General features: G+C 36.4%; 1 long non-coding RNA gene and 2 pseudogenes across 2 annotated transcripts; 1 reads left to right on the top strand and 2 right to left on the bottom strand.

Moving 5' to 3' along the window:
• Positions 1-1897: 1897 nt before the first annotated feature.
• LOC150015156 (uncharacterized) lies at positions 1898-154233 on the bottom strand. Of its 2 annotated transcripts, XR_016509963.1 has the most exons (5): positions 154165-154233; positions 153959-154026; positions 24791-24906; positions 2351-2422; positions 1898-2152 (listed from the first exon to the last, which is right to left on the bottom strand). It is a non-coding gene; the product is annotated as an uncharacterized LOC150015156 (long non-coding RNA). The 2 variants fall into 2 exon arrangements; XR_016509964.1 differs by lacking the exons at positions 1898-2152; positions 2351-2422 and adding an exon at positions 22067-22252.
• LOC150015157 (small nucleolar RNA U3) lies at positions 39251-39326 on the bottom strand (annotated as a pseudogene).
• A 64550-nt stretch (positions 154234-218783) lies between the features above and the next one.
• On the top strand, positions 218784-219274 carry LOC150015155 (small ribosomal subunit protein eS24 pseudogene; annotated as a pseudogene).
• The last annotated feature ends 24519 nt before the right edge of the window (positions 219275-243793 follow it).

The raw sequence follows: 243793 nt of genomic DNA, 5'->3' as shown, positions 1-243793 counted from the left end.
ATGAGTGATGGCAAGGAATTGAGGGGCAAGGGATCCGTGAAGCTATTGTATGATGACCAAGAACTGATGTTTCTATTAAAACTTTACTATTTCAGCTTTGTTTCCCGATGTTTTGATACAGTGAAATGTCTATATCACCTACCATCATGCAAACTACCAATGATAAAAATAAATCACTTAATATACCAATTTTATGTTCTTTTAATCTCCTTGCATTGCCTGCGCTACAAAGGCAAAGATATACTCCTTACAATTGGAAGGGAAAACAAGCACCATGGCCTTTAACAATAAAGCTTTTGTTATGCGGCTGTAAAAATTCAGCAACTGAAAAATAAAAGAGGGCCATAACCAAGGGAAAGGTCCGCAACCAACTAAGGTTATGCCCTGGGGTGCTGCTCAGTCCACATTTCAAAGGTAACATTAGGTTCCCAGGAAAAATAAGAGTGGGTAGAATTTTTTTGTTGTTCATTTTAGTTCCAATGACCCTGGCAAAGGGCCACTTACTGAGGTGTGTTTGTTTGTGGAGGTAATATTTTAGATTATGCTACAGAAATGGTGTATGCAATGGGAAACACCTTTTAAAGAAACATTGACATAGATCTGAGCTCCACTACCTTCCTGTTACAACAAAGAAGCCAAGTTTGTTCTTGAAAAGGAAAAGTTTCTCTGTGTTCATTATGTGCCCTTTATCCATAACATTTCTTGTAAATCTATGGTTGTTCCCATTCCAGATGCAGACCTAGTACTAAAAATCGAAACAGGAAATGAAAAACTAAGACTATTACCAAAAGCCAGGGGAGAAAGCTGCTTTGCTGGAGATGTGGGACATTTGCAATGAATAACCCAAGTGGGGATGGCCGGTGAGTGGTTCTATCTGTTATCTTTTCAACAGTCTCATAGGCTGGTGCTCAATGAACTTGCCCACAAAAATGAGTACCTGACCTCTTTGAAAACTCGAATTGGACACTAAGGAGTAGGCAGCTTCAGAGAGTAAGTGAAAGGGCTCACAGTGCTGAAGACTTGGAATTCGTACCTTAATAAAATAAAGAACATGCAATAGATCAGCCTTTAGGGATGAACAACCAGAGAGGTGCAATTTCTCTGAAAACTCCTCTACCCTCACTGAGATGAATGTGAAGAGACATGACCTGAAAAGAGAAATTGAGCCCAAATAGACAACATATGACCAGAGAGAGCCAGACTTTGCAAAATTCCAAATATCGTAGAGAAGCTCAGATGATTAGACCTGCCTCTTGTTTAGGGCAACGAGGCAGCCTCTTGGGTCCTGTGCTTGTCTGATGGAAGGGAGTGGGAGGGGGGGAAGCATCATACCTGATTCCTCTTTTCTGAGCTTCACTCAAATTTATTTCTAAAGTTTCTGTCAGAGAACACGTAGGAGTTGTTAGCAGTGCGGCTTCGTCCTCGCGTTCATGATTTACGGTGGGCCCTGACCTGGTTGAGATGCTTGGGCTTCAAATGCTTCTAGGGATGGCTTTGACTATGGCACCGGGGAATAAAGCAGACTCTGTTTTCAGCCTTGGCATTGGGTGGAAGTGGGGAAGTGTGAGGGATGTGTATGCAGTGACATAAGGCATGGGTCTGGGGGGATGATTGGTATTTGCAAGCTGAAGCTGTCTGTTTTGAAAGTCCCACCTTCATCAGCTGAAGGCATGCCTGCAATAAAACCACTCTCTGGGAAGCCATTTTGGGTATGGGAAAAGGAATTAAAGTGCAAGAAAACATAAGCTTTGGATTGCTTTCTCCTTGTCATTCCTCCCATTCTTCATATTTAGATGGGGTCTCAATCTAAAGATGTGTGTTGAAGAGATGAATGGAAAAGCAAAATCTAGGAACCAAGAAAAGAATGGTCTGTGATCTTTTGTGTCTTATGTTTACTGCTTTTTAATTTACAGCTATCTGCTTTTAGTGTTGCCTCCTGCAGTGGGAACCGCGTTTTCCCTTTCTGTACACACGCCATTCCAGAATGCCCATGAACCCTGGCTTTGACTTCCTGAAGAACTGGAATATAGTAGCACTGGAGGTGGAGTTGAGAGACGGAAAGGCAGGGGTGGCCTGGCTGCTGAAGAAGATGTGTGCGACTAACGTATGCATTTTCAGACTTCCATGAAAGATACCAGGACCACTGGCTTCCCTGTAAAGAGGAGATTTTGATGCCATGCAATCTGACTTTAGAAGCCCATTTCCCCAACACACACATAGACACACATTCCCCAATCACTTTACTACGGAATGAAGATATTGACTAGATCTATCCATTAGGACATTTGTATCAAAGAGCCCATTGACTTGCAGGTAACTTATCAAATCACATCTTTTTTGGACTCCATACCTGTGCCTTCATGAGGGATTGAATCAGGATGGTCAAGGCTCACAGGACCAAGCTGGAGAGCCCTGGTCTTAACTAGTTAAAGAGAAAACATTTGTTTATTTATCTTGTTCACAGACATGGACTAGAGCATATGAACGAAGTTTCTAGAAGTTTAGAGGTATTATGCCAATAACGATCAGCACATTGAACTAGGTGCAAGTGTTCGGGCGGGGGGGGCGGGGGAGAAGTGCCAGAGGCAGGGATGGGTCTGGTTTTATTTAGCGCATTTAATAATGATCTGGAAGAAGGAGAAGCACATTAAAATCACAGATTATACTAAATTGACAGGTGGTGTAAACACAAATGAGGGCAAACAAAGGGATAAAAAGAATTTAGAACATAAATGAGTTTCTGTCAGAAAAAAAAAAGTGCTCTCGCATCTGTGCAAAGTCTCTTAAATCAGTAATGGAAATTGTTTTAAAAGTCATTCAGCTCAGAAAATGTTCATAGGCATTGCTCACATTTATAAGTGCTAATCTCTCCCCACTCTGACTCTTTCTATTCCAGTGGAACATACTGTTTCTTCTTAGTGTTTAAAAATACAAATCTGCTCATGCTAGTCCTCTGCTTAACATCTTTGAAAAGTTCTGGGTTTCCTACAGGATGAGGTCCAAGGTCCTTAGTCCTGTAGAAGACACTTCCTTCACTATTTTTGTCCATCTTCCCAGCCTCTTTCTCATGTCTGTCTGCTCTGCACTCTTCATTGCTTCCAGGCTGAATTATCTGTAGCTCCCCGATTGCATCCCACTTTATTTCTAACTGCACCATCTGCTCAGCACTCCATTCCTTTTTCTTCTCTGGGTCATCTCCATTTGACCTTCAAGATTTAGTTCTGGCCTCACCTCCTTCACATGCTTTTGTAAAGAGAAGCCATACTCACCCCTGAGTTTGGTGTGGTGCTTTCCTTTCTATCACACCCATTGTCCACTTCTAATAAATATAATATGTTGATGATAATAGCTATGTTTATCGAGCACTTAATTATATTCCAGACTCTGTGCTATGTGTTTCACGCACTGTCTTTGTAATCATCACAACCACCATAGGAGGCAGGTATAGTAATGATCTCAGATCTATGTACAAGGAATTTTCATATTAAGTTAAGTCACTTGTCCAAGATTGCACAGCCAGGAAGTGGCAGAGCTGGGATTCAAACTGCTTCCAGGGTCCACTCTTTTTAAATTATACTGCTATAGTCATGTTTTCTTGTCTGTCTCCCCTACTTGTTTAAATTTCTTGAGGGCAGGAACCATGTTATGATCACCGAGTAGCTACAGTGTCTTGCATGGTATACATGGCTTAATAACAACAACAACAAAGATAATTAATATTTAACAACTACTAATCATGTGCTATGAAATATACATGTATTTTGTATATATTACTCATAAAACATTGCAGAGTAGATAGACTCATTTTTGTTTACACTGGAAAACGAGGCTTAGAGGCTGAGACACATTTTCAAGATTACATAGATCTCCCCCCAAAGCCCTCACTCTTTTTGTAATACATCATTTACATTCTCATATGACAGAAAATAGGCATAAAATATCTGTAGGATTTCACAACAAACAATTGCCAATGAACCCCCAATTTAATACATGGAAGAGACCAAGTACATGAAAAAGCATAGGCTCTCTGTTGAATTTTTGTGAGGCCTGTTGCTCTATTTTACATGAGCCCATTCCAGTTCACTTTAAGCTTTATTCTTAAGGGTACTTGCTTATTTTTGTGATGAAATTGAATGTGGATCCACATACTATTTTTTGCATAAAAGAAGCTTGGCTCTTACTATTGTTCCCTCTCAAGGTTTTATTACTGAGAAGGATCAGCAAGATCCAGGCCCTGGATGGTACCCATGAGATACAATGGAAGGCACGTTGGTCTAGATTGGAAAGAAGCACCCAGTTGTGCTATTGGGTTCATCACTTGTTTTTTTTTCTCGGCATTTCAGTTTTCTTTCCTAGAAACTAGCTTCACAGGCGCTGAACTGTGGGCCAACTACATCAACATCACCAGGGCAGTATTTGGTAAATATTGATTTTTTTGGGTCCCATTCACAGAGATTCAGATTCTGCAGGTTTAAGGCAAAGCGAGTGTTTTTAAAGTCTCCCCATGTGATTTTGCTTCAGTAAACTTTTTAAAAAAATTATTTGTTTGTTTATTTATTTTTACAGAGAGGGGAAAGGAGAAAGAGAGGGAGAGAAACATATCTGTGTGGTTGCCTCTCACTCACGCCCCCAACTGGGGACCTGACGTGCAACCTAGTCATGTGCCCTGACTGGGAATCAAACCAGCAACACCTGGCTCGCAGGCCGACGCTCAATCCACTGAGCCACAGCAGCCAGGGCTGCTTCAGTAAACTTTTGTATATCACTTGCCTAAATGACTTTTTGGCTAATAGATAGTGTCATTTATTAACCAGGTTCCCTTCTTGGAGGCTCAGGAGAATGTATTTTTGTTGAAATTTATAATTTATACATACCAAAGGCTTTTAAAATGAGGGCCTTGCATGTAGTAGGCTACATTCACAAATGAGGCCTGTGTTATCTAAGATTTTTAAAAATATTACTAGCAAAAGTAATGGCTAACATTACATAGAAGTTTAATATTTTTTGCACATACGTAACTCTATTCCACGCTCACTTCACAGATTATTTCCCTTTTACAAAGGAGAAAACCGAGGCTTTCAGACTTGTCTAAAGTCGTAGTGTGAATCAGGAGCACAGCCAAAATTTGATCTTTATCATCTGAATCCAAAAGCCCTGATGTATTCAGTTGCTCAGTAACAACCTTGTAGCCTATGACTCTTACAGCAGGGCTTCTAGTCTTTATATGAAAAGTAACTATATTTTATTTTCACAAAGTTTTGAGATTCTTAAGATAAGAAGAATAAGGGTTTTGATTGTAAGGCTCCTGAAAGGAATGGATGGCAAAATGCCACTGAAGGCTTTAGTATGCCTTTAGCAATTTCCACCAATTTAATTTAATTTTTTTTTTTTTTTTACACTGGCTTGTGAACCACTGACTTGTGGCCTTATGGGTATGTCCTGGATTATATGTGGAGGGCTCCCCACCAACTCACCAAGAGATTTTATTTCTCCCTCAGTCCAAACCCATTTCAATAAGTGGTACCACGAGCATCCTAGTCACCCAAACCCAGACTAAAGTTTTGATTCCTTTTAATGTCACTCTGCTTCCTAATTCCCATTCATCCATAATAAATCCATTTGACTCTATGTACAAATATATCATAACACTGTCCGTTTCTCTGCACCATGCTCTATCTTTCCTAATACCACCTTCAATTAGACTACCATAATCTCTTTTATAAACTGCAATGATCTCCTAAGTGGTCTCACAGATTCCTCTCTTGTGCCCCCTACAAACCATTCTCCTCACTCAGCAGAGAGATCTATTTCAAAAATTTCAAAATATAAAACCCTGTATTACTCCCACGCTTAAATCTCTTAGCAAATTTCCATGTCATTTGGAATGAAAACCAAACTCCCTAACATGGCCTCCCATGTTTGAGTTTCTCTCCATCCCTCTGTCTTCACCTTTCATTCTGAACAGTGTCTCATTGCGCTAGTCATGTAACTGTGGGGAGTGTTATCCACCCCACCATGCTTTTGACATTGTTCCTGTAAATGCTGACTGACTAATATGTAGCTTGTAGATCAACATTTGTTTAAGAATCCAAGGAACTAACCTCAAAAGATAGAGACTCCAACCTCTAGGCATCCCAGCTCCAGGAGATTTGTTGACCTTCAACCATGGAGTCGAATGATGTAAACAAGAGTGACTTAAACCAGGATGAGTCCCACTGGACCATCGCTTGTCTTCTTGGAAAGGGCTGTGCTCGTCTGCATGTAGAGAATTTTCAACCCCTCCCTTGATCTCTTTGTTCTGCTTCCACTCTCCCTCCTTACAAAAACCTCTGCCTGTACTGAGATAGAGAGATGGGCTTTGAGACAACAGCTCCCCATCCTCCAGGTGGCCGGCACCTGAAACAAAACCACTTTCCTTTACGTCAGTACCTGCCTCTTGAGTATTGGTTTTCGAAGCAGCAGGCAGCCAGACCTGCCTGCATTTGGTGACAGTCACACTAGACTTGTGTCGGCACTTTGAACACATCAAGCTTACTTTTGTATCAGAACCTTTGCATTTTCTTATACCTCTGCCTGGAAGGCAGTTCCCCAAGATGTTCTTAAGTCTAGCTGCTCTCTTCACTCAGATATTAGCCTGAATCTTTAGATATCCCTCTCCTTGTCCTAGAGACCTTCTCAGTAAACTCCTTGTCACTAACCTGTTTTGTTGTCTTTATGGAACTTAGAGAGGGCACACTATAATTTACATAAAATGTATTAGAGTAGATCTTGTAATCTAAGGACGAGTTAGTTGAAGTTACACCCAAATGCAGATAGCATTCTCATGAGGAATTCACTCCTCCACAGGACGGTGGGAGGAGGAGAGTTAGTTCATGATGCACAGGGAGGCCACTCTCCAGAGCACGTGACTACAAGTACTTCAACTATCTTTGTCTCGGATAAACATGTTACACTAATTAGCATAGTGAATGTCTTAAGTGGATTTTTATTGGTGAAATTAGTGCCTTGTTAATTAGCAGAATGAATGCTAGAGATGGACTCTAAAAATAATAAAATTAAAGGTGGATGTGTCTAAGACATTTTGGTTATATCTGGCATGAACAAGGTATGGAAAACTAGGAAACACTTTCTTTTTAGGATTAGAATACAAAGCTTGATTTCCATATTTCCCATGTCTAGCTATTGGTTTAGAAGACTTTGGATGGCCTGATGCTGAACCAGGAGGGTAGCAAAATACTTGTCACATCTGTCTGGTGGATGATGAAAAACAGGGTCTACCAAAAATAGCTTCACAGAATGATCTGATCATAAATTCCTAACTGGGCAAGTCACGGTGTGTAGTCCTACCCCAGACATACAACTTCATTAGTAAAAGGCTTACTTTTGTCATAAACAAGCCCTTCTCATGGTTTCTGTGCCTGTAGGTGAACATACCTTTGATATGTCTTTTTATGGCCCCTCCTTCTAAAGCATGACCACCCTCAAGGAAACACAGAATCTTACCTGTCCTGTAATCTGATACCTGTCTAACTTCCTCCCACCTTCCTGTGATCTTCCTTATGTTCCCCTCCTTGATTCTAAATGTATAAAAAATGCTCCAAACCGTCACTTATGGGAAGCATCTTTCTCGGTCTGTTGAGATCTTGCTTTCAGGTGTGTACTGTTTTTGGCTCAAATGAATTTTTATAAAAATTCTCTACAAGTTTGGACATTTTTACATCAATATCTTGGAGGAAACTTTTACCTAAGATGGTAGGAATACCTAAAAGAACAGAGAGATGGCACTCTGTCAAGCCACAGAACAAGTTTTAGTAACTGTGTTATACTTATTTGCTAATAAATTTTATTTAATAGAAGTTCATTATATGTGGTAGAATTTGGTATGAGTCTTAACTTTCATTTATAACCTAACAGCAAGGTTGCAGGGGGAGTAGTCCACTCTCACCTGTTTCAAAGATTGTGGTAGTATTCATTATCTGCCAAACCCCCCCAAACTTGTGCATACCAAATGCACTTGGGTTTACTTTACAAGAATTAGTAGGTAAAATTCAGTTGTGTATTTGTATACTTGTTTAGCATCTCTTGCTCACCCCACCCCACCACACCCCCACCTCACTGTAAATCTCCCAAGAGTAAAGGTTTTATGTAATCTCTTTCCATAACCTTGAGCAGAGCTAGACCTAGGAGGCACTATTTTAGTCACTTGATAGCTATTTTAAATTTCTAAAAGAGAATAAAGGGAGGGAGGGGAAAGAGGTAAGAAGAATAGAACAGAGAAATAGGGGTACGAAAAATTGGGGAGAAAAATAAAGAATCAGTACATGGAGGAAAAAGTCAACAACAGAAGGGCCCTTAGTTCTTTAGTTTTCAGTCTTCACCAGGGGATATGTTTTTAAAAAAATTAATTTTAGAGAGAGAAAGTGGGGGGAGAGAGAGAGAGAGAGAGAGAGAGAGAGAGAGAGAGAGAGAGAGAGAGAGAGATCAATTGGTTGCTTCCCAACTGAGATCAAACCTTCAATCCATGTACGTACCCTGACTGAAAATCGAACATGCAACCTGAGCCTGAGCCACCTGGCCCGGGTGACTCTTTAGTCCTTAACAGGCAATGAAGAACAGTAGTTGTGATTTCCAAAGTGTATTTCTTGAAACACTGGCCCAGTGTGATATTATTTAAAAATAAAAACATATTTAGTAGTTAAATAAGATTCATAAGAACTACATAAAACTCTCATCTAATATCCACAATGCACATGAGCATATTAAAGGCTCTGGGGGCATTTTAAGAAACACACAAAATACCAAATGCTTTGTTAACTTTGTTTTACCCAGTATTTTCTAAACTGATTTGGGTGAGCACGGGACTCTATTTTTTCTCTTTAATACTGTTTAACAAAGTCTGAAAAAGTTTGTTAGAGAAGCATAAAGGCTGAAGATAGGAAACTTGCAGAAAAAATAGCAGTGCTTTCTTTATCCTGTGGAGCTAGTTCTGGGGACACAGTCTAAGCTTCCTGTCCTGTGACCTCATGCATGAAGAGCATCTACAGCTGGGTCTGAAGCAGCCTGCTACCTTCGGACCCACCCTTCACCCAGAGAAAAAAACATGGATTGAACGGTTGAACCCTCCTGAAGCAGGAATACTGAGAGATATCTAGGAGCAATCATGCACTGAAAATCGGGTATGAATGTGCTACTCGGTGTAGCAGAAGAAATAAACTCATGAGAGATGCCAGTACAGTGAAACCCACTTACTACATCCTTTTAAACATCAGCCTAATGCTCACACACACTCAATGCTTTTTTTGTTGGCTCTGGGAGTAATATTATGAAGGTGTTTCACTTTAGTAAAGTTCACGAGTCTATGGCCTTGAGAATGCCCTTGAGACTAAACTCCAGGGGTGGAAAGAGAGGAAAAGAAAAGCTACTCTTAATGGATGTTGTCTCTATCTCCTTCCCATAATATTGCAGTTAAAACTTGAGAATTTGTTAGATTTTTCTAAACTCAGTAATCACCAAAGAGAGACGTTGGAGCAGTAGGCAAATGCATTTTGGAAGAAATTTCTAAAATATAAATACTTCAAAATATGGACACTAACATTGCTAAATGCTTGAGTAACATAAGAGACATAGGAATATAGGCAAAGGTAAAAAAAAAAATGAAGAGAATGTGTCTTTCCTACCCTTTGAACTTCACATGTGCTTTTCTTTCAACTTGGAACTCTTTGGTCTCATCCTTGCCTCTCTCATTTCCATTCATCCTTTATTCTCAGTTTAGATGACATTTGTTTTGGCAAATGTCTCCTGACTCACACGTGTAGTGTAGAAGAAACAAGTTAGGTACCCCCATTGTAACTTCCCTTACCACATTTGATTGTGTATTTAGTTGACCATTTACCATCAGATAATAAACTCCAGGATGGCAGGCACAACACATACTCATTCACTGGTTAGTTCTTAGTGCCTATCAAATTGCCTGGCAGAAAATCAATGCTTAATAAATTGGTTGGTTAATATAGTTCTGGTTTAACCAGAATATAATTTACATTTTGATATCCAAAATTGCATTTGGGGAGATTTACATCAGCATAAATATTAATTTCATGTTCTTATATATGCTAACAGTCATAGTCATGCAGAGAAAGGTATATTCCTGAGATTGGCTCCAGGGTGATTTAAGCAGAATTCAAAGAAAAAGCTTAGCTTAAGAATTATGGAAATTAGAAATTAAAGACTTAAGAGATGGAGTTTCTGAAGTAATCTTGAGTTTTGCAAGTTCATAGAAATGATTCAGTTCATGAAAGCATTGCTTTTGGTTATAAAGTCAAAGTTAGATGATTGAGAGGCATTTCATTGTTTAAGAAGTTTGATTTATGGAAATGCACAAGAGTTGCTTTCTGGTTTTCTAGTCACATGATTATAGAGGTCAAGTATTTACATGAAAGCCACAGATGAATAAACAAGTAGATGAAAGACTTAGTTTACACACACAGATGGATACACACACATACAAGGGTTTTTTTTTTTTTTGAGACACTCATTTGCATGTGTTTGTACAGTATGTTAGGATATATGTGTGTGAGAGACAGGGATGAGATGAAAGAGAAATGAAGGAAGGAAGAAAGAAAGGAAAAAAAAAGATCAACAGGCAGAATGAGAAGAAACAGCGTCCGTGGCCAAATTCTTAGTTTCTTACTATATATAAATTAACCATGGAAACCAAACAGATAGTTGATGGAGTTAAGCTAAACCGAAGTATGTGTGTGCATGTGTGTGTGTGTGTGTGTGTAAGAGTCATTTCTCGGTAGTCCACTGTGTTCATCAGCTTATGCAGAAGTTGTATTCGGTTACTGTGATCTTTGATGAAATTATCCTCTATACAGATAAAGTAAATACTAAAGCAAGTTGTTGACAAAAGTTTGGCCACACATTACAGAGAGAACAAGTGAAATGAAATAGTTAGGAATTTTTAGTGTAATTGGTTGCTATGGGGCAAATAAATTTTTACTGGTCAATAAAGATTATGCAGACTGGTTTTAAAATAGCAGAAACCAAAAGCTAAAACAAGGAAATTTGAGAGGTAGCCTCATATAGAATATGGGTGATGCTGGGACAAGAGAGAAGGAACATAAACTACACTGTGGGAGAGAATTTGATCAAGGGAATGGGGGAGAATATACATTTTTGAAAGTCAAGTCTCAAAATTTTCCATTTGAGTTCAGTACAAACTATCTTCACTTTATTCTAAAAAAAACTGCTTGAGCATTTGGAGAGGTACAAAGTAGGAACAGAAAGATAAAGGAGCTCATGACAAGCTATAAATCTCGATGCTTAAATTGAGTGGGGGGAGTTGAAACATTACGCACAGTGCAGTACATGTTAAAAAAAAGTGACAAATGATGTTTCCATTTGTGAAAGTCATTTACAATTGGCCATTAATAAAGGAGGTGGGATAGAGGGTGCCTTCTATGGAAGTTGCAAAATTTCAGTCATGAGATTTAGCTTATTTCATTTAATTTCATTTAACAGCTTAGAGTTGATTTTATTCAAACATGTATAAGGTCTCAAATGGAAAACATTTTGGTAATTTGCATGGCTATTTTCAAGACTGCAAAATCTAATCATCACAGACAATAGAACCAGACTGTCGGCAATGGAAATAAGGGACAAAAATGACTGATGTAAATCAGCCCTTGAGAAGTTAGGTCTCTCCTAAGACAATCCAAATCAATGCAATGTCCTTGCTTACATTGATGTTCACAGAAGTAGCTGAGGACATTCCCAGAGAGACTGCCAGTCCTGCCCTGGGCCATGGTCTACCCAGGACATACTCCCTAATGGTGCTGCCTTCTCCGGTGAGGAAATAAATCTTTTTATCTCGATGAAGAATGGTCCCAACTTGCTTTATTACTTGGGGCTTAATTTAAACTCCTTTCCCTTTAAGCGTCTTTGGAGTGACTGTTAGATTTCTTGCTCACCTGATATCCTGGAGATCCACTGGGTACTATAATTATTCTAATTGTGGGCTATAACTGCCTTGTTTTGGGGCCATCTGCACATCTCACTTGAATAATATAGTTTGTTGTTGGGCATACATAAATCACAGACAGGATAGTTTTTCCTCTTCCTGATCTGACAAACACCAAGCACATTAAGAATTCAGCCTTGTAATTAAGCAGGACCCAATCTCCACATGCAGGGCTGATACAGAAGGATTTGTGGCTTGGGGGAAGGGCTCTTTGTGCTGACCTTGCGGCAGGCATTACAGCATTCCAGGACACTGCTGCCTCTGTGCTCTCTTCGTTTGTGACGCTAAGACACACCCCCAGGTTATGTGGTTAGCAGACCACTGGGCACTAAATTTGGAGTGAAGAGACCTGAAGTTCAGTTTCATCTGTAAAATTTCTTATTTTGGAGGCTGAAATGAGATTATGTGCCGGTACTTAAGTTATCTATTCTATGAAAGAACTGATGGTAATAAAATAAAATTAAAAAATTGTCTTTCTCAAAGTGTGTGGGTGTGCCTTTGTAGACCTGCCCTCTGTGTTGTGGTTTTAAACAGGGGTACTTTTTCATTGTCTCCCCCTTTTCCCCTATCAAAGAACCCAGAGCTCTCCAAAGTCAACCACACTTGGCTCAGCGGAATCCTAATGTGCTATGTTCTCTCTGTGAAGATGTCATTGCTGCTACTACTCTCTCAGCATTGATAAACACGATTTGACTTGTTACCCGGACTCTCAATAGAGTGTCCCCTCAATGGGGTGACCAATCGTCTTGATTTGTTACTGTCCCAATTTCTGCGATGAAAAAATTTCATCCTTAAACCCGTCATCCTGGGCTTAACTGGTTCTCAGTTTCTAGTACTTGCTCATGAAAACTCAACAATGTGAGATGGTTGCTTGCACTTGGCACTGTTGCCTGTTGACCTGACAATTTGCTTTGACCTTAACTATTGATTTAGTTCTATTGGAATGCAGCTTGTGCTTACCTTTGTATTATGCTTTCACACAAGGGTTTTCAGGCTGTATCTCACTGAATTCCAAGACTCCATGGAGATTCCTGCATGGGAAATTGAGGACGGGGAGCTCCAGCTCTACTTTTACCATTTCAACTAAAATAGCTCCTCCACATTCTGTTTAAGATATTGGGTTCACCTTGGCCAGGTGGCTCAGTTGATTGGAATGGTATCCCGTACACCAAAACGCTGCGGGTTCGATTCCCAGTTCGGGTGTGTACAGGAGGCAACCGATTGATGTTTCTCTCTCACATCAATGTTTCTCTCTCTCCGCCTTCCTCTATCTCTAAAATCAATAAACATATCATCAGGTGAAGATTTTTAAAAAAGTATTGGGTTCTATGTAAGATTGACCAGTGAAAAGACGTTCCTTTGTTAAACAAAGTTCAAGAACCATTGCCCTAACCAAGTTAGTAATTTTATTTAGACTTTAAAAAATAAGCCAGACTGCATTTAAGAAAAGGGAAGGAGTAAGACTAGCCTTTGATAGAACAGTCTTTGCTTTCCCCCCTTCTTTTATTGGGGATAAAAAATACTGTACTAGTAGATGTATGTTGATAATTGTAAAATAGTTTTCCCAACTGTCCTTTCTTTCAGAGATTCTTTTCCATTCTCTCTGATAGAAAACTCTACCACACACTAGTCTACACATGAGCATTACTCACAATGCTGGGGCTGATTAATAGATGGCACTTTTAAATATAGAAAAACAATATTAAAAGCTTGCAGTTTCAAAATTTTTCTTAGTGTGTCAGAAATGTATGGTATCCTGTGGGTCAGCCTCAGCATTGGCATATACACCTGGTGCTATTACAGGTCAATTTAGTTATGAAAAGGATTTATTACATAGATATGCATCTACATTTTCTGAAAAAACAGTAATTATGTGTTGTAATATACATATCATTATGCACACACGCTCACACACATGCAGAAATCATCTTTGTAAAGAACCAAACCTTGAGCTAGAACCTGTAAAGGAAGCAGGACCATTGGGTGCCAAGTTTCAAGAACAAATAGCCAACTGAGATTGGTGAGAATTCCACGAGTTTGGTGATGTGAAGAAGGCCTACATTCACATTAAATTTGGAGGGAAAGCCCTGGCTGTGTGGCTCAGTGGATTGAGCATTGGCCTGAGAGCCAAGTGTCGCTGGTTTGATTCCCAGTCAGGGCACATTACTAGGTTGCACGTCAGGTCCCCAGTTAGGGGCACGAGTGAGAGGCGAACACACAGTAAAAAAAAACAAAAACAAAAAAAAAACACAAAGATTTGGAGGGAAGAACTAAATATTTCAGGCCACAGGAAAATGTTTTAATGAAAATTCAAAGAAGTAGGAATAGTCATTTGAAACATGAAAGAGGGACTTAGCTTTAAATAATTGGTTCTGCTCAGTTTTCTTTCACTCATTTGTTCCCTTCCACCATCATGTGATATGATATTAACACCAGCCTTCCTCACTTTACCACCAGATTTCTGAACTCTCTCATTTTGCTGGTTTCTCTCTATATCGGTCACTTCATTTTTAATCTCTGAAATTTACTGCCTCACATTTTTTCAATTAAAAATTTTAACTTAATTTAAATTCATGCTTTGAAACACAAAAGGAGGTACATCTTTATTTACATGTGCAGCTTCTCAAGTAACGTTAAAATTTGGGAATGGTGACTTCTTGATGCCCCCAGACTCTTCAGCCCTGTCACCCAGACACTCTCTTCTCACACAGCATCATCTGGAGTTTTCCCTCTTCCTTTTTCTCTCCTTCTACCTCTTTTTTCACTCTTATGTTCACTGGAATGTTGTATGGCTCTTTCCTTCCAGAGGGGGAACACAGGCAGGACATTGAGGACTTTCCCTTGAAATGTGAGAGAGCCACTATTGTCACATATTTGTGGAATGATGAGAAAACATCTGAGGGAATCTCTGGAGGATGTTATTAACTGGGAAGACATTGGCTGCACGCCCAGTTAAATCTAGAGTTTTTCGATGGCTTTCTGGTGTGGCATTCTGTTAGTTTTTAAACATTCTCTTTCATCTCTTTTTTTCCCCTTAGCAAACCTGAGGAATAGTCTTGGGCAAAGATAAAATGGCTTTTGTCACATTTTGCTTCCACAAGGACATGGGGGAGAATAGTTGTATGCGAATGTGCTAATATGATTCTAAGTGCTTTCCAAGTTTTGGGTTTAATTCTCTCTGTGGCATGTAATTCCTTAGAGCCATGTACCAAATTGATAAGCTCGGTGCTCAAGTGAACTCTCTCTTCTAGTCCCCAGGAGCTTCTGACTGACGGAAGTGTCAAAATACAATTGTGCACCAGCAGCATCGCCGTCCTGTGGAAGAAACACTTCAGCGCACTATTGACATCACAAGCAAATTAAAAGACTCACCAAAGTTAATATTCTCACATTATAACAACATCTCCTATAAATTATTAAAGCCCACACAATTTATTACTCATGATGGGGGGGGGGAAGCAAGTTGAATCATGAACCATGTTGCTTAATGATTTATGTTTTGGTCTTCAATGTGCTGAGGTTTATAAATCATCCTGCTCAACTCCACACTGCCATTGCTAGTCATGCCCTTCTCTCACCAGTAATCACCTAGACACAGGGTGGAAGATGGAAGCACACTCATTATTTTAGCATCTATCAGCAGCCTCGGTGTTTCAGATTGGCCGTGCCTTTTCATTTCTATACTGCTTAAGCATGGCATTAAATGAATATGTTTTAAGGCTTTAGATGATAGATCTAAGCCTTTTCAGAAATAAGTATTAACCTCATTATTTAGGCAAGGAGGGCAAACTTAGTTGTATGCTGTCTCAAGGCTTCTAAATAAATCAAGGTTTACTTAGAAATCTTGTGCTTCCCAGTCTGGCTTGCTGGCCTCACTACTAGTCTGTCCTGATTACGTTTCCTGTTTTTAAATAAACAAATATATTTTATTCCACTCCGAGTGGTATGTTTTATCCCTAACTTGGCCATTGACTTGGGCAAGTCAGTTAAGTTCTCAGAGATTTGTTTCCTATTCCTAGTCTATCCAATGAGTATATTTGTATGAAATAATCTAAATTTCTCTTCCAGATTTAAAATTCTGATGGTCATAGTGTGTAACTGCACATCGGGCAGTGGCGTCCTCTGCTGGTGCAGTTTCTGATGACCTGTGCTTTTGCCCCAAAATAGGTCTAAGGTGTGTGTGGGGGGTCTGTGTGGGGCCTGTCTGCCCCTTCTTGCCTGCGCTGCCCATTGAGCAGGAGAAAGATTTCAAGAGGACATTAGTTACACTTAAAAAGAATATGGTAGAGATGGGTTAAAACCAGAGATCCTTCTAGAACTGAGGAGCAACTGTAAAAACTCTAAACAGATCCTTTGGGGTTAGTTTATGTAATTCAAGGCCTGTGGTGACCATTTGGTCTGACTTCTTTGCTTGTTTGCACAAGAACCCTTAACGAGGAGCCTCCAGTCTTGGTACATTGGAGTTCCTGGCATACAAACACTGATCTGTGCTCGGGAGCAGCCACTAGCATGTCAGAGTTTGAAAACAGTGTCACGTTATATCACTGTCCTAAAGTTAGTGGTAAAATAAACACTCAAGTGAAAACTAAAGAGGCATGTAAATACAAGTTGTTTTAATACAGTTTCTCTTGTAAAGGCAATTTGATACACATACTTCTAGGAATTAAAATAATAGACATCAATAATGCATGGGCTACACATTTAATTTGCTTTGGAGAAGTAAATAAACATGCCTGGACTTTTTATATGGAGTCTCAAAACTTGGGAAATGCAGTTTGAACTTTTAAATGTGTTATTTTAGATTACATTTGATAAATTTGCACCAGTATCCCAGTTTCCAATGCCATCACCTGAATGGAATTCTGGTTTTCCTCCCACTTAAACATTCAACTTTGGGGACATCACTGAAGCTTGGCCATTCACAGGGTTGATGTGTGACTGAAAAAAGATCATGTATCTGTGAAAGTTCTTTTTAAAACAATATTCTGTATAGAAAGAAAAACTACTGTTTTAATTTTAGTTAATATGAATAATGGGTAAGCCCATTGGAATTCATTTCTAACCCAAGTAGAAAAGTGGAATTTTACTTATTTACTTTGTATACGTTCTTCACGTGACATTTACACATTCCTTTCTCTGTGAGATGGGTGGGGTGAAGGAGTGTATTCACCTTTACCTTTACTTTCCAGAAATTGTATGATGTTATAGAAATCTTAGAACACAGTGGCTAAGGCTGATAGTTTTGCAACTTGCTTGTTGATTAAATTCAGTAAGCATTTATTGGTTCCCAGCTATGCTAGGCCCCTGTTCATACCCTCAGATGGATGAGTGTAGGAAGAATTTACTACACAGAGGAAACTTATTTTCTTGTGTAGGTATCTTTTTTCCCAAAAGGATGTGGTGAGGAGGGGTATACTTGGGAAAGTTAAGTTCAGGAGTTATTACAATCGATGTTGGAGTTATTGTAGAAATTGAGGAATAATGCCCCATGGCAGAGCAAAGGCTTCAGCAGCCTTTGCTAAAATGTAAGGACCACGCTGCTGATTAGCTAGAATCATTGAACCTTATGCTACCCTATATATACAATGGAATCCATAAGCACCCTCCTAAGAGGGGAGGCATTTAGATGAGATCTTTAAGACTTAGGTATTGTGTACCATGAATGAACTTGAAAGGCTGGTTGGCATAAATAGCCATTCATTCTGTCAACAACATTAATTGAAAACTCAAGGGTGCATAAAGCCCCATTCTCATTTATTGAGTGAGCCACAGAATACCTTCACATCTGTATGCAAATACTTCACAACTGTGAAAACCTACTAATACTGATGATTGAGTGAAGCGGCTGTCAAGTGGTGACACATACACGCTGGCTGTGACTTTTGTTTATAATGGTTGCCTAACCACTTGTTTTTCATATTTTTCGGAAATGTACATGTCCTTTAAATGTATTATGGCACTTGTAAATACTAAAATTTGTTTCAGTGTCCTTGGCAAAATGCTTCCAATTGGACTGAAAAACTTTGGCAACATATTTTGGCAGGGAATTAGTGTGCTTGCTGTGTAAAGGACAATGTATTGATATGACTTCATATTCTGTAAAAGCTGTAAGTTTTGAATCATTTTATTATACACAGAGGGTGAATAAACCTTTAATTACCATAAGATCATTTCAAAGAATACTTTTTTTTTGTTTGAGTGTATTCTGTCTTCTCTAATCTCCCTCCTAATTTATACTTTGATCACAAGGAATAGCAACTAATTTTACCATAGCAAGGAATCTACCAAGCAGTCAAATGCCCTTCCTGACCTTGCCTACACTACCTGTAGGACTTTGCATTGAGAAATTGCCTATCCTTGCTGAGCTTGGTTAGCAGACTCTTCCTGCCCAGCCCATGATCCCTAAGTATTCACCTCTGACCCCTGAAGTTTGCTTACTGTGAACACCTGTGACTCTGGGACAGACGACTTTTTTTTTTTTTTTCCCCTGGCTTTGAGAAAATGCTCAGCTTACGAAAAAGGGAGTCCAAAGTACCCTAGAGTTGTTCCCCATGGAGGCTAGCTTCAAGCAAAGATGGATGGGGAGTTGGTAGATAAATACCCCAGCTTTTTTCACCCCTTGGCTGAGCTAATACTGAGTTGTGTTTTACAATACACCATCCTTCAGAGTTCCTCAGGAGGACTGAGCTCCAGTTGCCAAATTGGAAATGGCCTTGAAAATGCACTTTTTATTGGCTTTCTTCCATTCCTTGTCTCATTTCTCACTCCCTGTCAGTGTTTTCTGGGATCAGCTCCCATATAAATTAAATGCATTTGAGTCCTTGTCTTATAAGCTTCTGGGGAAACCCAATCAAAGCAGTTAGGCTTCTCTTGTGTAAAATAAAACTATAATACCTTTCCACATAGTTATTGTGAGTCTCAAATAAGATAATATGTACAAAGTGTTTAGAAATTTGTGAAACACTGAATTCACATATTTTAATCATTATTATATCTGCTGCTATTGTGTTTTTCAAACTTTAATTCAAGGTATACAATGTTTGCAAGTACAATTTTCTAGCTGTGAGCTAAAGAGAAACATATATGAAGGTAATAATGTAAGATAGGAAGTTATTGACAAAGGGTAGAGAATTGCACCACAGAATGAGGGGAACTTTTCAAGTACTAACGTAGTATCACCCAACACCCACATAACCCTCTCTCCCAAATGACAGACATCAAAGACAAAGAATTAGAAAGGAGACAACTAGTTTTTCCCTATTGTCACTACTTTTCTAAGGAAGAACATCTTTCCATCTCTTCTTTGTTTGAAAGGTGTTCTTTTATTATATTCTGAATTCACAGGGCAGGGACTGTATTTAAATCTTTGTGTGTCATAGAATGCTTTGGAAAGTTAATTATATTATTCAAATATTCAGAAAGATTAGGCAAAACCATCTTAGTGACCAAAAATAAACGGTTTAGGAAGAGACAGAGGGACGAGTGTAAGCAGCAGCAGTTTTGCACAGTCCATTCACCATCTGGAAGGCAAGCTGAATACTGAGGCAGTGAATTAAAGACAAATTAACCCTATGTGTTACCCCCCCCCCCCCATCAAAAGCAAATGTGTGGGAAAGTTTTCAAGGGAAAATAACTTGCCAAGCCAGAGGTTTTTGTTACTTTAACCACCTTACTCAGAAACCTGTCTAGGAAAAAAAAAAGTCTATGCATTGTGGAAGCAAAATGGGGGTGGAGATAATCGGTCAGATAAAGAACAGTGGTTGGTAGTATATTTAATAGCTTAAAGAGATATGAAAGCAAATCCAAAGCAATACATTCATATTGCAGTTTCATGTAATTATATCTTGCTGGCTAAATGACTTTTATTAACTAAATGAAGAGCTGAGCACTTCGGTTTTGTCACACCACAATTTTCTTAGATATTAATTGATTGTGACCACCTTTGCCTCAGAACTGAGCATGCCACAGTGTAAATTTAGATTTAGCATGTGGTTGATGATCACCCTGAAATAATGATTTTTTTGTAATTGTTAATGATTTTAGCAGTTACATGGATACTGTTGTAGAGAATGAGGCCTGTCATTAAAGTCACAACTTAGGTGCAATCAAAATATTCTGGAGATATTAAAATAGGCACGTTACTCACAAAATATTTTTCTATGTATTTTTACTCTTGTTTTTCCTGGGAAGTCACAGTTAAGAAATTTCCTGTTTATTTGCTCCCACAAAGGCTTTTGCTAATCTTAAAATTCATATACTGACTGATTCTTTGTGATCCTTGGGTCTTAAGAAATTCTTATTGCATTTCTAATTTCTAAACCATATTTGGACACTTTTTTTCTGCTCCCATAATACTTAGTTGATGCTGCTAGCACAGCATTTGTCATACTAGATTTTAGATAGTCGCCAAAGTGCCTGTCACCTACATTAGAGTATGGGTTCCCTGAAGGCAGTAACTACCATTTCATTTCTGCATTCTTAGCACCTGTCACAGACCCTGGCACTTAGTCAGTGCTCAATGTGTTTGGTGATTGAATCAAATAGACATAATGTAGTATGTTGATATTTAATGTGTTTTTTGATTCACATGACAGCAGTTGTTCTGTATTACATTATACCTAAGTCTTTAATAAAAGAATGAGGCATTTTTTTTAATGAGCTTTTAAATCAGAAAGGTATGGTCACATTTGGGTTAAAAATAATTTATTTCTCTAGTTTAATTAGCTTTCAATAAATAACAGTTTACTGATTTTAAATATTTTCTCTCTGAACAGGATTTCCAAAGAACTTTTAAATTTTAAAAACAGATTTTTACATTGCCAAGGAAAAGACATAGTAGATATAGTACATGAGAGTGATTTTTCAGTTGGTAAGTGTGAAAATTCCTACTATATTGTGATCTGTTCAATTCAAGCCACTGATTTCAAATAGGGAAAGAAATTGAATAAATGTTTTTAAAAGTCCCCACTGTTGAAAAGTTCTGTAATATAAAATAAATATACCAACTTAACTTCCCTTATAAAAAGGAAACTGGTAGGTTTAAAAACCATCTGCAGAATAAATATTTATGGAGCAGAATGACAATTTGACTTACCCAAAGCATTGGCATACATTTTCTTAGTTAATGCTTGATAAAGTGCTTCCACTTACAGTTCTTCAGTCAACTAAAAGAAGTTTGATTAACTAATTTTGAAAGAAAATGAGGCCATGATCCCTTTTCAGATGTTTCACTCCTTAAATAATTGTGATCTTCCCTCCGAATATCCCTGATTGTTTGGTTTCTGTTTTCTTGTTTATTGAGCAGTGATTTATAAAGATAAAGAGAAGCAGGTGTTTATAAAGATGAAGAGAAAAAGTAGAAAGACTGGACAGTTGACAGAAATCAGATATATTCTATGTGGGCACAAAGTATAAAATCTTGTACCCTGAGCATTATTATACATTCAAAAGTAATTTTATAGGTGGGAAAGCTGGAAACTTATTTCCTGAAGCATAGTATATAAATATACCATACAAACAATAATAATCTAATGAGATTCTATATACATAGCTGCAAATCTATGTATGAAAACTGCAGGATATTTTTGAACTCTCTAAAGGTTCTCGTTGATGGTCAGCCAAGCCACCAAAACTTCACAAAACTAAGGCATAATTTTACCTTACCAAAACTGGAGGCTAGCTTCGTGACAGCATGGATGGACCCGGAGAACATTATGCTAAGTGAAACAAGCCAGTCAGCAAAAGACAAATATATAATTTCACTCATATGTCAATCCAATGAACAAACTGAACTAACAAAGAGAATAGGGACAGACTCATAGATGGAAAGCAGGCTGACAGCTAGGGGGAGCGAGGTTAGGGGGTGGGGGTTTGAACAAAAAGGAAAAAGGATTCATGGGCATGCACAACAGTGTGGTGATTGTGGGGAGGGAGGCATGTAAGGAGTCCAAAGAGTAATGGAAAAAAACACAATTAAAACATTAATAAAATAAAAATTGAAGGCTCTTAAAATTTTATTACTAGAGGATTATTACCTCAGATGTAGACAGAGAAAAATTTTTTTCATGGATTTTGCTTAGAAGCACAGGTATACTTTCAACTCTTTCTTTACAGAAGAGGCTTGATAACACGTCTCTGCAGAATTTCCCTTGGGGTCTAGGAAAGTGACTTGGATTTTTGCTTGAGAGCAGACTAATCTAATTCTATTTTCAAGTATTCTGAAATGCAGGCCTAAGAGGAAATATAGCGGTAGCACAGTGCAATTAAGGATACATTGTAAAAGGTACAAATACATATAACAATAAAGATGTTGAATCACTATTTTGTACACCTGAAAATAATATAACCAATATACTATTGTATCCCAAGTATCCTTAAAATAAAACAAAAATAAATAAATACAAATTGTGTCTTGGTAAAAATTATAACAATGGATAAGCTAATGATCACAATAAATGTTACGCCCACAACAATAATAAAGCTAACATCGACTAAGTGTGTACTATGTACAAGTACTGTTGTAAACACTTGCATGTATTCATTTTACCTCACAATGATCTTCTGGAGCAGGTACTAGTATTAGCTCCATTTTACAGACAGGAAACTAAGATGCAAAACTTGAGATAACTTGTTTAGGTTTCCACAGCTAGAATGAGATAGAAATGGAAGCATCTGGGTTCATGGTATTTGCTATTATATTGTGGAATAGTGAACACTAGATGATATGAGAGCTGACTTTTTGCTTTGCATCTTGGTACTGCCCACATTTCCCTTAATTGCTCCCTAAACTGTCATTCAATTTTATCTGCTTTGACTATGTTAGTTCTAGTTATGACAAATGGGCTAAGGAAAATGATAATCAGCAGCAGCTATAAAGTATGTAAGAAAAACAAACAGAAACTATTTTGCACCATTTTTGGCATCATTAATATTCTTTGTATTTTAACCACCCCATTTCTATCCCTTAGATATTAATAAAAATGTTTCCAAGCTATTGACCAAAGTTTAACTGGGAAAGTTTAAGAGGGTTGCCCCAGGGTAGGAATAGGGAAGCACCCCTATCCCAGCTGCTGAGTGTGGGGTTAACTAGCAGCTGACCTCTGCTTCTGAGAAGGGGAACTACCGTGTTTGGAATGTTCTCCCCTCAGGACAGTCAACAACCAACCATTAACTGATAGGGATATAAATGTCTTCCCCCTCCAGGTTCCCCATTTTGCTGCAAGAATGAATTGAATTCTGGCGTTTCAGGAGCTTCCTGTGCAACCAGGCTCTCACCCTTTTCAGCTAAACACACATCCTTGCTTAGCTTCCTTCCCTGCCCTCTTCTTTCTCCTTCCACTTCTCCTAAGAGAACTCTCTCAATAAATTACTTTTGTAAAAATCTTTTTCTTAGCTTCTGCTTTTAGGGAACCCAGCCAAAATGGATGGTACTGCATGTGGACCTAGGAAGCAGAGTGTAAGGCGGGATTCTGGAGGCGAATGACAATGAGGCCCCTGTCACTGGTGATAGGTACAGAATTGTCAGGAGTATTGTTAGTCCCTGGCATTCCAGAGCAGTGTAATTGTTAAGATCAGAGGTCAGCAGACTAGGGCTGTGGGCCAAATCTAGCTCCCTGCTTTTTGTAAACAAGGTTTTTTGTTTTTTTTTTTAACTTTTATTTATTTATTTGTAGAGAGAGGGGAAGGGAGGGAGAAAGTGAGGGAGAGAAACATCAGCTGGTTGCCTCTCATGCACTCCCAAATGGGGACCTGGCCTGCAACCCAAGCATGTTGCCTTGACTGAGAATCGAACCCATGACCCTTCGGTTCTCAGGATGGCGCTCAATCCACTTAGCCACACCAGCCAGGACTAAATAAAGTTTAACTGGAACACGTTCATTTATGTATTGTCAGGCTCAGTATTTGAGACAGATAGTGTTTGGCCTGCAAAGTCTAAAATATTTATTTACGCAGCCTTTTACAGAAAAACTGCGAACTCTAGGCTAGAATGTTCACCCATGGTGGTCATATGGGTTGAGACACAGATAGAAAGGGATACCTTAGCTAGTGCAATGCTTCCAGCTTTGAGAGACTGGGGGGAATAGAAACTATAAGGACGGTGGATTTGGGTGATCATAACTAATTGTCATTGATGCATTGAAGAGAGAAAATAACACGCTCTATTAGTTACTACTGCTGTTTACTGAATGACTAAAAACTTAGCAGCTTAAAAAATGCACACTTACTGTCTTTCTGTTTCTTTAGGGAAGGAGTCGGTGGCTTAACTGGGTCCCCTGCTATAGGGTCTTTTAGAAGGCTGCAAGATAGGTGTCATCCAGCACTGGGCTCCCACCTAAAGGCCTGACTGGAGCAATAGCCACTTCCAAGCTCATGTGATTGTTGACAGAATTCAATTCCTTGAGAGCTGTTGGCTAACGGCCATCCTCAGCTCCTTGCCACATGGGCCTTTCTCCAGCATGGCCAGTCAATTCATCAAAGTCAATGAGAGAGGGATTCTGCTTGCCAGCAGAAAAGTGACAAACTTCTATAGCCTAATCATGAAAGTGACATCCCATCATTTTCGCAATATTCTGTTGGTTAAAAGCAAATCACAGAACCAGCCTATACTCAAGTGATGGATTATCCAATGGTGTGAATGTTCAGGGTCAGGGCTCACTGGGAGCCATCTTGGGGTCTGTCTGCCAGGTTGGCTCAGATCTATTATTCAGAATTTAAAGCAGTCAGTGGGAGTCAGGATGACTTATTAGAAGCATTTAAAGAGACACTCACCTGTTTTATCTAGAGGGAAGACAGATTTGGAGATCAGGTTCACATCATGATTGTAAAAGTGGCAGACCTTTTAAGAAGGCTAAATTCTCAGCCTACACAAGTCCAAATTCAGGGCCCTGGAAGAAAAGGAATAGGATCCTGAGATGTGGGATAGGGATATCCGGGTAGTTGAGAACCTTAAATCTGCGTATTCTTCTGAACACTTTTGGTGAGCAGCTGTGGTCAGGAAACCCCTTTTATCTCGTTGGAAAAGAGATGTTTTCTTGAAGAAGGTACAGAAGTCTCAGGTGTGGCAGGCTTCTTATAAGACTTTCCTCAGGTTCTGTCTGTATTTTCCCTCCTGGGAGTCAGACAGATAATTTGGGCCATATTTCATCCTATCCAAATTAGGAATATCATGGCCTACTAAAGGAGGAGACAAACAATATGCTGTCACATGCACATGTTGAAGGCAGAAAGCAGGTGACCCACTGGGACATATATTGTATTCTCATGCCTTATTTAATTAACTATAATGAGCAAGTGCAACAACCACAACCTGATTAGGACATGGTAATCAGGTGCTCAGATGCCTTAGCGATAATAGTTTGGTTTACCCATTTTGGGAATATACCTAGACCTGCAGAAGTACTGGCCCCTAAGGAGGAGCATCTAAAAGGGGGATGGAAGAGGGAGGTGATGGACTATGTTATGACCTTGGGACAAAGTGCAGCAGGGGAGGCTATCACTTGTTCTGCTAACTCTTCTCTTACATATTCTCTTATGTAAAGCCCAGAAATGTGACTGACCAGAATCTCAAAGCAGCTGTGCTGGATGTAGTAAAGTTAATATAAGAAGCGAGTGCGTCTTGGCATTGCCAGGGGTGGACTGAAGGGCTTGTTGTTGGCACCTCTCCCATACCCCAGCTCTGGTGAGTGTTTGGCTGCTACAGCTCATGGCTGCACACTTGCCAAAGATTTACCCTTAGCAGAACAGTTCACCTGCGAATTACCCTCCTTGGGGTAAGAGGGGCAGATCAGCCCAAGGGACCAGGCTAAGCTAAAGCTGGGGTTCCGCTGGGATCACATCCTTCTTGGCTGTCTTCTTTGTCTGATCATGCTTCCCTTGTCCCCCATCTCCTGAAAGCTCTCCCTTAATAAATCATTTTCAGAAAAAATTCAATCTCAGGTCCTGCTTTAGGAATTCCGACTTAAGAAAGTATCTTCTACTATTAACTATGCTGAAAAAATATTTTTCCCATTCATATCACTCTGACCCAAATCTGATAGTATGCACTTAAAAGTTATATAGATTGAGGTTGCCAATTAAAAAAAAAAATTACCTCCTAAAACCTCTCCCTAACTTATTACCATAGGCAAGGCTCTCAGTCATTTTCAATTCTCAGCTTCACTATAACGGATAACCATTATTCTATTCTGTTCCTTTCCAAGCCTTCCTCTATATTGATGCCAACTATCTTTTAAAATACAATTCTGATCATGTTACCCCTTAACTTAAACATTTTGGTGACTTTTCACTGTTTCCTAAAGTCTCAACTCTTTAGCATAACATACAAGGCTTTGTTTTAGGGGCTGCAATTTGAAACTGAATTACATTAGACACTTTCCCTACCATAAAGGCTATACACCATAAACTGCAGTCAGGTGCAATGACTTCACATTCCCTTAATAAGACATATTGTGGTTTGAATCCATGCTATTCTTTCTGCTTGAGATGGCCCCTCTTCTGCTTGTGAATACCTGCCTATACTTTAAGACACAGCTTATTTATTAACTCTTCTGTGAAACTGTTATCAACCAACCCAGCCCTTCTTTCCAGGCTCTGGGGAGAATTAACAGCACCCTTCTCTGTGCTTACAGTGCTAAGTACACACCTGTGTTATAACGTGTGCCATATTTTCTTGTGATGGTTTACTAACATATCTTCCTCCTTCACATAACTTTGGCATTCTCAAGGACCATGTGATTTGTTATTGTATCTGTAATAATTATCACATGACTTAGCATAATATAGTGAGATAGATGAACAGATCTTGGCTTATTTTCAGGTAGTTTCTCAGCCTGACCAGTTGGTCAGTGCTGTTTTAACTCCTGCATTCAATCATTTTCCTCTTGTTGGAAATTTGGGAAGCGAAGAGAGTCTTTGGACAATTGTCTGTTTGCCTATATCAAACGGCTGTCTGTGCCCTCAGCCCATCGTTGCATAAGTTTAAATAAATTTACCTCCTATGTATTAACATTCATTCATGTTCCCTGTGATTTATAACAAACAGGGGCTAAAAATAAATTTCCAAGTGGCAGTAGCAAGACTGACATTTAGCAAGGTGACATTAATACAAGCTTATATTTTCTCTGTCCTGCAAGGTGGTGGCAAGCATGGGAGAGCTGAGAGAAGAAACTGCTTTACAAGTAGTAGACCCCACTAACTACACCACTTCTCTGTATTGTAGTCACTCTGGAAGCCAGTTTAATTGGCCAGTGTTTCTGCCATCTAGACTTCCAGATTAGCAGAAAGCAATGCTTTTTTAGGTTTCCAGCTTTTTCTTGAAAATTATTTCTTTGTATTTTTGAGGGTTTCAGTTGTGGATCTGGCCTTAGGAAGTTCAAATAAATATACTTCAGAAAAATCCCCAGTATATTATGAGGAATTATATTAGTGATCTTGGAATAAAGCAGAAGAGAAAAACAATAATAAAGGCTATGTATTATAGGAACTCAGTGGTTAATGTGGCATAAAACCTGGTTATGAGAACCTGACCTGATAATAATATTCATTGTTTTTCTCCAGCCACATTCTCAGCCCTGGCTCCTCCAGCTCCCTCTGACTTCAAAGGGAACTCTGCATGAAGAGGGAGGGCACACAATAGAAGAACTGGGCTGATTATCCCTCCTTATTTGAAAATGGGTAAAGATTATAGATATGTTTTCTTCTTTCTGTGCTTTGGACTATATAATGTCAATTACCTCAAGCAAAACCCCCTACCTACACTAACGCACAGATTTGGATTACACCAAAATTGCATAAAATTGGAAACAAGATATTAATAATAATCCATAATGGTGTAACATAATGGAATACATGTTTATTTTCATTGGCTTTAGCTAGTACAATAAAAAAAGTAAATTAGCTTAGAGATTTAAAATTTATATTTATTATACGCTGACCTTTCATGCTCTTCCCTCACCACTTCATATTATGAATGAGGTAATTAAAGAGTCTATTTCTTCCCTGTTCTACTACAGCATATTATTGCCTCTTTAAATGTGTTTGTGAGTTTGTGAATGTGTGTGTATTGTGTGCCTTGATTATTTTAACCAATGTTTGAAAATAAAGTTGTAATGCTAAAGGCCAGAGGAATGAATTAGCCTGACCTTGTAATTAAAAGACCATACATGGAGTATTCACCAGAAACCACTGTTGGACTTTTCACCCTCAACCCAAAATGAAAAGGTAAGCATAATGATCCCACTTCACCTCTGAACATGATGTCAGAAAATGTTTTTTCAGAGTCAGCTACTGGGCAAGACTTACATCAAGTTAAACAAAATAATGAAGGATCAGGGATTCTGGAAGGGCCAAAAGTTCGAACAGGAGACCTTTAGCCCTTCTGCCTGCAATGCATAATAATACTTCCTGAAGCAAAAGCATTTGAAACTTCCATGTTAGGTACTAAATGCTCTGGTTCCACTCTTCCTTTTCAGGATTATTTCCCAGCGAAGTGAATCTATACAATTTGAATTACCAAATAAAAATAACACCAAAATCCCCAATAAAGTCTTTATTAAAGACTTAAAGCTGTGTTTATTAAGCTTCCAGCATATTTGAGATTGTTCAAACTACAAAAGAATTATATGAACTATGAATTTCACCATTATGAATTTGCTGTTTAGATGTCTTTAGTAAAGACTGCATTTCCCTTATGAGAGTCTAGATTGACTATGTGATTCCAAATTAATCAAATCTTTTAGCAATAACAATAACTGGAGATTTGACTATAAAAATGCTTTAGTTTTGAGCTATTCCTGCTCACAAATATAGAAGATTGCAGGTAAGTAACATTAAGGTGTTTTTTTCATAACAAAAATAGTTTAGAAATATATAAAATATAAAATAGATTTTAATTAATTGAATGATTTAGTAAGCCCCCAAATTTCGTGGTTTGCCATTTTTTTTAGCCAGCAAATTTTAGGCTTGACTTACCAATGCCCCAAGAAAAGAGATCAAAAAACTTGAACGAAAACCTTTCAAACAGGTAATGCTATAGTTTATAAATGGCAATGAATGATATTTCCTCAAGAAAATCTTGGAAATTACCAATGTCACACATTTTATTAATCCAGGTTTAACCCGAAGCCTAGAAACCAGCTCTCCTTCTTCCTTCCTGTCTTCAAAATTTCTATTACAAACTGTACTCTGCTGAAGTTTATATGACAGGCCATTTCAACACTTTTGTTTAGTTAAATGGAAGTGCATCACTTTTAAAGAAAAGTCCTGTTGCCAAAAAATATAAACAGCCCTAACTTTGATTAATATAAATATTTAAAAAGCAGAACATTCTGTTACGTCTTACAAAAACAGTTCTGATGTAGCTGATGGGAAAGAAAAAAGTGCTTTCATACATTAGACGAATCCAACAAAATACAGCTGCAGAACAAAATTTTAAGTAAATATGAACTGTTTGTCTTTTCGTAGGGCCAAGGTATTTACATAAATGGAGTTATTTTAGTACACTTTATGTTTCATTAGTAAAAATGAAAGAGTTTTCTTTACAGTTTTAGTTCTGCAGTATTTGATTTAAATTTCTAAGTCCTCTAATTAAAAAACACCATTAAAATTATTCCTCCTGCCCAGTTTAGGGTTTTGCTAATAAGCCACTGGACAAGAGATGTGTGAAATGAATGGATGAAGAAAACATTGACAGCAAAAGCAAGGTCTGGAAGGTGAAGTTAGTTTATTAGGCCCCGTTTGTCACGAATGGCCCTGCTGCACATATAAAAGCAAATCCCTCTACCTTAGAAGATTAATTCTGAAGGAGGCACTCTTGGGTCAAAGTATACATAAGCGTGTGCCTAATCTCAGAGAAATCAGGCTATTTTCTCACAGCAATTAAGCAGAGGTCTGGGGTTTCACCCACAGTGTATTTAAACACAGGATACAATTAAACCCCAAAGTATTAATATCTTTGCTCTGCAAAATTGCCCAGGAAATAGATTTTTCCCTATTCCAAATGAAAAGCAAGGCAAATTAAGAGAATAACTTGATTCTTAGCTAAGTTGCTTAAAATAAGAGTGTTGTATTTCCTTCTAATTACAAATGTCGTATGTACATAAAGACAGTTCTTACTTTACAGTAGGGTAAGAGTTATAAGCTTTCTATTCCTTTAACCTAAATAACGAATCTTAGAAGTTTGCCTGAAAACGTACTATAATTAAATTTCTTATTCCATCCATGTTAAACATTGACTCCTTAATAAAAATCTGAGAACTCACAGTTTACCAACAAAATGTCACCACTAGGAAGCTTTGCAACCTATGTGAAAAGTAAAAGAATAAATAAATAAAAATAAATCTTAAGACATCAGGTGTTCAGATGGATTGCTTTCCACAGAGGTTTTCCATTTTATTCTTATGTGCATTTCAAGCCAAGAGCTAGCTACTCTTCTAGAGAAAATTATTGTCAGTTTAAAACACTGTTTCAAAAATGTTAAATATTAAAAAAAAATAACTTTCATTTGTTCTGTATCAGTTCCCTATTGGCAAAATTTTAATATTACAAAAGTAATATTAAATAAACCACCACCTTTATACAGATCTTGCAAAAAACTTGTTATTTAAAACATTTGCTCATATTACAATTATTGTTACTTCTCTTTTTGTCTACATATCACATTAATATTCCATTTTATTGCCCAACCAAATTCTCTTTGGCTTTTGGGGGAAGAGTAGTGGAGGGGAGTTGATCTTAGAATTGAAAATAATAGAAATAAATTGTTTTTTAAAAGTTATATAACTGATTCAATATTTATTTCATTCATGTATGAGTTCCTAGCAAGATGGTTATAGCTATAGGATGCAGTGAGAAATCTTATAATCTATGACACATAGGTATGTTCTTAGAAATTAATAAAACTGAAAGGGTGAAGCAAAGCAGAATGAATCACATGTTGGGTGGAATGTATGTAAGTGTGTATACTAACATGTTTTCCTATCTAACACTCTACTGCTGGCTTTCAAGAGGAGCTGCGTGCTGAAGGTGCAGTGTACAAGGCAATGGCAACTTGAAGGCACTGTAAATAAAAAGCTTAGACACTTTTTTGATGTGTGCTGGGATATGTGAGAAGAAATGCAATCTCAATTTTATGAAGGGTTGTTTTAATAGGATCAATGACTTTAACAATACTTCTTGTTGCCATCACTGGCAAATCGGCTTACTCTGTAACCTTTAAAAGTGCAGCATATCCCAAAATGAGTTACTTATTAAACAAATGTTCTTTTTAATTTTTTCCAGTGTGACCGACCTTTAAATGATTATTTCTCAGCACTTGCAACGAAAAGAATCTCACCTATCACCTTTACACTTTTGCTGCTACAGAGAGTAGATCCATAGCCTTTTCACAACACTTAAAGTGACGCACAACATGGAATTACAAACGCTAATGAGCCCTTTTTCTTTTAAGGAGGAAGTCCTATTACTTTATGAAATTCCTGTAGTACACAGAACCTATGGAAAAATATAACAATAAATCGTTATTTTCACCAATCTGCAGTCATTTTAGAAAATAAAACTCCAAAGCATCAAAGAGTAATTTACTGCTAATGACAGTTTCTACTGAAATGTTACCCCCTCAACTTTTAAGGGTGTATATGTGTGTGTGTGTGTGTGTGTGTGTGTGTGTGTGTGTGTGTGTTGGTGGAGGGTGATTTAAAGCACTGTACTTGATTAGAAAAAGCATTGTCTTTCAGTTTGGGCACATACAACATTTGCAGTCAATTTGAGCTACACCTACACACATGTAGCCCTGTACCCCTTTTCATTAATTGGGAGAAAAAGATTTTGAAACTCCAGAAATATTGATGGAATATATATCCTGCAATGTTAGTGATTTTAAGATTGTGATTTCCTCAGAAACATCTTTGCTAGTAAAGGTGTAATGGATATAATCAAGTTGTGGTTTTCCTTAATTAAGTGGAGGTGGTAATTATAAACTTTATTCTCAGGAATCAAACCAAATTCAGCACATTGCTAGGAAGAGCTAATGTTTTCTGGGATCGCATTACTAATAAAAGGACATTCGTGTTACTTTAAGTCCCAATGGCTTTTCTTGAGCAGCTAACCTAGTTTACACTTTAGTAGAGCTACTGAATTTGATAAAAATTTCATTTGACTAAATATTTTCTCTATTATAGAAAAGCAATAAACCGATTTTGAAAAATTCCAAGAAACATTTCTTGATCTGAAGGATTCAAAGAAGCTAGTATACCCATACTTTGCATTAAGGTACAAATAACTGCTTATGTTTCAGAATAAACTTTTTTCTTGCAAAGCTGATCTTAATTATAAAATACTATTTTAGAAAGGTGTTGGACTCTTAAATTTTTTAAAAAATATCAGCCCTCCATAGAGTAAAAAATAATTTCTCACTTGTGTTTTCTCTCTCCTTTCCCCCCCACATCTCTTACAAAGTGAATATATTGGGATGAATTACCGAGAAATCTGAGAATTTTTCTAAATAACGAAAAATAATTCTTTTGAAATATTGTTCAGTTATAATTCTCTTTTTTGGCTTTGACTTGGTAATACCTTGTAAAGCATGAGGGCTAGCCCCATCCCATGCCTTCATCACAGAAATCAAAATTAATGTCCCTTGGAAACACTGGGCTCTAAAAGAAAAAACAACAGCAGAGATATGGCTTATTTGTCTCCCTTTAGTTTAATTTACAAAAAGGCAAATCAGTTATTTTATTGGCATGTAATCACAAAGAAAAATACACAGACTTAAGACAAAACCGACTCACTGTCAAGACTTCCTGGGTCTTATTCGTTAATTATCGTGGCTGCCGACAAACAACAGATGAAAATCAACAATGCTGAATAAAATAATCATCAAGGCCTTCTATGTCTGTAAACTATTTAAATTCTTGAAATTGAATATTTATGGTGAGTGATGCTCCTTTAATGCATACCATATTTCCGTGTGTTTCCAACTCTGACTGCCTTCAGAAACCCCGGTACTCCTGTCCTGTTTTCACACCCACCTTTCCCTTGGCTTCCTCATGGTGCCCCCTCTGCTAACATCATGCCTGTTAGAAGAAAATGGAACATCTAGTGTCACTTGCAGCTTCTTCAGTGCCCACTCATTTTTGTGATACCCCTTTCTGTTCTTAACAATGGTTCGGTTTCAAGACCTTATCTGCCTTTTTAAAGGCAGTCCCATGAAACAGTTGTGAAGTTTATTTTGCGCTTATCAATACAATGTAAACCAGTGTGGGCTTACCTCCTTGGGCATAGGAAACCCACGTTGTCTGTGAGCACAGACAACAGTACGGCCACAGATGTGACTGGTTAACTGTACAAGCAAGGAGGATAAATCCACATAACAATACTTCATTCACCAAGGAAATCTGCAGTGGATTACAGCTTCTCGATGGTTAAGTCTGGTCTTAATTTACTGCTTTTATTCAGTTTTCAACCACAAACGAGCCCCTTATGAGGCATTCACTATGCAGAATTGACAACTCTTTTTATCTACTTGAAAAATATTTTTGAATAATAATTTATGGTTACAAAATATTTTAAGCAGTTTGAGTAGTTATATTCTTTCAATGCTTAATGATGCAGGATCCCCTCTAAAAATGGAATGCCATGCAATCTGGTAATTTCACATACAGTATTCATAACAAGAGAGCAATTTGGCCATAGAGAAACACAAATTTTTAAAAAACCCTGCATATTACATAGCAAGTCTTTTAAAGACTTTTAAAAACTCTTAAAATGTATCTCAGGAGAAAGTCAGAGTTTAGAACTAAAGGTCCCATATATATGAAAAAATAATTTTGGAAAGCACTATATTTTATTTATGGATTATTATGTTTAAAATAGCATATTTTGAACAGCCTTCAGAAGGAAAAAGAAAAGCTGCAGGTCTGAGGACACAAGGGAGAGTTCGTATGCCATTTATATTTTATACATGAAACTGAAATGTGTGGGTAGGTTTGTACTTTTTCACCATCAAACATATTCTCTTAATTTATATTCTGAATTAATGCCATCTTCTTAAAAAATCCATCTGAAGGTGCTCATTATTATTGGGCAAAGAGTCGTTTTCAAGGACTGATTGCCAGTAACTGGAACTACTCTGAAAACCTCAAATAAGCTGGAAAACATCATATACTTTTAATAAATGGCAAGTGTCAGTAACAGAGTTCGTCATTTTAGATGCACATCCTCTCGCACTGGCAACCAGTGACCCTGTAACTGGAGACAGGACCCATGTAAATAAGATGGAATGTATTTTATAAACAGAGACAATGGAAGTAGTGTGGTTGATGTTCTTTGAGATAATCAGAGTTCCTTTGGCTTTGCTTTAGATCAATTTAAACTGCGGGCACACAAAGCTTTATAACTTTCCTCTTGGCAGAACTTGAGCACTTTCAGACTCATTGATACTCAGGGATTCTTCCCATTGCAGAATGAACTTCCTGTAGATAAACAAAGGGAAACATCCAACTGGGGTGCTTGCTGAGCTGTCCTCAGCAGTGGCTACACTGTCTTGAGCAGGGAATGAGTGTGTGGGGAGAAGCATCCTTAGCGTTAAAGAGGAAGGACATTGTCTTTACAAGGAAGAACACTTTATGAATTTCTAAAACTTCTCTCCTCGAGTGCAATATGTAAATCATATTAAAAAGAAACCCAAATTATGTGCGTGCTTCAGGAGAAAACCAAATAAACCTGCCATAGAAAAATAATGAATGGAATCACTTTGATTAGTTAAGCAGTTATTGCTTCTTTATAGATTCAAATGTTATTTGACTTTATCATAAGAACAGGTGAGTTTTGCTTTGCTCTGTTGCTGTTGTTGGTTTATAATTTTTGGTCAAGAGAATTCTTTATCTTATCATTCTTGTTCTTTTAAAACTTGTCCGACTCTGCCTTTAATCTGGTTGCTAGGCTTCACACCTTCATAGATGTTCTAATGAAGGTGTTAAGAAAAAAAAAAAAAAAGATTAGAAAGGTGATAAATTAGACAGAGAAACACCAGACTCAAATGCCACTTAATGTAATCCTTTACATTAGAATAACTTCATTATAGTTTCATTTATAATATTACAGCTATGTTCTGTTGTTTATCTCAAATATATTAACATAGAGATGAGAGCTGCTTCTGTAACAGAATAGAGTGATTTGGAATTATAACAGCAGAAATGTACTAGCCTCATTGTCCAGGCAAAAATACTAGTTTCTCATCATAGTCATGGGCCAATGAGCACAAAATTTGGGGAAGATTCGGTGCACCCTCTCTGATCCATGTGGCACACAGACCCATAATGTCCTACACCATGTACATTATTGCATCCTGTGTACCCGGATGCTAGTCTCATTTCTTCTTCCTCTTCCTGCCAAGCACTATATGTGAAGTGAGAGTAGGAGGGTCATTTAACAATGAATTTCCCCATTGTATAACATTACAAAGCTATCCAGCCTAAATAACTTGTTTTTTAAGTCACTGTGCACTTTCAAGGTTTTAATGGTCCTTAAAATATAATACCCTGTGTCATTTATTTCCTGAAATGAAAGCTAGTGCCAGCCTTTGAAATTCATGCAAAACAAGTGGTTCAATATGGTTTGAAGAGAGAATGAAAACTTGATAAGCAATTAATCTACCCTAAATGCATTCCTAATGGTTCACTCCTTTTTTTACTGATTAAAAAAATCAGATTTAATCAAAATAAAATCAAATAAAACATACATCCATCTTTTTATAGAGCATTTGTTAGTTTGAAACCCACACACACCGGGGCAAGAAAGGTTGAATGTTTCAATGCTTTAAAAGTAAAGGTGTTTCTGTTTGAATAGTAGAAATTTTCCCTTCTATGCCTCAAAGATATGAAAGGAGGGGAAAATATGAAATGGTAAACTGGATCAGTGAGCACAGAGAACAGACTAATTTCCTAACAGGATAATTCTTGCAAGTGACATGGGCTGGGGAGAAGTTGTAGATAACTGCTGATTTGCAGAGGCCCGGAGATGTCATTGACACTCAAGACTTAGCTACAAAACAGAGAGCTGAGTCTGGTTGATGTGTCTGCCAGCCAGTGCATTACCAAGGAACCTGGCAAGAACAAAGATAAGACTTGCCAGTAAAGTCATACTGTCTGAGAGATACTGTACAGGCAGGGGAGATCATTGTCAGAGGACCATGTGTAGCATGCATATTGAAGACCCAGGAGTTCAAGAGTAGAAGGGAATGTGTCTCAACGGTTAGTGGGTCCAGAGAACAAGTCAGGCACAAATTCGTGCAGGGTGTCAATATTCGAGAACTATAGATGAACATATTGTGGCTTTTTTCAATAAAAATTATGTGTTTCTCCCTTGGCAGAGTGGTGCAGGGCAGAAATAGCAATTCCAAAGATACAGAAATCAATGAAACATTGAAGAGTTACCAGAGCACAATGAACAGGACAGCAACAAAGTCAGAGAGAGCTTGCTTTTGAATAAATGCCAAAGGAATCTCAGGCGTTTTATTCACCAGGCTAGGATACTTCAACAGATATTCCTTGTAGGAAAAATGATGACCATGGCTGAGAGGACAAGCAAGATGATGTGCATGTCTAAGACTGGGACTGACACGGAGACCACACCTCCCTATTTGTTAGTAAGGAAGTACTGGAGGTTAAATAACTTTATAATATCACACTTACTGTATACGTATGATAATTGTATATACATACTTATATACATGAGGTCTGTCCAGAAGGTATCCAGCCATGTCCTATGAAAAATAGAGATATTTACCAAAGAAAATACAAGATACAAGCAGAAACATTCTGTATTGAACAATTATGCCATAGTCTCCTTCAAATTAGGCACTTTGGGACCTCACACAGTTCTTCAATTGCCATCAGCTGCTCCATCATATTTTCCTGATTCTCATTAGCAGTCTGAAATGCCTTCCATTTCAAGGTGGTTTTAGTTTTGGGAAAAGCCAGAAGTCACAGGACACCAAATCTGGGCCGCAGGGAGGCTGAGTCACCCAGGTAATTTGATGGTTGGCCAAAAAACTCTGCATAAGATGCGATGCATGATCAGGCACATTGTTTTGATGAAGCTGCCAATCACCAGTTGTTCATAGTTATGGCACTCTGAATCATCTGAATAGTTTCTGCAAAGGACTGTACAAGTTTAATGCAAAATTTGATGCAGATTCATTGCTCTATTTGCTCTATCATTTTGAATGTGAGGGCCACACAGTACTCATTGCTGTATACCACCCCCACTGACTATAAGTGAAGTCATCATTGTTCACACATGCGATTCTAGTCCACTCTGCTTGACTGCCAGGTTAATTGATGTCTTGCAAATTGTTCTTGTTTATTAACAATGGCTAGGCTTTTTCTGGACAGACTTCGTACATATACCTAAATTAATTGCTTGGTAAAACATATATAGCCTTTATCTAAATGGTTGAATTAATCAAGAACAAAAACACTAGTTGCCAAATACCAAGGAGTAGAACACTCATTCACATGCCAAGTAGAAACACCTGAAACATAGGTGTGCCGAACTAAGCATTCCATCATATTTTTGGCACCTATCTGACTGGCCTCCTTTGAACCTGCTGCACACTCTGTAACTGGATGAGCACACCATACCTATCATCTGAATGGGGTTAGCCTCTGATTGGAATATTGCCAAGTAACCCAATTTTAGAATAGCACAAGTTTTAATTATGTTTCATTTAACTGGCACCTGTCCTCAGAGGCTGTCATTAAAATCTAACAAGCTATGATGTGGGAACTATTATTACCTATGATTTTTAGAGAGACAAAAATAAATAAGGAGAGAAAGAAAGAAAGGCTGAGAGGTTTAGAGGAGTGGTAGAAGGAAGACTAAAGATCCTACCATATCAATCACCTAGAAAATGAAAACCCAGATCATTGAATTTCTGGTATTTGGGGTGTGATTTTACTAAATAATCACTTCATTCATAATCTCATGTTGTGGATATAGTACACCACTGTTTTCCTCAGTAAACTGAGAAAAATGCCTCCTAAGTAACATGCTTCATCCTGAAAACATGACAGTTAACCCCCCCCAAAAAAAACCTCTACCAATTTTTAAATTTTATACTGTGTGTCTTCTAAATTTAGTCTGCTCAAGAGAAAAGGTGTGGAGATCCTGGTCAAGATGGAGGTGTAGGTAGATATGCTGCATCTCCTTCTACCAGTAAGAAGGAATACAAGTACCTCAAAACTAGAGACAACCAGAAGTTCCAGAAATTCAAGCTGCATAGAAGTCCAACAAACAAAGATATAAAGAAGAAATACTCATCCACACAAGTAGGAGGAGTGGAGCCGGGGTGGAGTGAATTCAGTGTGGTGCTAGTGGTAGCAGCGGTGGCAGCAGCAGCAGCATCGGTGGTGGCAGTGGCAGGTCAGCGGAAAGCACTGTAACACATTTTAAAAAGTCGGGAGGGACACCTTGGGAGCACTCCCAGCACCAGGCCAGAACACGCACCTCATGGCTCTGGCACTAGGGAAAATAAAGCCTCGTTGCTTCTAACTGAAAACCAGTGGGGGTTGGGGTGGAGGAAGAAACTGCTGGTCTCTCAGAAGATTCCATTTGTTTAGAGGCCCCCATGGTCCTAAAACGCCCACAGACTCACCCACTCTGGGAACCACAGCAATAGCTAGAGAGGCACCCGTCCCATACAAGGAGCAGAAGTGCCTGGAAAAGGGGTGAGTGCTGAGCAAGTGGCATTGCCCCCACATACAGAGCCACAACGTGGTGAAACAGGTCTCCCTATACTTATGAATACCTAAGGCTCTGCTCCTTACAACATAACAGGTGTGACAGCTCTACCTAAGACACAGAGGCAAACACAGGAGCCCATCAAGTTGAGGAAATAGAGAAGTATGGCGTAAAAGAGGAAATGGATCAAGGTTGCCATGGGAGAACTAAGTGACAAGGAGATAGCCAACCTAACAGATGAGGAGATAGCCAACCTAATAGACACAAAGTTCAAAACACTTGTGATAAGGATCTCACACACTTGACAGATATGCTTGAGTACAGCAAACACAGAAGGGAAGAAGTGAAGTCTAAGCTAAGTGAACTGAAGAAAAATCCACACAAAACCAATGCTGAAGGGAAGGAAACTGCAACTGAAATCAATAATTTGGAACATAAGGAAGAAATAAATAGTCAATCAGCACAGAAGGAAGAACCAAGAATTAAAAAAAAAGTGAGGAGAGTCTTAGAAACCTCTGGGACAACTTTAGTAGCAAACTATAGAAATGATCTCTGAAAGTATAGTCTCTGGGACAACTTTAAATGTGCCCACATCTGAATCATAGGGGTGCCAGAGGGAGAAGAGGAAGAACAAGAAATTGAAAACTTGTGTGAGAAAATGATGAAGGAAAATTTCCCAAATTTTGTGAAGGAAATACAGTAGACATACAAGTCCAGGAAGCACAGAAAGTCCCAAAGAAGCTGGACCCGAAGAGTCCACACCGAGACACATAACTAAAATGCTAAAGATTAAAGATAAAGAGAGAATTAAAAGCAGCAAGAGAAAACAAGAGAGTTACCTACAAAGGGGTTCCTATAAGACTATCAGTGGATTTCTCAAAAGAAATATTGCAGGCAAGAAGGGACTGGTATTCAAAGTCATGAAAATCAAGGACCTACAACCAAGATTACTCTATCCAGCAAAGCTATCATTTAGAATGGAAGGGCAGATAAAATGCTTCCCAGCTAAGGTAAAGCTAAGGGAGTTCATCATTACCAAGCCATTATTACATGAAACGTTAAAGGGACTTAATTAAGAAAAAGAAGATAAAAACTATGCACACTAAAATGACAACAAACTCACAACTATCAACAACTGAATCTAAAAAATAAAAACAAAATCCAAATAAGCAAACCAGAATAGGAACATAATCATAGCTATGGGGATCATTTGGAGGGTTATCAGCTGGGAGGGGGAAGGGGGAAAATGGAGAAATGGTGCAGGGATGAAGAAACATAATTGTTTGGTACAAAATAGACAGGGGGAAATTAAGAATAATATAGGAAAGGGTGAAGCCGAAGAACTTAAATGCATGGCCCATGGATAGGAACTAAGTGGGAAGAGATGGGATTGCTGGGCAGAGGGGAGCAAAGGGAAAATGAATTGGGACTACTGGAACAGCATAATCAATAAAATATACTTTAAAAAATAGAGAGAAAAGGAGTGATGGGGGAAGGGGTTGGGATATAGATGAAATTGATAGATAATATGTTGATAATCACTGAATTTGGGTAGTGGGTATATGGGATTTTTTATACTATTCTGTTTACTTTAGTGTAAATTAGTAATTTTCTGTAATAAAAACTCAAAAGAAATTCAATTTGGGGAAACATTTAAATATTTGTACAATTTTTTATTTGGGCAAATTAATTCATTTTATATGGCAAAATCTGGCCAGAAACAGATCACTTCATATTAATTATAGTGTATTACTAGGCTTATGTTAATGATCCCACTGTAACTATACCAAGTCCTCCTAAAAGTGGAAAACCAAAAACCAAAACCAAAACAAAACAGACAAACAAACAAACAAAAACCACACAAAATAAACCTCTCTCTATATTTCTAATATCTGCAGTCACAAGAGATCTTTTTATAACAGCCCTAGGTTTTCCAGACTGAATGCCAAATGAGCTTCCCATTTATATCAAATTTAGCTTTAAAATAATTATCCCTTGGTCCTAATTCTAATGCAAATGTAAGACTTAAACTATTCAGTGATAGTAGCACTATTCGATGCTGCTGCTAACAGTGATCTTTATGAAATCATTAAACTCTTTCTATTATGGATACATTCAGAATTTGTCCTAAACCAAAGACAAAACAATAATAAGAACTACTGCCTTTTAACCTTTCCATGAATTTAAATAAAAAATGTGTACTGGAACTGCACATTAATAAGGCCTGTTAGCTTGGAAGAATATTTCATGTTCATCTGTAGTTCATCAGACAGGTTCATGACCTCAGTGGAATTGCTCTAGCGCCTGCAGTTCTTAAACCGGCATGGGGGAGGATGCAAAATACTATTTTATGATCAGAAAACTTTACTAGAATTGACAGAATCAAGGAAACACATTCTGATACTGAGTATATGCTCTGAAATTAACACATATAAAGCTAAAGCTCTTAAATGGTTTGACTTTTATTCCTTTAGGAATCTTACAAAAACAACCGAAGAGAGCTAAATATAACGCTGCAGTTTTATTCTTAATGTAGGAAATGTAAGGGTCAGCGTTTACTTTGTGTCCGGAGGTACACACAGAGGGGGACCACAAAGTTAAGACTTCATAATTTTCTATGTTATATGTTGAATACATATACCATATATATATGGTATCTGTTTTGGAAGCATCCTAGCATTTATTTTTTTCCTGCACCCCCAGCATTTTCTGTTTAAGGACATCGTGTGAAAGCCATTCCCCATTCCGGGTATTGCTGCTAGCAGAGGTCCCACTAAAGAGGTGAAGTCAGTCCATCCAGTTGCATCGCCATCACTCAGCCTGAGAAAATTTCATCCACACAGCTGATTCATGCTACTTCTCTGGCAGCACAATAAGGGATGAATGAAATAAGCACTCAGCAGCTGAATGCCCTTAAAGACCACTTGGGAACTTTATTTGGTGCCAAATAAAATGACCTGCCAGTGTCAGCTGCGGGAAGTATATTGTACTGGGCTCTGCGGTCTGTCCTGGTTGCCTATTCATTTCTAAGGAAATTTTCAGGTATTGAATTTTAATCCATGATGTCCAATTATAATTTGGGACCCTTTTACATTTGAGACTGGGCTTTACCCCATTTGGCAATTAAGTCAGAACTGCCTAATGCATGGTTTTAATTTCCGGAAAGCAGGTGCTTCCTTTGGTATCACCAATCTCTGATTTTGCTTCCTTCTGTAGCTAAAGCCATTTCATTTTCATACCTCGCCTTCCCTCCCCTCCCCCTCCCCCTCCACCTCCCCGTTCTGTAAGTATTCACTGCATATTAGATGACTTTAGGGCTTAAGCCGGTAGGGATTCCTATATGATTCTTTTAAAAGTACTTATAAATTTTAAAAATTTTCATTTTGTAGGTATCCGTTTGATCTCCACTTCGTAATATCTCACTATATAGTTTTTGAAAGTTATCTTAATAAGGGCTTGCTTACAACATTATCTAACACTTGCAATTATGAAGCAAGACACTCCAGAAATAATTATTGTCTGCATTAGGTTTCTTTGTCTCTTATTTTTACCAATTCAATTAGAGACTCCTCTAACAATTCAAAAATGATTGTTGTTTGAGTTTCTTTAAGGCTGTGTGCTTTCTCCAAACGGTACTTTATTGTTCAGAGTTAAGTATTAAGAGAACTTCTAAGTCAGATCCTATCTAAAAAGATGTGCCTCCCATGCACATGCTCTAGGATGGTGTCGTCTTCCCTTCACGCAGTACATTGTGCAAGACTGAGCCAAGGACAGAGCCGGCAGAAGAAAGGAGATTGTGAAATCAAACGTCAGTTTGTGCTGATGACAGCAGCTTCTTATCCATTCACCTGCTATGGATGTCGGCTCATTTCACTGTTTTCCCACAGCTGAATTATAAAATGCTGGTGAAATATTGTTGTTATGATGGTCATCAGTCAGGTTAAATTTAAACTTCTGGTGGCCATAAACAGACCTAAGTCATTGGTAAGGACCATGAGTAAAAGAGAGGGAAAGCAAAAACAAACAATGCCCCCTCCCCCCCCAAAAAAACCCTCAACCACCAGCAAAACCAGAGTAGAAATATGAAAGAATAAGAAGGGGAAAGAAGCTGGGGGAGGAAAAAAGAGACACTTAAGTTGGGAACACAATTGAGTGCTATCATCATTCAGCTTAAACCATTCATCCAAGGCTGTGCTCTGTAGACTGAGACCACAGATACCTCTGTTCCCTAGCAGGGCTCCCCTGAACAGTCACAGACTTAACTAGGACTAGCAAAATATGATAGTCTTTAATGGGGCCCCGGGCAAATGTTTCTTTTTTAAAAAAATTTTAAACTTATTGTTCTTTAAATATTTCTTTTTTTATTGCAGAGAAAGAGAGAGATAAACATTGATTTATTGTTCCATTTAATTATTCATTCATTGGTATGTGCCCTGACCAGAGATCATTAAACTCACAACATTGGCATATCACGGCAACACTCTAATTGAACTACCCAGCCAAAACCCAAATGTTTCTTTGAAAAAGAGCAAAGCAACCAAGTTCTGGATTTGAAAGATGCAAAACTAGAGAGTTTTGAAAAAAGAGCCAGTTGCCTAACAAAAGCATGTAATTAATATTTCAGTTAAAGAATTAGTTCTCCTAGAATATAATAAATATGGCTTGATTAAAATGTGAAATTATATGTGGTTGTGTTTCTAAAACTATATTCTAAGAAACATCTATGTTGTTCTAGATATTAATGAATGCTTTCTTTTAAAAAGCAGGCCCCTCAAATACATTTTAAGATACTAAACTATATTTGCCATGCTTATTACCATATTACAGGCACTGAGGAGTCCTGCAATGAAAAAAAAAACCTGTTTATATTAAACCCAAAATTTAAAAATAATTGGTTATGGAACTTTTTCACTTAAAATACTTTTAATAATTTGCATTTTATGAAGTATGGTTATAAAGCAATATATTCCAATATTAGTATTTATAATTTGTCATTGTTGCTTTTGTTTTGAAAGATAGAAATAGCTGAAGTACACAGTAGGTACTGTCACTGAAACCAGAATATTAAAGTTTAATATATCTGTTTAAATGCAGTTCATTGAGTTGGATAGGAAACTTATAGCTTATGACTGTGTTCATTTTTACCATGCCTGTTTACTTTTTTGTATCCTCATCAGCCTCTAAGAACATTAAGGGCAGGGTCCATGTTTTGTTTTCCATTGTATCTATGAGAACTTGCATAGTGCTTGATACATTTAAGTATTCAATAAATATTTGTTTGAATGAATGAATGAACACTGTAAGAAGTACCCTTTTAAGCTATAAATACAACCACATAATGTGGATTAAAAAAAAAAAATCGTTGGTCTCAGAATAAAAAAAAAACCTGAAATGAAGGTGAGAATGACTAAATTAAACTGGTATTTAATAGCTTTCTCAGAGGCCAATAAATTCCTCACCAAGTACTCTATTGTCTGATGCTTCATAGCTCCTGTTAGCGGGACTATTTGAAGTCAATGTTCATTCTATTCTATAATTTTCTAATTTGTTTTCAAGTCTTTGTATCTTTAGTTAACTTCCAATAGTTTTTTCTTACTTACTTTTCACTTTTTGTTGAATAACTTTTGAAAAGCAAAACTAATACTAAACATCATATGCTCTGACAAACTTACTGAAAAGACCAGAAGAAGCAGCAAAAGCCTATGGCTGAGGAGTGTGTGGTATAGAAGAGATAAGAGAAGTAAGATGTTTAATTCATTCAACAAACACACTGCATAAAGTTTAGATTATTCAAAGTCAACCAAAAATGTAAAATAATCAACAGACCGATATCAACAGAATTAAGAATTATCAAAATTTCATCCTTCCAAATCAGCTTATATTGTAGAATAAGTTGATATTTTTAGAGCAATGATTAATGTGTAAATTGTTAGTCTTATGTAATATTATGTTCTGTCTTTACAGAGGTTCATCTTTTCTTATCTCAACAATACTGCCAATTTTTCTAAAGTTGAACAATATTATATGGGCTAGGACAAAACCACATAATATGATGGTCACATAAAATTTAAAGTAATTTTAGTTACCTTAAATCAAAGTAATAATTTTTGAAAAGTCCATCCAAGAACGGTGTTGACCAAGGGTTGCCCTGTCTATGGGCCAAATCTGATTACCATGTGTTTTTGTAAATAAAGTCTTATTGGAACACAGTTTTGCCCATTTCCTTACATAATATGCATGACTGTTTTCATGTTCCCACAGTAAAGTGGAATAGTTGCAACAGAAACTGTATAGCCTCCAAAGCTGAAAATGTTTATTATCTGGCCCATTATAGACAAGGTAGCATTGACAACTTTGGTAATTCGGATTAGAGCAAAATGATAATTTGGGTGAGTGCAAAATGATGGATTAATAAAAAATCATTCAATATCTCCCTTTGGATATAATTGTGTTTTTATATTTGAATATGATATAAATATTATTCTGAAAAATTTTATACAATAAAACTAATATCCTCTCCATTAAAGACCTAAATCAGTAGCTACTGAAATTCCCTTTTAGTGCTGTTCTTTTGTTCAATATCTGTAAGTATAGATATTAAAACCCGGAATATCTGTAGTAACACATTCTAAGCTGGCAATATACAGCTTGTTTCAAGAGGTAGGATACTGTAGTGGCTATTTAGACTACAAGATAGTCTATTTTCTGATACTTACTTAGTGTAGTCTCGTCTTACACAGAATAGGGTTGATTTGTGTAATCAATAGGACAGTGCAGAAATTACGAAGTACAACTTCTGATTCTAGATCATAAAAGACATTGTAATTTCTGTCCTTTTTCTGAAAGAACCAGTTGCTATGTCGAGAAAGCACTCAAGCAGCTCTTTGGAAGGGTCTATGTGAAAAGAAACTGAGCCAACTGCTAATAGCCAAAGAGGAATACCCTGAAGCCCCAGTCAAGCCTTTAGATGATCGCAGCTCCTGCTATCTCTTAAAGACCACCTCCTAAGAGACCTGGAGCCTGAATCACCCAGCTAAGTCACTCCTGAATTCCTGACCTTCAGGATTTATGAGAAGATGAATATTCACTGTTTTAACCCACCCATTTTTAGGGCAATTTTTTGTGCAGCAATAGACAACTAATACAGTATATGAGAGAGAGTGTGGGCTCTCTTATCATACAAGGTGTTTGAATCCTGGATTTACCACTTGCTAGATGTGTGACTATGGGCTGATTACTTAACTATGTTACATTGTTTTCTCATCTGCAAAAATGGGGATGTAGTTGTCCACAGCTCAGAGAATTGTTGTGACGAATTCAATGAGATAATGCATTAAAAGACTGCCAGGCATGTAGTAATTGCTAAATAAACGTTAACAATTATTTGCTTTTAATTATTATTAGAACTGACTGAAAATATCCACCTAAAAATTCTTTCAAAACTCTTTTTGACAGCTAAGTAAATCCATAGAATTAAAAAATAATATCTAGAGTTTATACAAGTTTGAATACCTAAGGTGAATGTGGTAAGTCATTAAAGCAAGTAGTTTAGAGGAGAGGCTATTGTCAATGTACATGAAAACAGGATACATATTACTACTCCATAATATTACATGTGAACAATAGAGGATGAAGAACAGGCTGCTTCCCAAGAACATAGGTATATAGTGTAACCCCGGCCACAAATTTTAAAAAGCAAAATGACAAATGTAATTTTTGGTCTAATTTGCTAAAGCCTAAACCATACATATTGTTTTTTGGTAAAAATTAAAACTAAATCACAAATAATAAGATTCTTTGCAGATTGTTTGAATTATCTAACCCTTCTTTAATCCAAGGGATTATTGAATAAAAGCAATATTCATTCAGAAACACTTACAAAATCTGTTGTGGATTACCAATATCATCAGTTAAACCTGTTTCAAATTTATTGCTTTCATTCAGGTTAAATAAAAAAGTGTCCATTTGTCCCACTACATGTATATACATGAATTTAGCTTTCATCATTTTCTACAAGTTTAATCCAGTGATTTATGTTTTTTAATGTATATTCAGGGAATCTGTTGAAGAAACCCATCCAGATGGACAGAAGAGCTAGATAGGATTAATAGGATGCGAGAAGGATTTAAACTGGTTGATTCAGTTCAGAATAAGTTAAAAAGAGAAAAGGAATGTAACGCCATAACTCTCCTTTAGGTTCTAATCATTTTAATGACTTTAGCAAAAGAACAGCCGAAAGTCAAGGAAGTTCAGAGAGAATGATCCCAAGTTCTGGAAATATATTACATGGAAGAAAAGCCATTGCTTCTGATGATGGAAATGTACTAGCCCTCTGCTGCCCTAAACTGTAGACACCTGCTACGTGTGGCTGTTAAACACATGAACTGTGGTTAGTGCAACTGAGGTGCTGAACTTTTAATTTTACTTACTTTAATTTGTTTAAATTTAAGTTGCCACATGTTGCTTGTAGCTACCATATTGAACAGTGCAGGATTTGATAATTTATGGCCAGATCTTTGAAAAGACAGCTAATTTCACAACAATTTATTATCCTAATATCTACCTTCTGACACTCTCATTCTAATTCTAAAAATACCAATCTTTGGATTATTTTTAAATGCTATAGACTTAAACTTATTAGAGAAAGTCTGCCGTTAGAAATATTTTGCATATGTAGACGGTGTGAGATTTATTTAACTAATTTTTGTAAAAAGTTGTGTTGCTCATATGAAATTGACTTAAATTTAGTAGTTTCAAATTTATGATTTATTAATATAATGGACCTTCTTTGTTTCAATACAATGATTACTTTGAAATTTCTTCAAACAGGTTATTAAGGATTATTTTCAGAATAAAGGCTATCAGATTATGATTTTCTACCTATATGAAAAAGTAAAATATTTATCTCAGCTTTGTCTGAGGCAAAACATGCCTGGAGATATTAATTTAATATTATTTTAAATGTTGCTTACATGACGATTTCAGTTTAAGTAAATTTGTGGAGTTAAATGGCATAAAAATGCAAAATTTTCAACAGATATATTTTCATATTTGGCCGGGGTTTGACTTAATATGCTATTACACAATTATCCTTATTACTTTGGTTGTGAATTTTTTAAATCATCATTTTATCCTTTCCTAGCCTTACCATGATGTTATTGCAAGATTATGGGGAAATCATTTGGATATAGGTTTTTTGTTTTGTTTGTTTGTTTGAGTCCAGTTAAATGAGTAAGTCCATTATTATCTGCCAGTTATTTCAAAACCATGTAATTAACTAAAATTAATTGACAATAATCTAATGGCAATAAATACATATTTCGGGGAATAGGAATATTTTCTTTTAAAAAATATTTTATTATTTATGCTATGGAATAGGAATAGTTTCAGAGTTCATATAAACACTCTGAAATTTACTTCCTTCTATGACTGTATGCAAAATTCTTTTTTGTTTGTTTGAATTTATATACACTACCAAAACCACAGAGTATGCAGTATTTCAGTACTTTAAATTCATTATTTTCCTTTCTCAGTTTTTGTATTCTTCACAGATTAACTCTATCCATGTACCTCATAAAGAGGTTCACTTTAACTATTCCAGTCCCCAATCTCTTTTGCACTGCCTGTCAATCCCATCACCTTCCAAGGTACTTCACTGTACACAAATCACGTTTGAGTCAAGTCTACTTCTAATCAATAGAGCCTTATAGATTGTTTAGTGTACCTAAATCACTTCCCAGAAAATATCTTGCCATCTCATTTCTAATGGGAAAACATCAGATGAGATTTCAATCTAGGTCACTAAAGAAGAAAGGCTAATGTACTCTTCTGGTCCATCAGGGGCCTAAAGTCCACGTAGTTCTTACATGACATAGGAAAATGTTTTCTCTTAAGTCAGACACACACATTGGGAACATTTTAACTAGGGGCAGTGTGGAAAGAAGTAAAACTGAAGGAAGTGCATGCTGTCAGATTGTTTGAACACTGTAGGTAGCTTATGCAATGCCTTAAAACCTTTGCAGTGTGACCAAGGCACACAAGTTCTAAAAACCCAAGTGCCTCTTTGAAACAAACTGTGTGGGAATCTTTATTTTTTCTCTTTTGTAAAGATCATCAAATGTGGTACTTGGATTGGTGTAAAAACAGTCCATTTATTATCCATATTTCAAAACAGTTATTGTTCTAATAAGATAAATAATATGCTAAGCTGCTGTTCTTAAAATTTTATCCTGTTCTTTAGCTAAGGGGAATACGGGCAAAATTTGTAATTTTATGTTACATTAACTACAAAATATTATCACATAGATCACCTTAATCTTTATAGTAGCACTGTAAGATGAGGCTTGGATAAGTAAGGAGGTTGCCTGTGTTCAAATAGCTGGTATCTTTGAGATGTATCTTTAAACATGATCAGAGAATTCCAGACAGTTGCCTTCTTTTCAGTATATTATACAAAAATGGGTTACTTACATCTACCATTTTGCTTTCCCGATGTTTTAGATGACAATTTAGTTCTGAAAAGAAAGGAATTTTGGCCCAGGTGATTCCTGGGTAGATTCACACTGTCTCTCAAGTCATGCTGGGAGTTGGCAGGCTGCCCTCTGTGTAATGTGAAACTGCTGATTTATGATGAAGGCTACTGAAGGATGTTCACTCAGAGGTTTGCTAGAGATAGGTGTACACCAGGGCCAACTGAGCCTTCAGTCCTCAATATCCTCTGAGAACACATTCTTCCCCATGGTGGGCAGCTTCTAAGATAACTCTCAGTGGTCCCCTCCTTTTGATATTCATGTAAAATCCTCTCCGTTGAGTATTGGATGAACCTAATGACTTGCTTCTTAAGAAAAAAATATGGTGATTGAGATGGTGTATTACTACTGAGATTAGGTTACAAAAAGGCTCTGGTTTCCGTCTTGCACATACTCTGCTTCTCTCTTGCTTGCTTAAGCTGATGGCAACCAGCTGCCATTCTCTGTACTACCCTATGAAGAGGCCCATGTTGCAAAGAACTGAGGGAGACTCCAGCCAGCAGCTATGAGGAATGGAGGCCTTTGGTCCAACAACCCATGAGGAATTGAACCTGTCAATGACCATTTGAATGAACTTCAGAGTGCCTTCTCTTCCAGTCTAACCTTGAGATGACTGCAGCTCTGGTGGTCCCTTCAACTGAAGTCTTGTGAGGACCTGATCCAGAGGACCCAGTTAAGCTGTGCCCAAATTCCTGACCCACAGAAACTGTGAGAGAAAATAAATACTCGATGCCTTCAACTGCGGTTTTGGGAGTAATATGTTACACAGCAATATATAACTAATACGTTGACTTGAACATAATTTTTTTCCACTACCCTTTATGTATACAATGTCCTTTCCATTTTACAGGCTTACTTTTGGAAAAGGATTTGATGTCAATAACTATCAAAACTGCATGGTGGATAAGATCATTGCTTTGAGATTAGAAACATCTGGGCTGTGTCTGGATTTGCTGTTTATTAGCTCTTAGACACTGAGGATGTTATTTAATGTTTTGATTCCTCCTTTCCTCATCTATAAAACAATCTATCTACACTACCTACTTCATTGGTGTTTTCTTATTTTTTAGTGAGATCATGAAAATGAAACAATAACGTTTAGCATTTAGTAGGCACTCAGAAAGTGTGCACTATTTCATACAATTATTCCTTAATTTTAATTTATTAACTGCACCTATCATCTTTTGTTTGCATTCATAACATTCTTATTTCTATGGAAAAATTAATAATCAATGGCATTTTGTAAATATCAATGAACAAACATAAGCTATTCCTTTAGATAAGAGTATCTAAGGGAACACAAAGAGCAGGTGGGTGACTTCCCTTATTTTGATATTCCTCACTGATAAGAGATATGGTCAGGTTAGTAGTGATACCCTGGCTGGTTTGGCTCAGTGGATTGAGCGTCGGCCTGCGAGCTAAGTGTCGCTGGTTCGATCTTCCAGTCAGGGCAAATCAGAGAAGGAAAACTCTGACTCCAAAAACCCTCCGCTGCCTTGCGGCATACCTCTTCAGGGGAAAGGCCAAGGGAGTAAACCCCGACAGAAAATCCGGAGCCGGAGTCCCTAAGGCGGTTTGATGTTGTAGTCAACACCGGCAACTCCTGCGGCGCACCTGAAGCCAAGCTGTATTGACTCCGTCTTTCCCTTGGACCCTTCAGCTGCGAAGAGAGGGGGGGTCTGCTGCATGGGCAACAGCAGACCCTCCATATCACCCCGCCCAGGCTCTGTAGCTTCAGCTTCACTGGAGAGAACACTCCAGCGTCATCGCAAGATGTCGATTCAACACGGGAGGAGACAGATACCGTGTCACTCCTGAGTCGGACTGCACAACCATTCTCGGAGGTGCAGATAGACTCTTAAGAAGCTACACTATCGTCTCTCGAGACGGACGGCTGCCGACGACTAGTAGTGATAAAAAACTATATTATTTCTTTTGTCTTTCAGCTTGGAGGAGGCAAAGGTGTAACTTTCTTCGGTCATTCAGAATCCAGGTTCATCTGATACCAGTTGCCTCTACCATGCCACCGAAGTTCAACCCCAATGAGATCAAAGTCATATACCTGAAGTGCACTGGTGGGAAAGTCAGTGCCATATCTGCCCTTGCCCACAAGATTGGCCCCCTGGGCCTTTCTCCATAAAAGATTGGTGATGACATCACCAAAGCAACTGGTAATTGGAAGGGTCTGAGGATTATAGTGAAACTGATGGTTCAGAATAGGCCCAGATTTGAGGTAGTGCCTTCTGCCTCTGCCTGATTATCAAACCCCTCCACGAACTACCATGAGACAGATAGAAGAAAAAAATTAAGCACAATGGAAATAATCACTTTTGATACTTTTGATGAGATTGGGCACATTGTCTGACAGATGCAGCACTGATGTTTAGCTGCAGAACTCTCTGGAACCGTTAAAGAGATCCTGGAGACTGCCCAGTCCTGGGCTGCAATGTTAATGGCCCCGCCCTCATGACACCATGGATGGCATCAGCAGTGGTGCAGTGCAGTACCCGGCTAGTTAAGAACTACAAAGAAAAATATTTCAATTAAAGATCACTTGACAACTAAAAAAACAAAACAAAACAAAACAAAACAAAAACCCTATATTATTTCCCATACCTTAAACTCTGCTTTCTCTATTGTGACTATGGGTTTTTGGGCATAAATGCGATATTTGCATAAGAAAATATATTGCATGGGAAGAAGAAATGTGCTACCTATATTTATATATAACGTGCCTGTTTTGAGATTCAGCTTCTCTAAGGCAGCGCAAAGATTTATTACGAGATGTAGAAAAATGCTAGCATTAGAGTTAGGGACTTGAATTTTATTTTCTCTTTAGGACTTAGTTGCTTCATTGAAAGAAAAAGGGAGTTTTTAGCTGTAAAGCTCATTCTGTCTACATTGTGAGTCACCAAAATACATATAAAATAATGCCATCTACCTTATGCATGGCATCAACAAGACAAACAAAACAAGCCAATTGTATATTTCATTATTCCTTGAATGTCTCTCTTCTTTATCTCCTCTCTTCCTTTTTTATGTAATGCTTTCCAACAAGAGAAGTTGATTATTAAACTCAAATGATATTGTCCTAATCCCTAAGTAATCAAAGAACTCCCATTAAAAAAGGAAATAATAGTGACCTGAACACCAGGAGAATGAACAGCAATAAAATCCATTCTAAAATATTTTGCAAGACACAAAAATAATCTAAGTGCATGATAATAACTGGTGTGTAATGTCTTAAAATAAAAGCCAGGTTTCAATAATTTTCATTAGATGCTTCTCAAATCTTATGGGTGACATTAACACATTTCTTCTGTCATATTTCTGAAGAGATGATTGCAGGAAATATTGTAAGCAATTTAACATTCTCAGGTCATATTGAGAAATGTTTATAGATATTGACAGCTAAATACAATGTATACAGCACCAACACAATGTGGTATTCACCTAACAATGAGACTCAGCAAGTCAAAGTCAAAAAGTCAAGCTTTGCTTTAGTATTATACTAAAGAAATATAGAAACATTTGTTGAATAGGTAAATGAATGAACAAATGAATGAATAAAATACTTCCAAAATTATGTTTGTATGAAATATCACAGAAATAATATAAATAAAAATTAAATTTTATTTCATAATATTTAACTTTCTAGGCATTAACCACTTGGAATTAGAAGTTAATAATAGACCCAAATAGGAAAAGTGATTCTCTAGACTTTAATAGACAGATAGTAAATATAAAAAACAAATTTCCTAATAATCACAGAATGTTGGTATGAAATATTTTTTAAAGAACTGAAAAATTCATTTAGTTTACAAAAATATTAAATTTGCTTAAATTTTAAATAATAGAAATATCTACTAGAAAATAGCAGCAAATAAACTAAGTCTCTATATAAATTATATTTTATAGCTTAAAATGTACAATTTAATATTTGGGGCTAAGTGAAAACATAAAATGTCTTTATATTTATTGGGCATAAATGATATTTAAATGTAGATATAGAGAAATGCAGTTTGTATTAGGAAAAATGGGTTAATTTCTCTGCCTTTGTTTGTTAGTTATCAAGGACATTAAACGTACACCGTCTGGGTGTGATTACTTCTTACTTAGTTTTAAATGAAAACATGTGTGGATAAAGTGTGTGTGTATATATACATATATTTTTGAGAATTTATATACAGCACAAAGTTACTGCTGTTTCCAATTGAATTACTTTTCTTACCTGCCTAAGAGCCTCAAAAAAATTTAAATTACTGTGTATTTTATTACGTACTTTCCTCCTAAAGGGCCTCTTTTTTTTTTTTTTTTAATAATTTTGTTCCTCTCTTTATTCATGTTTCCCTACCATATATTCAATATTTATTAAATTGTACTTTTCTTTACAACCAGAAATACATATTAATGATTGTGAATGTTGAGTTGAGTTCCTTGGAAAGCCATTTATGCTTTATATGTATCTTAAAAATTAAAAATTTAAATATTTTAGCTTCTTCAAGGAGGATTTGAATCAGGGGCATTTTTATATAAATGATGCGAACATTTTAAATTTTGTAATTTGTCAGGAAAAAGCATGATTTTGGCTGAGCATAACAAAACAAAACAAAACAAGACAAAATCTTGTGCTTCTAAGCTCTGTATGGTCTTTGCTTATATTAGAACTAGGCCAGGATAGACAGTGTTAATTGTTTCATTAAAATCTTACAACCAAAGTAATACCAGTACAAAATGGAAAAAAAGATAATGGATTTAAACAGAAAGAAAGAACAATGCTAACAGAGAATGATTTTTTAAAAAATGAGAACTCTTACAACTAATATTTATTTAGCACCTACTCTGGGTCAGGTACTGTTCTAGGTCCTTGGGTTGTATCAGTGAACAAATCAACAAAAATCTCTACCTTCTTGAAGCTTACATTCTAGTTGGGGAAGGGGCACTTGGATGAAGGGAGAGAGACAGTAAATAACAAACATAACAAATAAACTATATAATAAGTTTGAAGGTAATGTGCAAAATTGAGAATGTATGGAGGTCGGATGAGTGTGTGGTTGACACATGTGGCATATGTAGGGGGGCAATGATATGTAGGTCTTACTCAGAAAGTGACATTTGAGCAAAGACTTGAAGAAAGTAAGGACATTATCCCAAGAAACACTTGAGGAAAAAACATTTGAGGCAGAAGGAATAACTTGCATAAAAGCCTTAAGTCAGAAGTGTGTCTGGTACATTCAAGTAACACCAAGAAGATAAATGTGGCTGAAACAGAGAAGGCAGAGGGTGGAAAGGGAGACAGGTTGGTGGGTAATGTGTCTGGGGCTGGGGTGCTTTTACAGATCATTTAGGGACTTTTAAGCCATTGTGAAGACTGACTTTTTTCCTTTTCTCTTCCTCCTGCTCCTCCCCGTCCTTTTCCTTCTTCTCTTCCTCCTCCCTTCCTCCTCCACTTACTCCTCCTCCTCCTTCTGCACTGTGGTCACCTTCACTAGCATATATTGAATAATTATCTTGGTGTGAATAATAATAAGATTCTAAAGTTTTAGGAGTATTTCCACAATTTTCTTATTCTTATCATTTCTATTCAGTCCAAAACTAGGTGTTTAATTGCTAATATGCACAAAACTATGTGTTAGGCACATTAAAAAAGTAGAGATTGTAGTCTATTGGACATTGCCTATAGAATATAATTCTCTAGACCTCTCTTGAATAGGACACAATACTAAATACTTCATATGCATTAACTCATTTGGCCCTACAAACAACTCTGCAAAATGGATGCTATTTTTTTCTCTTTTTTAAAGATGAGGAAAATGAAGCATAGGAAGGTTAAAAGGACTCATCCAAAATACACAGATAGTCAGCCACAGAATTAATACTTGAACTCAGGTATGTCTGACTCCAGAGTTGGTGTCCTTGGCCATTGACAGTACTGTTACAATCTTTTACTCCGTACTCTTTGAAATGTTTTGTTTATTCACTTGTTTGTTCACCAAGTATTTATTAACATCCTACTTTCTTCTCAGCACTGTCAGGCATTGTGGAGATAGGCAGCTGCAAGCCTCTATGGTGTCTTTGTGTGAATTTTTTAAAAAGTGTGTCTTCCTCAAGGCACTTTGCTTTCTTCTGTTAGAAAATTACTAGATAAGTCTGATCTTTTAAGAACAAGATATTTAATTGTCATTGCTGGAAAATTGTCATAATAAATATACATATTTATTTGCAGGTCCAAAAGTGAATGTATATGAAAGCCAAAACAGTAAAGGTGTTCATGATGTCAGCGATGCCCTTTAGATGCGATGGCCTTGAGAAGTGCACTGCCTGAAGTGCAGTCATGATGCCCTATATGAGCCAAATAGAAGAAAACAACACATTGCTCCCTAGACATAAAAAAATAAAACACCCATAGTAACTCATTTCTTTTCTACAAGATCTTTTGGGGCTTTACTGATAGACTCTTTAAAAATCTTCCTGTATAAACTCAGATAATGCAGCAATGTTGAAAATTATTATTTGAACAGTAGTAAGACAATAAAGATTTATGCATTCCTGCCATTTTGGGGGGATTGTCTCTTATTCTTGTCAATTTTATTTTGTTAAAAAATGCCTGTTGAATTCTGAACAAGTGCAAAACTGTGTGGTCTATATTTTAAAAATATGGACTATAGCATATGAGCACAGATCATATACTGTGATGTACTAGCAATGTTATTAAACTGTACATGATGCCAGTTCTTCCTAGTACTTTTGTACATCATAACTGACATTAACCAGTTACCTACATAGAAGACCTTTTCCTCTCATCAAGATTAGAGCATACCTCTGTCATTACTTTTATATTAATTAGCACTTATCCTTACGAGATTTTAAAGTATGACTGGTTGCTAATTAATCCCATCTTCACAAATAAAGGTTTGGAGGAGGCTAATGATGCAGCCAGGTTCGAACACAGGAATTTCTGACCCCAAAGCCCACCATGTTAGGCTGCCTTTCAGCATATGGTGGCGGAATGACCAACCCCCAAACCTCGTGCAGCCTGATAGAAAAATTGGAGGTGAATATTATGGAAGGAAGAGAGAGAACACAGCCAGAATGACTGACTAGTGAAGATACTACTTGTACCAGATTCCAGCCTGCTTACACCTACCCAGACCAGGTACAGTTCCTATTGTTTAGCAGCCAGTCCCCATGACTGAAATTAGAACTATAATTTCAAATCCATGTTAAGTAGTCTCAGAATTTTCTGCAAGGTTCATTATATCACTTTTCTTCTCCATCTGTACTTGCTTTATGGCTTAGATACAGTGCTTTTGAAAGGGTAATTTAAAGATATCATGGGGTATGAAATAAGAATAGCAAAGACATATTGAAAGTTTACCAGGAGCCAGGTACTATTGTAAGCACTTTATTATGTTAACTCCTTGAAGAAGTGAGAATCAGGCTTTTTATTTTTTACCAAGAAAACATTTTACCAGCTTAGGCCAAACTTGGAAATATATCTGGAGCTGAAATTGTGGGTAAAAGAATGAATATAAAGGAGTCTTTGCACCTCAAACTCTCCCATGTATCAACATGGCCCTGAAGGCATCGTCAACAAAGCAGTGGGGGAGACATTTCAGCCATGGGAATGAGTGAAAACATGCTATGAAAGGTGTTCTGACAATAGAATTCCCTCATTCAAATGGCCATTTATTTTTTACTTATTCGTGTAGTCTATAAATGACTGATTTGAGAAATAATCTTTTGGGGGGCATTATCAAAAAGAAAGTAAGATTTTCTTGAAGCTGATAAAAATAATTTCTATAATATTTTTCTTAGTTTCTCCTTTAAAAAGAAAATCAGTGTTTGTGCTCTGCTTCCATCGTAAGCCTTTCAAAAACAGGAGCTACATTTTATACCTCTCTGAGATTTTTATTGTTTACCATTCTACTAGGCACATTAAGATCTTATTTATTTATTGATGATTTTTTTCTGCACCTACTATGTGCAAGGGACTGGATTGGGTGAGGGAGTATGATGGCAAATAAAACACAGTTCCTACCTCAATTGTTGACGCCAATGAACAGGCAGTTTCATTAAGTATACATACCATGTAGGGTAATACAGGTGGTGCTCATCAGAGTAGAGGCGTAGAGAACATAATTTAAGTGATCAGGGAGGACTTCCTAGGGAAGGTGACAAATACTCTGAGATCGTAAAGAAAGTAATAGGAGGGGAAAGGGCAATACAGGTGAAGGAAACTATAGGAACCAAGGCCTTAAAGCCACCAGCAAGAGCCGTCTGTTGTGGGAACTTTAAATATTTCATTATGGTTAGAAGAATAGTGAGACTTGACTTGATGAGGCTTGAGAGGCATGCAGGAGACAGCTTATAAAGGGAACTCCACCAATATTTGTTTATGATGCTCCTGGGGCCCTTGGTAGGTGACATGATTACAGCTGAAATCCTTACAGGTGTGGCTGTGAGAAGGTGTCTACAGAGACCAGTCATTATGACAAATACCAAGTGCCTCTCACAAAGGTGAAAACAAAAGACATCAGGGTGTTCTCTTTACAAGTTAATCCAGGGATCAGTGAAAACTGGGTGATGAATCCAGATGTCATCTCTTTCTTGACTTTGCATGCTATAATTGTTAGAGTATTAGAAGGAAGGTGGAATCTGGTCAGTTGATGAATACTTTTCTTTTTTTTAAAGATTTTATTTATTCATTTTTAGAGAGAAGGAAAGGGAGGGAAAAAGAGAGGGTGAGAGACATCAATGTATGAGAGACACATCAGTTGGCTGCCTCTTGCTTGCCCCCAAGAGAGGACCTGGCCTGCAACTCAGGCCTGTGCCCTGACTGGGAATCAAACTGGGGACTTTTTGGTTCAGAGGCTGGCACTAAATCCACTGAACCACACCAGCCAGGGCTAAATGAATACTTTTCTTATCCTCCAAACTTGTTTGCATATTCCGGTGTCATCTGTTTCTTGACTTGTATGCAATAAGTATTAGAATATTGTGGAAGCTGGTCAGTAGATGAATACAGTTCTTATTCTCCAAACTTGTTTGGATATCATCTATGTGACCTTTAGATAAAGGTAACTTGAATTTTATAAACTAGCTACCTGTATAGAAGCAAAATAGTTTTTGTTCTATTTGCATTTTGCAAATTAAGGATCATCTGCATATCCCATTGCAAGCCGCTTTTGCTTCTCTCAACCTTTCCTGGACCACGAAGCCATTCTCCAGTACAGGCTAGGTACTAAACTTTGAAGAAGAGTCCACTGTAATAACAGTAAAGTTTAATGGTGCATAACTTTGAAAGACTGACAAATTTCCAGCCAAAGTATTGATTCTTCCAGAATTTATGAAGCGCATGCTGTATTCCGTGTCATTATGGTCCATTTTTGGCTGGGAGAATCATGTAAAATAGATTTTTAAATGAGTGGTAATAGCCAGACATAAAGAAGGTATTGATGTATGTCATGAAGGGTGAAACAGCATGCCAGATTAAAGCATATAACAAATCAAAAACAACAGCACCCTCTACTACTACAAACATAAATTTGCTTTTCCTTTTAATCACTCCTTCTATTTACCACTTTGCAAATTTACAATTTCCTTTCTTATGGACCACTTCTGAAAGCATTAAAAATGTGTGAAATTTTTGCATAGGTGCATTTACTGCTTTGGGGGATACAAAACATTGAGAAACTGGTTGCTTAAATTTGGCCAAGTCATTTACTCTTATATGTAAATAATGCCCTTTGTAAGTAATACTAAAAGCATATACTCTAATCTTTATTACCAACATATAAAGGACAGATGTAATGGATCAATGTTTAACTGTTTTTAAGAATTCAACAATTTTAAAGTAATACTGGAAATTTGTTTGTTTTCCGGAAGCATAAAAATTTGTTCTTCCTTTATAATTTCCAGCTAGCTCTTTTCTGTCCCCAAATGATCTCATGGAAGATGTTCTTACACTTAACTTGCTTTTTAGAAATATAGAATTTATTCCTCTGGTCCTCTGCTGCCTGTTTTTGCCATGTTCATCTTAATGCCTGTTATGAATTCATCTCTCAAGAAACAATTGAAATGCAAGTCTTTTTCTTTCCCCAGTCAACGTTTTGTTTTGACACACTGGGGGAAACATAGCTTTCAAAATAGTAATTTAAACTTTGATTTTATGCTTAACTTTAGAGTACATGTTTATTATTAAATGTGTATTTCACCCACAGAATAATCAATACAGATTCTGTAGTACATTATAAGAAAACCATGTTTGAGATTATTAGAAAAATGGAATGCTTTTTGTTTTGCTTACTTGAGCAATACGTGAAAATTAACAGTTTAAAACCCTTTCAGGCATCTTACTAGACTTATACTTAGTCAGAGTTCTGATTAGGCTATTTTTCCTCTCCTCCCTTTCCTCCCCCGCCCTCCCCTCCCCTCTTTCCTTCCTTCCCCTAGTCCTTTGTCCATTGTCTTCCCCTCCTCACTTCTTCCCTTTCGAAGGGAAGACCTTGATGGTCTTCCTTCTTCCTCTTCTCCCTCCCTCTCCCTCATACTCCCTCCCTTTCCCCCTTTTCTCCCAGGAAAGAACCATTTAGCCTATCTGGTTAGCATTCACATCAAATCACCTGAAATCCTAATTTTAAAAACTAACATTTATAGACAGATATTCTCGTTGGGATGGGAAATAAGAAGGAAAAGGAGTGGTGCTGCATCTCCATCAAATTTCAGACATGTTTTTAGAGCTAGAAAGAGAGGTAACTAAGCCTCACTGTGCCAGGGACAGAGGCATCCCAGGCACAAACATATCTCCCTCATATCCAGAAACTCCATGAGAATAAGTTAAGTCAATTTAGGAACAAGCGGCTTTTCAACAATTCAGGAGTCGATCAGCCTTTTAAAATACAAAAAGAAAAAACAACAACAACAAAAAAACAACCAAGCAAACAAACAAAAAAAAAACAAACAAAAAAACCCAAAAAAACTCGTCAGGAAGAAAAAGGCTGAGACTCTCAATAGACTCTTCTTGGGGCTTAGTGAAGCTTGAAGAACTCTTCAAGATCTTCATCAATAGTATACAGAGGAGTTTAAACTAGCTGAGAGACCAGAGGCCAATCTTTAACATTTTTTCCCCAGGCCAAATTCAGGCAAATTCAAATAAAGTAAGCCAAGTCCTAGGTAGAACATGAGAACAAAAGCTCAGGAAACAGGAAATGAGTCCTTATCTCCAATATACCTCAGGAGCAAGTGCCCATTGACACATTACAGTTAACCTGGGGACATTTTAATTCACAGTTTCTATTTTCATAGGTTTTTTATGGAGATTTTTTAAGAAAGATTTTTAGTTCTATTTATGTGTTAGAGGAACTAAAATTTTATAAAGATACAAACTTTGGAAGAATTAAAAACACGTGCCACACTCAAAGATACATGAAACGAAAAGGCTGTTATTCACATTTAGACCTTAATTTCCTTTTTTTTTTTTTCCTAATCAAACCAGTATTTGTTAGACACTGTAGAAAGACTATACACATATAGTGTGTACATAAATGTAACATTTGGTTGTGACAAACTAGTTTTACTAAAATGAAAGATTTAATAGATGAAATGAGGAAATATGTCAATGTAATAGCATATTAGATTTTGCAAATGAACCATTCCTAAGGCAACATGAATTGCTTTGCTTTTATATTTCCACAATCGTTTGTTCAGTTGACAACTAACATTCAGAATCCATCTTTGATCTTCGAGGACTCATACAAATCAAAGTATAATAAATACTTACACTTTGGAACTTAAAGTGATACTCAGATAAAAGACATAGTCTGACAGAGTCCTTTACCTGTTGGATACACAGACTCACCACAAGACCTGGTGTCAGGGTTAGCTTTAGGCAGGCTTCGGAAGAGAGCAAACTGCTTTCCCAGGCTTTCAACGTTGTTTTGTACCACATTTCCCACCAAGCCTCAGGGACCACCCCGCCTCTAAATTCTACTTACCATTTATTTATTAAGAATGATTATGTGCCATACTTTTACATGCACTATTTCTGTCCCTTCCATCAACTGTCAGGACCAGTGTTTATCCCCATGTCACAGATATGCAAATGAGGCTCATGGAGGCTGAGTACTTCCAAGGGGCAGAGCTGAGTTTCAATCTCAGGTCTGACTCCAAAGCCCATCCTCAACCTCATGACACCATTCATTATGTCTCATCATGAGACCCGAGGATTTTTGGATTCCTTGTGGAGGTCACACACAAACTTTTTCTTCCTATTTTGACTCGAGATTCTCTTTGGCTTTGAGGCTTTGGAATATAGGTAGTAGTAGGGGGAGAGCAGGTAGGGAAACGGAAGACATACATTCTTCTACTTTTATTACATTTATTTAATTTTTATTTTACTTAAAAAATTTTATCATTAGACTTCTATTTACTTTCTGACATGGATCTTTAGGAAATAATACCTGCACCCGGAGGAGTTGCACCCAACAGGATAAGTTTTAGCAGGCTGGCGTATTGTTGATTGGACAGACGACATAACTGCTCATTTAGAACACTGTTAATATTAGCCATTTTTGCTGGCGCGACACTGTTGTGGAAACTCCTATTAGCTTCTTGGAACCACAAAGCCTATGATGAGAAATTTTTCTTATTTTGCCATTTGATGTTCACTTTAAAACATAATCTGATATCTCTTGGGCTTGTAACAGAAATTTTTCATTGTGAATAGACCCCACAAAATGCACTTAATTGGTAGAGCAGCCCATTAATTGTTAAAACTCAGTAGAAATCGATATTTCCATTAAAAAATCCCCTCTCTGAAATTCACTGTGTAACTTGGGGCAAGCCACTTATCCTGCCTAAACCTTCAGATATAAAATGGCGATCATGAGGATCAAGTGAGATAATATCTAAACAAAAGGGCTTTACAAACTATTAAGTATTATACAACTGTAAGGGCATTTCTGGGCATCATTCTTACTCTGATTCATTCCTTTCTGAGAAGCAATCTTGCTATATAAGGCATTGGCCTGAGCCTTCCATCTGTGATATCCTTTTGGTCCCCTACCCTATAAAAGAAGAACTAAGATTCCTAGAATTCCCTCTGTAATTTACCTCTGCTCTGCCAATAATCAATAAGTTGTAAGCTCTCAATGTTTTCTCCTTGGATTTCCTAATCCTGACTGAATGGCAAATCCTAAAGTTATTAGGTAGCAAGGCCATTTATCAAGTCATTAGAAGGAAGCTTCTCTTTTTGGAATTTACCCCCTCTCCTTTCAGTTAATAGTTTATCTTTCCTAATCACTGATTGCTGTCTGGGCTATCTACTTAGATAGAAGACAGAGGAACACAACCATATGAGGAGTGATAAATGAAGATATCACTCTATTCCTTTCTTCCCATTTCCTCTTTCCATTTGGGGTAACAAGTACCTTTCCTGTCCCTTAATCTGAGTCTTCCTCTAAAAGTACCTCAGTGCCCCCTGCAGGTTATAGAAATTTCTCCTCCCACAATCTACAAGTTTTTTTTTAACCCTCTCCCCAGAAACCACTGGAACTAAGTTCTTCTCAAAGGCCCTGGAACCCAGAAGAACTGTTGATTTACAGTAGCCTCTGAAATGTGTAATCTAATGCAGGTGTTGAGGAAAATGACCCTGAAATGATGAGTCTGGTCTTATGTATGATTTAAGGGTAATAACTGATCCCAAATATTTGTCATAACTTTAGTAACTATGAGGTCATTCATATGTGATAAGCTTAGGAGATACTAGTAAGTGAGAAATATGAAGTTTAAAATGGCCAAGTAACTTTGTAAGGCTTCCAAAACATCTAGTGTTAGTTGCAGAACTAGAACTCAGGTCTCCAAGTACCTACTCAAGCACCTTCCCCTTTACTGTATTTTGAATAGTTTTTTTTTTCATATTTTAAAAAGTGTCTATTTTGTCCGCCAGTTGTGTACCTAGAAAACTTAACCCTACAAGCTACTAATATCATCCATTTGGCTTCAGTAGGTAACTAATGGATTAGGGCTTCCAGCATGCCAAAAGAATCTTCTTGGCAATACTAATCCAATTTGTAACCACAACCTGGTGCTGTTGCAAATGTCTCAGAGGTCAACGCTATAATTTAGTGAGAATGAGAAAGTGTACTAAACATGGGAGAGAGCTCATTTCTTAATTTACTTGAAAGTCGCCTAAAGCAAGGTACTTCAACATATTACTTTGTTATGATCCTTGGGCTGAAAAGTCAGAAATCTATTGGCTTTTTCTAGGTTCTTATGATCTTGAAAGTCTTGAACATTTTCTGAGCAACCCATTTCCTGAAATGTCACTTATCCCAAAATGTATTAATTGGCGCTATTAATCCTGAATTTATCTTGCTTATCCTAAGCACAGAGTATCCAGTGACTCAAATTCTTTATCGATCTAAGAATCTGGAGTTCAGGAGAGCCTTTCTCTTTTAAAACTAGGGATTGAAATACAATTTTGAAGGAAGCAATGCTGCATTTTAATCTCAATCTTTGGGAAAAAGTTAAAATTCTGAGATATAATTAAGTCCTGCAGATCAAAATTAATGGTGAACATATTTAGACATAAGTTCTCAGAGGCTACAGATTAAAGAAGACTGTGAAAATAGCAAGTCTTTAAACCACAGATCTATGTTTGTTCAGCTTCTGGATTTCCTCTTGATAAGTAGTGTTAAAGCTACTTAACAGTGTTAATTGACATTTTACTTACTATTTTACTTGCTTCAATCTTTCATACTCAAGCTCTCCAAATTGCAACTTGAACATGAAAAATTACCTTAGCCTTATTTTCAAATGGCTAAATAGTTTGATGTAATTTCTATTAGAATTTGGTGATTTTGATACTTCAGATACTGGTGCATGTTTTCCAGTTGTCAATCATGACCTTTTATTTAGTAGGCTGTGAAATCTATTTAGTTGGTTGTGACCAGCATTAAAAAAAAAAGAGAGAGAAAAGGAAATAAATAGAATTGCATGGAATATTGTTATGTGGAACTTCCTTTATTTATGTGTATATGTGGATTGTGACATAAATTTTATTTTTTACATGAACTATAGTCAAATTGAGAAACAATATTCTAGACTATAGTAGATAAGGGCAAGAACTTCATACCAACTTTGTGAATTATTCTAAGCCTTGGCTTTCTTCTATGAATATATGTATAATAAGACTTTAATAATTAGGTTGTTGTAAGACATGTAAAAAATAAAATAATGTTGGCACACAGTATCTGACCTACTAAAAGCCAAATTGTTATTTCAGTGGGAGTTATAATGAGAATTGTTTGAAATCATACTTGAAATAATATTTGAATCATTTGAAATAATAAATCAAAGCACTTACATTTCTCCCTTAAGTAAATTCCCTTGTAAACTTCTACCTCCTGAGCGTATAGCCCCAGGGAAGAAGTTGGGCATTCCTGAGGTTAAAACAAAGAAGCCATTGATCAGTTCTTGATCTCTTAAGCTGACTCTTTTGAGACAATACAGTAGTCATAAAATTTGGGCTGTAAGTAAGAAAAATATTTTCTAAACTCCTTTATTTCTTCTTTAACATATTGAGAAGCTGGTGAGACAAACAATACTAGAGAGCCTTATAAAGAGGAGGACAGGGTAGGTTAGGAAGAAGGTGGGCTGAGTTTCCACTGGATTCTGGGTAGAAGAAGAGAAAGGTAGGTGAGCTTCAGTTTCTCTTCTCTTTAAAAATTCCTGGAGGAGAGGGTTTGTGGAGAGCAGGATTTAACTAAGATAGCGTCGGTCATATCAAGTAAGATGGCATTAAGGGAAGTCATGTTTAGAGCATGCACAGTAGAGCGATGGCTCAGAGGGATGACATGACCCCTTGAACATGCGTAGTACAATGTGGTAGACAACATGTGCTATCTGAAGGTAACACTAACACCACCTTCTCAGAGCATGTGTAGTAGGGTGACATAATCAACATGTGCTTACTGAGGTGGCACAAAATAACATGTATTATATCAGAGACCAAGAGGAGCTGAGACGGCTGAGAGAGGCTCCCCTGATCCGATCAACCCTGCTCTAGCCGATGCTGAAGCCACAATAGACTCTGCCTTGCAAGATGCTGACTCGCTGCCTCCTGGATTGGACCTGATCTGGACTGTTGGGAATCGGGTTCCTTATCCTCCAATTTTCCTGTGTGATGTTATTAGTGATTGTTTCTGAGTAATTATTACTATTATTGGATTATTATAGGTTTGGGTTGAACCTGCATTAATAAAAGCTGAGTGAATAGCATAGTCACCTGTGTTGGTGGAGGTGTCACCTGTAGAGCTAGTTCCAGTCTGTGATAAAGGCTGGCAGCTGACTTATGGGAAAGACTATAGCTTGAAACATTCCCTCGTGACAGGGTTCAGGGGGAGAGAAATGTATGTAGAAGCACTGTTGTAAGGTTGATGGAGGTGCTGCCGAGTGGCTTCTGCTCTCCAAGGGGATATTGGAAGCTATTGCCTTACAGGCTTTTACTTAAACACAGGGGCTGTTACATCAAATTAAATTTAGTGACTTAACCTGATTTTGTTCAGAAAGGTCTGAGTTTAAGCCCCTGAGAATCTCCCTCACCTTCTGGGGTAGCTATCCAGAAGGTCCTGAGCATCCTGTGGAATAAGCCAGAAGGATCTGGCTGACTTGAAGGACCTGCCAGGCAACTTTGCCAAAGGACGCTGCCAAGGGAAAATGAAGCCATCTACCTTAAACCAAGGCCCAATAGTCTTGCTCATGTGTCAGGAGCTACATAATGTCAGCAAAAGTGGAGATGGGGACCAATCAGCCAGGGTTTTGAAATGATATCCCAGAGCATTGTCAGAGTTGAGTGAGCAAAATGTGAATGACAATCACTCAGTGCAGTTTTCTAGCAATGGGGGTGTTAGAATGTCCTGAATATGGATAAACCAATCCTGAGATGTTAAGAGCTCTGGGAGTGGGTCAAATCCAGAAAGCTTAGAGAACACTCATGTGATGCAGAACTCCAACTCCCCTAAGATTACATATACTTCACCAACCCACACATATCCAGTGGAGAGGGCAGAACTCTGACGAGCACATTTCTGACTTATCTAAGCAGAAACTGGGTTACCTAAAGAGATGCACTGTGTTACCAAATAAGACTGAATCAACAATTTAGCCTTGGCTGTGTAGCTCAGTTGGTTTGAGTGTCGTTCTGATACACCAATGTGGAGGATTTGATCCCTAGTCAGGGTACATATTGAGAAGCAACTAATGAATACATCAATAAATGGGACAATAAATCAATGTCTCTCTCTCTCCCTTTCTCTCTCTAAAATCAATAAATAAAAAACAAAATAAAAAATTTTTAACCACAATAACTTTTCTAAACTACCTGGGGGGTATGGGATTATGAAGAAGGTCTGATAAGTTAAAAGGAAATAAAGAAATCCTTCTTTATTATTATTCTTTGTACCTCTGAGCATAATGTAAATACATTTATAATATTTCTGAATTATCATTATAATTGTGCCATATCATCACATCTATGGGAATTAAATTTTTTGAAGTCTTTGTGCCAGTCATTATATCATGGGGTATTTTTAGTAAGTACTCCTTTGGTACAAATTAATATCTAAGTTAGATGCCTCTACTGAAAACCTCAAGTACAGAATCAACCTCAGGTGACTATTAAATAATGAAAAAAGGGAAAAGCCAGTCTCTGGTTTCCTAAATAAAATGCTCCCAGGCACCTGTGCAACCCACAGAACTGGGTAGGAAAACAATGGTAGAATTGTAAAGTTTAAAGAGGACTTTTCTGCTTCGATAGCGAGTTGAAATTCAACTATGATTTTGTATCTGAACCTTTAGAGTTTTTTCTCTTTTCCACAATTGTAGAGGAAGGTGGTGGTGGTGGAGGGGATATAAATTGTTAAAATGAAACAGGAAAAGAGAATGAAAAAAGACCTTCTATTTTCAGGGCCCTGATCTGTTTAGAGCTTTCCCTTCTCCCCCACAAACACTGGCAGGATAAATGGCTGCTGCGGGCATGTTGACAGCTGGGAGAGCAGAGGGCTCACTGACAACCAAGGCCGACAGACCACCTTGCACTGAGGGTCAAAGCCAGGCCAGCGTGTGTCTTTGTGGCTCTTGCCTTCCATGATACAGGATGCAAGATGACATATTGGAAAGCACTGGAGTCAGGGAGATAGATCAAGGCTATCTTTGAGCCTGTGCCTTTGTTGCATATCCAGATTGTCTTGGAGAATGAGCAGGTTTGAGATGTAAGTAGGTGGCCCGAAAGGAAGCCCATGAGAAACTGATGGCAAGAGCATCCCAGGAAGGGAAATCAAGAGTTAGTGCAGAATTAGGGACACGCATCACGCTGACCTCCAGGCCATTTGCTACATCCCTTTGTCAGAATTATCTTTCTAAATAATCTGTTCTTGATTAAAACAATGCAGTAGCTCACTATTGCCTCCTATAGCAAGTCTAATTACATCAGAGGCTACCTATGCCAAGGTTCTGGCCTCCTCTCCAAGATTATTACCAACCATGCCCCACCATGTACCCTTACTAGTGGGAAAGAAGGGATGGAAATTAATGAGGAAGTTATTCTTGAAATAGAGTAGGCAGGGATTGGCAACTTAGCAAAAAACTTAATTTTATATCGAAAAATGGGATGATGAAATTAGAGAAAGAAAAATCATTAATGATACTAAACTTTATTTTCTTACGAGATATTAAATTAACTTTGGAAGCAGTGAGTTCAGAAAAATTCAAGTGACCCCCTAATGTATATATTTCCTAGATTCTAATAATTGACCATATCATACATCATAGCTCCTGTTAAAGGAAAAAAGAAACATATTTATATGACACATTTTGAATTTAGAAACATATGAAAAATATTCTCTCTTTTTTATTCAGTCAACAAATACGTATTGAGAACCTAACATATTCCCAGCCCTGTTCTAGGAACTAGGGATGCATCAAAGAAAAATAAAAATTAATTTCTTCTTTAAGTTTACTTTCTAGTAGGAGTCAGAAAATAAACATAATAAATTACTTAATTTTGTAGATAATAAATACAATGGATAAAAGGTAAAGCAGAATAAAGGGAGTTAGGATTGCCAAATGGGTGAGGGTACAGGCTAGTATTTTAAACAGGTTAGTGAGGCTACCTACAGAGAAAGTGCCACTTGAGCAAATGACTTGTAGGAAATGACAGAGTGAGCCCTGTGGCTCTCAAAGGGAAACCTTCCAAGCAGAGAGAATAACCAGTGTAAATACATATCATTTATGTTATGGTACTATATGTTCCAGGGTCCTACAGTAACAAGATTTTAGGAAATAAAGTCCTACATTCTATACCCCTTTTCTTGGAGGTAAAATAAACATTAGAATATTAAGGCATCGTAAAACAAAGCAAAATGTTTTTTAACTTTATTCAATTCAGCATTACCAAACTTGTTAGATTGCATGATGGACATCTGTTAAAGTCTCCAAGGACACCAGTTTTTCATGGAACAGTGGAAGAAATCTTGAGTTAAGAAAATATGATTTCTATAACCAATGTTATTTGCTGAGAAACATCTACTGTAAATCTGAATAATCCATTGCTGAATTACAAACATCCTTTGTATTTCCTTTAATCTTTGGAGTATTATTACATGGTTATTAACTAGGCATTCAGTAGCAATTGTGTCATGATGCTATTTATTGAATTGATAATTAAAACAATAGGCCACTGCATTCTTGGATTTTATCCCTCTTCCATATATTGAATGTTATGCAAGTGTTATTGACCATACTATTCTGAAAATGTCTTGCAAGTTAGGGTCTAAATGTTTAAATTACATCCTAACCTTTATATAGATTTGAAAGTTGGCTCTCGATGAGAACATGCTTTTATTCGCTGCTGAAGCAACGTGCGCTGGTGATAATTGTGCCTCGCTGAACAGCGAAAGAATGTTCAGAAGCATGTCTGGCTAATTGAAACTACAGGGTGCATTTAAGTAGACAAAGTGTTATTACTCAGCTTAAAATGTGTCCTGGATATCAAAATTACCATTCCCACTCTTGCAAAAGGCACTCTGGGAATAGGAATCGCTCCAAGTGTCAGGTCTCTGGCTTCTTTTTTATTTTCCTGATTTCAGTTTTTCTTTACACACTCCGAGGACCATCCACATTACCTTGCACAAGAATTGGGGTTACTGGTACAAATATGAAGGCTGGTAGTTTTTAAACCTATAGTATGGAGCAAAAACCTTATGCCATTGACACAGGGTCATCCCAGGGAGTTCTCCAGTGTCAGTAATTAAAAAAAAATCCCCTCAAAGAGTAATTTAGGCAGCAAAGTATAGTCCCTTTCATCTGGGACCTTTAAGTCTGAGGGAAGTTACTCTCAGTGTATTCAAAGATATTGCTTTGAAAAGATATTTCTAATACAGTTCACTTATTATTTTAAATGAAATCACTTGCTGCATTTGATCTTTTATTTTTTGAATTTAAATCAGTACCTTATACTTTATAGAAAGCAAACAGCCCATGTTGGCCATCTGTGAGTTTGTCTCTAATTTAGGCAGAAGTGTTTGCAAATGTGGATCTGTGAAGAAGCCAGAGTTCAGGATCTCCATAGGCCGGTGTGAGTGAGAGCTGGGAATAGTCTGGCAAAGTCTAAATTGAGTATTTTTTAAATCTTCCCACCACCTGGTGCAATCTGGTACCTACCCCATGTCCAAGACCTGGTCTAAATAGGAAAAATATAATATGTGGAATAGAATGAAATACTTATTTGGACATTGCTCAGGTCCTGACTACTGGTACAGGAAAACCAGCTTATAAATATAACAAGAAACAGCAATGATATAAAAATATTATCCTCAGATTTCTACATATTTTCACTGTCTACCCAAAGAAATGATCACATAAGGTGTTGGGGAGGTTCAATGAGATTACTGATATGGTTTCCTATATGTTAGTTATTCCCTCTAATGAATTATAAATTCCTAGCAGTCAGAGACAATACATCATTCACCTTTCACTCTCATGCTGGACATAATGGCAGGACCAAAAATGTGATTGTTCACTGGTTGATTATATATAGTATTAGGTATAATTAAAACTTTTAAATTGCAATTTGCGAAGTATTTCTATTTTTTTCTTTTATTGCCACTCTTCTGTCTTAACTGCTAACATTTCTCCCTGGATTACTTACTGGTTTCTTGGCTTTCTCTTTTATTTCCTTCCACCAAAAACAAAAATTATGTTAAACTGAAATTGATTTATATAATTCTTCTGTTTGAACCACTGCACTGTCTTAACCTTTTCCTGAAAGTAAATTAGCATAAAATCCAGGACCTATCAGTATCTGCATGATCTGGTCCCTGTTTATTTTTCCATTCTCTTCCTGAGTCACTTTCCCTCTCCCTAACTTCACACTACTATATAGCTTCATTAGTCTTTCTTTTCCTACCTGCACCCCTTCACACTCAGGTCTTATGATCTTTCACCAGGCTGTTCACTCTTCCTGGAATGCTCTCTTTATCCCCACAATTTGCTCGACCATCTCATGCTCTTGTAAAAGTCTATGGTTTTAGTGACCATTCTATCTAAAGCTGGTCAATTCTGTTAGTCTCTTGTTTAGACGTTCATACATTTCTATCATTGTAATTGCTATAAATGCAATTATTTTCTTCCTACTTATCTGTATAAGGAAAGAAATTGTGCCAATATTACTTACCATTATATCTCCACTGTCTAATTAAATGTCTGGCTTGTGGTCAGTATTCAGTACATACTTGTTTAAAAGAATTATAACAAAACACAAACTTTTTTTTATTAAGCTTTGTGTTCTTCCCATTAAGCAACCCATGCATATATGGTCAATTAATTTATGACAAAAGAGACAAGAATATACAATGGAGAAAGGACAGTCTCTTCAATAAACAGTGTTTGGAAAACTAGACGGCCACAAACAAAAGAAAAAAACTGGAGGACTCTCTTACATCATACACAAAATTTAAGTCAGAATGGACTAAGACTTGAAAATAAAACTTGAAACTATAAAACACTTAGAAGCAAACCTAGGTAGTAAACTCCTTGACATAGGTCTTGGCAACGACACCAAAAGCAAAAGCAATTTCCCAAGTGGAACTATGTCAAACTCATAAGCTTCTGCACAGCAAAGGCAACCATCAACGAAATGAAAAGGCAACATACTAAATGGGAGAAAATACTTGCAAATCATATAACTGATATAGGGTTAATGTCCAAAATATGTAAATAACTCATACAACTCAATAGCAAAAAACCCCTAAACAATTTAATTTAAAAATGAGCAAAAGTTTGAATAAATATTTTTCCAAAGTAGACATACAGATGGACAACAGGTACATAAAAAGATGATCAATATTATTAACCATTAGTGAAATAAAAATTAAAACCACAATGAGATATAACCTCATACATGTTAGAATGGGTATTCTCAAAAAGACACAAAATGTCATGTTGGCAAGGATGTGGAGAAAAGTTAACTTGTGTGTTTTTGGTGGGAATGTAAATCGATGCAGCCCCTATGGAAAAACTATGAAGGGTACTCAAAAAAAAAAAAAAATTAAAGGTTGGTCAACTAATATTTGACAAAAGGGAAGGAATATAAAATGGAGTGAAAAGAGCCTCTTCAACAAATGGTATTGGGAGAACTGGACAGAAACATGCAAAAAATGAAACTAGACCACCAACTTACACCATACACCAGAATAAACTCAAAATGGATCAAAGACTTAAATGTAAGTCATGGCACCATAAAAGTCCTAGAGGAAAACACAGGCAGGAAACTTTCAGATATCCCACGTAGCAACATTTTCACTGATAGATCTCCTAAGGCAAGAGAAATAAAGGAAAGAATAAACAAATGGGACTACATCAAACTAAAGTGTTTCTGCTCAGAAAAAGAAAACATCAGCAAGATGCAAAAGGGAACCAACCATATGGGAAAATATATTTGCCAATGATACCTCAGACAAGGGATTGATCTCCAAAATATAAGAACTTATACAACTCAACACCAAGAAGACAGACAACCCAATTAAAAAATGGGCAAAGGACCTGAACACACACTTCTCCAAAGAGGACATACAGAGGGTCCATAGACATATGAAAGAATGCTCAACATCACTAGCCATCAGAGAGATGCAAATAAAAACCACAATGAGATACCACCTCACACCAGTCAGAATGGCCATCATCAACAAATCAACAACTTGTGCTGGTGAGAATGTGGAGAAAAGGGATCCCTGGTGCACAGCTGGTGGGAATGCAGACTGGTACAGCCACTATGGAAAAGAGTTTGCAATTTCCTCAAAAAACTAAAAATGGAACTGCCTTTTGAACCAGCAATTCCATTGCTAGGATTATATCCGAAAAATCCTGAAACCCCAATTCAAAAGAACTTATGCACCCCTATGTTCATAGCAGTGCTGTTTACAATAGCCAAGTGCTGTAAACAACCTAAGTAAACATCTGTAGATGAGTGGATCAAAAAACTGTGGTACATTTACACAATGGAGTTCTATGTAGCAGAAAGAAAGAAGGAACTTCTACCATTTGCAACAACATGATTGGAACTAGAGAGAATTATGCTTAGCAAAATAAGCCAGGCAACGAAAGAAAAATACCTTATGCTATCACCTATTACAGGAGACTAATGAACAACACAAACAAATGAGCAAAATTGAACCAGAGGTATGTAAACAAAGAATAAACTAACAGTAACAAAGGGGGAGAAGGGAGGGAGAGAAGGGGGTAAGAAGGGGAAGGGTCTAGTAAAAGAACATGTATAATGACCCAGGCACATGGACAACTGGGTGGGGACTGACTGTGGAAGAAGGGAGCAGGGAAAGCAACAGGGAAAAAAGTGGGACAACTGTAATAGGAAAACAAACAAAAATTTTTAGTGAGGGCAAAAAATGAAAGCAAAATAAATGAATAAATGAGCCAGCAAATCCCCACAAAATAAAAATATAAAATAAATTATAAAAAGAGAAATAAAAAAATAGATAGAACTATCATATGATCCAGCAATTCTATTTCTTAATATTTATCCAATGACAACAAAAAACACTAATTGAGAATATATATGCACCCCCATGTTCACTGGAGCATTATTTACAATAGCCAAGGTATGGAAACAATGCAAGTGTCTATTGATAGATGAATGAATAAAAAAATTTTGGTACATACACACACACACACGGAATATTATTCATCTACAAAAAAAGAATAAAATCTTGCCATTTGTGACAATGTGGATGGACCTTGAGGATATTATACTAAGTAAAATAAGTCAGAGAAAGATAAGTGATCTCTCTTATATGTGGGAAAAAAACAGCCCCAAACCCAAAACCCAAAACCCCAAACCAAGCTTATAAATATAGAAAACAAATTGGTTGCTGCCACAGGCCTGGGCAGGAGAAATAGGTGAAGGGGGTGAAGAAAAAGATCACATGGCTACTTTGTGGGTGTGAATTAGGGCCAGAGTAGGAGCAGGAAACCAAATAGGCAATTAATGCAATAGTGCAGGAAATAGACAGTGGTTATTACAACTTGCATAAAAATTGAGGAGAGAAGTGATTAGGTTTAGGAACAGGTGAAATCTAACAAATGAACCAAAAAAACAAAATGGCCCCCTATTGGAGACAGATGACAATAATATGATTCAAAGCTCTCATGATATGAAAGTATATTTAAGAAACCACTCCAGCATAGCACAGACCAATCAAAATGGACATGGCCAGTTGCTTTGAAAAGAAAAATTTGTGTTCCTAATATACTTTGTAAAACTGAAATGCTTTCTAAACATAAAAATCAATCATTTACAATTAACAGGCTAAAAATTTTTTTAGGAACAGAGGTTTTCAGATGAAGTATAGTCATAAAATGTCCTAGGCATTATCATATACTCTATGCTTTGGAAATCTGAAATAACCTATTACATTCCCCTTCTCTTATTTTGCAAATTTCTAGAATCTTAGAATTAAATTAAATGACTTGCCTGGGATCTTGAAGCTAGCTGGCAGCACAGCCAGAATTAAAATGTCTAGTTTGCGGTTTACTTCACTATGCCACCTATCTGGTAGAAAGATATCTACTATGGGCTTAGAGTTATCAACAATATGTAGTTTTAGAATTTCTAACATAAAAGCAGTAAGTTCTAGAGAAAACGATACATGGAGAAGTCTGTGTGGATTTTGGGATTTGCAGTTAAAGCAAAGGATTATGCTTTTTTTAAAAAATCTTTTCCCTTTTCACTGTTGAAATACAGCCATGATGGTCAGAGCTAAAGCAGCCATGTTGGATCCCTGAAATTATAAACCTGTATGTTGAGAATTGCAGGGCGAAGAGAGGAGCAACCAGGGTCCCCAAATGATCAATCTGCCATTTCAATCCTGGAATTCCTAGAAAAACTTATACATAAAAAGGAAATAAACATTAGGGTTCCTTTATATAGCAGTCTACATTTATAATCAGTATGTGATTTGGTACCTTTAAGTGATGCACTGACCTGAAAAAAAAAAGATACCTTGAATGTGTGAAGGATAGTAATGATGAAGATGTTCATGGTTAAAAATCTGATGACACTTCATTAGACCATTGCAAAATATTTGGTAAAATTCTTATCTGTGATATGTTGGAAGTTAGACCACGTGTCAACACGCTTTGTAGCTCTAGAGCTGTCTGTATGACTAGTACTGTCCCTCGGCAACATTTTGGAAATTTGTGGAACTATTTTTGATTGTCACAATATTAGAGGAGGGAATTTTGTGGTCAGGAACAGAGATGGTAAACGCCCTGCAAAAGGTAGAGGAAAGTCCCTAAGAACAAAATTTTTCTGAATCTCTCATGATTTTCAAACACCCCGTTAGACATTTCTATAAGTTAAAACCCTGTTTATAGTTATCTGAGTGGAGAACCTAATTATCTTTTACATCTACACAGTTTCTTATTTTATTTTTATTTTACATTGTTTTATCACATTGATTGTTCATTAATGCAATGACTATGTAAATCGAGGGAAGCTTTTATGTTGTCTTATTCAAAACTTCACTAAGAGCCGTGTACCACTAAATAAACTCACCCACTGTAATGCTTCTTTAAACACAACATGACAATTAAGTTCACAGAGATTCTGTGTGTATGTGCAAGCATCTCCCTATTTCATTTTCTTCTAGTGTGGTTGTACCTGAACATCTACTAAAATTATTTCAGAACTTATGTGTGAAAATTTCAGACATTGTGCTCTCAGAAGGAAGAAGCATGCCTTGCTCTACCTTCTTCTCTTTGGTTGGAGAGCAGACATGATGGCTGGAGCTGGAGCAACCCTATTGGGTCAGGAGACAGAATCCGTGGTTGAGGAAGGCAGACCAATCAGAGGGAGTCTGTGTCCCTAACATTGTACGGCTGCTGTACACTGACAGTCCTGCCCCTCTGAACCATGAGAGAAAATAAACATTTATCCTGTTTGAGCCTCTGTATTTCATTATAAGAACTTAACTAGATTCCTATCTAATATACATGTTAAGAGTAAAATATAAATAAAATCTGGCACAAGCCACAGAATTTGTTAAATAGCCAATCCAAAAAACATTTTCAATGATAAATCGAAAAACAGCATGAATATAAATCCAACAATTTTAAAAGGAGAGTTTCTTTATTAATTTATTTTATTTTTCACTATAACTCAGAAGATGGAACTGGCATAAAAAAGATTTGAGAACACACAAAAAATTGCAGGTTCACTCCTAATATAAGAATAAAATAATTTTAATTAGAAATAGTATTACTGTGAGTCATAATTCATAATTTAAAAAGCACAGATATACATGTTTTTGGAATAAACATAATGTTTGTTTTTCTATTTATATACATATGTAAACATACAAATAAGTGTATCAAATTTCCAAATGTATACAATACCGTGTCAAGTTCCCAAATGTTTATAGTGGACATATTCTACAAATGTAAAAACAGTAATTTGAAAACAGAATAAATACAAGTTAAGGGATTTGACATTGTTTATATGTTTAACAAGTATTTTTCAAAACTAAAGTTCTTTGTATTTAAAGTGTACAGCAATCTTTTAAAAAAATTAATTATCCTTAATTCGTATAGTATTGGCCTACTGAGAAGTTTATATTTTCACATAACGACAGTTTCATAATTATGTTATGATTGAAGGACCAAATATATTTACACTGTGCCTAACTCAGGGCCTTGTGTGCTGTAGGCTCTCACTAAACGGAAATTTTGGCAGCATGAATTGTGAACAATTATATTCCCGCATGGTTTACAATTGTATCGGCTCCCATTTTATCAATATGCTGTGTTTATAGCTCAGACCAATGAAAATATCCCAACAAAATAACTCAGAGAATTTTTTAGATAAGTTTGATCGTGTTTGTTCAAAACACAAAACAATGACCAAAATAAACAAAGAAGTAAAAACATAGGGGTCTTATTAATCAAATGGGTCTCTGAGAGTCAGAGCAAGTTCTGAAGGTAAAGACGAGAAGAGAAGTATGGCAGACGACTACCCTTTCAGCGCTTTGTTCTTGCTGACCGCACTTTCTCTCGGAGAAAGTCGGTGCACAGCGCAATTGGCAGTAGGCATCTCTGATAAATAAATAGCAGAAATCTTTCTTGTTTCAAGACATCACTGTAAGACAGTTGTCCACATAAAGAATTTGGTTTGTTTTTCTCAACGCCTCTTCAATTTTCTATATTGCCAATTTACAAAAAAGTAAAACATTCTCATACAATGAGCAAACACTAACTATAGCGATGAAATACAAAATGAAAGAATTATTTAGGAGATATTCACTGGAATATATCTTGACATATATTCAGAAACAACAAATGTTTGCATGTGTATTCAAACTTGTAATTTTGAACGGAATTTGGAAAGCATTAAACATGTAAGGGAGATGAGCCTCAAAAACGGCAATTTTCAGGTGGATGCCTATATTTAACAGCTAAACAAATCACCCCGAAATTGCACATCTGAGGTCCATGTGCTTACATCTGGGCACACATCAAATCTGTGTAAAATGACTCTATTTGCAGTGTTTGTATGTGCAGTTAAGAAATTTTACAAATTATGTCTGAAAGTACACTTTGAATGCCCATGATGACATTCTTACATGTGCAGAATGTTAGGCTTCTTCTGGATGTTTTATACTCTGTCTCTTTAATTTGTATTTAGATTTCAAACCTACTTTGCAGGAACTGTATCTAATTCAGAGTTCTTTGCACCATCAGTTATTCTATTTGTACTAAATAACTGTATATCATCATTGCAATCCTTAAAGTAAGCACAACACAATTTCATCTGCCAGAATCCTGCTATGCATTTATATGCTGCTTTTAAAAACACATAACCCCAAGTAAATCACTTAAACATGGTCTGCTGTACAATTTTTGTCTGCTGTCTGTTTTTTCTCTCTCATTATTTTTACAGTGTTACTTTTATTGTCATGTCCCCTCCATTTTTATTTCTAGATCAAGCCATTTTTACTACAAATTCAATTCTTTGAAAAGATAAGGAGTTCTTAGTCTGTGATAAACCTTTACCATTCAGAGAAAAGGCTAAAAGAAAGAAATGAACAACACTCTCACATACATCCACTCACAGAGAACAATAAAGAAGGGTCATATCATTACAGAGCAACATTCCAAAGATCGAGGCATTTAAGTATGGAATGGTTAACAACAGAACACTAATTTGGAAAAGATTGGAAAGCTGGAGATATTTAAAATATTTTAAAACCACTCTCACATCTTTCTTTGTTACTTCTTTTCACTTCTCTCAAAGAAACTTGACAGCTCTGAGAAAACAAAACCCTTTAACAATTCTTGAATCTTAGAGTCTCACTCTTCAGAGAAGCACTCTTTCTATGTTGTACGCACTTAGACCAGACTTGGACGAAAGTACTGAACAGCAGCTATTTCAAATCACTAAGATTCACTCGTGGATGCCAGAAAAGCTTAGAACCAGCAAGCCCTAATTGTGAGTTAAAAGAAGTGGGGGAGGAGGGAGAGAAAAGAAAGCTTCTTAAATGTATGCTATTGTCATCGAAATAAAAATATCACAATCTTCACCCAGTATCTGAATTAATAAAGCATCTTTTAAAATAACTTGCATTTGTTTCTGTAATCTTTGAAAAAACTTTAAAGAACGGTAGCATTTTTCTGCTTTTGCCAGACAACAAATATTCTGAGGGATTAAACCATGTAAAATGTCTCTAAGATAGAACATGATTCTTAGAATTTTATATTTATAGAATTGGGGTCAGTAGGTGTAGCCAGAAAATCAAGAGTTCAATAATGAGAAAACCTTGCTAGGCATCTGCCTCAAACACTAATTAAAACTAATTTAGAGAAGCTATTTAATCTCTAAGTTTCAATTCCCTTATCTGAAAAAGGGAAATATTATTTTTTTCTTTTAGCTACTTTTTTCCCTTTCCTTTATTGTTGCCACTGATACAGATGTCCCCATTCTCCCCCTCTTTGCTCACCTCCACTCTTCCCTTGGGACCCTTCCCTCTATCCATCACCACACTGTTGTCTCTGTCCGTGGGTAATACATGTATGTTTTCAGTTAAACCCTTCACCTTCTTTCATTGAGTTCCCCCCTCCTCCCTTTCCTCTGACACCTGTCAGTCTATTTCATGTCTCCATACTTCTGTTCCTATTCCTATTTTGTTCATCAGTTTATTTTGTTAATTAGCTTCCACATATAAGTGAGATAACATGGTATTTGTCTTTTTCTCAGTGGCTTATTTCACTTAGCATAATAATCTCCAGGTCCGTCCATGTTGCCGCAAAAGGTAAGATTTTATTCTTTTTTATGGCTGCATAGTATTCCATTGTGTAACCGTATCACAGCATTTTTATCCACTCATTTACTAATGGGCATTTGGGTTGTTTCCAGATCTTGGCTATAGTACATAATGCTGCTATGAACTGAGGGGTGCACATATTTTTCAGAACTGGTGTTTCAGGAATCTTAGGATATAGTCCTAAAAGTGGAATCATTGGGTCAAAAGGCAATTCCATTTTTAATTATTTGAGGAAACCCCATACTGTTTTCCACAGTGGCTACACCAGTCTTCACTCCCACCAAAGTGCACGAGGTTTCCCTTTCCTCCACATCTTCGCCTTCACTTGTTGTTTGTTGATTTACTGATGGTGGCCATTCTGGCAGATATGGAATAAATCTCATTGTGGTTTTAATTTGCATTTCTCTGATGATTAGTGACATTGAGCATTTTCCATATGTCTGCTGGCCATCTGTATGTCCTCTTTGGAGAACTGCCTATTGAGGTCCTTGCCCATTTTTTAATTGGATTGTCTTCTTGGTGTTGAATCCTATAAATTCTTTACATATTTTGGAAATTAACCCCTTATCAGATGTATCATTGGCAAGTATGTTCGCCATCATCAGCATATTCTGTTGTGCTCACCACTCCAAGTCAAACCTCCTTCCATCACCATTTACTTCCCCTTTACTCTCCTCTGCCTTCCCCCATCCTCTTTTCCTTCTGATTGTCTGACTGTGAGGTGTTTTGCTTTGTTTTGCTTAACTCACAGTTTGTTGGACACAGGACCAGGATTAGAGTGGGTTTACCATGGTCTGCAAAAGAAGACTTTTTTTCAGATTTTCATGAGGCCTGCAAGTGACTCCAGTGTTCCCCTTCTTTTCTGAATTATGTGGTGATTTTCTCTCAGGAGAGGGAGTCAAGACTCACAGAACGAGGAAGAAAAGACAGATTCTGCCTAACTTTGAAGTGCTTAAAACAACAATTCTTAGTTGGTGGTCCTTAGGTTTCTTGGGTGAAGTCAGAGTGGGAGGAGGGACTGGACAAGGAGATTTTTCCAGAAGAATGTACACCAACCTCTGTAATAGAATATATTATATAATTGTTTACACACAGTTGTATTACTATGCTTTCAGTATGTAGCTGCTATTAATATTTTTCAGATAAAATTCATCTGAAAGCATTATTGAATTAAAAGTAGCACTTTGTAGGGTTTTTTTATTAAGGGATACGAGGGGGACCCCCATAAAACCAGAATTATTTTCTGTAGGACAGGCCTCTTGTAGCACAGGCTTCCCCTGCTAGGTGAGTGTTTTAAGAACCCATCTGAATCAGTGTACTAACCGGTATTGTTGTGAGAGGCTATGTTCATATTCAGTGAATTTTTTTGAAGACTCAAGCACTTGCCCATTTCATGATGGGTGATTTACTAGCACATCTGCCCACACTGCACTGAGTGTTCAGCAGTTTTTGACTAAAAATGGCATGACCCCATGCCCGACCCTCTGTATTCACCTGATATTACCCCAAGTGACTTTTGTTTGTTTGTTTCCTCAGATGAAAAAAAGTTTTTAAAGGGAAATGGTATGCTGATGTGAAAGAGGTAAAACAAAAAAGGGCAGAAGCTCTAAAAGGCATCAAAATCAAAGAGTTCAAAAACTGTTTTGAGCAGTAGAAAAAAAATCTGAACAGGTGTATTGCATCAAACGGAGATTATTTTGAAGGTGACTGACGTTTAAACATGTAAGAATAAATACACAATTTTTTATTAAAAAATTGTTTATTTTTGCCCCCCCCCCATATTTTAAGTACATACAACTACTAGAAGAAAAATTGGGAAATTTTGGCCTAATCCATGTCTTCCTATACTGGAAAGGAAGTTGGAAATGATAACATATTAAAGAGCAAAAGTATGTGAGAGTATTCCTCCACCCCAAGTGCGTCACTCTCTATTTGTGATTGTTATAATAGAAATTATGCTATTTTCTTCATTAATTTTTCTAATTTATTCAGGTTTCCAGATGCTAAGAATGACCACTAAATTATTTTCTGAATTTAGTTATTTTTCAGCCTGAAAAATTACTTGGAATGACTTGGTGTGATGGTAATTATGGCAGTCCAAATTATTTTCATAAAATTTTAGTGCTTAAATTTAGGCTTTTTTTTGTGGTGTCTGAAGCTTATAAAAACGTAATAAATTAAAAATAAATTATATAGGGGTTTATATTATTGAGAGTTCATTGACCTTCCTAGTAAATTCATACTGGAGTTGGTTTCAGGAATCCAGCTAATACTTAACCCAGGCTCTTCATTTTAGACCTGGTCTAGCCCTAACTTTAAATTAAGATTGTCACTAGGCATTTATGTACTAGGCATTAAGGCAGTGATCCCCAAACTTTGCTTCCTTTTTATGCTCTAACTTAATAAAAGCTATAACAAAGTTCCTTCCATAACTGTGGTTCATTAAGACATGGATTATTAGCAGTAAATGCTGTAATCTGAGTTGAGACTCAGCTTCAGGATATGAAAGCCGGGTTTTCTTCTCAAAACTAATAGATTGTCTATTCGAAACCGTAATTACTTATTGTCTGTCCACTATGTATGAAGTATGCTGTTAGTTTCGGTATTACAACAGAGAATCAGAGATATAATTCCTACCCTAACAAAATTTCTAATTTTGGGGATTTCTGTTCTCATCTCAAGTAAACCTCATTGCAGATACACAGCTTTAAAAACTTGGAGTAGTCCATGACTTTTTTCTTTCCTTTCTCACATATCCAATTATTATTACGATTTTTTTTCTGTGAAATGTCTCTTGATTCATTCTTAATTCTCCTTTTATACCAGGACAAGTCCTCTTCTCAAACTTGGATTATTAGAATAACTTCTTTCAAGTTCCTTTCTTCTTTCAACAAATATTTATTGTATAGAGGTGTATATCCAAGAGTGAGCCAGGTACATAACCTTCTAAACTTTAACCCAACCTCTATACTAAAAATATTGCTCTGCTTCGGTCACACAGAGTCTCTAGAAGTTTTGTCCCAGTGTAGTAAGCTGAACTCTTTGAAGCTGAGTGTGATGAAGAAGACCCCAGGGATGCTTTTGAGTTCGTGCCATTTTGAAAAAGGAGCACTTGAATTGACCTGAAATAAGATGTATCCCTGCATGGATTGTATCCTGAACCTGTACTAAAATGAAGGAAAAGCTGAAGCCTGGAAAATATGAGAGAAAAGTCCATTCATCCTGAACTCCCAGGCCTGCAACTACTGTAAAAAATGATGGGTGATCATTAAGTATTAATTGATTGATTCCAATGTATATTGAGTCACAACTCTATTCCAGGCATTCAAAGTCCTGTAGCCATCATCTGTCCCAGGTTTGCATCTTCAACCCTCTTATCTTCATCACTCAGCCTCATGCTGATGTCCCCAACTTTCTGAGCACATTATACTTATTCTTCCCTGTGTAGTTGTCTATGAAACTTCTCTTGTAAGCCCCATCTCTTTCTTTCCTGCCTTAAAACAAAATCCATGCTACCACAAGTGTTGTTGCTCACTAATACTTAGCCTTTGGTCATCCATTGGTGACTTCCATCCATGTCAGTCATGTATTGTGTAGTGTTGAAACTGTGGGCTTTGTAGTTAGATGGCAGAATTTAGTACTGAATCTACTATTTACTCGCTTTGTTACATTGTGCAAATAAATTAACCACTGTAGTATTCAGTTTCTGTGTAAGTAAATGGAGGATAAATCGTAGTACTTTGCTCATAAAGTTGTTGTGAGGGTTAAATAGCACACTCTCTTTAATGTACCTGGTGCATACTATGTGCTTAATATCAATTGTCTTAGTATTCTTTATTTTAATCAGTATCTTGAGGACCTCTATGTCATTGGACTCACTTCCTCTCTATTCTCCATTGCACCTAGTACAGACTGGACAAAGAGTAAGCATTCAATAAATTCTTAATTGTATCTAATATATATCGGATGGTTTGTTGTAACAACGAATGCAATTATTCTCAGAAGGATGCCAACAGGGAACATCTGAAACATGCTATTCAGTCTCACTATGGTCTATTATTAGCAATGACTTTATCCTATTTTCTTGGCCCCTCATCCTCATGTTTCATACTGAAAGTCACTGAAATGCTCTGGATTCTTACTTTAGCATTTCTCCCAGATCTGTTCCTCCCTGTTGTTTCCATTGCCCTTCACCTCTACACCAGCTGTTTTGCTGCATCGACCTCCCCTTGTGGGGCTGCAGCTCAAACTTCCTTCCTTGGATTCTATTCCCCCCACTGCTGCCAGGTTAACTCCCTAAAACAGCATTTTTCATCATGTCTTTCCTCCACTGCTCATTTACTTACCTAATAAAGTCCACACTCCTCTGCTGGTTTTTAAGGCTCTTCATAAATCTTTTTTCACCTTTTTTAGCAACATTTAGATTTGCCTCCATGTGCTCTTAGTTTTAGTCTGGAAATCTTATTCATTGTCCTCTTAAAACACTCTTCTCATTTCCTCTCTGGAGTTTGACTTCTGCTATTTTCCCTACTTATAATATCCTTTCTCCTCATTCTCCTCATCAATACAAAGCCTGCTCATCCTTCAAGATGGACTTAAAATTTTATTTTATTCATAAGGTGTTCTTTCTATATCAGTCGATAAGAAAAGGCTGATCAGTCTAGCCCTGAAATGGATGTTTATGGAGTGTTCTCTTTAGGCCAAGCACTATGCTGGTGTTCAGATTACCACTATGAATAAGAGTCTGTTTACATTCTAAAGATCTCAGTTGCTCCCTGTCTAATTTCTGTAACACTCATTGGATCCCTAATTTTGGTACCAAATGCATATTGCTTATTTTAATCCCACTTACATCACTTTGAGATGAGAAAGCTGAGGTTTTGGAAAGCTGTATGACTTACTCAAATTCATACAGGCTGATAAATGATCTTCATGGTCTTTTAAATTCCTAAAGGGTAGATTCATGCTGGCATTATTTTAGTGATGCTTATGGTACCTAGCAGATTAAATGTTCAATTTGAATTTATTAAATAAAAACATTTTGATTTATATATATCAATTTGATTTTTTGCTTTTGCAACTTTTACTGCTAGAATGATTTGAAGACCATGGCCTTTGGATTGTTAATCCCCACCATGTCCATTAACCTGAGAGCCATAGAAGTGCCAGAGCCAGAGAGGTGTCAAAACGGTCAACGTCACTCTTTTACTTCAAGTAAATACTGCATGTGCATTACAGCAGTATAAGTAGGTGTGCTTGTCTTATGAAACTTACTTTAGAACTTTAATAACAAAAAATAAACAAAAATGTCTAATTTAGTTTTTATTTCTAAACATGGAGAGTCTATATTTGAAATAGACTTCCTTTTGAGCAGGACTGACAAAGGTAACAGCAAGGTACATGTATTTACTTAAAGGAGAAGCTGTTTCTGAAGCAAGAAAAATACAGACAGCCCCCTCAACATGTAATCTCCATTTTGAACATATACTTAGTTACTTCAGAGAAAAACCTCAATAGATGGGAGCTGTAATTGGGCCTTATAAAAGTTTAACACAAAATGCTGTTAAACATTACATTTCTTTGTTTACACCTTCAAAGTAATTTTCCTTTGAAGATGCATAGTGTTTTGCTTTTTCTTTCATTATATTTATTTTTAAAAGGTTAACTTTATTTTATGGCCGTATATCTATTTATAAGTAGTTTGCTACTTATTAAGCTATTATATCTACATGAATTTGTTGCAAAAATTCCATCTTAACAGAGTATTCTTGTAAAGAGAATTCCTATAGTACATAGTTAATGTGCAAAATAGCTGACTATGGCTTTTATTGTCATAACTCGTATCATTTCTGGACCACTTTCTCTAGACATTAATGCCCATAGTGTCAAAGTTATTCTGCATGCCTAAGTGTTGCAAAGTTCCTTTCAATTATTAATAAAACAAGCAAATATTAAATGAGATGCATTAGATGATACAAGGAAAAAAATAAGCTTGCAAATCTGCTTAGTTTTATTTCTCTACGTTTTATATAATTGTTTAAAAATGAGACAGAAAATGCAGCAAGTGGTGTCTCCATGCTCCTTCTTGTCAATGAATGCTATCTGTTGTACATCAAGATGAGGATATATTTTTAATTATTAGCACTCCACTTGCATCAAGCTTACCTACCCTATTACACAGCTCTCATCAGTTTCGCTGTCAGGTAAATGTCAACCCATATATTATGAAAGAATGTTAAAGGAATTTGAAAATCTCAAAGAAAATCATGGCAAGAGTTAGAACATTTGAGTTAGCACTGTGTTCCCCCTCCTCAACTCTAATGTGTAGCGTTGGATGATTTCCTTGGGGCAACTGCTCCCACCAGAGTGTCAATTTCAAATGAGTAATACAATGTTCCTGAATATAGAATTGGAAGGACATTTTACAAATTATGTCAGACAGTACACTTAGGACATCTATTTTGACATTTTTAGCTTTGTCAGAAGGTTAGGCTCATTGTGTGTGTGTGTGTGTGTGTGTGTGTGTGTGTGTGTTTTACCCTGCTTCTCTAAATTGCATTTAAATTTCAAGTCTTCTTGTTTGAGGGGAGCTGGCTCCAACACATCACTGAGTCATTCACCCTTTAATTAGAAAATATATGCCTGATACCAGTCAGATTTATGAAGTATGACTGTTAGTCACAAGCTCAGGTATTTAAAGTTTGATATTTTTAAATTTATTTTTTGAACATTAGTACACTCAAAAGATGCTAATATAAAAGATACAAAAAGTGTGAGAAATCTCCCATCCCCCTTGTATACTAGTCACAGTTTCTTGTGTATTTGTACAAAAATATTGTATGAAAATGTGTATATCCTATTGGTTAATGGACAGCTTTATGATGTATAACTTCTTATCCAAGAACATTGCATGTCTCTATAGCTAATCAGGTCATTTCTGTTTTTTAGTGACTTTTAAGTTTCATTGTATAGTGTTTTCTCAGTTTGGGGTAAGAGGTCAAATTTATTCCCATATAGTTTGTTTTTGCTGTTGCTATTGAGAAGCCAAAATTTTATTGTACTTCAGTGTGTAGTTCTTAAATGTTGAGAAGTTAAAAAGTAGGACATCTAAGGACATATTCAAAGATGAAATTTCTATTGAACCTTTAAGTGTAAATAGATTACTAGAAATGAGTCACAGACTTCTTTTTGAATAAGAGTAAAATTTATATACTCAATTTATTGGACTGGAAAACGAATACAAAATAAAAAAGAGTTATTTTTATTATCCTTACAATTTAAGAGATAAAATGTAGATTTTTATCTCCTATTATAATTACATGTTAATCCACTGGTTTAAATTATTTTACATATTAAGTTTTTCCCTTTTCTTTTAGAAAGTCAGCAAGCAAGCAAATATAAAAAGCACCAAAAGTATAGATTAAACTACATATAACTGTAAGTTCTTTTCTTTAAAGATTTTATTTATTTATTTTTAGAGAGAGGGGAAGAAAGGGAGAAAGAGATGGAAAGAAACATCTTGTGGGCCCCCAACTGGGGACCTGGTCCATAACTAAGGCATGTGCCCTGACTGACTGGAAATCAAACCAGCGACCCTTCGGTTCTCAGGCTGGCACTCAATCCACTGAGCCACACCAGCCAGAACTAATTTCTTAATTTATACCTCACTTATAGGACAATCCCAGAATTCTATTCCTTCTTTATATGTGCTGCTGGACACACTTGCTACCACTTAAACAACTTATGAGTACATATTCATTGAATTGTCATGATCCCGTGAACTGTCGTAACATGTTCATAATGACAGTCTAATCATGTTCTTCTCACCTCTAGCTCAACTTACTCCTTAATCACAATAAACCAGCAATTCTTTTTTCCCCTTTCTCAAGTGTCTTGGTACTTACCATTCCATCAATTTTTAGCATTGATTTTATTAAATCAGTACAGTTTTTAAAAAAATAAAGTATGTATATCATTTGGATGCCAATGACAATGTCTTCCCAACAGTGCCAACAGTAGACAGAAGTTAATGTCCCCAGGGGATGGACACTAAATCATACTGCACATTTTGTATGCTCAGCCAAGAGAAAGAATTTAATTCCTCCACATCATCTTTTCCCATGTCTCAATAGCCTGACACCTTCCTCACTTACCTACCTATTGTGCAGAAAGAATGAAAGCTCTCCGAGAAATCGGTGACCCAGGAAGTTACAGACCAAAAACTATGAAGCATCAAATGACATGCTATTTATCATTTTTCTTCTTCACAAAGTCCACCACTTACAAACTCTGCTTAGTGGCTCTACATAAAAAGGTTCCCTGTGTGGTTTATATGATTTTAATATGGTATATATACATACACATAAAATAATTTTATTATAAGATTATTACTTGCTTATTAACAAAGCCTTAGAAATAGAGAAATGTAGGAATAAATTCCTGATTCATTCATGTTCCTAAATTCAAACACAACCTCTCATTCAAATCTTATTAAAACACATTTTTACCCATATGTATTTTATATACAATTTTATCCTACATAGCATATTAAAAACATTTTTCTTTTTATAATATATTAAACTTATGAAATAGTTTTTAAATAAAGTATAGAAACATCATAAAAGACTTCTCCCATCAATACATAGCCTAACTATCTAGAAGAGACAGTGGAATATAACAGTAAGTTCCTGGCTTTGGAGTCAGACAGTGGTGGGTTCATCATCTGTATGTGTCTTCCTCTCCATGTTCTTTACTTTTTTTCCTGCTGATTGAATTGCTGATTTTTAGCTGAGAATATGACCTCCCAGAATGAAGATGACATTTTCTTGCCTTCTTGTGCCTAGCAGTTCTCTCCAATGTGATATGCATGAAAGGGTGCATTATCAAAGGGTGCATGAAATCGTCTGGCTTTATTTTAAAGTGAGGGGATCTGCTCTTTCTTGGCCCCTCCTCCTCTCGGCTGACTGGAATGCATTCTTGCAGGCTGGAGCTCATGCAGCCATCTTGATCCTAGCAGCACAGGCACGTTTCTGGGGGGAGCAATGGAAAACTGCAAAAGCTTGGTCTCTGAGGACTTTGTGAAATGCCGTATTTGCCCCAGACTGCCTATCATGGGCTTTTATAAGAGATATTCAGTTCTAAATCATTCACAGTTTTATCTAATTCTAACTAATACAATTGCTTTCAGTACCAAACAACAGATGAACAGTGATTTACACTAAAAGAATGTGGATTATTTCCATTAAAAAACAAACAAACAAACAAAACCCAAACCAAACAAACCCACAAGAGCAGGCAACCTCAGGGTACTTTGGCAACTCTCTACAACTGTCAGGGACCTAGATTATTTTCCTGTTTATTTCAGTATTATCTACTCACATAAAAATATTCAAAGGCAAAAATGGAGCAGAAAAAGAAAAGGGGAAAAAAGGTTGGGGAAAGCTATTTTTGAAAAGCCCCCAATAAGTTCATTGTCTCATTGATCAGAATTATATCAGGTGCCCATCCTTGGATTTACTACTTGCAAAGGAGACGGGAACTACTCTAATCAGTTTAAATTATTCTTGATTCACTTCTTGGGCTGTTTGCCTTTTTTTGTCAAACAAAACCAGTGCTTCATTAGCAATAAAGAAAAAAAAAAAAACAAGAATGGTCAAAGGATGTCGTTAGCTATAGCATTTTTCCCTAACCATATGACTTTGGCTTTATGGCATTATCTATATAATGGGGTGACAATGATGCCCACCTCTTAGGAAGTCAAAAGAGATGTTATTTAAAAGGAGCTAGTAAAATGCATTGCTCATAGTGGATACTCAATAAATACATATTAATTATTATAGATATCATGACTTCTTTGAATTGTCATATCTTAGGTTACTTAACTAATCATATGTCAAAATAGGTTATTTCTGCTTTTTGGCTATTATAATTACTGGGTCATTCAATATTAGGGAAATAAACTGTGCATAAATTACACTGAAGCCAGGAAGTCAAACATTCCTTATACTTTCCTAGGTAAGTATAGTGAATTACACATAAAGACTTGGCTTTTGGAAATCACGAGTACACACAGAATTAATCCTGAAATATTCATTTTACTGTGGTTTCAAACCTTTTTCTTCCAAATAGAAATCAATGTGACATAATAGAAAGTTCATTGAACTTGTCTTTCAGTTTCTGGGTTGAAATTTCTACTTTCCCACTATCTGTGTTATCCGGGGTATGAGCATAACCTCTCTAGTTCCATGCACTCATCTGTAAAATGGGGATAATGAAAATGACCTACCTACCTGAAATGAGTAAATACACAGGGGAACACTTTGGAAACTGTTAAGGACTATAGAAATATAGGTAATTATTACATAAGGAAAATATTTGAGATAGAATAAAAGTAATGCTTTTAACTTATTTGCTTTAGCAAATATTTCTGTGTTCCAGATATAATTCTTCGTACTTAAATTATATTCTCATTTACTCTTCACAGTAAATACTATTATTATGGTCACTTTAAGATGAAGAAACTGAGGTGCAAAGGAGTAAAATAACTTTCCCATAGTCACTGTAGATTTGAACCCAGGCAGTTCGGTTCCAGAAAAAGCCTACGTTGAATCATAACACTACCCTGTTCTTTCGTGTTAAGAAAAAGGTTAAGATGATGCCTCCTCCCTAATGCATCCCTTCACTTCCAGTGAGAAGACTTTCACCCGAGCAGCAGCCGATGTAGCCCACACTTCCCCTTCCTTTGGATAGTGGGTCCTGAGCAGAGCCACACTGGGCATCACTTAATATGGGATTTAAAGCAGGATCTAACAGGATATGAGACACAGGTTGAGCTAGTTCCTTTTCTTTTCTTTTTTCCTCTTCTTTTCTATTCTTTTCTTTTCTTCTCTTTTTTCAGTGTTTTGATTAGACATATTCACAAGTGTTAAGGACTAAAGAGAAAAGAGCAATCAAGCTATTCTTGGGACAAATTGTGAAGAAGGTGGCATTTGTTAATGATGTGCTTATCTAATATTTTATAACAGCTTCTACTCTCTTGTGTGTCTTCATGTTGCACTTCCTATTCTTCATTTCCTGCTGCCTACTTCTGTGCCCAGCTGGCTAATGCCTATCGTTCAGAACTGAGCTCTCCCTCCTATCTCACTAATAACCTAGTTTCATGTAAGTTCCTCTTCAAGAATCTAATAAATAAACTTACTGGTTATCTATGGTGTTAATAACAGAAATGAAGTGATAGGCTAACTTTCTTTCCCGAGATAAAGGCATTTCAACAACAAAAAAAAAGTTGGTCGCTTAATTTACTGATGATAAAGTTTTAGGTGGGTAAGGAAGAATTTTTGATGGGATTTGAAACACCCTTCAAATCATGCCAACTGAGCCTACTCCATCTCAGACAGGAAGCAGGTAAGAAAGAGTTATGTTAAGAGGAGGGGAAAAGGCATCCTTGGCAGGCTGATGATTGCTCTGGCTTTCCTTAGGAAATCAAGTGCCAGCTCTCCAAACCTCCTTTGCAGTGAGGAGAGGCCATAACCAATGAGACAGTCGCAGTCTGCTCTGGATTTCTCATGTGGATGCGTCATCTCCCTCCTGATCACTTCTTCCTTCCTCTTCCTAACATGAAGCCTTGGGTCTAAAGCAGCAGCAGCGGCGGCAGCAGCCGTCTGATGATGGCTGAGGGGAAAGGCTAAGTAATCCCAACCAGCTTGGTTCTGACATTCTTAAGCCACTAATTAACAACAACAAGGCCTACCTCTGCGTGTGGAATTCTGTGGAAAAAAGTCAGTCCCTTATTTGTTTAAGTTACTCTTTTTCTATTACTTGCAGCACAACACAATTCTGAATCAATAGGACCTCTGGCTGACATGCCTAGAGACACTTAAAATGACTTTCAGTGAGTACCCTGCATCTTCTCTGTCAAAACATATGTAGTGTATCTCCTATTTATTAAGCACCCATGGCACGCAAGATCCTTTGCCAGCACCACTGACTTCTTGTATGATGGAATGAAGATGATATTATTAGTGTTTGACAAGAGGATGCTGAAACTTTGACAGCATGAGTCATTTGCTTACAGTCACACAGTGAGGAAACGGAGGGTTAGGTATTAATATATATATATATATATATATATATATATATATATATATATATATATATATATATATATATATATTCACGTAATTCTCCTGCCTTGTTCCTAAGCAGGAATAGAGTGACTGCATTCTCTAATCACTTCAGTCCTATTTACTCACAGTGATATCACGGATAACTATGCCCCCAAATAGAAGTTGGTCATTGTTGGAATTACAAGAATTTTCATGAACATTGAAAAAAAAGTGGGGGCTCAGGAGCAGTCTTAAAGGGGCAGGTAATGACTTTGGAGGAGTGTAAAGGGTCTTAAGTAAGATGCAGGAAGGAAATACAGGAATCTAAATAGTGAGTGCGATGGAGTCTTGGAACACCACATGTATTTTAGCCTATTTGGACTCTCAGCCTAGTTTTCGTTTATAACCACCTACCTTATGGTGTTGCTATATCCCCAACCTCTGGCCTTGCAAAAGTGGGCGATTGGCCCTGACAAGGATCAGATAAAGCCATGGAGAGAGAGCCACACATCCATTCTCATTTTGAAAGAAAAAATGTAAAACACATGCTATTTTTGTAAATATGCTTTAAAAGCCTTAACATTTTGACTGTTCATTTTAGTTCTAGACACTTATCCTAAGTAAACAGTTATTGGTATGGGCAAAATTTTAAGGTAAAGATAATATTTGTAGTATTGCATATGTAACCAATACAATATATTGAAACAATCTGAAAATTACAATTTGGAATCATTAAATTTGAATACTTAAATTTGATTATTTGGATTATTAACTACTTCATTCCAATATTGGAATATCAGACATAGCTATTTGAAATGTAGCGTAATCTTATTTTCCTCTGCACTGCCAGTAAATAAGATAATATGTGCTGTATGATCTCATTTTTGCAAAAAAAAAAATAATAATACATGCATATTTATATATGGAAAGTACAATGGAGGGACATATATGTGACAAGTGTAAATGATAGTTATCTTTGAAAAGTGGGCTTTCAGGAATTTTAAATTTTCTTCTGCTTACCTACATTTCAAAAATATTTCTACATTGAAATACTACTTTTCTACATACCATTTTTGTTCTAAGAGAAGAAACATTGAAAGCAAAAAATAGTAAAAACTTTTAAAGAGGTTCCATATGCAAATCACATAACAAAGTCAGTGACCTGCTCTTACTCTGTCATAAAAATGCTAGAACATTGTTATTTATTTTGTACTAACAAAACTCTTTTTTTTTCTCCTGATGTGCTTTGCTCTTTAAGAATGAATTGTATCTCTCTGAACTAATTCTGGTTAGGAAGACCAATTGTCATGTTCTAAGCTGAGGAGCAACCACACTGTTAACCATAGATAAAGGGAAGTTGTCATGTTAGAATCCCTTAAAACAGTATTAATAGCAACAGATGCAGATTTTCTCATGCTACCTCATCTAAGTCACTAATGCTGTAGTTTAAACTATTTATTTTCACTCTTGCTTGTCCTCCTCCAGTGGCATGTGTCTGCATGGTGATGGGAGGGACACACTGGCCAGAAAATATATCATCTTCCGCACGCTGGCAGGAGATGAAGGGCTCAAGTGCCAGTCAGAGACTGAAGGATGGGAAAAAATTAGATGTAGGCTGTCACTGTACATTTCTTTTGCATTACATTATAAATAATATAGTGTTAATACTTAGGAAGGAAGACCAGAATTAAGAAAACATTTGACCCTGTTTCTTTGTATTGTCTTGCTTTCTCTTTACTATGTCAATATCGAAAGTATATCTATGTACTCCATATTGCCAGGAATATATGCATAGCTGCAAAAACACAACATTGTAGAGATGGCAAGACAAATGCTTTATTAAATTTTATGCCTGATGCAGAATTTTAAGTTTGTTGTCTTCAACCCAAATTTAATATATTGGGGTTTTGGTACATATAAGCTTGACAAATCAACTTTCTGTTCTTGAGTTAAAGGCAAATCAAAAGCATTCAGAAAACTTCATGAACATCAAATGTCAATTGCAACATAAGATTTTGATAAAACTCTAACTAAATCTGAAACATATGGATTGAATTTTTCTTGCAATATTCCAGTGTTTGGAAGGAAAATCTGTGCAAAAATGTGTTGTGGGTTTTCTGAAACCCCCAAAGTTGAAAAAACATTTTGATTCATTTAGATTTAGAAATGGGATAACCATTTTGCACCCTGGGAAACTTAATTAAGTACCAAATTCAGTTCAGCACTGCATGCACAGGGGCCTGAATGAGTGAATTTCTTTTCTCAGTTGTACTGAACCATTTTAATACATATGAATTACAGAACCTAATCAGTGGAGGAGCCAAAAGGTTTCTTTCTGGGGATCTAACTACTCCATATAATCTCTACCAGCTTCCCCTCAAGTCACTTCCAATAAACATATAATAAATAAACAGTAAACAAACACAATATGCAAACCCAAATAGCCATACCACCTAGGTAAAAACTGTGAGGTTGTTATACAAACTAATTCTCCAGACAAGTTTCTCCATCCTACAGAAATTCTTGTGTGTCCACAGAGTTAAGTACATAGAAACACTGCCGGACCTCCCTGATTGCTTTGTTATTTTGGATCTTATCTTATACTTTTGCCCTTTAGCTTGATTTGATTGGAATACTTCCCAACCTTCAGTAAAGTTCCATCAGGGAAACTCCCTTTCCAGCAGTTCACACCTGCCTTTAACTCTGCTGGGTTGTGGGCAGTCACAAAAAATGACTGGAAGGAGGAGGAATGGGCTAAAATAACCTTTAGAAGATAACCACTCACATTGCTATGGACCACTCTACCCTTAGCAGATTATGGTTGCTATCTACTGGGTGTCCTTCAGATTTGCAGCTGCACTTTAGAAATGTCTGCTCTCAGGGTTAGAAGTCTTTCCAAAATTGGAAATTCAGTAAATGGAATTGGTGTAGGACTTCCTTTTCTTGCTTTTCTAAAAATGTAAATTCATAACACATAAACACACACAGACACACACACACACACATACACACACACACACACAAAGTATAAGCTCTTGATTCGTCATGAATGACATGTTGGTTAGCAGATGTATGAACTGGAGTAAATACTTAAATTCTGAAACTCATTTTCCTCCTTTGCAAATATGGAGATACTAGTATTTCCCTAACTGAGCCATTTCAAAAATTAATGAAATAGATTCATTTATCTAGCAATTCTTTTGTACATAGTAGAAGCTCAATTAATGTTACTTTCTCCTCATTTCTTCTAATATCCTAATGACTATATTTTTTGTGTATTTTGGTTTAACTCATCAAACATTATTTGAAACAAATAAAATAAAAATCAAATTGTCAAAACAACATCCATTGTTTGTTATAAAATTCTCTAATTTTTGAAGCCCGGAAATACAGAGATATTACAAAACATCCACTCCAAAACCATTACCAATTTTATAAATTTGTCCTCACAAACTGAGAAACTGTTGAGGAATAATTGGAAAATGAAAAATTTATTTTCTTTTCAAAAACCAATAAACATTTAAAAATATAAATTCAGTTAGAAAAAAATTAAGAACACAGATATCTTAATTTTTCACACACTATGTATAAAAATATGCATTTCTCCTTAGATCACAAGAACATTACAAAATTTAAAGATTCATACTTTTTTCTCTAGCAGTTATCATATACTATCTTGAGAGGTATTTGTTATTAGCAGGCATTGGGGACTAGGTTAAAAAAAATTAGCTAAGAGAAAGCAATGATTCTGATTAAGTAAATTCCATTGAACTCTTTCTAGTAAGCATTATTCAGGTCATGAATGCTAATTTGTCCTGCAGGGGGCTGTGGGTAATTACCCAGAAAAACTATCAGCTTTATTGAGTTGCTACAAAACAGTATTACTGAACAGTACACTGTAAAGGAAGACAACCTTGCTATGTACTCACAGAAGAGGGTATTTTTTCCCCTATTGGGAAGATTTTATAGTCTAGATAGAAATAATAAATGGCATTTTGCTTTAGAAAAATAAAACCACATCAGTATCACTTCCTGTTTAATAGCCAAATAAAATTCCTGACATGCATAGACATGTATCTGAAAAATGCCACCAAAATACCCTAACAACTTTAGCTTTCTGCATATTTAAAATGGTGTGGAATCAGAACCATCTTAAAAAATGAAGCAAATATGGCACATTGGCCACATTCCAGCAACTACACAGAACTGCTGACATTACTAAAATCTAGATAATTTAGTCCCATATGGGAATCCATACCACAATTATATTGTCCTGCTCTGACACAGCCCTGATTTTGCACTTCTTTAAGCCTGGCTTTTTATAATTTTAATTCCCTTCACCAATAAAGCAATTTGCATTCACATAGGCTTTCCTGCTAAGAAAGAAAGAATTCTGTTACATGACTGGTCTCTTTACAGTTGATTACAAGGAAACAAACTCTTCAGCTAACCCATTCTCTCATCTTTTGTAAATTGATGTGAAACATCACACTGTAAACCACTGAAAACTATGCATAGCAGGCTGGAGGCTTGTATATAAAAATGTAGACACGTTCAAAATCACTTTGTTTGCTCATTTAGCACAATGAGGTAAAACCCATACTAAATTCACACAGATGTACATCATGGACAAACACTTAGATATTAAGAAGGAGCATTCCCATATGTAAAAAGCTATTGTAAAATGTTGAGACTTAAAGAGTTGCTTTTACAATTTCCTATCCCTTACTGAGATAATTTTTAAAACATGCTTGTTTGATTCACAAAGGTATCCTGACAATTCGTAAGTTTAACAAAAAAATTTTCGTTTCCACAACACTGTTTTCTCTATAATTTGTTTCAAATAGTGTAAAAGTCAAATATTCACATAAAATATGTTTTTCTTTTTGCCTTAAAAAGCAACAAAGGAGAACAGGGGAACACATAGAAAGTATAATCGTACCAGACAATTGAACTTTGATGTGAAAAGGGAGATCACTAATAAAAAAATCATTTGGCCACTTTCTTTACCATACACAAAGAAAATAAAGGTGCAAGTTATCCATAATTATTAATAGCAATAATTTTAGAGCACTGAAATATTAAAAAAGCAATCCTAAAGCTCCCTTGTCATCAGTGTATGGAAAAGCCTGCGGTCTTCTTTAGTTGTGGGTTTAGTTCAAAGTGATACAACATCCCTTTAGGTATCAGTGGCATTCTGATTGTCTAGGATGGTTGATTTTAGAAGAATTTTATGCCACGTTCAAAGAGGTCAAGTGACAGTATCTGGCTGTAGCTAACTGAGATAGTTCGTATTGCTTTAGATACAATACAAACTTTACTCTGAAGGGTGGGGATAGATTTTAGTTGTCAAAAAAAATTTGTCCAGGATCAAGAAACATCTGCACTTAGTCTCTGTTTACCACTCACACTTAACACTAAGATAGAGTTAAAATTTGAAGCTTTGATTGTATTCAGAGTATTAATGTGATTAAGCTTGCCGGGCATGCTCATCATTTACTTTCTTGTGAAAACTTGTGTGAACTTGTATAAACCCACACGTCAAACCGAGAAAGCTATTTTCTCCTTGTCAAATAGTTTTTTAAAAGGAGCCTGAAAAAGTCACGGACTATGAAAAAAGACAAGCCAATAATAGAGTTCAAACTGTTCATACGTACTAATAATGAAATACACCAAAGTATTTTTCATTCTTTCTCCACCTTGACAATGACAAAAAGGAGCCAACATCATTTCTCCCCCACAGGGGATTAAAAAGCAGCTCTCAGTTTTCACTGTAACTATAAACTAGGTCTAATAACAGCCTTTCAGTAGAATTTTGAAAAAAAAATCAATATTATCACCAATGCATATCTTCTCTGGTTCTGAGAATATAAAATTGTTTTTTATCATGGCTCATTTTAAGGGAAAATGAGTACCATATGTATTTCATACATAGTATTAAAGAGTTTGAATGAGTGTGTTTGTCAGGTTAACACTTCTGTTTCTAATAAGGAATTTTGTTTTTCAGCTCTCTTTTCATTACTCACCTAGGACCTAATCTACCATCCCTATTCTTAAAAAAGTTTCCTTCAGCCCTCACAATTAGGCCGCTGGGGTACTTGCATGTTCCTGTCAAATTTGCTTTAAACAGGAGGATATGCACCTGAGAAATATCATTATATCCAGCTTTCACATTATCATGATCACTTCTAACACAGCTCACTCTGTAAGTAATAATTATTAACATGAATGTTAGTTCAGTCGGATTTAGTTCATTAGCAGGGTACCTCCTTTGATTTCTAGAGAGGCATCATGACACTTTAATCAGTGGGTAGTAGCTGCTGTTTATTACCATCACTCATTTAACTTTTTCTCTTACCAGTGGTGTTCGTTGGGTGAGCAGAAACTGGATATATAACAAAGCTCCACAAGCTTTCTTTTCTGGACTTGACTGTGTGCCTTGAGAGACCAGAAACGTCCTTCATCTGTCACCCTGGAATTCCCTCTGTTGGGCAGACTTGCAAGGATTAAGAAAGCTGTCCTGAGCATGTATTTCACTAAGTTCTCACATACCATTCAGAGTGGCTGCTGCCTGAACAAGTTCCTCCTGTTTGCACACAAGAAATGGCTGGTACAAACAATTCAATAGAGAGCCTGCCTGGCAGCATGAGTCAGGGTGTCAGTTTAGCTTCGTGCCAGTTGTTAATCCATTTGCTTTACATAAAAAATGGAAAACAGGGTTTTGTTACTTGAGCTAGTTCTTCGGGCTCTGTGTAAAGAGGTCTTTTTTCCATTCATGTTTTTTTCTAACAGTTTCTAACATCATAATGTGTTTTGTTAGGATTCTGGTTAATATGATTTCTATCACAATACAGACAGGCATTAGGTTTACAGTAAATCTATATGAACTGTCTGTCAAAACTCTGTCCATTCCCCATCGGTTACAAAGCACATATAGAAATAGGGCAAAAGCTCCACTTAAATAAATTTTCTAAGTAATTTCCCGCGAAAGGAAGACCATGCAACTGGAGCAGAAAAAGGGCGATGTTGTCCCAAAGAGAAGCATAGGCCACCACACCCTAAGATGTAGGTAAGGGGGTGTCAGGCTTACTAGCACGCTTGTTGGCTTCATGCATTTTTGTGCATTGATCTGCAATTCATTCTGGCAGTTGAGGTACTCCATTACTCTAGATTTTAATCATTCTGAAAGGGATTTGCTACACGAGAAATGTGGTAATGTTTGAAAAAAAGAAGGAGCAATGGGCCACTTTAACACAATGTGATTTTAGCGCAAGAAGAGGGAAAGAGGAATGATGTTGTCTACACTGAAAGATGGTTGAACGGTTTCATCAGTGGATCCAGTTTCTAGAATTGAGCCTAAAGGAAAAGGGCACATGGGCTAGGAGCTTTTTTTGAGCTTAGTTGTTTAAACTAAGTCCTGAAGCTATTTTTAAATTAATATGTAATATATATTTGGGGGTATATTTCATCTTCTAAAGGTTACATTAGAGGTACATCTGGAAAATAAGTGAACAGCGCCTGTAACATTCCTTGTGAGATGGCAATACCCTCATGTGTGGTTCCCACATTGCCTACTGGTGTGCTCTGTATAAAGTGCGCAGGGCCAGCTTCATGGGTACACAACCTGAGCACAGGCCTCATGCCACTAGGGCACTTGCTTTCATGCTGTTCTGTAACACTCTTGAAATTCTTCTTTTTCTTCTTCTCCTCCTACTCCTTCTTTTTACTATTATAGGACATGCTTTATTATGTCCAGTATAACCAGATTGATATAATATAGCATTAGTTAGTGAATATCTTAATAGTTTGAAACAACTTGTGGAAATAGATTTTTACCTTCTTTTTTAATCTTATTTTTATGCTATTAACCAATTCTGTTATTTAAATAGATTATTAAGACTAATTAATTTATCAGAATATATTTCCTATTAATTGGGGTTTCTTTTTAACTTCCTTCTATAACCTTTATTTTTTTCTCAGTCCTATTGAGATAGAATTGGCATAGAGCATTGTTTAAGTTTAAAGTGTACAATGTGATGGTATGATACACATGCATATTGCAAAATGATAACCACAATAAGGTTAGTTAACACATCCATCATCTCCCATAACTACAGTTTTTTTTTTCATAAAGAGAACATTTTAGACCTAGTCTCTTAGCAACTTTCAAGTTCATAACACAGTGCTGTTAACTGCAGTCACCATCCTGAATATCAAGTCCCTGGGATTTATTCATCTTATAAGTAGAGGCTAAACCATTGACTGACATTTCTCCATATCCTCCAAATTCCAGTGTCTATCAACAGCCCCTCTACTGTCTATTACTGAAGTTGGCTTTTTTTAGATTATACATGTAAGTGAAATCATGCAGTATTTGTCTTGCTCTGCCTGACTTATTTCACTTAACACAATACTTTCAAGGTCTATCCATGTTATCATAAGTGGTAAGATTTCCTTATTTTTATGGCTGAATAATATTTCATTTTTTATATATATGTATAACACACACACACAAACACACATGATTGGTTTGGAAAAAGTCCAGCCATTGTTAATAAAACTAGAACAATTTCCACAACATTGATGTAACCTGGCAGTCAAGGAGAGTGGACTGGAATGCACATACATGAACAATGATGACTTCATTATACTACCTCCTTGGGGTGGTAGACGCTGTTGAGTGAGCATGTGTACTGTGTGGCCATCACATTTAAAATGACTGAGTGAGTAGAACAATGACTCTGGTTCAAATTTGCTTTAAGCTTGAACATTCCTCTGTGGAAACTATTCAGATGACTCAGAAGGCCACAGCTATGGGCAGCTGGTGACTGGCAGCTTCATCACAACAACGTGCCTGCTCATCCATTGTGTCTCATGCAGTTTTTTGGTGAAACGTCAAATGACCCAAGTGACTCAGTCCCCCTATAGCCCAGATTTGGCACCATGTGACTTCTGGCTTTTCCCAAAATTAAATTCACCTTTGAGAAGGAAGAGATTTCAGACCATTGATGAGATTCAGAAAAATACAATGAGTCAGCTGATAGCAATGGGGAGAACTGTGTGAGGTCCCAAGGTGCCGACTTTGAAGGAGACTGAAGTGTCATTGTCCTATGTACGATGTTTCTTGTATCTTGTATTTTTTCAATAAATGTCTCTATTTATCATATTATATTGGTAGATACCTTCTGGACAGACCTCTTACGTAACATATAAATACTATTATTCAGTCTCAAAAAATAATAAAATTCTTATACTTGCTACAATAGAGATGAAGCTTGAAGACATTATGCTAAGTGAAATAAGGCAGACACAAAAAGACAAATACTGTATGGTTCTACTTATATAAGGTACCTGAAATAGTCAAATCTATAAACACAAAAAGTAGAATAGAAGTTACCATGGACTTGAGAGAGGAGTGATTGAGGAATTACTTTTTAATGGCTACAGAGTTTCAATTCAGGATGGTGAAAAGCTTCTGGAAATGATTAGTGGTGATAGTTGCAAAACAATGTGAATGTACTTAATTCCACTGACCTGTATACTTAAAATAGTTAAAATAGTAAATGTTATGTCCGTCTCTTGAGACGGACGGCTGCCGATGATGATGATGACGATGACGATGATATATATATATATATTTACCACAATAAGAAAACAAGGTTATTAAAGAAAAACAGGGCCCCTCCCCCCAAATTATTTAACTATCTAAAGGGAACTAATATAATTTTAGAAACTTAAATTAAGATCAAATTTCAAGGTTGTGGATCTCAAATTGATGGTAATATGTTCAAGCTAGGTCAACAATTCATATGTGCTGGATTTACAACTCTTGTCTTAAAGAACACAAGTTTCATTAGAAACCTCTAGATTACAGTTTCATGGGCAATCACTGCTGTTGCAATGTTCTTTGTTTAAGGATAGATTTGATACCCACATTAGAGAAATGCACGTGTGAAAGTAATTTTCTTTGAAACTCATTCTGGTCTCTATTCCATGCAACATTTTAGCCCTCAAACTTTGAGTAAATGTTTATGGGTTTTACCAAGGACATCTGAAAATTTGTCCAGAGGAACCTCTCAATAACTTATAGGTATACTGTTCTGCAGTATTTCTGCTATGTGATTTTACCCATACTAGCTCTCTGGGTCAGCTTCAGTGTGTGTTGAGAGTTCAATGCAAGTTATTTCTGCTAGGACTGCTGGAACTTGAAAGCCTATTCTCGCAATAACTTAATACTCTGTTCTGAAAGTGTTCTGTATGCTTTATAAAGTTTGTATTTTGGCTCACCTATCAGGGTACAGAGCATGTCTCTTTGTTTCTACATTAAAATCAATTATAGTATCCAGGTTCTGAAACCTGGAACTGAGAAAAATCTGAGTTTTAATTTAATTTTGTCTTCATTTTCTTACGTCTACCTCAGTTTTTAATTCTTTAAAATGGGATTGATATCATCACACTATTCTCATTAACGTCACTTGAAAAACACCACATTGTGCATGAGATGGGCCTCAGTATTGTGCAAAGATCATCACATGCAGTCGGTTCCTTTTTTTTGTGTAGGAGGAGTTTCTGTTCCTATTCTGAGAGACTGGTGAGAATGCAGAATTATAGGAAATGCAGAGAACAAAAAGGCAGAGTAAACAAAACTGTGGGATTTGCATCAAATACAGGTCAAAAGTAAGCTTATTTTTGTGTGAAATTCAAGAATATGATGAGCCTGGAAATAGCTGGGCCTAGATGGAGGCCTCTTTCTCATCACCTTATGAAAGGCTGCCTCATAAAATATTAAGGACTTGAAGGGAAGGAGTGGATTTACTCTGATAAAAGGTTCATTTAAAATTCTGTGAGGTCAATAAATTACCACTTAAGATGACATTTCCCAAAATGTGTTCCAAGAAATACTTATTCTAAATGGGGGAAAAAAAGGTCCCATATTCCAAGCAGCTTTTTACAATTGGAGATTGACAATGCACATTGAGCTACCAAAGGCTCTGTTAAGTCCTGCAATAAAGAAGATAGTTGAGTTTTGTTTATTCCAGTATTTCTCAAACTTGCAGCATTAGGCAGTTCTAATAAGAGATTGATCTTATCAGTGTGAATAAGTAAATTGCACATCTTCTAAAAGCAAATTAAGTCTTTGGAAGCCTTAGGGTATTGTTCATTTACTAATTCCTTTACACATTGTTTGCTTCTTGGCTTCTCGTTAGTGACATTTCCTTGGTGACTGCACGTTTTGGAAGTGTGTTACTCTCAAGTGCTTCATTTCATGTTATATGGCGACTATTTATCTTGCTCTTTCGGAGGGAGGCAGCATGTGGGAGCAACCGGTCTTACATCATTTGTCATAACCAGAAAGATAGCCTTCAAGTTGTCGAGTGGAACAATGGAAGGGGGCTGACATGCTTGCTGCCTGAGTGGATTCTTGATACCATAAGAATGGGCTCTGATTACTATTGTTGTAATCAAGATTGAATAACACAGCTTCAAAGATAAAATAGCTTAGAAAGATGGGAAGTTTACCTCTTGTTATTTGGGGACACATAACATTTTCTATTTCCCTGGTAGAAATGTTTCCAACTTTTGGAGCCAGCTACATAGTTTGTGGGGTTCAGAGAAAAATTAAAATACGGGGCCTGTTGTTCAAAGAGCAGGGAAAACTATTTTTCTTTCCTCCATGGTCTCTTTCTCCTAACTTGTGCTAGTGTTTATTTGCTCCTTAGTTTCATTCTATTTAATGTTTTAAATTACTAGCATAAATTTTACCATTCAATTTTTTGTTGTGCAATAGAATTGCTGAAATTACACAATTCATATTGCGTAACTTGGATAGGTACATGCATTTCATTCTTATCAGGAAAGTGGAAACACTATGCAAAACTAACTCAACTCTTTTCTTTTACTTCTTGACACATGCGTGTTGTAGCATCACTCTTTACCTTACTGAAGAATAAGAAAGGTTTAAAAGGAAAAAGGGCTATGCGTTGTCCCATATCTCAGATCCCTTCTGTGTCATCATCAATACTACCTCAGTAACAAATGTTAAGAACATTTACACTATTAAGAACTTTACACATCGAACTAAAAAGCTTCTACACAGCAAAAGAAAAAAGAAAAGAAAAAAAGAAAAAATCAGAATGGAGAGGCAATCTACAGAATGGGAGAGAAAAAATATTTGCAAACCATATATCAGATAAGAGTTTAACATCCAAAATATATAAGGAACTCATACAACTTCACAGCAAAAAAATAAGTAATATGATTAAAAAATGGGCAGAGGACCTGACTAGATGTTTTCCCAAAGAAAGTATACAAATGCCCAGCAGGTACATAAAAAGATACTCAATATCACTAATCATCAGGGAAATGCAAATTAAAATCACAATGAGATATCACCTCACATTTGTTAGAATGGCTACTACTGAAAAGATAAGAGACAGCAAATGTTAGTGAGGATGTGAAGAAAAGGGACCCCCTTGTGCACTGTTAGGGGAACATAAACTGGTATATTCATTATGCAAAATAGTAACGAGGTTCCTCAAAAATTTCAAGTGGAGTTGTGATATGTTCAGGTAATTCCACTTCTGTGTATATATCCAAAGGAAATGAAATCACTCTCTCAATGAGATTTTTGCACCTTTATATCCATTGCAGCATTATTCATAATAAGCCAGGCATGGAAACAACCTAAGTGTGGATAAAGAAAATGTGATATACATATATACATATCTAGAAAGTTTCCAGCCATGTAATATAAAAAATAGAGACATTTATTGAAGAAGATACAAGAAACATTGCACATAACACAATGACACCTCAGTCCCCTTCAAAGTAGGCACTTTGGGACCTCACACAGTTCTCCCAATCTCCATCAACTGCCCCTTTGTATTTTCCTGAATCTCACTGATGGTCTGAAATCTCTTCCCTTTCAAAGGTGATTTTAGTTTTGGGAAAAGTTAGAAGTCACAAGGCACCAAATCCAGGCTGTAGAGGGGCTGAGTCACTTGCGTCATTTGATGTTTTGCCACAAAACTCTGCATGAAGCATGATGCATGAGTGTGTGTGTTGTCATGATGAAGCTGCCAATCACCAGTTGCCTATAGCTGCAGCCTTCCGAATCATCCGGATAGTTTCCTCAGAGGAATGTTCAAGCTTAATGCAAAATTTGATGTAGATTTGTTGCTGTACCCTCTCAGTTGTTTTGAATGCAATGGCCACACAGCACACATGCTCACTCAACAGCATCTACTGCCCCCACTGACTGGTACAGCGAAGTTGTCATTGTTCATGCATGTGCATTCCAGTCCACCCTCCTTGGCTGCCAGGTTACATCAATGTTGCGTAAACTGTTCTCTTTATATTAACAATGGCTGGACATTTTCCGGACATACTGTGTGTGTGTGTGTGTGTATGCGTGCACATGTGTGTGTAAAATGGAGTATTATAATATATAATATACCATCCATATATATAAAATGTGGTGTATATATATATGTGTATATATGTTTTGTTTACCCATTTATCCATGGATGAACATTTGGGTTGTTTAAACACTTTTGGCTACTATGAACACTGGTATACAAATATATGTTCAAGTGCCTACTTTCAATTCTTTTGAGTACCAATTAAGATGTGGAATTGCTGGATCATATGATAATTCCAAGTTCAATTTTTTGTGGACCACCATTCTGTTTCCATGGTACCTACGCTATCTTACATTTCTACAAGCCATGTGCAAGGTTCTAACTTCTTCCCATCTTCACCACGACATTTTTTATAGTAGTCATCCCAGTGGAAATACTTGCTTTATCTTTCATGTTTCATAAATATTTTTCCTCTTCATTTTGTTTAAAACCCTGATGATATAATTTCTAAGTGGTGACACTAGTTTAGATTTTTTTCATCCCAAAGAATAGTATATTCTTGGACTAAAAAAAAAAATCTATTAGTTTTGTTCAAGGACATAGTAATACTGTATTTATTTGTAATTAGAGGTTATGTATATATGCATGTATTCTTGTTCTAGAGCTATATCTGTATCATCTATCTATCTATCTATCTATTTGTTATTATCATTCTATTTGTTGTTGGTACATTATCAATACCTACTACCATAAGAATAATGAAAATGAACATAAAACTATCAGCACCAAAAAAGTTAGGTCAAATATTTCTTTTGACACCTCATCTTGTATGTATTTATAGAAGTGGTGAACTTTTGGTTTGGCACTTGCTAATGACAGAATCAATATATCTCGTTTTAACATTTTGCATCCAAGTTCACATCATGCTGCCTCACATAAGCTTTATAAATATGATGCTTCCTGCCTGCAAGGTTCTCACAGGGGTATAGATCCTAGGCTCCAATGATGAAACATTACCTTTGTTAGAACCAACATGAGTGAAGATGCTCCTATAAAATAAGACAAACTGGTGGCTCAATATTTTGTGATAATTTTCACAATCAGGTTCAAGTCCCATTCCCTCTTCTAAATTAGGTGCAAGGAGATCCATCACCTTGACCAATAACATCCATGGCAGGTTGTGCAGACCTCACCATATAGGCTCCTGAGATCATGTGTATGAATCATAGCGTTTATGCTGCCTAAGGCACCAGCCTAAGAAAGTGCAGCCTAGACCCAGCTGATTAAGCTGTAGCATAAAACAACACTTCAGTAGTCAGGAGCATGACAGCTCACAATGGTTTATTGGACCGAGGAGTATAACATTGTAATTTACTTCTCTAATACATGTCATGTTCTCTCTTATTGTTTCCCCTTATGGAGTGAAATATGTAGGTAAGAGATTGCTATACAAGCTTCATGTGTTATGCCCCTCCAAAATTAGAGGGTAACAAACTGTCTTTATTATCCTGTGCCTTTGTTAAGCTGCCACAAATCACAGAAACCACTGCAGGTAAGCATCTAGTGGTTTAAAAAGTCAAGGCAAACGAAAAGACTTCATGTCTCTGCCTGAAGCTATTTTTGAAATCCAGTACAGCTAGACACAATTATTATACTTCCTGGCCCTTACTTTTTATTGTATGTTCCTAACCATTTTTTTTTCTTTCTTATTGACAGGAAACCAGGATTTAAAAAGTCTGGCTCAATGCAAATATTTAAAGACTTATTATTTTTCCTCTCTCCAAAACATAACAATATATGTTGAATCATATTTTGGTGAGTTTATTTTTCTTTTAAAACTGGAATTCATGGCTGTTCAGCTGAAAATGGTACCGGTCACAGATAATTTAAAGAGAATAGCTTGCTTGTTTGTCAAGCAAACATGTGTAATCTGATGAAATTATTAATGTCATAGTGTTAACTCTCTTCTCATAAATACAGTTAACAGTGCTGACACTGCAATTATACTCAAATGTTCCGGCTCTGCTTATTCGCTCAATCTGTCAGTCCAGTATGTGGGAGACAAATTGTGGTGGGCACTTGACAATGCACAAAAGAGATATAAACCTCTTCTGATTAAACCTTGATGAAAGATTAAATGGTTTTGAATGCTTGCCAGATTCTTATGATATGACATTTTTAACCAGTGGTAATAAAAAGTTCTATTCAATAGAGGTTTTTGAGAAAAAGATGATAAAAGTGACACATATCTGTATAGATGCATATGGGTGGAGAGAGTAAGAAGGATCACAGTCACCTCTTTCTTACCTTGAATTCAAACTTCATAAATGAGACAGCATCAGTCGTGATACTGGCCAGAGTGGTGTTGTCATTTTTTCTAACTGAGAAAGAACAACACACACTTGAACATTACTGACATTATTGTCCTCTATTGTCTTTGGTCTCTCAGTGAAACAGTTGCTCATGGGATCCCATTTATAATGAGCAGTCACTACCTCCATTTTGTAAAATTCTGATTAGAAGTTTTACCGTATCTATTCTGTTAGTAGTCATGAAAGAGTAAAGATTTAGCGTATGCATTAATCTTTTCGTTGCTAAACTTAATTCACTTCTTTTTATTTTTGGCTTTAGATCAAATAAAAATAGACCAGTTAATAACAGTGGTTAACATTTACATAACACTTACTATGTCCCAGTAGTGTTCCAGGCACTTTATATACTTCAAATCATGTAATTCTTAAGTGGAGTAACTACTAATATTTCCCTCCTTTTGTAGATGACAAAACAGGCACAGAAATGTTAGACAACTTGTTTAAAGTTACACAGCTAATACCAACTGGAGTTAGGATTTGAATCTAGATATATTACTACATAAACTTGCAATAAACTAGTTGACTAAGAACCTTTAACTATTCTTATCTTCTTATAGTTATAGATTATTATAAAGCTTTCTGTTCCATAAGATTAAATTTAATTCCTCAAGTTTCCCAACCTGAACAAAGAAATCCTTGAATGAACATTAAAAAATAATTATAGTATATATATTTAAAACCCATAACATAATGGACTGGTAATCATTAGTGTTTGTATTAAGAACTACATTACATTGAAAAGGTTCTTTAAATAAAAAGGAAAGAAAGAAAGGAAGGGAGAAAGAAAGAAAGAAAGAAGAAAGAAAGAAAGAAAGAAAGAAAGAAGAAAGAAAGAAAGAAAGAAAGAAAGAAGAAAGAAAGAAAGAAAGAAAGAAAGAAAGAAAGAAAGAAAGAAAGAAAGAAAGAAAGAAAGGAAGGAAGAAAGAAAGAAAGAAAGGAAGAAAGAAAGAAAGAAGCTTCTTGCGTTTCAGTACTCTTAGCACAAATGCATCCATTAAATGAAAAGAAATGGGGAACCCAGACAAAGTGAACGTGGCTACCTACCTAGACCTTTTTATTGACTTACTTGGAGCAGATAAATTGAAATAATAAAGAAAACTGGCAGCTTTCTACACAGTGTTATTGCTGAAACCTTGTTACAGATTCAGAAGGAACCTATACAAGTCAGTCCTGGCCCTTTATATATTTGGTTACAGAAATTGTAGAGTTGTGTTCTTTCTTTTCTACTGTTAACATCTGTAAAACTTGAGTGGGCAAAGATTATTTTAGGAGAGTGGAGAGGGTTTAAAATAATAGAGGGAAAAATTATCAGGTAGAAAGGTGAGAACAAAGTAGATTTGCCAAGGGAAAAAAAAATCATTTTCTTTCTTAACTGTGTTAAAGAGTTGTTTCCCACTCTGAAAGTTCATTATATTTGTCATCAGGGTAATTGATCTACACTTGTTTCTAAGTCTGTTGTTTGCTTTCTGATGAACGGGATTCATTAAGTTCATTTTAGATCTCTGCCTTCTAAATTCAATAAGCACTATAAAATTTCTTTCCTTGTATGGGAATTCGAAGGTCTTTTTTTTTCCTCAACAGCTTGAATTCCTGTATTCTGATTAAGATAGATGAAGTATTTGCATTCAATCCATATTCATAATCCTTTTTCAGAGTCAACCTAAAATACCACATTTGTTGCACAGACAGACACAGGCAATGTGTTCAGATTCCTCTGAAGCTTTTTGTTTAGATGGATAAGGACCTATCCCTTTTCAAATTCAAGAGAAGAGATGGTCACTAGGTGAATTCATGCTGTTAAGAAATCAGAACAATCACTGTGTCTTTTGCACGTGACAGAAACTGTAATTAATGATTTCTCCCCTTTTTTTGCTAAAGAAAAAAAGAGAGATGTGCAGTTGACAGACATTTTATTAATAGTTTCTGCCAACTTGCCATGCATAAAAGGTTTTATTGGTTGCAATGCCAGTGTAAGAAAAAGTTCTTTTCGATGAAATGTTCAAGATGGTTGTTTTATGGATGAAAAATGAAGGCAATCTGTCTACCACCACTGAAAGTTTGGGTTTCAATAATAAGATTAAATCTATTGTGACATTTCCTTTTGTGTTATTTAGCCATCTGCCTCCTACTGTTTTAATCAGTGATGACATTACCTAGGTCTTCTCTATTTAACAATAAGTCCTGCCAATATTTTGTCTCATGGGTAATTTAGAAAGGAAACTTATTATTGATAAAAATCATATTTGGTGACTGCTGTTCCTCCTATAAAGGGGAAATCCTTTAGTCTCATGTCTGAGGGTTACATATTCAGCTTGACAAACAACAGTGGATATTTGTATCCCATAGAAATCTAGAAACTATGCAAGGAAGCAAAGACAAATGTATAGCAATGACAAGCTCTCATCAGAAGTGTAATATATAACTCTAAGTAAGCTTCTATTATTTCCCTGCTTAGCATTTAATTAAAAGCACATCTTACAAAATGTTTTATCAGTATTGGCATGATAAATTCATAGTTTCCGGAATTAGAATTTTTCCCTCTGTAAAATTGTTTTATGCAGGTTTTTCTTCAGAGTAGGTGTGTTGTTTTAATGATTTCTGCTCGTCAACTAAGAGAAAGAAACACATTTTACCGCATGGATTTGTGATAAAGCAGTGAAGGCACTTCACTGTAGCTTGCTTAATCCTACATTACAAAGGGGCGAGGAAAAAAAGGATAGTCAATATTTTAATACGTCTTTGGAATTTGTGGCAGCCTAAATGGAATTTAATTAAGGAATGTGAAACACAAGATATTATAGCACTGTAATCATTGACAAACTTGCAAATATACCTGCTTTATTTTGCTTAAAATCATCATCATTATTAATTTAAACAACCCTCAGTCTTTGCCCATATCTTTTACAAACTGAAATTTTTTAAACTCTTAAAGAGTTCACGTTTTGGGAGAAGGCAGGCAGCTGGAAATGTGCTCTCCGCACATTGATCTTCAAGCAGTCATTCATTTTCTCTGGGAATTTTTATGTAAGCTCCCTTATTGGGAATATGCTAATGGAACCGCCATGATTACTGATTTTCTTTGAATCATTATTCCTCTCTGGGCAACGCAATCAGAAAAAAGAGAACTGGAGATTTCCTCCTTGCTTGTGTGCCTTCTTCAACCATCTGCTCTATCCTGATTCATTTGAATAAGATCTGAAGTTTTTAGGTTCTTTACTCTGACATCATAAGGTACTCGAAAGCATAAATGGAGTTCATTGTTATCTATCTATGTCACAAATATAATTCTCTGGTGAGTTCTCAGTGCAAACCCTTTCCAGAGTTTACGTGGATAGATTAATTTTGTTAAGTAGAAAAATGGTAATGGAGGTTAGTGCTTCATTTTTTGGAATGAACATTTTTGCTATTAATGGCCTTGAGCACAGACATTGCAAGAAACAACAACAAAAAAGTACCTGCTGTATTTTAAAAAGTATTGCAAGAAAATAATTGTTGATTCTAAATCTCCGAAGGTGGATAAAAGTAAAACTGAAGAACTGGAGAGAGTGGGGAGAGAGGTGGAGGGGAAGGGATAGGGAGGGAGGGAGGGAGGGAGAAGGGGCAGAGAGAGAGAGAAGCTGATGTATAGTTTTTGGGGAACATTTGTAGGTATTCTGACAAGAATGCTTGACTGGGAATCAATACTTCTGGGTGCTAGCCCACAACCTGCCACCGAAGTGCTGCATACACTTAGGAAAGTTACTTAATTTCTCCGAGCTGCTGTTTCCTCCATGGTGACATAAAATGAATGTCAGAGGTGATATTAAAGGTTTTCTCCACCAGTAAAATTGTGTGATTGTGTTATTTATTCCCACGAAACACACTGCAGATGATGAAAAGTTACTTTATGGTTTACTTCAGCAGAGGCATTTGATCTTGCCCAGGGAAAAACCATTTCAAAATAAACTATCTACCTTCAGAAGGATTCAGAGCCTTCTGATTACACTTTTAAAAATGATGAGTATAGACTACATTTAAAAAATGGGACATCGTATCTTGCTTCAGTTTACAGAATGGATAAATTGCTAAGAATGTTGCTGATTGATAGAAGCACGTCTTCCACTTCAGTGAGTGGAAATCAGCAAGATTCTGACACTCTTAGCAAGACGGAGCTAACTTAATATGCAGAATTGGCATTTAGGCAAGAGCGTTTGCAAAACTTGGTGCTGTTAAGTCAGTGAACATTGTCAAAACATGAAGGAGACTTAAATTTGTGAATGTTAACACTCTTTAAGTATTCGGCTCATTTAAAAGCGAAGAGAAGTATTCATGTACAGTTGTTTTGGGAAGTGCCTTGATCTTGTCCTACGTACCCACCAACTCCTCTTATTTCTCCACATCAACAGTTGGAGAGAGAACAATCCAGCTGTCCCCGTGTTTTAAAGAGTTATGGGAGTTTTGAACAAGTGCATAGCATCTACTGACCTAAATATCTGATGGGTCTGCTGGCTTGTGCTGTGAATGACCAATGACCACTCCATCTGACCTTATAAATGTAATTCTTCTGTTGCTTCCTCTGGCAACCATTACTGATTGTGTCCTGATTTCTGTTTGATAGTTCTGACTTATTACAAACTAAGTGGCAAAGCCAAGACTTGAATAGAAATTACTTCACTGTTGTGTTTCAGCTGACCAAAGAAAAACTGGTGCCCAAAATAACCTCCACTCCCTTCCTTCCACATATCCTAACAAAGGGAAGAAACATAGAGCCACTCTGTTTTCTTTTCTAATGCAGTATACAAATAGAACACTTTTGAAAACTGGAACTAAAAATAGGAAAGCACAGCATATCTTAATGTCTTAATATTTCATGAGATGAAATTTCAAGGACCTGAAATTAAAGATAGGCAGTTAGCCAGCCATATGTGGAAAGAAATATTTATTGCACCCATTGGTTTGATGGACAGAAAATAGTTTTTCACTAGCAGTTTAGCTTTTGGCTACTGTAGTACACTGTTTTGTAATTAGACAGGCAGGGCAACCTGAGAGTGCACCTGCTCAGCCATCATGCTATTGCGTTTATTTTCTCAGAATTTTGAATTTTTGTTTGCTCCTGAAATATACTTCACAGATCTTCTTGAGGTTGAAAAACTCAGCCTCTTTTATAATGGTTAGAGTTGTATAATACTCAGATGTATTTTTCACTAGTACAGGACTGTATGTATATATATATATGTGTGTGTGTGTGTGTATTAATCCTTTTTTTTTTTTTTGCAGGTTTTAGGTATCACTTACATATACTTTTTGTTTCTGGGTTTAAAAATATACATTAGATATTTGATGTCAAAAGAAGTCATAATCCAAGTCATTTTATACTACTCACATACTCTTCTACCCCTCAAACAAATTAACTTCCTGTTCTGTTTGTGGATGGGAAAGAAATTCAGAGCAGAAGTCTATTAACCAGTCCCTATGTCAGCGAATTAGCGATCAGCGTCAGTAGCACACTGCATCAGCACGTCATAACAGTACCTGGACGGCAATATTAAATGCTTTGCTGTTCAAAACATCTTTCTGAACTCAGAATACTGAACATTCTATCCAATTTGAAGGGTGATTTTATTCACATGAAATCAGTTTTTCAAAGTTTAGAATAAAGTATTCTTAGTTTAAGTTTAAACATTGCACAGTGGTCATTTTCAACAATTAGAAACACATTTGTACTATAACACGTCTAGGCCCAAGTAGTTCTCATTTGCAGCCCATTGTTTTTCCTAACAGTAATCTAAGTATTTCTGTTTTATTACATTTCTTACTCTCATGTGATCTTGGTCAATAGACTGTTGTTATCAGAATAAAGTTCTTCCCATTTAACTGAATTTTGAGCTTATGAAACATATACAAATCTACTTGAAAACTGATATAGGAGTGAATAGAATTTAAAGTATTCTTCACTTCTTTGGTCATTTTACAAAAATATGTATATAAAAAGTCTTCTATGTATTTACCTCTCATTTTTCTTCTTTTTTTCTTAATTCAAACCACATATGCAAAGTCAAGAGAGTTTTCAAACATTTTTGGTAAAGATAATAAAAATATTAGATTGGGGAAAAGATGAAAGAAATATCATTAAAGATCAGCAGCTTTATTTACTACCAGAAACAAAAACGATTATAATTAATGCATGTATTCTTTACTAAACTATTTCAATGAACTGAATAAATCTATTAGCACCTGTAGCTAAGAAACCAGCAGGTTCTAAGAATTTGTGAAAACAATGTTGTTTAGACTGACATATGCATCTACAGCTCCTCTTCAGCCTGCTTGCTTCTCAAACTGTAGAACAGAAATTTCAACCAGTGTGCTGCAAGAATTTTTAAAAAAAATTATTCAGATGACACTGGTTAATAAAATAATATAGGTTTCGGGTGTACAATTCCACAACATATCATCTGCACACTGTAGTTTATGTTCACCACCCCAAGTCAACTCTCTGTCCATCACCATTTATCCACCCCCATACCACCCTCCACCTCCCTCCACCCTTCCAACACCCACAAGAGTTTTTAAAACATTCAATACCTGACTATGTAATCAGGGGCACTGACCTCTTTTCCCTTAGATTGCTAAATAAAAAACTGACAACAGCTAACATAACAATAGCCCTCCAGTGTGAATGAATCAAAATTATACCTATTTTTTGTCAAATCAGCAAAAAATATATTTTTGATGTACCGCAGAGTTTAAGTAACTAATTTATGTGTGCTATAACATGAAAAAGATTGAAAATTGCTGCTCTAGAGTATAACCTTGAAATGGTTATATGCATTCACAGTGTTATTGAATATACAATTTTAGCTCCTTTGTACTTTGGCAATATCCTTCCTTTTTGAAAATATGTTCAAATGGGTTTATATTGCTTAAATTTGAGGTGTGATTAGGCCTCTTTCATATTCCTTTGTTTTAATTCATATAACAATTAACCTGCCCATTATTTTCATCTAGTAGTCCTGCTTTATTTCTCAAGTCTTAGACACTTTCAAGCAGGTGTTGAAATTACTTTTTCCTTGTTGAATCAATAATACAAACTAGAATTAGAAATGAAAATACTCAGTCATTTGAAAATCAGAAAACATGAGGAAGGTTTTCTAACTCATATATACAAAACATGAGAAACACATATCCAAGTACTTGTCTGAATGTACAAAAGGCATGGGAGAAAATTTCCATAACTCTGGAAGCATGAGATAATTTCACAATCTGTCTATTGTACTCTGGGAGAAAAATAGGAATAATGATATAACTTGATGTGCATTTTAATGAATTCCCACCTAATTATTAGCACTAACATTTTATTAAAGTCATTAATTTGTAGAATATATTCTCAATTTATCTATAAATAATTGGATTTAGCTTTTAAAATCTCAGAATGTGTATTTTTTTCACTCAAGTAGATAACACTGATTACAGAAATGCTGATGTTTTACAACTCTCCCTTGAATTGCTTTCAGAGACAACTTATGACCACAGCTTTTCCAACCAATGGAGAATATGCTAGGAGTTGACATAGAAGGGTGACAATAGCTTAGTTCCTGTCCTTGAGGAGCTTCTGGGAGCGTGGGAAGATCAGCCTTATAAACATGATGTCAATGAAGTAAAGCAAGAGCTAGAGAGAAGGGTGCATACAAATGGGTTTTGACTACACATGCACTAACTGGCTTGTTTACTCATCTGATATGCTAAACAAGGCTACAAATAACTCTTGCCTGTTTTCAGAGCCAAACACCTCTCGGAAATTACAGTCTCCTAATGGTGATGTTCAAAGGAAAAAATTTAGCACATTTTTACAAGAAAGCCAACACAATGGTTTATCTATAGAAGGCATTTAAGAACTGTTGAAACTACATGCACAACAAAGCATGAGGAGGGTGTTGTACATAAAGCAGAAGGTCTTAGCTTGGTGGATGTCTAACCATGTGACAGTCAACCCTGACTCTTTACATTTACATGCTGATGACCTTTGATCTTCAGTCTTTCACTTGATTCATTGTTTATGCATGATTCCTTGATGGTTGCGTCAGGCTGGATTGCTCATCAATGTTTACTTGAATGGATATGATTCTTCTTTTCCCAAATGTTTGTGGAGTCAGGGTAACCTTCCTGATACAGAGGTCAAATACTCTGGCACCTGTTGATACCTGTGTGTACTCTACAGCAGTACTAAGAAATTATTATTCCACTAGGAGACCTCTTCATTGCTCTTGGGGCATCCTAGGAACAAATCTACAAAAGTAAACTATTGCATTTAAACCAAGGCATAGAAATGCCATTTAGACCATATAAGGGAACATTAAAAATTTTTATTATAACCGCCCCCCCCCGCAATCACCACACTATTGTCCAGGTCTATGAGTCTGTTTTCCTTTTTGTTCAGTCCTTCCATCCCCTAACCACCCCCTGATAGTTGTCGGCCTGCTCTCTATCTATGAGTCTGTCTCTAGTTTGCTTGTTAGTTCAGTTTGCTCATTATATTCCACATACAAGTGAAATCATGTGGTATTTTTCTTTCTCTGACTAGCTTATTTCACGTAGCATAATGTTCTCTGGGTTCATCCATGTTGTCACAAAGGGTAAATTTTTCTTCTTTTTTACAGCTGAGTAGTATTCCATTGAGCTCAACATCAAAACAAACAAACAAAAAACCCAAACAATCCAATTAAAAAATGGGCAAAGGACTTGAATAGACACTTCTCCAAAGAGGACACACAGATGTCCAACAGGAATATGAAAAGATGCGCAACATCACTAATCATCAGAGAAATGCAAATTAAAACCACAATGAGATATCACCCTTCATACCTGTCAGAATGGCCGTCATCAATAAATTAACAAACAACAAGTGCTAGAGAGGATATGGAGAAAGGGGAGCCCTAGTGCACTGTTGGTGGGAATTCAGACTGGTGCAGCCACTGTGGAAAGCAGTATGGAGATAACTCAAAAAATTAAAAATGGATCTGCCTTTTGACCTAGTGATTCCACTTCTGGGAATATATCTGAAGGAAACCAAAACACTAATTTGAAAGAACATAAGCACCCCTATGTTCAGTGCAGTATTATTTACAATTGCCAAGATATGGAAGCAGCCCTACTGTCCATCAATAGATGAGTGGATGAAACAACTATGGGACATTTACACGAGGGAATATTTTGATGTTCATGTTTTTATTCTGCTTCACTATCAAATAACTTCAAAGTTTACCATTTTAATATGTGACAGAAAACTTTTATCATAAACATATTCCTAAAATGTTTGATCTCGAAAACAGGACAATATGGAGATTCCAGGCTTTCTGCTTGAGTTAATTACTATTTGAGTTCATTAGACCTTTGCAGGCAAACTCCTCTTAGACTCTTTTACATTTTTCTCTCTGAATTCTTCTGATATTGAAAACCTCTTAGTGATTTTGATTTCTTTTCCAAGTTTCTGATTATTTTTTTATTTTCAGTCTTCAAGCACCTATTTTTTTCCTGTTTCCATTTCTTGGTTTTCTTCTTTAGACTCAATTTCCCAGTCTAGGCTAGACTAATAATGTTCTATTGAGGAACATTTGAAGATCATAGCATTCAAGACATATTATATATTTATCATCCTATGAAGCTTTTAGTTTTTTCTTTTAATTTGCCTTCTGAATTTGGTTTCTGGTTTAATTACTAAAACAAAACAGAAAAGAAGCAAAACAAAAATAAAACTAGCTTTTTCAGACATTTTATGAGTAGAACCCATCATCTACTTATACTAACTTCACTCAAACTTCCCTTAAGGGAAAGGTATCTGAGATATGCAAACCTTCTAGCTTTAGAAAAACAAATAAATAATATTTGGGTATTTCAAAATTGTTTTCTTAGCACAATGCATGGAAAGGTTTTAAAAAAGTCATTGTAGCAGAATACATTTTCCATTCTCAGATGGGTATTTATTTCCTTTTAAGAGGTGATGATTTGTGCCAAAGTGTCCTGTTCACAAAGCAAAGAACTAAAATGCCACCAACATTGTGTACAAGATAATCTATTACACATAGCTCATAACTGACATAAAACCGAACTACCTCATAGTCTAAGGAAGAAAACTACAAGTGGCTCTCCCTGCTACTGGTTTTACTCAGTAGTAACGAGAAATCCTTGCAAGTGTGGTTTACACAGTACAAAATCCTTGTAAAGTCATAGTGAAACGAGTCTGCTATCTGACCCAGCTATTTAGGGTTCCTTAAACACCTGTGGATTTATGGAATTCAGATGTCTACAAGGGTCTGTGTGGAAGTTCATGCAGAAACCTGGAGACCAATTAAAATGATCCATTGGTATGGGCAAATTGTTTTGTTTCTCTGTAGTCCAATCAAATTTTGAACTCGAAAAAGAGATTAAAACTTATGAGCGTACTTGCTAAATAATTAGATATTTAAAATAATAAATGCATTAGTCTTTTTAATTTAGTTGTGTGATTTTGATCAATTAATCTTTGAATGTTGTCCTTAAATTTAGATTTATAAAAACCATATCAATGGGGGATTGCTTTCCCCACATTAGGTGTGTGTAAGTAGTCTCCAGCAGATACACACATACATCTGGTGAGAGGAAATGGTCCTTTTATACTGAAGACTTACACAATTTAAAACATGAAAACTTATACTTTTTAGAAAACTTATAGCCTTTTAAAATGATCAAATATAGCCACAGACTTGTCTTAATTAACTTCATCACAATTCGTTCTTTTGAGGATTTGGTCTTTTGAAAATCAGAGACACCATGATTTAAAGAATGTTCAGTCTTAGTCTAGAGAGTTTCAAAGGAGCTTATCTTATAATTGCTAAACATGTGTCTTCCATTTCCATCTTCAAAGTTTTAGGAAAGGAAATATGCTTGAAAACACCTTGTTTAAGCTCAAACATCAAATCACATCCAATGTAAGAAATAACCTGGTCAACATCTCTTCTATTTTTATCCTGTAATCATTCTGTGACTGACAGTTTATGTAAAATATGGGTAAGACCTCATTATGCCTGGCTTCTTCTTGACTTCTTCATTCTGTTTACACATACAAATATATGTTTCTGAAAAAGATTATACATTCTTATATGGTTTTTGTTTTTATGTAGGGTTATCATTGAAATAATTCTCCTGAAATATAAATACAGTTTATCAGATGACTGGCTCATACATGCACTATTTTCCTGTCCCCTCCTTTTTTTTTTTTTTTTTAATTTACCCCAGTAAAATTCTGTTATTTGTCAATACACTTCTATGCTTCTAAATGCACAAATATGTGTGAGTTTTCAACTCAGCATCTTCATATTCCTTTTGACTGACTCATCTACTCTATCTTGTTATGATATAACAACCATGAATCTTTTTAAAATGAGTTAAGTAAGATGAAATAGAAAAGGCACTTATCACTCCTAACTTGAACTTACAGGTCTAAAGAATGTCCCATCAGATGCTGCATAAGACAGATATAGTTTTAGAAACAATTCTATGATATTCATATTAGGTTTGGCTTCAGGTTTTGTAAAATGCCTGATGGAGAGTTGTTTTATTGGTGAGTCCAGGTCCTGAGGATAACACTTTGTTCTGCTTTGTGGGGTCAACGTGGTACTCAACTCTCAATAATAAGTTTGGAAATGACTCAAATAAGAAAAATAACCCCCCAAACTTGGGTAACTCTTACAAAAATATATTGGCGAGAATAGGAGGAGTCAAGGTGGAGAAGGTGAAAAATTTAAATAAAGACAGAGCGGTGCATAATATAAAATGTAAGAATGCATAATACAGGTTGTAGATTTAAAATTATCATCTATAAGAAGAAAGTATTTATATAACATCTATAAATAGAACCCTAGCTAATGTCTACTGTGCTCATAAATATGAAGTAAAGAGGTATTCATTCTGCAATATACTTTAACAGTTTTATAATTACTATTACTCAACTAGCATTAAACACTGATAGTGATGAAAACATAAGTAAAAAGTAAAGAAAAATACTCAAGTGAAGTCTTATAATGAGAAGTGAAAAAATTGTTTTTTCTTTTTGGTTTTTCAGTTGCAGTTGTCCCATTTTTCCCCCATTTCTCTCCCCGACCCAGCCTGAGAAGTGAAAATTTATGGCAACTTGTATATATGGCTAACGTAGGCATTCTGACTTTAGCTTCAGAATCACACACACAAAGCAAGGTTATAAATGGTTATTTGCCTTATTTCTTTTTAATAATTTATACTTATGTGTTCAGAACAAAAATAGATAGTGATTATACATATTTATGAATTAAAAAAATTCTCTAATGTATTACTTGGGTAGTAAAAGAATTGTCGGCAGCCGTCCGTCTCGAGAGACGATGGTGTAGCTTCTTAAGAGTCTATCTGCACCGCCGAGAATGGCTGTGCAGTCCAACTCGGGAGTGACACGGTATCTGTCTCCTCCCGTGTTGAATCGACATCTTGTGATGACGCTGGAGTGTCCTCTCCAGTGAAGCTGAAGCTACAGAGCCTGGGCAGGGTGATATGGAGGGTCTGCTGTTGCCCATGCAGCAGACCCCCCCTCTCTTCACAGCTGAAGGGTCCAAGGGAAAGACGGAGTCAATACAGCTTGGCTTCAGGTGCGCCGCAGGAGTTGCCGGTGTTGACTACAACGTCAAACCGCCTTAAGGACTCCGGCTCCGGATTTTCTGTCGGGGTTTACTCCCTTAGCCTTTCCCCTGAAGAGGTATGCCGCAAGGCAGCGGAGGTTTTTTGGAGTCAGAGTTTTCCTTCTCTGATGTGCCCTGACTGGAAGATCGAACCAGCGACACTTAGCTCGCAGGCCGACGCTCAATCCACTGAGCCAAACCAGCCAGAGTAAAAGAATAATACACATTTTTAATGGGATAAAGAAAATTATCTCCCATTAGCACTCTTCCAAGGGGAAACAATGCAGAAACATACAATACTTTATTCAATCTTTTTTTCCCTATTCTTTATGTAAGACGTAACCAGTATCTGTTTCTCCTAATGTTCAAATAATTGGTTAATGCAGTCACAGCAGTACTAAAATAATGAACAGTTTGATATTTTAAAAATAATATAAGCAGTTGGTGGGTTGGATTTTTATTTTTCAAGGTGATGTTTAACTTTGTATAGTTTTTTTTTCTTTTGTTTCTAAATTATTCTACTATACATCCTTGTATAGTATTTTTTTTTCCAAGTTGAAACAGGGATTAGTGAGGCCTGTTAGGAGACAAAGAGCTGCAGAGAACTGAGGTTGTGGACACAGCATATCTGGAAACATCAATGGAACATGTAGCTGTGAGCCGGAAGGTCCTGAGGGTTTGCTGGTAATTGGCTTGAAAGATGGGAAGTGGATCTGGGAGAGATGGAGGAGAAGAAACAGGGAAGACTAAATATTTAGGAGGGTGGAGTTAAGGAGTAGGAAAACAAAGAATCTAGATCGATGTAGCTACAAAGTAGTTGGTTGTAATCTGCCATTTTCTAAGTGTTTTCTTACCATTTGTGAAAACCAGCCCACACTGTAAATGGGCCCAGAAGTGGGTTAGGGAACACTGTAACCTCATTTCACCTCATTTAGCTATGTGCCAGAGATCTCAGCAGGTAGTTCAATTAACTTTCGCTAGTTAAATGAGAAGAAAATGAGGTTACCCCAAAGAACAAAACACAGATCAGGGGAGGAAGGCTTCTGGCTGTTCTTAGCGGGCCCAGCCCCAGGCAACTGCCTGTCTGCCCAAAGGGCCATAGTTCCTGCTCAGCCTTACCCGAGACAGTGGCAACAACCTCAAAAGATGACTCAAACTTTCAAAGTGATGTTGAATGTTGCATTCTTCTAATTTATTTCTCTTTTTTTATGGAATTAATACATATCCCCAGAGGGGGGCGGGTAGTTCCCATGCGATTTTACATCTGAGAGAATTTGAACAGGAAAGTTTTGCTTCTTCTAAAGCTTGAATTTTGTGGAATTATATTCTTGTCATTTAATATAATTTATCGGGTGTACTAGTTTAGAATCTTAATTAGCTCCTCTACATTTTCCAAATAATTTTCTAATGTCTGCAGTTATTTTTAACATGTTTAAAATAATTGTCACTAGACACTGATATGAATAAATGGAAAACATTTAATGAACAAATATTTGTAGTGTTATCCAAAGTCCAAAGTAAACTTCTTTAATTTATATCTATTTTTTTAACTTTATGAGTAGTTTTATTGACAATGATTGATTTTAATAAGTAAAGAAACGACAGAGGCTAAAATATGTATGTGTTCTAATCTGGGATATAAAAGTTCAGGGCATCTCTTCAATGTACAATATACATGTTGATAAAGTTATTTTTACAAGTAGCAGTTAATTTATTTTAATGTATTATATTGTAATGATTGAACATGGGCGCTGCCATGAAACTGATTGGCATAAATTCCTACCCTGGATATCTTTGCCTTTTTGCGCCTCAGTTTCCTTATCTGCAAAACAGGTTTAATAAAAACTACACATCAGATGATTTTGTTATAAGGATAAAATAAGTTTATAAAAAACATGTAGTAGTTGAATAATGAATGTTGATTATTACTATTAGTCTATTATCATTATTATGAATCAAGTAAACTTAAAAACGTGTACTTCTTTGTCCTAATATGTTTACCTATACTTTCTGCTATATAAAAAACATTTACCCTCTGATTTATACTATAAGCTCTTGGAATAAAATATATTTGAACCATTGTTCTGCTTTAGGACAAATAGTGAAGATAAATTTCATATAATTCTAACTGACCAACTGAAAATATTTCAGTTTCATCTGGTAATACTAGATTAGCCACCTATTTTTTTTTCTTTTTGGATAAAAGAGAAATGAAGGTAACATTTACTGCTGTGTTAAATACTTAATATTATTCAGTCTTCAAAAACAGGCATGTGAGTTTTTTATGATTCTGTATATTTTACAAATGGAAACTAGGCTTTGAGAAGTGCAATTACTAGGGCTCAGTAACATGGTTAATAATGCCTGAGGCCCTTACAAATGCCTTAAGGCCTCCTAGTTGCTCCGGTTGATTGTTTAGGTAGTTCAGTCTAGAAGATGAGTTTCCAGCCTTGCACTCTATAACAGGGTCTAAGCCTGGGATCTGCCAACTTTGTCATCAGCTTGGTGATTCCAGCCCACTACTTAAGTTGTCTGAATTTCAGTTCCCTTATTATAAAATTCAGAATTGTAATGAGAACCAAATCAGATAATGTACAGAAAATACTTTGCATACAATTTAAGATATCATGATGACTTATAATGATAATTTTAAAAGAGTGAGCTTGAAGTTGTATGATCAAAAGAAGATATCTGGCAGGTTGCTTAGAATATTATATAAAAATGAAATAATTTTAATGCACTATTAATGTACTATTACCTGTCTCCAAATCTTATGTACCTGATGTTCCCTAGAGAGCATATTAAGGGGTTTAAGAAGAAATTTAAAACATGCAAATGTTTTAATCAATAACTGATCTTGGAGACAAAAGCTGAGACATACAAATTGATCATAAAATAGATAAAATGTTATTAATATGATAGCTTTCAAGCACAACACACATCAAGATAATTTATAAAGAAATGAGTTAAATACCAACAAACAAAAATTGTATAGAAAAACAGGAGACATTAGGCTCCTTCACGTAGTTCACTGTGCAGTCTTGGATATTAGTACCCATGTTATTGAAAAGCTGCAATAAAATGAAATGCATCTAGTAAGCACTCCATTCTGTGCCACTGAAACTAGAAGGAAACCGCAAATAAATGCACACAGATGCTGCTATTTTTCTCACAATCTGCACTGACCAGCAAGCACAACCAAACATGCTAAAAGCAATCAACACAAACTTGGAACTGCAGAGAAACAGGGATGCCTGTGCAGAGACTTCCTGGGGGTGCATTGCACGAAGGAGAATCCGGACGCTGCTACAATCAATAAGAGTACAAACTGTCGTCATCAAACCAGAAGGGGCCTTGAATGTATTTGTTGGGAATTGCTTAAGGTTTAAACACGCAGGACTTGAAACAAACTGTTCTCATCACCTTTCCCCAAACAGAGATTTAAATTTGCAATGAAAGTGACAGCACCAACTGTACTTAAAGAAAGCACCACCTCTCTCAACGAGATGGAAGGAAATGGAATCGAGCCCAGTTCCAGCCAGAGGTGTGGTCTTGCTCTAGCCAGTAGGGTGACACCAAGCTGAAAGCGATGAGGTGCTAATTAACGTGGATGAAAAGAGTCTCATTACTGGCTAGAGCCTTGGCCATCTCTTCTCTGGTGCCCCAGCTTTCAGATTTGCCCCATTATGGTTTTAGTTGGTGGTGACTCCTCTCATCGTTTGCACTGATTTACCAGTTCTCCTGAGGAATAATCATCACATGATGCAACGTGTTGAGCACACACCCTTTTTGAATGCAGGGATTAAAACAACAACAGCAGCAAAACAAAACAGACTAAAATCTAAATTTAAAAAAACAAATGAAAAACCAAGAGGTATAAAACACATATAAATTACACCTATGGGGAAAAAACAAAAGTCTCACACAAAAATACAAGAAATGTTCTCTTCAGTTTTATAAGTGTCAGATTTTTTTCCATTCACACTTTCCACTCCTCTTTCTATTGAAACCACACATGATGATGCTATAGTCAGAATGACATTATGGTGTGTGTGTGCAAAAAAGCCAGGGATTATCTTCTGGAGGGTGGGCCCCTTGTAGTATAGGCTTTCCCCACTAAGTGACTGTTCTAGGAACCCATCTGTATCAGTGTACCAGCTGGTGTTGTTGTGAGAGGCTGTGTTCAGCTCCAGTGAAATTTCTCTGAAGACTTTCAATGTGTCTGCCCATTTCATGATGGGTGATTTGTGGGCTCACCAGCCAACACCGCGCTGAGTGTTCAGCAGTTTTTTGACCAAAAACAGCATGCCCCCCATGCCCCATCCTTCCTATTTTTCTGGTCTCCCCTGCTGAGTGACTTTTTTTTCCCCCAGATGAAAAAGTCCTCAAAGGGAAATGTTTTGCCCATGTGGAAGAAGTGAAAAAAAAAAAAAAAAACCAGCAGAAGCGCTAAAAGGGATCAAAATCAATAAGTGGAAAAAGTCTCGATAGGTGTATTGCATCAAATGGAGAGTACTTTGAAGGTGACTGAAGTTTAAACATGTAAAAATAAATACACATTTTTATAAATAAATTTCTGGTTTTTTGGGGTCCCCTCTCGTGTATACTGATGGTTCACTTAGAAATATTTGCAGCCATAGTAGCTGCTTTCCCAAACAGATAACATGACATGACCTAATGTAGCTGGACCACCAAACCAAACCAAACCAAACAAAATAAAAACACTACACCTTTTTTTCTATTTAAAATGACTTTAGACTGTTTAATACACAGAACATTGACTATTCAATATGAAGTATATTTATTAAATGTTTCTGTGTACTTGTTTCATCTTTATATGATTAGTAAGCAGACTACTGAATTGATTATCCAAACGAGGCAGTGCTGAGAAATATTATCCTGTTGTGAAATTTAGGAGATTGTGTAGTCTAAATTTCTACTCCATCCAAAAGATTTTTCTGCAGTAGTCCTGAGTCTGAAGCCATTACTTTTCCAGGAGACTTGTGTCTTTGTTCTATAATACCACTTTTTAAGAAGTTCCTTGGTAAATTGACTGAAATCTATATTCACATAATTTCTGTTCATTGCTCCAGTTCTCCCCTCTGTAGAAACAGAATAAACTCACCTCATTCTGTATGTGTTTTCTTCAGGTTGACATAAAAATGTTATTGTCTCTCAGGATAGTCAGATGTCATAGCAATCTTAGGTCCACAAATTATTAGCCCAGTGTTCTTTTGGGCAAGTTACTTAACTCATTTAGGGCCTCTACTTCCTCATCTGTAAAATGGGCATCATAATCCATCTCAGAGGGTTGTTGGGCATATTATATGATATGGCACATGCAACCCATAGCAAAATGCATGTAGGTACAGAGTATTGGCTCAAGAGTAAGTCATCAGCAATGGTCAACCAATCTGGAGAAGAGAAGAAAAAGCAGCTTTGTGGAAGAGAAGATAACTTTTATTTTTGGCTAGTTGAACTGAGGAATGTGTAAGACAACCAGAAATATGTCTACTGGGCAGCTGGAACAAAGGCCCAACATTTAGAAAGCCTGGACTAGGCAGATAGACTGAGACCTCAGTGGTATAAATGAAAACTATTAGTCTGTGGTTGTTGCTAACATTTCCAGGGAAGACACTTGGAATGAGAAAGCTGAGGACAGAATCGAAGAGTATATGTATATTCAGAGTAGGAGGGGCCAGACGAGGAGCTTGAGAACAAGGTAGCACAACTACAGAAAGAACATATGTTCTCGTACATTAAAATCACACAATGATATTAAAAGAAGGTGTAAGAAAAGATGTTAATGATGCACTACAAATAGGGCATTTAGCAATTTTGGGGGTAGAAACTTTGTGAGATTCTATTGTAAGTTGAGAGGTCAATAAAAGAAGAAAAATGGAAGGTAACTAGGCATATCATTCTTACAATAAATCTGTCTGGTATGAAGAGAAAGAGGAAGAATTCTGGTGTGAGGAGAGGGAGCATAGGTGGAGGTTTTCACTGAGGAATGGAAGAAGGTCATTGTTTCCATGGTAAATACAATCCATTTTTCTCTCTTCTGTTTACACACTGGGAGAATATTTGCCTCAAACTTAGGCTTCTAGCACATTTTGTGCCCTTCATAATTGTAATTTTACTTGGAGTGGCCCAACAATCACCCATTTGAGTTCTCTCAGTAATCTGAGGTGTAATAATGAAGACCTCAAAAATGGCAGCTAGTCTGAAAAAGTCGATCTTATTCTCCTTTTTCCCCTCTCCTTTTGGTTTATGTTTTTTTCCAAACCACATATTTATTTTAAATGTAAAAGTTTAGTGTGAAGAGTTTTATTCTCAGTGAAAAAAAGTCAGAACTAGTTCTGCAGTGTTGACATAGGTAAGATTCTCTGACATAGGCGTGACTCTGGTTCCTTTGAACACCCACTGGCTCTCATTGTGGCAGAGAGCCTTACGTGCTAAAACAAAAATAGAAACACATGGCTTTTGTGACACACTTCCCCTTCCTTCTCTGTGATTATGACGCTCTTTTCTACACAGATTGTAATAGCCTTATTATTATTTTTTTCTGAATAACCAACTCCAGGAAAGTAACTATTAACCCAAGGTGACACCTGTGCTGGCAGCAATTTTATATCTCTGAATTGTTCCTTTTCTATTTGATTCCCTTGTCCCAATTTTTAACCCTTACTGCTGTCCTTGTTTTAGTTTCTCTGCCCATCTCCTTTCATAGAATTCTCCTTTGTGTTCATTTGTTTTTCTTTCTCCTTAAGAAATAAAATAATTTCCAAAATTGCTAAAGGTTGTGACATTCTTTTTCCACCACCCATGAACTAATAGAAATTAGCCTAAAATTGCCCCCTTTTTATTTTAAGAACTATAAAAAGCAATCCCCAATTCCCTTTCTGAAATATATTAAAATATGCATAAATGCTTTGAAAATCTTTTGATAAAAACTCATCTATATCTTTTAAAGACTAGTTGGTACCTTTGAACAAGGATGCCAGGCAATGAAGAAAGAGGAAGAGTTGTTGGTACATGAACCAAAGTAATAGAAACTGATGGTTAGCCTGTTCTTGGGGGATGAGCTGATTACACTCACATCTTTTCAGCTAAGTTTCCATACCCAGATGAAGTAATCACCACCATCTATACTTTGAAATACAATGATCATGAATATGCCATGAGTACATTTTTCTGCATATGAATATATTTTTCAAAAAAATATTCAGGCACAAACTTTTTAAATCTAGAAGTTTAACATTTCATCATATTCTTATTGACTTTGAAGTACAAAACTGATGTCAGTGAGCTCTCAAAAACTAGGGAAGCAGAGCGTTAAAGCCTTAGAAACCTAAAGAACTAATCATGCCGACTGAATGCTCTCAGGCCCTGGATCCTCAGTGCTGCTACCACGGAGTACCTAAAAAAATATTTTGGTGTAAAGGTTGGAATCTGTACAGGAGGCAGCATGTGACTTTGCAAAGTTACACTCTTTCTCACCATTACCTGAATCTACATAAAATAATGATGCAAAGTATTCAACATGCTCAAAATCCAATCTCAAACAAAATAACCAGTTATTGAAAAAACAAAGGTAATTGGCCATGAATGATGAAAGAAATTTCACTAAGGATTATACTGATTGAAAGAGGTTCAATAACTCTAAAACACTGGAAATATTTTAAGCACCACAAGCTGAAGTATGAGACTATTGTCAAGGAAAATGTAAAAGAGTCCATGATAGCATAGCATCATGCAGGGATTTGACTATACTCTGTAATTTCTAAAATGGACTACATTTGCTGAACTGACCAGAAATCCCTCTTTTTATCTGCTAGCCACTTTATGCTCATTAAATGACACAGGCATTGCTTTTCCTAACACAAGTGCCAAGTTTATTGAATATGCTAGACTCTAGAGGTATGAAAGGAAACATTTTCCCCTCCAATTACTGCTTTCAATCATAGAACTGATTTTCAATCAGATTTATTTATTCATTTATTCAACCAACATTTATTTCATACCTACTATGTGCCAAGTACTATTTTCGGCCTCAGAGTATGCAAGTGAAAACAAAACAAAACAGATAAAATAACCCTGCCTTCCTGGAACTCAAATTTTAATGGGGAGACAGACAATAAATACAGTAATAGACCATTTCCCGTCCCTGAGCTCAGGCATATTCCATAGGTTTACTGGTACTAGAAGTGTCACTTCCGATTATTAAAATGCCCAGTTCTGTCCAAATATACAGTTCAAAGCTTCTTTCTCCTCCTCAGCTGAAACCTGTCCACATTAGGCACCTCAAATAGGGAGAGGGGAAGTGTTCTCCTCTACCTCTTTGCTCTCCTTTCTCGCCCCCTCATAACTCCTGCTTCTGACTCCCTACAACTGCAAGAAGCCCAGATCAAGTTCTTCTAAGACCTCTCTGACTACCTTCAGTTCCATGTACCAGGGGAAGGGGTCACCTAAGCGTTTCTGCAACCCCATAGGTACCTATATTGCATGAAGTGCCAGGGTCCCCTTTGCATCTACATCTCAATCTGAACAAATGGGTTTCATTTGAAGTTCTTCTTTGCTGGGATTGAGGTGGGCAGAGAGCACATTCCTTGCCCAACAGAAGGAAGATGTCACAGTACTGCTCTTCAGGGTCCTATATTTCTCTTTTAGAAAGCATTTACTCCCTAATCAGTATTACAATATTAAGCTGGGAATGGCTGAGAGCATAAGAGTCACAGAAACATTTTGGCTGCCTGTTATCGAGGCGGCTAACTTCTGGCTGGTATAGAACAGTCCTGTCCAGTAGAAATAGAATGCAAGCCACATGTGTAATTTAAAATCTTCTGGTAGCCACACTGATAAAGTCAAAATAAAGAATAAAATTAATTTCTATAATCATTTTATTTATACAAATTAATCCAAGCTTTATTGTTTTAATAGCGAATCAATATAAAAATATTTCATATGTTGTCTCATGCCATGTCTTTGAAAACTGGTGTTTATTACTTAACACAGCACCTCCCAGTTCAACCAGCCACCTTCCCAGTGCTCAACAGCTCACGTGTCTAGTACTTGCTATGTTATACTGCTCAGGGCTAGTCCTCATGTTGAAGTGGGGTAACAGTTACTTCTCATGCTCACTTTTGGACACCCAACTGAAACTTTTGGATAATTGGAAGGTCAATTCAACATTCTAAATCTACACAAAGTTTCCTTGCCTATGCTACCATCCCCTCTGTCATTCCCACGCACCTTCCATTACTATCATCTCCTCCTCTTTTCCCATGTCTGATTTGCTCACGTTGATCCATCCAGCTCACATGGTGAAGAGAATTTCCATCAAATGGCTGGAAGTCAACGAATAAGTCCTCAAACAGACTTCCTTGCCTGTAGATTCTCCTTCCCTCTTTCCCTACTTTTACTATCTCTTTCCTAAAAGATTTAATATATTAAATTGTAATCTTATGCAAAACACTGTCAACTTACAGTGTGGATGTAGAAAGGTGGGCAGCAAAGGATAAAATAAATTTTCTAATACAGTACTAAAGTTTCATTTCCTGTCATAAAATTTCATTACAGTGCCATTTGTTTAGGGTTGGGGGCTAAGGATTTAGGATACCACTATGCTAGGGTACATATCACGTGATATGGTTAGGTTAGTGGATTTTACAAGGTATCTTGTTATTATTATTATTTTTGGCTGAAATGAGCAGATAGGCTATATGACACATATTTAAAGACAAAAACATGTAAAGCGGATATTGGAAAAAACAGATATAGTAACTTCTTCAGATAAAGATAGACATAGTTCTTTTCTTTGTTTATTTAATTTTTATTTGTTTGTTCTGAGGTCTTTTCTATTTCACATGCAAATCATGACAATATAATGTCAAAAGAAAAGTGATTTGAACTAGATTTCTCTATCAACATGGGGCTTCAAAAATAGTAAAGTTATTTAGTACATTCAGAGAAAGGTTATGAAGTGTGGCTTCAGGGTTAAAGACTGAAGAGTGAATGCTCAAACCTCCTAAAGCTGAGTTTTGACAAGAATTTAAACTATCTTTAGCCAAATCACTAATAGAGTAGCCGATATCCTGAAGGAAATTATTTTAGAAATATTTCAGACTATTTCTTTTCTCAGAATTACTATTGTAAATATAGGTAAGAAGATGCTACCTTTAAAATAAAAGATGTAGGTCCTATCTAGTTTTAAATAATAAAGATCTCATGTTTCTGCAAGTAAAGTACCTGCAAAAAAATCCAATTAGAGCAATGATATTCTGTTTATGTATATTTTTCTAAGCAATTTTAATTTGATTCAGGTTTAAAACTGTTTTTATTCAACAACTGTTTACACTTGGATGAGGTGAGGCATTTCAGTTGTTAGTAGTGTGAATTCCATAAATATTACAGTAAATGCTTTGAAACCCTTCAATATTAAAATATCTTGCAAAGGGAATTCATTATTTAATCATTAAATAGGATACTAATGAATCTTTATTAAACCTTTTAGATAAACATTGTATTGACATCTAGTGGCTACAGAGGCTGATAACAGATATGCTACATTAAAAACCCATGGAGTATCTTAAAATGTTTTTCACTTATAATTCATTGGAATGAAAAATGGGCAAATTATACATAATACTGAAGAATGCTAAGGTATTGATAAGAAAGTATAAAATGCCTTTGAATTGAAGTGTCTGATACCACGGGTGGATTTGAGGTCAGATGATAAAAGAATCATAACAGAGCTGTCCAAGGAATATAGGAAAAATACCTAGCTATTTGGTAATAGGTTTACCAAGGCATGTCAAAAGCAGTGTCAACTACCATCTGCAGAGTTTCCCCTATCCCAGTCCTACAGTGTGCTGAACAGATCTTATCTCAGGGAGGCCTTAAAGATATCCTCAAAATAAAATATGATTTATACATGAAATGAGGAAAGCATGAAAGGTTAACTTACTTGCTGAGAGTTACACAACTAGCAAAATGGCAGTCAGGATTTGAAACAAATCTGTCCGATTTCCAAGTCCAAACTCAGAGAGAAAGCACTCTTCTCTTTATAACTGAATAAATGACTCTAGATGTTAATGACTTCAGTTAAAACTGGCAAATTAAAATAGTTACATCAGTCATTTAATTCACTTTTACAAATGCACTTGGTGACAATTGAATCTTGCTTTTAGATTGTGAGCAGTTCTTCTCCTTGTGTCTTACTTTGAACTCATTTCTACACTCAGGACTAGACGTGCGTAATCATGTGATGCATATGTGTTACATAGTTTAGAACTACAAGGCATCAAGAAAAAAGATAGGTTCTCTCACTGGTGTTTATTTATTTGACTTAAATTATTTTTTTGGTTGTTTTTCTTTCTTTTGAAAGAAGACATCATAAAAAAGTCGTGGAAAGAAATACAAGAGCAAGTTGAAAAAAATCAAGATAATAGACTTGGCAAATGAGAATATAAAACTCATGTTAATGGAGACAAGAAAGAAGAAAGACAGAAGGCTGTTAGATGTAGAATCTGAGGGGAAGAGAAATAGCAGGTGGGAGTACTGGGGAACAGAAACAAGAATAATGATGGATTTTACAAAGCTTAGTTTATGTGGAATCAGGCCCTGTAGATGGAAGGTACAAGGGCATTCTTTTTAAATACTTTTTCCAGTAAGTGTGCAATTTGCATAGTCTAACACAGAATAGAATACAGACATAGATGCATATATGAGGACTTTCCAGAAAAAGTCCAACCATTGTTAATATAATGAGAAAGTTTCTGCAACATTGATATAAATTGGCACCCAAGGAGAGTGGACTGGAATGCACATGCATGAACAATGATGACTTCACTGTACTACTCAGTGGGGTGGTAGACGCTGTTGAGTGGGCATGTGTACTGTGTGGCCATTACATTCAAAATGACTCAGTAGAGCAACAGATATACATCAACTTTTCTGTTAAGCTTGAACATTCCTCCACAGAAACTATTCAGATGATTCAGAACACTCCAGCTATGGGCAACTGGTGATTGGGAGCTTCTTGCATCATGTCTTGTGCAGTTTTTTGGTGAAACATCAAATAACCCAGGTAACTCAGCCCCACTACAGCCCAGATTTGACTCCCTATGACTTCTGGTTGTTCCCAAAACTAAAACCACTTTTTAAAGGGAAAAGATTTCATATCGTCGATGAGATTCTGAAAAATACAATGGGGCAGCTGATGGTGATTGAGAGAATTGCATGAGGTCTCAAGTGCCTACTTGGAAGGGAACTAAGGTGTCATTGTCCTATGTATGATGCTTATTATATCTTCTTCAATAAGTGTCTCCATTTTCCATAGTATATGGCTGGATACTTTCTGGAGAGATCTTGTAACTATCAGTCTGTGTCTTCCTGGTTCTCAGAACGATCCTGGCTCAGTGTTATTTGTCTGAGTCTTGGTAAAATGAGTTGAGGAAAGGAAAAAGAACACAAGTAAGGAACAAATGCATTTCTAAGGCCTATAGTAATTCCAGGAAATCTAGAGAGGCTCACGGTCATCTATGGTGTGGAGCAGCACTTTGCATGCACCTCCTGGTGCATAAGCATTGTTAAGTGTTGCTATTCATTGCTAGCAGATTCTCTTCCAGACCTATAATCCCAAATTTAGCTTAGCACTTGGGGAGCCTCTCATGAAAGAGAATAGGGAGATGAATTGGATAGGAAGTGTTTAAAATCACACGGATGAGGTGTTTTTTAACAAGACTGGGAAATGACAAGAAGCCTGACAGGAGCGTTTTGCACAGGAAAGTGATGAGTCTATTGCGAGGAGACAGGTAGAAAACTCGAGTCTGAAACAGAGAAGTCCTCTATAACGAGATAAAAAATCACTAAGGGTCTTAACTTAGCTCTTGGATGAAGACTGAAGAAAGGAATAGATTCTGCCTGTGGGTTTTGGATAAAGAGAAAGAAATTGGTAACATAGAAAATGAATCTTTTTCATGTTTAAATTGGAGGTAAGATACCAAAGTAGCTAAAGATAGGAACTTGAATAAGAGCTGAAAACTCAGAGGGATAACAGCTGATCTGTAGTAATTTAGGGGATGAGAGAGTATATAAAGGAAAATAGGAAAGAAGTTGAGAGTGGATGAGAGGCTGTAGCAAGTTCAGCAGAGACGCGCTGATCCTTCTCAGAAGAGACAGCCAGAGAGTTGTGTGCCTGACACCAGTGTAAGTGGAGAAGCATTTCTTTTAACACTGGTGTCTTTTCAGACCAAATTAGAGAAAAGTGAGGCAGAAAGCATATACTGCCATGTTTCTCAAATTTTGCTGCATATTAGAATCTTCTGAAAAGCTTTGAAAAATCTCTTGATGCCCAGGTGATTCCAATTTTCTGTAAAGTGTGAGAACCACTCATAGAGCAAGCATTGAAACTTTGGAGGAAAATGCAAGAGCTGGGGGTGGGTAGATTGGTCAAAAATTGAGCAGAGAAATCATCTCTTGACATGGGAAGTGTTTATCAATGATCCACATAGATCCTAAGACTACCTCTCCCTGGGCTGTGCTTGTTCTCTTGACCTCTGACTTCAACGAGGCTCCCTGACAGTTTATTTTTGTTATTGGGATGCACTGAACTTTCCCTTACTATCTCAGAACATTGACATACTGAGCACACAGATTACAGAACGTTGTATGTCAATTGAAAAATGAAAAAAGCTAGGTTGATGAAAACTTGGCATAAATTAGTCACAACATATTCAAAAATGCAGCATGAATGCTGAGCTACACACAGGATATGCATAAAAATCTGATGCAGTGATCATTTTATGCACAGGGTATTGGATTTATTCTATCATCCTTTCCATATTAACAACTTATGAGGTATTGGAAATTTTTCCATTCAAATTTGGGAGGTGACTTCCAGTCACACATTTTTCTCTGCTTTGGTTTTGTTTGCATGCATTATTGTCACAAAAAAACTTCATTTCCCAGAAGAAGTCAACTCTCACCAAAACATCCTGAAAAATGATGGTGTGCATCTTATTTTTCTTCTTTGATTAGGTTTGTGTAATTTTGTACTATCTGCCTTTGTTTTGATGCCAAACAAGAATAAATTTGCAAATACAGTATGGTAACCTTAGAATGTAAATTCAAAACAAAATTACTTATAAGAAACCAACATCAGCACCTGGGGACAATGCTGAAATATTAGCATAATTTATACAAGTAAAGATATTCCACTCTAATTATTTGTGGCCAATTATCAATTTCTGGTCAATGCTAATATCATTCACCATAATTATTTCCCTAAGGAATGTCCCCTGGATATAATGGAAAGCTTCATCATGTTTCTTTTCTTAGAAAAACAATACTTATTTTTTTCTACAAGATTTTTAATCTAGGAGAAGACCAAAAATCTATGAGAAAATAAAATCCAAACCTTTACTACTGAGGATTTCTCTAAGATCTTAAATCTTCAGGTCTTCAATATCCACAGCCGACATGAGAAATTTCTAGAGAGGACATCAAAAATATTGCTCTCATATTATTTTTGATTAATTTCAATTCTGAAACATTTTTGAAATGGAAAAGATTGATTTATACTTCATAAGGTAACATCTTAAACACTCATTTCTTTTTCTTACATATATATTTCCTTTCTATTAAAAGCAGTTGCAAAGCCTGAAAACACTACCCTTGCATTTGAATTCCGAATGACTCCTCCCATTGTCTCATTTCTGTTTGAATCTGTCAATCAACAGTGAAAAGTGATAATCACTCCCACAAACTCCCATCTTGCTCACAAAAGTACCAGTCACTGAAAAAATAATACCGATTGGTCATGGATGGGCAGGAAACCTCACTAGGGATCTAATCACACAATGGAGTTTATTAAATCCATTTTGCTCAAGTCCAGCTCTCCCTGCACACAAGGGTTTGGAACTTTAATTTCAAAGTCAGCTAAAACCGGCTAAGGTAACTTATATTCATTAGCCCAGCTCTGACTGAAGCGCTGTGAAATCTCTTGGTTAGTGCTTTTGGTTCTCGATAAAAGCAGCGGCATTTATTTTTTTTACCCGTAATTATTTTCCTCTTCTTTTTATGAGGGGAAAGAGATTTAGTTGGATGCTACTTGTTTTAAATTCTTAATTGGTCCATGTTCTTTTTCAGCTGCTTATTATTTTCAAACTACATTCTTTTACGTGACTAAACATCCACAAGAAAGATATTTCTCATTAATTCTCCCTATGCAGCAGTGCCCCCTCTCAAAGCCACGGCCGCAATTATCACTGAAAAGCAGTTATGCTGTGTACATACAGCATGTGTGCCATAAAGTACTGTAGCCTCAGGTCATCCAAAGGGATGAAGTTCAGCTGTCTTATTGTCCACATTATGCAGAACACCAACTTCCTTCCAGTTTTTTTTTTTTTTTTTCTTTTCTTTTCTTTTTAACTGAAACTTATTTGCTTTCTGTGAGGTGGCAGCTGCAGGAGGCTGGTGTGAAGGAAGAAGAGGAAGACGTACAATCATTAAAGAATAAACAGTAATTACCTTGTAGAATTCTCTAGAGTGATTGATTACCTCTCTGGCCTATAAGAAGAGGCCTGGGAATATACAATAATTGGTTTCTACTACTTATATGTGTTTTCCTTTTAACTTTACAAAGAAGCAACGTAGTTTAATTGACTTTAATTTCAGATTATGTATTTTTATGACTTCTTCGGCAGCTGGCTAGGAATTAGAACAGATTTGCTAGCCCCATGAGCCCTCTTATCAATCAGAAGAAGGGAGATAAGGGGTGAGTGTGCACAGATGTGTGTGTAAGTGACATATGTCATCACTTACCTTGAACTTATCAGTGGGTTGCTTTTGTCTTTTAATGTTGTTAGATTTAGACTGGCTTAGAGGAATGACAGTTTATCTGAATTAGAGAATGAGCAGTGGTTTCAGCAAGGTCTGGCATAAGCACAGTGGGAATGCAACCTCTCCAAGGCAAGCCTGACAGATACACGTGGGACAGTCCACTGAGAAGGATCAGGCTGGGCTCCTCTAGACATCAAGTTATGTTGTTCCTGTTGTGATGCCATGGGTCCTCTTAAATTCTTGTGAAATGGCACTTAACCTACACCTCCAACCTATACTTTGACATCATGAAAATCAGACATGTTCTGGAATAACTGTATACCCTTAGCTGCCTGGGAAATTGAGGCATGGATTGTTACATAATGCATCCAGGAGAAAAGGAATCAAATTGTAACCAGACACTTACCCTCAGAGGGTATCTTGGGCCAGATAATAATTTTGCTATAAGAAAAAGTAAAAAGGACAGCATTCTCTGAAGTATTGAATCTCTGGTTTCCTGAAAATTACTTTTGGAATGCTTCTCTGATACTTTAAACATTTATGTACACTACATATTCACAGATAGATAGATAGATAGATAGATAGATAGATAGATAGATAAATAGATAGATAGATAGATAGATACACACACACACAGATGGTCTGGGGCTTTCAATGGTTTGACTTAAGATTTTCCAGTAGGAACAGTACTTCACAATTTGAATTTTGATTTTTTCCTCAGGCTAGCACTTCATATGATACTCTCTCATGATGCTGGCCAGCAACAGACACCCACACAGTCATGAGGGTTAACAATCGATACTCCACAGTATACTGTGTTGCCAGCACTTTCTGTATATTGTGTTGTGAGCACATTTAAGGTGGGCTAGGCTAAGCTATGTTGTTTGGTAGGTTAGGGGTATGAAATGCATTTTTGACTTAATGATATTTAAAACTGACAATGGGTTTATGTGGACAAAGCCCTATCATAAGTCCAGGAGCACCTGTAATACCTTTTCACATCAAGTTATAATGTTAACTGACCTTTCTCCCCCTTTTAAAAAATGATTGTTCCTTTCAAATTTTTATTTCCATTGTTTAGCCCATCGTCTGTCACATCTTTGGTAACTGAAAATATTTCCCAAGTCTATGATAACTGACCCCTGAGGGATTGATTATATTATTCCAGCAGATGCTGATATATCCTGTGATTAGGATACTATTTATTCTTTCATAATGTTTCAAAATAACAAAAGATAGCATAATTAAACAATGCCTATAACAAACACTTTTCTAATTCCCAGGATACAAAGGAAGTACAGATGCCAGTACAGGGATCCAAAACCTCGTAGGAGCTGGTGCACCAAAATTGAGGGACCTAGAAAACTTTTCAGTTCCTAATATTACTGTGAAGCAAGACTCCATTAATTAAGAAAACTACTCAATTAGCAAGAATCATGTTATTAGCGTCTGCTGCTTAAAAGCTTTAGGATTTTTCTGAACTTTTTTCCCCTCCTTCTGAAATCATGGAACAAAATTATTTAAATGTAACAAATATACAAAATATGGGTAAATGTTATTTGTACATCGCATTTTAGAAATAAAATCATGTGCCAAATAATCTAAAATACTAATTAATTTCTGACATCTAATTTATACATTTCCTTCAAAATAATAGAGAAGCATTTTCAAAATTCAGATCTAAAGATCCCAGCTCAGTAAATTCTCAGTGAGTTGACAACTACTGAATAGTTTTCTGTTGAAGGAATTATTGGTTTTATATTTTGTAAAATATTTGTAAGTCTAGGAAATCAGATGGTAGTATTGGAAACTGCACCTTAATAGTGAATGATTTCACGAACAATACAGTGGATCTAAACAATGTAGCTGAAATATGTGACCACAGACATCAGGGTATCACTTGGACAATGCCACCAATAGCATGAGTGACACTTGACGGTGGAGCAGTGGGCAACCGGTACTTAGTGGTCTTGTGCTTTGTCAACTATTCCTTTTTCTTTCTTTTCTCTCCCTGTTGGCTATTTGTCATTCTCAGAATAGTAGAGGCCCTCCTTCCCCTGGACCTTTTTGAACTCTGCTGTCTTTGGACATCATGGCTTTTGCAAAAGAAACTATTTACTAGGCAGTAATTGTATGCCATCCCTCATGTAAAGGTAAATGATAATGAGGTATGTGCAAAGAATAGGCAGCCTTGTCAGAGGGGAAAAGAGCAGCTTTTAAAACTTAAAGCCACACAAAATGCCTTACAGACTTGTTCTGGAGTAACTGTATCAATTAACCACGCTAAAAGCTCTGACTCAGATGGGCACTGCACACAGCATGTCTACGAGTGTTTTATTATCAATGCCATTATGAGAGTTCTTGTCCTAGACAAAGGGAGAACAGAAAAAGAATTCAGGCTGACAAATTAGTCTTGAAATCAGTTTCATTTACATAACGACTGGAAGTTCATTAATAACAGAGTTTTAATTATTCATGCTCTTGTTTCACTAGATACAGCAGTTTCCCCCCTGCTGCTTGGGATGTCTGGATTAGCTAAAATGAACCTCGGCAAACTGATAGGCTGCCGAGATACTCAGCTGCTTTCCTATTTTCACACCACTAGAGATGGGGGTAGGGGTGGGGGAGGGTGGAGTATGTGTCCAAAATGGGGTTGGGTGATGAGGAGAGGTAGGGAGGGAAGGGGAAGGCATTGAATAGGGGAAAAGAAAGCTGGTTAAAAGGATTCTTTGGGGTTTGTATTACATGTTTCTGGAAAAGAAAGAGAAGGAAAAAATGCGACTGTTGTAAATTTGTTTTAATGGGAGGTTCCACCTGAGATGCTAACACTTTAAATATCAATTGTTTCAAGATTACCTGATGGGGCATACTACCAATATGCTTGTATGTGTGTTTGGGAGATTCTCTTGCTTTAGATAGAGGTACACACAGGGTTTATTTTGGGAGGGAGAGAGAAAGAAGAATATGAACATGTCCCCCCTTCCATATTATCAGGACAAATCTGAGAAATGTGTTTAAAGTTGGCTTCAAAACAACTTTCTTTAATGAGAGCAGTGTTGTTACCTTCATTTTTACTGGGAATAAATAATGACACAAAGGATACTTTCCTGCAAAGAACTCAAACTTTTCACACACATTAATCTCCTTATATAGCCTCAGCAGCAGCACACTAAGGAAGAAGTTCAATGCTAAGTGGGCAGGGGATATTGCATTTCTGGTTCTAGATGTTTTACTGAGTAATTTAGGTAACTGTCTCAAAAAAGAGAATCCATGACAAATAAAAGCAAGACTCAGTTGTTTCCAACACCTTTAGTTCAGCGAAAGGCAGAAAGAGGCCAGAGAGGCACATTTCCTCGTTTGGAAATCAGACCACAGCTGCTGGTCTGGGTCTCCAGGGCTGGCGTTAGAACAGCTTTGAAACAACAGTTCTTAGTTTGGGGAATCATCACTTAAAAAAACAGTAGAAATATTTAGAAGAAAAAAATTAGGAAGAAGAAATGACATTTAACAAGACATGTACAAATACCAAATGCTTTGTCCACGTTCTTCTGCTTGAATGAAACTTCACAACAATTATTACATCCATTTTACTGAGAAGGAAATCGAGCTTCAGAGAGGCTAGCAGGCGCACAGCTAGGAAAGCAGGGGTCGGGCGCTCAGTCCATGGCTGATCCCAACTCTGCCCCGGCTGCTCACACACATTTGAAGACATTGATTATATTCTTTATATAAAGTTTATACAATTTATTTTATTTTACTATGTTAATTTTCTTTACATTGCCCTCACCAATAAATTTTTTTTTTTTTTTTTTTACAGTATAAACACAACAGCTTGTTTTTTCAGAGTATGGATAGCTTTCTTAGACCTTGACTAACGGGAAAGTCGTAAGAGTCAAATATGTAAAGTGTGAATAATAGAGGAGCAAAGGCCTATTTCTGGTAACAGAATAATTACAAATTAGATTGACTATGCTACCTGATAACTTTGTCAATTGCCGCATCTGTGGATCTTTTAGGAAAAAAAATTAATCATTAGAAGATACCATCTCTCATTACTTTAAGTTTGCCTCTAAGTAAGCATTTTTCGTCCACATACTGAGAATGACCATCATGGACTAATAAAGTCAACTCTTCCTTCCTTCCTCCCTGTTTTCTTTGTTGTTGTGTTATCAGCTATTTATTTCTACTTTAAAGAATTCGTGTCTACCGGCTAGTTTTAAGTTTTATTTTACACCTTCATTCCTTCATTCTTGGCCAGGTCCTTCCCCCAACCCTGTTTGGGCCTGTTTTATAACTTTATATGGGAGATTTTGAATGATTAATTACTGCTTCAGGGTGATCGGAAGCTCTCAACACATTTACAACATTTATCTTTTTATCTCTCTAAAGTTTATATGTATAGATTATTAAAGTACAAAGAGGTTACATGACATGCCTAAGGAAAACAAAAGTGTTTTTGAAAAGATAAAACAAAATCCTTTACTAGGGAGCTATCCCAAGTGACCCATTTGATTCCAGTGTCCTACACAATAAAAGGCCAGCAAGCACTCTGTAAAAGTCAGAATCGGTGTGGGTGCCTGGGATAGTGCTGCACGCTGTGAGCTCTAAATGAGAATTTCTAAAAAATTGCCTTAGCCAATCTGAAAGTTAAGCCATGAAACACACTCTTCTAAATCTTCCACCAAAGGTTACTATAAAAATCTGATATATATTTTTAAAAGATAATGAGAACAAATCCTTTTAAAAAACTAAAAAAAACAAATTATTTTTAAAAGTTTTAACTGCTCAATGGGTTTTGTGTTTGTTCTACTTTAAAAACATATTTAATTCTATTTTCTGGGCTCCTTTACTTCTTTAAAAACTTAGAAATATTGCCAAAGGACAAAGAAAACAACGAAGGTTGGATGGGAAAGAGGAGGAGATGGAGGGGACATCTGGATCGCGTTTGATCTGGCAGCTCTTCCAGTCCCGTCAGGGGGATGCGGCCCTGGGCGGCAGGGGGGGTCTGCCTGTGCTGATATTTGATTTCCAGGTGCAAGTATTCACTCATCTAAGTCGTGACCATATGCTGCCACACGTCTGCATGACTACTGCTGCTTCTTATACGGGGTATAAAATGTATGCCTGACTGAGGCAGGCAAGATAGATGGTCTCGAAGTGGAAAAATTCCAGCAATTTTGCAGGGAAGACTTAGCACACAAAAATGTTGCTTATAGCAATGCCCGGACCTGTCTCTTGCCGGGTTAGACGTGGAGCCTGGTTAGTAGGAGCCAGAGATAAACATTTTCTAGTCCTGTTTCTGATCATTTTGTTCATTGATTATAAAGTAAAAGAGGTGACTCTTCAAGCCCCTTGAGGCATATCCAATCCGTGAGGGGAGACGTATTAAATACATAAATTCTGTTGTCTAAGTTTTCATTATGCAAGATGAATAAATTATAGAGATCTACCGTACAACATCATGCCTCTTGTTAACCACATTGTATTGTACACTTAAAACTATGTTGAGAAGCTAGATCTCGTGTTAAGTGTTCTTACTGAAATGGATAAAACAAAATAAAACAAAAACATTTACTAACCATTGGCAAAGTGCTGTTTTTTCAGGGCATTGATATTTGTCAAACAAACCAGAAAGTCTATGTGGAATAATTATTGATTTTGTACATTTGGGCAACATTAGTGTTATTATTTTTTTAAATTTGATTTGCAGCTTTCCCATCTTGTATAATAAAGATGATATATATTTCTCATATTGGATCTTTGTAAGCATTCAAGATAATACCAGTAAAGACATTATAGTTGTGTAAGACATGGCATTTAATGTTACTATGTTGCTTAATGTTAGGATGTCAGTTTTGCCCATTTGATATTCAACTTATAACATGAAGTTACAACACATAAACTCCATGGTGGCAAATTGAAAAGCATTTGTGATTTGCTCTCAAGGACAGGATCACTAATGACTGCAGAGGCGGCACCCTCTGTGGACTTAGGTGGGGTCGCCATTGGAGAGTTGAATGGCTGTGATCAGAGGGAGAATGCTCTGGAAAGGGAACGTCTGGAAAATATCACAACTTTCATTTTTCATCTCTTGGCCATTTCATATACAAACCCAATTTTAAAAATTCATTTGGCTGGAAATCTCTGTTAACTTTCACTTTTGTAGTTTTTGCAGTTATTAAAGAGAAATACAATAAAAAATAAAATTAAATACATATATTTGTTAGTGGCATTTTAGTATATTCTACTCCTTTGCTTCTTGGTCAATAATCAAATATTGTCAATACTAATATTGTATTAATAAATAAAAATTTAATTCCCCGATAGTGGTAAAAGATACATAATATTTAAAAAAAGGAAAAATGTCAGAAACAATAAGCTGTTAATATTGAATGTCTAACTTTTTTTTTAGCATATTAAGAGTCAAGACCTATATTTTTGTAGTATTTTGGCTTTTTAAAAATAGAAAATGGAAAATTAATGTTCATATTCCATACTATCTATTTAGCAAAATGATCTTTTTTCTATATTGAGGACTACAGAGAACCTTAATAGTTTCTCTTATACTGCAGAATAATGAAGGTAAAGCTTAAGAAAAAAAGATTTGTTCAGCACTTGAAAACTTATCCTTACTGCATTTTGTAGCATCTGCATTTAGTATAATTTTTGTTCCCTTTCATGTCATAATCCTTTCTTATAACTGATGGAAAATGCATTTAGCATCATACTGGGGGAGTCCTTGGGTTGTTGTTTAAAATATCCAAAGGATAAATAACATTTGAATCAAACTTACCATTCTTTGCACTGGGTTCAGTTTAGATAATAATATGATCAATGAAAGAGGAAAGAATGAAGGGAGAAGAGACAAGGAAATGAAGTGGAGAAAAAGCAGTAAAAACTTTGAAAAAGAGTCAATGACAGAAAAAAAGGAAAAAGAAAGAAAGCAAAGGAGGAAGAAAATAAAATGCAAAAACAAGGTGGGAAGTGGGATGATGAATCCTTTGAGAAATTGTAATAACAGGAACTATTTTGTGCAATGGCATCTCCAAAGGTAGGTACACAATGATGAAATAAAAACATCTATAATGAAATTGCTTGAAAATGTTTTGCTTTCCTAGGTTAAAAGCTGTAGCCTGTTTAGGAAACAGGATGCAATAAAAGTATAAACTGAATTTCATCAACAAATGGGTATTTATAGACCAGATACATGACTGAATTCTGTGAAGCAAATAACTATGCAAGAAGAATAACGACTTCAATAGAAAAATAATTTGTACCATATAGGTATTTGCCATTTCTTTAAATATTATACCTCAAGTAAGTTATTCAGAATCCACACTTACATTATAACACTTTGAAGATAATCTTAGCAATAAATTCTAAGAGTGCATTGATAGTTAAATTAATTGTGTAGGCCTTTACATAAATATTATTTTGTTTATTAGATTATTACATCTCATTTTCAAAATGTGAGACTTTGAAACTTCCAACTATAATTTCTAATAAGTTAAGAACTATTTGAATCCCAATATTCAAGTACCTAAATACTAAACATTAAGAACTCATTATGGCCTTTATCTCACAATGGCCTCCATCCTGATTCATCTCTTCATTTTTCCAGTCTTTCAAAACTTTCCCACTAACTCCAAATGTCTTAAAAATCCCAGATTCTTTTTAGTGTTTTATGCTACATCTATAATGCTGAATTGGTATATATATTTAGCTCTTTGTTCTAAACTTTGCCCTCAAAAATCATAATATATATGTTTTCTTATTGACTTCTCCTTTTTCTCCTTTTCATAAAAGACTTCCTCAACTTCTAAAGGGAGAAACACACACACACACACACACAGAGTTTCCCCTTTTATTGTCTTCTAATAGGTAACACGTCTTTAGGGTGCATAAATAACATACTCAATACTCAGCACTGCATGCATTGCAACATTTTAGTATCATGAGGAAGACCATTTTAAATACCACCAATTTTCAGCGGGGCAGCAATCTACCAAGTGCCACACATGTTGGAGGTGGAAAAAATTAAGGTTTGGCTTGTTAATTTGAAAATAAAAATGTCTTTCAAAGTAAGAGGCAAAAGTATGTTTATTTGAGATCAATAAGAATAGATATTTGGGAATCATTAATTCAGGCAGAAGCCCAAATAATGTTCCAATTAGGAGACAAAGGCAATAGGTATTTATGAGAAGAGGAAGGAAATAATTAAATCAATAAAAGGAAAGCATTTTTACTCGTAAAGTTAACATAGTGATGTTAATTCTAAACAACATTTTAAAATTTCAGTCTGAGTCATCAGACCAGTAGTTATAGTATCTGCTTTCTTTTACCCTTGCAAATAGATTTTTGGGACACAAGGTTGCTTAGTCCCAGTCCAAAGCTTACTTTGTTTTGTTTTAACATTCCAAAGTTTGAGGCATGAGACGTGCAAGGCAGTTCCCCTGGCATGGCAGCTCTGGCTCCATAGATATTATTTACAGGCCAGTTCCAAAGCCCACATCCTTGTACATTCTGCCTTCCAGTTCGTTGTCAAATATGTCCCAGTCTCCTTTCCACCTTCCACCCATAACCCTCTGAAATGAAAATAAGGTTCTTCAGGGCAGGTATCAGGTTACACCTGTTACTGTGCTTTGATACAGTAACTGGCACAGAGTAGGTTCACAAAAAGTTTTTGGAAAGAATACTGCAAGTCCAAGTCCTGACTTTATAATCAAGTTACTCTTAAAATTTGCACAAAGTACCTGTTTCCCTCTTTGGGTTAGGTTTCTAATGACCTAAAGCAGATCTGGATATCCAATAAACAGGATGCTAAAACGAAGTTAGAGTGTAATATGCCTGGTCAAATACTGGGTCTCCAGACTTGCCGGCCCTACACCAGTCATGCTAAACATGTTGTTTAAAATCATTTACACAGACAGGATGTTCACTCTGAGTTTCTGCAGAGGAATCCCTTTCATTGTTAGACTGGAAATGTATCAAGTCCCAGGGTGGCACATGGTTTAGCTGTAGGGAGATTTTTCTTTCACAGTTTTGGTTCTAAAACCCATAAGCAAAGCCTGGCTTGGTGGAGCCAGCAGTGATAGACAGGGAAAGTAAGGGGCACTCCAGGGAGGAAAGAATTGCTCTTATTTTCTGTATGCTTGTTTCGTGACATTTTCATGTCTGTAGTACATGTTTCACGATGTTTTTGCAGGCTCTCACCAGGTGCTTTTCAAATAAGCACTAAATTTCCCCTTGTCTACTCCAAGAGGAAACCTTCAGGTAGGTTTAATGCAGAAGATTAAGACTGCATTAAGATTAAGTCTGAAATGTTCTGCAACCAATTAGCCCTCTAGTATTTCTGTAAGCCTTGAATTTTTGATGCGATCAATGACACCAGTGGAGCCATCTTCTGTGGAGTGGTTATTAAAGATATAAAAATCAATACAAAGATGATACTTGGAAATCTATATCACACAATAATGAATCACCATGAGAGCAAACTAAGAAGAATGTCAGCAAACCAAACAGAAGGTTTTTGCATAACAAAGTATTTCATGCCAGTAGAATTTAAGCTAAATTTTGTATGAGGCTAAAGTCTTCAGGCTACACTTAGGATACATTTGCCTGACAAGGTTTAAATAAGATGAAGCCACAAGCCCAGCCAGGCAAAGGGCTCCTATTGCATGGGTGGGGGTGGTATTTAGCTGTTCATGACTGAGCCAATAATGGCATGATTTAACTCTAACTAATGACAAAATAGCATCAAAACTTTATCAGTAATTCTCATTCAATTTCTTTTAAATGAAACATTATTCGCCTGTATGTTAAGTCCAAAGTACTGATGTTATTGGAACTGTGTATTGAAGATTCAGAGAGTAGTCAAAATTTAATTTGAACTAGGGATTGATTTTATTTCCTTCAAAGGGAGATTCTTTTTCCTTCCAAAACTGAACTGATGCATGACTTTGCAAATTCATTTGGGCTTTCTCCGTGACACAATTGTAAGTGACAGAAGAACATTTATGCATTTTGTCCTGAAGGGACATCACAATGTTGCTAATGATGCTGCAAATGACTAGGAAGCTATTCTTTGGTTTTAGAGATACGGATTCCCTATGATTTCATGTCATTTGCTGCCAGAAAAAGTGAAAAATCAGCAAGCCTGCCACAATCACTAAACCATTGTTTATTTAATGGATATAGGTTTTATGACTCAGATTTCCCAATTTACAACTACACAAATATTAAGTTTTATAGACAGGGATTAGGTGAGGGTGTATTTTTGTGTATGTTGGGTGGTGCAAAAATCATAAATGTTTCTATTTCCTTCTGTCTCTAAGCACACATATGAGTCCCTCCTTGTAAGTCTTAAGTGGCAGCTTTTATGGAGGGACATGTTCATAATCACTGCGCATCAAGTTCTTAACATCAAAGTCTGGCTCATTCATTAATCAGTAAACTTAACTGATTTACAGAGAAGTCTTTGTTATTCTTGGAGTGTTTTCATCTACTTCCCATTCTGGTGCCAACACAGTTTCCAGAAAATGAAACAACGACTGGTTTATGCTATTGCATATTAAGTCAGGTTTTCTCTGTGTTTTTATTGCCTGTTTCAAAGGTTGACTTAATCAGCTGTGAGTTGTTATGGAGTTAGTCAGGGTGGAATTCCCACAGATTTTTTTCTCCCTGCATATCATATAACAATAAGAGCGCTAGACACACCTTGCCCAGATTTAACAAGTCTTTGCAGTTTTGACTTAATTTGTTTCCCTCACCTTTACCCCCTGAGGCTCCCAAAGCAAATGAACCATTCAGTAGCATAAAACAAGGGGAATTAGTTTAGACTTCAATAAAACACAGACCTCTTGCTGGCAGAATCTGCCCTGATGCAGAATGTCTGCAGTTTAAAATATTGCGGAGTCTTGATTGTCCTGACACTTCACAATTGTCCTCTTGAACCCCCATTGCCTGGGGAACTTCAACACCCACAGCTGTTCCGATCTCAGGCTCATCAGCAATGGTGCTGATACTTCAGCTCCTTTATCTTTGTCTGTAAAATTGCCACTACAATGCATGAATATACTTTCCAATAGTTCTAAACTCGGGGTTTAACTTAGTCTCTGATATCTCTTTTACATGATGTGTGAGGCGGAAAAAAGGGTGAGAAATGCTAATTTCATAGGCAAGGGGTTCATAGATAGCATTTAAGGAAATAGATATACTTTTGCATATATAAAAGGTTTTTGCATCTCTTCCAAACTATAAAAATCTTTAGTCTTCATAGGTCAGTCATCCTGTTTGCTTGGGAATGAGTTTTGATGCCTTAAAGAATATTATTTACTTATTTACAAATAGCTAATGATAACATGCTACGTGCTGGGTGCTGAAACTACACTTTTTATCAGGGGAATTTTGAGAAAGGTGTTTAGCGAGATTGTAAAGCTGTTTCTCCTATGAGGTTACACGTTAATATTTTTTTGTGAAAAGTTGGTTAGTATCTTTAAGAGTTTAATTAGTAAACCAAGCTAAACTGGATAAGTGTCTAAACCTGAATGGAAAAATCAAACATTTTTTTAAATAGGTGGAAGACATGAGATTCATAGTAATTATTTAAGAGCAAATCCTTCCTATTAGACTAAATGGTAAAAACTTGAATCCCCAAACTGGTCAGTTTAGTCACATGGAGAAAATTGACTTTTCAGACAATGTATGTTCACCAGGTAAAAACTGGTGAGTTCTTGATAAAATGAACTGGAGGATTTAAAAAAGGCAAGATTATCTAAAAGGTGTACGTTGAGCAAGAAAATTTCTTCTTCCATACAATTAAGATAGGCCTGCGAGCAGGGGAGAAAAACCCACAGAGGGCATGTACATTACATGAACATAAAATTATTTTTAGATGCACAAATTAATTTAGAAATTAAGAAGAGAGATTATTATTTTATAATGCCATGCTTTATATAATTTAATATGAATATATTTTTTCTAGCATCTATAAAATAAAACAGAGTGATTTTAATTTATAGAAAGTTAACACATGATGAAAGTAAAGAGGAGAATTACCTAGGAGTTGCACACAGACCATATAGGAGTTAAATCTTTGTAAACAAACCCAGAAATAGAAATACTTCCAGACTTTTATGAGCCAATGCTTCACCAAGCCTGTTAATGGTCAACCCTCTTATTGACTACTTGGCTCTTATGAATCCAGAAATGGGGTGAACCTAAATCTCAGAGGGTCTAATTTTAGGAAAAACAAAGCAAAATAAAAATATATTAAGGCAGGAAAAGTTTAGGTTAAAACACATCTACATGTGTTAAAAAAAAAAAAGACTGTAAAGAATTATAACAGAAATGTTAACAAAGCTTATTTAAAGTGTTGGTGTAACAATGGCTTTTATTTTCTTGTTTGTTTTGATATTTATAAATTTTCCAGGATAGCATTTCTACTCTAACCAGAACAAAAAAAAAAATCAATAGAATGTACAATCTAATGGTTGAAACTTCTGTTATGAACAAAATAAATACATTTTACCACTGGTAATGCCTTTGGCTAGAGGGGAAAGATGATTTCCATAGAAGGATTGCAATGTTTTATATTTAATTAATTGAGAAAGCTTTGGGCAAAATCAGACCTACAGATTCTGGAAGCTATTTGATAGACACAAGGAAGAAAAGGGAAGATCAATGGGACATCTTCTAGAAAATGAGAACAGTCTGTTACAGCGTGAGTAAGAACATAAAGAATGTGAAAACAAGGCAAAGTGAAACTTAGATGAAAGTGAATAATAAATGAGAAAAGATTAGGAAGTAAACTGGCCTTGAAACTAAAAGTTAAGAGCCACGACAGGATTCTGAATTTTGAACATCAGAATTAAGAAACTCCACTGGGAAATAAGTTTATGGAATGAGCAAAAGCTTAGAGTCAGAATGATTTCTGCTTGAGGGAGGCTCTAGGTCATTAGCATTGGGTCTGTTTTATTAACACTATAGCTTTCCCTTTACTTCCAAGAAAAAGCACATATAATGCTTTTACTCTTCATAATTCACTTCCTTAGTCAAGTACTCATTGATTTTTCTGAATCTGTAGCCCATCTGCTTGCAAAACATTCATTGACTACATGGGACTAAATAATAAGTATTGGTTGATGTTAATGTACATACATGCAATAAAACTGTCAACTCAGTCATCTTTCTGGTATACCTGAGTATATTAAGTAAAAGCACCTTTAGACAGTGGAGGCATCACTGTCTGAACAGTAGTGTACATAATAGAAAGAGCATGGCGTTTGACCTCAGGAAAACATGGGTTCAGCCCTGACTGGTGTGGCTCAGTGTGTTGGGGATCGTCTTGTGAACTAAAAGTTTGCCAGTTTGATTTCAGATCAGGACACATGCCTGGTTTGTGGAATAGGTCCCTGGTCAACCAATCAATGTTTCTCACATGTAGATGTTTCTCTCCTGTCTTTCCCCCCCACTTTCCCTTTCTTGAAAAAGAAATAAAATCTTTAAATTAAAAAAAAAAAAAAAAAAGGAAAGAAAGAAAGAAAATCATGGGTTCAAATTCTGGCTTTGCCTCTTGCTACTTGTTAGATTTGATTAAATTAAGTTTTTGAGCCTTATTTATCTTTAAACTTGGGCAATACTGTCTTCCTAATATAAGTTTTATAAGGATTAAATGCGATATACATACATTAAAGTATATAAGAGAATGACAGGTACACAGTAAACTCTTGTTAAATGGTAGCTATAATTATCATTGTCATTAGCATGGTCACATTTTACGGTCAACACAATGCAGCTTAGAGTTTCAAGAAGAATGTCTAGTTTTTGTTTTCTTTGTGATTCAAGTTTTGGAATATTAATATGAGAACGATTTCATTTTTTACTCAGATGGGAAATGGTTAATTGAAAGAGCTAGGTATGAAATGGGCTCATCTACATTTTCAAGTCTTTCTCTGTCAGGGTTAATGTTACCAGCTTTCTCTTCCTCAAGTGGTCTCATTTGGGGCTGGTCAGAAACTCCAAAAAAGCTGATGCACCAGCAGGAGAGCCAAGGAGACTGAATCCTTAGGGAGAGAATGCTTAGGCTCAATGAAGCTCTGAAACTCGGCTTTCTATTTCAGACACTTGGGGTCAATCAGTGAGCTTTATATCTAAACCCAACATTTGGGTCTTAACTCAGCTACAATCACTGTAGATCTCACTGAGGTGAATGGATTCTTTCCATCCACCCTGCAATTTTCACAGTTGCAATCTGAGGAGAGAGCCTCATATTCCAGTTGAGTTTAGGATTTGGGTGGAATATCTATTTGCACTTTCATTGGGCGCAGAAAAGTGAAAGACTTGTTTGATGGGATTTACCTAGCTTTCATGGTGAAATACTAGCCCTTTCAATTATTCCTTTGCTTTGCTTTTTACTGGTCAAACAGCTCATTATGTAGACTCTGCATAATTTTAGGACAACTTGTTATTTATCCCAGAGAAATATTATACATCCTAAGCTCTATTCATTCATAAAACACATCTTGAATGCCACCTTTTCCATAAGAACTTCTACAAAATTCATAATACTGAGATAAGCATATATATATATATATACATATATATATACAATTTATTTATTGATTGATGTTAACATTTATTTATTGATGTTAACATTTATTTTTTATATGTTGATTTTACTTCTATAAATTGAAGAGACCAGGGACCATACTTTATATTCTTTTTATACTGCTTTGTTATGGAACAGTTTTGGACATATCATAGACCTCTAATAAAATTAGATAAATGACTTTTTTTAAAAAAAGGGTCTTCAAACATCTAGTTGGTGAGACTAGAAAGTCAATTTAGTTTGTACTTTTTTTGTAATTTTAAAGTTTCAAGTGATGATAAAGGGGATCCAATCTAAACTAATTCTTTTATTCTTGAAACGAAAGGATCAATGGGCACGAGGAGTGGGCAGATAGGTGCCAGGAAAGATAGACAGCAGAGTGTGGGTTTATCATATGCTAGAATCTGTTGCTGAAAGTTTTTCCTAAAAAATTAGCCTTCATTTATGAGTCTCCTTTATTTCTTCAAATGGATGCTAATTGCTCAAGATCACTCAGAAAGTTCTGATGCAGATTTAGGACTAGAACCCAAAAATGCTGTCCCAGCCATGTATTTATAACAGTGACACTTTTCCTGTTACAGGAATAGACAGTGTCCATTTATGTTTCTTATATTGCCATAGCAATCAAAGTTTATAGCATGAAGACCCCAGAAAAATTTAAACATAAAACAATTTTAAATCTGAAGTATTATACTAAAACATCGTCTTAATAGCTGTCATTATCCTTTCCACCATAGATATTACATGTCTTGGTTCCAATATTATAGTGGTGTGATACTCAAAATTATATATATTAAGACAGTAATATTAGTATAATTATTATCCAAGATTGCATTAAGATATGTTATATTTACTGGATTATATTTTGAAAATATAAAAATAAAAGGATATTCACACTGAAATTTGAGTAAGAAATAATATGAGAAATAGTATCTATTATTTTTAAGAATACATTTTTCTTCCAATAAAAAAAAAGAACTTATTGGCAGCACCCTCGGCAGTCCCCCAGACCTGTCTCTTGCTTCAACAGTGTTCACATAGAACAGACCCAGGCCGCCCCCTCTTCCAGCCTCCGACCACCCTCCAACCTCTTTTCCAGTCACCACCTTTAGAACCACTCAGTCATCCTAAGCCTTCGAGACCAGCCAGCACTCTTTTTTGACCTTAACTCCTTATTGCCAAACAACTGTAAGCTTCCAAATTTGTCAGAATTATTCCACCCAAGTGGAGGCTGCCATCAACCGCCGGGCCAACCTGCATCTGCGGGCCTCCCACACCTGCCTCTCTCTGGGCTTCTATTTCCACCCCGACAAGGCGGCTCTGGAGAGCGTGGGCCACTCCTTCCGCGAGTTAGCCGACAAGAAGCGGGAGGGAGTCCCCGGTCTGTTGGACGTGCAAGACCAGGGCGGTGGCTGTGTTCTGTTTCAGGCCGCGCAGAAGCCTTCCCTCAATGAGTGGGGTAAAACTCAGGAGGCCACGGAAGCCGTCATGGTCCTGGAGAAAAACCTGAACCAGGCCCTTTCGCATCTGCACGCCCTGGGTTCTGCTGGCACAGACCCTCATCTCTGTGACTTCCTGGAGAACCGCTTCCTGGATGAGAAGGTGAAGCTCACCAAGAAGATGGAAGACCACCTGATTAATTTCTGCAGGCTGATCTAGTCGCAGGCTGGGCTGGGCGAGTATCTCTTCCAAAAGCTCACCCTCGTGCACGATTAGGAGCCTTTGGAACACAGGGGACTTTGGAAGGCTCCTCTGCATCCCCTCGTGTCTTTTGCCTGAGCCTCTCTCTGAAACTGCTAGGTATTCCTTTAACCACCCTAGCGTTCGCTCCTATGCGTGGGACCAAATGACAACAATAGGTTTTTTTTTTGTAGAAGATACATTATTTTTTCTACTTTGCCAAGTTTTGCCTTTTTAAATGTTTTTAACTCTGTTGCCATTAACTATATATTATAATAGTATGGTTAATTAAAAAAATTCAACTCGAGTTTAGGTCTTTTAATTCAAATTAATAGTCCTAAATGGCTTAGCAAATAACTTGTTTAAAATTTATAATACCATTTTCTGCATTTGGTTATTAAAATAAATATATAGCCATAAGCTATGATCGCATTTGCAACAAATACCTTAATTAGGTAAAATAAACTGTATCTTTACACATGTTAAAAGATTACCTTCACATATGTTTATCTTAGAAATTAACTTAGGAAACAGGATAGTGACAAATTACATTTCAGAGATGAGAAAACCAAATCAGAGAGCTGTTAATGACTACCTTTAGATTGAACCCAGGTGTTGCAGCAGTCTGTAAACCCTACCCTAGTGTTATTCTTCTTTTCTCTGATCTGTTACCTTCATTCCTGACAAGAATCAGGGGATGGCAGATTGGAGAAATGTGCTTTTGCTAATGGAGGAGGGGAAATCCAATGACTTGCTCTGACCAATGAGCACCATGTTTTGCCTCTGAAAAGTGGAGGATGGGTGCAAGTGGAAACGAGGACTATTGGCAAATCTGCTGGAGAGATGAAGTCATTCTCTCTCCATATACAGGCTTCTTAAGTTCTAATGGTAATCATAACCATCCGTTTGTGATTTGGAAGCACGGAGCCTCCATCCCCTTGAAAGGCTTTTTGTTTTGTACGTTTCTTTTTATTCTGCTTCCTGAAACTCTATGCCAATTGATGTTGGCATGTTTCTGAAATGGCGAGGACCTTCTAACTGCCTTTCCCACTACACTGCACCCTGAGCTGGCAGGTCCCCTGCTTCCAGGTTACTTTACCCATCACGTCACCTAGGGCTAGCCGGGGGTCCATTGAAAGGGCAGTGTGATGCCAATTATTTCCCTTCCTGGCTTTTACATGAAGGGTATAATGTATCTCTTTTAGGAGGGAGACTGCTAAAAGCGATTTTGGTTCCTTAGTAATTCCCATAACCACAGAGTTTCTGGACTAAAGAAGAATTGCAAAACTGAGATGGTGTGAGGAGGTAGAATGGAAGTGCTTTAGTTAATCAGTAAATCTAGGGTTTACTGGGTGCCAGGCAGTGTTTTAAGTGCTCTACATCCCCTCGTTTGTTTCTACTATGCCACAGGTCTTGGAACTGGGTACTGTTTCTCCTACTTTGTAGATGGAAAAACTTGAAGCTCACAGTGTTGCAGCTAGTAAATGGCAGAACCATAATTTGAATTTAGGTTGGCTCTGAACCTAGGTTATTAATGATTTTGTTGTAGGTAAGATTAAAGATCTCATACCAGCCCGCCTTCATGAAGTATCAGTAGCTTCAGGAATATACAATTATTTAACAAGCAGAAAAGCATATGACCACAGTTCAGAGAAGTAGAAATCTGAGGCCGTTCCCTATAAATTCCTTGATCCCATACTTTTCCACCTGACACCACCTGCGGTGGCAGTAGCCTCCTTGGGATGTTTTGTACCTCTTCCTACATCTACAAAGAAACTCATCCTAATCATTTCAGGCTTCATTTGTAAAACTGACGGATCTAATTACTCTCCACTTGACTCTGTGATTTGAGATGTCCTGACATAATTCAGGGCAGGAGCCTCCTAAGGTTGCAAGAATACTTTTGTAAAAAATCTGGATAGGTAGTCAGCCGTATGAAGTATGCAACAGATAACCTGACATTGAAAGAGGGAACCCGCAGACACAGTTTGTTCTTCCCTCAGCATGATCCAGAATCATGATTCTATCTACTACTGAAAGATTACTTGATATCATAACCTAGAAAATCTCCTGTAGATAAAGGACAACACATTTACACAATGCTGGCATTCATACTGTAACTGAATCCACTATGCCTTATTTTGAGATTAATTATTTACCTTAGAATCTATGTAGGCTCCATACTCTTCAGACCTAGTTGTGATGTTTAGAGTAAGTGGTCTGCAACCTAGAGAAGGAAGACAAACAAACAAACAAATAAACAAACCATAGTTCAAAGTCAGCATGAAAAGAGTAGGATTGAAGATATATTCACATGTGTGTTAAAAACTGTTGTGAGTCAGATTCAGATTATAAAGGTGTTTACCAGTTTGGTGGTTCAGAGAGGAGAATTTGGACGAGACAGAGGATCAGTATTTTGTGGCCCTGTGCTTGAAGTATCAGCTCTGACAAAAAAGTGAAAGGGTCTAAAATGATTCCTGGAACTGAACAATGTAACTGAACCCAGGAGGGAGGAGCAGGCTGCTCCTGGGAAAACAGGTTAATGAAAAGATCAATTACACTCTTATCTTGTTAGTCATTAGATAGCCCATTGATGCCACATGCTTACTTTAAATGTAAAACTCCAGGCCAGCCATTGGAAAGCTGCCACCACCCTTCCGGAACCCCTCCTTCCTTTCTGCCCTAGTGATTGGAGGGAAAAGGCCAGACTCTGACCCTTAGAAGTTCAGCATCTGTTCCCTGGCAAACGCAGATGTGAGGGCAAATCAGAAAGCAAGTCTTTGCCCGAGGAGAAGGGAAGGTGCCTGGTTTCCTCTGCGATGAACATACCAGAATATGAGGAACTGATCAAGTTAATATTAATGTGAACTCCTGACACATTTTAAATGTAAAAATTGGAATGGCTCAGAGGATTTTCTTTCTTCTCAGGCAGCTTTCACAGATCTGAAGTGACCATGTATTGAGTATATACAAATCATTACAAAAGTTTTGCTTGCATTAATGGTCTTTGAGAACCACTCTTTTTCAGTTGTCAATTTTTCTTTCCCAAAAGCATAAAAATGGTTTACCTGTCGTAGTTCAGCATCAGTTGCCCATGACTAAATGTTAAAAAAACACTATATATTTTCTAAAATAAAGTGAGTGAGTGCCTGCTCATCACTGGTAGAGAGCAAGAAATCATATATATATGGAATTGGATCTTTTTCCTCAGATGCTATTATCTACTTCTTCCAGCTTCTGCACCCTTCAGTTGTAAATGGGCCTCCCAACCTCTTCTCACCTCGATACTACACTTAGCCAGACATCAGATGTGCAACGAGAGGGCTACAGATAACCCATCTTTGTAGCAGATAAAGACTCATTCTCTTTTAATAAAATTAGTGTATTTAACTTACCTTGTTTATTTTTGATGGTATGCCTATTTATTATTTATTGATTATGACTATTCAAGCAGTTAGTATTTATTTGATTATCAAGTAATAGCTTCCTCTCTATGTGGAACATTCCTACTCCAGTCAGAAATATTTTGCAAGCAGTAAAATGCTAATTTAGGAGCGAAATGGTGAAATGTAGCAGATAGTTAAAATTTCTCAAAGCAGTGAGTTGACCTGTTAACTAATTGCTCCTTTCTCTTCTGCTCATTTTAGTTTCTAAAAGTCAAAGTGTTGTATGTAAGTTTTGAATACTTAAAACTCATTCCTACATAAGTATACAGTACATAGATGGACAGATTTTCTGTCAAGTGAGTTTTTTTATTACAGATTTTAACTATTTGTTTTTAGAGAGAGGAGAAGGGAGAGAGAAAGAGAGGGAGAGAACATCAATGTATGGTTGCCTCTCGTGTGCCCCCAACTATGACCTGGCCCACAACCCAGGCATGTGTCCTGACTGGGAGTGAAACTGGCAACCCTTTGGTTCTCAGACCAGTACTCAAGCCACTGAGCCTCATCATCTAGGGCCCATCAAGTGAGTCTTATACCTGCAAGGGGAAATCAAGCACTGTCTCTAGTTAAAAGGGCCATAAAGTTTCTTAAGATAGCTGCCATTAAAAAAAAAAAACAAAAAAACCCTGCTATTAAAAATATATTTGGTAAATTTTTAAACAGTTGAATTGCAATATAACAATTTGGAAAGCTTCATACATTTTGGAGGCTTAGATTAGTTGTTTCTTGAATTTAAAGGGGTTGGTATATATCACTTCAACATCTTTGATTGAAGTTGTAAATAAAATGGCTCTCTTACTCTTTTACATATGTATATTACTAGAGAGAGAGCAAGAGACTAAGTTTTGGGAGATGAGCAATTTTTAATTTTCCAATATACTATAAGTTTGACATGAAATGGATCAGGATAAAAAAAGTACTTTGTGAATACAAAGGCTAATATCAGATTGCTGAGCGAGACTACAAAACTTGACCTTACAATTTTAGATGAGGGATGGACATACATCCTTCTGCCATGTGACTTGGCACCAACATGACAGTCTGGATGTAGTCCAAGCATATCTGATACTGACTTCTGCTCCCTAGCACTGTGTTTTATGGTGATGATCTAACATAGCTGTAAAAGTTCTATGATGAGTAGCAAATAAAAATTTGCTAGATAGACATCTCTAGGCTTCATACTGCCTTTGGTTAAGTACAGTTATAAACAGGCATAATATCTTATACTAGGGTTGAAAATGCAAAAGGAATAAAATAGCACTTAAAATTTTCTTCCCAATTTCTTCATTTCATAATTAATGTAATAGACATGAGATTAATATAGAAATGATGGACATTTGAATGTGTAATTTTGAAAAGAGATATATTTTTATTTGTAACAAAAAATCATCTTTGTAGGATGGATTAACATTGCTTTTAAACTATGCCAACCTTAAGAGGACAAGGAACTTGATTAATTGTTTATATTTGTATTAATAAGTATAGTTTTTAACTAATAACTAGATATATATTTTTAAATAGGTATTTAAAAGTATATTTGCAAATTCAGGATTCAAGGAATTTTCAAAATTTTCTTGAGAGTTTGGATACATTGTAAAAGATTCAGTGAACATCATATTGGATAATTTAGATGAGACAGAAATAGAATTAATTTCTATATGTGTCTTTTATTTATAGAATATACATACATTAGTCCCCCCTCATCTGAGCAGGATACATTGTAAGACACCCAATGAATGCCAGAAACTGCAGATAGTGTGAACCCAATAATACTATATTTTTCCTATACATATGTAGCTATGATAAAGTTTAACTTATAAATTAGGCACAGTAAGAGACTAACAATAACTAATAATAAAAAAACACTTATAAGAATATATTGAAATAAAAGTTATCTGAACATGGTCTCTCTATCTCAAAACATCTTACTATGTTATACAGCATGGTGGGTAAGCTACACGAAGAGACAATTCACGGCCGGGATGGGAGATTGATGGAGTAGGACGATGCAAGATTTCATCACACTACACAGAATGCACTCAATTTAAAAGCTATGAATTGTTTACTTCTGTATTTTCCATTTCAAATTTTTGGACTGCTACTGACTGTAGATAACAAACTTCATAAAGCAAAACTGCCAACAAGGGAGGAATTTGTATTGATTTTGTGAGTAAACCTAATGAGGCAACACAAACCAAGGATAGTTAATTGTACAAAAGATGTTATTTTTGCTAAAGTTTGAAATGCTTTATTTATCAAAATTCAGCTTACTAGTCTCCTTTGAATACAGCCGTTATTTAGGTGTTGAATAAAAACTATTTTGAAAAGAGTTGCTCTATGTATAATTTCTACAACTTTTGAGTTTAGTTTCTCTGTAAAAATTTCCAAGTTCAAAATGATAGCATTTTAATAAACAAGTCAGATGTTCGAGTGACTGTTATTCCTCATGTAGTTGTCATAACAGCATTAAAAAAAATGCAAACTCAGGACTTAAAAAATCAATTAAGAGTATTTTTTATTGAAGTATAACTGAATTACAATATATTAATTTTAGGTGTACAACATAGTGATTTGATCCTTATATACATATGTATATGTATAATGAAGTGATCACCATGCTACGTCTAGTTATGTCTGTCATCATAGAGAATTATTACTATATTATTGACTATAGTCTTATGCTTTTTGTTACACCCCATGACTTATTCATTTATTTTATAACTGGAAGTTTATACCCTTTAATCTCCTTCACCTATTTCACGCATCCCTCCACCCCTGTCCCTCTGGCAAACACCAGTTTGCTCTCTGTATTCTATGACTCTAATTCTGTTTTTTTTTTTTTTTTGCTTTGTGTTTTAGACTCTACACATACATGAAATCATAGGGAATTTGTCTTTCTCTGTCTGTCTTATTTTACTAAGCATAATACTTTTCTTGTTGATCCATGTTTTCACAAATGGCAAGATTTTGTTATTTTATGGTGTTCTCTCATCTAATGATGGGCACATATGTTGCTTCCTATCTTAATTATGGTAAATAATGCTGGAATGAACATAGGGATGCATATGTCTTTTTTTGAATTAGTGTTTTCATTTTCTTCAGATACATACTACACAGTGGAATTGCTGGGTTATCTGGTGGTTCTAGTTTTAATTTCTTGAGGAACTTCTATACTGTATTCTATAGTGGCTACACCAGTTTACTGACAGTGTTACAAGTATTCCATTTTCTCTACATTCTTGCCAACACTTATTATTTTTTGTCTTTTTGATAATAGCTATTCTGACAGGAGTGAGATCATATCTCATTGTAATTCTGATCTGCATTTTTCTGATAATTAGTGATGTTGAACATCTTTCCATGTGCTTTTTGGAGAAAGAATATTTTTTTAAAACTGTAATCCAAGGGGAAAATCTATGATATTCAAGGAAAAAAATAAGTTCCAAGTAATACAAAAGCAACTTTTTAATCATTAAGATGAAAAAGAAGAAAGTATAATTATGAGTACTGAGAAAAGAGTACATAATTCAATATGAAAAAAGCTCAAGAATGAAAAGAAGCCAGTTTAGAGAAAAAATACATCCAATGACATCTCATCTAGAGAAAGGTGAGTGAAGTGAATTTAAGTGATATAGAGGCACATTCCAGTATCACCTTGTATGATCTTTTACATCTAAAAGAGAAAAAAATTATTTTGATAAGTTTTGAGAAAACTTCACAGGCTCAATATTTTTGTTATTTAAAAATTCACATTTCTTTTCCTGGACTAGTATCCTCATGCCTGGACTATGATGATAAATTCTAACTAATGGCACTTTCTGTCTTAGGAGCTTATATAATTGATAAGGAAAGGTTAGCATTTTTGCTTTCCTGCGTGTTATAGCCTGAGGAAACTTTTGAAATCACAACTTCCCTAATTGAAACAACAACAACTCTGAATACTCCGAGTGGGATGGAGCTTTCACAGAGGAAAATCTGGCCTCCTAATTGGAGCCTCCTATTCCAGAATGGAAACTTAGACATTAGGTAATCATTTGGGAGGGGCTGATGATGTTCAAGTGGGAAGTGAATTAACCAGAAATCCAGTTTAAGTAGATAAATTGTGTCTACTGCAGATCAGAGCAGGGCAAAAAATGGATTTATTCAATAATTAACCCAACAAATAATTTTAGCAATATTTAAAATTTAATAGTACTATTTAAAAATAATATACTATGTTAATAATGTACTGATATGATAGTAATATTTAACAATGAGATGACTAAATGTAACAGTAAATCGGCTTTTTCATTACTATTAGGTACTGAGAATACAGCGGTGAAGTAGTTGGTCAAGGTTTCTGCTTTCACAGACAGAAGACAAACATGTAACATCATACAACTGACAGAGAGTAGGAAAGGGAGGGGGAGAAATGTGTTATGAAAGTATTTAATTCTAGGAGAATGGTTCTTGTTACGTTAAACTGAGACTAAAGCTGTAAAGAATGTAGAGTAGGCTATTTTTATAGTCCAGACAAGAAAGATATTAATGAGAACCTAGACTAGGTGGAAGCAGTGGGAATTAAAAGGAAGAAAAAGACGCAAGAGATATTTCAGAAACAATCGATAGAAATTGGCAACTGCTGAGATGCACAGTGAAGGACAGGGAAGAGATTAGAAAGCTGGGGCCTCATTGAAGAAACTGGATGCTCTGAACAGAAAAACAGATGACAAAAAACAAACTAGTCTGATGGGGTAATGATGAACTCGGGTGTGGTGTGGTGTGTTTGATGTGTCAGAGTCTCACAGAGATGACAGTTAGTAGCTGGAAGTGTAAATTATAGATTAAGGGAGAAACTAGAGCCAGTTCCATCTGATGGACAAGAGAGTTAAAGCTGTGATATTGTCTATCATCATTAAAGGTAAGGGGAACTGTGAGTCTCCATAGAAGTGGGTGTTCTGAGAAATGACATAATTAGGGGAAAGCACAACTAGAGTTAAGGCAAGTAGGAACACTAGCAAACAGTAAATACTGATTTCTATATGATCAGCCCTTTGCTAAGGACTTTACAGGGGTTGACTTCATTACCACAACTTCTAGTAAGTAGATTTTTTATTAACCCCACTTTATAAATTAAGAAATGGAGGCACAGATTTCTATGTCCAAACAGCCCCAAAGCAGGCGAACCAGGATTCAAATGTAGAGAACCTAGCCTCAGTGCCTCTGTCTTTAACTAGTACATCTTAGGCAGAGTGATTCTGAAAAGAGGCTTGCTCTTATTAAAAGAGAAGTTCTACAGACTAAATTTAAGTAGATAGGTTAGCAGGGCAGACATCCAAGGGCATAAGGCTGAACCTGAGAAGGACAGCACCATGCATGAGAAACACAGGCAAAAGAGTGGGTTTTGATGTGAAGCAAGTGGCCACTTATAAAATCATTTTGTAACACTTTGATAAGTGTTATGAAGGAAAGTTCAGGGTTCTTTGGGAGTCTACGTTAAGGGTCCTAACTATAATATAGGAGGTGTACGGGGTGGCTCTCAGGGAAGTCTACCTTGAGAAAGTGACATCTCCAACAGAGACCTAAATCATGGGAAGGAGTTAGGAGGACAAAGAGGGAAAAGAAGGGCTCTCTGCATTGAAGGGCTCTTAGGCAGGAGGAACTTGCAAGATTCGGGAATAAGAAATCTGGGGCAAAGATGAGAGGAAAAGGTCCTAAGGATTTTGGACTTTATCCTAAGAATCGTCGGCAGCCGTCCGTCTCGAGAGACGATGGTGTAGCTTCTTAAGAGTCTATCTGCACCGCCGAGAATGGCTGTGCAGTCCGACTCGGGAGTGACATGGTATCTGTCTCCTCCCGTGTTGAATCGACATCTTGTGATGACGCTGAAGCTACAGAGCCTGGGCAGGGTAATATGGAGGGTCTGCTGTTGCCCATGCAGCAGACCCCCCCTCTCTTCGCAGCTGAAGGGTCCAAGGGAAAGACGGAGTCGATACAGCTTGGGTTCAGGTGCGCCGCAGGAGTTGCCGGTGTTGACTACAACGTCAAACCGCCTTAGGGACTCCGGCTCCGGATTTTCTGTCGGGGTTTACTCCCTTAGCCCTTCCCCTGAAGAGGTATGCCGCAAGGCAGCGGAGGTTTTTTGGAGTCAGAGTTTTCCTTCTCTGATGTACCCTGACTGGAAGATCGAACCAGCGACACTTAGCTCGCAGGCCGACGCTCAATCCACTGAGCTAAACCAGCCAGGGCAATCCTAAGAATAATGGGAAGATATTGAAGGGATTAAGCAAGAGAGTGACAAAGTTAAGGCTCAGAGAGTTTTAGTTAACTGTTCAAGATCATACGGCTATTAATTCACTGAACCAAAAGGAAACCTAGGTCATTCCCAGATCCGTGGTCCTTTCTGTCATAAAACTACATTACCGTCCAGGGCTGGGCTGCAAAATGTGTAACAATAAGCTCTCTGGCAGAAAAAGCAATGATTTGTAGCATTTCCTGATACCAGTGGTGTAAATACCATTTCTCATTTCTAGCTACTAATAGGAAGTTAACAAATGCAGAGTTGGGAGGAGATACTCTGTGTCACACTATTATGTGGTATTTCTCATATTCAGATGCAATAAATGAAAATATTCTTAGGAACATAGAAAATAATACAATGTACAGCAATACTTAGGAAGTGATGAGTTCTGTGCGTTGATTACTTTTATTTTTAATATAATATATTAATTCACAATTTATACAATTAAATTTTACTAGTGGCTCTCTGGGAAAACAAAACAGCTTGCCAGCCCTGGCTGGTATGGCTCACTGGATTGAGCACTGGCCTGAGAATCAAAGGGTTGTGAGTTCGATTCCCAGTCAGGGCGCAACCACACATTGATGTTTCTTTCCCTCTCTTTATCCCTCTCTTTCCATCTCTCTAAAAATAAATAAATAAGATATTTAAAAAAACAAACAGTTTTTGGTGAAAATTTAATAATAGGATCTCATGAGCAGGTACAAGCTGGCACCAGCACACCATGGTTACCACCTCAAAGAACCAATTCTTGGGGGCACATTTTTATTTTCCTGTTTTAGTTTGGGAAGATGGTAGCAGGAATCTTAAATAAGAGCTCAGTTATATCTTTGCACTTATTATGTGGATCATCAGAGCATATTCAGTGGGATTCAGAGAAGGAAAACTCTGACTCCAAAAAACCTCCGCTGCCTTGCGGCATACCTCTTCAGGGGAAAGGCTAAGGGAGTAAACCCCGACAGAAAATCCGGAGCCGGAGTCCCTAAGGCGGTTTGACGTTGTAGTCAACACCGGCAACTCCTGCGGCGCACCTGAAGCCAAGCTGTATTGACTCCGTCTTTCCCTTGGACCCTTCAGCTGCGAAGAGAGGGGGGGTCTGCTGCATGGGCAACAGCAGACCCTCCATATCACCCTGCCCAGGCTCTGTAGCTTCAGCTTCACTGGAGAGGACACTCCAGCGTCATCACAAGATGTCGATTCAACACGGGAGGAGACAGATACCGTGTCACTCCTGAGTCAGACTGCACAGCCATTCTCGGCAGTGCAGATAGACTCTTAAGAAGCTACACCATCGTCTCTTGAGACGGACGGCTGCCGACCCGATTCAGTGGGATTGTGTGTGTGTGTGTGTGTGTGTGTGTATTTCCACAAACAGGCCAGGAGTAGAGGGAGAGAGGGGCTCCTGGAAAGCAGGGCTGTGCAATGTCCTCCATGGAATACCTGGTGTCTAATAGCAAACATTTCTGGCCGACTCCTCGTCTTTGCTTTTAGACAGTCAGAGGAGCAAGTTTCTGATTTCAAATACAAACGTGTAACTCTTGAATTGGATCTAAACTTACACTCTCTGTGTACTCGTTATCATTCAGTTCTGTTATTGTCGTGCAGCCCCCTCTGAGGAAAACCACATGCAAATGAAAATAGCTTGAGCTCTCAGACTTTGGCAGTGTTGCTGGAGTTGCTGTGGCCTCAGAAGGGACAATCATAATATTTTTCTGGCTGTCTTGTCTTGATTTATAATTTGAATCTCCATAAGTGATAATAGAGAGAACAATTATCAAAGAAATAGAAAGGGCAATTATCATTAAATTGAGAACACATCACACATTCAACAGGATGAATGATCGAGCTAAAAACAGATTTTGTGGATCTTGTAACTGTTCCAACAGAACTTAATGGAAGCAACTTCACCTCCCCACCTCCTCCAATTAACCAGATGACTTTGCATATATTTTCCTTTTTTCTTTTCCTTAGATAATAACACAAGGCCTGTTACTCTACTCTGCCTGAATAATAACACTGCTTAGGATATGTAAATGTATGAGGCTAAACCAGTTGCTGTTTGCCTCGAGTTAAAAAAACAGTACAGAAAAATTAGTTCTCTTGTTTGTACATTTGTGATTCCAGGGGACTGTAGACACCTGTCTTATCTGTTCTAAACCTTGCAATGAATCTTTTAAAGTGAGTAAACATGGCATTTTTGTTCATGAGGTTAAATAATGGACTGGACATTGAAATTCCCATAAAGGGCTTTTGTCCTGCTTTGATGAATTGAACAAGTTAAAATCAAAACTATAGGGCATTAGTTATATTACTACAAATATGGAAGTAACAGGTACATTTTATAAATGCTTTTAGAGGGGAATTCTTAACATTTGAATTTGCTATTTTAAGGGGTAGACTTATAGACATTCTTTCAAAGGGGTAAGGTCTGGAAGGAGAAAAAAACAAAAAATTATGTTGTTAGTATATCTGTATAATAAAAAGAGCAGTGGCATAAATATCAGTATATATTATATAATATATAATCTAGTTCAATAGATCCTGATAAGGAATAATAAGGGTTTCCCTGTTTCATATTAAGTATGGTTCACAGAGATATAAGCTCTGCCATACTTATCTTTGTAATATATGGATCATGAAGAAACTAAATATAGAATAATGGAAATGCTCAGGTGAATTTAATTTATATTTATTTCATCTGGTCTCTGCTTCCCCTATCCTGGCCCTTGACAGAGCCAATCACCTGCCATTGGGTAATGTTTAACCATGTTAGGTTTGTTTACTTGCCATCTTGGCACACTCTCAGTAATTAAGCTTGGATATTACCGTAATGGACAAAAAAGTGAGAACAAATAATTCAAAAGAAAGAAGAAAACAAAACTAATATTTACTAACCACCTAGTATTTGTCAGGCACATTAAATATATGCAATTTTAATGTTGCCACTGTCTGGTATCAAACCTGTTAGTGAGTCCTGTATTTGTGGGGCCTCCCTGTAACAGTGGGGAATGTAACTCACCCTACCATTTTTCTGACATTGTTTCTGTGCTGACTCTGACTAATATGTAGCTTGTAGATAAACAGCATGTTTGTATAAACATCTTAGGAACCAACTTCAAAAGATACAGACTCCGACCATTAGGCGTGCCAGCTCCAGATCTGTTGACCTTCAACCGCGGAGTCAGGATGATGTAAAATCAGGAAGACTAAACCAGGATGACGCACACCTGCCCATCAGTTGCCTATCGGAATGGACTGTGTTCGTCTGCACATAGAAAACATTTCATTCCCCTGCCTTAATCTCTTTGTTCTGTTCCCTTCTCCCTCCTTAAAAAAACCTCTGTCTCCACTAAGATGTTAAGATGGGCTTTGAGACAAAAACCCCCCATTTTCTAGGTGGCCGGCACCTGAAAATAAACCACTTTCCTTTTCACCAGCATCTGTCTCAAGAGTACGGAAATAAATTGTTAGGTTTATTAGTTCCATTTTGGTCAATAAATTTATTTTAAAATATTAAGCTATAAAAAACAAGTAGTTTCCCTTTAAACATTCCCAAAGTTCTGCGTGCTTTGAATTTGTTGAAATCTCAACAATCACCATCTGTTGATGAAGTAATTTACTTCTGGACATCCTCACTAATGGGTTGGTGCTGGGGAAATTCCCCTTGAATTCTAGGAAGTTATTCTTTGGAAATGATGTTTACTTCCTTTGATGTCACAATTTCTCTTGATAAATTTAAACGTTTATCTTTAACATGGTTGCTAAAAATTATTCCATATTCTGCTTCAATTTCTTTATCAAATACTGGTGGAGTAGAAAGGTCAATTCATAAATCAATATACTCACATGTAAATGTTAGTAAAAAAGTGAACTTAATATTATTTTAATATTTTTACTGTTTGCAAACATGAGACGAATTTTTGAACAATAAAAATGGAAAATCCATCTACTCAAATATAAAGTATGATAAAGTCAATAAACTTTCCTTATCATTAATATTTTGGGGGATTGGTGTTACAGGGTAGAAGGAGGTCATCCCCAAATTCCCTATAGCTTGTGATTTGTGGGTTGGGGGAGGATACAGTGCAGCCTTTTTATCCTAAAAGATGCCTTTGCATATCTACAGCTGGTCACTAGTTTCTTAGTTATACCAATAGCTATGGCCATTCCAATGCGCCAAGAAGATGGGGGGGGGGGCTTTGATCCTAGAATGCGAAAAAGCTTATGGGTGAAATTTTCACAGATGGCCATGCCCATTTGTGTCACAGGCTGTGGTCAGGGATTTAAAAATAAGGCAGCAACCATTAAGAGAGAGAGCCATGCGGTTTGAAAGGAGGTAGGGCAGAGCACGCAGTCTGAAAAGCGTAGAGGAAGCCATGTGGTCTAAAAGAAGGAAAGGGGGCCATGCAGCCTGGGCTGGTAAGAAAGCAGGCACGCTGCTGCTTTGATTGTGCTGCTCCAGCTGACTCTGAGGCCACCAAAGACTCTGCCTCACAGACCTGGACTCTATCTGGGCTCTTGGAACCTGGGACACGTGGAGAGGACTTTCTTAAGATATGTGCCTGTCTGGACTGATTCTAAGGCCTGCAGGTGTCAAAATGCAGTTTTTTTAATGACTCAAATTTTTGTCAGCTATTTTGCAGGCAAAGTAGGCCTTGTTCACATATTTTGTGCTTTCTGAACAGTTTTAGTTAAAAACTGCTCCAGATGAGAGATGATATTGATCTTAATTTTTAATACGCTTAAATAAATCAGAACGTCTACCTCTCTGTTCCTAATCCTCCCACAACCCCAATCATGATCCCACTTTCCGCAACCAAAAATCCAAAAGGTTTTTTCCTTCTATATTTAACAGGGGTTCATCTGCTACTCACTCATTAATTCAACAAATATTTATGGCACTCTCATTATATGGCAGGCATTTTTCTAGGTCCTGGAAAAACATGAAGCCCTTGTGGTTGTGAAGTTTGTATTTGAATGGGAGGGAGAAAAAATAAACATAAACTACATATATGCAAGCATAATTAAAAAGTGAGGTCAAACAGTGATAAATACAATGAAGAAAAATAAAATGGGGTAAGGACCTAGAAAATACTACTAACAACTGTTTTTGAAAATATATTACTGTTGCCATACACTGGTCTAAGTACATTATACAGATTATTTTATTTATTCTCACAAAACTTTATGTGGTAAATATTTATCTATGGTAGAATGAGGATAGTGGCAAATTATTAACTACTCCTCCAAACTGAGAGGTAGAGTTTAATTCCTCTCCTTTTGAATCTGAGTTGGCCTTAGTGACTTGCCTGATGAATAAAATGCATCTGAGCCTAGTCTTTAATTTGATTGGAACTTCTGCCTTGTTCTTTTGGAGCACTGAGCTGCCATCTAAGAAGTCAGAGTAAGGCTTCCATGCTGTGAGAAAGTGCAAGCCAAGCAGAGAGGCCAGGTGTAAACTGAACCCCAAGAGAGTTCCCAGTATACAATCAACCTGTGAATGAACCATGTTAGATGGCCAGCCCCCAGCCCCTGCCGCGATATGCACCTTCAAACGACTCCAGTTCCTGCTGCTCTCTGACTGTACCAGAAAGACAAACTCCAAGTGAGAACCACCCAGTTGTGCCTAGTAGAGGGGTTCAGAATGAGCTGCCCCAAAATGTGTCACCTCAACATATGGACTACTCTGAACTAAAGTCAATCAAGACCCAGCAGACTCAAGAAGAACTTTTACCTCTCCCTTAACTTCCTAAATACATTTAGGTAGAGGGCCTGGTTTCCAGAGATAACTACAAAGAGTATGGGCTAGGTATGAGAAGCTGCTGGGGGCCTGGCAGGGCCTGTCTGTTTAAAGTCCTTCCTGTGTTCCATTGTGTCTGCATGGCATGACAACCATTTGTTCTTACTGACTTCCCATGAATTGTCTTCCTTCCCTTTCCAGATCACTAACCTCTTCTTCACCCACGATGGTATATAAACCTCTACTACCAGCCTGTTGGGAAGCTTGTCCATGTCTTTGTGGGGCTCCCATACATACATGATTTCTTTTTCCCCTCTTAATCTATCCTATGTCAATTTAATTATTAGACCAGCCAAAAGAACCTAGAAGAATAGTATACAATTTTTTCCTCCCCTTTACTAACTAATCCATAGGAAAGTGAGAGACAATGATAAATAGTTGTTTTAATACACTAAATTCTGGGGTGTTTTGTTATTCAGCAATGAGTAATTGGAATACTTACGATCTTTCCTTTATAGTTGAGAAAACCAAGGGAAAGAAGGGTTAAGTAATTTTCCCACCAAATGGTACAGTCTGGATTCCAATCCTGGGAGACCGACCCCCAAGCACTGTTCTGAATTCTACCCTACATAATCTAACCCTGGAGTGAGATCAGCATTCCCAGGGCACCTCTGACAAAACTTGGCCGTTGCCGACTATTTTACATTTCATTTTCTCCATTGAATCACAGTGGTTAAAACGCAGGGCACACTGCCATTGGAATATGATTGCCCAGGCAGGCTACTTTACAAAGGGACCTTGTTGTGTCCTTGGCCTGGAAGAATTATGTTGTCTGTGACCTTATGTGGATTAGAATCTTAAGAAAAATAAGAAGGAAATAGAGGAGACTGACCTGTGCTAATCTATAATCTTTCCATTGTGTTGTAAAATTATGAGAATTATTCAAGTGAAATAGGAAATTGCATGGCATTTTGATTAAAGAAAGGGATGATAAAGTAATTTTGTTAAATTAAAGGCCTAATAATTATCACCAAATCACATCTCTCGGCATACAAATATGTTCCATCTCGTCTAATACACAGAACTGATATTCGGATGGGAAAGGAGTAACCGGATGTCTGTAGCATGATAGCACTAACCAGAAAGTCACTGAGCCAGATGTTCCTTCCTCAGCAAGGAAGGACAGATAAAAGTGCAAATGTGCCAAGTAAGCCCACGTGTAATTCCAAAGACATTTTCTCCCGAGGGTATTCATAGTTTATTTTAGCTGTTTCCATCCTGAAGACGTTGTATACACACCAGAGAACAGCTCATGATAGCACAATGCCCCCTCCTTGAGCCTTCCAGGGAAACTCCTGGTCCTCTTTAAACCTTCCACTCAGACTGTTACACATCCAGTGCCGTTTCCAAGCAGGAAATAGGATGTTCCAGACAACCTGACCTCTTGCTTGAACATGGGGGTGGGGAGTCGAGGTGGAAACGAAGAAACAGGCAAGGTCTAAGTGTACTTAATTCACAGACCCACTCCCAAATACAAACAAGCTAATTTCTTTAAGAACACATGATAACATTTCACTTAAGACCAAATCCCAATCATTTATTCTCCTTTGGAGTACTTCTTAGACATCCTTGAGTCTTTAAAAGTTCAAGTGTCGCATAAAAAAATCAACATAATTACAGACAGCAGTCCTTAAACAAGAATATCCTGTTTTGTTTCCTGCTTACTCACTGGGGTGGCTCCTCTGAATCCTTGACAACATCCAACTCGAAGAAGAAAACATCAAGACTGCTTGCTGCTCTTGGTTTTTACATACAGCCCCTCAGCAGTAGGGCTGCCATGCCCAATGTGTAAGCTGACAATCGCCCTATTGTTTACTTTCCAGTCAGAAAAGCGATGCTGCTTTTCTTCATTGTGTATGGGCTCCATAATCCTACCAGTCATGTTCACTCAGCAGTAAGGCCCAACGTGTGTTTCCCAGGGGAGTTTCAAACACATGAGCTAGATTAGCATCTCTGTGGCTTGATACAATCTGCGACAGAGTCAAGAGTATTAAACATTTTAAAGGGTGGTCAGTATTAAATTATTTGCCCCCAAATAATTTTGTTCCTGAGGTAGAGAAAAATTAGCAATAATTTTGGGTAGTAAACACGCTGGTTGAGGGATAATACAACACCCTGGACCTCTTGCCCTGTCTGCATTTAATTCTGTGTAAAGGGAGGAAAAAAGCCCAATTGTGTGCTGATGAATTAGAAAACTTCATGAACATTCAAGAAATACACATGCCACTGCAAATTAACCATTAGCGGGGCAAAGTAGTCATTCTTTCTGTCAGGTTCGGTGGGAAGTGTGCCTTATTAGCACTGAAGCCCAAAGAAGTAATATTATCTTACAAAAAAAGAACAGGCAATCTCAGTTCTGGAAAAATCAATAGCGTGGTTCTTCCCCTCCCCATTTCAAATCCTAAAATTGAAAATCACCAAATGAAATCCTATTTCCTCTCAGCTTCCAGTTTGTCTCCCTGTTTGCAATGGAATGCGGGTTTGCATTTTAAATTAGCTCCATGTAAACCTGAAAGTGATCACAGAGCTGCTAATTCTGCCTGCAGCGTCCACCCCTCCCCCACTTTACAACTTGGAATTTGAATGGGACCGGGAGATTCTCTGGGGGCCCCATTTGTGGCCCTTACTGCGAAGCAGCCTCTCTACTGCGTTCAGCTGGTTTCCTGGCCTGTTTCGTGGGGATTTGTGGTGAGTGGCAGCTCTGGAATCACTTTTCGTTCTGTCAGGTTGTGGTTAGGCTTAGTGGGGCTTCTTTGTTAGACTGGGCACTACTAGTCAATTCCCTTGAAAATATCTGGTTTTCTCCCTCTTTTAAAAAGACAAAAAAAGAAAAAAAAAGAAAAAGCAGCTGTAGACTGTCCACTTTACCCGCCCACCCTCAAACACAAACGCTAAACAAACATGATGTCCCTTGGAAATCCTGGGAGGGAGACTGAGAAGAAGGAGCGCCCCAGCTGCTCTCAAATCCCAACTTAATTTGCTGTCAGGACTATAAAAGATCTGGGGAAGGACCCATTTCGCGAACCTCTTCTGCTGATATGCTGTTTGATGGAAGAATCAGAGATGCATTTTACTACCACTTTTTCATGTTAAAGCACAATCAAGTAAGCCAAACATATAAAATGTGAATTTGGGGGAGCACAATGTTTCTTTTTCTTTTAGAATAGACTTGGAAAATAAGAAGATAGTACCAAAATTAGTAAAGCAAAATGAACCCTGAGGAGTGGGTAAAGGTGGAGTTTTCCAACGCCTGTCATCCCAGGCCAGCACTTAACGGAGTTTTGTATTTCCTGACTTAGCTTGGGTGGGTGGTGGGGTGTGGGGAGGAGAACATCAGGTTGTCAACAGTTTATATTGCCAAGTTAGGCTATTACAGAAACCCAACTAACGTTGGATTCTTACATCATTTTTTAAAAGAAAGGACATGTTAACATCGGTGGGGAATGGGAGGGAGCAGGAAAGCCACTTCTGAGAACCCAAAGCACCCTTTGCAAGAATGAGCAGTTGGCAACCCTCACAGCTACATGCCACAAAGGCCTTCAGATACAGCCAGCTCCGGCACCTTGCCAAGCCCCGGCCCACCTTATCCCCTTCTCACCAGCTGTTCCTCTGGAAATCTAGTCCCTGGGACAGTGGCAGAGCACTCCACTCAACTCTAACCACAAGAGGCAGGACGTCTTTAACCGCACTGTATAAAGCCCCTCTCCCCAGACTCCATGCTGACACACTCTCACTTCCCCACTTCCTCCCTCTCCATTCCAATCCCGCTCCTTTTGCTTACTTCGCTTTATTTCTTCCTCAAGTACTTGTTACAACTTGGCTAGATATTACCTGTTTGCTTATTACCTAGCTCCTCCATGCCAATATAAAGTTCATGTAGTCATGGGCCTCGAATTATTTGTTCACCTCTTTTCCTCCACTACCCAAAATATTGCCTGATATTGTGAGATATTCAGTCTATTTGTTTTGTTTTATGTGTATAATTTTATAGTCCTTATTTTTCTCATTTTATTGTGGACAAGAAAAAATGTGTGCAGACCCTGTACTGTTTGGTGTTTGGAAACCATTGTTTTAAGGAAGAGATTGAAGAGTCCCTGGTGGAAATAGATTACGGCACAACTGAAGGAGGCAGACACTCGGTGCATGCATTCTTGACTGCAACTGATTTTGAATAGCAGGAATCTTGTTTCCTAGGTCCCATAGTAAGCTGAAATTGTGCCTGATGACTGATTTAGGGATAAGACATATTCCTTAAACAGAGCGAGGCTGTATTTACACCTTGTTCCTTCCTCCCCAAATTAGGCATGGCTTCTTAGCTTCCCTGGCTCTTTACATCTCTTGAATAGTATATTCAATTTTTTAAAAAACAAGAAGAGAATATTTACTTACTATTAGAGTGGAAACCTTTTTTGGACTCAAAAAAAGTAATAGTAGCCTCCAGTGACAGCACAATTAACTCTTATCTCTCACAGTTATTCACTGGGAAATAGTGGAAACTGGGAAGTGAGGATCACAGACAAGCTTTACTTTCAAGACGAATGGGTCTTTTTTAGAAAAAGTTATTTTTGTAATACATTATATAGAGCTTACAAATATAATTAGTAGGTTTCAAAAGTGTATGCTCCAAATTTTTGTGCAATCTGGGGTTCTGGATAGGTGGTTCAATTTTTTTTTTCCTGAAAAATATCACTTCTAGGCTTGAGGGGCTCATTTAGCGACATTTCCACCCTTCTGCCCCACCCCCAAAATAGAGAATGAGCTCAAGTATACCTAATGCAAGTTTTGCACAGATTTCTTTTTTAATTTGGGTCCAATATCTGCTCTTGCCACATTTCTGAGTAGAAGTAACAGGTAGTAAGTAACAAGATGGCACACAAATAAACGAGACCTGGCAATTGGTGAAGAAAATGAGTTTAAAGTACATACAGGCATGCAGGCATGCATTGTATGTGCACATGTGTGTGTGTTGTGTGTATATATGACAGAGTCTACACATATTGATTATTATAGTAATAATGAAGTTAATGGAAACTGTACAAGTATAGATCTTTTAAAGTTTCCTTCATTTTCCATTCTCCCCCCCTCTCTCTGCCTTTCTCTTTCTCATTCTTTTGTGTTACAGAATGAAACAGGGCTGGGGAATTTAGAAAGCCTCTGCTGATTAATCCATCATGTTTTGACAACTGAATTCCCAGAAACAGTATTAGGCTTTTGCACAAAGTGACGTTTTGACTGGAATCTTTCGAGTCCAAGCCCATGAAGTATTGAGAGAAGGACGGCCCCATATTGGGTCCGCACATCCTGGCAGCTTCCAACATTGTTATTAATTGCCCCTATTAAAAAACCAAGGATTTTGATGTCTAACCAGCCAATTCCATCATCTCAATAGCAACTGCTATGTCAGAGAATGTTTTGTAAGAAGTAGAGACTGTTATCAGGCAGTCAGTCAAGGGAGACTTTTACACTAAAGAGGAAGAATAAAAATATTAAGTGGTTTTAAAAAAATTAAAAGACTTGGAGCTGTCACCCACCCATTGACCTTGTCTTATTTTATGATTGTATATCACAAAGATTAAAAATAAAGCCAAGGCTTAACTTCATTGCTATTTGAAATAGATGTTCATTTACTTTTCAAAACTGCCCCTGTACACTACCAGAGGTGGGTATATTTAGTAAAAATGGATGGTGGATCGAGTAGCTGGTGAAAACGTGTTTAAGTATTCATGTAGGAGAAGAACCTTTCTGGCACTATGAGAAGCCTCAATTGGTTTTCCAGCTGCTCTGTGGTTTATTGTGTGCTTCAAATCAGCTCTAAGCCTATGCTACATACCATCGTGCCTGTTAGAAAATCATTATGGTGCAATTAAAAGCAATGTTATTTCACAGTTAAACGAGGAATTTTCTTCTGTATCTGATGGCTGCGTGTTTCATTCATGCCTCTTGTGATTATCTGCACTTGCGATGGTCAAGAGATACAGTTGTCAGAAAAAATCTCAACAGATGGCAGTTGCGGGTGATGCTTTGTATTTTTGTTGGGTGTTCTCTGACACCTGCTCACTGGACTTCCATAAATGTTGGTGTGCAACTGACTTTCTTCAAGCAACATGCGTCTGGAAGTTTTAGTGACAAAATTAATCTTCCTCCAGAAATGAAGAGAAATTGAAATGTCCTTAAGAGATAAAATGTGCAATATAACACTAAAAAGTATTGTCCTTGGAAACTTTTTAACTAATGTGTTATAGGTAAGAATGATTAACTGTATGGAGAACCCGATACATTGGTAGATAGATAAATCACTTTTTCTTCAGGAGAGGAGTGAAGGAAGATCAATCAGTCCTTTTATTATTGTAATGCTCTTTAAAGATTAGCTTTATATTTTTTAAAAAGAGCAGTTTATTTGATTTGGGTATACAATGCAATATACAGGTTATATATAATAGAAACCTACATTTGAAACCTGCATAATTTTATTAACCAATGTCACCGCCACTAATTTAATAAGAAAAGTAAAAAGAAAAATAAATAATTTTCTAAAAATCACAAGTTAACCTTGGCTTCAATTCTGACATGAATTGTTGAACGACATAATCTGTGACAATATCAGTCAAAATGGTTTAAGAAATTAAGTGGTTTCTTTGAACGTTTCAGGTAGCATTTTAACATGAAACACTTTAGTTTCTATTTTCATTATTTATAGAGTACATATATGTGTGTAACATTGTTGTGGGAATAAGAGGAAATTGACCAACAAAGACGCAGAACAATGAGTGCCTCAACAATGCTTGTAATTATGCTAAATTTTTCAGTATTCGATGTCAGAATTACAGATTCCTTATGACTACTAATTTGTGTTTCTTCCACTCAAAACCTTTCAGGTTCTAGAGACTCAGCTTTGTCCAGTAAACATTCTGAGCTGTCTGGATATATATATTTTAACACAATGACAAGATAGTATTAAATAATAGGTATATATCTTGCTTCTGTGTTCTAGACAGTGACTCTGCATACCAGCCAGCCAGCTCAATCTACCCCCCAGCACTGCAAAAGCATATTCAGCTATCATTAGTTTGACCTGAATATTAATATAGGCCTACAAAACCTGAAAAGCAGTTAACATGGAGATAACTATGTCACAAAGGGTTAAGTTTAATTTTGTCAAAATTATTGTTTCCTTCTAAAACATGACACTCTGACATTTTCTGTTTGTCTGTTCATGTCCCAAGAGAGACAGCCACATGCTATATATGTTTTGGATAATATATTTTCAAGTTAGTCTCGATGGTTGATTGTAAAAGATTTTCAGTGGATAAAACACATGGAATAAGAAGCTATAAAAAGGTGTCTATTTGGTAAATGCATAGCAGAGCTTAGGCCATAGGAAACATGAAAAAAATACATGATAGTTTTAAAGCAGATTATACAGAACAAGATAATATCTGGGACACAAACATTTCATTTATTCTAAGAGCTTAATATGTGCCAGGCATTATGATAAGTATCTTACATGTTTTATTTTATTCCCACATGTATGTGAGATTGGCACTATTACTCCCATTAGTCTAATGAGAAAATGGTGGCACAAAGCTGATAAATAATTTGCTTCAGGTTACACAGTAAGATGTTTTTCCAGATCCTTATAATTTCTTACAAGAGTATACAGTTGTTTCTTCTCTAAACAATAGTATGAGTGCACATATAAGTTGCCCCATATAGTCCCTATGGATGTAGGTGCTAATTAATAAAACAATGAAAAAATAATTTCTTTTATAATAAAATGTATCTTTATGGCTTTAAAATAATACAATTCCTATAAAAAAGAAATTGAATGGATATAAAAATATGTGTACTTTGGAAGGATTCAGGCATTTTTGTACTAAGTAAAATGTCAGTAAACAATCTTTTCTCAATATTTCATTGTTTTAAGATTGATATAAAGATAATTACATAATTTCCTTTGATGGAAATTAAAAGAAAATCCTTTCTTTCATCTTTGAGTGAAATGAGCCTGTAAGTAAAACTAAGACACATTTAGAGACCCTCTTCCTGTTGTCTGCACAAGGGAGATGTTCACAGCTGAGACAAGTGTGGCAGTGACATGACAAGACACATTTCCAAGATGGGTCCATCATAAAAGTGATTGGTAGACCATATTCTATGCAATTAAACGTTTATGTTTTCTCTCCACATTTTGAAAGTAGCAAACCCAGAAGTCTGTCTCATACCAGAGAGAGATGACTGATTGAAAATCTAAAAGTGAATCTTAGGTTTTCCTTTTGCTTTTTATTTCAAAACTATATATTCAAGGGAGGTAAAGGAATATGTAATGGGGATGCACTGCGATTACCCCCGGGATCTTGCCACAAAACCGGCGGGCGTTATGACACCATAATGAGAACCCAAACACTTATGTGGACCAAGAAAACCCACAGTGGAGGAGAGCACCATACAAGTGCATGCAGCGTGAGGATAAAGAAACACCACTTTCTTATGGTGCCTGCTTGCAGCTGTGAGTATACTAACATAGAGCTAAGTTACACAGGGAATAGGACATTAAAGTTATAATTGCCATTTGAGATTATTCAGCTGCCCAACTCAAGTAGATGAGAAGGGTCTAATTCTTGTAATGGTCCTGGAGCCTTACTTTGTGGTATCCATTATTGTCACTTTTAGTTCGGAGTCAGTATGAGCTTTACCTCTAGTTGTGAGGTTCACATCCCCACAAGTAAGAGGAGGATCAATAGTAAAAGGAAGCCAGCAAATTGTAGGCTTTGCAACAAATCTAAGACATTAGATGGACGTAATTTAAACAGTTGTTTTTCTCCTCCTGAAGAATAAACACATAACAAGGGAAAAATGAGTCTCTAAAGGGATTACACATTCCTAAATGTTTTATGGCTGTGTTAAATGCAACACTGTGCTTTAGTTCCACCGCTGAATATTTGCAGATGATCATTTGCTCAACAACTGAAAACCCAAAAGATGCTATTTGAGGTTTTTTGTGTGTGGTTTCAGCCTTGGCCCCTCTGTCCATATTTCACTGCATTCTTGTAAAGAGCAACCCTTGGCATGTGAGAAGGCAGATGCTGGTGATTTAAGCAGAGAAAACGCACCACAGTGCTTTTACTCAGCTGATATTTAATGATCTGACATTTAATGTAGTCCATCTTTCATAACCCTGAGTTCAAACAGAAGGAACTGCCATTAGGATTGCAATAATATTGAACTTCCCACTGATGACCTAGGAGAGTTTCTTTGGTAGTTTTAGCTACTGGGCCCGTCTGGCCTTTCCCCCAAGCACGACAACTGAGGAGAGAAACCATTTACTTCCCGTCAATGGAGCCCTGGACAGAATGCATAATTATGCCAGATAAAGGGTCTCAAATCAAAGCTCCTTGTGGTAATATTGTTCTGCAGTGTTGGAGAACAAACATGCACTTTGTCTCATTATCCAAAGAGTACTGAGAAAACTCAGAAAACATGGAAAATCATGCTGAACTGGAATCACTTAAAAGGGTAGAGGTGTCCCTGGTTTCAACGTGGAAGATAAACTCAATTTCTTATAATTCCTATTTGCTTATTAGTGTGGGAGCTTTTTGGTAAGGTATTACAAAGGCCTTTTTCCTCTAATTTTAGATTGATAACTAGATACCTATCGTCGTCGGCAGCCGTCTGTCTCGAAAGACGATGGTGTAGCTTCTTAGGAGTCTATCTGCACCGCCGAGAATGGCTGTGCAGTCTGACTCGGGAGTGACACGGTATCTGTCTCCTCCCGTGTTGAATCGACATCTTGCGATGACGCTGGAGTGTCCTCTCCAGTGAAGCTGAAGCTACAGAGCCTGGGCAGGGTGATATGGAGGGTCTGCTGTTGCCCATGCAGCAGACCCCCCCTCTCTTCGCAGCTGAAGGGTCCAAGGGAAAGACGGAGTCAATACAGCTTGGCTTCAGGTGCGCCGCAGGAGTTGCCGGTGTTGACTACAACGTCAAACCGCCTTAGGGACTCCGGCTCCGGATTTTCTGTCGGGGTTTACTCCCTTAGCCTTTCCCCTGAAGAGGTATGCCGCAAGGCAGCGGAGGTTTTTTGGAGTCAGAGTTTTCCTTCTCTGATGTGCCCTGACTGGAAGATCGAACCAGCGACACTTAGCTCGCAGGCCGACGCTCAATCCACTGAGCCAAACCAGCCAGGGCAAACTAGATACCTATAGCTATAAAGATATAACTATTTAGATAGTTGGAGAGATTATTAGAAAGATAACATACTTAAAACAAACAAACAAAAAGGCTTTCAACAAGCTAAAGCATAAGAGATAGATATTTAATGAGATTGAAGTCTTTTGAGGAAGGATGATATGCAATATGCTGGTGAGAATTATGGTATTAATGTTATCAAACAGGATGCTTTAAATACATTTTAGCATCCAAAGCATTACCTAATTTAATAATCTGTTTTTGCTTTGGCATTACTCGTAAGCAATTGCAAAGCAGATTATAGGCTAGGTTGCTTCTCTTTTATTCTGTTTTTCTTTTCTTGTCTGGGCAAAATTCTAACATCTGTAAATTAGAATTTATGAGAAAAGAAGAGGATTATGAACTTTCATTACAATTACAGGCATACTGGGAAACAACTCTTGTCTGTTACAACTGTATCTATTCCCTTGATTGCTTATGGTGGAGCAAGAATATTTTCCTTTCGTAACAATATATTCTTAAAAGACAGTGAAGGCAGTTAGACCTTCATGGAAGACGTTTTCACTGGGAGACACATACTTTAGTGATGTCTCCTCTGTGGAATCAGATATACTAATGCTACTGTATGGCTCCTCTCTACCTCACTGCAGCAATTTTTATTAATAATTCCAGAGCCAGCCCTTTCCTCAAGAGATTTTCCTATTGAAAGATTTTTTTTTTTAAAGCTTTGCCCATGGTTCAAAAGCATTTGTATTTACCTCTATGCATCATTTGAAAATATTGTCCTGGAGATATTTATGCATTTTTCAAAGTTTGATGGGGCTCAGTATTTTGGATTTGTCATTTGGCAAGTAAATAGATCATTTGCATAACATTTATAATTACGCAATTATGACATTAAAGCAATAAAGAAGTCTCTCTGTATGAGATTGCTGAAAAGGAAGCAGTCAAGAGTGTAAATGTGCTCGAGCTTACACTTGACTGTTGTAAAGTTGTCGCCCACTTTTGAGGCTGCTGCACTACCTAGTCTGCCGCTGGCCCAGGGCACAGGCATCTTAGGTTCTCAGTCTCATCATCATTTGTGGAGAAAACCTTTCGATTGCTTATTTATTTGTAGCATCTAACAGATCTCCACATGGGGAAATGGATACATTAATGTAGGGAACTGGGCCATAATGATCATTGTTTTACTTAAAAAGGAATGATCAAAGTATATTTTCTATTTTAACTTGGAACTGTTTAGATAAGTTGTCACAATTGGAAAGGGGGACATAAATGTATCCTACTCAAACAAGTGAGAACGTTTGATTTGTAATTCTACTGAAATTCATTCTTTCAGCCTGAATACAGACAGGTATTTTATGGGATTTTTATTTCCCTATTTGCTCAATTCCAAGATTTATAGGAGTTCTAATTTGAACCATGGCAGAAATGCCACCACAGAAACAGTGGGAGTTTTCTCCACAAAATTTTATTATAATTGTTTCCAGGCCTCAGGGCATATTATCATGTGGAAGTATACATATATTTTAAACAGGTTTTCAAATTTATTTAGACTTTTAAACTTCCAAAATAAAAATCTACTTCTTTTTGTTTGTTTGTAGAGGGCGAGATATTCTGGCTTATTATATTTTGATTGGCTCTAGCATATTTGTTGGAGAGCTATTGTGGGATATTATGTTTTCACAAATAGCTAGAATAGATTTTGGTCGTTAGTGAGCTGGACTACTCAAGGTGAATGTGGTTAGAGCACTCAGTGAAACTGAACATTTCACAATTGTCTATTATTATAAACTGTTTCCAAATAAGCCTCTTAAGTATTTTTTTTTTTGAAAAGGAATAAAAGAATAGAAGTAGATGAGAAGTTGAAATGCAAAGAAAATGTCTAAATGGTGCCACATTTGACTGGAGGTGGCTCCTAATGTAGGTTAAGGACATTGACTTATATTAAAAAAAATCAGAACACACAATGACAATATTCAAACTATGAAAGTTCAGAAATATAGTAAATCCGTTTAAAAATGATTTTTCAACTTTAGAAGCAGGAAAACCATGTCTTGAACTCAGAGTCTGAACTAATAAGCCAGCATTTCTGTGGAGAATGGCAGACCCTAATATAACAAGTAGAAGATCACCACAGATTTTCTATCTACCCTGACCTTAAATTATGTCACTGTGTTCACAACCCATGACATGATGCCACATTACTGAAGGACTTGTAGAGAGATATAATCCATTCAAAGAGGTTAAAAGTGTTATTGACCTAAGGAGGAAAATAGATCTCACTTCTCTTATTACTGTGTTTTAAAGTCACGGGAAAAACTTGTATTGGGACCTAATAGAATAATTTAGGAGAAAATTAGAAAAGAAAGCATTAAAGAAAAGTACCTGGTAGAAACTTCTGAAAATTGTTTTGTAAAATGATAGTCAAAGTTAATGTCCAAAAAGCAATGATTTTCATCATAATGAATACCAATTTAGAATCAAATATAGCAATTAAAGTATTTCTTGCAATCAAAATATGAGTTTTTAAAACATCACATTTAATATTCCTCATTTGTATTCCTACCCCCTTTAGAGGGACAGAAAGCACTATGATAGCCCCCCTGGGTCACAACAGATTCTGTTATAATTATAAAATGCAATTCAGAAAAATTTAAATTGTATTTTACAGGAAAAAAATAACGAGAAAGCAAAAGAAGATGTTTTTGTACTTAGAATAAAGAATGACCTGAAAATAAAAATATCTTTAATTCTCAAGATAGTGATGCTTAGTGCATGTTCTGAGGATCACTTGCCTCAGAGTTACCTGGGAAACTTGTTGGATGCTGCAGACTCCTAGGCTCTGTGCAAGATCTACTGAGTCTGATTCCAGGAGAGTGAAGTTCAGAACCTGCTTTACTACATACATGGTCACAGACACTTAAGTATGAACAACTCTGAAACATGTGGAATAAAGAGAAGTTGAATATTCCTGTTGCATCCTTGTATTTGGTAGATTATCTCGCACATGGTAGGCAATTAAACAAAATGTGTTAAGTAAAAAAAATATAAATGGTATTTTATTCATTACATGAAAGCAAATATTTGGATACAGAATATACATGTTAGAATAGAGAACCACAATTAGGAATTTTCAAAGTTTATTATTTATCTACTACATGCATGTGACAACATTTGAAACAAAAAATAAATAAATAATTTAATATTTTTCAGCAGTAAGGTGGTTTTCAGTAAGCACAGGATATTTCCTGTATTTAGGGATAAAATTATTACACTTAAAAAATCAAGAACATGAATGTTCTTACCCTTATATATATTTGCTGAAAGTAAGATTACTTCTATTTTAGCAATGAGGAAAATGGGAAACTTGATTTTATATATTCAATTATTCACTCATTCATTCAGCAAATACATATTGACTGCCAATTTTGTTCATAGTTAAATAAGATATGATCCCTGGCCATGAAAAGCTTATAGCTCAAAATATTGAGAATAAAACGTCAAATTACATTACAAAGGGATAAGGGCAAGTATAGGTCTATAAACATGTTGTGTTGTATTTTATGGATAATCAGTAGTATATCAGGCACCACACTTTTCTTTCTTAAACCTCTGTCATGAGTCTGCTTGGAGACCACATAATTTAACAGGTAAATATGTACTTGAAGGTGAAGGTCAAGGTCTAGCTGCAGGAATGCTGCCTCCATTGGTATTTCAGTGCTAGCCCAGAAAAAAAAAAAATTATCCTTTTTATCACAGATGGTTACACACTGAAGTCAGATGCTCTGATTTGGGTCATACTCATTGGGAGTATTTGTGAGCAAAAGGCATTAGCATTTACATCAAATTCTCTCTTTGTTGAAGTGAGCTGCCATAAGCTTTATAAACATGTATTCAAGTGTTTACAGACCATCATTAAGAGCAGTAGTATTTCCCTTTCCTCCTCTCATATCTTTGTTAGGGACACCTCCTTCCTTGCTATTGTTAAACTGAGTGTGTCTACATCCTGCTTCTTTTGTAATAATCTGTTTAACTGCTTTAATAGTCTTGTCTATTTAATTAATGGACTTACCCATGACTACTAAGGCCACCATTGCATAATCTTAACCAAGAGATTACATAAACACAGACATTAGTGTCTCTTAATTAAGTATGTGACAGGTAGATGAAGGTATTTGGCAATAATTGAAATCGGCAAGTCATTAAAAATTCTTCCCTCTACTAGTAATATGTTTGTAATAGCCTTCTAATTGCAGCATTATAAAACAAAGACAAATGTGGATTGGACTTCGTAAAAAGTGTCAATTTTGTCTTTTCTGGTTAAAACAATTGTAATTTCTACTACTGGTACAGTTGAAATCAAGATAGAAAGTTGTATCTTGTGCTTTTGGCTGACAAGCTTCTAATGTTCAGGGGAATTTTCTGAAAGGTGGCCTTCCTTTACAGAACGTTTGCTTTCAGTTGGTAGCATTGTTTAGTCTAGGAGAAATCACAGAGAAGCAGGTGCCCGATGAATAACCAGATAGGAAACGGAAAATGATCAAACTTCCTCCAGGACCCAGTGAGTCAAATAGGAATGACTAAAGATTTGACACAGTGAGGAGAGTGAAACAATTTATAACTGTCTTGTACAGTTAGACAAATGACAATTCCTTATATAGCCCTTTCTTGAAGACACAAAACCTATTTTCTAGAACTTTTCCCGTCACCAGATACAGACAATCTGCGATTAAATTCAGCAGCTGTTTAACAGTGCCAAAAACACTTAGGAAATTCCAAAATGTTTCCTTCAAACAGAATAATATCCTCCAAAGAGCACACTCCTCATTCATTCACCACTGACTCAGAGAGAAGAGTGCCTCCTTTTGAAACCACGGCCTCAGCATTCCCAGCACTTGATGGGTCTCCCAGGCTCCCTTCCACCCACCCACAAACTAGCACATCCTCTTTTCCCTCAGTGAGCTGGATATAATAACGTTTTGAGGTGGTCTGATGTTCACATGTAAGTGTGCTCATATCACACTCTATAATTTGAGGAAAACACAGGAATTTTAATCAGTTTTTAAAACAACCAGACCTCTCTTCTCATTTACTAGAATGAAAAAAAAGTTCACCTTTATTACCTTAAATATGCCAAACAGTGCCATTTTATTACTGTGGGAAGCTGGAAGTCATTTCCGAAGTCTTTTGGCAGGGGTGCTATGTAGAGCATCCAATTCAGTGCTGTAAGTGTCTTCTGAGAACCACTACACAAACTGTGATTTACTGGCTCCAGGACTTGAAGGGACTCTTTCTGCTCTGAAACTGAAGAAAGAAAGGTGAAGTGTGTTTAAGAAGCATCTCACGAGACTTGCAAGAATAAGAGTCAGCACAGAGCAAGCCAGATGTAAAGAATTTTTTGATAACCCACAAATACCTTCCAACTTGTAATTTTTAATTTGTTTTAAAAGATTATGTTGGTAGCCTTTACAAGTTGTGATGACTTTTGTACATTAATCGATTGGTCGGTTTTCTGGCCACTTCCACAAGTTTTTTACATATAGTGGCTATGTGACTAATTAATGAAAATTAAAACGAGAATCAAATGCAGATCTTGCCTATTTTCTAATTTACGTGGCCAAATGATAGCAAGAGTCCAGTCATCTTTCCTGCCATTGAGTAGCAACCAACAACAATTTGAACATATGTGTTCTTTAGCAGACTCAAATTTCTAGTAGGTTAACATTATGTAAGCTAGGCACTACTGTTACGATCAATTAAAATAAACTTGCACACACATATTTTGCCACCAATGTTATTTTGTTTGGAGATTTTTACTGGCGATGTGTGTAGTCATAAACACTAGGTCACTGGAGACAAAATACAGTAAAAGAGAAACAAGATATTTAAGCACTAGTAAGAAAACATATAATGCGGTAGTGCCATGGAAATGGTAGACTTTTTCAATATCAGAAGAAATAATGAAGGGATAAATTAGATCACTGTGGAAAATAATCTATCGCATCAAAAACAAAAAGCAGTCTGAGAGTGTAAAAGGAAATCCAGTAAATTATTTTTCTCGACAAAAATCAGTGAACCACTGACTTCAAGTAAAACGCCAATCTTTACTGGCCTTTGTATTTTTAAGCTTTGACTAGTAAATGCCCAGTGCAATTCTCAAAGCAATGGATAATTTTTCTCTGGTTATAAACAAACTCAAATCTCTTATGGAGAAATGTTTCTCCAGTAATTACATTTGTAACAGTGTATCCATCATGGTAGACTTCTGTTTCCATGTCTTATTTTTTTAGGTAAAAATAATTTTTTACAATGTTGTGGAATGAGGAAAACATTACTTTTTCTTGTTTTGCTAGGGAGGATAATATAGTTTGACACTTGGAGTGGTGTAATATTTAAATTTTGAAAATATTATGTTGTCTGTTACTTGTTAGGACCAGGATGATATATCTGTTCTGAAAGGAAGATTCACACTTGGCAATAAGTTCAGAGTTTCATCTTGCTCCGCTGCTAAGCCTGCTAGGGGTAACAGAGGCCAAATCTTCAAGTAGCACCTGCCCGACAAATGGTGGAGGAAAGTAGGGCTTCAGCCAGATAGCTGGGGAATGTAATGCAGCTCCTCTAGCCAAGATGTATCAGGATGTTTGACTCACAGGAGAGAAATCACACTCAAAATCTTTGACACAACCATGACTCCCCCCCCCAAAAAAATAGAGAAAATTTCCAAGAAAAGATTTGTCACGAACTTGCTGAGTCATCATTAATGGCTATGAAAGGGAGACGATGGAAGAAAGAAGGGTATTTAAAGATAAGGTAGGAAAATGTGTCAGTTAAAAAAAAAAAAAGGTTTCTTCAGAAATATGTCCAAGAAGCTTTGTGTATTTAAAGCTGGCACATACGTTGGACTGACTTAAAGTTTTCTGTATGGATATGTCACTCATTCTTTTGTATTTCTACTTATCCATCATCCATCTTTCATCCAATCACCCACCTATCCCAACAGAGTATTTATACACAGTTTATTTATAGTACTTACACCTTTTATTTCTTTATTTTACCCATTCATAAACCAAACCTGTTTTGCGTGCCTGCTACATACCGAACAGTGTTACCAGTGGTATACAGACATACGTGATGGTGTCCCTTTCTTCAATTAGCTTAGAGTCCAGTTGGAAAGTTAAGAATATCATTATTCCACAGTGTGGTAAATGCTATGGTAGCATGATCTTATGAGGATAGAATAACTTGTAGATCAGACTGGTGGATCTGGAAATGCTAAGATTCAAGTTGAATTTTTAAAGGTAGGAAGAATTAAGTAGGTAGTAAACAAGAAAGGTAATTCTAGACAAGAGATGGCATATACAAAACATGTTCTTTTTTAAAAAAAGTATTGTTTTTTAATTTTTAAAATTACATCTCATTGATTATGCTATTACAGTTGTCCCAATTTCTTCTCCTTTGCCCCCCCTCCACCCAGCACCCCCCACTCCCTCAGGCAATCCCCACACCATTGTTTATGCCCATGGGTCATGAGTATCAGTTCTTTGCCTACTCTAGTTCCTATACTATACTTTACATCCCCATGGCTATTCTGTAACTACCTATTTGTACTTCTTAATCCCCTCACCTCTTCACCTATTCCCCTGCAACCCTCTCTCATCTGGCAGCCATCAAAATGCTCTCCATATCTATGACTCTATCGTTGTTCTCCCTGTTGGCTTAGTTTGTTTTTTAGATTCAAGTGTTGAGAGATAAGTATTTATTGCCATTTTATTATCCATAGTTTTGATCTTCTTTTTCTTAAGTCACTCCCTTTAGCTTTTCATATAATAATGGTCTGATGATGTTGAACTCCTTTAGTTTTTTTGTCTTATATGAGAAGCTCTTTATTTGCCCTTCAATTCTAAATGAGAGCTTTGTTGCGCAGAGCAATCTTGGCTATAGGTCACTGCTTTTCATGACTTCAAACATTTCTTGCCAGTCCCTTCTACACTGCAAAGTTTCTTTTGAGAAATCAGCTGACAGTTTTACAGGAACTCCCCTGCAGGTAACTAACTGCTTTTCTCTTTTTTATTTATTTATTTTTAGAGAGAGGGAAAGGGAGGGAGAAAGAGAGGGAGAGAAACATCAATGTGTGGTTGTCTCTTGCATGCTCCCAACTGGGGACCTGGTCTGCAACTCAGGCATGTGCCCAGACTAGATATCAAACTGGCACAACCCTTTGGTTCACTGGCCAGCACTAAATCCACTGAGTCACACCAGCCAGGGCTGCTTTTCTCTGACTGCTTTTAGGATTCTCTCTTTATCTTTAACCTTTGGCAATTTAATTATGATGTGTCTTGGAGTGGGCCTATTTGCATCCATGTTTGGGACTCTCTGTGCTTCCTGGAATTGTATGTCTATTTCCTTTACTAAATTAGGGAAGTTTTCTTTCATTATTTTTTCAAATAGGTATCCAATTTTTTGCTTTTTCTATTCTCCTTCTGGAACCCATATAATGGGAATGTGGGAATGCTTATAGTTGTCCCAGAGGCTACTTACGCTGTCCTCATTTTTTTGTTTTTGTTTTTTGATTCCTTTTTCTTCTTGTTATTCTGATTGGTTGTTTCTTGCTTCCTTATGTACCAAATCATTGATTGGATTCTTGGCTTCATCTATTATACAGTTGTTTCCATGTAAATTGTTCTTCATTTCAATTAGTGTATACTTCATTTCTGACTGCATCTTTTTTATGCTGTTGAGGTCCTCACTAAGTTCCTAGAGCATCCTTATAACCAGTATTTTGTACTCTGCATTCAATAGACTGCTTATTTCCATTTTGTTTAGTTCTTTTTCTGGAGTTTTGATCTGTTCCTTCATTTGGGCCGTGTTTCTTTGTCTCCTTGTTTTTCCAGCCTTCCCGTGTTTGTTTCTATGTATTAGGTAGAACTGCTCTGACTCCTTGTCTTGGTAGCATGACCTAATGTAGTAGGTGTCCTGCAGGGTCCAGTGGCACAGGCTCCCCTATCACCGAAGCTGGGTACTCGAGGTGCACTCTTTGTGTGGAATGAGTATACCCTCCTCTTATATTTGAGCTTTGATTGCTGGTGGCAGGTGAATGGGAGAGGTTTACCCAGGCCAGTCAGTTGCAAGGACTGGCTGTGACCACTGGCCACCAACTTCCACCCTCTGTGGAGGATCAGCTGTGCAGGGGTGGTGTTTCTTCAATGCAGTCTGTAGCTGTCCACTGGGTGTGCAGGCCTTGGGCTTTCCTGGGTGGTGCAGGCCAAGGTCAGCCTCCATCTGTGTTTTGCCCAAGGCCACCCTACATGAGTTATAAAGCAATCTGAGTTGGCTGCTACTTGTGTGGGCTTGGAGAGTACCAGGCAAAACCAAGCTGTGAATCTAGGCTGGGTGCTGCTAGTGCCAGGCCTGGGGCCATATAGCAAGAGGTACAAAAGATGGGGGCTTACTGAGGCTGGCTGTTGCTTCTTTGAGAGGATTTAGGAAGTTGTGAAGCATGAGCCAAGACCAGCCATTCATATGGAAATGCACCTTGGGTACAAGTCTGGTGGAACAAATTTTCTGGTGATCTCCAGGGCAGGGTAAACAGTGTTAGCCAGGTTGATGGAGTCTCAGATAAGGCACCCAATTGCTGGCTCTGTGGTTCTGTGGCTCTTTGGCTCTGCGGATCTGTGGATCTGTGGCTCTTTTGGGGGAATGTTCAGAAAAGGGACAATGGCCTCTGCCCTCCTTTCTGTCTGAGAGAAAGCTATCCCACAGCTCTTTCCTTGGTGCCAGACACTTTGGTTTCTCCCTATATGCCACTGGTGCCTTTTAAGATGCTGCCCTGGTGCTGGAGCTCAGAGAGAGTGAGTCTAAGTAAGTTTGTGTGTGGGTTATTTAAGAGGAACTGCTTGGGACTCCAGAATTTTCTTCCACAAATTCAATCCCTGCTTTTTTTTTTTTTTTTTTTTTGCAGCCAGAAGTTATTGGGACTTTCCAGGACTCTGGGCTGGGGTCCTGGTGTGCAGCTCGGACTCCTCACTCCTGAAATATCCTTTCCAAACTTTTACCACCACATGTGGATGTGGGAGAAGCCCATTTTGTTTCCATCCCTCTTATCAGTCTAGATGGATGTGGTTTCTTTAATTCTGTAGTTGTCAGACTTCCATTCAACTCAATTTCTGACAGTTCTGAGTAATGGTTGTTCTATATTTTAGTTGTAATTTTGATGTGGTTGTGTGAGGAGGTGAGCCATTGTTACCTATGCTGCTATCTTGACTCTGTGTCAAAACATGTTCTTAATAATGGGTATTCATTTATAGTCACAACATAATCATTTAACAAAATTCTATTCCTGCACACACAACAGGATATCCCAATTCAATTAACTGACATGAAGAGTCAGTAGAGCTTAGTGGTTACATGTACTGGCTCCAGAACCAGACTTCCTGGATCTAAATACAAGTTCTTCTTCTTTCTAGCTGATAACTTGTTGGAAATTACTCAATATCCCTCTGACTTAATCTGCCTTTCTTCAACTGAGGATAACATTATATCTCCTGGAATATGCATTAAATTAATTTACACACTTACATATATCTGGCATGAAACAATCTCTCAAATATGTAGATAGAACAATGTTTTTTCTTTGTTAATATTGGCTTATTGATAATGATGATAATAGGTTAAAAGGATGCAGGAGAGTTATCATAAACTGTGATTTACTGCATTCAAAAGCTGTAGAAAATTTGCCTTTTCCAAAATTTAAAACTGCTTTCAGCAAGATAGAGAAAGCACTAGCACCTCATTTACACACCTTACATTCAAATTTTGTCTCTACTATCTACCTGCCACCTCTGAGGCCTTGGCAAAGTAACTTAATGTTTGTGCCTCAGTTTCTTATCACACATGGGGATGCTAATGAAATGAATGTCTCCGAATGGGGCTCCTGGGAAGATTAAATGGGAGGAAATGTGTAAATGTAACTAGCATCACCTAATGATTTATTTCATCATTTCCCCCCAAATCCCACCTTTTAAATTGCTTGGAAAATTTAAAATGGCTAATTTAAGGAATGTGAAAATATCTGTCCCCAAATACTTTCTATAGTTTGAGAGATCACATATAAGTATTTCTCATCTGCATTCACTAACTCTGGAAAACACTCTTGAATGTTATTGCTGACTTTGATAGGCTGCCTTTGCATCTTTGCCAGAACTTGCTCTGGGTCGCAGCTATTCATAGAATGCCCTTGAATAATATGATAGGTTGAATTTGAAATACTCCTCCAATCATTTCAGAGGCAGTACTAATGGCAACTAAACTGTCTAAAATGGTCATCTAAAGCATGAACTAAGCATGGATATTTTCTAATAAAATCCATCTATCTTTTCTTTTGTCCTTAGAATAACCCAAAAGAAGATAATGTAATGCTATTTCAGTAAATAAATATCAAACATGCTAACATAAAATGAACTTCATGTATATACAAAATATATGCTTGAAAGGACCACTAATCTCAGATGAAAAACGAATACAAACTGGCTTAAAAAAAACCCAGATTTTAGGGAAACAGATATTGCACTGGCTCTTTCCTGGAATTATTTTTAATTGCAAATTTTTTTTTAAAGGCTGAGAAGCCAGCCTATTTAAGCAGTATATACAGACTAGCTTGGAATAAATTCAGCATATCATTATGTTGCTAATATTATTAAAATCTTTGTCCTCTCAAAAATCTTTTCTGCCTTTTCCCCACATACCAATTACTTAATACTGTTACATCTGAGGTCAGGGCTCCTTACTCTGCCTGAAGGAGTATGGAAGTTCCAGGCTGGCATAGCTCCTATTTTATTAAATTTTTTTTCTTGCCTGCAACCTGATTTCTTCTGGGTCTGACCTAATTCCTTTGATGCCTGGGGCTTGGAGGCCTGCGCTAATCTGCATCATGGATGTGTGGAAGAAAAACGAGACAATTGAAAGAAGTCACATGGGCAAGAGTGCTCTTCAAAATAAAAATAAGCATTTAGAAAGCAGGATATTTTTGCTTTACCCCATTCTTTAGAGAGGAGCCTGAATTCAATGTGTGGCCTCAAACACAAATGACCCCCCCCCCTTTTAAAGCTGGCTAGTAAAACATTTTATGGTGAGGACAAAAAAGGCAATGGCAGAATGCTAAATAATTGTTAGCATCATACAATGAATTCCAATGTAAAAAAATCTGTTTATGAAAAATAAGTCATGTTCTAGAAGTCATAATGAAGAAAATGTTTGTGCTGCCTTTGATGTAGAAACTGTGCAATGGTCTAAGGTTTGTTACTAAGCTTTGGAACGTGCTCACTTCAGAGCTTTTTAGACCTGTTCACTAACTTATTGTTCTTCTGGGTCTGTTCCCAGTTTCTTTTTCCCTTTGGGAAGCAGGTTCTTCTTACTGCTCAAATATTCATTCAACATCTTGTAGTCATTAATATACCAAAGGCAGGGGGTAACAGGGGCATATTTTCAAAGTGTCTCCGCTCACTTGATTTTGGAGTACAGTGAATCCTGGAGAAGTGGAAGGTGAAATTTATCCCTCCTCTGTAACAAATCTCAGGTTTCTTTCTTTGAGATGTTGTGATTTTGTATGCATGGATTGACCAAAAAAGTGGGGTGAGCATCCACTTGTGATCTGATTAATGATGATTCACAAAGCCGTCGGTATACCTGCTCCCATCAGAAGAGATGTACTTTACGTAGAGTGAGAAAGTGATCAGTAACAATAATTGTTTTCAACACAGTAGCATGCCTTGGTTCAGGGATATTTTCACTTCACAGATGTTTAAAGTCACTTGGCACTCAGCCTTCAAACTTGTTATTCATGTGGCATCTAAATTCCTGTTTCATAGCCATGTGACTATCTAATGTGCCTTAAATAGAAACAATCTTCTGAGCTATACCTTGGCCCTAGCTTAGCTGCCTAAACTACTCAGACAGAAAATATCTTTTTTGTGTCAGTTGTTTAAAACCATTTATTCGTTAGATATTTAGAGGTGCTAATCAATTTAAATGTTGTGTTTTTTTGTGTTCCTCTTCAGGGTGCTGGGTGTATTCTCCTTTTATTTGAACTTGTATTTTAGTAGTGGATACACCAGTGAGCAGGAGAATGACCCTACTCTGATGCATAGGAGGAAAAAATAAAAGAACAGAGTTTGGGATCAAAAAACCTCACAATTTGGAAAACTAACACAGCCTTAGTCAATAATGACTAGGACATTAGAGACTATTAGTTCAACTCATTAGGAATGATGCCTGTGTGTGTGTGTGTGTGTGTATGTGTGTGCACACTTGTGCTGTATTTTAAATACAAGTCCATGGAATCAGTATTTTTGACACTGATAAAATATTTTTTGCAGTTCAAGCTGAACATTGTTTTTAACAGAGCTGGAAATGCCATTTCAAAACATCAAAAACATCCACATCATTTCCTATTTGATTCAAAGAACTAGAAAATGATATAGTGGTACAAGATGGTGCTACTTTATTTCATTGGCTCTTTTCCATGTAAACTGATGAACATCTAAGAGCAGGAAATCTAGCTATAATTTAAGACCCCAAATCAGGTATTGGAGTTTTTCCTTTGGCAGAGCTATCTTAAACAACCTCATAGTTGGTGGTTTATACCATTCAATTCTGAAATACATTATAGTTTGAGCACTGGGCAGGTAAGAGATTAATTTGCCTTTGTAAAATTGCACACCCCTGGGGGCAGTTGTATTTTATGCACAGGTGAACAGGAATTTTTTTAGCAGCAAAACTATGGAGCTCATATTTTTAATGCCTTCTACTTTTTTTTAAAGCACAAGTCTAAGCACATGAACAATAGATTTCCAATTTTAAACTCATCTTTTAGTTTAATGTTGTAAACCAACATTAGCTGTAAACTTTACACACACACACATAGACACACTCACACACATATACATTCTTTCCTCAAACACAAAAATTTTTACTATCAAGTATAGTAAAGGAATAACTTATTTCTGCTTTAATTAATACATATGACCTATTTCATAAAGGATGCTACTTACTCTGAAGTAAGAAGAAAAAATGAGCATTGCCATACATTATATCTAGGAGAGATTGCTTATTTTCTTGCTCTATTTTTGCAAAAAATGAAAAATTATGATGAATATTAATTAGACTGGCTATGTATAAGGTTTACCCTGTCAAAAATTTCCTGGCATAGAATTTTATTTTTACAAAATTATGATGAGCATTGTGTGGTGTTGAATTCTTCAAGCAAGCTTATACCAAATTCTTATAATAGTGATCACAGCAATTGCAAACGCAATAGATGTACCTTGGCCCCAAATGAGATCCAAACTCCTGATAAAAGGAAGGCTGGGTCTCCTCCTTTTTCTCATGTGTGTCTTGTATAACAGTCTCATTGTCTATAACTAATAGATAAAAACGTAGAGAGGTGATTTTGTCATACAATATATAGCAAAACAGAAACCATATTGCTCTGCTAACCCTTTTCTCAGATGATCTTGGCGGCTTTGCCTTTCTTAATTTTGCTCACATCTCAGAGATATGAAACTGTGCACCCCAACCCTCTAGCTCCTTCCCTTCCCTGCTTTTCTCCTTTCTGCTGTTTCATTACATTTTCTTATGTGCATACCATCAAGTCCTCTTGGACACATAATACGATTTGTGCCAGACTATGTTTCTTGGCTTTAATGGTTAGTTAGCTTTCCAGAATACACACGCTGCTCTATACATGCTTTTATTACTGACATCACGAGAATGCATCTTTCCTATGTTTACAGTTGGGTGTTCACCCTTAAATAAAAGCAATGAGATCAGGTTGTTTAAGAGGATCTTTGAAAAGAGAATAAAAACAGCTGCTATCTGCTTGAACCATTTCATTTTCTTTCATGATCTGAATGATAATGATGTATAGCAGTGGGCAGTATCCGGCTCTCATTATACACCATACATCAGAGCCTCTTTCAGGTTGGAATTGGGTCTCTGTCCCAGAGTTCCAACAGGATCGTTTCAACCTCACTTCTAACAGGTGTTGGTGTTTGCAGGAGGGGTGAGGGGAAGGATAAAACACCTTCGCTTGTTCCCCACTCACCTCCCTGGATTCAGGAGGCTGGTTTTCATTGGCAATCTGGGTTTGAAAGTCAAACTAGGTCCTTGCTGAAATCTCTCTCACCAGGAACAGATTACAAATATTTCCACATGTCAAACAAATGAACAATAGGGTGGTCCTTATTAATCAAAGGTCTCCTAAAGCAAGTACAGATGGTAGCAATGAAGTTCTCTTCCATGAAGATTTCTTGAAACGGGAGGAAATACATCTCACAGAAGTGCATATTTCTTCAAGTGACACCAGACAGGGAAAAAGGAGCTTAAACCAAATGTAACCAAACAAAAGACAACAAAACAATAATAAATAAACAGCCTTGAAAAAAATCACAATGTTCTGAATAATCCAACCGGAAGACTGATGGTGCTTATTTCCATTCAACACTCCCTCACAAGCTGTTTCTGAAGATTCTGTGGCGTTTGCCCAGAGACTGACAAGCTTAAATTGGTTTTAACCTCCAGAGTCCCTTCGCACATTGCAGATGTTGCTGATTGGGGAGCAGCGGCGTTCTGCTTTCCCAAAACTCAGTGATTTTCAGGCTCTGGTGGCATCTACCTCGGAGAGCATAACTCCTCTCAGACAACAATGTCGTTTGTTATTTTTAATTAACAGAAGAATATCAATAGGAATGGTTGAAATTGCATTATAGTCAAAACTTGAGAGTGAGTTGAGTCAGAGAAGCAATTCTATTTAAAGAACATCCCAGAGCTTGGACACACCGCTGCCTTTCTTCCTTCCACCCAAGTTGTATTACTTAAGCCCCTCGGGTAGCGGAAAACTGGGTTGGGGAATCTCCTGGGAACAAAGACTCCCTGGGACTTTCTGTATGACCAGGTGTTACTTCAGGAAGAGTATATTTCATATGTTTTAGCAAAATTGGTTCCACTCAAAATTGGTGCTGTTATAGTCCCTTGTAGTCCTTCAAGGTGAGGGATCAAAAGATGCTAAGATGTCACTCAGTTCACACCTTATCTCAGAACAGTGTTAAACATAAATTGTATTTGAAAGGTGAAAATTCTATTGTGAAGCCCTTAACACAGAGAGTCTGTGATTTCCACTGATTTAAAAAAATAAAAATTCCATGATTTAAAAACCACCAGAGGCCATTTCTCTCTCTAGCCTAAATCTTTTATATTGCAGCTAAGAGTGTACTTCCTTTTGGTCTGTTCTCAGTAAAACAGAGCAATGTTCAAAATTGTTTAATATATGAGTAAAGATTTTTAAAAGTCTCATCTCCAACTTTTTAAAGATAATTATAGTACAGATGGGCAATTTTTCAACTAATAGATTAAATATGCATCTGAAACCTCAGATTAATTATAATCTTTTCAAGAGGACTAAAATTTTATAACTTTTCATAAGGAGATAACATTTTGTTGGATTTTAAAAGGAAATGAAATAAAAGTATATATAAGAATCATTCCCTTACATGCCATAGTCATGATTCCACAATGACTTTTGCAGGGGAGGGAAGATTACCGAACTAATTCTTAACTTATTGGAAAGTTGCAAAAATCATACGAAAGCACCTCTATTATTATTTTGAGAATGTGAGATGTTATTTAAAGTATGAGATAATATAATTTAGCACTTCAAATGGTCCCCCAAGTTTATGAAAGTAGATTGGAATATAGGTCTTGTCTTATCCAAAATAGATCATCAGTTTTAAGTTAATGCAGCATCATTGGTGAATAAAAAAATAAATAAAAAGGCTTAAATCTTTCAGTTTTTTTCATGGTGTTGAGTAAGTGATAGTATCTCAGTGAAATTTAGTTTTGAGCATGTTCTCACTCACAGATTGAGCATTCCTTAGAAAATACTTGCATATGTTTTTAGTCTTGTTACTGAACCATCATAAAATTCAAGGCACTCTGTGTACTCTGTGGCATAAACTAACAGTAATTTCTATGTTGAGAAGACAATGAATGATTAGCACAGTATTGAAATCTCAAGACTGTTGAGGAGTGACTGAAAATTGAGTATATAAACATGGCGTTTAGAATCTTTGCTAAAAGTCATGTTTACATTCAATCCAGATAATATATAAGTCTTATTAGTATTTTATAGTATTTTTTCTACTAGTCTGTTATAATAAATTAAAAATGAGATAGCACATATCTGTCCATTAGAGGGGATTTATTACTAAGAAAGTATAAGAAAAGAGAGTGATAATTTTGATGGAAGTATAGAGGAATAAAATAAAGGAAAAGGAAGAAGAGATCTCATTCTCTACCTAGAAAATAGTAGTAGTCGAGGGAAAGTTAGAATGATTATTCATCAGAACAAGGATATACAGATAGTGGGACAGGACAGTAATTGACACTTTTAAGTGCTTACAATACTTCAGGCAGTTTGTCTAGTGCTTCTTTGTGAGTATTCAGAGCCTCTGATTGAAGTGGCTGAGAGCATAAATTTGGGGTTTGAATCTGAACCCTACCTCTTACTAGTTTTATGACCTTGGCCAGATCACATGTAACATATAATAAAAAGTCATGAGAACCTTCTTTACAGGTTTGTTATGAGAATTAATTGAATGAATATTGGGGAATTCTTGGAACAATGTTTGGGACACCCTAAGCACTATGTAAATATTGACAGAAATATATTCTCATCTAATTCTTCTCAGAACTCTATGATAAAATCCATTATTTTCATTTTTAAAGCAAACATAATTGACATCCCAATAGTTGATGTCATTTGCCTAAGGTCATACATCTGGAAGGTGGTGGTGAAGAGGTTGGAATTCTGTATGTCGATTCCAGAAGCCACTAGCTTCACTATGCTATAAGTTAGCTCTTAGGGCATGAGGTCTATGCATGAATTTTTAACTACCAAGTAAGATACTATGATCAGATTGAATAAAAGCCAAAGATGCTGACTTTCTCAGTCTATAATCTCTGTCGATTTAGGAGGGAGTGGTAGATAAATGACCAAAATATAGAAATACACAAACTGCAGACAATGTATGTGAAAGTTTTTTTTTAAATTTCTGTCAAATCACTTTTAAGCTCACTTCCCCTCAAATCATACCTGCACAGTAAATATTTTGATAATAATAATGATTTTGATATGGGAACACAGATATTATCATTGAAGAAAATGTCATGCATCCAATAGATACTTCTCTTTTTATTGTTTCTATTGTGGAATTCATTGCCTCTTACTAAGGTCAGCTCAACAGGACGTCTCCCCAGATTTCTTTGAGCAGATCAGACTTGGTTACATCTTCTCTCAACTGAACAAAACTTTCTGTGTTATACCTGTCACAATTTTTATTACACATTTAAAAAATGATTGTTTTTAAAACATATTTTATTCAATTGTTTTTAGAGAGAGGGAAGGGAGGGAGGAAGGAAGGGAAAGAAACATCAATGTGTGGTTACCTTTCGCAGGTCCCTTACACACTCCAACTGGGGACCTGGCTTGCAACCCAGGCATGTACCCTGACTGGGAATCGAACCAGTGACTGTTTAGTTCACAGGCTGGTACTCAATCCATTGAGTCACACCAGCCAGGGCAACAACAACAACAAAAGATTGTTTAAAAAATGAATGTCTTCAACTCCACAGAATTCATGAATGTAAGTATTTATCTCTGGTTAGCCCATTCTTTTATCTCTGACACCTAAAATGGTATCTATCATAGAGTGGGATGACTGCTTAATAAGAAATATTTGCCAAATAAAAATATCAAAGTCACTGGCCTCTGACAAAGTTGCTTAAGGATATTGGCAGTGAGTAGTTTAAATAAAGACTGGTTGCATACCAGTGCATATTGGGAACTGTGTGAATAAGAATGCTCTGTGTACAATGCCATTTCATTGTTATTTCAAACAGTAAATATTGAAAAATAATACTAAAAGGAAACAAGATCAACTTAAAAGGAAAAACATGAGCTATCATTTTGTTTCAGAAGAGGAGAGGGAGCTGAAGAGGAAAATTTAAAGTTATTTTTGTTGTATTTTTTAGTTTTGAGTTGAGTCCTATTTTGTAATCTTATTAAAACAAGCTAGCTGTGGTTAGAACCTGTAGGTTAGAACAATGTATACCAGGAGGGTTGATGGGAGCAGTAATATCACCTTGATATGGTAGATTCTCAAGGAATTGTCACCCAGTGACCCCTGGGTGCAGGAACTCGTATGTGATTAATCAAGGAAGCACCTTCTTTGTTGAACTCTGGAGAGAAATTTCAGTGCCCAGCAGGTGAAATAACATACTTGGGAGCCAGGCAGGCAGAGTGGCATATTCTCTCCTGACCTCAATTTCCCAAAGACACTGTTGTCTGTTTGTGGATGACATACTCAATGGGAAAAGCACCAGGCTAAGAAAACAACAAGGATTCTATCATAACCCCATGGTATAGGGAGATAGTTATCTTCTCACTGAGTCAAGAACAGAGGCTAGATTTACTAATATTTGAGAAAAAAGAAAGATAGACTATTTTGGTTACCTATTTTGAAAAAAAGTGTGTCATTTACTAAGTCTTTCCCCACCAATTCATATATTTAGTTACTACTCTTGGAACTGCAAAAAAAAAAAAAAAAAAAAAAATTTTTTTTTTTGCTTCAAATCCTTTAGATAGAAAGGCTGGTTATTATGTTATTTCTTCCATATGGTTGAACCAGTGATTGCCTTCAAGGGGAGAATGTTTTTAGAAATTTAAGCATTATATATATTTTATATATTTGGATTGATTTTCTTTTGAATTTAAAAGTTAAAAATAAGACACAATGATGTGAGTTTTGTTCTCCCAAACAGACAATCCACTAATTCACAGTGAGTTTGAGCAAGTAGCTGAAAATCATGCTACTTCATTATGTCATAGATGACTGAGACATTTTCTGAAGCTGATTTAAAAAATTTCCCAGAAATCAAGTACTCTCATAAACACTCTCAAAATGAGGACACTTATTAGCACAACAGGTATTCAATTATTAATAAGGTGTAGATATCCTATTTATTATCCTTATGCATCCATTTGTTATAGATCTACTCAATATCAAATTTTGGCTAAGTTATTGTATAAAGATCTTACATGATGGAGGTAGATAATAAAGACATTTTTCTACTTCTTGAGTCACATCGCCTTCTCATTGGTATTTCTTTCTTGCTGCTAAATTAAAACAGATAATAATCTCAAGTAATTAAAAAGGGATAGGCAACTTGTAGACTCCTCTTTTCTTACCAAAAGTTAAGCTGGCATAGATTTCCTTTAGAGACTGTTTAGCTGTCGAGGGCCTCATCTATAAAATAGTTGGTGCTATATTATAAATGTTTTTGAACTTCAAGAGAATTCTCTTTATGATATTTTACATATGTACCATCATTTTTCTGGGTCATGGAGGTTTTGTTTATTTGAACTTTCTGTATATTCAGGTTTTAATCACTGATCACCTCCTTACCCCAAAATTATAAAAACAACAGGGAAAATTTAAAAACGGCTTGCTGAGATTTTCTGGTATGTAAAAATGTAATTGCTAATAAAATTTTTACCATACAAGTTATGTCTTCCTTAATGAGGGACTAGGGAACTAGTTACATATATTTTTTTCTTCCTCTTTTCCTTTGTAAAGTTAGATCTCCATTGAAGAGGAAAGGACAAACAGCTGGAACTTGTAACTGTTTGGAAACATCAACAATGTTGAAATTTACACTCTCATGTGCAGATGTTATCAGACAATCTAAGAAATGTGTACAAACAATGAAAGGAAAGCAATTTTATCAAAGCATGATTCAGCTGGATAGGGCACAAAAAGTTACACTTGTCTGTTTTCAGAAAAATATTGTGAATCAATAAAATGAGATAGATTATAGTAAAGCAAGATTTTGCAAAATATTTTCTATGTCAGTGATAGTTATGGTTTCTACTAGATGATGAAATTTACAAAACACAAATGGTTTTACCTCCACTATATTACATAAGCAAGAGAGGCTGAACTAAAAAATAAAAAAATAAAAACCCTGTCAGTTGGCACTCATTCCCACTGGATTTCGAGATTGCAGTTAAATATGTATTTCCCTAATACCATTGGGCATGGTCTCTTCATAATATGCTTCCAGCAGAGAGACTTGACCAAGTCTTCCATTGCTAAATTATATCCTACTTATCTAGAGAGATTAGTTAATCCAAATAAGGCATTTGGGATGTGGAATTAGACTAATACTACTCTAATATAGATAATTTTTTTCTTCCTTGGGGGCTTTATATGGCAAGCTAGCTTTTTTGTTAGCATTAGCTTGCTCCTCCAGTATAATTTAGTAGAAATTGGTAAAAATAGATGAGTCTTTAGTATCAATGAAGACCTTAAGGCTGCAAAGTTACATGGGAAAATAGGTATAAAACTTAAATATGTCAAATATATTCACAATCTTTCTCCTAAAGTGAACTTTAGTTTTACTCCTTACATCGAGGCCAGGAGTTTCTTCTTAAGTCCAGGAAACGTTTTTGTGTGTGTGTGGTGGTGGGTTAAGGTGAAGGGTGAGAGATGTATTTGGTACTTCCACACATGGTTTATAGATAGCAATACTATCCAGATTTGAAAATAACCTTTAATTATAGTGGTATTGTGTCGTGGTTGGAAGTGTGCACAGCAGTGACATTAGACAGACTCAGATAAAATTTCAGCTCTGTAGTTTGCAGGTTGTATGCCTTAGGAGTTAATTGGAGATAATAATTACTATAGAAATTAAATAAGATGATACATGTAAAGTGTTTAGTATAGTAAGTGTACTTACCACAGTGTTGTAAGGAGTAAATAAATGGTAGCTGTTATTATTATTATTTATGCATTCTAAAGTTTATTGACCACAGTAAAATAATTATTCTCAGATCGTCTCCATTTTTCCTTTCCAGAAAAGGAATACAAATAGGCATCTTCTGATCAGTAAAAAGACACTAAATAGCATTCAATGTGGCATAGATTTGGATAGAGTGAGGTATAAGTGGCTAAATTGTCAAATGATACTCTGAATTTTCCATAGACTTACTTCTGAAAGGATAAACCTCTGATTCATTCTAACAGCACATTAAGATAAATAAAAAAGCAGAGGAGTTGCTAGGAAAGAAAGAGTCAAAAATATATCTTTCCTTTATTTTAGAGGTGAAATATGTGAACTGCAGATAGGAAATGATTGCAAAGTACATGAAAACTGAAGTTCATTTGCCAACTTCAGTTTTCTTTTCCTTCTGCAAAAAGCATCGAACAGTCACTAAAAATGCCTGAAGAGCAACTGCCTACTTATATTGGTAGAGAGAAAGAGCTCTAGTTCATCCTTTTCAGGATTTATATGAAAATAGCAAAATCACAGGGCATCAGCTCTTCCATGTAGCATTTTCTACCTTGTATTGCAAATTATGTTAACATGACTGTCTTGCCCACAAGAGCTACAAGCAAAGGGCTATTTTTCATTCATGTATCACCAATCCTGTGCACAGAATAAGTGTTCAGAAATGAGTTTGCTGCATCAATGAGTCAATTTCAGTGAGTCCCAGATAAGGGCATCATTCACTTATCTCATTTGCTAACAAACTTGATTTCCTGTTATACTTCAAAACACCACATGCTAAACTAAAGCTTCAAATGAATTTCTAACTCAGTAGTTACCAAATGATTTTAGCAGGAGGGTTTCGTTTAAGTACCAAAAACTGTCATGAGTATATGTACTTGAATTATCCTTTGATTGAGAAAAATACGAGACACAGCAGCTGCCAAACACAGCTCCCGCTTCTCTTCGAGACTGGTGATCTAAGGAGTGTTTGTGGCAGCATCTACGTATTGGCAGAATGACTGAAGACAGGTCATGAAAACAAAATAATAGATGTTCACCTGTAGTGGGCTGGTTAAATAAGTTATGCTACAATCATCTAATGAAATTCTTCACAGTACTAAAAAAGAAGGTGGTAGGTGAGTATGTACTGATATAGAAAGACATCCAACCCATATTAAGAGGGAACATCAAATTGCAGCATAGAATGTACGGTATAATTTCCTTTGTGTGTAAAAATGTACACAAATGTGTTGGGAAGAGTATGGAAAAATGCTGGAAGAATATACAATAAGTTGAAATGAGTGTGATAGGGAGGGGCATTAACTTTTCATACTATGGTCTGTTGTTTGAATTTTCCCCTATGAGCATGAATTATTTGTATTAAAAAAATCAAAATAGCATATCTACTTACATATTACCTCTTTTTCTGTATGCGTGTATATATATATATCTATCTATATTATGATGTGTCGATATCATTCATATATATATATAAAACCCTCCTCCTTTGCCACTGGCGTATATGTTCTGCCAGTGGCTGACGTTGGGTACCTGCCTCTATGTGAATATTTTTTGCAATAATTGTATAGCTCTCCCATAGTTTTTTCACCACTAAAATAAAAACCAGTCTCACCCAGTTTTAACTCTTTTACCATTTTCAACAAACAAATAAATAAAGAAACTGCAAGTGTTCAAATGTTTGTTAGCAACATCATTCTTCGTTCATGCTCAGGAAATGGTACAGGAAAGCCTAAGGTTAGAATGGATAAAAGCAGAAGTCTTCTGATACCAGAATAAAGCCTCAAGCCCCCTCTTGCCTTGTGGGGGGGGGGCAGTCTAAAGTAGGAGTGAGGGGCAGAGGGTGGAAGGGGGAATTCACAGAACACTTGATGTTCCAGGGAACTGGGTGTAAAAACCACCATCTCAATCTGCACCATCAGATCATCTGTTTGATTCAAGGTCAAACAAGCTACAGAGTTGAGATTGGAATTCAGATAAGCAGATTTGAAATTCTATACTTGCACTTTCTTTGTACCCTTACATTGGCTCCATGTTACAGGAGGTCTAGGAACTGTGCTTTGCTCACGTCACACCACTTTCTCTGCGTGCTCCCACCCAGTGCTTAGCAGAATGGCTTGCAGTTATAGATAACCAAAAACTGGGCAGTTAATTAGTGGTTGAATTATATTGACTAAGTTAGATAACTTTCCCAAGATCATTCAGCAGGTTAACGACACAAGTGGTCATCCAAACCCATTCCCAATTCAGGCTCCATTCCTCTTATACCCTAAATCATACTTTGCCTAAGTCATTTGTCACAAAACATTTAACTTCTATATAATCTTAAATTGCCTCCCTCTGCATCCTTCTATTAATATCTATTTCAGCCCATTGTCTATTTTATTCATAGTTCTTATTATAACTCACAACCACTTTATTTGTCTTTTTACTTCTTTTTGATATGATTCTCCAACTAGAATACAATCTCAGTCCATGAACTTGATTTGAGATGGTTCCAGACAATTAGTGCCTTCAGGTGTCTGGCAGAAATGAAGAGATACTTGTCTAAAGGGAGTCACTTCCATGTTAGACCTCAAGGAACCCCTATGACTAAATACATGAGCAAACAAGGCACCAAGGGAGAGTACCAAGAAAAACATCAGTCAGAAGGGGCATGTCTACAGAGTTCAGATATTGGAATTATTAGTCAGAGGTACTCAAGGTACTGTTGCCACAATGAGGGAATGAAAAGACAAGTTTAAAAATAGCTGCCAAGAAACAAGAGCTGTAAAAAATGAAAGAGAAATTAAAAAATTTTTCTCTTAAAAGTTTTTAGGAAAAACTTCAAAGACCAAGAATAAAATCCAATGGACAGATCTAATAGGACATAAAACATGAATGATGTAGATAAAAAAAATGTTTTAAAAAAAGTAGAGAAATAAAGAGATAGAAAGTATAGAAGAAAAGATAAAAACATATAGCAAAGGAGAGTTGAGCGAGGATGAGACAGGCATTATTTGAAGAGAAAAGGGCTGAAATTTTTTCTCAGTTAATGACAAATAAAATCCACAGACTCAAGAAACACCCCTGTTCTCAGGCAAGATACATAGAAAGAGAGGCACAATACCTACCTCACTGTGAAAATGCAGAGTGCCTCAATTATGGCAGTTGGTTAACCAATAAGTTTGGATAAATCAACTAATTTGTACTTAAGCCTGAGGACTTTGAGGTTGGACTGTTATATGAGGTTGTTCAGTCATCTGACACAGGCCAAGTTACTTTACATCTTCAAGCTTTAGGTTTCTCTTCTGAAAAGAGGTTAATAATAGTATTTATTTCATATGATTGTAGAGAGAATTAAATCAGTATTTATAGCCTGTGAAAGAGTGCCTTACATAGAAAAAAATGTAAATTACCTTTGTCATTATAATACAAAAAAAATGACTATTTGCATGATTTATTCTTTCAATTTGAAAAAGTTCTTAGTTTATTTTTCTTATTTTCCAAAAGCTTATCTCTACAACAATATAATTTGCTTCTATAATCTGCTTGTCTGTGATTTTAAAATATTTTAGAAAAATATTGGTGAACAAAATATTCTACAAGATTTGGCGCAGACTCCAAGAGCAATAAAGACAACAATTAACATTGTATATTGTTTTACAAGTTCAAAGTGCTTTAACATACACCATTTCATGACCGACTTTTCCAACACCCCCATCATCTGGCGAATGGGTAACATTCTGTGGAATCTTAAATCACAAGCAATACCAGCTGAAGTTCATTCCGAAAATAAGAATCAACTTTCATCAAGTTAGGACGATATTAAAATCAATTTTAAAAAGTCATGATTGTCTAATATTGTGACTAACTACTCCTCAAAGTAATGGCAAAACATTGATCTTAGCTATCCTCATAGGATATATATTAAATATTGAGAGACAGCAGAATAATAAAAAAAAATGACAGTATCATACAGAGTAGATTTTGAAAGTGTGTTACTACTCATGAGACGGTAGCAAGAGCCATAGTCCATAATAACCATTGATTCAGTGAGTATTTATTTAACACCAATTCTTTGCACCAACTTGGTCAAAGATCTTTTAAAGCTGATATATGCATATCACATTTCTTTTAAGGTGATTTTTAATTTGCCTAGTATATATTTTTTAGTAAAGTATGACTACCAAAACCACAGGGTACCAGCACAGGAACAATGTATGCTTCTAGCTTGTTTCTCTGACACCAGAGAAAACCGTGGTGAGTAACAGTATATATTCATTTGGTCTTGGTTGGAGAGGGGAATAATATATCTTGAGGATGTTTTGGTGCACAATGAAAAAAATCACTGTGAGAGAAGGCTTTATGGAGGCTAGCAAACAAAACCAGTTCAATTACCACCTTGCCACACACACGGGACTGCTGGTCACCTTTGAAACCAAGGTCAAATCAACTAAACTAAATAAAATGTTTTCCTGCTTACTAGGGTTATTCTATTAGGACTTTTATAAAAGAGTCTGTGTCTGTTTTATTTCATTTAGATAGAAGAATAGTCAGACATGCCATTAGATTACCTTTGAATTTGACCTTGTACTTGTCATTTTTTATGGTAAATAATGGGACTTTTTTCAGGAAAAAAGAAATAAAATTCTTTCAAATTAGAGACATTAAAACATAATAGATTGTGCTATTTAAACAGAAAACAAATTAAGATTGCTCTGGAGCAAATTTTTTTTTTTCATAATTAGCCACAAGTTACTAAAGGACACTAGACCATGGTGCTGCATTAGACAATTATAGAAACATATTGAGCTTTGTGGTCTCAGATTTCAAGTTAACACTTACTTTCCTGGTTTCTAAAGAACTTTCATTTTTCTTTAACAATTATTTTAGGGACCATTTCTTTTTTGCTTCTGAACAAATTTTTATATTTACTTAGCAGCAACTCTAGATTAGAAAAAAAATTGTCTCCTTAGTTTTTTTTTCAGGGAACCATCTTGATATAAATATTGCAGATATTACTTAATTTTCATTTAGTTATTTTATTGATTAAATATAAGACATATTTTATTATTCACATAGTTAACTCATTTCCAATTATCCTAAATGATTAGCAAAAACCTCCTCTAATTCTAGAATAGGCATTCCAGCTTCACTGAGTATTATGTGAGATTTTTTTCCTTGCCACTCTCTCCAAAACAATGCTTAATAGCTTTACGTATCAGGAAAATATTTTTCTATGTTTTATCTAAGTCACTCATATTTATTCTTCTCATTGATAAGGAACTTTATCTGCTTTTCCCCTTTGATTTATTTTACTTGACAATAACCAGTTACTGTAAATAGATCAAATTTTCATGTTTTTACAAATGTAGTACAATGACATCTTCCTAACTCTCATTTCATGCAGCCCTTGGAATATATTTCAACTCAGGATAAAGTCAGTTCAAAATCTATATTTTCATGCTAGACTTATATTCACATGGCTTTATGATTTTCCAGTACCCACCCATCCCCAATAGCTGTATCTCATTAAATCAAAGTAGTGTGTTTTAAATAAATGTATAAAACCATCACTTTTACATAGTCATATAATAAAAGAATATGTGGAAATAGTATTGGTAAAATTTAAGTATTCTCTTTAGGTACAACAGAAGAACAAAGAAATGGAATACTATGTTTCCTTTTTATATATTTATCAAAGGCTCTCTGACTTCAGGCAACATGTACAGAACTGACTACAGCTTGCTATCATGTTGCACAACTGGGGCAGTTATGGTAGCAATTTGATTATGGTGTTCAAAATTAATAGGAGAATGAAGTCATTTTTTTTTCACAAGTATTAACAATTGGTAGAAAATATTATCTGTATCTATATCTATGTATCTATCTTTCTAGCTATGAAAATTATTTAAAAATCTTTTGTACCGAAAGTGGGTTGACAAAATCGATAACTTGGCTAATTTCTTTTACCCTAATCTAGCAATTTTCAACTGGTGTGCTGCAAGAATTTTTAAAACGTGCAATACTTGATTATTTAGTCAGGAGCACTGATCTCTTTTCCCTTAGATGGTCAAATTAAAAAGAGAGAGAGAGAGAGAGAGAGAGAGAGAGAGAGAGAGAGAGAGAGAGAGAGAGAGAGAGAACAGCCAACACAATAGTCATCGGTATGAATGAATGAATATTATACCTCTTTTTTGTCAGATCAGCAAAAATTCTTTTTGGTGCGTTACAGGATTGTAAAAATTAGTTTATGTGTGCCATAACACACAAAAAAGGTTGTAAATAATTACTTTAATCTATTACCAGGTATATTATGAACTAGCCTTTCTAAGCCTAAGTATCTTTGATATTTTGTCACTTAAAGTGTTTTCAATGTTCAGAATATATAGCCTCAATTATAGTCCCTCCCTACCAATGCATATGTTGAAGCCCTAACCCTCAGTGTAACTGTATTTGAAGACAGAACCTTTAAGTGGTTATTTAGGTTAAATGAGTTAGGGCCTTAATTAAATAGGATAGGTGTTCTTATAAGAGGAAGAGATACCAGAGATTTCTCTCCTCCTGCCACACAGAGCACATAGTGATAAGGCAGCCATCTGCAAGCCAGGTAGAGAAATCTCACCAGAAACCAACCCAATTGGTATCTTGATCTTGGACGCCTGACTTCCAGAACTGTGATAAAATAAATGGCGTTTAAGCCACTCAGTCGGTGGTATTTTGTTATGACAGCACGAGCAGATTGATACAGAAAATATTCAAATGTTTCAGATCATTTATCAATAAAACTTCATTAAAAAACACATAATGTATGAAATTATGGTGATAGAGGCAGGAATATAATTGTACAATCTGATTTCACATTTTTATAAACTTGTTATTTTATACAACTCAAAAAGAAAATGAATGATTTAAAAAGTATTTAAAGATTTATTTAAAATGCTAAAGGGTTAGACAATAAAAGAAGAGGCACAAATTGAACAGTAAAAATCTCCTTACCTACATCCTCAGACCTGCCTACCCTCTCTAACAAGGTAACCAGTTTTAAGAGTTTCTTAACTATCTTTCTGGTAATTTTCTAGTCATTCATGCACACACACACACACACACTTCTTTTTCTATACAAATGAGATTGTACTATCTTTCAACAACCTATTGTAAGACACTTTTAAAGACATATTTCCCAATATGTAGTACATAAAGACATTACTAATTTTTAAAGGTTCCATAATGTATCTTGATATAAGTATACTCTAATTTACCCAGCCAGGCACCACCTGATAGGCATTGAGGTGGTGTCTATAATAAACAAGCCATACTGTACATTGTTGCATAAATTTTTGCAAATTTATATAAAATTTTTATTAAAATAATTTATAGAGATGATGTAATGAATTTGAAAGGGTTTGTGCATTTTTAGTTTTGATAGACATTTAAATTTTCCCTTTAAAAATATTGCACCAAGTTGTTTTCCCACAGGGGTCCACAGAGACTCTGCTTTTCTAATCCTTGATCAAGACTGAGTAATACAAAAGCCTTTAGATTTTTATAAAGTGTGCCTTATAGTTTCAATTCACATTTCTTTAATTATCAGAGAAGCTGATCATCTTTGACAAACTCTTCTCTGGAGAACTTTCTGTTATTGTTAACTAATGAAGAACATATGGTCACCTGAGGTGGCTTGAGTAACCAAACACACACACACATACTCCCCCCTCTCCTTCTCTCTCTCACCCACTGTTATGGGACAATCAAAACCCCAAAGCCTTTTTTTAGCTGTCAAATATTTAAGTGAAATGTTTCAATGGAACAGGATCAGGTCGATTACTTTGATATACAACTAAAATCAATTTTAAAGAAATATTAAAAGAGTTGAGTTTTCAATTTAAAATAACTCTAGAGAAATAAACTCTTTCTATATATCTAAGCTATCATCTAATATAGTTCAATAAAGACAGTTGGAGTGATGAATGGGGAGAGTAGGTGATGTGTGAATGAGATCAATATTGGAAGCCTGAGGACTGCTCTTCACTGTCTGTGTGCAAAGTCTAGGACAGCGCCTGACTTTTACGTGCTCAAGGCAGATAGGCTGAATGAATACATGGGCAACTGTCAATGCTAAATCTGTAAGTAAAGTAATTAGGAAATTATGTTGGAGGAAGGATCTTCGAAATTTTCTTCAATGAATAAAAACACCCCAGACTATATGTTAGTTTGGAACTCTACGGAAAGATTCAAGGTTTGTAATCACTAAACTAAGAGAATGGGCTCTCTCAACACACTTAATAAAAGTATTTCATTTTTTTCTATTTCGCCCAATAATTCTAGGATCTTAAGACGACAATTATGTCAATCCAAGTCTTGATTTTTCAGTGTTTCTTTAAACACAGTTTGTTTTTGATCAAGTGAATTTTCTAGTTTATGTCCTTTATTTGCCTATTTTTCCCAGGGTCACATAAATTCTTTCAATGTTAAGTAAATGTAAAAGTTGCTTTTTAAAAAGCAAATAATCTAGAAAATGGCATGAAACTGAAAACTGTCCATTTTTATCTCAGGCATGTGTGGGTCACCAGGCACACAATATGCCTAACAAGTAGCTCGCAACAGCTCACCCTATTGTGTGTGAGTCCTGAATGGGTGTCCAGATTGTTATTATTTAAAACTAGAATAGAAATAGTAGTCTCAGTAATAATGGGATATGGAAAAATCCCATATGTTGAGGCTGGGCAATTTAAAATTTTTCATCAGGGCAAGGAAAGCAAAACCTGCTCTATATCTACGAATATTGATGTGATTTGGTGTGAGAGCAGAGGAATTGCTAACTGGTGATGAACAGAAGAATAACTCCTCCAGGAAAATACATAGAATGACGGTTATATAATGTATGTCATCCTATGCTGAGACTTACTTAGAACCTTAAAGCACAGAAGGGCTCAGTTAGGCCATTACTTGGGAGGAATATCTACATACTTCTCTATGTCAATAATTAGTGAAACATAAAAGCAAATATTAAGGGTGAAAAACCAAACTACTGTTGAACAAAGAAATCTTGACCAATGAAGGACATGACCTCTCTCAGCACAAGCTTGTTTTTTTTTTTTTAATAGGATTACCAAATTGGTGGATAAAGGAAGGCAAGTGGGGTTATAAGATCAGGACTTCAGGGAAATGTTTGCTACAACAATTATTATTTGTTTAAATTCCTGGATTATAAGTTCATTATTGGAGTGTTGTAAAAAATAATTTACCAGAACCACATGAGGTTTGATCTTAGGAGAGAAAGCATGATTCAGTATTACAAAGCTATTTATAGAGAATAGCAAGTTGATATATTAAAAGCAAATGATATTTTATGTCAAAAGGTGCTGAAAAGGAGACTGTGTCTACAGATACTCTTCATGAGAAAAACTAAAAAAGAACAGACTAATTTGTGAATGTGATAAAGAGTCACTAGTTTAAACCAACAGCCAATATTTATTTAATGGTGAAACATAGGGATATGGTAAGAATCCCTATTACCATCACTATATTTTATTATTATTTGTGAATTTCTGATTAATCAATGTAATGTAAAAATAAAAATGGAATGGAGTATAAATCTTGAGCAGTTACAATCCACAAATAATTATATAAAATAAAATAGTATTACTATGACTTAAAATATAGTTTTGCTTGATAAAAATCTAGAAATGCAATTAAAATAAGTCACAGAAACATCAATAAGAGATATCACTAACCCGAGATAATCTTCAAAAGAAATCTCTAAATAAGTAAAATATATAATAAAAAAGAAAAACTTTATTGACATGAGATTTTTAATTAAGAATAAAAAGTGATTCTGAATGAAATTATTGAATTTCATTTATTTATATGTGTACTATAATTTCCACATTAACTTAAATATTTCAGGTAATTAAAATAAAATAGGAGCGTTTGGGGAAATTTAAGACATTTTTTCTAACGTAACATTCATTTAGAAAGATAAGCAAGCAAGACTATCAAAGTAAATTTGAAACAACCACTCCCACCACCACAACTACAAAACACATTATAAACGTATAATAAGTACATTTATGGTTTTGTCATAAAAATAGACTGCTGAATGGGAAGAAGTACCACAGAAGTAAGTATAGCTTATAAAAATGTCTTATATAATAAAGTGATTGTAAATCAATAAAATGGGGAGGAGAAGGCTTAGTTAAAAAAGGTAGAGGATAAATAGTCCAAAGTAAGTTCTCAATGGATTAAAATGTTAAAAATCAAACAAAAAAAACCATTGTTAAGGTAAAAAAAAATAGTAGTAAAATATTTGCACTTTTGGATAGAAGACTATGAATTTACACATGATTAAAAATTAATTATAAAGAAAAAATGCCAATAAATTTAGTTTAATAAATGTAAAATCTTTATTTCACAAAGATTACCCCTCTCTATATGTGATAAAGAGTTAATGATATTGTAATTTTTTAAAAAGTCCATACAAATTCATAAGTACTGGATATAAGACATGAACAGACAATTCACCAAAGAGGAAATACAAGTAGTAAGCGAACATATGGGAAAATGTTCACCACATTTGTAGTCAAAGAAATGCAAATTAAAGTTAGGTTTGTAAAACAAGTTACAATTTGTTTTCATAGCTCAGTCCTGTGAAAAAAGAAGGGGAGTAGAACAGTTTCAGTCTTGGGATTCCTGTGTGTTAGGGAAGGTGTGAGATGGGGACTACAAGGAGAGAATTGCGTATAGCTACCTGTCTTCCTGAAGTGGTCCTGGGTAAAGTTGTCTGTTTGGTGGAGGAAGCGGGGAAGGAAGGAAGCTTGGATGAAGAAGTATGGCCAGCATGCTATATATTATTTATTTAGTCAAGTCGAGTAAGAATTTTTTCATATTATTTTTTATTGTATTTTTCCATTACAATTCAAAGTAAGAATTTTAATAAGCAGCTAAGGGTGATATTAACAGATATGCAATATGATGTTATCTTTCAATGATCACATCAGCAAAAAACTTAAAAGAAAATATCTGTTAATAGGAAGGGTGGTGTAAACCTGAAACTTTGCTACCTACAACATCGCTTATAATATTTCATTATTATTAACAGCCAGTTAGAGAGTGTTAAAAGATTAGAGACTACTCTCGAACATTAAAATGCATGTTTATTGAGTACTATATTCTGGGCATTGCAGCAAGCACTTTACATGGGTTCTGTAAGTTAGTCCCACAAAGAGGTATATGCTGTTATTGTTATTATTACCTCATTTTTACGTGATGAGAAATTGAGTTTTAGGGAGGTTATGAGACTTGTTAGATTACATTGCTAATAGACAGCAGAGCTACAATTTGAACCTTGACATTCTGATGACAAAATCTACTCTTTATCACCATAATATATGTAATGTGAAACACCATGATATGCACATTATTATTATGACTCTAAAATGTGCATAAGACTTCAAAATGAAATACAGAAAAATGCTGGGAAATGTGATATTAAGATGATGAGATGAATAATACATCATTTTCTCTTTTTGAACTTTTTAAGAATTAAGGCATAACAGTTTAAAATAAGATATTTTCTAAATGAAGAACAATTGTCAGGCAATTAGAAATATTCACACATATTGTCCCATCATAAATTTGTCACATCAGTGGGAAACTTAACAATCATCCTGATGTGGGCAGATGATGAGTATAACGTGGTCCCCTTCAGGGACCTCAGAGATAGTGTAAGTCTTAGTGTGAGTCTATATCAAGCAAGAGACAGTTAATATCTAGATATGGTTTTTAACAAAATTGGCCCTAATTCGAGGTCTTGTTAATTTTGGTACCGAGGAAAACTAAAAGATGAGGAAGGCGATGATGATGATGGTACCGTACCATTTACCGAGCATTTTATTTATTAGATAGCAAACACTGTACTGAGTACTTTTCTTGCAGTTTCTTGCTCTCAGAGTAACCTCACGATGTTATTGTTATCTTTATTTTATATATTTGTTGATTTTTTTTTTTTAACCTGAATATACTGTTTACTCCTGTGCTCTGGTTTGGTTGTTTTCGATAAATATAAAAGGACATGCATTTATCTTTTTGACCAGCTGCTGCGCTGTTACTGTTGGCAACCTTTGTCTGAACTCATTAGATCTCCGATAGCCACAGCCCATACTCAGTCTGGTGGGGCCTCAGTGAAGGTGCCGGTCAGTTCCTGGAGTGTTCATTGTCTTCTGTCATGCACAGATGAGGTGACCCTCATGCCAAAAAGCAAAATGTTGAGGGCTGGATAATTGATAGGAGATATGGAAGGAAGAGAAGGAGGGAAGAAGAGAAAGGTAGGGAGGAAAGGGAGGAGGGAAATGGAGGGTAAAGAAGGAGGGCAGGCAGAAAGAAAGGAAGACAGGAAAGAAGAAAAGAAGCAAAGTGGTGATGCTCATAATTAACAATGTTGTAACAACATACAATTGTACAAAATTTCTATAGGCTTAGTCAACCCAGTGAGCATTTTGAGAACACCATGGTTTTTGGGCGGCCTTCACAAAGCAGGCTGGAAAAATTCCCAGGTTACCAAGCCACTAGGCAATGTGTTCTTGGCTGACAGTATGCTGCTGTTCCCTTCTTAGTGCTGGAGAAGTGTGAAAAGTAAAAGTTTGCCCACAGGCAGCTGGGGAAATGCCTAATGGTTCTCTGGAATAGGTTAGCAATAAATTAGTTCATCAAACTTTAGAGTCCACAATTTTGAACTGAACAAAATGGAATTCTGAAAGTTTATAAATTGACTTGTGAAGAAAAGCAAAGTATATCTCTATTATTTAGTCTAGTAAAAAGAAGAGTGCACAAGGCCCATGGCAGGAGTGGCAGAGGCCAATCTACCAGAGAATGGAAGGTAGTACTTATAGCTATCTTGATAATAATGTTGTTGTTATAGAATTTTTAATAATGAATTCATTTATTATTATTTTTAAAAAGATTTTATTTATTTATTCTTTAAAGAGAGGGAATGGCGGGAGAAAAAAGGGAGAGAAACATCGATGTGTGGTTGCCTCTCGCACACCCCCAACTGGGGACCTGGCCTGCAAACCAGACCTGTGCTCTGACTGGGAATCGAACTGGCAACCCTCTGGTTTGTGGCTGGACATCAATCCATTGAGCCACACCAGCCAGGGAGAATTCATTTATTTTATTGATCATGGTAAGTATAGGACCCAATATGAGTCCCTTTGTTTTAATTAATAGACTGTCACAGGATATATTCTTGTTTTTAAAAATAGATGTTGTACATGAGAAGAAATGCATTTTTGTGGTCCCAGATATTGTATGCATATTGTATTTCCCTGATGTGCTTGGTAAGGAGCATTGCTAAGGGAAAAAAATGCTGCCAGTCATTCTTTGTTTGTCCTTAATGAATTTATAAGATTCTCTTGATTGAAGCTTCCCTTTTAATTTTATTTTTTTACAACCCATCCCTTTAGTAATATATTTTGAATCTTACCAAAAATTTATGTGAAGTTCATTTGTCTATCATTGAGAAAAGCAAAGATTAAAATGTTGTTTGACATGTCCACTTGAAGGCTTTCTGCTCCCACTCTGGTCTAGCCCCTAGGCTCATTCTACTTAGAGTTTTTCAAAGGCCAACATTTTGAGGAGTGGGATCAGAAGCTATTTACTTTTTCCTCCTTGAAGATCTAAACCAGGTACAATTATTCATTTATTTATTCAATGTTTTCAACACTTATTGAGAACTTCCTAAAAGGTTCTGTACAGAGGTAAGACTGGAGCACTACCATTTAAGTATTTACCAAGAGAGAATAGTGATTCTCAATGTGTGGTTCCCAAATTAGCAGCCTCAGTATCACATGGAAATTGTCAGAAAGATAAATTTCAGACATACTGAGTCAGTAGCTCTGTTTTAACAAACCCTATCCCCTTGGGTAATTACGATAATGCATATTAAAGTTGAAGAACTATTGGAATAAGCCACATATGCAAGACAATAATTATAGTATTATACTATCATCATTGTCAACATGCTTCTGGAGAATAGACAACTGACTAACCAAAATAATATGGGAGTGCAGCATAAATCTGTGCCTTAATCATACATATGGGTGGACAAGTACAGTGTGGTTTTAAGGATTCCTTTATGAAAAGAAAACCTTTCTTTTCCTGCCTGTTGATGTACATTATTTTAACAGGGGTAAAGTTTACTATTAAACCATCATAAAATCAGTCACCTTAAAAAACGTTTTTGAAATACGGTGGGGAAACAAACCACAAATTAATTAATCAAAAAGCCATAAGCATAGGAAACCGAAATCTGATGAAGTAACGTTCTGGAATTTATGGTAAATTCTAATCAGTCAGTCCAGCAACAGATAAGCTTATCAGGTTGTACAGGTGCTAGCAAATGGAGGTGAGTAGGGGAAAAAGGAGAAAAGCAGACTTAACTGCACGGATTATTTCTTCCTTGTAATTGACCCTTTTTCTTACATAATGATAGTCTTTGACCTTGCCAAACACCTTTATATCTTAGACATAGTTCCTGAGCTCTGTGATACACTAACATTCTTCGAATAATTTATGAAGACTTTTGTTCACTTTTTATGTCTAAAGAGAATTTGACTTTATTCAACTTTATTTTCAGATAACTTGTTAATTGAAGTATTACTGTTGTAATTTTTTACTTTTTTTAAAAACTGATTGATGCAGAGTGTATAAGCTCTTACTAACAAGGCAGATTTAAGGATAGCCTACCATTTCACATAAACAATGGACAGATTGTTTGTTCCATATTGGTGTGTGGTATCTAAGATCTTTATGCTACAGCTTACTTCTGTGAGGAGACAGAGGCCTCCCGTGTCCCAGGTCTCCTATGCTAACCCTTCTCCTGTGACTGCCCTTTGGCCATTCCTACAACACACCTCCATTTCAGCACTTATTCCTTTGTTCTTTGTTTATCTGTTTATATACCTATCACTTCTGTTGGAATCTGAGCACACTGGGTTTTCTGTCTACTTCTGTGTGCCAGGCAATTAATACAATGTTCAAGAGTTGATCTGTTCCATAACTATTTCTTGGATAAATGAATGAATGGCTATGTGATAAAGTAAATGATTTTTCTTGTTCAAAATCATGGCATACTTTCTGAAAAATTGCCTTTATATTTCCTAGTAGGTAATTATAGTAGAAACTATCACAGAGATTTAAAACTATACCTTTACTCTGTATAAGGTTACTTCTTGCAAATGACAGAACATTTCATTTTTAAAGAACAAAAGTGATTAATTATAGAATACATACTGTATATTATGCTAGATAATTCACATTTCTTATCCCACTTTATACTCAGATCAAGCAAGCGTTTACAAGTGAGGACATTAGGAGACATATTTAATAACTTTAATGGAAACAGTTTTGAAAATCCAGGTTTAATTCCATAATCATGCTTTCCATTTATACTTTCTCTTCATCATTATTCTACTCTTCATTTTTAAGTACTTTTCTCCAGTTCTAGCTCATTTCTCTTCTCTGCCGTATGTTAAAATATAATATCTTGGTACATAAAAGTAGAATATTAGGAATAGTTATCCCAAATTTTGCAGAATACTAAGGTTTTATCCTCAAGGCCATCATGCAAAGAGGCATGGCAAGTATAGGTGGTTAGCTCTAGTAGCCTTGGTTCATTTAATGGTTCTGTGAGTTGTGGAGACCCTAAAGATAGTGCCTTTCCACACAAGGCCAATATTAATGAACTACAGGTAATGAAAACATTTTCTGTGTTCCAGTAACATCTGCCTCACTTGGGTACACGTGGCCCAAATAGATTTTAAAAAGCATTTCATTAACATACTGAAAAGTCCCATTAAATGCTAGACTAGAGAACTCACTAAGTCACACATTATATTGAAAACTGTCCTTCATGAGACTTCAAAGACTAAGTCTAATGGATTTTTCTCATCTCTAATATCAATGATTCTATTACACTTTGGGTAACTTAATTCTTTGGGTGTTTCCAAATAAAAAATTATTATATAAAATTAAGTTTTTTAAAGCATAAGGGGATAAAATCATATTTAATGAGGGATGAGATGATTATAAGGGTTACAGTGTGTTCCTAAAAGACTGGAATCATTCAGAAATTCTGTACTCCATCTTAAGCATTCTGATGGTAAGATGAGTTTTAATTGTCTTCAGAGCTTACTATATGAAACCTTGCTTTGCAGGGAGGGTCTTCTGAGAATGAAACATACAAGTATCTTTAAGAGGTCTATATTAGTTGTACAAATAAGGTGAATAATTTCCATGCAGAAAAAATAGCAATTATATAAAATTTTTGATACACAATAAGCTTTTAATGAATCACCTTGTTTAGAATTTTTCTCAGCTAAAACAGAGGCATTATTTCAGATAAAATTAGGATTACTTTTTGTTAACAATAAGTATTGTGCTATTTTGTGAAAGGCAAAAACAAAACAAAACAAAAACAACAAAACAAAACCCTCCTGCAATGATTTAATAATTTTAGCCTTCATAAAGTTTTGTATCTTTTCTTTAAATTCTTGGTTGATGCCAAAGTTCAATTTCTGCTATTCCAGTTGTATTCCTTAAAACAGGTAAAAATAATTTAAAAGTCATATATTCAAGAAGAATATTTAAATATACAGGAATATTATTAAGTTATAGCCTTTATTGTTTATTCTGGTAGTTTTCCTCCAAATTGTGTCCAAATGACTTTGTTTCACTGTAAAATAAAGGAAGTTGTGCACTTTATTTTCTTGGAAGGTAAAGGTAGAACTAATACAGAGAGGAACTTCTTTGGTAGCGTATGGGGTGCTATGGAAACAGGGTAACTAATGACATCACCTATATAAAAGAAGCTCTCAAGGCTATTGTACTGGCTGTGGATATCAGTACAAGCTGCTGTCCAGTTTACACTACCTCAGTACCAAAATTTAGTGATAATAAAAAATTAATAAGAAAAAAATAATTCCAAGGCCAAAGGTAGTTTATTGCTTTGTATAAGATTACAAGTGCTCCATGAAAATTAATGTTCAAGTTCAATGAAGACTTGTTTTATGTGGCTTGTTTTTCTGCCATAGCTTTCTTGAACCAAAGAGACTTTTTTCATATTCATGGGAAATATAAATTGATTTAGTCTAGCTTTCCTTTGCTCATGAAAAAAAGAAGGTATATGTGGCCTTTAAAGTTAACCGATCACTTCAGAATAAGGTCATCCATTCAGTTGAAGCAAGGTTGCATTTAAAAGCAGAACAATAGCCCTGTATAAGGAGGCATACGTTTTGCCAGAAGTAGACTATATCTGAATGCTTTGTACAAAATCCTTTGACCTTAACTCAAACAAAAAACAACACTGGAAGTTCTGCATTGTGCCAAGTGGCTGGCTATTAGTCTTAGACAACTAAATGTGTGTGTATATTTATACATATGTATGTATTTATATATATTTGTAAGGTGTGTATATGTGTATGTGTAAATGCATATCTAATTGTATATGTATATGTATACAAGTACACAAATTTTTTTTTAAATTTCCGATATATTTAGTTTGATTAAACAATAAACATGCCTTTCTACCACTATATATGAGGGGTCATTTGTCAAAAATGTATGCAATTAAACATATTGTAGTACTTGCTTGAAGGGAAAATACATTTTTAAAAGTATTATCACGTAGGCAGAACAAAAACAATACGAGTATGTTATCAGTACATAAATTAATATCTTTATACTACTGTCAATTATAAATATTTAGTTTTTCTTTGATAAATTCTTAGATGGTATTGTTTCAAGGGTAAATAATAACCAAAACTATAATTGATAATTTTAGTCCTGTTGCCAAATATTGAATTTATTGAATCCTGAAATATATACTTATGCAATCTTTCCATCTTTCTGTCCCCATTTCCCTTGTTCTATGTATCTCTTTCTCCTTCTGTCTCTGTCTCTGTCTGTCACACAAAGACACACACACAGGCGTGCGTGCGAGAGCCTACAAACATTAACTTTTTTCCATTATTTTTTTCACTTTCTTTAAAGCAAAAGCTAACATTTATCATTTGGTTTCTTACAACACACACATACACACACACACAATCTTATCATGGAAATACATAGAAGATTATGATTTGCTGTAGGTGGAGGAGAAAATTGCCTTGAAAGATTTGTTTTATGGTGATAGAGAAAGTTTTGTAAGGGAGTTATGCCTGAAAAGAGGTAGAATAATAAGAATGACTTCTCCAAGTGGATGGGCATGTTGAGATGTCAGTTCGCACTTTTTATGCATCAGTGAAGTGTACTCAGTAGAATGAAGGCATACAGAACAGTGGTGTGGTAGGAAAGGGGGGTACCAAAGTAGTAGGTCAGGCTGTTAGATGTTCAGTATCGTAGGAATGCAAAATGTGAAGAAGAGACATTAAAGATAGATGTTGACATTGTTAAAGATTCGATGACAAAGGTCTTTGTATGCCATTGATATAGTTTTGGCTTGACCTTATAGGTGACAGAGAGTCATTAAATGATTTTAAACAATGTATTGACACATTCAGATGAATCACTCCAGCAGATGTGTAGTGAACAGAGAGGAATGGGGCAAGAAGAAATATGTAGGCTTTTCCTAAGGAATGGCCAATGGAAGTTAAGATAGCTAACCTTTTAGCGAGAAAATGGATGAACTGGCAAACGATTAGGTAAGGGGAAGGGACACACAAGTTAAGGATATTGCCTGGTTAGAAGCTTGTTCAAGTTTATGGAAACTGGTGACACTTACTAGGCAAAGAGATATGTAAGAAAGGACAGGCTTACAAAGAAAGTGGCTAGGCATTTTCAATCTGTGTGGCCGTAAGATCACAGCTTGGCTATATGAGTCTGGAATTTGGGAAGAAGTTAATGGTGGGAGAATTTATAAATTATAAGTACTCATAAGGTGATGAATATAATCTGAGGAGAAACTATGTAGCATTATAAAGGATAGAATTATTGATAAACCACTTGGGGTATAACACTTAAAGATAGCGGGCAGAAGAGGAGAGAGAGAAGTGATCAAAGAAGTAGAAGAATGAAAAGAGTCTTATGACATAGAATCCAATGGATCATAGATTTGAAAAGAAGTAACTAAAATTCATTTGAGAGTCAAAAAAGATATATAAGGCTAAAATTTAAATATTGAGGCATTTCATGTTGTTTTATTTCAAAGGAAGTTTAGTTGAACCTGTAGTCCAAATATTAAATTCAAGTTAGTACAAAATATTTTCATGTCAAATCAGAGGCCAGAGAATTTAAGAGACTGAAAGAAAAATATCTTCTTGGTGTACATTAAAGTGCATATTTTTCATATCAAAGGAAGTTATTAACAAGATGAAAAGCAACCCTTTTCCTCCCTTGCTGCTTGAAGATTAGCCACCATCATGAATGACACAGTGACTATCCGGACCAGGAAGTTCATGACCAACAGACTACTTCAGCGGAAACAAATGGTCATTGATGTCCTTCACCCTGGCAAGGCAACAGTACCCAAGACAGAAATTCGGGAAAAACTAGCCAAAATGTATAAAACCACACCAGATGTCATCTTTGTGTTTGGATTCAGAACCCATTTTGGTGGTGGCAAGACAACTGGCTCTGGCATGATTTATGATTCCTTGGATTATGCAAAGAAAAATGAACCCAAACATAGACTTGCAAGACATGGCCTGTATGAGAAGAAGAAGACCTCAAGAAAACAGAGAAAGGAACGCAAGAACAGAATGAAGAAAGTCAGGGGGACCGCAAAGGCCAATGTTGGTGCCGGCAAAAAGAAGGAGTAAAGATTCTTCAGTGACTTTATCTGTGCTGATGATGCAGATTTTTCATGAGGATTAATAAAAGACCTTTTATGTTTCTGGTTCTTTGAAATATAAAAAAAAAAAAAAAAAAAAAAGATGAAAAGCAACCTACTGAATAGGAAAAATATTTACAAATAATATATCTGGTAAAGGGTTACTATCCAAAATACACAAAGAACTCCTATATTCTAAGAGTTATAAAAACAACCAATCAGATTTAAAAATGGGCAGAAGATCAGAACAGACACTTTTCCAAATTTTCAACTAACCTTTCTTTGAAAGAAATATAGATGGCCAACAGGTAGATGAAAAGACGCTCAATACCACTAATCATCAGAAGAATGAATGTTAAAACCACAATAGATATCCTTTTGTACCTTTTAGAATAGCTAAACCAAAAATGATAAGAAATAATAGATGTTGCTGCTGAGGAATTAAAACAAAAACAACACCGCAGACTCTTGTGCACTGTTGGTGGGAATTAAATTGGTGCAGCCACTATGGAAAGCAGTATGGAGGTTGCTCAAAAAAATTAAAAAATAGGACTAATATATGATTCAGCAGTTCCACAGAAATACTAATTTGAAAATACATATGTACTCTCATGTTCACTGCAGCATTATTTACAATAGTCAAAATATGGAAACAACCTAAGTATCCATCAGTAGATGAATCGGTAAAGATGTATCATGTATATACAATGAAATACTATTCAGCAATAAAAAGGAATGCAATCTTGCCATTTGTGATGACATGAATGGACCTGAAGGACATTACATTAAGTGAAATAAGACAGACTGAGAAAGAAAAATACCCTATGGCCTCACGCTAATACACTAGTAATTGCATATTACTAGATAATTCAATGCTGTAAAGAGACATGTCTTATGTCACAAAGCAGGAATCTCTCACTTCTTTTGATTCACGAAAGAATAAAAACATTTGATTTTTTTAAGTCTTGATAAAAGTAAACATAACAGAAGTGGGGCTAATCATGATGTAAAGAGGGAGGGTGGCATATATAACAATTGTTTATTTCCAATTAAAAAATAATGTGAAATATTCATTATATTTGAATGGAAGTGCAACAAGAGATTAGTGTCCATACATTTCATTTTTCCCCCCTATGGTTTAACAACGTTACTCTTTATGTCTACTTTCTACACCACCAGCCTTCACTTGATTTCTACCTTGGTTCAGTGGGATTTATCATCTAAATCACCACTTCATCTTCCAATTCATGGTCTGCTGCCCCCTTTATGGCCTGACTCAGTTTGATTGATCTCACATAAATTAAATATTTGTTAAAGTTTCATACCCCTCTTTGGTAGAATGTCCCAATGGGAAGACTAGTTTGTCTTAGTCTAATATACCTCCACCTGAGCTCAGGTGAATCAACTGTCAGACAGAATGGAGAAGTAAATAAAAGCAAATAAATGCCAAGAACAACCAGTTCTTATGCCCATGCAGGTTACAGATAAGACACAAGTTTAAAATATTAATTACCAGTATCCTATTATTCCTGAATCCTCAAAGGTCTTGCCGACTGAAAAATTCTGGTGACTGATTGATTACAAGAATACTGCTCAGGAATTTGATAGTTCTTACTATTGTTTCATTCTTCTTTTTTCTGGAGTAATGCAGATACTAATAAAAAATGCTTTTCATGTTAAGAATTGTTGGGTCTGGAGAGCAGTGTTAAATTTCTGTATCTACCAATCTAATTGTCCTACACTTTGGTTCATCACATTCAAAATCATCAATATTCTACTCTTTTTGTATCGTTACCCTCTGTGGTTTTAATCATTGTGTGAACACATAGTTTAAATTTTTGGTTGCAGAGAAGACCCATGAAGAACTGGATGCACTCTGAACAAGGAAGCAGGTCAAAATACAAATGGTAGGCTTTCATTCTGGTTTAAATAAAAGAAGACATGACTCTGGACCAAGGCAAAATAACAGAAAAATAAAAATAGAAAACTTAAGGGCTCATTTTTGCCTTGTCTTAGTCAACAGTCCATCTTCCCGTATTTTTCCTCAGTCTGGCTTTCTGTTGGTGTCTAGAATGGTAGGAAGCAAGGGACAGATGGAGATGAAAAGAGAGATGTGATAATAGATGATTTAAAACTTACACATAGCCAAGACAAAAGCTGAGAAATGACTTAAGTCCTCTACAGATACAGAAAGTAAAAATGATTCACCCTCACAAAAAAAAAACAGAAGTCTGTCAATTAAATGCTTTCAGAAAAGTCATTTGCAATGTGGGTTACTTGACTTTCTCCACTTCATATTAGAAATAAGAATGCATTAATAGAGTAGGTATTCACAGAGGAAAATACCATGGGTTTTTATAGGCTTTCATTATTAGGCTATTATTACCTCAGTACATTATAAAGAGACATTAATTTATCATGCAATGTGTATTTCAGAAAACCTCTTAACTTGCAAGGAAGAAAGTTGCCTCTCTGAACTGGGAAAAATAAAATAAAACACAGCTCTTTTACTCTGTTATTGCTACACAGAGATAACATTTAAATGAGTTGATTGGTTAGCAGAATACTGGAAACTTTTGTTATTTATTTGACCAAATGAACCAGTTGTTTAGGTGCAGGGTAAACTTAGCTTTAAGCTTTCTGGTGACTACTCCTGTGTGAGAATTCTACCCAGTTTATAGTTCTGCAGTCTCTCAGAAGGAGGGTAATTCTGTACTAGAACATTTTTTTTTAATTGTCAAACTTTATGGAAAATTTGTTATGTATAGATATCTCTAGAGAAAAAATTATTCAGCTGGATTACCATAGGACTGACTCATTAATATCCTAATTTGAATAATGACTAAGTTACCCTTTAGCATGCTTGACTGTAGCAGGGCAATTATTGAAATATCACAGAAAGCCTCCTTTTTCAATAATAAGTCAGCGTTTCCTACTCTTGAGCTTTATGACTGTCAGATATACTACGTGTTACTATATTTTGTCTTATTGTAATACATTTTTAATGTCAGTGATTACATACAGATACTTAAATGACTTAAATATTCATTTTGCTTAATAAAACTCTACTAGTATACAAATACATATAGCAACTACATAAAAGGGTATCCATTGTGGTGAATATAATAAAGCGATATATATGTAAGTCTGGAATAATCTAACAAAAAATGGTAATCCAAAACATAACAGGTTTACAATGATTACAGAACAGAAAACAACCTGTAAAATTAAGGTGCTAGGATAGTTTAAGCAAATTAGGTATATTCACCTAATAGCAATAGTAATAATAATAATAATAATAATAATAATATATTGCTTGATCATTTGAGAAAATATTTTAATAACATGAGAAAGGTTTAATAGCTAAGCAAATTATAAGGAACTATAACAAAATATTAGCCATATGTGATCATTTAAATGAGTGATCAAAGGATGGGTGTTCTTCTTCCGCTTTTCATACTCAAAAAATAGGAAAAATAGAAAGAATATAAATTCTATGAGGACAAATACTTTCTGATCTGTACTGATCACTTGCTCTCTGTTCTCTGAAAAAAGGGGCAAAATATATCTTATATTTTTTGAAATTAGTTTTCATTAAAAAATTTATATATAAATTTGAAGGCCTTTATTTCCTCATCTCTGTGGAGAAGTTAGAATAATGATAGAAGAACAATGTAATTCCATTAATGACTAAAATTTGATTGTATTTCCAACTCTAAGATTTTCTGACAGGCAAAAAGAAATCAAAAGGCAGCTACAAAAGTTCTAATATTAACCTTGAATATAATGAAAGAATTCTTTGGGAGAAACAAGGACTTACCCAGCTCTTAGTTTTGAAAAGTCTTCTCATGTGACATGTCATAGACAGAGGAGACACAGTGATATAATGAAAAAATCATGCTCCAAAAACTTCCCTATATTAAATGTCAAAGTGAAATTCCTGTGGTGTTTTACTATGGGAAAACCTAATGAAAGCACAGGACACCATACTAAAGTATCTGGGAGAATAAAATCCTATTGAGGGCTAAAACAATATCATTTAATGTGTACCTTCTTGGGAATTTCTAAATCCAGACACAATGTCTATTAAAGCCTGAAGAAAGAATAGGCTCTGTAATCTTAATTAAACATAAATTGGCAGGACCAGTGGCTACTGAGGAATGAAGGGCAATACTAATAGGAAATTTGTTTTTGAAAAATATTGTATACTCTCTTAGAGCAGAGGATTATTGTAGGGAAGGCAGGACAACATTTTGAAGATAGGTATGGGTCTTCACTGGGTTGTCTCTCAATCAGTTTTCTTTTAGGGTATATTTTTAAAAATTGCTTTTTGTTCATTCCAATGCCTTGTGTATAATTGGTGATTGATAAATGTTGTATAGAAAATAAAGGAAAAATGTTTATACCATTTTGGACTTGAAAGGAAGTTTCTATTTCATCCTGGATTCCTGAAGTGAAAAATCAGGTTGACAGGGCAAAGTACTCATTTTTTCTTACTAAAAATGTAGAAATTAATAGATTCATTTATTCATTCATTAATATATTCACAAAACATTTATTGAGTCCCTGTAATGTACCAGTCTCCTTTATGATACAGTGATTTAGAATGTAGAGTCCTTATCCTTAGAGAGCATTTGCCCATGTATTTCTTCAAGGCTTTGGGCCACCCTTTTGGAATCAATAAAGTCCTGGGCAGAACTCTGATATGATTTGTCAAATTTCAAGTGCTGAAAATAAAGCATAAGAGTCAGAAGAGCCATCTTTTCTCAGTAAGAATGTAGACCAAACCCCAATCAGGGTAAGTTTGAGTACTACTGAGAGACTACTTTTCTCAAAAGCACATTAGAGTATCCCAAATGGCATTATAATATTTGCACTCAGCAGTCTCCAAAATGGCAGCTTGGAGACTTTGAAATCATTGGAGCTCTGCTCAGAGGGAATAATACACACTGCGAGAATAGAGCCTCGTGTATCATCTAGTGAATGATACCCAATGCATATATTTGAGCTGTCAGTGTGGTTTGTTGTTTTTCTTCTTTTTCTTTGATTATTAAAATGAGAGAGGACACAAGATAATACAACTAACATTGCTCAAAAGTGAAAAACTGGGTCTTTGTTTTTTTTTCTGTATCTTATCATTTGCATTCCTCTTTTATCCACAGATTCACTAATCAATTTTTCCACATAGATACAAAGTAAGTGAATTTTCTTCCCAAGGTGTATTACAGTATTTGGGGAATTCTTTGGGAAAATTATTATTTTTTCTTTTATTATATCTAGATTGAACAGTGAATATGAAAGAAAATGAGGGTCAGCTTATTTTTATAAACACACCAGTTGTTTACTTTCCTCCATTTCCTTCTTCTTTTTTCTTCTTCTCTTCATATTTTTCTCCTTCCTTTTAATAAATAGTTATAGATCACTTTATAAGGTCTTGGCAATATAGATATGAAGAAGATAGATATGTTTTCTATTCTCATGTATTTATAACTTGGAATAGGCAGAAAGTAAGCACATTTATTCCAAGTAAAATATAGTAAGGACAATGATAGTAAGAACAGTGCAGAAAATTAAAGTAGATCAAATTATAAAGAATGATTTGAATGAGCAATATACTACATCATATTTTTGACTGGGAAAATCCTCTTTGATGAAATAATAGTAAAACAGAATCAAATGACACAAACAAGTAAAGCTCTAGGGACAGAGAGGTTCAAGCAAAAAAAAAAAAAAAAAAGTAAGTTTCAAAGGCCCTGTTTAAGTCGTTCAAGAAATAGTAAAATAGCTAGCATGAGTTTAGCTTAGAGCAATAAATAAATAAATAAATAAACAAATAAATAAATAAATAAGTGCATGGTACATGGTGAAGTGGGAGAATTAGGCAAAGAGTAGATCGTATATTGTCTTGGGAGGCCTTGTCAAATGTCAAGATTTTATATAAGTGAAAAGTTATAGGAGAATTGTAAGTTAAGGAGTGACACAATTTGATCATTACTATAAAATGATCACCCTGGTTGCTGTGTGGAGAAGGATTATTATGTACTATAGTGGTGACAGATGGCTGTGGAGATAGATTCTGGATACATTTTGGAGGTAGAAATTAAAATACTTGCTAATGGATTGGACGTTGGAAGGATGCAGAAACCAGGATGACTCATAAGGCTTTGTCTGAAAAATTAGAATGGTAGTTTTTATAACAGATTGTGGAAGATTAGGAGAGAAACAGATAGGGAGTATGGGGTGTATGTTAGTAAATAAAATCTCCTGCTTCGGACTATGTTAAGTTTGAGATGTCTACTAGATATTTAAGTAGAGATGACAAGTAAACATTTGGATATACAATGCTGGAGCTCAGGAGTAAAATCAAAACTAGTAATAGAAACTTAGTTGTAAGCTAAGGAAGCAAGCTAGACCTGCCCCCTCCCGCCCTATACCACTTGGGGAAGTGATAAACATGCACACTTTTCATCTTCTCTCTCTTATTATTAGTGGCAGAAGATTGGAGGAAGTGTTAGGAATAAAGCCTAAAACTTCTTTGTGAAGCAGTGCAATCGGTCCTTTCCAATGACAATGTCTTCATAAATGTCATATTATTAATAAATTGCCCTAGCTATGCTCATAGCAGAAATCACTTCTGAATTCCCCAAGGAATTCTTATACTGGCGTGGTGCCTGGAACAGAGGGGAGGGGCCCCTAGTAACTAACCTAGCACTGCACCTGAGGACAGACTCTCTGCCTGGGCAGAGATGCGACAGGAGAAAGTCATTTTGCAGAGTATGTGTAAGGATAGTGAAATGTTTGGATAAGGGAAAAGCCCTCCTACCACCTTCTGGTTCCTGATTGAGGGGAAAACCATAGGACACAGAGGCACAGGTACCTGAAGGTTAGCATGGCAGCAGGGGGAGGAGCAGAACTGCCAGTATAGCCTGGGAAAAGGATGGGATTGGTTGGGAGGCTGGATGTGTGGAACTTGGGTAAGGAGATTCAAACAAAAGGAAGGGAGAAACATGCCCTTTTCAATCATCTCCTTGTTTGACCTCTCAGGGCCTGCTCAGGTCAAGGCCAAGTTGTGTGCACTGGGTTATGCCCCAGGGACACTGCCCTGGCAGGTGACCTGCAGGAGGCTGCAGCATCTCCCACGGCTGAACAGGTGGCCCTGGACTTCCCCTCTCCTCTTCTGGGATCTGCATATGGATGGGTATGCAAGAGCTCTTGTGGACCAACTTCACTGCTGGCCTCAGCCCCAGCTGGGAAGCAGCATCTGAGGCTGGCAGTACAGTCCACGTGCTCAGACTCCAGAAAGGAGTGTGAAGCCTGACAATAATCAGAAATGAAGCTGAGCTGCTTAGAGGAGGACTCAGTGGCTGCCTGCCATTTCCTAAAGGATGGCATTTTTAAATGGGAGAAGTAACTCTGGTTGCAGCCTTGGATTGGTCCGACAGAGAATTGGGTGAGGATTTTCTCTGGATGTTCTTGAAGGGATGCACTCTGAGGCACACACCTGCCATTCTTCCAAAAATTGTGTAGCTTTTGAATAAATGCCTCTTTCATTTTTTACCAAACCTCTGCCTCCAGAGTTTGCCTATGGCCATCTGGCAGCAGAACCCCAATAACTGTTCAATAACAGTTCTTCTTATACCTACTGGGAACTTATACCTAGATCTACAGAGAGTTATAATCTAGAGGAAAAAGAAATTAGCAAAATAATAATGATTTTCCAGTAAATGATTAAGCCAGACACAGGAACAAATTTCAAATAAAACATCGAGCTTCCTAACTCACCTTTTCTCCTACGTACATACATTTTGGCTTGTAAATATACACTTCAGTTCATTAGCCATTTTGTTTATGAATTGATCCATAGAGTAGAATACTACAGACTGTATATGGAGACATACGCCCTGGCTGGTTTGGCTCAGTGGATTGAGCGTCGGCCTGCGAGCTAAGTGTCGCTGGTTCGATCTTCCAGTCAGGGCACATCAGAGAAGGAAAACTCTGACTCCAAAAAACCTCCGCTGCCTTGCGGCATACCTCTTCAGGGGAAAGGCTAAGGGAGTAAACCCCGACAGAAAATCCAGAGCCGGAGTCCCTAAGGCGGTTTGACGTTGTAGTCAACACCGGCAACTCCTGCGGCGCACCTGAAGCCAAGCTGTATTGACTCCGTCTTTCCCTTGGACCCTTCAGCTGCGAAGAGAGGGGGGGTCTGCTGCATGGGCAACAGCAGACCCTCCATATCACCCTGCCCAGGCTCTGTAGCTTCAGCTTCACTGGAGAGGACACTCCAGCGTCATCGCAAGATGTTGATTCAACACGGGAGGAGACAGATACCGTGTCACTCCCGAGTCGGACTGCACAGCCATTCTCGGCGGTGCAGATAGACTCTTAAGAAGCTACACCATCGTCCCTCGAGACGGACGGCTGCTGACAATTGACGATATGGAGACAGTTTGTGGAGCTTCTTTTTTGAAAGTGTAACCAGAATGGAGGACACAAAATGAGTGAATGAAGGAAATGCAATGTCTAAATGGCTACTATTTGAAATTTAAAATTTAAATCAAAGGTTGGAGTTATTTTCTCCTTTGAAGAACACAGGTCACCAAAGATGGATTGGAACTGTAGACTACAAGCTGCACATGGACAGGAGCCATTTTTCTCTTGTTTGCTGCTCTATTTCTAGTCGCGCTTGCAGCAGAGTGCTTCCCAATGGCAGATGCCCAATAAATATCCAAGAATGAAGCAATCAAGTTTAAGTATTAAGCTATTACAGTCATTTAAAAGTCTATTTTCTTATTGTTTATAGTTGAGAAAGTACCTACACTTAAGAAGGATCTGGCCTCCATTTGTACATGTCCTGCCCACACCCCTTCTAACTACACAGATTTGTTTTTAATCTTTTTGAGAAAGCTGAAGGCCCTTCCATATCAGTGCTTTTAAATACGCTATTTTCTTTTCCTTGAATTATTTTCTCTCTTACTTATCCTTCATCCTGTTCCTCTAATTAACTCCTGTTCATTTTTCAAATTTTAACTCAAGTATCTCTTCTACAGGGAGCTCTTTTTGTTCCCACTGAGTTGATCTCTCTTATCATCTGGTAAGTCTCCTTATAGCACTTACTAAATTCTTAATTACACACTGTTTAATTGATTAATATCTTGGTTTCCAATTATAATTTAAACAGGTCTGTTTGTTTCACCATTTTATCTAGGCAGGGACAATAGTAGGCGCTTAATATAAATATCTTCACAATAGCCAAAGGGACATCATTCCAAAGAATTATGGAATCTCTAAAATGCAAAAAAAAAGAAAACAAGGTTGTTTTATTTATTCTAGCTGATTTTTAACTATACCAATGGAAATTAATGACACTATCAATGAAATTTTCACCAGAAAGAAAATTTTGTCTATACAATATCTGTGAATTAAAGAACACAAAAGCAGAGTTTTCAGTGCACACACATCTGCTTTTGAATTGGGATTATTCAGCGATTCAGACTGAATTTAATACCACGGAAATGTAGGACACCATCGGCTGCGAGAAAATGTGGATTCGTCGCTTGTACTTTACCTTAAGCACTCAGGGCATGCAATGGAATCTTCGAATTAGTCATCAAGGCACACTCATTTCAAGAGAGGTGAGGTCACTGCTTTCTCTCACTGCACCTTATTCATGTGATGTGGGAAAAATATTCTCATACCTGTTTATGAAAAATCTGTCTTTTCCCATATTGCCTTGGAAATTCACCCCTTGTCACACAGTTTTAAAAGTGCAACATTTACCCTGTTTCCATAAATTAGCTTTTGTGATTATTTTTAAGAATTATGTTGACAAGGGAATTAGAGGTCTAAATTCCATACTGGAGGGCTTCATTCTTCTAAGTAAAAAAGACTAATATTAATAAGTGCCTTTTAGTTTAATATATGTAATAACTTATAAAAAATGATTGTTACTCAGCATTTGCTAATTTACTTTATTATTGCCCCATATTTCTATAAAATTCTAATGTTTATCAAGCACTTTCACTTATGATTTTTACAAGAGTATTTTGAGCTACACAGAGATTAATATCCTCATTTTGTAAATGAATGAATTAAGTGTTAAGGAGTTTAAATAACTTCAGAGGCATAATAGTTTAGTGAAAAGGGCATGTACATTAGGATCAGGAGAGCTCGATTTATATATGGAATCTATTAGTTACTGGCACTAGGACCTTAGGCAACTTATTCATTACTCTTTCTGCCCTTCATCCCCACTACTCCCCACCTCTGCCAAGCTTCATTTATTTGATCTGTAAAATGGTGGTATTACAGTTTATCTCATATCTTTGTTGTAAAGGTTAAATAACAAGACATCTCTGAATTAAAATATATATATCAAAATGGTACTGAGAGTTTTTACTAAGCCCAGTATATTTTCTGTAACATCATGCTACATAACAAAAATAAAGGGGTTAAAAATAGATTTATATCCCTACAAAATACTGAAAACTTTGAAAGAAACATCTGAAGCTGAGGGTCCTCATGACTTAGAGTAAGCTTAGTTTTAAAGCTCAGCTCTAGAAATCAGATCTCTCTCTGTCTGTCTATACCCCTTACAGACCCAGCCTTTCCTGCACCAATACTCAGCAACTGCCAGTGCAACAGGAGACAGCAGTAGTCCAGACCTGACTAATGGTCACAGGGTTCGAACCCCTGGCAGACTAAAGATAACATTTTGATGGAAGTTATGTTTCAGTTTCTGAGCCCTAAGGTGAAACAACGCCCCCCACCCCCTGGCTCCTTTCCCTTGAGACTGAACAGAGGGACACTGGAAAGGACCTCAGAGCTGTCTTCAAGACCTGAAGACAGGATGCATTACTTTATCTCACCTCTGACAAATCAGCTCCCTGCACGACCCTGACCCACTAACCCATGGTGTCTGGAGATTTTTCCCTGTATAATCTGTGACCTACACACCATCGGGAGTTTGAGCTTTTGAGCATTAGCTTTCCATTCTCCTGGATGGCACCGTTTATAATAAAATAGCCAATATTTCTCCACTTCAACTGCTAGCGTTTTGTGTTTGGCTCTGCTAGCACCCATAGAGAAACTCTCTGTTCTAGAACCATATACAGAATGGAGATAGATGATTTTAGTAAATATGGTGTTTAGCAAAGTAATCAACTGAATGTAAAGGAGTCTAGAATAAAATCTTTTGGGGTTGGGGGAGGCAAGTGTTATATTTTCAGGTGTAGGATGTTTATAAGCTAAAAACAAGAAAGAGGGAATCTGAGAGCCTGATCACAAAACACTAGTCTTCCATAGCCTCTGAATACAGATCCTGAGACAAAGGATAAGGCAAACCATTAGTACTCCCAAAGATTCTGTGTTCATCTTTCAGAGTTTAACCCTTCAGGCTGAAAAGGAGGGCCCACCCAGGAAGGCAAGACTCTGTTTGCATTCTTTCTCATAGGGTCTTTGTGTGTGAGTAGCCCATTACCTAGTCATCTCTTGGACAGATGAGCTTTAAGTGCATAGTACCTTAGATAAAAGAAAATCTGTGTCTTTTAAAAAAGAAACCTTCTTAATGTTTCTCTGAAGGCAGATAGAAGTGTCTCACTAAGAAGCTGTTTAGAAAGCTTCTGGCAGAAGAGAGTCTAGTACACATCACTCCATAGAGTTGAGTGTGACCCTCTTACTTCTTTTTCTTTATTCTTTTTTGTTGCTTATATTTTGTGTCCTCCTTTCAACAAAAATTAGTTTGAAACTTAGTAATGTGTCCAAGGTCATATAGTAAGCCAAAGAGACAGAAGGTGAATCCATGCCTGGCAAAAAAAAAATCCCATCTTGGTTTCATTGATTCATATCCTTATTTGATGTGATTTGAGAGTTTTTTCCTCCCTGAAAGGAATGATAGCATTTTGCAAGTTATAACCTAAGCCTCAGTGAAATTTTAGGTTGAATTTAGCATGCTTGATTTTTTTTAACGTTCCTGTTAGAGATGACACCATTTCCCTTAGTTCATTTTAAATCTAATTGAGGAGAACAATTGTATAAATATTAGGGGTGGGAATGAGGGAGGCATTTGAGAATTGTCCTGAGTACTATCTCAGGTCCTTTAATTTCTACCCACTGGCAAATCAGTACCCAATGGAATAATTTCATGTCAATTGGTAAGCATTTGGTTAAGGTTCCTAAAGCAAACGATGTTCATATCCTACCCAAGATGAAAAGAATAATACCAGGAGGGAAAATATGTAATCGTGGCAATAAGAAAACCTTTTTCTTAATTTTGCACAAATTGAGGCTTTTAGGCAGTTGTCAATGTTATCTGCATATATGCAGAGCAATGGTATAATCCAGGGGTTACAAAGACAGTGACAAGGTCAGGCTGAAAGAGAGTAGGTCACCATTAATTGGGTAATGACAGACAAAAAATGGCCCTTGTTGGTCACAAAATACCAGTGAGAATTCAGAAACTGCTATGTGTGTGAGAACTGCAGGCTCAGAGTGCTCCTACTTCTAATCACCTATTGTCCTCCAGGGAAGGGTTTGCATATTGTTGTCCTCAGTACACTTTCTAGGACTGCAGTGCTTTCTTTCCCAAATGCAAGCAGACATGACGTTCTTTTTATGGACAATTAAACTCCTTCACTTTTATCTTATTCAACTAGGCACCTGGTAATTTACTTTTGTGCTGTATATGCACACAACTTTATAGATTAAGAGAATATATATATGGAAATATTTGAAACTGGAAGTTTTACGCCAAGATTCAACTGAATATAACTGGAAATGCGTAAGACTTAAAAGCTATGAAAATTGGGATTTATGAAAGAATAGAGAAAGCCTGTCTGCTGTAATGGTAAGTAGCAAAGAATATTACAGAGACTAACTGTGAGTGTCTGGCATGTGATTTTTTCCCGTGCAGTCGCTTTTCCGAAAATCTACATTTTACATCCTTTAGAATCTTTCTGAAAAAGATGAAGAGAGGATTGTGATATTTGTGATACAGTCATGAGTTAAGTGGCATTTAATATTCTGATTTTAACCACTTAAACCAATCAGCAAACGATTACTAAGAGCCAACTGGTAAAAGCCATGGAGCTATTTGACCTGAGGGATACAGAAGTACATAGATATTCTTGCAAAGCTTTCAGCCTGTTTTTGAAGCAAGATACAGATATCCAAAAAGGGAATTGATCATACAAGACAAGGTTGCACAAATTCTAGGTCAGTGGTTCAGACAAATGTATGAGTGCAGGAGAAGGAAGCCTGTCTTTGGCTGAGGCTTTATGATGTAAATGTGAGGCTGGTGATGGGCTGGTTTCAAATAAGGTTAGTAGAAATGCATTCTGGGAAGGGATTCAATGATGAAAGAAAAGGCAACAATTATACTTCAACCTTTGTTTTTCTTTTAATTCAATCAATGTTTTTGGAGAAACTACGCCATTTGTGGTAGTGGAGTAGTGCATGGAAATACAATGTTCAATAAGATATATGTGGTCCTTACATTTGAAGACTGCATTTACAGAGGTAGTATGGCATGTGTTTAGTTTAGGCTCTGGGGAAGAAGTGGAATTCTAGTTTCATTATTAACTAGTTAAGTGATATTAAATAAGTTCCTATAGCACTATGGTTTATTTCCCTTATCAGTAACATGAGACTGGTAATTGTAGTTTGCTTGTAAGGTTATTTGGGAGGATTAAATAAAACAATACATAAAAGTGCCTAGTGCTTAGCTTATAGTAATTACTCAATAAATTTGAATTGAGGTCTGCTGGACTTCAAAGTCCATGCTTTTTACCGTCACGTTATCCTACTTCCACAATCTCACACCATGGGTCTTCCATGCCGTTCGTCTCCCTTTGCAACCTTACAACTCTTCCAGCGCTCCTCAAATTCCTCATTTGATTCTCACCCACTGAATGCTGTACTTCCCAGGGGTTCATGCTTGACTCTCTTCTCTTACTCCACATGTCTTATTCCAGGTCACCGTCTTCCTTTCACATGCTAGTTTTGACTACCATCCGTTACCAACTGCTAAACTGTAACTTTATGCAAGGTTGGTCTTGTAAGTTCCAGAACCACAGCAACCTTGAAATGTCTACATGATCACTCACTTAAAATGCGTCAACATTCACCCTTTTCTCCTTCTTGGGTTCTGTCATTTTTTTAAAGACATTGATCTCCAATGAGCCTCCGGCACCAAATTTGGAGACGGCCTAGACATTTTCCTCTTTCTCATCCTTCCATCTCCAGTCAGTCATCATGTCTTGTAAAATCTTCTTTACATATTTATCTTCCAATTCATTCCCTTTTTTCTAATGTACTTGCTGTTTCCCTTACCAAAGCTCCCATCATCCCCTAAATTCTTGTTTGCAAATATGGCATGGAGCCCCTAAAGCATCATCTTTCTAAGTTCAGGTGTGTTTGTAAGTGCATATATTATGATAGCTCTTCTTGCAAGCTTGCCCCTCTTCCATCTGTCCTTGATTTGGATAACAAGTGAACTAGATTGTGACATTCATCTCAAAAATCTTCAAAAGCTCCTTAATATCTATAGAGTAAAAAGACCCAGTTTGAACTGACCATCACGACATGGATGACTCTTGGTGTTTTCATCCTCCCCTGTCAGTACAGTCTTATTTAATGCTACTGGCAATATGGGTGGTGCCTAAGTGCAAAGATCTGGCAACAAGACTCCCTCGGTGCAAATCATTCCAAGTAAAAGGAGGTTAATAATAATACCCAGCTATCAGGTCCATGTGATGACTTACTAATATATATATATATAAATGCAGAATAGTGCCCATTATTTAGTAGATCTTCATCATATGTTAGTTATCATTACTTCTAACCCTCTCTGCAATCCCCAATATCCAATATTTAAAAAATATTAGTTCTGATTTTTTTATCAAACGTCCTAACCTAATTCATTTACCTGTTTAAATCCTTCTATTTCTATTTATTTTAAAAATTATTTTTAAATGATTTTATTTATTTATTTATTTATAGAAAGAGGAGAAGAGCAAAACATTGATGTGAGAGAGAAACATTGATTAGTGGCCTCTCATAAATGCCCCAGCTAGTGACTGAACCTGCAACCTAGGCCTGTGCCTGACCGGGATTGAACTGGTGACCTTTCTGCTTTGTGGGATGACACTCAACCAACTGAATCACACCAGCTGGAGCTATTTTTATTCCTTAAACACCATTTTAAATGTCTTATTTCTGAGGACTTTTGTTTTATGACTCAGAAAGTCATATTTAAATACTCTTTTTCTTTTAATTGCTACTGCTTTAGTTGTTTACATAGTGTTCTGCTTTTTACACTGAAAGTCTCTACATGACTAAAATGAATGGTTATTAAATAAACAAGTGCATGGGCTTCACCAAAGAAACTTAAAAAATATACTACTTTTCTTTCTCACATGGCACATCTTAAATTGGGAGGAAGGACAAACAATATTAACATCAACACTATTTAACAACTATTGGCTTTAAGAATTTAAGGTAGAACTTTGGGTTGCAATGAAATTACCTAAGTTTTACAAAATGGTCTTGCTTGCCCAATTCCCACTAATGTTCCAGCACCATTCCCTAGCACACTGCCTAACCTTTGACTGAAACTATTCTTTACAACAGTTCAGGCTGTTCAGAATCAACTTTGAATGAGGAGGAGAAACAGAGTATTTACTTGCACCTGTATTTCCAGACTTTGTGTCATTCTAATTGATGTGTTGCAGGTAAATAAGCTGCAAAATGATTTTTGAAACTAAAACTCAGGTATGTATATTCCATGAGAATGTTCACTGGCATCCTTAGACTGTCCATCAGATATTTGGGATGATGCAAATACTACTCCATTGCCAGCAACTTCACAGTGACATGAGGCTCAAGAGTTCAGTTAAACAATGGCAATCAGTGCGGATCAGTCCAGGCAAACCAGAGCCAGAACACAGGCTTGCACCTAGTGCAGATCTTTGCTGTGACTCTTGTCTGTGCAACCTATGGAGGCTGCGCCTTTGAGGTTAGAAGCAGCACAGCCGTTGGAAAACATGTGTGCATGCCTGCTGCCATTCTCCAGCTTCTGTGTTTTGGTTACCTGCCATTGAAATGAGTGGCTTTCAAATCGCTTGAAAAGTGAAATGGCACTTTTGTGTAATTTTAGAACAAGGGAGCTACTCTTAATCTTTTAAAACTGACTTAGACACTTGTCAGTTATTTGAAGGGGTTTATAACTTTGTCACCTATGTAATCATTCAGGTTCTTAAAAAGCAAGTACACTCGGTAACAGGATTATTTTTTTTTAATTGGCTGAAAATGTAAGCAAGAAACCATTATTTAACTTTACTTGATTCTGAGCATTCAGCATCTTCCCTCCAAGATTCACACTTTTTTTCACCTACATGCAGCTTTTACATGCGTAATAAAGGACACCCAGGACTTTAACACAATTAATCTGAAATCATTATTTTTTTTCCTTAGGACATTTGTCAAATACGTTGTCTATTCAATAGAGTATCTTTGTTTGGCTTAGTATCTCCAGATTGCTATTTCTCATTAGTATTGGAAATTCATTTTTGTTTATTATCCTCATCATAATACATATAAACAATTCTGACTTGGGTAGACTTATTTTCATTATGGGGTTGGAGAGCAACTCTTTACATATTATTATATTTTTTAATGTAAATATTTATACTTCTGGCTCAGAAAAATTAAAAGCTTAAAGTTTTTAGTTTTTGTGTACCTTGAAAGTTACCAGCAGTTTTAGAAACACTTAAGTGAAATGGAAAGGTAGGAGTTAAAAAAAAATCTCACACAGATAAATAAAAAACATCTGGTCTGACAACTTGTATAAGTTCCAGACTCCTGCAACTTTAAACTGCCAAGCGTTAAACCTCTGAAAGTCGAGATTTGTAATGGAAATGCTAAGTGACCCTTAAAAGGCTTAAAGGGACACTGTCAAATAAGTTAGGGTCAAATTTTGACCAAGTTTTAAATTGTAATAACCTGGTGGGAAATATGTTCCAGATTTTAAATATTTTTTATAACTTTGTATTTATTCATGAAAATCAATGAGAACATAATGAGTATTGCTAATTTAGAATCATGCCTTTGAGTCGTCTAAGTCATTAAAATGAGCAAAATTTGTTTATGATCAGATACATGCTGTATAAAACCCATGCTATTGCTTCAAAATCAACATTTAAGTCATTTTTCTAATGCTGCATCACAAGTCAAATTACACATGCATATGTATAAGCAAATGCCTACATGTAAAAAAAACTAAAATTTTTAAATTGTAATATGAAATACTAAACTTATCAAATATTCTAACCCTGCTTTATTGTCATTAAAATTTGCCACTGAAAGATCTTAACTTTGTGCTTCTGTGCTTTCTTTACACTTCCTTGCAATCTGGCCCCCAGATTCTGTTAATGGAGTCCAAACTATTCCATAGTGATGAAAGAAATTCTATATTCAAATCTTGTCAATTGTTTTCTCTTCAGTCTTTGGTATTATTACATTGGCTTCTTTAGTGATTGCTCTTGAGATTCAAATCTTGTCAATTTTTTTCAAATTGCCTCAAAAATAATTTTGGGTACTTTTTCCTGAAATCCTTGACAATCCAATTTAATCTTGGTTTAAAGGATAAATACTTTACAAATATTAACTATATCAGTCACAAACTTCTGCAGAGCTTGTTCTGTGCAAAGGGATGATGGCACTAAGCACATGGATTATGGTCAGAACATTCTCAGGTAGGTTGAATCACTGCATCATTTAATACAGCACATCTTATGTAGAAAATGGAGTGGCATAGTTATAGCTATGTATTAATTAAATCAAAGAGAGTTGTTATTTTGTGTTTTTTTTCCTTAAAAATTCATTCCTAAAATCATGAACTTTTCCACAACAATAAGTCTCAAAATAAGAGAAACAAAAGCAAGGTGAATAATAAGCTGTAAGATTGCCAAAATATTACACAGAATCCTCAAAGCATTTGCAGTAATTATTTTAAGCTTGATACGGAATAGGAAGGTGCAGGGGCAGAAAAGATAAAAAAGCATGAAAAGAGAAAATTGTAAAGCGCTATCCTAACTTGGGAATGACTACGTAAAGCATCTGTGAAGAAAATATTTCTCCTTTTGTTTGATTTTTTTCCCCCACAATCCCATGAAGCATTAGAAACTGGTCACTCCCAGTGGCAAGGCACAGAAATAGATAAATGTGCGGTCTGATCTGATATGGCAAATTGGCTGTTCCCATACTTTTCTTATATCTGCTTCCAGTCAAGCATGGACCTGCTGATGAGAGAATGCTTGGATTTACTGAATGAATGAACACTGATGTGTATGTCTGTATGCAGCTTGCAAAACAGGTCTCTTTAACATCTTTTTCTTTTGTTTTTTTGGAGAGATTGGAACAAGGTGCATGTGTATGTGTATGTGTTTGTGTGTACGAGAGAGAGACAGAGAGAGAGAGAGAGCACACATGAGAGAGAAGGAAGCTTTTAAAGAGTTCAAAATTCAGAGGACTAATACTCTTCCTACGTTCCTGTCATTCTTGTCTTGTCATCAGTTACTCTTAAATTCCTATTTTTTCTTCTCAGGTCTGTTTGTGTGCTAGGGTCTCTGGCTCCCAGGTTAAAAGGAAATGAAAACAAACAAGGAAGTTTACACCACAAGACATGAATAGGAAGATCAGCTTGTGACTGAACGCCACATAAACAAAGACATTCCCTGATAAGAACAACCACCTGCCACTCAGCATTTGTCCAGCAGCAACTGGTTACAAGCAGACACCTCTTTAGTGGCTGTGGAGTGAGGCCTGCAGGGGGCTGGGTGCCAAGATCCCTACCTCGTTAATGGCTTTGCCTGCATTGATTTAAGCCTAACCCTAGCTCTTGGGAGGCAATTTTGCTCTGGTGCTATGATTCTTTCCAAAACAATCAATAGTTATGAATACACAATCATAAAATTTTTTCAGTGAAGAAAAATAATGGTTTAAAATGTAATCAAAAATCAGTGTGACCATTTGAATCTCTTGGAGTATTACTGCAAATTACTCGCATTGGTGCAGCAAAAGGTCAAGCAGTTAGATATTCTCTTAAAATCAGTGAACACATAATAGTTGTTGCTACTCCGAACAAGAATCATTAAACACATTCATAAATCAATGAAGCATACAGCTGCATTACTTTAATTATCATTTCCGCTCAGATGGTTGGTTTATATAATATAATTGTTTACTGTTTCCCAGTATTACTCTAGAAAGGCTTAGTCGGGCCGCCTCATATTTTGTATTGCCCTAATTTAAACACTTTTAATGTTTTAATGACAGCAAGGAAGAGTAGTCTCTGAAAGCAATTCCTTGTGAACTTTCTGTTGTTTGTTCTTGGGTTTGTTTTCATTTATTTTTTGACATTTAAAAAACCCGGCTCTCAAATTCAAGAATTTGCAACTCAATTTATGTTTCTCTTAGCCAGGCTCAAGGAAATCATCCCAAGTTTGTAACAAAGTTGTCTTTGCTCCCCCTTCTCACACCCTCCCCGTTGTAGACCTAACATAAACACTGAGCCTTTTGTTGTGGAGGAAGTGGGACAGATATAAAAGAGATGGGTGGATTTTAAGAAGTTAGATTCTGCACAGCACTACGAAATATTAATGTCGCAGATAATTGCTTATGTCATGATCCTGTTTTAAAATACCAGGAGTATCTGAATACAACTGGACAGATGTGTGTGGAAAAATAAAACTAGACCACCTTTTTACACCACACACAAGAATAAATTCTAAATTGACTAAAGACTTAAATGATAGACCTGAAACCATTAACATCCTAGAGGAAAACATAGGCAGCAAAATCTCGGACATTACTCATAGCAATATTTTTTCAGATATGTATCCTCAGGCAAGGGAGACCAAAGTGAAAAACAAACAAATGGGACTAGATCAAACTAAAAAGTTTTTTTTGCACAGCAAAGGAAAACATCAACAAAATAAAAAGACAGCCCACAGAATGGGAAAACATATTCACCAATACATCTGATAAGGGGTTAATGTCCAAAATTTAGAAAGAACTTACAAAACTCAACAACAAACAAACAACTGAATTTAAAAATGGGCAAAGGGTCTGAATAGAAATGCAAATTAAAACCACAATGACATATTGATATCTCACATCTCTCAGAATAGCCGTCATTGATAAATCAACAAACAACAAGTGCTGGCAAGGACAAGGAGAAAAGGGAACCCTTTGCCCTGTTGGTGGCAATGCAAACTGGTTCCGCCACTGTGGAAAGCCATATGGAGATACCTACCACAAAAAATTAAAAATGGATCTTCCTTTTGACCCAGCAATTTCACTTCTGGGAATATATCCAAAGGAACCCAAAACACTAATTCAAAAGAACATAAGCACGCTTATGTTCACTGCAGCATTATTTACAATTGCCAAGATATGGAAGCAGCCCAAGTGTTCATCAGTTGGTGAGTGGATAAAACTACTATGGGGCATTTATACAAGGGAATACTACTCAGTAATAAAAAAGAAGAAAAATTTTACTCTTTGTGACAGTATTGATGGACCTGGAGAACATTATGGTAAGTGAAATAAGCCAGTCAGAGAAAGACAAATACCATATGACTTCACTCACATGTGGAATCTAGGGAACAAACTGAAATAATAATCAGTGGCCATGTTACCTCCATGGTTCTGCATGGCGGCCCCTCCCCTTAAGCTCTGTGGTGGGAGTGGCAGCCTGGACGATATCTGAATGCTTTGGGGTCAGTTTTCCTTTTTCTTGAAGAATAGCACATGTTGCAACCAAGTAGCTCCATGGTTTGGTCCTACATATTTCAAGGAGTACAATAGCCTCCTTCATTCCGTCCTTTCTCTGTCCTCTTTATTTTAAGCTGCAGTGCCTCTGCTGGTAATATTTTCCTGTTTCTGGCTTGTGCTGAGATGAGTAATTTGGCCCATGAGCTGTAACCATGAGCTTTTATCAAATGGTTGTTCAACCATACACTTAGTGTTTTCTTCAACACTGAGTGAGAACGTGAGAACAAATGAGAAAAGTGAGGAAAATGAGAACACATTTTCTCATTTTTTGCAGTATGGATAAGCTGAGAATTTTCTATACCTCCCAAGTTCTTCTTCCTTTTTGCTCAATGATTACTCTTCCAGTTCCTTTTGCATTTTACCACAAGCAGTAAGGAGAACCCAGGCTGCATCTTCAATGCCTTGCTTAGAAATGTCCCCTGCTAAGTACCCACTTTTGTTGCTCTTAAGTTTTACCTTCCATAAAACACTAACACACAATTCACTCAAGTTCTTGGCCACTTTATAACAAGAATTGCCTTTCCAAAAATCAATAATTCACTTTCCAACTCCTGTTCCTCATTTACATCTAAGACCTCACCAGAATAACCTTTAATGTCCATATTTCTACCAATATTCTGTTCATGATTATGAATATATTCTCTAAGAAGATGGATGCTATCTCTCCAGTTCTCTTCTTTTCCTTCTGGTATGCGCCTCAAACTTTGAGCATCTTCTCATCACCCCGTTTCAAAGCCACGTCCATGTTTGTAGATATACGTCACAACGGCACACCACTTCTCCATTCCAATGTCAGTCTTTGTCAGCTCAGGCTGCGGTAACAAAATACCACAGACCGGGTGACCTAAAGAAAAGAAACTTCTTATAGTCCTAGAAGCTGGAAAGTCTAAGATCAAGGTACTAGCCAATTTGGTTTCTGCTTAGAGCTCTTTCTGGCTTATAGATAACCATCTTCTTGCTATGTGCTCACAGTGGGGAATGAGAGAAAGACATGAAGAGACAGAGAGAGAAAAAGAGGAAGATATATCTTCCTCTTATTACTGGCTGCAGTCTTATTGGATTTGAGCTGCTTATGACCTCATTTAACCTTAATCACCTCCTAAAGACTCTATCTCCAGATATGGTCACATTGGGGATTAGGGCATCAACATGTGAATTTGGAGACATGGGGATAAAATTCGGTTCACAGCAGTCTCTGGTGCTGCTGTAATGAAATATGGAATGTGGAGCATGTAGCATGTGAATAAAGATCCATCTCTGAGGTAAACAGGGTTTGCCAAATTGTTCCTTCTAATTATGAGATTATAATGCCACAAATGTGGATTGTTTGCATTAGTCAAAAAACTATAACAATTTCAAGAAATATGACTGTGACCTATTTCTCCTTAAGTATGATGGATAACTTTCATTTTGCAAATACTTTGCCAGTCTGTGTAGGAAGCATTGTATTCCCAGGTGAGTATCTCCTCTGTGCATCTCCTTTTGCCTCCCTTCCTGAACCCAAGTACTTGCCATATTTCTCGGCATGCAGTTTAGCTTTGGATTAACAGACAATACTTTTATAAACTTGCTGCAGCAACTGTTATGGGAAAGAAAAGTGTCACTCTTTTTGTATTATATCTTGTCACAGGAAATCAAATGTGAAACAATAGAAGCTAGAAATATAAAAAAAATTATTTATTCATAAAATCCTAGAGCAGAGCCAACAAAACCTCAAATTTTTGAAATGGTATGTAGGAAAGTGAATAGAATATATAATGACTATTCCAAACTTCATAATCTCATTTGACTGTCTAGATTTTTACTAAAAAATCTTAGAATATGATTTAAATTTTTCCTAAGCATTAAATGTTACATCACTGTATATGAAGTTTCTTCTGTACTGTTTTTTTTCCTGCCTCTCCCTGACTCCCTGCACCTCTCATTCTTTCATGAAATAATTCTATTTACACAATGGAATACTATGCAGCAGAGAGAAAGAAGGAACTCCTGCCATTTGCAACAACATGGATGGAACTAGAGAGAATTATGCTTAGTGAAATAAGCCAGGCAAAGAAAGAAAAATACCATATGATATCACCTAATACAGGAAACTAAAGAACAACACAAACAAAGGAACTAAATAGAACAAAGAGCAGAATAGCAGTCAATAGGGGGGAGGTGGGAGGGAGAGAAGGGCGATAAGTAAGGGAAGGGTTTAGTCAAAGAACGTGTATAAATGACTCACGGACATGGACAATGGAGGGGGGATATGATTGTGGGAGAAGGGGTGGGCTGGGTGGGGGAGAGAAATGGGGGGAAAATGGGACAACTGTAATTGAAAAACCAAAAAATAAAATTAAAAAAAAAAAGAAATAATTCTAAATCTAGGACAGTTGTGCCTAGTAAGCAAAAGTAGTTCATCTGGATTTTCTACGTGCTAGAGAGGTTCTGTGGCATTGCTATTTATAAAGATGAAATTGTTCTATATATGTATTTTTATTTTGGTATTAACAGATTATTTAGTTATCACTTCTAATATTTTAGCAAAAATACTATTAGTGTCCCAATTACTTTCAGAAAGTCATTTTGTTGGGGTAAGAATAGACAGAACAATGTAGCAGGGTGCATGGGTCTCAAAACCTATTTGACCAGTGTGGTTTTTTATAACTATTATATATTGGAATAGCTTATTAACAATATAAGTTTATCTCTCATAGTTTTGGAAGCTAAGAAGTCCAAGATCAAGGGGCTTCGGTGTCTGGTGAGTTTCCTGGCTCTGGATGGACATCCTCTCACTGTGACTTCACATGGTGAAGGAGCAAGAGAACCTTTTGTATTGAGTCCCAGCCTTTTTGTAACACTCCACTCTGTTGACCTAAGTACCTCCAAAGGCCTTGCCTCCTCATACCTTCACACTGGGGGTTAGGGCTTCAACATATACATTTTGGGGAGACAGATTCAAAAGTAGTGACTCAAATCGAAACATTTGGAGAACAGCTTTATATTTAGATTTGATTTTCAAGAAAGAGAGAAGATGCTATGTGAATTCTAAGCCTAAGTCATGAAAAAGGTGTAATTTCCATTTGGCTCTTCCTCTCCTGGTTTTCTTGTTCTGGTGGAAGCGCAGACATCATGTTGAGCAATGCTATGGAGAGGCCTGAATGGTGAGGCACTGAAACTTCTTGCCATCGACCAGCACCAACTTCCTGGCGGTGCAAGTGAGCCACATCAGAAGGTTTGTCAGCTCACTGCTAGGCTGGTAAATGCCTTTCTGTTCTCTGAAAAAGAATGCCTGTGTCTCTATATCTGCACATACATACACACTCGCACTAGTTATAAAAATTGTTTAACATGAGTTTTACCAATAATAATAAAATATGTAATATTCATTAATATAAAGTCAATATACTTATACTTCAGTGTGACCTATTTCTTGCAAGATTTGTTGTCAGTAACGTTTGGGCAACAATCATGTCAAAAAATCAGAATTTGAATAAATGTTTGATTACTAGTCAATTCAGCAAAGAAGTCATTCATGTCACTGATGAACAAGTGTACTTTTGTGATGAGTGCCGGTTAATATTTTTGTTTATACTAACAAATACAACAAAAGTTGAAAAACAAACATATAAACTGAAACTTCACTTGTTCATCTATAGCACAAATGACTTCTCTGCTGAAATGGAAAGTAGTTTTAAAATATCAGAAGAATGTTTCAAATTTTTATGGTACTGAAAATGTGACAGTGATGGATATAATAGACTTACAGAT

This window comes from Furipterus horrens, unplaced genomic scaffold (assembly GCF_987537825.1).
Source record: "Furipterus horrens unplaced genomic scaffold, mFurHor1.1.pri manual_scaffold_3, whole genome shotgun sequence".
In the NCBI taxonomy this organism is placed as follows: Eukaryota; Metazoa; Chordata; class Mammalia; order Chiroptera; family Furipteridae; genus Furipterus; species Furipterus horrens.
This window is presented reverse-complemented; position numbering and strand designations above follow the sequence as displayed.